Raw genomic sequence first — 243793 nt, 5'->3', positions numbered from 1 at the left:
ATATTTTTTCCATAATAAATTGAGTATTGATGATGAATGAAATGAAAAATATGGATTACCTGTACCGAATAAAAAGTAAAATTAAAATCAATTTCAAAAATTATTGTTTTAAAATACTAATTTTCTAAAGGGAAACCAAAGTTTTGTTAGTTACCTTATTGTAAAATTGTCTCCAATATCTACTAAAATTTTTTTTACTTCCTGTGTTTATAAAAAAAGAAAAAAACACGTTACTTCCTTCTTAGATTTGGTTTCCATGGATTTTTTTAAAAATATTTCGCTTAGGATCTTTATACAGGGTTATTATAAATGTTTCTAAAACATCTAGTTGGCGTAGCGGCGCACTAAGTAAGCCATCTACGATGTTAGAAACATTTTTATAATCACTGTTGACTGTTGCTCACGCTTCAAAATTCAATACAAAATATGAAATATTTCTGTCCATCTATCGAGATAACCATGTATCATAGCGACATTACAGCGAGCTACTTTATGTAAAATAGTTTTCGCTTTTTGCTAAAGATGTCGCGCATTCCGTTGTTGATGTTCGGTTTTATTTTTATTTTATTTGTATTCCGAGAAAGATCACGTGTGTTTGTGAGTACCAAGGCCGATAATATCATATCCATAGCCAAGTTCTGTCGCTGACGTCAGCGAAATTAAGTGTTTGCAAATAAAGGAAATGGCTGACAATGTGGACGATCAAAGTGTGCTGTGCTCCATTAAACCAGTGCTAGTAACAGTTCGACAAGTCGATTAAATCCGTTTGTCGTTTAAAACACACCATCATGAAACAGTTGTCATTCAGTTGAAGTGATAAGATTGATATCTTAAAATCTAAAAATAATCGCAGAAATTTGTGTTGTGTTGACGTTGCAGAATTCTTGAAAATGCTGTACGTCTAAGTTTTGCACAAAGTGAACACCCTCATTGGTGCAAGTTAACAGTACTCGTTTCTTATTGGCGCAGAAAATTGATTGAATGTATTCATGTGACCTTTAATAAACCTGGTTTATTGTTTCACATATTTTGTGATTTAGCATAAAATTGTTCGGTTTGTTTTGTTATCAAGTACTGGCTTGTGCATTCTGTCGTGTTTTTAAGTGAACGCTGACGAGTGACATTGCGAGTGAATTCGCGTGGGGCTATCGAAGGGATCCACAACATTGAGTCATGCTGATGGTGTGATTGTTATGGTGAATTTTTCATTGAGTCAACGCGGGATTTGAACTTTTATCCTTGGTATGATAAACGTTTGAATACTTTCAGCGTGGAGAGGTCGCTTTCTTATCACAATATTTTACGATTTCGAGTACTACAAGTCTTCTATTCGCCAGTTTTGCATATTTGTTTACTAGAACTTGTTTACGTTGTCCAGTTCCCAAGAATATTGATTCATAAAATACGAAAATACGATTGGATTGCTGGCTTGTTTTGTTTTGTTATTGACGTATTGTTTATCTCTTTTTTCCCGAGAGAGTGGCACAACACGTGTCGGACTGGGTAATTTACCTACAAACAATCCATAATCGTTCAGGTAATAATGTTCTTGTTTTGATCAACACACTCAAACTTTTCAATGATCCCACGAATGTTATTATGATCACGAGATGATCACACTATCTCCTATAATGCAGAGTATTTCCTGAATGTATTTTAATTTTTTTTTCTATTTCTTAACGTTGTGTAATCTACTTGGAATACAGATTAATCCAGTTTATATTTTTATTTTCTCATTTCTGTTGATAAACACTAAGCAATAAAACACAGACTGAGGCGGTAAATTACGAAATGTGGCACTCTTCAATTTGTTTAATATTTAAACAGGGCCAACTTCAAATGAACTGCATGACCTTGAATAATATCGATAAGGTATTTAAATTTATATTTGTGTTTAGTGTGTTTGAATTTTCTCAATTCGGTTCAGATTGAATGTGCTTCCGGGTAGAGTGAAATGATGTGTATTTTTTGTGTTATCTTCCTAACAAGAGTAAATAATTTAATCTAATTCTATTAGACTACACACTGATAATTTTTTGATCATGTTCATAAGGTGATCAAAAAAATGTTGAGATAATTGACCCGAGTGTATCAATGACAGTTTTTTTAATGTCAGAACAAATAGAGAAAATATCGTGCGTTCATTTAAATTTATCCTCAAAGTAGGTGTTGAAGACTCGATTGACTCTACGGATAAATGATCACAGATCAGCTGTTTAAATCTAGGCTTTTACACGAGTGGTGCGTTCTCAATCGACTTTCCAACGCCAACTTTGAGGATAAATTTAAATGAACGCATGATACATATATTGTTAGATATATGCAGTGTATAGGTAAATATTTAATTCTGTGAGAAGAATGTAAACCTGCAAGTCAATGATTATGCAATTCAAGTTTAAGTCATTCTTGAATTTAAAGAATTTGACAATAGCCTCCAAGATTTGATTGTCATTGTTGATCTCTAATAGATAACATGTCTATAAAATTTACAATTTTGTTTTGAAAGCTAGGGATCAAAATAAATTCATAGTAACAGTGATAAATGAAAACTATATTCCTAGAAATGTGTTGAGATAAATGAAAAATAGAAATGTTTAATTAAGAAAGCAGAAATGATAAATAATTTAAAAAAATGGTATCAAATTTACTTAACCTTTAGTAGTATGTATTTACCTTTAGCATACCGGGTGAGAAACATGAAATAACGCAACTTAAAAAACTTGACTCACTAGGTATATTAACATTATACATTCATATAACCTTCACCCTACTTTACTGTTAGTTTCACATTTACTGTTTTTAATGACACTTTGGGTGTATTCTTTATATTCCAATAAAATTGAAATAATAACTTGTATTCACAGTAATCGATTTTTATTATAAGAACCTTAACAGAAATATATACTGAGTTGAGCCATTTACAAACACAAGTAGTAGTTGGTCAAGGTATCGGGTGTTTTTTTAAATTTCACCTCATAGTAGGCGTTGAAGAGTCGATTGTGAACGCACCAGTCGTGTAAAACGTAAGATTCAAACAGCTGATCCGTGATCCGTTACCAGTATAGTGCGTTCACAATCGACACTGAACGCCTACTATGAGGTGAAAAAAAAAAATCAACTTTACTAAGTTTTAATTTTTTGATTCTTTGTCACCCAGGTTTCGTATATTTACTAAATCACCAAAATCTATAGTTCATTTGAAGAAAATTGAAAGCAACAGTTCTTTTCAATAATATAATACCGAATTTGGTTTTATTTTTTGATGTAAAGTTCCGTTAAGACTAAACAGTTCTATGACTTTTTTGAAAATCTACAAAAAATACTGCGGTTTTGTATTTCTTTATTTGTACAAAATTCCTTTGGCATCAGAAATCTTAATGTAATGAATAGGAAAAAATTAAGGGGGCCCCACTTGGGTTGTCCTTGGCACTGAAATTTTAGGAAGTTTTTGCACAATAACTGGCGACTTGTGTGATCGCCTTATAGTAAAGCAGTATCTGTTCTTGACACGCGGGTCTTGGTAATTTTTTTTTGTCTAATAGGCGCAAAAAACTCGCGTAATATTCTCGTGAAAGACTGACATCTTACAATGTAACCAATCATGATTATTTACCATATGAATTTTCCTATAAATAGAACTACCTTACCTTTTTTAGAGAAGGAAAGTTGGCATATTTCCACTGTTTTGATGCTGTTTTTCATTCTAGAATATAGTCGCGAATTCTATCTCATTCTTCACAAATAATCTCGAAGAAATCAGTTGGATGTTTCGCGATCGCTCCAAATTCTCTTTGGAGTTTGGAATCAGACAAGTTTTTGTTTCGCAGTCAGCACTCGGCAAACACATTCCCGTCTTGCCGAAACCTTTTTCATGCCCAATTCTTTGTGCAAGATGTAATACACAAAAAAAAATACTCGAATCAAAAACAGTAAAAATTGTTTGCATTAGAACAGGGATTGTTGATTTTTCAAAAAAACTGTAGTCTTTAATTTTTCAATTTTACGAAAAATTTTTTTTGACCATTTTACGAGTTGAATTTGGGCATTTTTATTTTGGTTAGGCCCGAGAGCTTTAGCTCGAGGTTTTAACCTTAGAATAAAAATGCCCAAATATCAACGAGTAAAATTGTCTGAAGCAAAAATTTTTAAGTATTAAACTCGATATTAAACATAACAAGAACAAGTGTTCAAATGAATTTTTGGTCAAGCAAACTGGTTTTCTCTCTGTTTTCCAAACGTAGGTCGTAATTTTAGTCACACAACGTTTTTCGAACATTCGTTATTTTCTTGAAGAAGAAATTATTGACTTTTATTCAACTTTACTTCCTTCTTATTCACTGAAAGCATTACTATGATTGTTTCCAGGTCTCTAATAGAGATGAGCGATTTCACTAGGAAATTTTTTGTCGATCCTGAAATAACGATCAAAGAAGAACCTATACGTGAAGACTTGACGATAATGAACACTTCTGCCAGTGTTCCAATTCCAACGCGACGTGTTATGGAAATATCAGATTATCGAGATTTCGGCATCGATTTAGAGAATTCTCAATCACCGTTGTACCAAGACAGTTCGTTGGGAAATATGCAAACCCCAGACGGTTTTGATAATTCCACGATGTGGAGCAATCGCCTTATACTCGGCGAAGAGTCGATAAAAACAGAAGCGTTCATCCACATGGACGACGACGATATATTCCAAGTTGACAAAGCTGATCTAATACAAGGGCCTACTCTTGCTGAATTGAACGCCAACGATGACACATTATTAGGTGATTTGAATTTCGACGATTTGCTTTTGCCCGAAGAAGGTTCATACTTGAACATGACCCAGAAAATGTCCACACCTTACGCTATCCACAACTCAAATCACCTTAACAATAATAGTCCGGTTGTGACTGCGTCGTCTTCGTGTCCCCAACCTAGTATGTTGTTCTATAGGGAATTAGATGTATCGTCGAGCGTACCATCGAACAATTTCGATGTTTTCAACCCCAAAACACCAGTTTCGGCTTTTTCTCCCACAAGCCAGGCCAGTTCGAATTCGCCTCAGTTACAGTCGTCTCCGTTACGTGTCAATTCTGTACAACAGAAACACAGCACTTTGCATGAACTCTTGATGAAGAAAGAAAATTATATTTCTCCTGAACGCGGAGTGAGCGGACAGACGATCCCTGTCAAACATCCTCCGTCGTCGACGTCGCCGAACGTTCGAATGCAGAGGTCACACATCTCCCGATTGTCCTCTTCTGCTCCTACTCACGTAGGATTTGCGGATATTTGGCAAAGGAGAGAACCAAGAAAACATCTTCTGTCGACTGGATCGTTGGCCGAAGCTGGGTCCACGTCTTCGATTTCAACAGGTGGAATCTTGAGTCCCGATCCTCAAGACTTCTCACACGACGAATTCGACACCGACGAAGAAAGCGATGGTGATCACCATTATGAAGATGTCTCATCAGAAATTGGTAAGGACAGTGAGACTGTTTGCGTTTTTATCTTGTTATATTTAACTGTATTAAGGTTGAAACGTTCATTACGGTTTTTTATATACCCAGTTTTGTTTTTTTTATAGGTTGCAATTTTTTTTATCAGTACTGTAAAAACGAATGGAAAATTGGGTGTGTCGATGACGGTATTAGATACCATCAGCTTTTGGTTGGCTGTAAATGTAAACGTGTTCTGGGGGTGCCTGTTCAAATGTTCAGTGCGCATTCCCGCATCGCAAACTTGTTAAAAATTAGGACAATTTATATCTCGCATAGCTTTCACAAAAATTTGGTAACAGATTTTTGGTTTCCTGCCTGAAACGTTCACATTTATTTTGTTCAAAATTCCTGATAAAAATTTACGACACAGTTATCGTCTTTAATTGTTTTACATCCACCTTACGATAGCAGTAATAAGTGTATATTAGTTTTAAAAGTGGGGATAAGTCGTAAAATCCACCTGTTCTGGTAGGAGTCGATAAATAAGTGAAGCAGAATTTTTTTACATACTAAATTTTATAATTATTCATGAAACTGCGAGTAGAAGTTAGATAATACAGGCTATTTCACGAGTGATAATGAGCCCGGCGGAATTGAAAATGCAACCCACAATACATTTCCTAAGTTAACGTTGCAATTAATATCGTAATCTTTTAAAATAAAATTATGAATCCATGATAGCTTTTCTTTCAATAATTTTATTTGTACAACTAGTTATGAAAGTCATACTTTTTTCATGAATTTGCAGGTTAATCAAGCAAATAAGTGACAAAAAGAGACTCATTCGTAATGAAAGTCTCTTTTTTTGTAAAATACGCGTTTTACACACTATTTTTTTGCATATCGATGTAAGTTGAGAAATTTGGTCTAAAAGGATTTATGAAATATTACAAAAAAAAAAAAAAATGTACAGTCGGTGGACAAATAAAACTGGGACAAAAATGACAATCACATAAGTCAAAATTTACAAATTTGCATCGTTTAATTACGGCTTTGTCACAAATAGGTTAACTTTGGTATGACATATTATATAGACACTGACAAATATATTGACAATTGAATGGTCTGATTTACACAGATTAAATTTTAAGTGTCCCAGTTTTATTTGTCCACCGACCGTACATAGGTATGCTTTGACAATCATCTCCAAGGACATGAAATAAAATGATGCAAAAAATACTACATACTTTCATTACGATTTTTCGTGTAAAAAGGTGCCACTTTCATTACGATATGCAAAAAGTAACTATTGTCAATACTGACATTTACTAAAAAGTTAAAATACGATTAAAATGTATTCGAACGATGAGAAAATTGACATGATTCTGATTTATGGCGAATGTAATAAAAATGCCTCTGCCGTTACGCGTTTATCCAGACAATAAACATTTTTCAAAAAGTCTTTGTTTTTTTCACAATTTCATTTAACCAAACGAATGTGACAATTACGTGAAAATTTACGAAACTGCACAGTTAACTAGATATGTTTTATGTTTTTTAAATCAAAAAACAAAAATCCACGTTAGCTTTGCAAATGTATTGTGGGTTGCATTTTCAATTCCGTTACTTTTAGATGTGGATTATCAAACTGAAGGACGCTTAAAACATGATTGAACTGTATGTTTGTGAGAAATCTGTCATAAATTCCAACCTAGTTACTTTTCCTGGTAGTGCCAACTTAACGGCAAGTTCCCAATCCACATGCATAACGTTCCGGCAATAGATTTTTAACAGTTTTCAGATATTTTGAAAACAATTAGAGATAATTTTATTAGAAAAGGATGTGTTACTTTGACTCACTAGTACATAATCTAATATTATCTTTTTAGTAGAAATTGCAACACCTGGAAACTGTTGCTCAATTTTGTTTGACTTTTTAAAAATATTTTCAAGTACTCGGGTTCACCTGTTTATGATGTTTAAAAATGAAGCCAAAAATCTAATCCTCTTTTATCAGACCTTATTTCTCTTTTAATCACTTTGTTGAGCAGTTTCGAAAATGCCAAGGATATATTGACCGGAAAATGGCAAGTCGGTTTAAACGAGGTCAAATTTTGGGATGAACGAGGACAGAATTTCATTGATTAATAATATTTTTTGCCCTTTATGGTGGAGATAGTCTAGACAGAATGAGTGGTTAATTAATTAAAAACCCTTGATATGTATGATAAGTACAAATTGACTTCTTATCTGTACTTTTTATCTTAACTCGTAATCGTTTATGTTTCATTGAATATATTTTTTGAAACGTTCAATAAAATTAATTGACAGTGTAGATGCAATTTTTATAGAAATTGGAATGAATTTATCCTTTAACATTTTAAAAATCATCGAATCGCTTTTCTCAAGTTATTAATAATGTCTGTCTGAAACATAACAATATTTATATCTTTTGTAAATGTTGATTTTGAACCTTGTTACACTTTTCCGATTCTAAGAATTTATTAGGTGTAATCAGACTAAAAATGTTATTAATACCCAATTTCCTTATCAGCACACTACGATTTGAAAATTGTATCATCTTCAAATGAAATCAGGTCACTATGCTCAAGTTTTAGCACAATATAAATATGTATAAAATTTGGCGCACCTATAACACTGGTTGCGTAATTTACTGTAAATAAAAAATAAATAAATAAAATATCTTTTTGCTTTTCCAACATTTATTTTATAACTTTCTGTTTTACGTTGTCTTATTTGGTCTTCAGGTGGGTAGATTAAACTGATTCATAGAGAAACTAGTCGACATTTTTACTTTGTGGAATTTAAACAAAGTTACAAATTTGATAATCCAGGAAACGTTTCTGAAATTAAAGCGAGTCATTTTGGCGTTTTTCCATTTCGTTTAGTTAGACTGATTACGAAAGAATGTTTGTTTTTTGCATCCAAATGTCTTTTCCACGTCTGATGTGTTTTTAATTTTTTTTTCAAGATTCTGATGACGACGAACACGTGCCTAAACACTCGTCTAACAGTAAAAAAGAAAGATTTTTCTGGCAATATAACGTACAAGCAAAAGGACCGAAAGGTCAGAGGCTGGTAATGAAATGTAAAATGGAAGACCCACACGTCCTTAACGAAATAACTGATCCGGTTTTTAGCCCTGATTGTTCTGTTAGAGGTATTAAACATAGCGGTAAGGCGCGTAAAGGAGATGGAAATGATTTAACGCCGAATGCGCGTAAACTTTTCAATATTGGTAAAGAACTTGATAAGTTAGGACGAACTATCAACGACATGACGCCAGTGAGCGAATTGCCTTTCAACGTGAGACCTAAGTCGAGAAAGGAAAAGAACAAATTGGCTTCGAGAGCTTGTCGATTGAAGAAGAAAGCCCAACATGAAGCTAACAAGATCAAATTGAACGGGCTTGAAGCGGAGCACAGTAAGTGTTTGCCGGTTTGTTAGTAATATACGCTATACATTTTTGTACGTTAGGAAATCTTTTAAACGGCATCGGACACTGCAGAGATTTACTTCTTGCCAAGCTACAAGAACAATCGCCGGAAAAACAAGAGGAACTCAGCTCTCGGCTGGAGAACGCCATGAAGGCGGCTATAAGTAAGTCGGTTTTTAAAGGGTATTTGGATAATGAGCAAAATTTGGTGGTTTTTTTGGAGAATGTGAATTAAGTAAATAAAAAAAAAGTAGTTACCAAATAATAGATGGTTTGTTAAATGAAAATGTTTTTCTTTAGTTGTAAACATGTATTCATGAAATATTTTTTGAATCTTTTTTATTTAAAAATAAGAAGTGTGCTTTTTTTGGTCGTGATTATTATTATATAATGTGATTTTTCCAGGAGTTAAAGTGGCAGGCGGCACTACTGATTACGTTAACAAAATTCTAGAAAGATTAAAGAAAGGACAGCCGTTGACGGGAGTAGATGAAAACTAATTCATACAGTAACATCTAAATTTGAATCTCTATATCGCATTTTAGTTATATAAAGATAAATGTATATTTTTATGAAACATATTTATGTATTTTAATTTTAGACTTGATTGTTTTCTTTTTTACTTTTATGATTGCGTCTACCTACATCTATATATTTTTTTATGTTTATTGTTTTTAAATCTGTAATGTTGTAAGCAAAAGGCAGTGTTTTGTTATAGTTCCTATTAGTTTAGATCGTCTAGTTATTAAAATTCACATTTGAATACTTAGTTTCTACTTTAAAATTGATTAAATCATTATTCTAAAGTTTATTAATGAAAAACACACTTTTGCAACAAATTTAAGAATACATTGTAGTTATAAATTTTTCTGAATTTACTGATACAGCTGTTCATCACGACCAACATCTATATGTTGTGATGAATGTGTTGAAATATCAAATTATCTTAATTTTCAATAATTTGTTTCATTCATTTTACGAGTCACGTTTGTTTAGAAATTGTAAAATGGCAACTTGCATGTTACATAATATTTTCATTGTTTGCATGTAAAAATTAATGGTCTATCTATATATTATGGTAAATGTTGATAATTATTATCGTACAACTTGATATGTTGTTAATTGCATGTAAAATTGATGAAATGATAAACTAAAGATCATTACAATGTGCTTTATGTGAAAGAAGTACGTATTTTACTTGGCAGTTTTCGAAAAAAAAGTAGAGGAAACCAAATTTTACGATGAAGCGATTATAAGTTGGCAGTTTGTGTTATTTTTCTTGTAAACTCTATTATTAAAATATTAGTTTATAAGTAGTTACGGTGTTTGTTGATAAAATATTGGTGACCTGCAGTTTTTGTATATTCTGATGGTATGGTGGATCATCTGTAAATCGTAATTGAAAAAAATACGTCTATTTTTGAAATAGTTTTGGAACGAGTATATTTTTTATAAATCATGTAAGCACACCAAGTGGATAAAAGAATTGTTACGAATTGTGATTAGGTGATAATGTGTTCAGTTTGTGATAAGCTTTCTTTATACAATGTAAATATAATGCAAAAGTAAGCTCAATGTAATCAGGTATTTACATTAATCCATAGGTTTTATAATGTGACAGAATTTACATTTTAAGGGTTTATAAATTAGGTTTATTTTGATACAAGGGCTGTGTTTTAGGGTATAATAATTAGCATGTGAAGCCAAGTAAAATACATTTTGATATGCAGATCATCAGCAGTATCATGTGTATTGCTCTGGTATGTTGGAGTTTCCTCGAGCCTGTGATGGCCATAATTCTATTTTTACATATATGCAAATACAGATAATTATCCAAAGTTTCTAATATAGTTTTATACTTGTAGTTGTAAATACTATGCCATGCTTTTAATTATGTTTTGTATTTTATCAAGTTTTGATAGTTACAGTTCATGTTAATTTATTTTTACCAGTTAAGTTTGTAACTCTGTCAATTTTTGTTTAATGTTTAATTAATAATAAAAGCTATTTGTATAATCAACAGACGCTCTTTCTTAATTATTTTTCAAGTTAATATTTAATGACTTCTGGCACACTTTTAAATCTGCCGCGAAATATGCTATCCATAAATATTTCGCTCAAATATAAAAAGTTGCTCTTACATCTCATTGCTGTTGGCATAATCGAACGAAAGAAATGCGGCCGGGTGGAATTTAATTAAAATAAATCAAAACGGAAACTGAAATTCTTTTGACTAGCAGGAAATTTTTGTTTGAATTTTAAACTGTTGGTAACTCTGGACAAATAACAACAACATCAACACCTGACGAAACGATGGAAACGAAATGGACACCTCATTTGTTATTTTGTGTTTGATCGATTTCAAAAATGACGGACTGGTTGGCCCAGATTAAAAATGCCAAGAAATCTTGTATGGTAGAAAATAATTTAAAAAAAGTACATTATGAGTTGGGTAACGGCCGAGAAATGGTTGAAGAATATAACATGGATACGAATGTGGTAACTAGAAGAGCCTGGAGAATTAAGAATGAAATGGGTGGTGAAGACAAATGGGACGTTGAAATAGGCGATCCTGAAGTACATTTCAATGGAGAGCAACAGTTACTGATAAAAGAAGATGCAAGTCAGGTACAATAGATACCTACATAAAAGCTTTTTATTATAGTTATTATTTTAGCCTGTTGTTTCACGACGAAATACCCGAATTAATCTCGAATGGCGAATTAGAAATTTACCGTATTCTATAGAAACATATGCAGTTACCGTTGATAATGAAAAAAAATGTTTGGTGGTTAGAACAACGAATAAAAAGTATTTCAAAATTCTTAGAATACCAGAGTTGGATAGGTTGCAGTTGCCACCACAGCAAGAATCTGTGCAATTTACTCACAAATTTAATACTTTGGTCATAACTGTGAGTAATTTTGATAACATGAAGTTATTAGGTAACTATTTTGTGTTTTTTTTCAGTACAAAAAGCCTAGAGAATTACTAGATTTTGATAAAGCGGTTCTGGAGGAAGTAAATAAAGTGAAACCAAAGAATTATGGAGATATGGATTGTAAACCAAGCTGAAATGTTGCAAGTTGCAACCCTTGTTTATAAAATGTTTCTTTACTGTAGTCAATAAATGTGGATTGTATTACTGCTTTTAAATTTTTAGAAATTTTGTGTGTAGCAATTGACAGAGATAACGTTATCTCTGCAATTGGTGAGTTTTTGAAGTTACAATTTAGGGGTAGGGGTACAGAGTAACGTCAAAAAACTCAAGATTTGTGAATTTCAGTAATTTAATGCCGCAAAGTTTGGCAACAATGTAAAGAGAGTGTAGACACGTGTTGTGATGGTGAAGTGAATTATTGGAATAAAAAATATAGTTCCTTTAAAAAAATTTCAGTTGAATTAAAAATTGATCACAGACAATTTGTACGATACAAACGTGGAAATATTCCCATAATGAGGCGCCTACCAAAAAGGTAAATGTTTAATTTTGACATTTGACGTGTGTTTGACAGCGACAAAGTGTGTCATATTTGTTTTGTGATAATTTTTTGAATCAGTCAATAAAGTCGTGTGTGTTTTTATTTAAATAATCTCTTGGCGTTTAATATATTGATAAGATAGCTAATTAAATAAATACATAAACTTCTTGACAATATTATTTTAATATTAATTTTAGATAAACAATGTAAAAACTGCAGTTATCCTTTTATCACTGATCACTGAAGTTCTATAGTTTCGCCTTTGTCCAATAGATGGCGGCAACGTTTACGTCACTAACGTTCTACTCGATTTTTTTGAACATATAGGGGACGTTCAATAATTAATCATAAATTGAAAAATACATTATGTGTAATTATGTTAGTTGTTTTCTTGGTTTAATTTTCTATATCTAATTAGTAATTACATTTCATATACATAATTACTTTGAAATTTTAATTTATTACTAAGTAGGTATGTTTCAAATTCCAAATATGCGTTTGTGTAGAAAAAAGGGTCTTTAATGAGAGAGATTAAATCTTTCAAGGATATTAATTTTTTAATCTGCAGTTTTTAAAATTTCACTATTAATACTGCATATTTTCAAAGATAATATATTTTCATTTAATTTAATTTACATATTTTAGCTATTATGTTATAGGTTTAATATTCCATAAAATAAAATATTTCTGATGAGATATAAAAATACGAATGATAAAAAATTGTAATTTATAACTATATTTCCTCTAATGGACGGAGTAAAAAATGAAAAGAATCGAGCTACACATGTTAAGAATTTATGTAGTTTGTAGGTGTTTAAAAGAAAATATTGTTTAATCACTCCTGCTGGCAGGAGGTCCTGCTGGAAGATTGATAGAAGTTGTGAAGCACATTCGATATGATTTAAGTTTGTTACAGATGGAAGAAATATTTGCCTGTGGGATGCCCCGTTCCTGGGACTCGTTTCCTACCGTTCAAAGTACCATTAAAGATGGTGAGTCTTTTAATGTGAATATTAATTAATTCACATGTCAAATTTTAATACTCTGAACACTCTATAGATTGCAATTACTTCATGTGTGAAACTAAAATTACCCATCCCATAAAACACAACAACACAATGTCATTTTATCTAATTTCCATTGCCCATAACGCCAAGATATTCCAAATATTCGACGAAATCGGATTCATAAAGTTGTCTCCCACAAATGGAATTTTATTCTTACCGTATTTTACATGGGAATATTGGATTTTTGTCTGTCGGCGTCAGTAGATTACCGTTAGCGTAAAGTAATTATGTACATCTTATACTAAATACCACGTAATGTCATAATTTGTTGGGAGTGTGTTTTAATTAAAATTTTTGTACGACCTTAGGTTTCAGTTTTATTATTGCGTTAAAACCTGCCCACGTGAAATGATCAAATTACAACGCGGATGGCGCCGGCGTTTGCGGTGCCAATAATTAAATTAAGCTGGTTTCGTAATTATTTATCTCCATTTTTGCGGTTTTTGCGAAATGATATTCTCAATCTCTTTTTTTTTTTGTTCCTTTTGCATTTCCGTAAACAAGAGTGAAACCTGAACCACATTAGAAAATTATTACTCAGGGAGCCGTTGTTGATCACTCTAAGGCAAAATGGAGAGCATGACAGTGTTGACAAATCACGTCAAATACTCCAGGTGTTGAACAACACCAAATGAATCAAGTAAGAGAAATGAAAAAGGTTTTTTACGATTTTTTCATACATATACTTACGCCAAATTTAAAACATTATAATAATATGTTACCACCGACCTGCAGCGGTGAACTGTCGAATCCATCTTCGGGGCCTCTTCCACGTCGGGGTGACTCCGCCAAGAGCCGGATGCACGTTGTCTTGAAGACTAGCATCGTCGTTTTGTCCAGCTCGCTTTTACGGAGCCGCAGAAAGAGAGGAGAGCAGTAAACGAAATGAACCCGTTCAGAGCGTGAACGAAAGTGGCCGAATTTCAGCCGGCGACTCCTATTTATTGCGGCGCGAACGGAGCCCGCTCATTGGCCGACCAATGAGCGGACAGACTACCCGAACAAAGCCCGCACGCAACGCTGCACGGTATCATATAATCAAAAAGAAAAACACATTAATAAAGAAAAATCATTTACATAATTCGAATGGGCGTTGTTTGTGGTACTAAACGTTAAAATTTGAAGTGTGAAATCTGAACCCAAAGTGTGGGGGACCTGGGGCTGGAAAATCACAACTACAAGACTTTTTGAATGATGCTTATTAATTTGTCTGCTTTGGGAAACAGAGTCGGGCCGATATGCCTGTTACAAAATTACGTTTATTCTTTTAAGTAAATAGCCATTTTTTACAAAATGTATTATGCAGTTTTGTTTTTTCATTTTCCATTTACACGCTCTCGTGAAGCGTGAAAAAGCTAAATGTATTGCCGTCGAAACTTTTTCGGCGTTACAAACAAAAACGAGAAAAGCCTGAATTCAGGTGGTGATTTCATTTCTTAAATATGCATCTCAGCAGTTAATTTCTTTGTGAGAACCTTCCTACCTTCCTATGGTCTGCAAAATATATAAAACTGACCTAAGTTCTGGTGGTACTGTCACCACAGCGTTTTTGGAAAGGGGCGACAATGAATTCTTGGAACACAAACACTAACACTGTTTTGAAAAAAAAAAACTCTTGGAAATTATGGTCAAAAAAAATAAAACCGTTACGAGGATCGAGACTACCGGTCAAAAAAAATAACTTGTTGTTTTCTATCTCCTTAGAAACCAACAAAAAACAAAAACCAAAAAGTCAAGGGTACGTGAAGTCATCCGATTGGTCCGCGACAAAACTCCGGGATGCAAAACTCGGGGTGTTCTGGCTAGCGTTTCTACTACAGCACGGTGACTGTCTTTTTAAGTCCTATATCTTTGGACCGCTTTTTACGGTATCTATGGCTCGGAATGCAAAAATAAAAATACTGATGTAAAGCATATTCATGGGGTTTTTAAATGGTATGTCCTTTGATACCTACCTCTTAAAATTCTTTGACTAAAATACACTTCCACTTTCAAGTTGAAGATACGCAAATGAAAATAATCCCTCTTGAAAATTAATTTGACCTGTCCGGCCGTTTTTCGAAAATCGAAAATCTGAGTTTGAGTGTCACAAATCACCTTGGTTTCGTTTTTGTTGGGCGACACTGTATTTCCTTCTGCGGTCATTTTAGACTTCTTAAGTAATTTGATCGTTTTATTCGCCTCGATTTCCATATTTTTGTACTCCGCGAGTTATAATCACAGTTTAGAATTTGTCTGAAAAGTTTTATTGTCCAAGAGGACCCTTCAGGACATTTGAGTTTTCAAAGGATCCATCTTTTTATTTTCAAGAATGGCACATTTGTACGAAAATTCTACTTGAAACTTTTGTCCTCTGAAATTATGATGAAATAATTGTGTAGCCTAAATCTTTCATTATTTATTGTTTGATAGATTCTGGACATGAATCAATGTAACAATCGCACCTATTGTTACAGTTATAATGAGACCTTTGGGCTATAATAAATTTCGGGTTTCTATTACAAATTGGTGAGGAAGAGCCGAAACATTGATTTGTTTGTTTTATTTTCAGCTTAGACACGCTCTTAAATAAGTCATTCTATTTAAGCGGATTACCATTACTTTAGATTACTGCGCATTAACTGAAAGTTATTCAATTTATAGTGTCAGCGGCTCAATGATCTTTATTTATGAGCTTTTTTATGATAATTCTTTTCTACACATTTTCTCTGTAGGTTTGCAAATATTATTGTGATTTCAGTTCGGCATTTTGTAAGTCATCTAGATATAAAATAATCTGGTTTGTTTCCTGATCAACACACCTTTTATCTCATAATACATACGTATAAATTATAGAGTGAATTTATTAACCCCATCAATTATCGGCGCAGTTCTCATTAGATTTCTCTATAACTATCTCTTCTAATCGGCAGATGATAATTATGGTGAAGGTGCTGGTGAGTGACTGAGTTCTTTGTTCAACTGAGTAGCCGCGTTAAAACGGGCGGGTTCTGCACATATAAATTACTTGAAATAATTGCGAGATCACAATATTTGTATTGTTGTAGAATAATCTCTGCGGGGTGGACGTTTGATATATCTACATAATTAATTTGGAAGAGCTCTTTTGAAAGATTTTTCATCATGAACAAAATTTAAATTACTTTGGTGTATGTAGATACTGTCAGCTCAGCTGGCATTAAAAGAATTACTTTTCTCATTGTTAACCCCTTCTAAAATTAGTCACCAGCTCTGTACCTTTTGTTGTTTTGCACTTTTGGGAGTTTGATCCGGTGTTGACTGGCTCAATAATAATCGATCATCGGTGGCTTACTGAGGAACAAAAATAGTTTTAAAGGTTTAAAAATAAACAAAAACCGCTAAATCTAGTTTTATGTGGTGATAGACAGCTTGTAAAATGTAATTTATATGGTAGGTGACTTAACGGATATTTTGAAATCGTTTATCTTTTACGAGAGCAAAAATTTGATCACTTGCTTGAATGAAACTGTGAAATAAAGTGACAGTACTGTTTTGACTTGGTTTTATTTATTTTTTAACATGTATTGTAATGTATGTACTTAATATGTAATAAACTTATAATTATTCACGTGTGTGAATATGCAGTTATTTACATTAGTAGGTAGGTAGTACGGTAGGGGTATTTTACAGCGCGAAAGCTAGGTTTCAGGCTCGAGGCGATGCCGAGGTTTTATACAGGGTGTTCTTGAAAGTTGTACAGATATTTTAACCACGAGGTACTGGCTTCATGTAGAATTCGGAAAAAATATCTAAAAAATTCTATGTCAAAAAATAAAATGACATTTATTTTTTGAGCTACAATATTTTCTAACTGTTTTTAGTCTTCTACGTTCTCAAACAACCTCGTAGGTAAAATTTCGGCACATTTTAAAAATACAAAAATATATCATATTTTATAAAACGTATACCAATGCGGTTTCCTTGTTTTAAAGCATATTTTCTATAGGTTACTTCGCATTGGCGTACATTTTATAAAACATGATATACAGGGTGTATTTTTAAAATGTGCCGAAATTTTACCCGCAAGGTTGTTTGACAACGTAGAAGACTAAAAGCAATTAAAAAAAATTGTAGCTCAAAAAATAAATGACATTTTATTTTTTGACATAGAATTTTTTAGATATTTTTTCCGAGTTCTACATGAAGCCAGTAGCTCGTGGTTAAAATATCTGTACAACTTTCAATAACACCCTGTATTTGGTACTACCATATGTCATAGAGCGAGTCTTGATACATGTATGTTAAAGTTATTTTCATATTGTTAGGATCTAATCCATTCCTCTTTTGACTTGTCTCTTGTTAGGAAGTTGGAAACACTACCGCATTTCTGTTTATGTGCAATAGCATCATTAAAGGATAATGATTATATTGACTTGCATCGTCACGCTATGCACTGAAATTGCTAGGTTACCGATTGAATAGAGGGAAGTGTGGGATGATTTAGCCCCGCTTGTTTGGGTGGCTTTCGGTAAATCTAATTTACTGTATTATTTTACGGTAAATAACCATTGAAATTTAAATAATTAATTTTCAAACCACTATCTGATGTAATATGATAATCAGGTCGGAACAAACAAGATGTTATAATTAAAATGTTTTGATGCCGTTTAATCCACAGATCACTGATATCCACCTCGGTCATTCTGAACGCTCAAATTATCCCAGTGTTTTCCGTGCCGGTGCATTGTAATTAAAAAAGAAATGCAGTTTGAAGAAAACCAATAACGATTTATAGGAAGAACTCTTGAATGGTGTAATTATTATTGTTTTATTGGTCGTTGGCAAGTCTTCGAATAGCTCTCGACCGTTTAACTGCGGCTGAATAAAATAATACTCTCAGATATCTTTTCTCTTAACAAATTTATTCAATTACGCAACACATGTTGTCTAATTACGCTTTTCCATGTTTGGTAGAGAGGAACAAGTGGCGCTGATAATTCAGCAGCTTCAGTCTCTCTCTCGGTTTCGACTTTTCTCCCAAAGAAGTGCGAACATAAATCAGGACTCCGATCAAATGATTAGATTTCTCTTTTTATGTTTTGACACCGATGCCATTGTCATGTTTATGAGCAGATCGGTGAAACAAATTGATTCGTCTAGACTGGAAGCGCATCGAAAAAGTTTACGCAATGTCGGTGATTTGTCGAACCGAAGAAGTCGGTCTTATTCGCATGCTGGCGGCGCCGGGTACCGTGGGCGAACTCCAGTCTATCGCCTTCTCCTCTCACACGCTTTCTGGCGCCTCTTCGACGATCTCTTCCAACCAGACGTATTACCCGCACCTTGTCACATTAAAATGTGAACACGAGTAGAGCGTATTAAGAGGTGGAACCAAAACACTACGGAAGGGACAAGTTTTAAAGACGCTTTGTTTGGGAATCGGAATAACTAGATCGAAGGATTTTAAACTGATTTTAACTGGACAGAAAACAGATTAAAAGCACCTTCTAGACTTTTATTACACATATTTTTTTTTAAATGTACCGTGAGATCGAAAAGAAAATTATAGTAGGCTGTGACCAAAAATTTCAGTTGGCAATTCGTTAAGATTTCGATTGTCAGATGTCAGTCTTAAAAGTTAGGTTAGTGATTTTGAGAATGTTGAAATCTTGATTTTCATAAAGGTGTGAATTATGTGTGACCTGTCGATCAATATTCCGAGAGGTTATGTTGTGAGGGTTCTTATTGTCAAGGGGTTTAATTTCACCACAACAGACACAGGATAGGAAAAAAAGTGCAAATCTTTTTTAAGAATAAGCTGAACTGTATCAAATGATAGGTTAGTTTCTTGGGTTAATCTCCGGATGGATTTATTTGGCGTCTCTGCAATTCTTTGTTCAACCTCTTCAATATTTTCAGCTGTTCTTTTTGTCAGTTGCCCACTGCCTTTTTTGCGCAGAACACTACCTGTTTCCAAAAACATGTTTACGCATTTGTAGACTTTCTGGGCAAGTTGTTGGTAAGTGCCTAGAATGTCCGGAAACTTGTTGAAATTTTTCAAAAACTCGAAGTGTCGAATAGGACCATTCACCGTTCTCAAGTCTTTCTCCATCTCTGAATTAATAATAAAACGTAATATTTTTTAAATTATTAAAGCATCGGGTGTTCATTTAAATTTATCCTCAAAGTAAGCGTTGAAGAGTCGATTGTGAACGCACCACACAGCTGTTTAAATCTAACCTAACTTTTTGCGCTGTTTGTGTTTTTACTCTGCAGACTAACGAGTGGTGCGTTCACAATCGACTCTTCAACGCCAACTTTGAGGATAAATTTAAATGAACACCCGATATTTACATCATTGCGTTATGTTGTACTTTTTAAAATTCCGTCTTTAAAAAAAATCTTTATAAAACTTAAGAATCTTGACTTTTCTTTTTTCTTTCTCGTTCACTCGCTTTGATAGCTTTTACTTTCCTTCCAATTGGTGTTCTTGTAATGATAATACGTAGTTTAAGACCGCGATCAAAGAGCTTTCGATAATTCCAACTCTTCCTACATAATTTTGTTTTTTAATATCTCATACTAGAATATGGGAATTGGTGTACTGTAATACCTTATTGGAGCACTATGATTAACTGTTACAAAGCACGTTAATGCAAAGCGAAATGCTTTGAGACGTTACATTACTAGTTGGAAATAATTATTGTAATGGTTATGAATACAGCTTTCATGGATTTATTCTACCGTTAGGTTAAATATCACGTGAACATTTTCTTTGGTTATCTGCCGAACCAGAGGGCCGATATCGACCTGTCACCTGTGCAGGAAGAGGAAACGGGACGAGCTGGGGTAAAGGAACAGCAAAAAGAAGATGCAAGGAGAAAATCTATAAATCCGATGCGGTTGACAGTTTGATAAAATACTTATTTACGATAATAATGTAATGTGATACCGCAAGTCTGCACATGGATATTGGATATGAATTTATTCGTTGCCACGAGACGTTTTTACACCTCGACTTGCATCTATTTAAATAATTATACGCTATTTGTCAAGACCATAATACATTCTAATATTTACTACCTACTCGAAAAACCAGTTGTAATCATTTACTATTTGGCGTAGTGTATAATGGATCGTTGGCAAGTTTGCCTCTGTGCAAATGACCAGGTGCCCTTTTGGCATTGTCTTCTCCGAATCTGGATTAGGTAGTTATTAAACTCGTTAAAACCGGATCAGGTTTCTTGTGATGTCGTCGGGTAATTGGTTACGTCTTTACTGGTTGTACCAAGTGTCCGAGTGAAATGTGGTGCGGCCGCAACGTATTGTTTTTAAATTATGAATATTGAAGAGGTGCATTGAATGGGTTATAAGTCGGTGCATGTGGGGGATCCGCCAGCTCTAGTGAACCATTATAAAGGATCGCCCATAAAAGAGACAGCTAATTAAAGAGAGGAATGTCGGAATGATGGAGTTCTCTGCGAGCACCTCACAAGCCACACTGTCCTCTGACTGCTCGATATTCAGTTTATCTAACCACCGAAACAATCAACAGATACGAGTTTTATATGGTGTATATAGTACATCAATGTTGCCCAGATACAAGGCCCGGCTTGTATTTTCGATAAAAAAATAAAATATTGACTGGACCCTATGAGAAACGTGTCCATGTGTAGTCGATGTCGGTGCTTTTAACTAGTACCATAACGGTGGACTAGCGCCCATAAGAAATTTATATTTTTTGGCTTGGCCACAGATCAGTCTTTGTGATCGCTCCAACTTAACAAAAAGGAAATATTAAAACATGAAAAACGTGATCGTTATTGTGATGTGCCAGAACTAAATCAAATTTTCGTAGTTGGGCACCATATGCTTCAGTTTTGAAACAGTAAATTCACTATTCTTTATCTATGGATTTTTGTTCTAATACCTACAGTTGGTGGCAAAAAAACGGGAACTGTCAGAATACAATTGACACATTTTTACAATTTTTCCATAGTGTGAAACCTTCTTACGAGAGATAGGTTAGAATTATGGTCAAAATTCAATGACATTTTTAAAAATTATTTGACAGGTATTGGTCAAGTAGACAATTAATTGACAAAACCAAATTCACATTAGGAAAATTTTCGTTTCCCGTTTTTTTTTGAAACCGACTGTACCATAAACCATAATTATTACAAGACGTTTTATGTTGGCATTCCCGATTTTCAAATTCAAATACATATCAGGTTGAAAAGTGAGTTTAGATTTAAACAGCTGATCCCTGATCTGTAATCCGTGGTGCGTTCACAATCGACTCTTCACCGCCTACTTCGAGAATAAATTTAAATTAAAGTAAGTCGTAGGAACACCACATTACAATTTCGTTGAAAACAAGAGTAAACCACCTAATGTGAACTAATTTGACGGAGATAGAACAGTCGCGCCATAGATTATTTCCCCACACAAGATATTCTTTTCGTGACATGTTCAGGATTTATGGATCTACTTTTTAGTAACTTCCGTTGGATAAAACTGTCATTTTTGGGCGCATAATAGAAACCATGAATTATGTTATAATATAAATAAAGCTCTAATGTTCGTGATCTAAATGTCCTGTTAGGTTATAACATGTTACCACACATTAAATTAGCATATTTTACCATACCATAAATCCCTAATGATCGAGGGTGTAGTTTGCTAAGATGAACGTTATACAGGACTGTGGGGTGCTTTTAAGTGTGAATTTGTCCGTACATATCTGTGTCGTTGTTTTGCATATTTAAATATTCATAAAAGTCTCATAAAATTTAAAGATAGTTATATTGTTTGAATGGTAATTTGTGAGCTCGAGAACCTGTCACCAGATGAACGGAGGACGAAGCCAAGGTTTAGTAGATAAAAGGACAACAGTAACCAATTCGCATGCATAAAAGGCACTTTATTGCAAAGTAGCCGTCTTTTATCCGATTTGAATTGAAAGTTGATTTATTGTACTTTTACGACCAGTGTTATCATTCAAAACATTGTGTCAGGTGACAAGTTGTCATTATTTGAGGAGCTTTTACAAATTCGACCACGGAATTGTACTCGTATGTACCAGACAGTTAAGGACAGCAATTGGAATTGTGTAACGACCTCTGTAACGATGATGCCCAAAACCGGAGTAATGTTTTTGAAAACCATTTATTTGGTCTAACCTATTAGCGGCGGTCGTAAATTTTCATTTCATTATCCAGATGGAACATTTCAATATCTCCACGGTCAAGAATTCAAGAGAAGTAGTCGCCATATCTCATCTATCTTTTGTCTTGGTAGTTTCGGGCTGTTGCCCGGAGCTCGTAGCCGACACACATGCTCAAAAAGATAAAGAACAAGTAAGTGTATCACATCTCTTGGCTGTTAATAATTTCGTTATCCGTGTAACATCTCTCACGTTTCCAGTCGTTGGTTTGTCTAAGCTGCTGGCTTTTGTGTACAAGATGTAGATAGCGATCGCGTTCTTGATGGAATTCGCTTAGCTACCGTTCCGTGACATTGCGACATCTTCATTTTCCACCACTTGCGTACTGGTGGTCAGACTGACAGCATCATTATAAGAACAGGGAGTGGTCTGATGGTGGACCATCTCCGAACGCGTCATTGACGATATACTTGATGGATGTGTGTCTTGGACGAATCACGCCGTGTGGTCTTTACTAATCATCGCCGGATCCACTTGTCGCGTGATGGATGCCCGAGCGACGTGAGATGTGCCAACGGTTCTTCGCACAGCGGGTCCGCAGGTGGTCCCGCCATACTCGCCCGATTTCGGTCCAAGCGATTTTCACACAGTCATCGCATTTACGATACCAACAAGGAGGTACAATATACTATTTTTTTGCAGTGTACTAGTGTTTACAAAAGTGAATCTAGTTTCACTTTTTCTAACACAAAATAAATAGTAAATCAAATAGGAGAATTTTATTTGATTTTTAACATGTTGTTAACAACCGACTTGTCGTTTTTAAATGAAACTGACAGTGCTGAGGATGCATATTTTAGTCTTTATGAGCTTTTATATAAAGTATTCCAGTCAATAGTTTCGACATATTTTTCAAGCTTTAATAGCCCTCACAAATATCCGTCTTGGTTCAACAGCGATGTCATAAACTGCATGTGGTTCAAGCTTGTCAGTCATAAAAATTACGAGAAATACAAAACTTTAATACCTCAGTATTTTGAAATAATATTTTAAGATTAATTTATGTTATAAGAACCAGATTAAGATATTTTTTAATTCAGGAATACTGTGTAGTGATCAGGGAGCTCAAAATAATGCGCGCTAAAATATAGTCAAAAATATACTGGGTGTAGGCGAGAACACTTCGAATGGGTGTATTTCTGGTGTTACAAATTTGAAATTTTAGGATGTGAGTCAGCCCATGGGGGACGTAGTTGCCATATTATTGTTCTGCCTCTAGCCGCCCCCAAATATGTACCTCTAATTCAAAATTTTTAATTAAAAAGTTTTAGGTTACAAAAACTGAGATATTTCACGTTGAAATTAATAAACTTGTATATTTTTCCATCAGAAAACCAAGTTGGCCTGGTTAGAGCAATGATAACAAATGAACAAAGTACGCAAAGTCTAAATAGAGCACAACATTGTTTAATTGTGCGATTAACAATAATGGACCAAAAAAAAATCACAAGATTTTTGCTACAATTTCAAAACAATTCGGTAATAAAAAAGGTCTTTTTTGGTTTAGTTTTTAAAAAGATAATATAAATCTTCTACGAAAAATTCTATTTGTTCAGCGCGCCATTGTTGATCTTCTGTTATTTTTTAGATTATGTGTAAATTAGAAATGAGAGAAAAATTGTCACCGAGGCCACTGGCGGGCGAGGCTGCACAATCTCGAGGTTGTTATAATATGTTATGTTATGTACACCTTTTTTAGTTTAGATATTTGTATCAGATTGTGCATACTCAGTGTAAGATTTCAATAAATGTATTCTTATTTCCTTTGTTTTTTATTGTTGATGTCCCTTCTTGGAAGTAAAAATAATTCCGGTGTCTAGAAACTGGTGCATCAACCTGGAAGACGATCGCTCGTTGAAGATGGGTTCGGTTGTAATTATAGTTCACGGAATCGATAAATACCAGATATATGAAACGCTTCAACGGACATTCCATCACAGCGGGGTGGAGGAACGCGACTAAAATTCTGCCGAAAATTTGTTGGGTCTCTCGGACACAGCGGGTATTCGAACGTCATCTATTCTTTTCGTAGGGCTTTGAAAAGACAACCGACGCAAAGGTAGACAACGTTGTTTCGTACAGGAGGGATGCAATAACTTCTTCAGCTGTCCGACTTACCATACCTTACCGCCTGGTGGATCCTCTCTGTCGTAAATCTACTTTTTACCGGTAATAAGTTCGAATTTTGGTGCAGAAGGACCGCCGCCGCAAGAATTTAATTTATATCTTTCGGGGGTGGCGGTTTAATTGATTTTTAATTAGATGGGGGGATTATTTAAATTTCTAATTGAAAATGTCAGAACTCGGGGGTCTCACCAACTACCTGCAAATGGAGGTGGCACAATTGGCCGCAGTATTTTTGAGCCGGAAGTCCACTACTATGACACTTGCAATAATGCATAAGTTGACTTATTATTACCTTTCTGGCATAAATAATTGTTGTGAAGGTTTTACCTGGGGTGTGTGTGGTCGTCTCCCCGACTTGAGTTACCTACCCATATCTAGTCATCTCGAACCTAATGCAGATGGGGTAACTCTAATATGAATAAATTCAGAAGTTACCACTATTTAAAATGTAAATTTGTGGTGGTGCGACGTCAATTGGAAGATAGTTGTGGGGTTGCCAGAATAGCAAAAATAAAACACATTCGTTGTGCGAGAAATACGAGTATGATTCCAAAGAGATTTAATAATTAATTAATGGTTTCGGCAAAAATTATGATTAACGCGCTCAAGAGTTATGGTGCTTACCATAATTTCAGAGGTAATGAATATTTATAATGTTTTAAAGCGGCTGTTTAATAAGACAAAAGTGCCGCGCCGCTGAAAATCGTTTGGTAAATAAAATAAAATTCAAAACCATTCTGGATCGTAGCATGGGGTGCGTTCTTGATTTACATTCTTGGCCCTGTGGGAAGCCTTCGGCAAGTGAAATGAAAATGCAACCTTTGCAAGCCCGTCTTGTGTTTGTTTTTTGTGTGGAGAGGCAGAGATAATTAGCGTGAAACCAACATAAAAATCCAATCGTCTTAGTGTCAATAATGCACCATAAACAGCTTCTCGTAATTTATAAGGCGCGTCGAAGGAATTTTATGATCACGCCTGTGCTGAAACTGTGCTCGCAAATAATTAGTCTTATATTTTTCACCACACTAATTCCATGGAGTGGACGAGGGTAGTTTTTAAGGCACCCTCAAATAATCGCCGGCTATAAATCAGCAAACGGCAGCCACAATTGACCGTTTTTGTTGAGTGGTTCAGGTGACAATGAAAGACGGCTGTGAAACTTGTCCTGAAATTAAATTAGATGTCTTTCCAAGTAATTTTAGTTTACAACCTGGGAAAGTATGCTAAAATGGCGCATTTTTGTGAACAGCCTGTATAATAATATATCGTGCGTTCATTAATTTACATTCAAAGCTGGCGTTGAAGAGTCGATTGTGAACGCTCCACTCCTGTAAAAAAGTAAGATTTAAACATCTGATCCGTGACCCGTAATGCGTGGTGCGTTCACAATCGACTCTTCAACACCAACTTTGAGGATAAATTTAAATGAACGCACGATACATGTATCTCATTTTTATTTCAGCCAACAATTTTGAATTTATTTCCTTAGCATGTCACTTAGTTATAAATAAATGTTCTTCCATGCGGAAAAGAAATTCAAGGAAGGACAAGCTTTTGCCGGAAAGTCGTCGACGCTTCATTGCGCAGCTCGTCTAGTGTGCTTGATATGATTTGTCTATTTCGGGAAAATAATGGAGTCATCGATTTCCCTAGCAAATCGAATTAAGTCCTGGGTAATTCCGGAGTTGTGTTAAGTGCTTCTTAAATTATTTAATGTAATGTATCGTGCGGCAGTGGCTAAAAGCTTGTCAGGATTCGACGTTTCGTCCGCCAGAATCAGTTCAGTCAAGCAGGAAGGGAATAAATCGACAACATAAAACGGAAGAAATACCGAGAGATCACTCAAAAAGTTTAAACCGTTTTAAACGAACGCGTTTCGGCATAATTCCCATTTTCTGGTCAATAAACAGCGGCGTTTACGATCCGGATTTAATTGAGCGGCTAATGCGGGATAAATAACTAAATAATTAATAAAATTCTGGCTTGCCTTTAACCTCACGCTCTAATAAAAACCGATAATACGATTGCAGTTCCGTTTGTCCTTTGGCCCTGGGGCTGTAAGTGTGGGTTGGTGGACCCATCTTCCCAGAGACTCGTCTTTCCAAATACGGCCGAGCAGTTCAGCGCCACAACTCTCACATATTGCAACAACATTAAATAATATTTATTGCCCATGTAAAAAATAAAATGACATACTCGGTGCTCTGGTCTGTAGTAAAAAGCGAATTTAATCACTTTACAAACCATGGAAACAAGGGCGCTCTTACGCCGCCTCGTCATGGTGGCGCTGTTCAAACTTGAAGACCTTAATGCGTGTTTATTTCTTACAAGATTAAAATCTTATCTAAGGTGACAGTAATGCAACGGTAAAGGGGCCCACATTTCCTCCGGCAAGGCACTGATGCCTGTTAAAAATATTTTCTTTTAGGAATTAACTAATTACAAAATGCTGTTGCCACATACTTTTATATGCCTCTATATGTCCGTGGAACTTTGTAACTGGCACCACTACAAATAGCAGATAGAGGTGTACAAGTTGAGTTGTTGGAATTCCCAGATATATTTATTAGCCATTGTCAATACTTTGGAATTCCAATTTTTGATTTTACGGATGACATTTGTATTATTCAGACTGCCACGCATTCCAAGAACTTCTTTACAGTTTAATGCAAATGAAGCTTGAAATTTGATTGCAATGTTTTTAATCGTACTTTCTTCTTCATTCCTATATTATCCAATTTTATCACTTAGAATGACGAAAAACGTCAACTGCAGTGATTCAAAAAATTTACATATTTATTGATCCTTAGATTTGTCCTGTTATTAATCATAATAAAAGTACTTTTGGACGTGACACCTATGGGTAAAAGTGGGACACAGTCTTGTGCTCCAGTTCATTTTTTTTGTAACCTAGCACTAAATTAATTGAGTGATTAACCGTCATATTCATAAATCAATGTCGTTATTTTGTACGGGCGATAATGATCAGAATGATATCGATAGTTCTGATAACGTCCATGATTAAGAAATTACGTAAGAGTATAACTTTCAAGCTGAAGAAAATGTAGTCTTTTGCATTGTTTTCCTGACGTGATCATAAATTTGATCATTATCACTGACTGACTTGAAATTTTGACACGTTTTAGCTCTCTGATTGATCGCTATTTATGTTTTCAAGTTTTTGACCAATCAGAATAAGGTTGTTAATTTTTGATATCGATCAGATCTGGGAGAGCTACAAGTGCTTTTGTAGTCTTTGGAAACATCCCCTACGTCCTGTGTTCTTGTTCCATTTGACCCAATTAAACCCAGGGTACTCATACGACCATAACGCTATTCTTGCCTCGTTTAATTGTTGTTTACATGTTCCAAAGTTGCCGTTTCATCATCAGCCATCAGTCAGTAATATGAAACCCATGTTTAAAAACGGCGGTGTGGTCTCATCTGTACCTTGCTGCTGTTTACTAAACAGTCTGAAGAGCAGTGTTTACACACCCTGTCCTGATGTACTCCCACTTACATTATTATAACAGCAGCAGAAGCAGTATCCTCCGCCGCAGTTGTATCCCAACATTGTCTGCCCTAAATGAAAAAGAATAGTAATATTAATTTAAACTCGTTAACTTTTGGCAGACTCATAAATTAATTTTGCCATCCACATGGATGATTCATTCTTTAAAAAGATGTCAGAAACTTACCATATGGGTGTGTTTTGCAACGATATTTGTAAAATGTTGTTCGGTTGCGGATCATGATCATTTATCTCGTCTCGTTCGCCGTTTTCTATGATCTGTAATGTACCTACCTGTTCAGAATTTCAGCTTAAAACGATCGACGTGCCAATCTTAATAAGTTGGCGAGTGAGAAACAATTCATTCGTTCTACGCTGCCTTACATTACTGTTCTGGGTGGTCCGCCATTATTTAGCCGATACTAAATTAAATGAGACCAAGTTAATACATCAATTTTCGTATATGACCGCTATAACTATTCTGTATTACATTGTATTTAATTATAACTCGTTTTGGCTAATGTTCAACCCGTTTTAATTGTGTCCCAGCTTTTTGCTTCTTTTGTCCAATACATCTTGAATTTTGAGCTGCCGAATGGAGAACATCGTCAGTCCTGAAACTAATGTAAAAAGGTAATAAAATTATGAAAAAAAAGAAACGAAATATGTATACAGGGTGTCTCAAAATTCGCGAATTCCGAATTCAGAGCGTGGTAGGGAAAGACCCAGTGGAGCTCGAAAAATACTTAGAAAAAAAAATTCGCTCTTCCTGAAGAAGATATAAGCACTTTAGTTTTGTTCAATACATAGCAGCCTTAATATTCACAGTGACAAAATACTATTCTAGCTATGTTGCCGTTCCATTTTTAAGAAAAATTACAAAAATTTAAGATTTTTTGAATCCAAGGTAAAGCTATTCTTCAAAAAATTTGGACTACTGAAGTGATACCCTACAACGCTCTGAATTCGGAAATCGCGAATTTTGTGACACCCTGTATACTCGTATTTAGTCTTTTTGGATTTTTTCTAGTAAAAACTTCTTGAAAGGTACTAATATACAGGGCACCTTTGATTATTATTGTTGCTAAACTACCAAGATACTCAGGTAATCACCTTTAACTCAGCAGCGTACTAGCAATTTTGACCAAATTTTGAATCATTTGTAAGTATGTATGTATATCGAAAAGGAAAAAACTTTTATAAGAACATTTTTTTGTCTATGACTTCTTCTCATCATCACCAATTACCGGGTTTTTTTTCAAACTTATTTCAGAATCACCCTGTATACGTAATGTTGAATCCAATTTTAATTTTTTCTTTTTCAAATCAGAGCCAATTCTAGTTTCAGACACTTTGTTGCCAATATTTTCATTAAATAATTTAAGTGAAAAGCGTGCCTGTGTATTGATGTGATTTGTCAAAACATAAACCACATTTCTTCGCGAACTTTTTTGTATTAATGTTATTGCATGTATGCAAATGAAAACATTTATTAAATTGCAATACGTGTTCAACATGTAACGTACAGAATGATTTACATTATTTGCAGGGTGCACATTTCACGTGGTTTTATTGCTGTTATTTAAATTAATGTGATTTAAACGGTGAAGTGAATTAATTTTTATGTTTCTCAAGAGTATTTATTCGAAAGACTCCATTAGAATAAATCAGAAGACAACGAAAACGGCAAATTCATAAAAATGTATTAACGAGTCAAAAAAAAAAAATAGAAAAAAAAACAGTAGAATGTACATAAATGTAGAAGAAATTCAACACTAAAAGCCCGAAAAAGAATGAAAATATGTATTTTGGTTGTGAGAAGAGAAAGCGTGATGATTTTTGTTTTCACTTTGAAGGTACTGTAGGACCAAAAAAAAAAAAACAAAACTATAGTTGGCTGACCAAAAATTTCAGTTGGCATTTCGTTAAGATTTCAATTATCAGGTGTCAGTCCTAAAAGTTGGGTTAGTGATTTTGAGAATGTTGAAATCTTGATTTTCATAAAGGTGTCAATTATGTGTGACCTGTCGATCAATATTCCGAGAGGTTATGTTGTGAGGGTTCTTATTGTCAAGGGGTTTAATTTCACCACAACAGACACACGATAAGAAAAAAGTGCAAATCTTTTTTAAGAATTAGCTGAACTGTACCAAATGATAGGTTAGTTTCTTGGATTAATCTCCGGATGGATTTATTTGGGGTCTCTGCAATTCTTTGTTCAAGCTCTTCAATATTTTCAGCTGTTCTTTTTCTCGGTCGTCCACTGCCTTTTTTGTGCAGAACACTATCTGTTTCTAAAAACATGTTTACGCATTTGTAAACTTTTTGGGCAAGTTATTGGTAAATCCCTTGAAAGTACGGAAACTTTTGTTGAAATTCCTCAAAAACTCGAGGTGTCGAATAGGACCATTCGCCGTTCTCAAGTCTTTCTCCATTTCTGAAGTAACACTGCACAATAATTTTCATTGAACTATCGGGTGTTGATTTAAATGTATTTTCGAAGTGGGCGTTGAAGACTCGATTGTGAACGCACCACGGACTACAGATCACGGATCACCTGTCTAAATCTAACCTCACTTTTTGCGTTGTTTGTGTTTTTACTGACAAGTGGTGCATTCACAATCGATTCTTCAATTTATTCTTTTACACTCTCCTAAAAAATCTATACCTTATTGTTACTGATCGTTAAAAATGTTGTCATGATATTTTGTATTAACTCGAAATATAACTCATTTTTCTTTTTTTTTAGGAACTTTGTCAGGATGAACCCGAAGACGAATGGTGAGTAGACAACTTGTTACTTATTATAATTAGATAAAAACTTCATTATATTAGCAGACCGCAATAATAATAAATCATTTGCGGTTTTTCTAAATCGAGAGATGAATAAATTTATCTATGTATATATTTCTTTTAGCGAGCAGTTGGCAACGATTTATAATGTTTTGCATTTAATGAAAAATAATGTAGTCCATGAGTTTATTGTTTTCCGGATCATGCCGCGGTCGGCCATGTAAAAATACTGCCGTCTTGTAAGCCTTGCTGCTAACTTCAGATCTATTCTGATACGCCACCCGAAAACCAATATCGCAAAAGCTTACATTCACTAGTGTTGTTTTATTGTAATTATCCCACGGATTTATGAAAATTGAGACACGAAAGGGTTAAGAAAAGTGAACAATAATTAAGAACAAAATTGCGTTGATTTAGATGTTCATTTTTTGTCTTCATTTTCTCTTGCGTACTGACACAGTACTGAGAGTCCTTTGTGTGTTGAAAATGAGCGAGTTCGGTCGTCCCGTGTTCATCAATATATTCATTGTTGTATCCTTAATATTATTACACATGTTGTTTCAACAGAAATGTAAACAGCGCGGGCGTGTGTCGGCAGTCGGCACAGCCCCCGGTCGAATTGATAAATTAGCTGTGGCGGAACTGCTAACAAGCTATTTGTCTTCTCATCAGCGGCTCATTATTAGAACGTTAACCAGCATTGTAAAAAATAATTACAACCGACTTGGAATTGAAGAAGGGATGATTGATGTCGATTGTGGGGCCAATTAGTGGCGATTTGAATTTTCACAAAGGGATACACCTACAAAACGTAAAATAAATCATGGAAATGTTGGCAAAGCGCACCTGCCGGTCGTAATCAAGGCAACTCTTCATGTTCTAAAATGACAAATAATAAATCTTGGGTATCTAACTACAATGTATAACACAAGGTAATCTCCAGACATTAATTACCGCTAAACGGTTACCGCTTTGGGAAAAATTCGCATTTAATAAATCGATACCAGATTAATTCCCGTTTTAGCAGGCTTTATCATATAATAAATTAGTTTGTGTTTATTTAAAAGTCGTATATTGACATCGATGTAATCGCTTTTAATCATCGACACAACTTGTTGAATTAAAAAGGTAAATGGCAGCAAAGATTCGCAGCCTGTTTTCAACTCCAAAGACATAAAGCATCGCGGTAGTTAGTGAAAGCATACTTTGATTAGGTTATTTATATGCATGATTGCGGATTATAGTAACTAATGGAAAGATAAGTGTACGTTTTTGAAGTTATCGATACGGGTAATGGTCCGGCGATTCGTTCCTTAACTGGATTTTTTCAATTCAGCCGTGCGGAATTTGCCAATTAAAAAATTGAGCTTTTAAATGTCGATACCTTATCGAATATGAAATTTGTTCCAGGTTTACCCCCAGCAGCCTGGTAGAAAGTACTCCTATGTTGAAAGCCGTCATCGATCTCACCGACACCTACCGTTATTACGATTCTGAGGTAATATTCCGAGAAGAATGAATAATTTTTCCATACGTATTTATCTCATAGTGTAATTGGTACCAATCCGGCTGTTTTAATGCTATGTAATCTAAATTGTCACTCAACTTGTTCACTTTAATGACACCACTGAAGAGTGCTCTTTAAAAATTTTCATTTGTACGGGCTTATCTGCGTGATTAAATATAAATTACCCATTTTGTAATAAAATATGAGGAACTTATTGAGACCTGTGTATTCCAGTTGACTGAAGAAAGTGAAAAGGAAAGTGGGTTTGCTTCAAAGCGTATTGATTGCGAATATAAATTTCGCCACTTGCAGCACAAATATTCATAGCTTCCTGTTTTTCATTATATTTTTTGAAAACAACAAAGTTTGGTACACGTATATTGTAATCTTCAAGAATTTTTTTGGTGTTAAAGAACTTAATTCCAATTTCTTAACAAGATATTAATGTTTTGTGGTAATGTTTCTTCGTGGTACTTTTCCTTTCAATTCTATCTCTGAATTTGTAGTTGCTTTTTATTCTTTTTTTGGGTATTATCTCCACTAGATGTATTTTTATAGCATCTTAATTCTTGAATTATTTACCTGTCTTCAATACATACTTGCATTAATTCTCTCTGCTTCACCCGCCGTATTCTTTTCTTCTTTTCTTTAGCAGGAACATATTTATTTGATCTTCCTTCCTTTTAATTTTTCTATATCTAATCAGCCACCCCTACTTCAAAAATTTAAATGACACCCTGTATGTTTAGGGATCAGCGTTTAAATCTAACCTCACTTTTTGCGTTGTTTGTGCTTTGCTCTGCAGACTGACGAATGGAACGTTCACAATCGACTCTTCAACGCCAACTTTGACGGGAAATTTAAATGAACACCCGATACTTTTGATATTCCAATTGTATTATTTCCATTTTTTATTTTCCTTCCTATTTTCGTAAACCCAGCGCAGTGTATTTTAGCAAACAATTAAGTATTTTGCAGCTTGATTTGAGTTTTTTTTTACTACAATTAATATTTTCGGGTATTAATGCTGTTGAATTTTAGAGTTACGAAATTCATAACTATTTAGTTGGAGCTGTTCAATATTTGTTTTTCATTTTGACAAGAGATTTATTATATCTCAATCTTTTGAACCTCGTGGACTTCGTCCCCGAAATTTTGTAACTTCGTTTTAAACAGTATTAATTTTTTAAGTCGGATTGTGTTTTACACAATCGAGAAATTAATATTTTTTAAAGTTTTAGCTGTCTTAAGTAAAGCGTTTGCGAAATTTTTTTAATACTTTAATCATCTTGCCTCATTCCATAAAACTAATCATACCAATAAATAAATGCAAAACACGAGATTATTAGGTATTTTTAATTTGAAAATATTTTATTCCTATTGTTAATAAAATACAGAGTTGTTATAAATGATTGTAGTCGAAGCAGACCATGCCCATGATATGAAATTTTTGCCGCTTTCATGTGAACTGTCAATTTTTGTCATTTTTTAGGTGAAAGTGCGGTGATGAGAATTTTATTTATTTACATCATTTTGATGTTTTTTATATGGAGCGGCAACCATAAATTTTACATTCAGTTTTTACGCCTACTTGGACTACAATCATTTATAGTAACCCTGTATAATACATAAGATTATAGTTATTAAATTAATTTTAATACTTTTTCACGCTTTTCCGAAATCAACATTGTAATTTCCTGATTCCTTTATAAAGACCAGTTTTAGTCACCTTGTCCAGTTTTAAATCTTTGCATCAGTTAAATTTTTCTTCCAGTACAATGTTCCTGGCTGACAGCATCTTTCAATTGTTCTTCAATCTTCGCTTCCAAGTTGATGAATAATTCCTCCCAAGTCAGGTTATTATCCCTACACGAAACTGTATCACAGTTCTCTGCTCTGAATCGGCTTTCATCTGTTCCAGACATATCGAGATAGAACTAATTGGTTTATAGCCTGTATTCGGGTGATATTTTTATTTGTAATCTCTTCTGTATGCATATTCATAAGCAATTAACGAAATCGAATGCGGCTCACTTTCCTTTTTCAGCATTTGGACTTGGTCGTCGATGGTAGATAATTTAGACTTTTTGTATTCGGTATGAGTGCTTTTGTTACACGACAGTTAGTGAATCGAGCTGTCACACTATAAGATTAAAGTCCGATCTTGTCTCTATCACTATATTATCTGGGATTTAATTAAATTTCGAAAGACACCGACATCCAGTCGTATCGTGTAAAGCAGATCATTTATTGTGATTTTTTTTTCTGCAGGAATTCACCAGCCAAGGGATATTGTACAAAAAGATCAAGATCATGGGCGGCGGGAAGCTTCCTTCTGTACCCAAACGCAAAGAGTGAGTGTACAAGAGTCGTATTTCTGCCGTCGCCCTCTGCATATTACATTTACGGACCACAAAGTTTTCGTCGGTGATAGATAGGTGTTCTAGAGTCACTTCCGACAAACAATGTCGTAGAGCAGACAACACGGTTCTATTTGGAATTTTATTATCGTCTCGGAGGACGGGAAGTCAGAATCGCCGTATAAGCGATCTGAGAGGGATTTATACGAATGCTATTACTGTAAGCGTTCATGTCCTTTGATAAAGAAAAGCGACAAAGTGAAAATTTAACGGCGGGGGCGTGATCGCTCTAAAACAATGTTTAGGCAAGACGAGTTGTAAAAGATTCGAATGTCCTCAACACAGGTGTTGTCCTGTTGAAAAATATGCTGCCTATCCGATCAAGTCATACATATTATAAGTATTAATTACCCTGACAATAAAAATACGCTTGTGTACAATAGAAGATAAATTAAATATCAAGTTACAACTATAATTAATTGTTTACAAGACAGTTAAATGATTTTAGTAAATATTATGATCTCATTGGAATAACCGGATGAATTGAGAAAAGCTCTTGATGTCACAGTTGTCATCTAGTGGGGGGCGTACAAAACTTGTTTGGAATAAATAAATAATATGTTTACACAAAAAACGCGGCTTCAGAGTCTGTAACTTGAATAACTATCGCCAACTTGAATTTACAAGCGCTTCTTGTGTTCCGGCGCTAAAAAATATGTAAAAAATTGTATATACATGTTGGAAAAATTTTTTTTAGGTCGGTCTGTTAATCTGTATTTACGTTTGCTTATATCGCGCGTTCAAATGAAATCCTGGGCTGAGTAGGCGTTGGAAAAATTAAACCGTTGAGAACAGTGTAAAGTTTGAATTTCCCGCCGTTTGACACGAATGACATTTGTTTATGTTTAATCGGGACATAATTGAACATGTTTGTTTTCATCAAAGGGTGCCTTTTAGATATTTTTTTCGAGAATAGGAATCGTTAAGTTATTCTATTTTTAATGTAAAACATTGCAAAGAAAGAAAAAAGAAAGATTTTTTAGGCTCTACATTTTAGGTTAGCTGTCAACGTGCCCCAATTCATCTACGCTTTAAAAAAAGGACAACAATTGACGGTTTCCAATGCCTTCCCAGCCCAGGATTTCATTTGAACGCGTGATATTAATAACAATATAATATGCACTCTCCTTTTAGTACCTACGTATTTAAAAGTAATGGTCGCTGCAACAATTTACTTTTCGTTCCATATGTCAAGTATAATTCGATTTTATGCCGTATAAATAAAAATAAAAAGCAATAAATAATAGTTTTTAGGTCGAATAAAACAAAATTTTGTTTTTAACCTACATTAAAAATCGAATAAAATTGTTATACACAATGATGCTATCAGGTACACTCTACGTTATTGATTAGTGGCTTTGATTAATTTAAAAATTTCGAGAAGTACTACACATAAAGCATAAATATTGATAATTAAATAAACAAGTGCTTTTGTATATATTTTTTCTTCACGACAAATATAAGTTATAAATATTTTGTATTTGTTTTGGACTCCGCAAAATATTTGCACAGATCATAAAAGTGATCCTAAAGAAAATTTTATCATATTTTGTAGTTAACAAAAGACGTGTTAGCGCATATTTGTATTGTCCTGTCAATTTCTATGGATGACAGATCTGCTAAGCGAGCAGGTCACGACAAACACCAAATGATCCATCAATCTTCGTACGATTTCAGCGACATGTTTTGATATCATGTTGGAAAACTTTTACAAATGGCATCTTTTTGGATTCGTGTCCAGAGGAAAATTGAATAAGGTGATAGTATTTAAAAACGTATAATCGTATAAAAAGCATAACAGGAAATTTTAACTGTGAGGAAGGTGTTTCAGATTTGAATTTTTAATTAGTTACTGCACCCACCAAAATAGGTGTTTATTGTACAATATTTCGGACGATTTGCTGGAAATTGCTGGACGAGGCAAAACCGAGTTCAGCAACAGCAATGAGTCGGAAATATTGTTTTCATATTATTTTTTAGTCCATTGCAATAAAAATATCTACTCGTAAAAATTTTCATTCCGTTGTGAAAGTGACGTTTGATTCATAATAATATTGAAAAAATGCAGGCTGTTAAAACCTTCCTGAGTGTTGCCAACAACTGTTGTCGATTTTTGAACGTTATTCACTGCTTAACAACATAGCGGACGAAAAATATTTTTCGGCCTAGGACGAAAAATAATGCTTTGGCGAAAAGATGACGTTTTTGTCCAGATACTCAAACCGAAAAATACTACTTTACGGTACAATCGACTAAAAAAATCATTTTTTCCAATTGTTTTATTAAAATGCGTAGAATTTTTCAGTTGAATATTTGCAACCTTGTTTGACAAATTCTTAGTAGTCCTTTCTTTTATCAATCAAGTACACTTAGTGATCGTATCTAAATTACCACGAATTATTGTTATTTCTGGTTATACAATCATGCGAGGTTTTAAAAAATGTGTCGAGCTGACACGTTTAAAATTTACAGTAAGGGTTTACCGCCAGTGATATCCCCTTGGTTGATAAATGGAGCTTAGTATTCGGTTATCATGTAATTTACAACTTAAAAGGCATTTACTTAACCATACATAGACATACAGCATCTGATGTTCCCAATTTACATAATGCTATCATTACCACCTTGCAGCACCTCATTCACTCTAACAACCTATTAACATATGGCCATAATGTGTCTTGAACACAATGTACCCGAAACACACCCTCGTTTCAATGTTCTATCAACTCTCCCTGTTCCATTATTTATTTTCTAACGGAATTTATTATTACCTTATGGAGAAATCACGCTTTCCTCAAATAAATTAACAATCACCAACCGACTGAGACATTTTTATCGTACGGTCTCGGTGCTTCAGCGTCCTTCTTTTCCTGTTAATACCGTACAAAACTCGAACTTACGCAATTTGTGTAAGTTATTGGAATATATTGCCCTACAGCGTGGCCTTTGCATAGAATTACAATGTTTACATGTGTGTACAAAACCCGGCGTTGCATGTTACCCACCTCTCATAATTAGTATTTTCCATAAGATAGCTAATGAATCTTGACGGTTATGACACCTTGAGAGGTATAATGCCCATTCGTTCATTATGAAGCAATTTGTTAGGCCGCGATAGCGCGTGGAGTACTGGTTTTTGTCTAAATCACGTCACGCTACGAATTTCTTCAAAAACGGTTTTGGTTTTAATTGAATTTCGGCATGGGTTTGGAGCCCTGTTGTTTCCATCGACGTGTTCGGGTCCCGCTACGTTTTTATTTTTTACAATTCGAAATTGATATATAGCGGCGGATTGATTCATTGGAATCGTTTATTTCGAACATTAGCTAAAACGCGCCGGTTTCAAATTAATGTGGTTCCTCTTGTTGCGGTCCTCACCGGCCACAAAGGGAATTCATTTCACTCGGAGGAATTATGAAACTCATTAGCACGGAGCAAAACGGTGTCGGTCAGGAATTATTATTGTATGTGTGAAGTGGAAAAATGGAGATAGTTTGTTAATTTAATTACCCTCGAAACTCTTTTATTATGCTAAATACGAATCCTGGCGTGGGCCGTAATAGGGTAATGGACGTTTAGCGGGGTTCGAGGCCCTTCTGACCAAATTCATTTTCGTAATGTGCAATCCATCAAGGCTCAATCGTCCTCTAAGGATTGGGTCAACGAAAACTTGACAGATTTTTTCCCATTAATTAGCAATAATTCGAAAAGAAAACACCCAAAGTAAACAAACTCACTATTCGTATTGACGTTTTTTTTCAAATCCGCCTTGTTAATACTTACCTTTATAATTCGTGGAAAATTAATATTTTTAAATTGTTACGTTACCACTGACGCAAACGTACGTCGCTTATTATCCTGAGAATCTCAAGAGTGTGATTTAATCTGAATTTTTAACATATCGCATGACTTTGTTGTTTTCCTATATACAGGGTGTAACAGAAATAGGTGCATTAATTTTAACTGGTAATAGAACTCGTCAAAAGGAACAACTTTTCTATCTACCATTTTGCCGAAAAACGATGTTTAACTCCAAAAAAAAAATTGGAGAGATTTTTCACTAAAATAGTCCTACGCTACTAAATACTGCAATAGCTAATTGAGATCAGCGCTAATATGAAAAAAACGTCCATTTTCATCCAGAAAACGTGTTTTAACCCGTATAGCAAAAAATCCACTTCGTAAGAATCTGGTTGTTTCACGTTTTTAGGTAGCTTAGTTTTGGAGATTATTCCTACTTTTTTAAGCCATTACGCAACGTTTTTCGCTAAAATGGCACAGAGAAAAGTTGTTCCTTTTGGTGAGTTCTATTACCAGTTAAAATTAATGCACTTATTTCTGTTACAGCCTGTATATATTATTTTCAAAAACTGTATGGATGTTTTATTTAATTCGTATCTCTGGACACCGCGAAGAACGTGAAAATTCTTAAGTGGTAGTTTTCTTCATTTTGTGACTGCTAAATATCCACGACGATAAAACTAATGGGGTAGTTTAGTGTGGGCTGTTTATGGGGCAGTGCCGACGTCAGCTACTAATAGGTTTAATACAGGATTGCTTTTTAATAGAGACGTCAGAGAAGATCTAATTTTATATAGCCACCATTTATCTTGCTTAGTCATTATGAAATTTAGCTAAACGCCTCAGAGGCCTGATGAGGTCTTATTGTCCGTTTTTTCTGTCCAACGTTTCGAATTGATGAGATGCATTTTGTAGGTGCGTAATTTTTCCCCGTTCCGCGAAACCCATTAAGATCTTAACAACTGTCTCGAAAATTAATTAAGCGCGCGGAAGGTCTGAATCCGTGAATTAATGGGGCCCTTGAAGCGTGCAATTTGAATATATAAGTGTCACTTCTTCGCCAATTCGCCAAATATATTTGGTTGCTTGCACTCAACATTATGATGTAAAATAAGATAGGGACGGAGAGGCGCGAACGTTTCGATCCCCCGTCGTGACTGATAATGCCGCGGAAGGGTTTTTGTTTGTCCACAAGCGCCGTAAGGACGTAGAAACCATGCTGATCGTGTTTCTCTGTTTTATTTCAGGTTTTTCGATGCCGTAGACCAACTGTATACGATGCTGGACCACGATTCAGGTACGTTTTTTTTTTCGATAAACAAATGTGTAAATATGGGCCAGGAACGTGAATAGGATGATAGATTTTTGATTTATGGAAGGTTCAATCTACAACACGTTTTTTTTAATACTTTGCATTCACGACAAATTTAATTTATTATGTCATTTAAGAGTAGAAGTGAGTCTTTTTGTGCTGAGCCCAGAGATTGTGGCCGAGACGCAGTCGAGGTCGCAACTGGGCAATTTCTTCTCGCCATTATTAATTAATTACTGCACTTGTTTGACAGTACAGTGTTGTGTGATGAAGTTTTCAATTAATTCTAGCTACTGTGTGCGAGTTTTGTTAATTATATTACACACTTTCTCGGCACAGGTAAAAAGATACAATATTCCAAATACCCGCACAACTGGTTTTCGCCAATTTTATTTGGTGTTTTAGCATCGGCGGGCGAATTTATTTAATGTTCTTCATCATTATAGTTTTTTAATGGTCCAGTCTGTTGTAAGCGCCGGGCGTGTGCTTTTACGTCCATTTTTCCATGTTATTAAGTCCCAATATTTTAATAGCGTGGTATTAAACGTTACGAAGATTGACAATTACCGAAATTGGACGTTCTGTAACTGCGTAACGATTTGTACGATGCACTCCGGGCCATCGAAATCGATCCCGCCGAGAGACTAATTTATGATTTTGGAAAGAGTTAGTAGAAGAAAAATTGGTTGTGTGCACGTATGAGCGTCCGTCATCAACGTTATTGAGGTTTTGCCTGGGCTCCGCTGCCACCATCGAGGAGATAAGATCATATTCAATATTTCAAGGCATAGCGAGCCGCAACATAAATAATCACCACAAGTGTATGAGTTTCTAAGAATTTTAATTCATTGTCTGTTTGCTGGTAGTCACTTCTGGATACATAAAAAGCTTCCAAGGTAGCTGTTCATCGAGCGGCAACCGAAACGCTGTCTATACATTTTTCAAATTTTAACTACGTTTCATTTGGAGTCGATGTAAGAATTCACGTAGGCGGACTGGACACTTACTTATCTTTCTACTCTCTAATTATCTAAGAGCTTTATCAAGTTTAGTGTTTCTTTAGCGTTCGGTACATCGTGTGTGTGTGCATAGCGCATTCTTATAAATACACCGATGCGATGGATGTTTTAATCCCCCGTATTCTCAACAGTCCGATTATGAAAGGGCAACGATCCACCTTCTAATAGTTCATTATCCGAATGCAATCTTTACAGATTATCTCCCGGTATTACTGCACCTGACGTTAATCATACGTTGAGTACTTGTACTTCTTTCACCAGAAGGAGCGTTGGACTTACAATTGGATAACGCTTTGAAACTTAATCTCAACCATTTCTAAAGAGGTCTACTTCACTCAATGCTCCACCACGCTAAGAGACCTAGAAATTGCCATTCTCCGACGTCTTCATACAAGCTTCTCATTTCTGATCAATAGATACTTTCATCGCTTTTGTAAATATCTTGACTCATGGGGAATTTTTATCACTTCTACACAATCACAAGACTTTTTTGGTCGCAACAGAATGCGCCAATGTCAATAAGACCTATTGTTAAAAAGGTCCTGAAGACATATTATAATTGGGTGTGCCAGGACTAGTCCATAAAAGATGGATGGGAAAGCGTAATACGTCTGTTAGGCCTCTCAGTAATTATTCATTGAAACTGTTGCTTCCTTTTTTTTGAGTTATGTTCTATTTGAAATCGATTCTTGACTCGTGTGCTACTTTTCCTATCAGATTGAAAAATGTATATAAGCACAACACGCTTCATCTTAATGTTCTTTATGTCGAAATATTTACTCACGGATTATAGTTATCGAATTATATCAGTAATTTTTAAATGTGTACTTGCTGCGAAAATGTAAATATGTATTAATTGATGTAATAAAGAGAACACCTAGACAACTCAAAAAATTAGTAAAATCAGGATTTACACCAGAAGTTGCCGAATATGTGCAAATTAATTTCGTTCTTAAGTTCTTCAAAATTATGGAAATGCAGGGGTACAGTAAATTCAAAACAACTAAGCACGTTACTGACCTTCAGTTTCGATTATCTCGTCTGCTCCAATTCCGAATTATTTATTTTTAGATAGACTTAAAAAATCCATAATTCATTTTTTAATTAATTGTATCACCACAATTATTATCGCTACAAACAGAAATTTGTGGGCAAATTCCATGGCTCATACAGGAATGTGGTGTACACTGTACTTATTTAGATAGATTATTAGATAACCTTGTTTTGCTAATGTCGCTTTATCTTCAACTATCCTTTAGTATAATTTTCCTCTAGTGGTTGATTTAGATGTTCGTTATTTTGAATTCACGATCTGAGATTAAGTAGAACAAACATTTTGTCCAGCATGTTTGATGCTGATAATTATAATGTCAGATGAAACAAGTCTAAATTGGATGCTTTCAGCTCATTAAATATGATGCAAACATGTGTAGATTTTGATTTTTTTTCCTCTGTATCAGATAATTTCGGTAATTTTTGAACGGAGCGTACTTTCCAAGATTTACTTGATCACTTGCACAATACGTATTTCCTTATCGACGTAATCTACGACTATTTTAAGACCGGGATTTTCCTTGATTTTCAAAAGCCAGGATCAAAAGATTCCGCAGATGGACCGAAATGTTACAGTTCTCGTTTCGTGTTCTACCTTCTATTGATGGTATTGATAAGTGGAATTATTTATGAATCGTAGAACAGGAGTGGAGATGTAATCGATCAAATAAATTTTGTTTTCAAACAGTCAAAAAGCCGCGTAGGTCTAACGGTATTGTACAAGAGTAAACGGTAATAAATGCACCAGTAACTGACAGTTAAACGGGGCACCCCTCTGTGCCATCGACGATCAGATTCGATATCGAAGCGATCGTTTGTCGGCAAGTTTTTGAGCGACCACTTTGGGGGGCCCAACATGTCAAACTTAATTTGTACGAATCACACTTATTATATAATCCGGAGATGTTAATTGATCGTGAGAAGTTCGCATGGGGAAAATGGGTCGTTCGGCGGAGTGGGAGATACCATTGTAACTTTTTTTGGGATGGAACGACGATAACCAAGAGTTGTATTGACAATGTCGTAATATTTATTTGACTATTGGCCAGTTTATTGAGTTTGTTTGCAGATGCACTCATCGGAGTTCATTGTACCCACGGGTTAAACAGAACGGGCTATTTAATCTGTAAATACATGGTGTTACGGATGAAAATTGATCCCCAGGAGGCGATAAACAGTGAGTATATTTCGCGTTTATGTTGTAAAATGTATTATTAAAAATTTGATACAGATTACGGAGGCATCTATAACGAAATTTCTTTCACATTATTAATGGTGCTAATGCCGGCCTGCTGAGCTGCCGACGTAATTAATACCACCATTTATCAATAACGTTTAATTTATTCCTCTAACATGAGAAATTATTCCTTTTGCAATCGCCCAACCGAGTCAAATTTTACTTTGACTTATCACATCACTGACTGCTGCGTTGGGTTTTTGGAAATAAAAACAATCTTGAAACTAGGACAATCTAAGACGACTCGAGTACTGTTTGCCCAAGGAAATTGTTTATTGTGATGACAATACTCTATTTTTTCTTGTACTTCGGCCTGTCACTTCATTTCTAAATTAGCCGAAGAAGATCTGAACCGTGTAGAAAACGCATTCAAAAGAAATCCTGGCCTGAGTGGGCGTTGGAAAAATCAAACCGTCTAGAACAGTGTAAAGTTTGAATTTCCCGCCGTTTGACACGAGTGACATTTGTTTATGTTTGATCGGGACATAATTGAACATGTTTGTTTTCACCAAAAGGTGCCCGTAGATATTTTTTTTGACAATAGGAATCGTTAAGTTATTCTATTTTTACTGTAAAACATGGCAAAGAAAGAAAAAAAGAAAGAATTTTTTGCTCCAATTAATCTACGCTTTAAAAAAGCACAGCAATAATTGTCGGTTTCCAACGCCTTCCCAGACCAGGATTTCATTTGAACGCGCCTAAGAGTCTTCTTCGAAAATGACATCAACCAACGTAAAAGTATCCACAACTAAGAAATTCCCGTTTTTTCTTCGCGCCATTACTTATCAGTCTTATCACAATCATGTCCAACGCCATTATTTCATTCAAATAATTCCGAGTGATGCCACCTTTCAGGTGCATGGTGAAAATGTGGTAGAGGCCTTGGATTTTCTCATGGGCTATGAGTCATATCTGCGACGAATATTGGTCTCAAGTAGGCGCTATAAACCGACCGGAAAGCATCGTCATTCGCTACCTCTTTCTCTCGTCTATTTGTATTGAAAGTAGTCGATGTTTTCAGATTTTTCACTGGTTTATCGCTCCGCCTTCGCGCAGATATTTACAAGGTCACAGCTCATGAGAGAATCCAACACCTCTAACAAAACGTATATTGCAAAGCTTTCGTTTCAGTTTGTCTATAAATTTCCTTGGTTAAAGTTGATTTTCAAGATCTCAACGTTTCTTTCTTAGCCCAAAAGGAGAAAGACGGAAGCAATAGAGTTCTAGAAACTCCAAACCAAACTAATCTTACAAATCAAAATTTATGAAGCATATTTTTATGGCATTTTTTTAAAGAATTGTGAGCTTAAGATCGCTCATACCACCACGCCATTGCTAATTTTATACATTACATTTAATGGCAACTGCATTTTAGAGCTTATTGCATTCTATTGTGCATTCGCAGTGGCATTTATTATTATTTGATTCTTCTCTGTACTCGTAAAGTTTTTTGTTATTAATATCATTCAAGTGATTTTCAATGAATTTTCAGTAATTATAACTTCAAACGATTCAATCTTTGTGTTTTAGGATTTCAGGAAGCCAGAGGATATCAGATTGAAAGGGACCTTTACTTATCTGATATTATGTCCCAGTCTAGGAGATGGCAAGCTGACCCTCAGACATCTCAGTCTAGGAGATGGCAAACTGACCCTCAGACTACGTCAACGTCGTCTCGGTCATCAGGACCTCCAGTGGGTAACTGGGGGACAGCGCCTCCGCGATTACCAGATCGAAGCCGTCGTGATAATGTACCAGATCGAAATCGTCGTGATAATGAACGGTACAAATACAAAAACGGGGACACTTACAGTCGGCGTTGGTGAAATAAGGGTGGAATTGGTTGTTTTTACAATTGTACTCGAAAAATTATTTTCGATTTCTGCTGTTATTTTGATACAGTGTCTTGTTTATAAATAAATGTATTTATATACAGCTTTTTATTTTTCTTCGTGTTGTGGTGGGAAGTATGAAGAGTGTTAACATCCGTGGAGTGACAATTTGTAACTGAAACTTCTGAGGGTTTGATATCAGGAGTAATTGGCAAGTTTTCGCGCCAGTGAGAAATGATGTGCGATCGGCGATACCCAAGGGTAGATCGGGCAAAAGGAATTTCGATACGATAAGGGTCGGCATCCAGCTTCCGTAACGGTAGATACTAATTAAGAACTAAAAAAGAGTCTTTTACGGGAATACATTAAGTTAATCTCTGAGAAAACTAGGACGATTTATCGGTTTCAGATGTTGAGATATCTGGTGGAACAGTGATTTCAAACAACCTACCAATGTTGGGCACCGGCGCCTCTGGATTCTTATCTTGGCTCGTAAACTGCCTGCATTTACGGCCGACTATCACGATCGTTCCCAGAACCTCCACTAAAATTGTTTAAACAATAACGATGTTGTCGAGAAATGAACAATTATTAATGATTTCTCGAGATCTGTCGACTGTGCGACTTGGCCAAGCCTAATCGATTTCTGTTGTATATGAAACGACCCTCATAACTCTATTCTTTCGAATGGCGTTTCTTCGACGACAAAACGTTCGGATTAGTGAAGGTGCTATTGTTCTGCGTGACCAGCTATTAGTCGGAGATGTGACAGTATAGAGGCGCCGCGGTCAACACCAACCATGCCGCCCATTTCTTTCCAGTTAGTTACCCTATTTAGCTTTGATGGTGCCAAATTATAACGCCAAGGAGAAGATACCTATCACCTTCCCCTACCTTGTTAAACTAAAATGCTCAGGCCTGCTTTTAGATTTATACCTACGATCTCTATCTGCACAATACATCTCTGGATCCAGAACAGAAAGGAACCTAACCTATAAAATTACCGGGGCCTGTAATTGAAGATGATGAGTGTCAACACTCGAAACAGTTGTAGCCCGAGACAACATAATTAATTCTAATTGTGAGGATTTTTTCACATAACTATCTCGTAAGTTACCTTTACTGCCGCCATGAATTTGGGGGTTAAAAATTAAGCAACTTCCTCGACGAGATTAAAATCTTCTAATTGCTAACGACTCATCATTTTCGATAGAAGACAGGAGTGGAATCCGGTTGATACGATGCAGATTGAAGAAAATGAAATGAAAAAATCGTAAGATAGAGAAAAGGACAGCCACAAAGTATTCAAAGCCAACATCTTTAGAGGTTGAGGCGGTTTGGTTTATGCAACCACAACAGAGAACGCCGTAGTTTTTGAGGATTGATGTTTTGTCGAAGCGTAGGAATTACCATATTTAATCAACGACTACTGCAGTTGCGGTCGCGGCTCTGACCAATACAAGACCGGCATTAAATCTAAACACCACGGAAAAAGTAGTAGTTTCTTTTAGATTTGTATGCGGCTTAAATGTATAAAGGACGTGCCTGTCCGCCACTTTTGTTGAGAAATTTATTGCGGACATGTTAAAAGAGTAAAATTAATATAGGTTGCGGTGAGTCTCTCAGGAGTGTCAGGGTCGCAGTTCTGCATAGGCTGAGGAGTGAAGATAGTGATTCGTTTTGTTCCAACAATAATTATATCAAAGCTGAATTTTAACAATGGGCATTGTTAATCTTTATTCATTATTATTTTAAGGAAGGGTAGGGCTGAGAAGTTCCAAATGTGAGAAGGACAAGTTAGATCTGCCCAAAATGCGCAGGAGGTGGGTATTGTTAGGGAGAGACAACCGCCCACCTGCATCACACTTTACACTCGATTCATCAATTTTTCTTCCCCCCGTGTTATGTATTCGGCGCCAACATTCAATTAACCACCTGCTTACTCTTTAATGTGCCAAAGCTGAGCGTGAAGTAGCCGAAAAGTCATAACTTATGGTCCTTTCAATGAGATGCTGACAATTCATTTGCATTTTCCATCGTTCTCGCTCCTGTCAAAATTGCAAGACCACATAAAAAAATGTAAACCTGGCGGGTGTGATCATTAATTTTGGCTCGCCTTGTAATTACTCACTGGAAATGTGTACTGATTTGCATTAATTAGAAAAGCGCAGCGGTGTACACAGTCTTTTAGACTAATTTCGACACCAGCCAGTCGACACTTTGCATCAGCTTTCTTCATTATTTTTCGTCGAGATTCGTCGTAATCGATAGTTGTGATTAATGTTGTGGGTATTGGTATCAAGAGGCATGTGATCTTTTCCTGATGTCGAAAGAGACCCAAGTGTCATGTTAACAAGTGAAGTGATGTTTCGGGACTATTGGAATGCATCCAAACCAAATCTCATACGAGAGAGGTGTAAAAAGCACCGACAGACTTGCTAACTAAAACGACCTTGACACGGGCTATGTTATATAATTACCTGCACTATTTGCACTTTGCACCCATCGTCGTCTGGTATTTACCAACCGTCGCAGAATTTCTTCATTGGAACTCGTTGTCTACTCCCCAAATTGGACGTCTCCAATTGTTCCAGTTTAACACTCATCACATCGACGGTATTTTTTCATGTTTATTTTTACCAGGTGCGATAATAGGCGGCAGATCTATTTTAAAAATCATTATGACGAAATCAACTTTTGTTACAAGACATTCGTCTTCGGAATGTGTCATGATTCATCTATTAAGAATGTTTGTAAATAGGTACAAGTACGGTTGAAATCAGTGCAATTACGGAACAATATGCACGTTTGAGTATTGATAAAGTTAATTATCTTTACACAACACACATGGAGACGTAGCTGTGCTGTTTGCGTTATTTAGCGCGCTACAATACTCGGAATAACTGAAGACGTCTGCTGGGAAGGCACAAATACAGAAGTGATAACAAGGAATGATGAACATTTAGCATGCGGCAAAAATATTTTACGAGAAATGTCAAGACTCACATGTTCATTTTGTTGCTATTCGTAGTTCGGATCTTTTCAAATTTAAAATTCTGTTTTTTAAAGAAAAATACATGGAAGGATTAATTTGTACTATCTACCTCGGACCTGTCCAGCAGGTGGTCCTAATCGGAGAGTTTGAGAACTAAAAGGCATAAATACCTAGTTAATGTCAAATAATCCGATCAAATGAATGAGGTTCTTGTTGAAATAAAACAGCCGCCAACTATAGGATTAGTCCAATGAATGGGAAAATGTGGCCGATCTTTATATCGCGGGTTCAAATGAAATCCTGGGCTGGGAAAGCGTTGGAAACCGTCAATTGTTGTGCTTTTTTAAAGCGTAGATTAATTGGAGCATGTTGACAGCTAACCTAAAATTTAGAGCCAAAAAATCTTTCTTTTTTCTTGCTTTACAATGTTTCACATTAAAAATAGAATAACTTAACGATTCCTATTCTCGAAACAAATATCTATGCACACCCTTTCCTGAAAACAAACATGTTCAATTATGTCCAGATTAAACATAAACAAATGTCATTGGTGTCAAATGGCGGGAAATTCAAACTTTACACTGTTCTAAACGGTTTAATTTTTTCAACCCAAGATTTTATTTCAACGCGCAATAATTATTTACATTAAAGTACGGTAGGTGTATTTTCCAGCGCGAAACTAGGTTTCAGGCCCGAGGCGAAGCCGAGATTTTGTATTATATCCGAGTTTATGGAAATGACACAAATAAACGTGTTAGAAAATATTTCTCAATTGGATTTATTCTTTCTGTTTATGAAGCTCCAATCGGTCTCACCATTTAAACAAAATCGCTCTTGGATGTCATTTTCTGTGGTTAATTATTTTACGTGAAAAATCTAATTCATCACCGGGACATTTGCAGAGCAATTGACCTTAATAACAGCAATGCTAAGAGCAATTGCAGTCTTGTACTTCTGAAAACAAACTCTCCACCCGAGAGTCGTTGCTTTACGACTTGCTCGCCAGAGTGAATCCAATGTAATAAATGCCGCGATTTCCAAGTCTTCAGAAGCAAATTACTACAGTTATAAATTGCCGTTGGCGAGTTTGGTAAAAGCAAGAAAAATTTAGAGTTTACCTGAAAAAAGCTCATTTAGTTTAGTGGGTCAGTTCGTTGAACGGAGTTGAAGTTCTAGTGCTTTTTCTAGCTACATATCGTTGCTGTTCCATATTCAACTCAATAGAAGCGGAAATGATGGGATGACGGCTCCGTGTTGTAGTTTGTTTGCGAAGCTGGAGAGCACGTAGGCTTGGAGAAGGAAGATTGAGGATAACTGGTAAATTATCTCTCTAATAATTTGTTGTGCTTTTCGAGCTACTGAAGGTAAGACACGGTTGGATATTTTGTGTTTTTTCTGTCCCTCGTAAAGTATTTCACCACAAAACTCTGCATGAGGTGAATGAATCAACTAATAAATATCGAGATTTTCCGATTTTTAGGCGTAGATAACTGGTGTCATAAATTGCTATTAGATGCTTGGAAAAGTAGGAAAGGGAGCGCTTAAAGTTCACAGTGGTTGGATCTCAGCGGGCTCTGAAGAGGTTGCATTTTTGTTGTTAGAGGTACAAGGACTCTTATTTTATAGCGATAGGGAATGTTTGTTTCTTGAAAGAAGATTTAAGATAAAAAGGGTATTACCAGTATTACTAAAAAAACTGTAGCTGACTCTGTTCTCTTATTTTCCAAAATTTTTTTACAATGTAAGTTTTTGCTGGGTTCGAATTTATGTTCAAGGTAAAAATATCAAAATTTTGCCAAAAAAATAAAAATTTGTTTTCACATTGAAGTATTCCAAAGACTACAAAAAGCAAGGCAAGTTCGATGAATTTGAAAATCACTTTTTCAAAAAGTTGTTGATATCAGTGGTTTCGGAATTCAACTGAAGAATTTGTTTGTCTTTAAAATATACTTCTGCTAGATAAGTTTCAACCTTGGAAGACCACAAAACTGTATCACTTGGTTTTCACGGTCGGTGTTCATGTTTAGTGATGTTTCGGGATGGAATTTCTTCTTGTTCTTCTTCTTCCTATTTCCATCATGGTGGAATAACCTCAATGGCGACTTCAGCGAAGACCCTGAAGATGCCAGTCACAGTAGCCAGGGAAAAAGTTCCAATAGACTCTGACCCATCAACCCGGAAGGTCCGCTAAAAGAAAATTTAATTCTTTTCTTGCAAATGTGCTTTTGACTGAAAGAAGCTAAGAAGCGCTTCTACTTTGTGGAAGGTTGAATAACGTGAACTGCTTCGGACACCTGGTTGTGAGGAATCGAAGGGAGCTTTTTGCTGTTGCTCCATATTCAAGGCAAGAGAAGCGGAAATGATGAGGATGATGGCTTCGCGTTAAAAGTTAGTTTGTGAAGTTTGTGAGAATCGTAGGCGTAGTGGGGGCGAGATCGAAGGCATCGCGACGGCGACGTCGTCGGGTCAGTCAGTGTGCCGGCGCTTATCGACCCAGGCAGGCCGACGCTGCTGCATTCCAAGTTCGAACACGCGTTCGCGGCTCGGACCAATGCGGCCCTCATAGACACATGTACGAGACGGTCAGGTAAGTTGTGGATGTCCCTTATCAACTCATTTATTTAACACACATATCGTCTTACAAACATTCGCAACGGGAGTCGAAAGATCATTAAGTCTGTTTTGTAACCTCATGCAAATTGATGGCCGCGTCTGAAATTTCAAGACACGATCCTCGACAAGAATAACAAGTCGCTGTCCAAAACTGGAAACCGCACAACTTCTCTTTCGATCTGAAAGACGCTATAAATGCGCCATCAAAAATCATGACATATGGCGGAACACTCTTCGTTAACTTAACCAGCGGATGTTTTTCACCACGAAACGTCAAACCTCGACGTCAACATTTTGTTATAGTTTTGTTACACCTGTGACATTTCGAAGCTTTGGTATTGATTGTGTTGCGGTAGTTTATGGCACTTGAAGATTTTATACGCTGCATAACAACAAACTCGCTAATTTTTCAAGCGGGATTTTGGGGCTCGTACATCATCGGCAGGTTGATTTCCAGATTTATTTATGGGTAGGTACGGTCCTGGCCCCGAGCGCTAATTACAGATCACCTGTATATCTAATTAGCTGATGGCCATAGGTAATTGGGGGCTCGCATGCATTCCAAATTTCATCAAATTTGTGCTGTTATCGATGGACGTCACGTAGTTTAATCAATGGAGGACACGTATTTATAAAGCAATTGAAATATTGATTAAAAAGAAATATGTACTATACAAGAACATCAAATATTTGTTTTAGTTTCGATTTTAAGTAGGGCGCAGACTATTCTGATAAATTTACAACTGGGTTAGTCGCTTCGATTAATAAAAATTGTAGGTGTTTTGCTGCCGGTGAAATTTTTTGTTGGTCAAAGTAAAAATTTAGAAGAATCTGAGGCTAGGAAATTGTGTCAGGACTGGAAAGCTTAGATTCGAGAGATGTGAATGACATAAAATATGTCAAGTCACAACAGATCACGCTGCAGGTTTTATTGTATAATATCACATAATGTTGTGATGTCATCTCAGTTTTAGTGTCGTAGTTATTAACATATGAATGGGCAGTCATACCGCTTGGTTTGTATTCAATTCAATTTCCGAACATACGATAATGTTATACGGACATTAAAAACATCGAAATATCTATAATTATCCTTAATGTCGTGTGGTCTGTAACATATACACTTGTTACATAATGAAACAGAGAAGGGATAATTTGGAATATTTAATTTTATAAAATCTTTATTAATGCAACGTGTTTCGACGGTTTCATCATCAGGGGGTGATTACCGTTAATAGACTGAGGTGGTCACATGTGACTTATCTCGATAAATACCCACTCGTACGTTTATGTGTTGCTTAAATAAGTTTTTACACTAGTCTGTTTTACGTTAGATTTTTTTAATATTCTAGTAGGTATGTTTTCATTATTTAATTATTTATCTCTAGTGGTTTTTTAATTTAATAAAGCAAGTTTGTCATTTAAAATACATACATACTTATTTGTAATTTGAAATTGCGTTTTTCCCAAAACCGATTAATTTTAACCCCTTTCATAATAAAATAATATATTTTTTTATGAATCTGGAGTAAAAAATTATCTCACAACAGCAGCTTTAAAGCTCTGCCGGAGCGCACGTATAAGCAATAGGTACGTAATCGCAAATTAAATTAAAGTTTGCTCACCCTTAACAGGAAATCTCTCGTGAAAATTTTCATACAAGCGATAAGAAACTACAGGATATCTACAGGCTGTCCCAAAATTGGCGCACTTACTACCTTATCGAGGGTGTTTCAATGTACATGAAAAAAATATATGGAAAACATTTTTCAAACAAAAAAATCAGTTATTGCAATCATTATCTTGCAATGTTGCCGTAGATTTGAGATAATTTTTACGATTTCCAAAATTTCTAAATTTTCTACTATGCAGGATTAGATAGATATTGCTAGTGAGTGATCTTGTACTTTGCGATAATACGTACGATTCAAGGTAGTTTTCGTGACAATTTAAACATGTATTTCGAAATAATTGACCTGTTAAGTGCCACTTTCAAAGACTGCCAAATCAGCAAATAAGTCCAATAGAATTTTTTTAACATTTTTCTGACGTTTACGGTAATCTCTTCTACACCGTAGTTCACCGTTAGTGCGCCATTTTTGGGACAACCTGTATAAATGATTGACGGATCAAGCCAGCTTTGGAAAAAATATTATGTGGCGTCTTTTTGAAACAGATGCTCAATTTCAATTTATTATGAACTGTCACTTCTGACACAATGGCATTTTATTCGGGCATTTCAATCCAGTTTTCGTCCCTTATACATATTCGGTTTTATCACAGTAAAAATGTGACATTTAAAGTTTGCCGAATTTATGCTACTTACATATAAAGCGGCATATTTAAAATTTGACAAGTTTTCATAGCAAACTGGACCAGACAACCATTTGTCGATTACAGCGTTTTTCTTTTGGTTTTCCTCTTTTATCAATTGTATTTCACTATTTCTCAAAACTATTTCATTTTTACGTCACTTTGACATTTAATAGAGATAGGAGAAGTAGTGAAATACAATTGACATAAGAGGAAAACCAAAAGAAAAACAGTGTAGTTTACGATAACTTGTTGCTTGGCCAAAAAAAAAGAGTGACGAGAATAAACATTTCTATTGTCAAATTTGCACGATTTAAGGCGCTGTTTTACTAAATTAGTCGTTAATAATTCAAAGCTCGAGTGGTATTGGATTAGATTATTTTATACAAACATACAATTTTACGAAGATTTCTAAATGTATATAGATATTTTATTATATAGACCTTGCTGTGGTTGTGTGAACGCAATTGTCATTAAAAATGCGATTGATCGAGTAGCAGGGATTTTATGGAAATGTTATCGTTGCAAAATCATGCCGCTTTCTTAAATGATTAATTTTGATTGATGGATTTGCGTATGTATACAATGATCAAAAGTCAATAACAATTCAAAACCACCTCAATTTTCCATTTTTTGATGTTTTGTACTCATACAATTAAATATTGAGCAAAATTTTGCATTTCACTAATTGCTTTTTTAACTTTTATTTTGAAATGATTAGATATTAAAAACTATCCTGTATTCATTTAAATGTATCCTTAAAGTCGATTGTGAACGCACCATTCGTCCGTTTTTTAATTAATTAAAATTAAACTCCTCATTATTACAAAAAGTTAATCACTCAAAACGACTACTTTGGTAAAAATTGGAGGGCAAAAAATCTTGCAAACTTTTGCGAATTTTGCAAAATGCTATAGACAAAAGCTTCATAAATTGGCGAGTTCTTTCACTGGTTAAAATTAACACACGTATTTCAGATACACCCTGTATATAAATAAAATGGGGTGAGATCCTTTTAACCAGCACATTTCAGACAATCTATAAAAAGACAACTTTTGAGCGTGTCGTGGTTTCATCACTCAAACAGCAATTTCATTAGGAAATCTATTTATGTAACATTTCTGCCAAATTTAACTCAATTATGGTGAAAACTGCAAACTGATTTGTTAGTGGTTCAAGAAAAATCACAGTAAATGACTACTACGTTTATCTTTATTCAGGTGTATTCTATTATTAACATTATTATGAGACTGGTGATAATAATAATAATAGGCGTCGTGTTTGAACTAAATCCAAGATTGAATTTTTGTTACAAAACTATTGTGTTTTTACCGTAAATAACAATAAGATTCTTATCGGTCACTTAACCTAAATTTTGATCGAAGTATCTTGCAGCCTAAGGTTTTAATTACCGGCGAACAACTAAATAAACACTTAACACTGATTTACAAACACCGAGAGGGAAACTTGAATTTTGCTCCCATTTTTGTGTAAGTAAGCAAAATTCCTTTAGCTAGTCGTGAATCGTTGTAAACACTCAACAGTTTTGATTCGGAGATTTGGTCTTTGATGATTTAATGTTGCAACGAAATATAAATAATGTGAAGACATGTTGCGGTTAAGGGATGGGCCACAGTATGATGCAATCCGGGCAAAACTTAATTGGAGTCAGTGTTGTGATTTGTATCTTCCATCTGGTCAAGAAATTCGTTCCATATTTGTGTTCATTGTTATTGTACAATAAATGCTAAATGATATAATAGTTTAGGTGCGCCTGTACACACATGTAGTATTGTTCTGATGGCTAATTTGAAGAAAAAGTCCATCCATTGGGACAAGTATTTACGAAGATGACTGGACGAAATTTATCCATAACAACGAGCCAAGTGAAGTTGTTTATTTGATGTAAATTAAATCCCCGGTCGAGATACGGTTCATGTCTGTGCCGTGGTGTGTATGACAGTTGTACTTGTTATATCGACTGTCAGCAAGCTTGTCAATGAACAAGTGCCACTTATGAAATATCAAAGTACTCGTCCCCGATAGCTCGCATTGAACACAGTGAGTCGCGTCGACAAAAATGAAACCCAATTTTTCGGCCGCTTTCAGAACAGGTTGATTTTTATGAATGGGCGTTGTATAACAGGAACTTTTGCACCTCATATAACAATAAACCGAGACCCTATCTGTATTTATTTATCGACACCGCCTCAGCAAATAGAAATGTTCCCCGTGCGAGAGCAGCAAACTGGTGAAGGCTAAAATAAAGCGGTGCTTAAACAGACCTTGTGGAGGAGAGAATTGGTAATACGTCTTATTCCAGTGTTACAAGTCAATGCGGCCGACAATGAAATTTCTCAGAAATCCCTGTACTGTCTCCAGGTGTAAAAATCAAACAACACCTCCAGTTTTACAGGTAGATTTTTCGGTTGTAAAACCCAATTACGTTCGTCCACTAGCTCCGGAATTTGAGGAACAACCCCAAATAACTGCCATTGTGCTGTTTTCTCAAGCAAAATTAAATACAAATTGACGTCAATCGCACCGTGCCGCTAACAGGTAGTGTACCTGTCCACATTCCGGAACTATCGCCGAACAACCAAAATTTACCATTCTTGGGACCCATGCTTGACCATCACCAGTCATTCATATTTTTCCCACTATTTTAAATTAATTTAATTCACAAGAACATCCATTGACACTGGTTTCTTCGACGACGACACATTTCTTGAACAAATACTCCGCTGTTTACATAATTCTAATTTAAATTCAAAAATATTATTGTACGGACGTTTACTCTGACATTGTCACTTTTAATTCATTACACGGCGAACGCGTCATCCAGGATAAGACTTTATTAATAAAAGGTGACAATAATCTTGTTTTGCTTTCTCATTTTTCGACCATTTTTTGCCATAAATCACAACTAGCTTGTCAAAAAAGTTAGAATAAGGTCGCCCAAAACTAGAAACGTGCGATGCCAAAACGAAATAACCAGTATTTACCGACACTTTGATAACTAAACCTTCAGCACCAGAACTATTATTTGATATTAAACCGTTTAGAACAGTGTAAAGTTTGAATTTCCCGCCGTTTGACTCGAATGACATTAGTTTATGTTTAATCGGAACATAATTGAACATGTTTGTTTTCAGCAAAGGGTGTCCTTAGAAATTTGTTTCGAGAAAAGGACTCCTTAAGTTATTCTATTTTTAATGTAAAATATTGCAAAGAAAGATTTTTTGGCTCTAAATTTTAGGTTAGCTGTCAACATGCTCCATTAATCTACGCTTTAAAAAAGCACCCAGCCGGGGATTTTATTTAAACGCGATACAATTTAGAGGTTTTATGTTTGATTTAGTTAAAGCTTGCACTTTTGAGAAGGTCGGCGATGGTGACAGTCTGCCAGTTTCAACAAGAATGGGCCGTAGCAACTCCGCTGGGAACAATGATTCCAACTTTTTGTGAGTGAAGTTTTTGAAATTACTTTAATTAAAACTGTAAACCTAAATTCGTAAATCAAAATCAAAGAGAAATCTGATTCGCAACCGGTGATTATTTTCGGTGTGTGGCTCAGTTGCATATTTTCTTGGATTACACTTGTCGGTTATCTGTTAACAGTTAACAGCATTAAAGTCGAATTTTATCGTCGTTGAGAATTACGTTGACATTTCTGCATATTAAAAAGCCGTTTCTGTATGTAATATCGAGCTCGCCAATCCACTGGCAAGCAGTGACCATGTCGGTAATAAATTGTATGGGATATCAGTCAGTCATGTGAGGCGGGTCCAGCTTCTGGTGCAACCCGACAGGTTTTCTTTTAGCATAATCCATAGTACGTCGGAATGCAAATTGCAAACTAGTCTTCAAGGCGCTTGCCGTCGTGTTTTACCGCCCAATGGTATGCCTCACCATCACCTCCAATTTTAATTAAAATAATTATTATGTCTGTCGTAATTTTTGTTTTATGTCATCCAATTAAAGATGCGCTCCTCGACGTCTTCCCACCGGTTCTCTTTGTTAATTCGCCTTAATTCGAGCATTCTTGTTAATTTGAATAAGTGACAGCCTATTGAAATAAAATATAGAGGGCTTCCGAAAAACCGAGTCAAAACGGTAGGCGGCGACAACTCGGTTATTTAGTGGACAAGTCTTCTGGAATTGAAACGCGTTCTGTGATTGCCATCTGAGGACAGGTATCTGCGATCTGTAATGATACGCATTTTGCACGAAAGGGTGAGCACGTCCCACCCATTCGCGCGAGAAATTTCACAAAGAGGACCAAATTATCATAATCAAGCCTTCAGACAAGATTTAGACCCGTACACAGGGGAATCCTCTTAATAAAGTCTAACTGTCTGGTGAACTGTTCGATTTGGGAACATGAATAATCAATGAGGAGGTGAGATGCTCTTCAGAAAAATCCCATTTTATGGGAAGCTTGGACGTAGTCACATACTCGTCCACCCAAAAATTTCTTTGTACGCTTTTCACGTTCGTAAAATAGGGTCCAATAAAATGCGTAGTTAAAGGTATCCTCGGAAAATCGGTGTCGATACCATTTTTTTATTACTACCAAGCTTAAAACGATTGTGGGATGCTAGGATTTTAGATTTGAATCAGCATTCCAACATGTAACATTTTAAGAAATTGCTAATCAAAAATGTATTTTATAAACATACACAAGAAATATTAATAAATTAAAAAAGATTTCTGACAATAAAGTGTGATGCTTTTTAATTTGTTAAATTCACTTGTTAATTTATTTTTATTGCATCCATTGCTCTATAATCTGTCTCTGCAGTATAGTCTCATTTAAAAAAAGTATTTGTCATTTCTCGAAATGATATAATGTGTAATAACAATAAAAATTATTATTATTATTATATCTTATATAACCAATGATATAACACAGATAGTATCGGGTGTTTTTTTTTAATTTCACCTCAGGCGTTGAAGAGTCGATTGTGAACGCACTATATAGGTTACCGATCACGGATCAGCTGTTTAAATCTTAGGTTTTACACGAGTGGTGCGTTCACAATCGACTCCTCATCGCCCACTACGAGAACAATAAAAATTAATTTTAAGTTTTCTATAATTTCCCCAAAACTGGTATATCATTCGCTTTGATGTTAAATACATAAATCAGTTACTTTTGATGATCACTTTTTCACATTTTCTTTCGGACATGGTTCTATCTGTGATACATCTGTAACAAGAACCGATTTACAGCAATAAATTAATTTCTATAGCAATTATGTTGTTGTGGATTATTTTTTAATTAAAGTAAAATTAAATTAGCTTTGATAGCTGTGCAACATTTTCATTAAAGTAATACTTCAAAAGAGATGTTTAAATACTTTATATAAATTATTATTGGTACAATGTTTTACTTTAGTTTTTCACTTATAACGGGTGTTCAAATGAAAATTTCATCAAGTTGGATATGACTTTTTGATGAAAGAAGAAGAACGAAAAAAGGATGATGCCTTCTTTGACAGATGTCAGTTGTGTTGCTGCGACTTTCGTCAAATTAAGAGGTTTTGTATTCTATGTTACCAAACATGTAGTCAGAGACATGTCCTGCTCTAATTATAAACCTGGCATAAATTTAGTCAAAAATGTCACTTCTTAACGTGGTCCTAACCTAACTTCTCTCATGGATCCACTTCACAATGTTGTGAAAAATTCAAAGCCTACTTGATGAACTTTTCAATTGAACACTTGATATTAACAAATATTTATGATAAAATATTTTGCTCATACATTTTAATATTATTCCTTTAACTAAATACATTTCAGTAAATTTTAACAGAGTGATGTTACATGTTATCTATGATTGCCAGACTTGATGCAATCACTGCTGATATGAATAGTCTAGTGTTTGCAATATTTAGCAACGAATTATTCATTTCTGTGTGCACTTCTACGTTTTTATACCGAATTATTTCAGACTGTGATGAAAATATCAAACGATTACAAGAATGCTATTGTATTTTATTTACATGCTTGAACTATATGTACACATAATTTGTAAATGATACGAGTGTTCTTACCGTTTGGTTGATAAAAACACGTTGGTATTTGTGAAATATGTGTACAAAAACACACTATTCAAGTAAAATTCGTAGTAAGTAAAACTGTGTACTACAGAAAAAAAAATATCAGTGGCGTGTGTCGCCATATCGGTGACTTTTTGTGGCAGTAAAGAATGTTTTCAGTTAAGATAACTGTAATATTGTTTATAAGTATTTTTGTATTGACATTTCGTGTTGAAATTTATATGGCGATTTTGTTTATTCTTCGCGTTTTATAGTGCTCTTAATTGCATAATAAACCTGTCTAGAATTTTTTATTTTCTAACAAATTATTTAAGATTGTTTTTGGAATGGATCAAGAGATTAAGGAAGATATTGAAACAATGCAGTTAAACCCTTTCAAATCTGGCGATATTTTGTTGAACTTAGTCCAAGTTCGGATCAAACACGAATGCCATCCATTCTCCATTTTACGTAATCCTCGATGTATTTAGGCGCCGGATTGCGCCTTGAAACAATGTCCTTGACTTTTTAATGGTCTGATTTGTTATTGATTTCATTAGTATTTTTAATTCAGAAAGGATGAGCAATTAAAGACTGAAACAAGGATTGTGAAGTTGAAATCCCAAAGAAATACGGTTTTCCAGTCGTTTTCAACGACATCCGTGCTGTCAGTGTCATTTTTAATATGTTGTTAAAGAAGAAGTTGAGGTTATGGTAAAAGAAGATTTATATTGCGTGAAACATCAACAACAAACGAAAACTCAATCTTCAACATGGTGTAAAAATGGTTAAACTAAGTCATTCTCGAAATCTGAATCAGTCTTCATATTTTCTTTGATTATCGGATATGATAGATACTAATTTGAATTTGTTAATTCGCCGCGTCAAGGTAAATTGCCAAATTACTAAACTGAAACAGAAAGTGATGCCAACATACGATCATATTGACAGCACGGATACGGGCCGTATCACGACACCCTTATTAAATTTAGACGTGACTCTCTCTAATTACCATGGTGACGAATTCATCTCTTTCTGGCAGGTTATAATTGCATAAATCTATATCGTTTTTGTTTACTTTAATCACGACTTAACGGCAACTTTAAAAACGGTGTCGTGATACTGCCCAATATCTATATTTGACCGAAATTAAACCAATTTCGTTTAGTGCAAAAATAAAACTCAAAAATATTTTTTTTTCTCCATTTTCTATTTCTTCGATTTTGACGTTTAATCTTCAAAGTGCATGATATTGTTGTTTTAACTTAATTCTTGAGAAAACTTTGAGAAGTTTTCTTCTTATACTTTTCAAGTGAACGATCTGTTCTTCTGCCATTTGTCCAATTGCTGAATTGGAAGAGGTGTCTATGGTGTTCACATCTTGAACCGCAGTTCTTTGGAATCTGAAACAAAATAATATATGTATTAGAAAAAGTGCAAAATTCCAAAGCAGAAAAAATTTTTGTTGACATTTACGGAGAACCGAGTGTGGTAATATGTAAGAATAATATTGAAAACAAATTGTTTTTGGAGCGAAGCTTTGTGGATTTTGTTCTTTTTGGAGACAGCAGAGATGAAAATAAATATTGTGTTTTACAAGTAACAGGTCCAAATCGAATGCGTCAATGCAAGGATAGTATACAAATGCGTATGTATGCGTGTGTGCCCGCGTATGTATACAAACATATTTACGGTTACAGAAGTTTTTTCTTGGAAAACGTCCTGTAGCAGTAACCTTCTAATATGAATGCTTAGACAAACACTTTTAGCGGTTTAGGAGCAGTACAGTGGACAGCCGGTGTTGTGTACTTAGCCACCATCACTGTTTGTTGTCGACATTCCTGAATCTGGCCACTACGTTCATTCTCAAACGTTATCATCAAACAAAAACATCCAGATTTAAGACCTATTTCGACTGGATGAATGAATTACATCATCTAATAAGTCAGCGTGTTTGTTTACGTTTTGGCGACTTATTTTCGTCGGCGTAACCATCCATCACAGACTTTCCTATATACCTGAAAAATCGCTTCCGATAAGTCAGTGGAAGTTGTTTGTGGCGCGCTACATTCATAACAATACTATTGGAAATAATGACTTTTAAAGTTATGTAATAAAACCATTTGTTTCCTAGTCTAGACGTGGCGCTTCTTTCAGCCAAGTCAATGACCACAAGATGCCGGTCACCTGAAAGTCGCAAACACCGGGCCATACTTCAATAAAGTTCGCGGGAGGCGCCACGGCGACGAGCTCGCAATTTCGGTTATACGACTTTTGTTATTTTTGCTCACTTCCAACAACTTTCTTTCTATACCAAGCGTCATACTTATTTTTCTTCCCAGAGGAAAGGATAAATTTGCTCTTTTCAGGAGAATTTTCTTTATTACCCTGTTATTGTAAGCACGATTTACGAAAGCTGTTGTGATGCATTTTGCTGGACTTGCATTGGGGGTGGGGAATGCAGCTTGCAGTTAAACTGCATTTTACTCTAGTGCCATTTTAGTAGCATTATCGTAAATTTCTAACTAAACACACCCACTACAAAGAGATGTCCCTTTACGAGAAACAACACTTAACTTTGAATTCAGTAGGTACTTAATTAAGACAAATGAATTTTGTCTTATTGCGTGATTTTAGCTTAACACAAAATAAATCTGCTTACTACAAAGGCTAAACTTTGGCATCGTGAATAAGAAATATTAATTAACAGTAATTAGTAGTAATTAATTAAATTGTACAAGGTGTCTCAAAATTCGCGAATTTCGAATTGAGAGCGTTGTAGGGGATCACTTCAGTAGTCCAAATATGGAGATGATTGTGGAAAATAATAACGTAAAACAATTTTTTGAAGAATAGCTTTACTCTGGAGTAAAAAAATCTTAAATTTTTGTATTTTTTTTAAATGGAACGGCAACGTAGCTAGAATAGTATTTTGTCACTGTGGATATGAAGGCTGCCATGTATTGAACAAAATTAAAGTGCTTATATCTTCTTCAGGAAGATCGAATTTTTTTTTCTAAGTATTTTTCGAGCTCCACTGGGTCCTTCCCTACCACGCTTTGAATTCGGAATTCGCGAAATTTGAGACACCCTGTATTTTAATCTTGATAAGAAAAAAAACGTAGATTATTTGATAAATTGGTTTATCTGCTATCAATGCAGAATGTAAAACTTTACGACGTTCATTTGAGTGTCATAAAGACGTACTTTGCCGTACTAGTGCCGTCAAGCAAAAAATATGTGTATTTTTAATAAAAGAACACAACATTTAATAGATTTAAAAAAATACATTTTTTCTTGTTTCATCCCAGATACTTATTCTGCACGAGCCGCTACTGGTTTATCTATTGGATCGATTATAATGCGAAGTAAAAAACTACACCTAGAGCAAGGTACACCTGTATTAATTTGTGTTATTGTTACGCCCTCCAAGTGTGGTAAAATATGATTTACGATTTTCCAATAGGATTACTGTACGTTATTATTTGTAATGGCGGAAGTTGCAATTTCGATCTTGTCACGACTGGAAAGCATCAATTTTCTAACGAATGTCATCAATACTGGGGATGTAAAACGAGTGATGATTATATTTTAATGACTCCGGGTATATCGATGTCTGGCTATGGAGCGGCTTTTCCTTGGTGAGGCTTTTTCTCAGGGCCGTCCTACCTCACGAACCTATAATTAAAGCTTTTTAAATCTGCCTGTATGAGTGTATATGAAATCATATCACGTACTAACACAATATCAATCAAGTTAAACGGTGCACCATCTAACATTTGCCGTGTAAAAGGTCGATTGAAATGCATTCGCCATGCCTCGAGAAATAAAATTGAAGCTCATGAATGTCGAGGTATTTCATATAATACAACCAATAAATTAGATTTATCACCTTAATTAAACTTTCCAACCTTGAAGCTTCTTTGGCATAGATATAATTCTCTCCAGTTCTCTAAGCGCACGCTTGAGGAATTCATTAATATTCGGTATTGCCACAGCATCACCACATTATCGTGAAATACACAGAATCTTGTCATTGCCGTCACCCATCTTGTCTCTTATTTCAAAATCTGTCTGGTTCTTTTGTATTTTACTTTGCAAGTTACAACAAGATCATAAGTGTTCATTAGTCTCTTCCATGTTGTTGACAATTTTGGTGAAAAGTGATTTGCTGCAGGCGAGAGCTTTGTGGAAGTCCCTTTGAAATTGTAACCATTTCTGTGGGGTTCAGATTTTTTTTCTTTTAATCCATTTGACGTTAAAACCTGCTCCGGTTCAGCGTGGTGGATGTGAGTGACCGCTCTTCCCAGGTTTATCGTCGCAAGATTAGTATTTGTTTAAGGGTTTAACATCACAGCCGTGTCGGCTCGATTATGCGCATTTCTGAAGCTAAGAACAAGACTTTGCCGACTGAAGATAGTGAGCGCCTTTTGACACCCTCACGTCATGTTTAGTTACATGATAAATGGCGTTCCTCACAGACGATCCTTCGGCCTCGTTTAACGAATATGTAATTAAATTCTGCCAGTCAGTTTTCTCGTCGACGTCCTCTCTAATGTTTCGCGGCAACGTTTGGGGAATTTTGGTCAATTATTGTGATCTGATATAGGAGAAATCGAGCAGTGCCCGAAGAAACGTCACTGTTACCACCTACGCTTGACCCCGGGTCAGGTGACTTACGCCGCAAGTTCGGCGTCAGTTCTTTTGATCAAGTACAATGTTGACCGCCATCCTGAACAGCTCGTAAAAAGGAGCTGTTAAAATTCGATCGACATCGCGGCTACTCATTCTGAATTCTAACTACCTTGCGAAACCTCATTATATAATAAAGCTATGCGCTAGTAGCATTTTTCTAGAGGCGGTGGAACCATTATTTTACTTATTCATATTTAAACGCTTTTGTTTCCTCACGCACGGTAACTCGCCTTTTAATTGTTTAATAATTTCCACGTTTATTGATTATGATTGTAGATATTTATCGGCGTGGAATACCGGGAAAAGTCTGTTTCCGCTGGTTTCGGTTTGTGGGGAATAAAATAAACGAGTGGAAATTAAAAGATGAAAAATACGGAGGCTTAAATTTGATACGGAATTTGAGGACTTAATCGAATTCAGTTGGCTGCGAATGCATCAGAGATGTTAAATTATGCGGATAAACTCTGGTATTAAAATATGCATTTCAGTCAAGCTTTAATATCTTTAATCAACTGAAATCGATCAACTACATTTTTTTTTAAACCAAATCGATGAATGTGACATAAGCTTTGATATAAATTTTTGTAATAATACTCAACTATTAAGTGTATCTACCTGTTCAGGAGAAAATTATTTTTAGGAGAAGAGGTAAAAAAATGAAGAAAACCCTTGAAAAAAGGGATAAGAGTGATGATAAATTGGAAATAACAATTGAGACGATATGATACAGGGCCTGAAGCGGGAGGTACGGGAGGATTTAAGAGTTATCACGAGGAACAGAAACAATATAGGGGAGAAATAAAGGAATTGAAAGTAGAGAATGAAAAAGTAAAGAAAGAAAATAGAGAGATTAAGCAGAAATGCATAGAATAAATGAAAAGGTGGTCATGGATAAAAAAAAAAGACGTAACAGATGAAACGAAAGTTGTGAAATCTAAAAGACGAAAAGATTTATGTAAATGAAAACTGGTCGAGGTAGGAAGGAGAAATACAGAAGACAATAAGAACGGCAGTAAATGAGGAAGAAATGAAGGGAAAGACAGCAAAGATGGGCTACAGATGGGCTGATAATAAGGAATAGAAATGGGACCTCTGTCAAACAGAGCTCAAGCCTCAGAAACAAGAAAAAAAGAACTAAGTAACCAAGGGAAAAGTATAAAAGGGGACAGGGAGACTGACGCGGAACATGGTGAATGGAATGCGGAAACACGAACGAATGGAAATGGCAATGAAGAAATGAAAATGGAATGTTAGAAGTAGGACTTTTAAAGGAAAAGAATCCGAATAAAAAGAAAGTTTTTCCGAAAGTCTCTTCATATTTTTTTATTGGAGCGTGGATTTTTCGCAGACAATTCCCTGTCATTTTTGCTTTCATAATAAGCAATGTCTAAAGCTTCTTTTAACGTAATCATCAGACTAGGATAGAATATGTCCTGAACCGATAGAAAAGTTACGTTTAATTACTTTTTGCTTAAAAACCAACTTTATAAAATCACTTGGAAGAGAAAGGAATAAATAAATCTCTAACATTTTTTTTATAAATTTATTTTTATTTTACATATTATTTTATTGTACATATTTGTATCCTTCATTAACTTCCTCTTGGTGGACTGTCATCAGCATCAAAACAATCGCAAAATTAAAACTATTGTTTGCTTTTTCTTACATTGCATTCAGATCCTCCAAGGCTGTCAAAAAATAATTAGTTTTATCCGTATCAAATTCGATGGTCACTGATAAACTGTGTTGAAGTATCTCCATGAGATGCGTGATGGTGATTAACGAAATTGTCCCATCGCTGGCCAGAACCTGGACTCTCCCTCCAACTTCATCAAATTGCAGAAAACAAATCGTCTCACGTTGACGATCTTTCTTTAACTCTGTTATCAGAGAGATTTTTACACCGTGCTGTTTTTATTCCATCTGCAAACGATAAAGATATACAAAAAAGTTGGTTGTTTTTTTACTTGTTTTTGTAGTGTTTACTGTTTACACAAGAGTAACCTCCGCAATTGGAAACTATGTGTGTATAAATATCACGGTTTCGATGAATTTTAGATAATTATCTAGTGGTATTACGTACCTTACTAAATTGATATAATAATAAATCACAGAAGAAACAAGAATTAAATGAAATAATACCAACTTTAATAATTGTCAACCGAAACTGAAAGCAAAACCATTTTGCGCATATGCAGAAGCACAGCCTACATGGATATTCATATTTTGCAATCCAGACTCTTTTCTTATTTGTTTTAGGAAATGCTCTGATGTTATTAATTTTTTTTTGAGAATTATTACAATATAAAAAATTATTTTTCGTGTTGGTTTCCTGGGATATACATATAACCGGGAAAGTGGTATATAACTAAATATATAAACATTCCCGATTATATACCTAACTTGACATCTGTCGAAGATAACCTCAAAATTTACAATAAATTAATGTTTTTTAAGACTTTGCGTAAACGAACACAATATTCGTGCGCTGTCAATTTTCAGGTATTCGGCCTGCTTTGCAGCACTTGGCTGACGCCTCGTGCTTCAAAATTCGGCCTCATACCTGAAAAGTGCTCTGACAGCGCACTTATATCGAAAATAACTAAAAATAAATTGTGGGATATAAATAGCTCATCAGAAGATTTTGCCTTGACTGAAAAGAACCAGCCATAATAATAACTCTTTCAAAGGAATTATTATTGCTTTCTAGAAATATCAATAATGATGTATAAATCAGACCTCCATGCCATACCCTTTTTTAGTGAAAATTCACTAATTAATTCTTTTTAATTAATTGAAAGGTATAATTAATCAACTTAAGTACATAATATTTTTGGTTTACAATACAAAAATTTCCGATAGGTAATAATGCGGATTCTGGAAAAGTGCTCCGAATGCTTGCAGCGTTTCCACGTTGAATAGCAAGGGAAATCCTCTCGAAAAGGAATTTCTTTGATTTCGAATCGCCTGATTCCGCAATAAGTCTGTTTCCGATGACATTAATTTTAATTTTTAATTTGCTTTCTCTTGTTATCAAGTATCAATTTATGAGTTTGTAATTTATTCCAATTTAACGCAAAAATTTCAAAAGTATCTTTATTGAATGCTTTTTATCAGGTTTGCGTTATTTTTGTTTGTTAAACTGTGACTAAATGCTGTACCTGGGAATTTACCTTTTTCACAATTTTTTCATACTTCCTCAAATAAGGTCAACCAAAATTGTGAGAGTTTATTAACGATGCATTAAGTGAAAATCATCTTTTAACTGTTGTTTTAGTTCAGTTCTTATAAACAAGAAAGTGTTTGGCTTTACCCTAATTTCATAAAAAATGCTTTACTAAATTTTTAATTTGTATTTAATTTCCAGATTCCGCAATATTATCGGAAATTTTTATATTATAAAACAAAAATGTTTATGTAATTATGTTATTTTTTTAATAAGTTAGTTTTTTTATTTGTACTTGTTTGTTTATTTACTGAAATATTCTATACTAAAATTTTTATTTATTAAACGTATAATGGTTCTCATGGTAGAATGATTCTCATGATTATATTGTTGCTTTTATACCACTCAATAAATGGCCAACAGTCGCAGCAGTAGGATAATAAACTACAAAATGATTTCCTGTTTACTTTTTAGTGAGGATTACACTCTAAGTTTCCTGATGCAATATGTGGCTTATTTTATTCGCAGGAATTCTCAAACGGATAGTTTTTTTTTTTTTGGAATTACATATTTATCTAAGAAAATTTTCATTTAAAGCAACTCCACAAAATTGCCGTTAAAATTTAGGTGTAATTATTACCATGTTTATTGTAACTATTAATTTGTTTATTGTGCAGTCTTGCCAGCTTTACTTTGGGAACAAATTTTGAAACACTGGTACCATTTGAAGTTTAATTTTTCTTACTTAGACATAAAATTTATTTAGGAATACATAATTACAATGTTTCTTAGGGTAAATGACTCTATTTTATCGTTTCTTCCTTCATCGCTTCTTACTTTATAATAGCATCTATAGAAAGCAACAAAGAAGTCACATGCTCAATTTTTTGTATTTTCCGAATGACAAGTGTTAGGATTAGATTTGTGTTTATTTAAAGCCTGTCAATTCTATTTAAGCGATTTAGTGATTTTTAATGCGGATATGACGAAGTGTTTGCTTCGGTTTGTTATCCGATATGATGACATTAGTAAAACTGTTAGTTGCAAATTGGTTATTTGAATTCTCGGGAGTATGGATTTACGTTGTTTTCCAATAATCCGCGGCAATAAACGAGTTATTAAGACATCTCCCATTGATTATCTGCAGTTTCGCTAACATATTTAGCGGATCTCATTTCAATATTGGTAATTTCCCACAACAAACAAAGAAATTATTATTGATTCAGCTGATTATCGTCTAGGTGTCATAATTGCTACAAATTTCACGACCACATGAGAACTGTCAAATATTCTACGAATAACAACAAATAAATATTTAAGGAAAACATTATAAGCTCTTTTATATCGTGTTTAAACTTGAAGTAGAAGTGAAAAAAGGAGGAGGAGGTGAAGCGTTTGTGTCAAATCAATATTCAAAAATCTATACACGGTGACTTGCAAATCTCGTATCGAGGCTTTTTCTCCACAAATACAATGCCCGGAGATGACCATCTTTCGGACGCTGAGTGTTCTATGAATTTCTAATTGTCCGTGGTGTGTTTACAAATCATTTATCGAGTAAGACAACCTCATGAGCGTGCATTCGGCGTAATAATTATGAGCGCTGTAAAAACGAACATACGCTCACATAGTTTTGTCCTTTTTCGTTCCATCCACGTGTCGTATAACAACGTACAACAAACCAACACGCGGTTAAGTTTAGATAATGAATTATCCGTGTTAAGAGGGCGGCCCTTGTTGAACTTTCATGGTGAATAAGTTTTCGAGAGAGCGTAATTGCTGGCTAATGCAAACAGGAGATCATGGCGCCCGTCAGACATTTTCCTTATTTGCACTACACAGTTTACAAAAAGAAATCCAGCGCGATCCGTACAAATATCGTTTTCCTTTAGTTTATTGTTTTATGAGGAGATAACAGCTATTTCCAAATATCCGAGGTGCATGCCGGCGTCCTATTGCCAATTAGGTAATTGTAGGTGGATTGCGCTAAAGTGGAATTTTGCTTGGGAATTACCAACGTTGTCAGCAAAATTCCTTTCAGGGTTCATTGTGTTTTGCAGTAATCGTAATTTCTTAGATATCCTTCGTACATTTTATTCACCTTGTTTGATTATTACAATTATCGGTTTTATCAACTCAGACGGGAATCGAGTATTCCAAGAGACACAATCAATTCTCATAAATAAAAGAACCATCTAATTCTTCTGATCAAAGTCAAAGAAAATTTTTTCGGATATTTATTTATCGCACATTAAAAGTATTAACCTGTCTTACTAATTACTATTTATGGTTTTATAATGTGAAATTTTTTATTTCATTATAAAAATATTGTTGAACGGGTAGTGCGATGTTTCTTAAAAGCAATTGACGAAAAATTGCGTTTTATAGTTTCATTGGAAAAATTTGTACTGAAAGTCAGCATTACTATCATCATTTTACAATATCGTTTGCTGTTGTGATAAGGAAAAGTTTATTGGACAGTTTTAGGAATCATTAATTAAGAAAAATCATGTACATAGGATGATTCGGCACTAATAATAATTATTGATCATAATCCAATAATCTTTCCTTTTGGGTCATGAAAAAAATCTCGATGCTGCAAATTACACCTCAGGAAAAATCATGCCCTTCTGTCTCTAGATTTTATACCTGATTAAATAAGTAAATAAATTAATTATCAGTAATAATGTTTTGTAATCTTTTATATGTTTCTTCATCGATATCGTCAAAAATGTCTTTAAAAAACGTTGTTTTGGCATAATGGAAGACCATGGAAATTTTGGATTTAAGTTGTTTGTTGAATTAGGTTATGTTTTTCTAAGTTTGAGGTTATAAATAGCGTCAATGTCTAGTGCACTGTTGTCAGTTTTACTAGTTTGCAATAGAAAAATATTCAGACATCGCGGGAAAGTCAGCAACCTGTTATGTTCATTTTGATAGACCGCATGTCAGGCACTTTAGTCACGGAAATCAAACAGTGTGTCCAACCTTAAAAAAATAAATTAATAAATATTAATAGGGACTATACATATGATTGGCTAAACAATGCGATAGAAGTAACAGCGACCTATTAAACCAATGACCTATATTCCAGACTCTGATCAAAATAGTTTCTTGGTATCATATCAGTATTAAATTTTCATATGAAGTTATCAAGGCTTGGGCATTGTGAACGCACCACGGATTATAGATCACAGGTCAGCTGCTTAAATCTAACCTAACTTTTTGCGTTGTTTGTGTTTTTACTCTGCAGACTGACGAGTGGTGTGTTCACAATCGACTCCTCAACGCCAACTTTAAGGATAAATTTAAAGTAACACCCGATGTTATACATATAATATTTTCTGATGATTGTTATCAGATTTCGTTCTTTCTTAATTCTTCACCCTGTTTCCGATGCTGTCCGGTCTTAAGCTGCAAAATGATAAATTGCAGTCTATCATGTGTTAGATTCGTGCAATATCATCTTTTGTTTTAAATATCTAATCTGTGAAGGTACATGTAATTAATTACAAATAAATCCCTCAAAATCTATTATTCTGTTGTCGTTGAACAGATTTTTTCACTTGAAAATATAACAAGAGCAGATTTTATAAAAATAAAATATTGATTAAAATTAATTTGAAATATGTATTTCTTTCTGAACAGCTGAAATTTAATTCTCAAAATAAGTTTACTAACTTTATAAAATCTCAATCTCAATTTCTTTGAGATTTAACTTATTTTTCTGTTATAAAAATTTGATTAATCACAAAACTCTCTATTTTTTCTTTTGAACTCGTCTCGGGGAGTTGCCGCGCTTGTTATTGATTTAATTACTGTTAACATGCCCGAGATATGATAAGATCAACCAACCAAACGAACTGCTCTTAACAGAATGAAGTACGGGATGTGAATATAAATTTTCATTCCGCAAAGGTAACCTAACTTTTCAGCAGCAGACGAGACTATCGATAGAACTTAATCGATGGTTTAATTAATTAACTTAAAATTATTTTGAGTAACTACCTTATTTCTATTAGCACAAACCTACTTTCTGGTCCGATCCTAATCAAAAATAAATACTTTGCAGCCATTACCAAAGGCTAAGGCTTATAATAAAAAGAGATATAAATTTGGCAATTTCTCCTAGGATTATTTTTTATATAAAATTATAGTTAAATGAAATCCTAACCGCGTTTGTGGGTATCCGATAATCTCGAAGTCTCTCATTATGTTCATCAATTTCCATACATTTACACCTGCTTGACCACGAAATTCCGGCGTTCGGCTCCGAGCTTTTTATTTTTATTCGATCGAAAAAAACGAGTGAAATATTTTAACGCATTCAGTTTCGTTATCTGGAATTTATCTGTGTTAGCGGAATTGTTTAATAATCAATTTAAAATCATTACAAATTCCGCGTTCGCACCAACTTATGGTGCCCATAAAATACACACTCCTTAATTAATGCGATTCATTGCATTGTCTTTCATCGTTGATTGGTTTATGCAGTAACATTCGAAAGAGGAGGAGTTGCTAATCCTTGGCCACACACTAAAGAAAATAAACGGATCTTAAATAATTAATGGCGGCTTCACACTTGTTATCGAGGAAATTACTACTAAAATATTTCAGAGATTTTTATGCAATCCGATAACAATAATTTTGTTACTATCATTGAGATCTGTATCAGATCCTGAGTTTGTAGGTTTGGTGAAAAGTGTGTTCCGAAAAAGCGCGACTTTGAGATGGCGCATTTTGACCAAAAAACTTACCGGTGAGTCTGCTGACAATTTTCTTTTCTCAAAAGATTTTTCTTTTCTTTTGTGCTTGGAAAATATTTCACTTTGTTATCTGACAAAACTGACGTACCTGAACCAGTTTCACGTGCTCGGAGATTATGTTAAGTTGTTCAAAATTTATTTATTTTGAGTTGTTGCTTCATATTTTTTTTGGACAAAATCGTTTTCTAATTATAGATATTTAGATTGAATCTACAAATTTCCAAGATATCTGATAGGCACACAGCGGCGCCATAAATGACTAAGTTCAGTGATTCAGAAAATGTGTACCTAGAGTTTTTCGAAGATAAACTCACAATCGGCACTTATTGTATTTTTTCACACGCCGTGATAATAATTATGTATAATTGGAAAGCAACCGGTAACGGAGCTTTCTAGGGACTTAAATTTTAACAGGTTGGTGTAAATCGCGTTTGAAAATGTAAACGACGCGAGATTATATAACAATTATTGTTTCTTAACTTTATTTGCATTGGCACGAGGCTGATGAACCCGAGATAACGCAAAAATGGATTTCCTCGATTTTTACTTTCGACGATAACGCTTTACAACCGGTGAGAAAATTCACAAATTACAAAAGGCAGGAGGACACTTACAAACCAGTTAAAATTTCAAAGTTTTTTTTGCCGATAAATACAAAGCTCTATAAATCTTCGCGAACCTGGCTAGATGTCAAGTGACAGACCACCTTGAAGAAGATGTTCTGCTGGCGGACAACGAGCAACCCGCCGAGTGACAGCTGTCGGTTCTTATGTTCTTCACTTCGCGATTACCATGTCCCTCTCGTTCGTAAAACACTGAATTTTATGGCGAAAATGGCGCACCGTAGGGTTAAAAAGGCAGACGGGCTTTGTTGCTGGAAAAGAAATCGACGACTCATGCGGTTTAATCACGAGCAAGGAGTCGGTAGGTTATGTGCCTTAAGGACCTCGACCATTTTTAATCCTTTAAACTTATTTTTTTATTAACTGATGGACCAGCGTTGTGGGTGGCAGTTCTTGACATCGATAAAAATTTAACAATTCTGATAAAAATAAATCTGGACGTCACTAAACCCCAAGTATTTTTAGAAAATCTGAATGTTAGTGGAAATTTTTAATTGTCCATTAACAATCAACTTCATCAGAAAATTGATTAATCGTTTGGAGATTTAACTGATAAACTTTTAAGGTTCAAAGTCGAGAACTGGAATTAGCGACAAATTATTCTCTTGCATTTTAAGATTCAATTTGCGAAATTTAACTGAAAATGTAAATAAGATTATATGTTTTTATGTATATGAAAACAACATATTTTATTGTCTTCCTGGTATGTTATCGTCCAGTCGATCACATTCTTCCAAAATTTTAATGTTACAGGATCAGTAATTGCTTTTAAGTGTAAATTGCTATCAAGCGACATATCTGTGCTAGAATCAACACACAAAGTAAAACACATTACTTCAGTAAAAACTGTACTGGATGTTCGCAAACACACGTCACTGTTATTGGTGACTATTATTTTTGTACGGTTGCGATTACAATCAGCCGCCATCATTTATCCTTTTGACAAGTAAATTCCTACATGAAAGCAACACAATTACTTTTCAATCGGCAAAATTTTTATTGAACGAGTTTCGAGTGCATGATCGTTTCATTAAACAAAATTGATTTAGACATTCCGGACGGTGTGTCTCAGAACTGATGCAATTTTTCATCATTGCTATTTTTGCCACGATAGTAGACACAATTGAAATTGTTTTTAAAAGTGTGCTGAAACAGAACCCACTGAAATTTTAACGATTGACGGGGACGGTGACTGACACCGATCGCATCAAGGTCGGAGCTTTGTTGTAAAATTCATAAACGTGAAAAGTGATTCAATCAATTTTATCCCTCAGCTTCAGTCAAATTTTAAAAGTTATTATTTCGACAGATCTGAAAAATTGAATTGTTTAATCGTACGAGTTAAAAAATTGAAACTTTTGTTAATAAACATAACGGGCCGTATCACGACACCCTTATTAAATTTAATCATGACTCTAATTACGATGGTGACGCTTTCATCTCTTTCTGGCACGTTGTAATTGCATAAATCTATATCGTTTTATGTTTATTTTAATCACAACTTTAGTTATCGGCAACTTTAATAACGGTGTCAAAATGTCAAAATGAAATAAATAAATTCTGTGTGTTGATAGTTTTTCACAACTATTTTTTTCACACTAATGGATACACAGTAGTGTTGGATTCTCTCATGGGAAATATCTCTTGGAAATATCTGCGCGAAGGCGGAGCGATAAACCCGTAAAAAATCTGTAAATGAAAACTGAAAACGTCAACTACTTTACGTGCAAATGACGATGTTTTCCGGTCGGTTTGTAGCGCCTGCTTTAGACCGATATTGGTCGTCTGCGCAGGTATGACTCATAGCTCATGAGAAAATCCAACACCTATACCATTTTGAAATCACGAGGTTCTAACCAAAATTTAAAATTCATGATTTTCAGGTTAAGGGTTTAGGTTTTATTAACACTTCTCAGGAAGTGTTCGCTAGTTATGTTCTTTGATTTTAATTAGTGAAATAAAGACATGAAAATTCGAATTGGTACATTTTTAATTGCAAAACGATAATAAAAAATGATCACCTGGAAGTATGATATTGCATTCGCGAAAACAGGATGTTCAGTTGATTTGAAAAATTTGTGGCAATTTTTTGGAATGCGGTGATAAATTCTAGGAACAAATCTAAGCTGAAAAACATAAAAATATTTGTATGTACTTAGGTAATTATACATAAGTACATCATCAAACAATAGATTCGTTTTGAGGATTAATATCATTATGAGCGTATTTACTAAACTTATTAAGTAAGAATTTGGTTTTGTAATGGAAGTCTTTAGCGAATCTAGGAATTGTTGAAATACGAAAGAAAAATAATTTTTCAATTTTTAAATGTCGGAGTTTCCGCGCACTGTCAAAGTACGAACGCTATCGGATTAGATTACGTTAATCTCGAATAATACCCAGCGGCCAAATGAAATTTTTTGTGAAATGAAAATCTGCGACCCGGAAAGTGCCCAAGAAAATTGGGTGCATCCGGTTTTTGTGGTCCTCCTAGCGAACCGCTTTTTATTGGTCGAAAGATAAGGTTATAGACCTCGAATGAAGGATTTTTGTTTTTTTAATCACAAGTGCGGCTATCTCATGATCTTCAAATCAACTTAGATAAATTTGGAGACTTTGCGCAACCGCTGAGAGATGGGGTAGTAGGACGGAGGATAGTGTGAGTGGGGAGGAATATGGTAGTCGCGACCCATTGTGTTATCAGAGTTAAAGCGGTAAGCAGTGATTGTTATAGCCAAAGCGAGAGTTGTTCATCCGACGTCGTCTCAATGCGCTCCCGAGTTAAAGTCGACGCCACTCAGCGTCCCGACGCCGCTCCAGTGCTCTCTTAGTGACTTGTGCCTCGAGCTTTTACCGTCGTATCCTGGACTAGTGAAGTGCGCCGACTGATTGTCGAAGTTCAGGACTTCAAAGTGATTTTAGGATGTGTTTGGGTGATGCTCAACGCGGCACCACTCGCCTCTGACCTGCTGGATGCACCCTAAGTGAGTACGCCGAAGAGGCGCTATTTACCGGCGTCCACCGCAAAACCATCGATCACGAACAAATTGACGTATCGACTGTTTCATCGAGATAAAGCACAATAGATGCACGACTGCGGTTAATGACGTTCGTTCTTGATCAACTATTATGTTTTATCTGCGTTTTTGGCGCGGGGCGAAATTGCCGTGACATTTTTCGATTGGAAAATCGCACCAAAAAAATCATCAATGAAAAATTGTTGCCACAACATTTATTCTCTTATCGTTGTTATTTTATTTTTATCTCTTAATTGTCATTGCAATGTAATATCAGACTGTTTATTTTTAATTATTAATTTGGGACACGTTCCTCCAGTCTTTCGAACTTTATATCAACAATTTTTCGTTTAAATAAATGACTCACCGCTAGGTGATAAAATTTCTTTTTGTTTTTGCGTATCTGTTGAACGGATTAAAAATTTATTGCCTTTATCTGGATCCAAAACATTAAGATACATATTCTCATTGTTTTTTGCAAATTTGTGCCACGCACCAAAGATTATCACCGATCACTAGACCACTAAATTTAGATTTTGAGAGCTTTTTGCAACTACTATGATTAGTACCACCATTGTTATTTCAAATCGATTATGAAACAATTGTCTTATCGGCCATATCTTTTCTGGAAAATCTGCTAAAATTACCTCGATTCCAAATAATCTGTTCTTATTACGCGAATTCCGGAAATTACAATTAATTACGCTCTAATCGTTGATTAATTCCAAGACAATAAATTATCAGGACATTGATAAATGTAACTGATAAGAATTCTCACCCCAAAAAAATTTACGTAATTTAATCGCTTCACATTGTTTTTGGTCTTCCAAGTAATTACAACAATTTATCATCATTTCCTTCCTGATCACTTTTCTCATGATTTTTGAAGAAATCTAAAATAATTACAAAAATATGTTTTTGCAACATCGATTATGAAAATGATACTTTCATCACTCAATGTAGTGAGGAAAACAGGCGTTTGCATCACTAGTGAGGAAAATGGAGAAAGTAAACTCACTAGTGAGGAAAATTTATTTAACAATCTACTACCTACTTATTAATATAAAAAATTAAAAACACTGTTATTTGCATTAATTGAAAATCCAGATCCGGAAGATTCAAAAAATAGGGGAGTAAAATAATTATAAAGAAATTTAAAATAGAGACTCATTTTCATAAGCGAAATTGGAAAAAATAGTATACATGATCAAAGTGCGATTTTTCAACTCGCAATACTATCCTCACTCGCTGGCGCTCGTGAGTTATCATGTATTGCTCGTTGAAAAATCAGGCACTTTCATCACTTATAGTGTAATATACTAATTATCAAATTTGTAAATTCATAAAATGATTGAGATATTACAGTAAAATATCAAGATACAGCACTGGAAATGGCGCATGATACGTAATAAATATGTACATAAAAAGTGTGAATGTAGATAAAAATTGAATTTCATCATGAGGAAATTTTTTTTTAGTTTACTTTACTTAATTTAAGTTTTTAATCCCTAACTATTTTATCTATTACACCGTGTGGTTTTTGTTTCCATTGTATTTTGTTCTAAATATTTTTATAAAGTAACAAAGAAATACATATGTGCTTTAAATATTTTTTACGATATCATATCAACAAATTTTCAGCTAAAGAACAATTTACTGTGTATTTCAATAGCATTAACAAATAGGTTTATATTTGTAAATTTTCTGATAATATCAGTATCACAAAATTCTACCTGATACGCTTTTTTAAACAATATTTACTGCTATTTTCAGTTATTAAAATTTGTTAATAATTTCCTTTTTGAGAATGACGAGAGTTTTTTTTTTAATTGGAAACAACAGATAAGAGATTGGTGATAATCGAGAAAGATTATTTCAACTTTCGCAAGAATTCTGTTTTTTTTTCCAAATTTTAAAAATATGCAGGATTTACATTAGTTTGAATAACCCAGATTTTGGATGACCCAGCCGCAGTGCATCCTTTTGTAATGAAAAATATCGCCGTAAACAAATAAAACGGAATTTATTATCGTGGGAACTGCATAAATAAATCCCCCACGCACGCCGGACCTGAGCCTAATGAAATAACCATAGTTTGGGTATTTTGTCATATTTATGTGCCCAAATCGTCCGTTCGATGAGCGGCGCTTCTCGGGGTGGTTGTTCCATCGTTTCCCCATTTTATTTATGAAACAGTCGACCCTCGTCGTAGCTGAGATCCAACAGCAGCAGCAGTAGTAAAACGGGAGTGCGTGGATGATGGTGTTGTCGACCTGCACACCAACCGTCGCCTGGTAACGCTTGCTTTATGAAGAATGTGTCGATAAACAATCAGATTCCTACGACTTACACATGCAATTATACCCCAGTCTGAAGCACATAAAACTGAAACTCTCATTGTTTCCATCGCGAAGAGAAATACCGGCCCCGACACGCATTTTATTAATAACAATCGCAATTTTTCATTGTCCAAACACGGCCGCTTCTCAAAGGGAAAAATGTCATTGTTGACGGTTCTTCGCACGAAATCTAATAAAATGTGGTCACACTCGATCTGCTAATAAAACAATTAATGTACTAATCGGCATTCAATGCGTGTTCCGCAAAAAAAACTAGAATACAGTCAAAGGAATTCGGCCGGAGCGGCGACTCCAAAGAATTTTTTCTTCCCCTTGCGGTTTACTTATTAATTTTGACGTTTACGACTTCTATTAACTGTCACTACGAAAATTATTGGCATTTTCGAAACTGTACAAATGAACACAACTAGACTGTGTCTGTGTTGTACACGTGAGACCCTGAAATCGACATTTTAACATGTCAATATTAATAATTGATATGAAAATACTCGCCAGTTCCTCGTTCCTCTGTAAATTACCAACACCAGTCAAGCGACAAATAATGATCCTTATCCGCGACAAGGACAGTAAAATTGTGTTGTGTTTATTAATTTTTTCGTGTTTGTCTCATCTGAGACCGTTCCAAGGTGTATATTAACAAAATTTATGGTGAGCTCGCCAAATAAAATATAAAAGTTAAAAGCTTCATTCAACAGAGCTGCCTAAAATTTCTAGTTTTATTGTTCCATGATATATTTTATGGACATTGAAATTTATAGTTTACATTACTTAATCGTTCCGTTTCAAACGATTGTGCTAAATTGTAACAACCTGTTCCTAAATTAATCGAATCTGGGAGCTTTGGATTTTGTTCAAAAACTCGATCCTCACAAGGAATTCAAATTCGATTTGTTGATGTCACGGCCTTGCCAATGTCGAGTGTTAAAAGCCACATTTAAATATATTAATAAAATCCTCTTGACGTAATTAATCACCCACCTAATGCTTAATCTTGTAGCGCTAAGAATCCTATATAAATTATCACTGTGGATGTAGACCAAACACGCAACAGGTAATGTCTAAAAATAATAATTATTTCAACAAAAATTAAACAGTTTCTAATTGACATTAACATAACTGAGGTGGCTCGAAATAGTGATTACGTTATCTCCGGAGTGAAGATACATATTTTGAAGAAAATTACGGCACTCAAATTATAGATCGTGAAAATAATAATTGGCGGCAATTAAGAATGCAAAAGGCATGTAAACAACAATAACTAGGAACTCCTTTAATATGAGCATGTGTGTGTGTCGAATACTTGGAGTTTAATATTCATTTTGCTTTTTCTTATTCGAGGTCAGTAATGAACAAGTTAATTTGCGTATTACGCCCATTGCACCATTTGTCTTCCAGGTGTATAACGAGAATCTTTCTCTTATTCACTTAACTCCTGCATTAATTTAAATACTTAATTAAGGATACACCCTTGCACCAGTGGAAATCGGAATGACTCGATGGTATCGTTGATTACTTTTCCATTTGGCTCAAGAGCGCCGAGATTTACAAAGATGATTTTTTCTGTCGGAAAGATACACCAATAACAAATAGTTATTTGTGTATCAAGGCCAAAAAGTGGCCGAGTCTGAGTTTGCGGCCGAGGCGCAGCCGAGGCTTGAAAATATCCCAGGTACACATTACACTTTTTAGGCGACCGCACGAACCACAAAGTAAAAACATCATTGTAAAAACTACTAATTTATTTTGTATCCACATTTTTCATACATACATATTAACAATTTTTTTATAGTATTTGTAATCATCTTGTCTACAAAACTATTAACAATAACAATTACTTATTTACATAATTTATGGTGACAGGACCATTATCGGTTTTGTCGGTTTCGTTGCTAACTTCTAAACAGATCAACAGCTGGCGCCAAAATCAGAGTCCGAAAAAGAGTTACTTTTCGTCCACTTGTGAGTACGTAAAACAGCGTTTTCAAAGATTAAAATTAATTTTAGTTTTGTGACTCAGAGTTATGAAAAAATTGCCCAATAATTTTCTTTTGCGTGAAAGAGTAGATTGTCGGTCAGGATCGTGTTTTTGAGTCACATTTTACTAATTCGATTTTTTAATTCGCAACACTTTCAGATTAAATGATTCCTAATAAATCATCTTTGACCCAGATTTGTTGAAAGTGCAGAATTTCGCCTCGAGATTTCGGAGGAATTGTCGCACATTTCTTGAACCAGTGCGGCTAAGTGGTGACCATAAATTCTTGTCATTATCGTATTAACTACCGAAAATGGTTTATAATGTATTCAAATGGAGAGTAAAGCTGACGGTTTAAAAGTGATGGGCCGAAAGCTCCTGGCTAAAACCATTACGTGATTTTGTATCACAAATCAAAGAAAAATCGCCTGGGATTCTACCACTGACGTATCAATTTGTTAAGACTGGGACGATATAATTTATTTTTTATAACGAATAAACATGCCATATCGAATTTGTTGTTTGTTAAGATAATCGTTAACGATCACGCTGAGTTTTATTAATTTCGAACAGCATCAGGTTTGGATCTATCCTGACGTCATTTATTCCATGGTGTATAAATTACCGAAAAACATTGCAATATGTGCGTACGATTCGATTAGTTCAATGATAAATCGCTACTAATTTATTTATGTTAATTGATATTAATGATGTGCGTAACGATCATAACATACTATCAGTCAGATTTATTGCCCTCATTTATTATAGATCGATTCGTCGTCGTGAAATTTTCTTTTTGTCGAATGCTCAAATATGGTGGTCGAATAGGGTGCATTTCTAATCTCACGATGTTACCAAGCTCTGGTCGATCTCCTTGACCTGCAGAATTGAAAAAAACAACCACTACGCCCCAGAACTTGAGGTCATGTATTGTATTTATGGTATTATGAAGATTGTGGCATATTTTATCACCACAGTCGAGGAATGCGAGTTTTATTCGAGAGAAACACCAGAAATTTATTTGTGATTTTCGATGGAAATGAATAAATCTGATGCACGAGTATGATTATGACCGCTCCTGATTGTTTAAAGCGTGGCAGACCTGGCAGACCTCAAACCCACATCCTATTGTTCAATCAAATATCATTTAACACGAGATGACATCGTATTCGCAATGATTCATGTGGGCCAGACTTCTGCGTCTAAGATTTAATTAGTGATTAATTAAACAGTGGAAAGTCGCAGGAATTATGCGGAAATCATTTTAAAGTGTACAATGTGATGTAGGTTTTTTAAATTCTTTTTTTCTATAAGAAAATGCTCTAAAAATGATTTTAATTATGACCAACCAACCAATTGCGTGACGAATATTGACCAATCAAAACGAGAAAACAAAAAATAATCCGATAAAATTTCTCTAAAATGCACATGTGCAATAATCTGATAAAAAATGTCGGTACCTGATTTTTTTTAAATTATTTTGAATAAAAAGGATTGGAAATAATGCGTTTGGTTTCATTCTATTCAGGAAATAATCAGCCGTATACCCCCCGTGCAAAATTTTAATATCGGAAATGTTTTTGCTAATGAACTCAAACATCCATAAATTATTCGGTCAGAAGACCAATTATTATCAAATAAAAGCCCTCGACTTCGTCTCGTGCTCTTATTTGCTAATAATTGGTCTTCTGACCTCATTTATGGATGTTTTCGTTCATTAGCAAAAAAATTTCTGATAAAAAATTTTGCACTTGGAATATAATAAGTGATTATTTTTAAAGACTAATAAGAACTGGGTAAATACAGATATTATTTACTTGAGTAAAAAACAAACAAGAAAGAACATTGTGAATATGAAAATATATACCAAAAGGAAAAAATATATGTACATAGTGAGAATATTGCAAGACGTTAATATCTTGTTTTAATGGAAATGTAGAACAGAAGAACAAGAAACAAAAGTCATTCGGCAAGGATCAGATTATAAAAGCGTAGTTTTCATCAGAAGATATCTATCTACGAGTATATTTTAACTTAATTTTTTTAGGTCATCAAGAATTTTTTATCTCATCGTCAATAAAATTTAATTTTTTATAGTTGCATTGAATGTTAAAATTTATGGTTGCCGCTCCATATAAAAGTGAGCAAAACTATGTGAAAAAGTGAATACACTTCACACAATTGACACTATTGACAGTTCACACCACATCAGAGTTATGTTTGTATAGAGCGGCAAAAATTTCATAACATGGGCATGGCTTGCTTCGACTACAATTATTGATAATGACTGTATATAAAAATATGTAGGTACTCCATTTTTATATTAATGTAGTAGAAAATACGTTTAAAAATCAATATAAATGCATATTTTGCTTGAAAATATCGAATTACTGAGCCATATAACGTCCATGTTAATTCGAAATTGCTGATTTCTGTTGGAACGCGACAATGAATAATGAACTCGCAATGGCTGTTCGGTATAGTTCTGTCCATTTAGATGTGACTGATAAAGTCACTCATGAAATTTGTCACATCGTGCAAATATTTCCACATAAAATTATTCCGCTTAATTAATTCAGTTCACTTCAGTTCAGAAAATTTTCTGAGAATCTCTGTTGTTCTGTGTTGTATCGCGCGTTCAAATGAAATCCTGGGCTGGGAAGGCGTTGGAAACCGTCAATTGTGCTTTTTTAAAGCGTAGATTAATTGGAACATGTTGACAGCTAACCTAAAATTTAGAGACAAAAAAATCTTTGTTTTTTTCTCTCTTTTTCTTTCTTTAAAAATAGAATAACTTAACGATTCCTATTCTCGAAGCAAATATCTAAGGGCACCCTTTACTGAAAACAAACATGTTCAATTATGTCCCGATTAAACATAAACAAATGTCATCAAACGGCGGGAAATTCAAACTTTACACTGTTCTAAACGGTTTAATTTTTCCAACGCCTACTCAGCCCAGGATGATCTCGTAATATCACCGTTTATAGTTATTGGAATTGTCAGTTGTCAAATCGTGTCAATTTTCGCTTAATTACGCCCCTGTGCGCCACATTCCGACCGAATCTCCGACCATCCATAATGAGGATATTGAAGAATTGATCTGCTCTTCAACGGGAGACTAATTCCGCTCTGAACGTCCAATTTGCATAGATAGCAGATATAGATCTGAAGCGTGAGCATTGCAATGTAGATAAGGATAAATAATAGAGGCAAAGCTCGCATCCAATTTACTCCTTGTGTAGGCAGACAGTGGCGAGTCGTGTCTGCAATCTGGCAAAATCAAAACTTAAATAAATCATTAAAACAATAAAGATTAGAGGTGTATATTGCGGTTTTTTGCGAACCACCACGGCGCCGTGTCCAAAGGATTCGTCCCACTGGATCAATTTGAATAGGACATAATTTTTTTCCCGTTAACCTCAAGACCGTGTCTGGCGCCTCGAATACGAAGAACTCCAACAGATTCGACCACAATCTCCGAAATCGTACACATGGTGTGAATCATCGATTTCATTTACACGACTGGTAATTGTAGTGTCATTTTTCTCCGAGTCGAACGAAGAGAGTGCCTCCTCTCGATGCTACGCTTTTACAGCTTTTTGGTGCTGTCGGACGCTCATTAGCGGGATTTACGGGACTAATCACTTCACGTGTTTGAAATATGACTGAATTAAAACAGTGTCATGCTATAAATATTAATGCGGCCGGTGGTTTTCGACGCACGAAGGTGCTGCATTTCAATGCAGCGAATTATTGCACCCATAAAATCGATTTCTAATTAATCACAGTTTTTTCGGTAATTTGATCGGCCATTTTTCGCTGAAATTATTGCTAAATTTTCGATTTAATTTCGCTCGGAATTGCCAGGCCTGCATATATTAAAATGTAAGTGGGACATGGCTAAACGATTTAGAACTAAGGAAAAAAACATAGATAAGATCTTTCAAATTAAGACTAATTCACACCAAATGCAATAATATTCTGAATAATTTATATGCGCGAAAATGTTACATTGCCACGAAGTGTGAACGAACGATAATTTCCTGCGAACCTCCAGCTTAGGTTAAATAATTTTAAAACAAACAAACTCAACTTATAATCACGACCTGATGATTTAGGTTTGCAAATATAAAATTTTACTAAAGTTAGGGAATTTAATGATATCTATTGGCTATACCACCCAACGCCTGTCATTTTTAATGTCCTTGAAAGTACGCAAACTGGCATTTAAAATTTGAACGCGTTATAAAAAATGCCTCGCAAAGTGAGTGAGATTAGTTGTTATTAACTTTATTGACATGCTGCGCTACTAATACCTATCTCTACATAACCTCAATTAGTATATTATGACATTTTGCACCCTAGGCCAAAAGTGTCATTGCCAGCTCTATTTTGAGTGTAAATTGCGGTGTCGGTGGTTCTTTGCTAAAAAAACAGATTATAACTTTTTTTTTGTCACTACAGGGTCTTATTTTTACTTTCGTTCACTTCTTATTTGTTAATTTTTGTCGGAGATCCCTGTGCATTGCTTAAATTAGAAAGGGACAACTTAATATTAGGTATTCCAACTTAAACAGTTTTAATTTAAATGATTTTGCAGTTTGTCATGTCATAAAGTCATAAAATGTAATGATATAAGAAGTGGTCACGGGAGCTGCAGAAATGTGGGAGTCTGAAAGTAGCAGTTCCGCCTTTGGCAGCCTTTCAGCAACTTCTTATGTTACACTTTTATGTGAAACTTAAAAAAAAGTTCTGCTTTGAAAAAAATGATATTGAAGAAACCGAACTAAATTGTACCGGATTCAGGAAGTTTTTGAATTTGAATATTTGGACTTTGCCTAAATGCCTACATTAATAATACTGTTGTATGAGCAGAACTGGCAAGTTTAATCTGTAATTGTTCCACTTTCTTCCGTAAGTTGGTGACACTGTAACACTGGTGAAGAGGGAAAAGCTGTTAAAACTTTGAACGACAAAATCTAGAAACTGTTTAATAGTGTTGCTTCTTAAACTGTTATGGCAAGTATTTGTGTCATTTAACCGTTCGTCCGGCTGAAAGTGTCCAAAAGTGAGTAAATTGATAAAAACATGTTCCAGATAAGTAGCATTAGATACAGTTAAAACGTTTGTCCAATTAAACGACCCCAGATCTGGGATTTAATAAAAATTAAGAGGGGTAACGGCTAAGTTTCACCACTGTGTAATTTACCTACCGGTCCTTTATGGGTGTAGTCTGAGTGAAACTTTCTCAAATTTCCATATTCGGAGGTAATATGAAGTTGTTGCAGACGTCTTTTACCTATATTACAAGAACGCATTACCATTACTCCTGCGTGAGAACATGTGCTAGCCATTCGATATTATCAATAACATCTAACAAATCCACGTCCAATTGCGGTAAACGACGCGTGTAATAAGAATCAGCGGTACGTTGAGAAACAGTTCTTATCAGACGGTTTGTAAAGTTATTTACCCCAGTGTTGAAGAATTCGTCTTTTCCAAGATTGTCAAATAATCCAGATAAAAATTATGCAATATTGGAAACTCTTTTAAATATTTGACGAACAAACACTCTCGACGAGGCTGGAATTCTGAGATATCGCAAGAAGCCTGGTCAATGGATGATAATGGGGATCCGGTGAAAAGGACCGTTTGTGGCGTTAAAAGGATTAGTGGAGGTTTCGCCAGCGTCAGCTGGTCAGCTGAATAGGAGCAAAGCGCTTTAGCAGCCGGCGAGATGACCACCCAATGGTGATGCCTCACCAGATTGACCATTGACGCCTAGTCCTTCTGCATTTCGCCATTCTACTGTGTTATTAGTAGAGTTTGCGCCTATTCATTAAATAATTTATGGCTTCTCAGATAAGCCGAATTATTACGCCGGAGCTCCGGATTGGTACAGCTCTTGACGGCTTGAATGTCACCCGACAGGCCGGTGTCTGCATTGTTGGTTGCCTCACACAACGATTTTATTTCGCAATGTATCTCATACTTGCACCCTACACAAATTAAATTATTTTTGTTGACACAAAAAGAGTGCTTTTGATTTCACTGGAAATTATACAACTGAACTGGTCCCCAGAAGAGGAAGAGCAAATAGAGGAAGGCGAATTTTCTCTTCACATGTTTGAGTCTGAATGGGCACTGCCTCTTTCGGAGGTGTTAATTTTGATTATTATTGTTAATAAAAGCTCCCTCAGCTGTACAAATACAGAATTCGAAAAACGGGGTTAGGTAAACAGGTGATACTGTGTGTGGCTATAAATCCGTCTTAAAGATTTCAGTAGCGGCGCCAAGGTGCATGTGCGTGTTACATAATTTTCATGTACGTATAATCGCGTGTAAAGCGTATCTTAAAAAAGTGACGATGATTGTTGAGCCCTCGGGTTATGCAAAGATTATTTTATTAAGAGGTGCTTTAGGAAGAACGACTCTCGACTAGCTAAAAACCATCATGCACGTCACATGCTGAGCACACATTCTCGATTTTCAACGCATTTACAATATTTATTTATTACAGCAACATTTTATTTTTTATTCAGAGAAAAACGACTATATTTGCATATTATTAAGTAATATTCCGGCTGAGACACGCAAGACACTAGTAATGTCTAAATTTGATGTTATTAATTAGTAGATCTTATCACCAATTACATGAATATTCAAACGGACGTCTTTGATGACGTCTGACTCTTCTCTTCGTGCTCTCCAAATTATTGATAACTCTATTCTCGGTGCGAGATGAGAGTTGTTATTTAAAAGCGATTAAAGGTGAAATTGCGACACGTTTTGTTAAATTGCACACGTGAAATTACCAGTTGCGTTGCTTCGAATCACCACACACGTTGATTTTTCTGGGAGAATCTTGCCGGTGTTAACTAGTTTTTAATGTTTTTGTGCTTCTTAATGAAGATGTACTCGAGTCGAGATGGCCATTGCGTGGATTGAACGGTCAAAATGTTAACGATCTTTATGGCAGGTGCTAATTACTACTATTTTCGTTTTAATATGGACGGTTTGCATCATTGTTGCGTGATTAGCTCGGCTTTAAAACAATTAACTTTTGTTAGCAGATAGAGCATTAGCTGAGTGACTTCATGGTCCAAAGTGGGAATGTGGAAAGCTTGAAGGGAAACACAATTTTTATTAGAGTATAAAAATTAAACCGTTTAGAACAGTGTAAAGTTTGAATTTCCCGCCGTTTGGGACGAATGACATTTATTTATGTTTAATCGGGACACAATTGAACATGATGGTTTTCAGCAAAGGGTTCCCTTAGATATTTCCTTCGACAACAGGAATCGTTAAGTTATTCTATTTTTGATGTAAAACATTGCAAAGAAAGAAAAAAGAAAGATTTTTTTTCTTCTAAATTTTAGGTTAGCTGTCAACATACTCCAATTAATCTTCTACGCTTTAAAAAAGCACAATAATCGAGGGTTTCCAACCCTTTCCCAGGTCCCAGCCCAGGATTTCATTTGAACGCGCGATATTAGGCGAAAATTTGATTTATATTTCGTCCTTTAAAGTTAGTAGTATATACATAGTTTAGAATATTTTTCCTAAGTGGTGAAAATTTAGCAATATTTATTTCAATAAAGACTCATAATTGCTTGAAGGCTCTCATATAAAGTTTACAAAGTGTGTGAACAGATCTCAGTATCCTTGAAATTATTTAAGTAATTAAATAGCAATAAAAAGTTATACACGATTTCTTATGCACCGTTTGTCCTTTGTGAAATGTTTAAAAAGTAAAGTGTAAAGAGTAAAGTCGTTAATTTTAGTATGAGATATGTTACCCCGGCTTTCTTCACTACGAAGAGTTTTCAAGTTGTCTGAAGGACAGACTGATGTATTGAATTTATTAATTTTCTAAATATTCCTATTAAAAGAGAACACATTGATTATTTTAATTACGTTTACAACGAAAATTAAGTTCTTCTAAACAAAATTATTTGTGATTGTGAAAGAAAAACAATAATTATTATCTATCCTAGGTCAAACTCAGTTAGTTGTCTTTCACCAGAAGTCTCTAATAACTTCGGATGTATTTGCAAGGAAGGTTATCTTACAGTAACCCCCGAACCTAGGTCGATTTTTTTCATATTGTGTAGTCCATACTAAAGTTATAAAATACAGGGTGTAACAGAAATAGGTGCATTAATTTTAACTGGTAATAGAACTCGTCAAAAGGAACAACTTTTCTATCTACCATTTTGCCGAAAAACCATGTTTAATTCCAAAAAAAAATTGGAGAGATTTTTCATTAAAATAGCCCTGCGCCACTAAATACTGCAATGGCTAATTGAGATCAGCGCTAATATGAAAAAAACGTCCATTTTCATCCAGAAAACGTGTTTTAACGCCGAAATCGAAATTCAAACAAATCCACCCGTATAGCAAAAAATCCACTACGTAAGAATCTGGTTGTTTCACGTTTTTAGGTAGCTTAGTTTTGGAGATTTGAACGGTTTTAGGAAAATCTTTCCTACTTTTTTAAGCCATTACGCAATGTTTTTCGCCAAAATGGCAGAGAGAAAGGTTGTTCCTTTTGATGAGTTCTATTACCAGTTAAAATTAATGCACTTATTTGTGTTACACTCTGTATAAGCAAATATTTAGCTTCCGATTGTCAGATGCAACTTTTTTTTTGAGGCGAAGGTACCCCTCAGTTTCGAAAGCTAAAAGAGATGACCAAAAAGTTCCAAGGGTGAAAATGTTCTCTTTTTGGCGCGCTATAGTGGTACATATACAGCCTGTCCCAGAACTGCGTCTCCATAGAATACAGGCATGTGCCGACAGCAAAAGAGACTGAAATAAATTTTCTTGTAGCTTACATCCCAGAAGCTCCGCCTTAGGTATTACTAAAAAATCGGACAGGTTGCTAGACAGTAAAAAACTCGATGGTGCTCAACTCTGATTGGTCAAGTTTATGATGTCTTTTCTCAATTATTGCTTGAGATACGACTTTTTTTCTTTAAAATTCAGATTATCACATTTACCCAAATACTCCCTTTTTTTCTTGGGAGGCAGTTCTGGGACAGCCTGTATAAATGTAAAAGTGAACTTGTACTTAGGTACAACATTTTATTTGTTTTCATTTTTTTTTTCATTTCAAATACACAGACAAAAATAATATTAGAGAAATTTGTTCATGAGTATAAATGTTGATATTTTATGAGAATTTTTGTTGTTTTATTTTCAACAAGAGCAGCTTAAAAATTCAAAAAAACAAAAATTGTAATAGTCGTAACTTGATAAGATTGGCTAAAATATTGGAGAGAAAAAGAAGAAAAAAAGCAAATTTAATATGATTTAGCTAAAACTCGCACTTTGAAAACACAAGTACATATTAAACAACTGCGAATATTACGATCTCACCTACTTATGTTTATGTGATTGTAATTAATACAATCAGATTAAGTTTCAATGAAAAACATTATTTAGCGAGAGATTTCATTTCATTGACCGCAATGATTTCAATGGAAACAGTATATTGCGGCAAAAACTGCTGGTGAATCATTTGTTGACTGAATAATGTAAACTGTACTCAAGCACAGAGACCAATAAATTAAAAAAAAATGTCCCATTATTTATTCTGTGCAAATCTTGTGGTTTTGTGAAGCACAGGAAGGATCAAAGTATTAAAAAATAGTTTTGAAAGAATTTCAGCATTTTATGACTTCATTTTCTTAGTTTTTAAACTGTTTTCTGTTATGCACATAACCAAGAAATTCCACACTTGTTGAAAATGGTTTTTAATTATTTATGTTTATATATATTTTTTTTATATAAATTGCTATAAACTGCTGTTTGATATTTCTTAAATTGTTGTCATTTATTTTTTACTTGATACTTACTTTCTGCTAAATTGATACATACTAAGCAACAACATATCTGTCACTAGACACTAGGCACCAGCGATGCTTTTGGCTTACATTATTTCACTTGCAACATGTATTACTGTGTAAAACGTAATGGGGATTATTATATTTGTAAATAAATTATCTTCTCATGTTTTCATGAGATAATATTCACTTAATTAATAATATTATTTCAAAACAAGTGTTATAACATGGCTTTATTGTACATACAGCACCTCCTTTCACTTACCCTGCACTTATTTCATTACAAATGCGCACTAAATGTTTTATCAAAGTGAGTAACGTTGTAAATATTACGAAAATAAATCTCAGGATTTTTGAAGCCATTGACAAAGATTTCGACAACAATGTTATCTTGACATTGAAGACTAATATGTATATATGTAAAGTAACTAAATTTAACTATTACAAAAAATAATTATTACGTAGTTATCATTAATCACCAATTCTTTTACAAATTCAGTAAAAATTTTCACGAGCGCCTCTGTCGGCAACGTTCCCGACTTGTCGCCACATCTGACGTCACATGGCGCCACATTCGAAAGTACGTACCATCGAGAACAAGTTTTTCACCTTCCAAATCAACACCGGTTGGAACCGGCGTCAAAGTTTGTCTTGGTGCGAGTTGGCTGTCAAAGGCGCAATGTCCACGTCAAATTCCTCGATCGGAAAAAGGGAAAGTGAGCGTGTTGACACTGTTGACACTTGAGTCGTACAAGCAGGAAGAGTTGTTTTAAGGCTTGCTGTCATTGCGTCTGAGGCCGCGGATGATTGATAATGTGAGCAAGCTATTAACCCGTCCAGACCTAGTAGTGGCGGGGGCGCCACATTATCGCCGCCTGTTCGTGATTGACAACTATAGACATGTATCCACATGAAAACAGATTTTTCATCTAGTGGCGCCTATGCAAATTTTCCTCTTCGATACATAAATAAGTGGATGAACTGAGGAGAAGCCGCGGCTGTCATGACGTGGTAAACATGTGTTGTGTCTGCGGTTCTGTTGCTTCCAATTCGACTTGCTCAAAAACGTATTAGATAAAAAAAATATCGTCACGTCGCGGGTTTACTTAGGTAGGTATATGAGTAATGCGGATACATTATAATCCTTCACGTAGATAACATTTTTGCTTCCTTCCTTACATTAAACGCCAAAGTTTCAGTGAGTTTAGTAACAAGGTTTGAAACCATAGTTTAAATATGAAGTAAGTTAAATCTTGGCTTTCGCTTTATCAAAAGTAAAATAAATTTGATAAATAATATTTTCAAATTTCATCCCCAAGGGTTTTATTATTTTTAAAATTTTCAGCACCACTAAGAAAACAGGAGTTTTTCCTAAGTTATTTAAAATATTATTTTGTTTCAGATTTGTTTATTTCGGTTTTACAAATTTTACTATTTTATTGTATTGGTTTATTAATTTTTTTATATGTTGTAAGTTGTCATAAACGAACAAATCATTTTACTCCATGTACTATAAAAGAATGTAATAAAATCGTTTTTTGTTTCGACAACTAAGCTGTCATCATCAGAGCCTGAATAAATGGGATAAAAGAAATATGTATTTGCTTTTAAATCATATGCAGTAGAATAAAAAAACCTTTAATTTTTTTTCGTTTGTTTTAATTATCGGGGGAATTCCAATTCCACTCACTTCTTTTCGTCCTTGATAGCAGAAAATAATTTTAAAAAACCTTAAATTGTTCTACTGGGCCAACTATGATTACTACTGTAAAATCAAAGTATTCCTAGTGGGCCATTCATTACTTATTTTAACACACACAAAATGTTGGCAGCTGTTACGTAGTGAAACAGTTGAACCTTTTGTTGACAGACTTGATAAAAATGTACATTCAGTCAGTAAATTACGAAATAATTATTACATCATAGAGTTTCAAAAATAGACTTCTATTTTCAGTAGTTTTTGAAGATATGACAAATAATGAGCTCACGTAAGCAACCCTCATTTGTGGTTGTGATAAATATTTTACATAGTTTTTACTTCATTATGTACACCGGTAACTAAAATATTTACCTTGTTTGTCATGATGACACGAACCAATAAAAAAAGTTTAGGTAAACGCGACAAGTACACTACATCAAATCGAGAAATTTGCGTAATTCCAAGTTTTGAAACGTGGTTTAACTTTAAACTCTTAGTACGAACGCAGCTTTAGTAATCTTTTGATTTAATATGTTTTAATGTAACACGTTGCATACTTAGGTTACATAGTAACAATTACATTGTGTGTGGCACCTGCTCTTTGCGAGTTTTTTATATTTGATATGGTTAAAATTATAAAGCAAAAATGCATGAACTGTAGAGTTTCCTTTTCCCTTCTTTATTCTGTAGAGCTTCCAAATTGGTCAATTTAATTCTCACAAAAAAAAAACCAATGGTAATAGTATATTATTCAACGAGCGGATAGTGATGGCTATACTCGTGAGTGTCAGGAGTCGAACGCGAGTGGCGTGATTCATCCGACCGAGTAATAATAACATTATCCGCGAGTATAATACTATACTTTTCTTTTTTTTTTTAGATCTTGTACTGTATTTTGGTGAACGTATTGAGCTTTCAAAATCTATTTAGTAAATATGCCACGTAAGTATTATATAGCACATGCCTGAGCAGATAAAGAAGTTTATGAAAATATTGTTGGAAAATCCAAAGTAGTAAAAATGATCAATGTTTGGGAATTGTCAGCACTAGTTGATTAAAGAGAACTTTGCCATAACGGATGAACCTGTTCCCCTCTAAGTAATCTCCACATCACACTTTAGCGCCTCGTGTTTCGCCAAGACTCACTAATTTATTTACTGGCGCTGAGGTTAATGTTATGCAGTGTCAAAGAGCAGTTCGAGTTTTAATTGAAATGCCTCTTGATTCGATGATTTTTTGCAGGATCAGACTAGACGGCCACTATAGGTTGGAATCACTTGTAACAAGTGTGCAATTACATGGCCACTCGTCTTTGGTCGGTCTAATAATAATGAAATCCGGCGCTAAATGTCGGGACGCCAGTCACACACTTTTTTTATTGTCTGATGTGTAACAAATATTGTTGGCGTCTTCATATATGGCATTAAATACCACATTGTCCCACTTCGTACTCAAAGTATGAATAAACTAGTAGAGTTTCAGCGGTCGCTTAGTGATGGTGGTGGCACGTGCCTGAAAGCGCTCTGAAAGGGTATGGAAGTAACGATCAAACAGAAAAATCTCGGGTAATAATTTTTTGTTTACAAAACAAACGTCCAAGTGCCAATTGCAACATTTACCAAATAGCAATAATTTAGGAAAAGTAATTGACCGAAACAATAATATTTTATTTTTTTTTTTACTTGTTAATTTATCGTGTTCTCTTGACGTCTTTTCTCCGATTTGTTTTGCATTGTTGACATTCTTTATTTTTATGCGCTATTAAATAATAATTGTATTGTGTTTGTACCTGACTATTACATCACAATTACTGCGTTTGCGTCGTGAATGGGCAATGTTTGTTGTCATGTTTGTTTCAAACTTTTTGTTTTGACTCTTCTACTCAAACGCTAGCTTTTACCATACTAATCACGCTTTTTTTTACAGGAAACATCAAAAACCGCATCAATTGAAAGCACTAGTTCTTTTTTTCATAATGGTAAGTCGAAATATCAAATATTAAAATAATCCCAGCACAAGAAACGTAAAAAGAAGTACTAGTGATAAAAACTTACAATTTTACTGTCTCAAAATTATTTCAATATTTTCGCCCACGACACTATTTAGGTTATTTGCAAATCTTGAATGAACACGATTGACTCACTTTATGATTCACGTAAATAAATGTGAATCGTGTACTATTTTAGACCTAACCACATCTCTGTTTTTAGTAAAGAATTTGTAAAGAATTCACTCACTTTTGTGCTTCACACTCGACTCCATTGCCTCGGTCAACTTATCTTCCTGAAAAAAATATTACAGTTCGTAAAACATTATTTTACAAATAACTTTATGATTAATTTTAGCAGTGAATTTTTTATTATTGTTTTATGTGCACGTGCACGTGCATCATATAAATTATACTGTATTTGTGAAAACAAGAAAAAAATTAAACGTCGTAAGAACATGTTTCGTAAAAAGTTCTATTCAGACGCCACTACTTGAAAACAATTGATAATAAAATGGAATTTATGCCCTGAAATCAAGTCTGGTACTTGTGGGTTGACGTACCAAGACGCACTAACTATTTTAGGTTAAGTTTGATATTTTTATAGGAGAGGAGTAAAAAAATTACAAAACCTGCAAGCAAAGAGCAGACAAAAAAGTATTTGCTACCTGACTTGAAATTTTTTGTTGATATTTTTCACTTCAGTTGTGATTTGTGATTAAAAATTGCTATCTTTAGAAATTATGTGAGGGTGTAAAGGGCCAAATATTTTTTGATTTTTCGAAATTTCGGTACCGCCTTAATTCTGGTAGAGGTGTTGGATTCTCTCATGGGCTGTGACCTTGGAAATATCTGCGCGAAGGCGGAGCGATAAACCAGTGACAAATTTGTAAATGAAAACTGAAAACGTCGACTATTTTAGCGACGGGGTGGAACACTGTCTACTCTTAGAGACGTCTACGACTCGTAGCCCATGAGAAAATCCACGACCTCTAAAGTACGCCAATAGCGGTAACATTTTGTCTTTCATTGCAGATTTTATGTCAGCCAGTGTATGCATCCGACAAATGTAACAAGGTAGTGGCGAAGATGCGGATCCATTCGCCGTTTACAAAAGGATATCTTCGAATAGAGGGAAATAAAGTGGTGGCGAGTAGATGTGGAAGCGACTGTTCGAGGGGTACGTTCGCTTCGTGGAGTGACACGGCAGTTTTTTAAAAGTTTGATTTTGTAGATTTGTATAAAGTGACGATAGAGAAGCACTACATGTTGTTATACCACATCAAAAGCTCCAAATTCATTTGCTGGAATAAAAAATTCAATAGATTGGTGGGAAAGGTAAGTCGCCAGTGTGACTTTTGAAACGCAGCACGATCGAGTTTTCGCTAATTTCAGAAGAACCCAACCAATTTGACGCACTGTAAGTTCGAAGATAAGGTGTCGATTTTGTATCCCAGGTATAATATAAGGTACACCACGAAGGACGACATGCAAAAAGAGAGGGAGGTGCGATTTAACAGATCAGGTGCCTTTGCTAGACCCAGTTTGATAAAAAAATGTTTGAAAAAACACAAATACAAGAATTTCGAATCCGCGGATGTGGTGAAGCTGTACGAGTCGGAGGACATGGACGTCTACAGACATCTAAGCAACCACTGTGCAAGTTCGGACTTTATGCCGATAAATCATGAGCCTTGCTCCTCTGGCTTGCCGGATTTCTGTAGCAGAATGAAGGAGTTGAGGGAAGACGGTCGCATTATCACGTCAGAGATAATGGATTTGTGTAGAAATGAGTGGGTTAAACGCGGTTGATCGAGTCGGAAACAGTGAAGTGTCATCAGTATTTTATAGTATCTATGAACTATGTGACATTGTACAAAGCTTCCGTCTAAATTGCGAATTTTTTCAATTCCACTTCCGGGTGAGAGGTCACCAACGGACGTTCGCTTTGTATAATATAAGTGTATTGTATGCTATGTACAAATTTATTGTACACCCATATTCATAAATACTATATAAAAACCCGGTATTATAAGTAACAACTTGTACATTGTAATTTATTTTTTATTTTTTGCTTCGTGTGTTAATTTAATGTGTTTTTTGTATAGTTTGTATGTAAATTATTAATCGAGTCTTTGACTATGAATGTGAGTGTACAGTCTTAATTTAACCCCTATGGGGTCTTATTTAACTCATCCTACATAACTTTTGTACATTAATTATTTATTTCTTTTTTGTGAATCATCGTGGTGGCACCAGTTCCAGTATTTTACTAATATTTTTTTATCTCATTTAACCGGTGCCTGAATTGCGCTATCCATGTTTTAATGGTCCGTTGGGCAATCTAATCGCGAAAATACCAAATAATGAATGAGGCTTTGATAATATGATATATAATATAGAAAATTTTTATATATTGTGTGTTATTCGTTGTTATTTGCAATTATGTGAGCCTCATATTGTTATAAGATCTGTGCCATGTAGAGGCAGTGTCCTTAATATTACATTCCAAATCATTATACATAATTATTACGCATTTACAACAAATACATAATTTAAATTACGTTTACACTTTTATTCCACAATCCGATCCTTTTCATAACCGATGAACTCGACCGTTTCAAGGTAAGTTTTTTTAAAGAAAAAAACTCTCAAGTTAAATTGCATCTATCTGTGATGATAAACATTAAAAAAAGACAATAAGACACATTATTTCACTGATAATGCACACTTACGGTCTTTACTTTATCTTTCTAATTTCTTGGAAAAACCACAGATAACTTAATGGAAGGAGTTCATTAAATAAAAATAAATATAAATAGTGGCAACGCTCTAAATTAATTTACAAATTTATCTTGTTATCGATGATATATCGAAACGTCAGTGCAAGCAACTAGAATTTATGGCATAGTAACAACATAGACAATACATTAATTAAGATGGAGTAGAAAATTGAAACGAAATGTCTAATTTCTCAAATTTATCTGCCATGATCTAATGATTATCTTTCCAAGATGTTTATTGTTGTTTATCTGCCTTAGATGTTTGCTCTTGAATCGGTTTCACTGTCGAAGTACAACACGTGGCTTTAGGTGAATTTAAAAACCAAGTGAATAATATTTTGGTGGTTCTCCTGAATCTTCAATTGATGATGTTCTGTTTAGAATTTTAAAATTTCAATTCAAGATTTAATACAGTGGTGTACAATGTTGCAAAGACTCTTTGGAAGCTTAACCAAAAAAAAATCTTTAGTTAGATGATTTTTTTTAATATTGCTACATATTTCTACAAGATTATCACAGATCTAAAGGACAATGATTTTTGCGAGACCGATGGCAATCTTTCAAACAATAGATTTTGGCAATAAACATTACTTTGAATTACGAAATGAATTTTATTCGCTCCCTTTCCATTTCAGTTGCGCCTGTTGCCAAAGAATAATCGTTGAAAGCTTGCCGAGAATCAAATTAATAAAATTACGTTTCGAATTATTTGCTTCGCCGACCATGAAACCCTCTTTTGTGGCGTGTGCTCTTCCGAAACCGACTGTTTAATACCCGTGGTCAGTTTAGGTGGCTTTTGCCTTTATGACGCACCATTTGAAGACATTTTCGAAAAGGATGTCGTTTCGGTGTTTATCCAAACAATTCGAATTGCTTCCATTAGTCGGTGGGGCACGTGTGGACCGATAAATTATTATGGTATTCAAATCCCCGGCAGATGCATGATCTACAGATTAACCAGCAAGGGAGCAGGGCAATTCTTTTGTATTGTTTGTTCTTAATTCTGAACGAACGGGTGGCGCTCTGCTTTTCAACTGAGCCGTGAAGAATCGGAGCAACCCTCAATATGAAGGCAGAAATCACCTTTAGGATTTGCGTGAAAGAGACCAATTGCCCACCTTTCAGCTTGTAAAAGGTCACAATAGCATTATGCGATGAATAGCTTTTACTGTAACCCTCACACTGTGCTGATTGAAAGCTATACGCTGGGATTTTTTCCTGCTGCTCAAAAAATTGTTTTTATTATTTTGTACAAGTAATTAAACGTAATTAACATGTTCCCACTTCATCTCAAGAGACTATTCAGAAAACTGTTGGGTTTATTTTTGTTGACATTTTAATTAACACGAGTTTGTTAAAACTAGCTCTCATGTTGAAATAAAGACAGTGGCGTGCGTCAGAAATAAGGTCTCGGACCACTCAAATACTGTTGCGCAAAATAAAGCTGCTTTTCATAAGTAAAAAAAATGAGAGGAAATAATAACAATTTTTAAAATTGGAACTTTATTACATTTTTGAAACAAACATTTTGTGAAAGCTTTTTTGATTCTGGAGCTCAGGCTCCATGAAAAATGTGTTCATTCAACCATTAAAGGATTAAATAAATCATATTTTAAGGAATGTACGTAAGAGCGAGATTTTTATCAAAATAACAACAGAAATAATCCATGTTTGTTTGTGAGGCGCACCTCAGGGGATACAGAATCCGAAGTACAAATTAATTACAAAGCCGCCGTCGGTGCTTTCTCAAATATCAAGCTCTCATAAATGATGAAGCGTTTTAAAATTTGAACTTTGGTGAGGTGAACAAAATCACCGAAAGGACTCCCTTGTGATGTTCCATAAAACTTTTATTGAGCAGCTTCTTCGGGGGTACGTGTTTGTAATAAAGCCGTTATAAGATTTTATTGGCTTAAGTTAAGCAATGACTTTACTCGTGTTATATATCAATTTAATTTGGGGACCCCTTAAATCTCGTTTTTTATTGTTTCACTGGGGCTATAAAAATATTAAATAATCGACAATCAACGTGAAAGTTCCTTATAAAAGGTCATTTTTCAAAATTTGATGCTACATGGTTTTTGGACCAGCATATATTCCATATTTTATGATGTTTTTACAAGTGCGATACGTTATGTAATGGGCTTTCGAGTTGAGTTGGACAGTTTAAACAAAAAGAAACTGTGGGGGGTCACTTCCCGCAATCAGGTTTAGGCGGCGTCTAAATCATTTTTAGATATTTGGAGGTAAATTATGTTACCTAATAACATTCATCTGTGCCATCGGAAAAGGGACCGTCTTGCTATGAAATACCTAAGATCAAATAACTACAAAAAGCAGGTGAATTTTACGACAACGATTTTTAGGCAAATCTCTTCAACGGAACGTTTATTATTGTTACAGCTCCGATTATCAAGATTTTTTCAAGTACCTACAATAGTTGCTTGCTTTTTGAACCTAATCCAAAAGGTATCTGGATCTTGAAGCTGATTTATAATCATTGCAGTTATTTAATAGATGAAGTATTTTTGACAGATTTATCTAATCAATATCACAAGTTTGAGTGTTTTTCATATAGTAGTAGTGCAATTTTAAAAGAACTAGAAGAAATTTAAAGAGTGGACTTTTTTTTTCAAGCTGCAACATTAAAATTAATTGCAGCTGTTGGCATAATTGAATCTTCAGGGTTTAAATTTTCATTAGAAGTGAATCTAGATTGTTTACAATAAAATATAAAGGATAGCACAGTCGAGAAGCTGGTAGTTAATGATTTAGAAGATATAAGTTAGTGATAGTGAATAGAGACATATAAACATAAATCATAGCAGCTTAAAGCTGCACACAATGAGATGACGTGGTCATCGGTAGTTGTTGACAATGAAACATTTATTATTATGAGTTGGCGTACTTTTTGTAAGATTGTGTCCTTTGCTGACCTTACATTCATTAATTATTGTGTAAAACAAATAGAAAAATGCAGACAATAACTCGTTAGCCGAGTGTTTGGGTGTTGAATGTAAAAACCTATTTGCAAACTATGAATTTTTTAATTGTTTGTTTACACTAACGACATGCTAAAATTTTCAAAATTTGCCACGAGACAACTACTAATACTATGAGTGTTACGTAAGTGATCTCAAGAAGTTTGTTATTTCATTAAGCATACGTAACACTTGGCGTCTAATGTTTACTCGACCTGTCCATTACAAAAGACGATTTAAGAATTGGTGCTGTGGGTCAATAAAAAAATTATAAAACACGATTTATAACTTGTTAGTTCAAATAAATAACTGGTTTTAATTATTGTTTGAAACGACGAAAACATCGCAAATATTTTTTGTTCTATTGCGAATTGCCTACGCAATTTGAAGAATACGAAAAGGAAGAATAGAATGACGAAAAATCGCGTGCAAAGATTGCACCAGAGAATTTTGGGTCAAATTAATTAAACGATTTTAAAGTGGTTTAAGAAATATTTGGTAAATCTAAAAAAAAAATACGTTATTTGATTGTTCTGAATAAATACCAGATTTGACATATTTGTTATGTAAAATAATTGCACAGTAAATTGACATTTTTGTTCAATAATAAGTGTACTTTTATTAAATACTAGAGCTTTTCAGTCAGTGTATCACTCAAATTTCCTTAGATGAAAAGTTCGAAGATTAACAGCTTCATCACTTCAAGATCTATAGTTGGCGCGGCGAACTAGTGGAGTAGTCACGTGGTGTTCACGTTTGAATTTTCTGCGGGAAATTTAAATCTTACTATCTCTGCTATTTTTGTTTTTCTTCTTCATCACTCTCAGATGATCCTCAATTCACAAATAAAATTTTAGTTCCTCCTAGAAAGCAACTTGATGATCCAATGTTACTTTCACTCAGTACCACTAATACAATAAGTGGTCCTTACACATACTCTTGGAGTATAGTTTTATAATACCTACTTCTTCATTGTTATGTAAATTGCATACCATTTTTTTTGCAAAATATATTATGTAATATATTTAAAAAAATGTACATTTTGTAGTAGTCATTTTTAGACGTAGGAATTTCCCTGGTATGTACTCGTATAACGTGAGTACATAATTAAAACGTAATCTATTTTTAAGGACGATGCCAAGACAATAACTGATGTCATTATTTACATTTTTCCGTATTGTTGCCAAGACTTTGTGGTTTGTAATTTAGATTAATAACAGATAAAAGATCTGCCACAGAAATGTTAAATTTTTGTCGGCTGATTTAAACGACCCGTTGAATAACCAGGGTAACCACTTTGGGTGCAGTGTTTATTAAATATGTTGGAGTCACAATCTTAACGGCCTATAAAAATTTAAGTGTATCTCATTTACAATGTCACGCAAGAGGTGTAAATAAAAATTTCCTGACGGAGATGCGGAATGTGAACACGCATCTTATGATTTACGTGCTGTTTGTTAAGGATTACAATAGTATTTACGGTTGTTTTGTAGTAAGTGTAGGATTTTATATTGAATTAAGCTTAAGCAACCGCTAGAAAAATTTCATTGTTTAAGAACGACCGCCATAAAGTCTAATGGCGTCTTCCACATGTGAAAGTATGCACACTTTTTGCTGAAATTTTACTCAAGATTCAGTCTCATCAATTCTTATTTGATCGTTTTTAATCACAAAATTATCATTTATTAACGTTTTGATAACAGGTTGGTTTTTGACAGCTGTCACATACAAATTCAAAATCTTAGGTTAGGGTCACGCAATTAATTTCAGAAACTAATTTTATAAGTGTTAAATGTTGCATTCTGCTACACTTGGTTGGTTTTGACAAGAACTAACTCACTTATCAAATTCAGTTCATCTTTACTGCCACTTTGCGCACTTTTATCACTGCTTATGTGCCGTTTCGAGAAAATAATTTCAATGCGACGCCTTTAATTGCTCAGCTACCTGCTATAAATTACAAAGTAATAAAGTTAAAATTTACTGTAAATTTACTCAGTTTGTGCTGTGAAGCCGAAGTACACGAGAGCTTTCAGTCGTTTACAGCTCTATAAAAATACTTAATAATGGTAGTTTTTGACAAGAAAAATATGTCGATAAATCTTGATGATGGTCATCAGTCTTATTTCGTCTTGTCAAATTATAACTCCGAGTATGAGGTACCTCATTAAAAACATAAACGTTTCCTAAAGAGGGTAATTGTCGAAGCCACCCTATAAAAAGTCATAAATCGTTAAGTCCTGTCTGCTGAGGGTAAAAGTTAATTGGTCTGACATCAAGCGGTTTCTTTCCTGTGGTTCCAATTACGCAACGAAATTGACGTCTTTGTTTAGCCTGTTAGGATCCACACGGGAAGAGAGAAAGTTCCCTACTAAGGAATTTTTTCAGACGATTATTGCCATTTTATCCATAATTGAAGCGTTTAGATATCATTGCTGGTTTTAGAGAACTAAAAGCGTGTATGATGGATGGGGGAATGAAACAACAAAAGGTCGGTGCCGACTGTGGGGGGTCGTGCCCCAGGCGATGATATTCGATAGAGATGTAACGTATAGTAGTGGTTCGTCAACACAAATTTTTAATTGGACTCGAAATTCCAGATGGACATCAATTGAGAAATATATTCTCTTAATAAATTAATTTTATTTGACACATATTACATCAAATATTCGTGCCGTGACATGAGTAAAAAATTAGTTTTTTTATTTAACCTGATTTCACAAAACGGTCTAGTCATTTTCGTTGTTCGCGATACCATCTCTAGACACTTAATCAGTACTCTTGACGTCGAATATACCCTAAATTAAACAATTTGCGCACAAGTGGAGATCAATCTTGGAATACCAGAAAATTTAATTAACTAAAGTCCTAATCTTGATCGGTCCTTGAAAATTTCGCAATAATTTATGTTTTTATGATAATGTTATTCAAGCAAAATAAACATGCTCTTATCTCCTAATCAGTTTTTTCTAACATAAAATGATAGCGGATTTTATTTATTTATTTTGTTCCATACACCACCGTTTTTATACCGTTCGATTTTAAATCTCTTGTTCCTTGTACGGGGTATCTATAAATGATTGTCAAGTCCAACTTTCTATAGTAGAATAAATTCAACAAATGTCACATTTTCAGGTTAGGTTGTTAGGTAAATCCCACCCTCACAAATTTTGTTGATCTTTAAAACCGCAATTTGTATTAAAAAATGTAGATTTTTGGTGTGATAAAACGCATATAAGGAACGAAAACTGGATTGAAAAGCGCGAATAAAACACCATTAACGTCAGAAGACTCAGAATTGACAGTTAATAATAAATTAAAATTGGGCATCTGTTTCAAAAAGGCGGCACAATAATATTTTTGTCCAAAGCTGGCTTGACCCGACAATCATTTATAGACACCCTGCATTTATTGGTTCATTCTCTGGTGAGTAGTTTTTACTTTTATTGTGTTCGATTAAATAATGTTTTTTCTTTGTAGGTACTGGAATATTGTGAAATATTTTATGACGCTTATAGACTTCTTAGTAAAATACTGATTCGGATTCTATTAATTATGGATGTGAATTTATTAGAAGCGTGACGACATAAAGTGACAATACCGCCAATAATTATTTTGCTAATTAGAAACAGTAATAGTTAGCCGGTGTGTAAAAATAATATTGTGTGAAGTGAACGAGCACCGCGTCATGAATATTAAGTTGAATATAAAAAAAACTCACGATAATTAACCGTGAAGTAGTATCTACCAGTACCTATTCACAATGTTGGCAAATAATAATAATTAAAAGAAGAAAAAATCTAAAGCTTACATCGTGAATATACCATACACAGTTAAGTATATGTTACAACTTGTTTGTATAAGGACACTAGTGGCGCCATCATTTATTAAATACCAGTCGAGCTTTGAAAAGCTCCAAGCGACAGACGTCGTGTCCATAGAGAAAACATAAAATTAAATAATAATAAATTAGATCTTATGAAAAATTTCGCATCTGTTTTTCCCTTCACTCATAATGTCTTGACAACACACCTTGTTGAGCACATAAGTTTACTCTTATACTATGTATGTAGATTCCACTTTGTTGTGACACGTTATCAGTAGATTTTTTTTCTAGTATTCTGAGACACAAATGCGGAAGCAGTAACATGTCTGAGAATTTTTAAAAACTTCCGGATTGAAGTGACAGCGTAGGACGCAATTGCAGCGCCCCCAATTCTCTCTGACGTGAAACTTGCAAAATAAGAGTGAAGATAATTTTTCTTCTTCTGACACTTCTTGCATGCCACGACGCACGCTTCTATGATTGCCTACGCCGTTTCATTTCGCATAATAATTAGCTGGCATCTAATTAAACTAATTTATTCTATTCATGGATTAAAATTTAATTATGTCAGGATTATAATTAATCACATCGACAGTTAATAAATCATTATATTCACTATAAATTATTTTATTTAGATCGAGATGTCGATACGTTGCGGAGCCTTGAATAAATACTGCATCGACGATTGACCAATGGCTCTGTCGGAATTCGTTCTTTTCATGTGGTTAATTTGTGTTATTATTCGTGGTGGTTTAATTGTGGTGGTTTGGGCGCATAATCGTGAAAGATATTAGCTGAACGAAAGTTTAATGTTTTCACCTATGTTTTACGAGATATAAATATCCCTTTCAGCTATAAACATAGGAAGATAGTTGTCGGGTTGTAAAGTAAGTTCCCACGTCTGTGGCGGCGCCACTTGAGTTTGTGTCAACATGCCCTCCTCGCAACTTGCCGTGTAGGGGCATCATCTTATAGTCGCCTAACACCACGACGTTCGTACGATACTAACATTCCGATCTCATTCCGTGATAACTTCGCTATTCAATTAAAAACAACTTTATTTTTTTGCCTTGACAGAAGAGACTTATGAAAAAGTCCAGGAGTTGACCATTGTTGCTCAAGGCTGGCCAAGACACTTGTTTTTCTTTCGCAAGTTTCTTCGCTCAGCAAATAAAGTTACTTGTCGGGAAAAATTATGAAAGGGGAGTGCTTCGTGAACTTTTCACAACTATACACCACAAAAAGTGTATCACGATGACGATCTCTGGATCCTTCTTTGCTTCTGTGTTGCTCCCATTGCGGCTGAGAAAAAAGAGTTTTACCAAAAATTAACCAAAATAATCGTACGAAAAGTTCGTAAATTATTAACTTCTTATTCTTAAATAAAACAAGTATATTTATTTTGAAAATTAGGATGTAAAAATGAATGAAATTATTTCTCTATTAAACAGGAAGAAATACATATATTGCCATTATTTTAAGTCAGATTAAACTATACTGCGGTATAGTTGGATTCTCTCATGGGCTCTGACCTTGTAAGTATCTGCGCGAAGGCGGAGCGATAAACCAGTGAAAAATCTGTAAATGAGAACTGAAAACGTTGACTACTTTGCAAATAGACGAAAGAAAGGACAGTAATGTAACGAATGACGATATTTTCCGGGACCGATATTCGTCGTTTGCGCAGATATGACTCATAGCCCATGAGAAAATACAACTCTACTATATTTTTCCTTATTTTCCATTTTTTATCAATTTTTTAAAACTTGCCAAAATTGATAGGAAATTTGAGACTATTGGATATCTTCAACTCACTTAAGTATGTACATATGTGTAAGAGTACTTGTTTTATTTTTATTCTACATGAGTTAGCCATAAAATTGATAAAATTAAATCAGATAATTTTTTTCAATTGCAAGATAAATAGTGAACGTAGAGTCACTTTCTCAAAAAATCAACGATTTCCAAGAATTTTTACATAACAAGTATGTATAAGAAATACAAAACAAATTATGGTTCTTTATTTTTTGATAAAGACTTTTGCTATCGGTCGTTGTAATTGTCTTCGGCCTTGCTCTTAATATAAATAAAAAGAATCTTAAATAGTGCAACCTAACCCACAATAACATATTAATTCATTGTGATGTCATATGCTGGTTGCAACAGTTCCTATTCTATAGTGTAATTCGTTCAAGATCTGTCAACATTTGTTCTTAGCTGTACAGAATAAACTTTTGTGCGATTAAGTTCGGAAGGACGTGGCTTAAAAAATTGTGAGGAATATTTTATGACGCATTTTTGTGATATATTTAATAAATCAAATAAGTAATTAAGTCTACTAAGCAAGGCTATAAAAATGATTCAGTGGACTACTCGTAGTATTACCTTATTTTATTATTTGGAAATTTTTCTAGGAAGCTTAAATTTGGCTTGATTCCATGCGTCGTGAAAGACCACTTTAAAATGCAATTTTCCGGTTAGCTTGTAACAGTTCACTAGCTAATTCTCTGATATTGAATTTCTAAAGTGGGATTTCCCCGACTCAATATTTCGCGACCATTATCCATTTAGCTTTCAACACCGAACAACTCAGCTCCAATTTCAGCTACTCTCCGAGCTGTAAAAGGACATTTCTGGGTTGTCTATCAGATAATTCTTGTGAACCACCGTAGGCTTTAACGCCACTGTTCCGGGCAATTACTCAGGTGGGTTTTGCCGTAGGAAGTGTTAAATTACACACATAAAATGCCGAAGGATCTATTTGTTTGTGATATTGCATCAATCAACTTTCTAAACGCCGCCGAAACATCAAAACCGCTAAATGTAAATGTCCAATTTGCGCCATCAATATTCATATTAAGTTATCTGGTTTTATCAGTATACGAGCCTGTTGATGTGCCTAAATCATGACGCGTCAGCATGCTTAATTAATTTCATTAAATTCCACCTTTGGAAAAATTGAATAAAATTTGAATCTATCAATTCAAGATGAAATCACGGCGATGGCGGAAAATGGTAGACACGGCCATTAGGAGCAGTTCGTTAAAACAAATAGACACTCCAACAGACTTAAGTGGTCTGTGTCAACATGTACGGTCTGCTAGTCTTCTTTAATTTCATTTTTTTTTTGTTATGCCGCTTTGACAGTAAAAATCATCTTGAGTGGGCACATTCAGCATCTCACTTAAACTATTGACGTTTTTATTTATGTGTATTTTCCACATTATCTGTTTTCATCGCTCATTCAATTTTATCAGACGAGATCTTTTAAACGATAATATTGTCGTTTATTTTTATTTCAGTCAAAGATCACAATGTAGTCTGGCTAGAGTTTCACCTCTCATGACATATTTTTTTATTACAAAGGAAACTGCTTGTTTACTGCATTAATCTATTATTAAGTCAAGTACCTCAAGATATTTCCAGATGGTAAATAAAATTATTAATATATTATTGTAATTATGTAGTATGTATTTATTATTTGAGGACGAAAAAAAAAACAGTTACTGTACAATCTACCAAAATCTTTTCTTGATTCTGCTATATGTATGTATTACACTTACCAACCTTGTACTGTAATATAATATTATTTTCTTATATGTATTCCATTTTGCCATTTTGAATTTCCCAAATGTTTACTTACAATTTAAGTGAGTGCAATGACTACAAATGTTTGTTTTGCAAAAAACAATGTTATCTAAAAAGATAAAAAGAAGAAATAAATAGGAGAAATTAATTTAATACATACGTACTTACAAAAAAAAAATCTACAGTGGTTAAAATTAGTTTCCGAGTAGACTTTTTGCTGTTTACATCTAATTAAAAAAACAACTTTATCTTCTCCGCAGCCACCTTTATTTTTAGTTGCAGCTGTTAAAGTCCAATTTCGTTACGTGCGATATATTTCTTATCATTTCGGATTATCAAGCAAAGTACTTTGCTTTGAGGATTAAGTTATCAGTGTCAAATTCAATTTTTTCTAATAGTAGAGTGTTTTGTTAAATTTATAATGTAACAATAAGATTCTTTTGACTCGTCGATTTTCTAACGACACTCATTTGTTGCAACAGCGTGTCATTTGTCTTGAGCAAATATTTGCACACTTCTTCAAATCCTTGGTTTATTTTATGGTTTTGCGCCAAATAAGCTCAATAAACTGATTGGGTGAAACCCGTTTGGGCCGTGCGACAGCAGTCGTAACTTTGGACATACGGTGAGCATAATCCGTTGACAAAGACTTATACGTCTTGGAGATGTAAAACAATCTGGCGTTGAAATCCTATTTTAGTACGTCGTATATCTTACAAGCAAGCTCAAATCGGGATATTAACAGCGACAGATATCCCATCCATGAAGACAAGGAACCACTTGGTCACGCTCCACTAGTTACAAATCGAATTGTTTGAAGTCTTTTCTTCTTTTTTTCTAAAGCAGCCGCAATGTGATCTAGCCTTTCGCCGACGTTCTGGTCGAGATAAATCAACGAGTTAATGCGGAAGGGAACAGATATACTTAACACTCGATAACTACCCTCTGATGCGCTCGTATATAGGAATGTTGCACCATTTATTACTGTTATTTATATCGGGAGGTCGAACCCACACCGCGATAGCCGAGCAGTGGCGTTCATTCTTCTTCTTTTATTGTTAAGTAGCAGGTACAGTAAACTGGAACATTGAGCAAGTTGAAAAAAATGCCAGGAATACATTTTTACCATAGCTATATATTATTTGAGGCACGAGCGACGAAGGAGCGAGTGCTTCATTTGCGCGAATGTGCCGACTACGTCTTCTCGCACTTCGTACAATATTTTTTGAAACGAACATTATGTCTGATTTGTCGTTTACCCTTTGTGAATAGGATGGCGCTTGCCAAAGTGTCAATCAAATTAATAGCGATTTATTTTCACTCTTTCGAAATTTTCAACATCCAAATTGGAGAAATGGCGTTTTGTAAACCAGATTTTATTATTATCAAGTAAAATTATTTTCAGAATGCTCAAAGAGGCGCCTGACTTTTCGATGATTTTGAAGCACTAGTGCGCGAAATCGTCGTTCGCGCACTAGTGCTTCACAAATCAATTAACACCTTACGTAACTTTTTTTTTTTTTGAGAAATTGATTTATTTCAAAAATTTAGCCTGACCTGACCCGACCTTTCCATTTCTGAGCTTATCGGATTTTCTTGCTGTTTAGGCGTTCAAGTTTAGTGTGTGTTGCAGTTTGTGGTGCAGTCATTGTTCGGTTGATTCATTTATAGTTGGCAATTGTGAGATTAGCTCCGATCAAGTGATTATGGTGCCTATAAAATGTGAGGTGCCTAAGATAAAGGTAGAATTCACTGGAAACAGTGTCTGAAAGAAATACCATGATCAGAGACCACCCAGCGCATTTAACAAGCACTCATGACTAATAGCACAAGATTACAGTAATAACCGTGTCATCATAAGAGATCGGTAAGTAGGTCCGCGGTAACCCTTCATCGTAATTGCAGACACCTCCAGTGATCTAATGACAGAGGCACGCAGTATTATCAACGCCTTGTTAAAAACCAATGGCGTAACATCAGAAAGGCACATGATCGGTGATAATGTTGAAAAAAAATAAGGCGGCAGAGAGAGCTCATAATTTTTCAAATCATGTTATTGATTGAGATTGATTTCTAGATTAGGATCGCAGGAGAGCTAAGTATTTTGAATGATAGATAACAATTCTTAAGAATTAAAAATTATGTATTAAAGTAAAATCAATTATGAAACATTATCACATTGTTGGTGATTTGTTGCTAAGTTTTTGTAGGAAAATGTGTCGAACTAAGCTGTCAAATCAGATGTCAAGAGTAAAATGTCAAATTATTAAATCTTAGCGTCAGTTATGACCACGTCTTAGTTGTTGTGATTGTGGTTTCCTTCAGTTTTTCTACATTATACTTACTTTTCATCATACAACAGTCTTTATTAAAAACGTGTCAATAATGAAGTTACATAACCTCTGTTTTTCTGTTTGATACCGCAATATGCGCGGCAAAAATCAAATATATTTGAATTCCACAGGACTCTTGATATACGTTCTTTCAGAGACACTTTGTAAAAAGACTAAAGTAAGGAGTAAATCCCGGTTTTAATTAATTTTTGCAGTAGAATAAATTCATTGTAACTATTTCCATTTCTGGAACGGAGTTAAATTGAATTAGCATTGGTGAAATCGACCCCAAATCATTTTAATTAAATTTGTTGACTTTTTCGTACTATGCTAAGTGTAAGTAAATACATTTTCTAGTTGTCATGAATTCTTTTGACTTCAAAAAAGAGTTCTGATATCCCTCAATCTATTTCAAAAAATTTAATTATATAAAATCTCTTGACGCGATCTCTAAAAATTCGATTGCTGGATGCTGGCTCGTAGTCGTACTCATATCTCAAAATCGAATTCATTATCGCGATCTAGTTTTATAAATAATATTTTTAACGTTTAGATTCTTAATTAAATATTGTGTTAATCAACAACTTGTGAAGTGGTTAAACTGAGATATTACATAAACTTTGTTTCATACGCAATATCTTAAGATATAATATCTACCAAGTACAGTTGGGGACACGGAATTTCGGGCATCATTTTTCTGTCACTTCAAAAAATTGCGGTGTAAATCCCTCTTTATGTGACATTCGAAAGTCAAATTTTGAAATTTAATTTCTGTTCATGTCAATCAAAATCGTCGCAAAAGTCTATTTTACATTTTTTGACAGTATATTGACAGTGATGCCCGAAATTCCGTGTCTCGAACTGTACTTTAGCTTTTTGCAATTTTGTTACTTCTTGACAATTCTTGTTATTAACGGTGTACCTTTTGGGTGACAAGATTTCGGAACAATGGGTCCTCTCATCGTACAGCAAAACCATTCGGAAAAAAGACGTTTGCTTATCGTACCACATAAGCAAGTCATTAAATCACCAAGTAACGTATTCGCGTAGGTACAGTTACAAACAAGCTAACATGTATTCAGTGCACTTTAAAACAAATGGACAATAAATATTATATATGGTGTATTGGATATCAAGTCCTATAATATTACAAAAACCATGTATATACATTTTTCGCCTCGATATCTTGTAAACATAAATACATTTTATTTAACCACAATGTTCCAAGGAACTACCATAAACCATCAGTTGGTTGACGAGGCGCGTAGGCTGCATTATCGCAATATCAATTCCACGCCTAATTACAAAATTAATTATCGGTAAACACAAAGTTTTTATGTTGGTACAATCGACTTCTGAAAAATCGTTGTCGAATGTTGTGGTTCAGTACCAGTCTAGAAAATCCGACGGACGGTCTACATCAAGATATAATAGTCGTGTACCGTCACATATAAGATTTGGGAGGGTTCCTAATTGGTTCTTTTCCCGTGCTGGGTTCCCACGAGCGAAAGTTCACCCACTCGACACGTGCTTTCTTATCTAAGTCATAACTGCAACGTTCTTGTTAAGTCGCCGCTGCATTGAAACAATGCATCCACCATTTCTGTTATTGCCAACATAACGACAGTTACGAAATCGTACCAAATTGCGCTGTTGCAGACGGCCGATTTCAAACGTGACCAGTTGTCCCTGTCGATAACCCTGGTGACTAATTGGTCTCGTTGTAGGCTAATGTTGGTACTGATGGATCGACAGAGCATACCATGCAATGGTTGTACACCAATGATGGATGAGCTGGTCCGTATGTGGATCTAAAACTAGAGTGCATTGGCATTTCCTAAGACGTTTTGTGACTTAAAAACCTATAAAAGGACATGGAATTTCTGTCCATTTAAAATTATTTAATTAAACAGCGATGGATACACTTTTTTCATTAGACCAAAACGACACAGCTTTGGGCTTATTGACCCAAATCTGTGGAATACGAGAGTTGTTGCAAGATCGACTGAAATTTCAGGGTGATTATTCAAACCTTTCTGGGAATCACGATTTGAATGTGTTAATTTGCCTAAATAAGCGGTAAATAGACGTGTCCGCTTCTGCGGTGGTCCAAAAATGCGTCTCATCTAATAAGTTACTAAATCAGCATTTATCATGCTTAAAAAATGAAGAAACATATAATTAGCCATAGTTTCACAGATGATAATATCAACGCCATTTATAACTACATTTTTTTTTAATATTTCAACTTGAGAATTTTAATGACAATTAAGCCAAAAAATTGAAAGAATTTATCAGGTTTTCAACGACTTAGTAGCTAGTTAATTATCTTGGTATAGCAAAAAATTAACAACAAAAGTTTTTACTACCACTTTTCTATTTTAATGCTTTGTGCTTACAATAAATCGGTGTAATTAATTTATAGTGAGCAAAATATGTACTACGAATAAAATTTGCAAATTTCAGAAGGTAAAAAATAAAAAATAGAATTTTACTTTTGCTTATTGTCTTAAGCCGATTTGATCGCAGATGTTAATTGAAAATATGGGAATGTTACACCTGCTAGTTTAATGTGAATGATATATAACTTAATATAGTGTTTGGGTTAACAATTATCCAATTAACTGTTTAAACGGTACAACATGTCTTAAATTATTCTGCGTAATTGTTGGTTTCATTAAAACAGACGTTAATTTTAGCCCATTAAACAGAAAATAAATTATTCGATTTTAGTCGATACACTTTTCAAAAGAATTACATTTCCTTTTTAATAATAAATGATAATGACTTTTTCTTTAGTCTGAAAATCTATAATAGTCGACCTTATCGACACATTATTAAAACTAAAACAGTTAAATAATTGTTATTTATTCAACAAGTGGATAAAGTAGTACTTTTCTTCACGATTGTTCGCAATCAAAACACAATTTTAAGATTTTTTTACTTTTATTCACTGTTACCATAAACAGATGTTTCACTCACTAAAAGTGTTAAAATATAGCAGGTAACGGGTGTTGATTTAAATTTCCCGGCAAAGTTGGCGTTGAAGAGTCGATTGTGAACGCATCAGCTGTTCAAATCTTACCTCAGTTTTTGCCTTGTTTGTGTTTTTACACGAGTGGTGCGTTCACAATCGACTCTTCAACGCCAACTTGATCCGGAAATTTAAATGAACACGCGATAGAATTTTTTATAGTCCTGGAAAATGTAGTGTCGTAACAACGGTGTACATTTTATAATTAACTGTTTGAAACGTAAAAAGAGTTTGTGGACCGCAATAAACAATTTTAGTTTTTAATAATACTAACTGTGCTGTTTACTAACAATACTAATTGTAACACAACTTCCAATAGAAAGGTAAGTCAGCTGTAATATTAATTGTGTAAAACCATGGAATGTTTAGATTAATGATAAATGTTACTACGTACGGTTTTAAACAATATCAGAAATGTGCAGAAATGGTGTCAGAACATCTCAGTACTACTCAATAAACTAATAATTATTCCTTTTTAAAAGAGACCACAACAGATTCGCCTAGACATTGTCATAACAACTCCTTTGCCTAATCTTGAACATTTTTCAAAGCGAGAAAAAAACTCCAGGACTTTTGCATGATCTAAAAACAAAGATTCTCAAAGAAAGCATAACCGCTGGAAACGTACTCACACTTTTGAAGAGCTCTAGATTAATGGCAAAAATATTCCAACCGTAAAAGACAATCGGATTTTGTACTTGTTGCATGAATACCATCAAATTCTTCTTGAACTTTTTGGTGGAGTCCCACCAGGTAGATTCAAAAGTGGCATAAAACAAGCGAGAACTCTAAAATGACACACTCATCTGTTTGTTTTACACTTTCTGGAGTCTTACTCGTTCGGTTACTAGTTCTCCAAAAAAGCAGTAACAAAAGATTTCACTTGTCGCAGCCATTTGGAAAAACGTTATTTGGAAAAAGTGTGGACTAAATGGTTCAACCTAAGTGTTTGAAAAAGCGAGATGAGTTATTTCAGACAAGTATGATTAGTCTTACCAATGATAGTTTATACATCGTGATGCAGATCATTACAGTTGACGACAAAAATTGATACATTATGATTTCTTTGAAAGAGTCCGAAAGTACATCAGCATAACTAAAATTGTTCTTGAGCAAGGACTTCAACTAGATTTTCTTACTTACTTGCGAATTAGGTTATAATGATGCACACACTCTATTAGAATTGTGCTCTTGATACTTTCGTGATTGCTCAGTTTTGAAGTATTGAAGTTTTTTGAAATGTCTTCGATGTTTCTAACAGTATCAGCGACCAAGTCACATTGGGCTGCAATCTGGCTCATAGAAATGTAGCAATACAAATTAATACCACAATTGCCAAACACAAAATATAAAGCACATATGGAAATTACTATGTATATCACTTCATGAAGTACTGGCCTATGATAATCGAATGGAAACCAAGAATTTGTAGGCAAATCACTTTCTTCTGTCAACCATGGGAGTATAATCAACGTACTGCCAGTAAGACCCACAATAGTGTTAAAAATCTTAAAAACGATTTGAGTCGACGAAACGTAATCGTCAATGATCATTTTCTGTTCGTCAGTTCTCGGTTGAAATTCTTCTTTTTCCAAGTTATGCCAGGTGTTGGTGATCGCCGTGAAATTTCTACGGAACAGGGCATTTTTTATCAACGCTTCTGTGGCACCAACTGTGACGTAAGTTCCTTCCAGAATGACGTCCAGCTTTTGATCCTTACTGCTCACGACAAATAATATCATCGTTGTGATGTGTAATACCAAAACAGAAGTTACAAAATATCTGTAGATTTTGTAAAGAAACTCGTTTTCGAAACACCAAATCGCTACAATTTTAAGCAGTAAGATGTTGTCGTCGAAAGCTTGAAGAAGATTCATTCGCACAACCATTTTACACAAATGTCGCAGGTTCTTTGCGATCCAGGTTTATATATACGAGCATTTATATTAATAGCGGGAAAATATCAGGTGTTTGACACGATTACCTTAGACACTTACTCATACAAGATGCAAGGAACGTTTGCAATTAATTCATGAACTATTCAGAGAGGAAATGTGAAATTTTGAAATAATTATAGAATTTCGACAAGACCAACTTGAATGTGATACATTTGATAAATTGAGAATGAGTCTAAAATTCGACAAGAAGAAATAAACTACTAACAATAAATGTCAAGAAGGAATTAACCGAGAAAACAGCTTGGAAAGGAAAGGCGTTGGAAACCGTCAATTGTTGTGCTTTTTTAAAGCGTAGATTAATTGGAGCATGTTGACAGCTAACCTAAAATTTAGACCCAAAAAATTCTTTCTTTTTTTCTTTCTTGGCAATGTTTTACATTAAAAATAGAATAACTGAACGATTCCTATTCTCGAAGCAAATAGCTAAGGGCACCCTTTGCTGAAAACAAACATGTGCAATTAAACATAAACGGCGGGAAATTCAAACTTTACACTGTTCTAAACGATTTAATTTTTCCAACGCCTACTCAGCCCAGGATTTCATTTGAACGCGCAGCAAAAGAATTATTCTGGGTGGCTACAAAACAGGAAAAGACCTTTTCAAGAAATATTTTATTGCTGCTAGGATCTCGATTCTATCCATTTAAAAAAAGGACTAATCTCACTGATAGGTTAATGTTCATTTTTTAATTATACTCCGATGTATCAATTAAAAAGCAGAACAAGTGTTATATTGCTATCTATTTTCAACATAATGTAAAACAAGCTATTGAATTCTTGTACGTATTGTATTAAGCGCGTCGCACTATGCATCTCGCTTTAGCATGTGCGATTAGAGCAAGACGCGAGTTGTACGTTTATTACATTAGCGACGTCAAATTTTTAGGTTACGTTTTAACCGCATTATTAAATTTGTGATAGTTTTGTTTAGTTTTGCTTGAAATGACCACGTATAATGCCAACGAAAAGCTACGCGGAGTGGACAGATTCATTGGCAGGATTTTGTAATCGCAAAAATAACTTACAAGAGTGGAAGTTAACATGTAAGGAGGTAAGTTAATTCATGGCATTGCCGAAACAAAATCTAAATAGGAAGAAAGAAAAACAATCTTAACGTGGTTGTTTAGTGCTGTTTTCAACAATTTTTAATATACATATCTTACCTATTACTTGATAAATAGTTGTGAGAAGAGTTTTGAAGGGAGCGGTTTTTTGAAAGACAAAATGAAAACAGAGGAATGAATTTGCAGAAAAACCAAGAAAGCACGAAAGAATACAGCTCAAAATCTCAAAAATTAAATTTGTAATGATATTTGTCTCATGTTGCCTAAATAAATTTTCAAAAATATTGGTAGCACCATTGTTAGCACCATGTTCTGCTGTCAAATGTCAAAAGCAGACGCAGGTAGTGTCATCGGACTATAATTAAAAAATGGACTATACGTTCGTAGATAAAGAACATTTCATTTGTCTATCTGCATTTAGGTCAAGGAATAAATGACTACTCCCGTCTATAAAGTGCAATAATAATAATAGAATTGCTTACAATTACTTACTGCACTAGATACCTAAGTGCTGCCATTTTTCGTTTAAATTACAAAGCAAGTCAAGATTTATTTGATGTATGTTGGCAGATCACACAATAAAATTAGTTACTCGTTCTAAGTTCTTGTGTGTTTTTCATGGCCACAAAAAAACTCCAACATTTTTGAAGAAGCTAGAAATTAATATCGATGCTTAACTGTCTAAATTTCCATCAAACACTTACTCCACTGAATGATTTTATATCAACCGGGATAATATTCCACACATAAATAGTAATGGGTTTTTTCATTTGATGAGTAAAAATGATCAGATTCTTTTTCAATTTTTCGGATGTCTTGTACCATCTTGACTCAAACGTAGCATAAAACAGTTTGTCACTTTTAACGGTCACTTCATTAGCAAACCAACAGTACAAGAAGATTTCGTTCGTGGCAGAAATTTGAAAGAGAAAAACTTGGAAAAAATGGGCACTTGCTGGTTCCGACTAGATCAAAAACTTTGAGTCATTTAAATTGTAATTAACATTGTAAGATTACCAATGATAATTCGTACATTGAGACGCATAACATCAAGCTGGAACACACGAACTGAATCATCAATATCTCCTTGAAAGAGTTAGAAATCAAACTGACATATCTGCAATTGAGGATTGAGGATATTTCCTTGCACCACCACACTTACTCCTTACTCTTCGATTAGATTGTAATGATGAATGCATTCAACTAATGTTTTATCCATTTTCATATTATATTCGTTTTCCTCTTCCTCATCAGCTTCTGCAATTTCGTGCATGTTTCTGATGGTGTCACATAAGATGTCACACTGAGCACCAATTTGTACCATCGCAATTGAGAAAAATGTGTCCAAAGCAACATTAGAAAACGCGTGGAATATAATACAGGTGCATTCAAAAATATAAAGCAATTCATAAACAACAGGTAGATGATAGTCAAACGGAATCCAGTATTTCGTGGGCAACACTTTTCCTTCCTTAGTTAATGGAAGAACCATCCACATTCCAATCATGACAAAAACTAAACCGAAAAACGAGTAAAACACGGTTCTTGACAGAGCAATCGAATCATTCAAAATTTTCTCTTGTGCTGCAGTCCGCGGCTGAAACTGTTGCTGCTGCAAATTGTCCAAGCTCTTCTTGATCAAAGCGAAATTTTTCCGAAAAAGTACTGACTGCAACACGACTTCGAGAGACCCAGGCAAGCTGTAGATCGTGTCGGTGACCTTCTTTGTGCGAATATTGAGTGCCACATAGATGATTAGCGAAGTGCTATCAAACACTAGGGAGCTTTGAACGAAATATTTAAAAAGTTTGTAGAAACACTCTCCGTCGAAAAACCACAAACCCATCGCTTTGAGTAGAACGACATTTTGCTTGAAAGCTTCTTGGAGGTTTATTTGAGTCATGTTGGGTAAACAGTGGCGCTGTTCGTTTGAATTCCTCCTTAAATAGCAATCTTACGGGAACAAGACACCTGGTTGGGTAATGAGTGTAATCCAAATCGAAGCCTGTCTAACAATTATCCAATTTCATGTAACTGACAAATAACAATACACCGAAGCTGACCCATGTAATATTCATGATTCTTTGAACTGAAATTCATTGACGTATCAACATGACCTAACTTAAGACAACAGGCCTTGCTTTTGATATCTAGAATGACTGGAAACACGAGTTTTTCAAGAAAAATTGATACAGGTGTGATGTTAGCGCTCGTGTTCGTTGATTAGATACAAGATGGAAACTTCTTTAAAATTCTCTTTCGCAATCATCTTTTAAATTACAAGTCTTTGAATCAGCCGCAAACAAACCATTTATTTCTAATAATAATAAATTATACGGGTGCACTAAGTAATATACATAATTATCATCACCTATTTTGAAACTGTTGAAGTGCATAATTTTACTAGATAAGAGTTACATAAGATCGTCGGTCTAAAATATTAATATGTCTAATTAGAAGTTTCAATAACCTGAGGCCAGAGATTTCGAACCAGTTAAAAATTAACACTCACGCAATAATTATCTATTGAAAAATTTATCTTAAAAGGCTACTGTTAAACCACGAAAATTATCGAAGACGCAGTTAAAATCTTTATCAGTTAATGAAGTGTTAACATAAAACGGGTTTATTGCTTTGTCATCTGCATTGTAAAGTAACCACAGTGCAGTTTGTTACACCGCTTAAACTTTTTATTTTATTGCCAATCTCCTGAAGGAATTGTAATTTTTCACTAGAAGCTAATTTCAAATGCCTGACCTAATTAGTGGTCATTTTGAACTGATTTGTTTCTCTCTATTGATCTCATTTTCATGACCCAAATGGTCCACTAATTATTATGATTAAAGAATTTACTTAAGGAATTTTTATCAACGTTATCACCTAATTAAGTCAGGTTATTAAGTCTTGAAAATTGTAGTAGGTGTAACAAACAAATTGTGACATCCATAAAATGTCACAATCGAAATGTAATTATTTATTAAAGCTGCATTTAACATTTGCCCTACATTCGATGATACATTTGTATGAAACATGCATAAGATTCATTTGTGATTTTCTCCACCAATCAAACCGCACGTACGCTTTTTAATAATTAGTGACCCTTCTAACGTTCGGCTTGGATTAATAAGTGCCACTTCATAATTAAGAGGTATCTACAATTGTGAAAGGTGAAGGCTGTTCCGAGACATTTAAATTTTGTGTTATTAGATAATGAAAAGATGAAATTTCTCAATTAAGAAAAAGATTTAAGTTGAATAATCCAAAAGATAAAGATCACCGTGTGATTCTCTTACCACATTTTCGTCTAAATTATATAATAAACATTTATTTTGTTTTAAAGAGCTGAGCTATTCATAGTTGATTTATTTGAGTAATTTCATCTTGTAAATTACGTGCGTGTTTACCTAGAAAAACCTCTCCAAATTTAGAGCACAAAACATTATAAAACACGAAATATCCGGTTCCACGTTCAGGAAGTTTATTCAGGGGGACTCACGTTGGGAATCTTTCAAAAATTTATCTCACAAAAGTGAGATCATGATATTGCACAAGCAGGTAATGCTGGACCAAGTTATTTTCACCAATGATATCATCTATATAAAGCAACTTTCAGAGATGAGGTTATTTATTACTGAGGAAAAGTTACCGTTACCGGAGATTATCTGATTTTCTTTCGGAGATACGCAATAATCAAAAATATTGGACTGTGTACAGATAATAGTGATGATAATTTTTTAATTAGGGAATTTAATTTGATGAGAATTTGTTGGGTGTTAACAGGTTAAAAACTCTTTGAACAACATATAACGGGAGTTCAGATGAAAAGTTTATCAAGTTGGCCATGAATTTCTGATGAAAGAAGATAGAGCCAAAAAGGGATGATGCCTTCTTTGACAGATGTCAGTAACATCTTTTTTGAGTCGAGTTTCGTCGCAGAGTAAAAACACAACCAAAAAGTGAGGTTATACTTAAAGAGCTAATTCGCGATCTGTAATCCATAATCGACTCTTGAACGCCAACTTTGAGGATAAATTTAAATGAACACTCGATATTTTCCTTAATCTAAATTCTAAAACATCTGATACATGTACCTATCTATGGTATTACCACAGAGGCAACTGTCAACCCGCAATAAAATAAGTTTCACATCAAAATAGTGACACTGTTCCGAATTAATCCTAGTAATTTTTTCCATTGATGGTTTTCTGAGAAAGTTGTTTACCGATAAGATAGAGTGATATAATTGTGTAATAAAATAAACTTTAGTACACAATAAATAAATTGTATTGGTAGATGCAGTGTATAAACGAACGATTCTAAAGCTTGGATAAATTATAAGATCAAAGGAAAGTATTTTTTTTCGCGGTATCTCAAGTGATAAATAACCTGTTTCGTTTTATCAAGTGAGAGTAAAAAGCTGCAACATCAGCAGATTTGTTAATATGTCACTGCATTTAACCCAAATGAAAACAAACGAGCTTAGTGTCTATTCTTGCAGAAAATTTGAGATAAAAGAGAGGCAACAAACATGCCTGCTGGCAGGTTTGTTCGTCATTTTTTGCGAATTTAAGTGTTGATGATGAGCCGCGCTTCGCAGCTTTAGCCCAAATAAACCAAATCGAAAAGCTTGACGGTTTCCCCTGAGCGGCGAGATTGCAATTCATAAAACTTATTAATTTCATTAAACTGTGCATAATTTCATCAGATTAGACAAGTAGGCTGAGATGGGTGGGTATAAGTTGGTTAGAAGACGTTTAAGACGGCGGCGGTAATTGCAGGGCACTCGTTCTCCTTAAAACCGCCGCTCGTTTTAAACATAACTAAAAATATTAAACGGTTAAGGAGATAACCGGAAAAGGAATATACCGAAGAATTTTAATTAAGTACAAGACGGCCGATCTCAGCTTAAATTAATGCCTTCATCATATTAACTCCAGATCTCATTTCACAGATGATCCCCACTTGCACATCGGGGATTATTAATTAGCCAGAATTTGGTGGACGTGTTCCGAATTTACAAATATCGTTATTCTTTCGAAAAGGGAAAAGACTCTCACAAATATTTTTTTTAATTAAATTCTTGCGCTTAGACATTTATGAACAAGACGGATTTAAAGGCTGGCTCCTACATAAACAAAAAAAAATGAAATTAAAATGCCACTTTAGTTGACAACGTTATCAACTTATCACTGAAACAATTTCTTAATTAAATAGAAATTTTATCTTATCTTCATACTAAAACTGTAAATTTACGTTATCGTTAAAACTGGAAAAGTGTGTTGAAATATTAAACTCAGTTTAAGCTTCAAGTTGTGGCATGCGAGCGTCCTCTGACGGTGATCTTACAAAGTCTTAGTAGAGAAACATTCCGGTGCCGAAACATAACACACGATCTTTGCACAACAGTTTACCTATTATTATCATTTTTTTGTTTACGTAACTAATTCTAATTTTCGAATACGTACTTACGTTCTGTTTGTCTCGACGTAAGCTAGTTATAGGACACCTTTTTATAGATAAACTGATGCTCTAATGTTTTGATGTTGCTATTCCACAGTAGAGGGCGCCACGAAATATTTACCAAGGCAACTACTCAAAATATCGACAAGATGGCGCATTCCAGAACGGACAAATACGAAACTTGAACTTAAAAATTATAATAAGACAATGTTGTGATGTACTGATTTATCTCATGTTCAAATTACCTAAATCCTTTTAAAATTTAGTTTTTTGTAGGCGTTTCTAACATTCTGAATTGCTTTATTTCAATTCAATTATTTAAAATAAAAAAATATACATACTCGTTTTGTTAAACTACGGACAACAGTTTAATTATTTTCTTTTAGTACCATTGGTTATTAATTATATTAAATGCATAAATGACAAGCAGCTATAGCTCAAAAATTTGAATTTTATGTTATTATATTAGCCGATCTTAAAAATCCGTATTATACAGGGCGTTTGCGCGAAATGTTTTAATGCCTTTATTTCTGGTGTCTTCCGTGCCGAGCTGCCTCCAGCTGCCCCCACTTCAACACTTTAAATGACACCTTATATTTTAATGAGCGATTATGAAAGAGTATATCTTGTTTACTACATCTGTGTAAGAAAATAATACTGATGGGTTACAAAGATAAGTTTTCGAGACATTTGACTTTGAGGTTTAAAAAATTGATAAGTTTACTCGGGAAGAATTTCTTTAGATCAATGTAATAATGCATTGATTTGCATTTTTTTTTTAGTTTGTGAATTTATTCCTGTAGAATATTTGATGTGTATCTAAAATAAAAAGATTCTACGATAAAAGTTAAGACGAGGCTTAAAAATATATGCTTTAAGAATAAAAAATTCTATCTTTCAATTGCCATTAGTGCTAACAATTAGTACTTACCAACAAATTTTAAAGAAGGATTAAATTAAGTTCTTTAATAAGTAATTTATTAAAACAATAGATTTTGAGGCTCTTTAATAACAAAAGTTGAATTATCACTAACTTATCGCACCAGGACTTAAATGGAAATTATTGTACATATAATCTGCTAAATACGTGGATATTGTCCAATTAGCTTTAACTAATTAGGCGAATACATTAATTATAATTTATTATAATTAATGTATTCGTCTGACTCATTTTTTCTTTTAATCTTTTAAAAGAAGTATTGTTTATTTTCTCTCGTTATTCTTCAAACAGCTTACTTGGTTTCTTTTTTATTTTATGGATATATCGTACTAAACACAACGGATACAAAAAGGGTATTTCATAAGATAAGTGATAAGATAATGAGCCCGACGGAATTGAAAATGCAACCCACAATACATGTTTTATGAATCTATGATGGCTTTGCTTCCAATAATTTTATTTGTCACAACTGACATTTACGAAAAAGTAAAAATACGACTATTAAAAGACATGATACTGATTTATGGCGATTGTAATAAAAATGCTTCAGCCGTTGCCCGTTTATGCAGACAATAAACATTTTCTCAAAAACTCTTCGTTTTCTCATAATTTCATTTAACCAAGCGAATGACGTTTATGTTAAAATTTATAAAACTGCGCAGCTAACTATCCAATATCCACGTTCACTTTGGAAATGTATTGTGGGTTGCATTTTCGTGTTTACCAATGTTTTTTCAGTAAAAAGGTGTCAACTGCTGTATACTTGGTGCATTATCTGTATTTATAAAAACATGTTTTTATCATTATTGAGACATTTTGTTTTAACGGAATATAATTCAAATTAATACTGTTGTCTCAATTTTGTTATTCCGTTAACAACACACAAAATAATATTTTTGTTTTACTGATCGCTGTCCAGATTAAACACAAACAATTCTCATGTTTACACTAGTTTCTCAAAATTTTCTAATATCTGATTAATCGTTTAGTTATTTCATTTTTAAAGAGATAAACACGTATTGATTTATGACTCAAGTAGTAGTCTTCTCATTGTTACTGATACAAATCAGATTAAGAGCAACAATAAAAAGATAATTAAGAGAGCTGTGATGATCACAACAACCATCTTCCCGAGTTAAAAAAAAGAATAAACCATTAACAAACAATTATATATCTATTATATCATCCTTCGAGATATGTGTATGTTTGTTGTGAGTAATACAGTTTGAAGTGCTTACCTGTGAATCCTCACGTATCATGTGCCATTTGTAATCCTTTTTAGTGGTCACTGCACAATTAATTTGCGAAAAATCACCACAATCACATACACATCAGAAACACTTGTAAGCTGATCAAAAAGAGCGGTCACTGTACGAACTGCATATCTCGAAGCCCACACTGCTGAGAGAGCTTCTGCTGTAAGTAAACTCGCGAACTGTGTGTTACTTTTTTTTGCGAAAAGCATATCTGGGGATGTTGTTTATACAGACAATTGTCGAGTGTTCGCTTGTAAGTTTTCATGTCAACAATATTTCAGTGCAAGAATGATGATGTTGACTTTCGTTAATTCTCTGTCTTAACAGTTATATAATGAAACAATTAACACTGTGTCTAGTGTTTTAACACGAAAGTGAATACTGAATTTACTAAATTTTAACTGTCTTCTCCCATTCAATAGATATTGATATATTGATTCAATTAGATCATCTCTATATTTGTCATCATTTTTATCTTTAGGGTCAGATTGCAATTCCATTTTTAAACATTATGTCATGAATTGCTGAAAATTCGCACATCCGTATTGGACATGGGGAAAACGAGTTATGCTGCTTTTGTACTAAGTGACTTTCTAAATGGTTCCGGGAAAGATTTTAAAATTACACCGGTTTGCATATTTAACAAGTTTTACGCCACTTCTACAGTGTGATTCTCGTTACTCTCAATTAAAGTCATTTTGTTGATTTTCATTTATCACATAAAAAATGAGGTTATGATTATTTATTAAATTTAATAATTATAATCTGAATAAATTTTATAACGAAATTTACGGCAAAAATCACCATATTAAATACGATTGTTTTTAAATTAAAAAATCGAAATATTTATATAGTCCAATTTTTACCCTTTTGAGGTGACGTCACGATTTCCTTCCTCGCTTTCTCTTTATTGAAACGACAGAAACAGAAAAAAACAAAAAAAAGCACGTTTATTTATTGATGGTCACTTTGAGGTTATTTTATGCTCCTGTCAATTTGACAATTTTTAATTTCTTTCACTTATTACATTGATTACAAACATAACTTTTCGAAGCAATTGTCAACAAATTTGAAACATTACCTATATGTAGTTATTTATGATCAATCAAATTTGTTTCTGATCCTAGCTCAAACATACGTGAAGTTACTAGATAATGACGTCATCGCAAAAGGTTAAAAATTGGACTATACCTATGTATATAAAAATAATCATATATCCATTGATTGTTGTATTTTTTTGCATTTGAAAATTAGGAGAAAAAAGAGTGATTCTTTCGTTACTCGGTAGGCACTTCTTTCAATTTTGGATCCAAAAATTCTTGATGTTCTAAACTTCAACTTTCATCCTTAATATGATTTTCCTTATAATATATTTTGTGTTTCTCTTGCTTCCATTTATCTTTTTTTTTGTTTCTTATATTTTTATTTAGCTTCTTAATATTTACAGCACTGGCACATCCACAGGAACTAGATGTTTTTTTGCGATAATAGCTGCGATTAATTAGCCCGTTATAAGGGCTTGTAGAAGAAATTACGTAGCGAAAAGCAATCGAATCAACCGCATCGTGTATTCAGATAGTAATAATTGAACATGAAATTCTTTCGACTGGCAATGACGTTCGGTGAAATGAAATGACAATGTGATTTACAATTCCAATAGTATTATCGCGCCCCTACAATACAGGGGTTCTCCAATTACTGATAAACCAATTACAGTGCAAAAAGTAATTTATATTTCATAATGCTACGAAAGGTTCATTTTTATGCAAAACACAATGGAAATCGTACTTTCTAGTTGGCTTCATTAGCTGTGACCTCTGTGCACTTTTTCGCAATATCATAATCCTGATGGATATTTTCATTTTGTAGCGGTGCCAATCGATTTTTATTTAGCCGTTCATGTATTTTTTGCTGTTGGCAAAATGTCATTCCATAAGCGATAAGGATGATAATAATAGCAATAAATGATTGATACGTCATCTCTTAAGTTGGTTAAGGGTACAACAGGGACGAATTTCCTAATATAATTTGTGCCGCAGGCACCTGCCCTTCCTTTAATCTTTAATTTGGAATTTATTGTTAAATCATTTTAATTTTCTCGAAATAACTATACCTATACAGTATCTGTCCCATGGTGGTATCAAAAAAGTGTCCCAAGATACGTGACATCATGTGCTGATAAAATATTTCGAGTTAGGGTTGCTGTTCATGCAGCCCCAAGGGTGCCGGTGGGGTGTGATTGCTCATGGGAGGCAAATTTGCCCTATATTTGACCAATTTTTTTTCGTTTAATGGCAATGCTGGATTATTCTATTTGTTCGGGATATTAATCTCGGGTAAAACTGCACAGTGCACGCAGATTGCTTCGGCATTATTTCCAAAAAAAATCACGAAACGAGAGTTTTATTTACTTTTTTGTTGAATACAAATTTTCTACAAATTTATCCTAAATTGAAACAACCGCATTTCTTCATCATTCAATAAACATTTCCATCACAAAAAATATGGAATTTTCATGAATCTCTACAATCTGAGTATCTTTCAGTCAAATGTCGAAATGTGTATTTGTGATTCTTACGTCATTATGTATAGTGTAATATTTTAAATATATCTTGTTATCAGATTAAAATTAAAGTCAGATTTGTACAGATAAATATTATAATTGCAAGATATTTAACGAGTGTGTTATGATGGCCATCACCCACGAGGTTGACACGAGACGTAGGCGAGTGCTCTAATGATCGGAATAAGTAATAGTCGTGAAACACGATACTTTTCTAAGACATACAAAATGTATCATTTTTACTCTAAAATTTTTAATTCTACCCTTATAAGTATTAGTTAGGTGGCGCAAAATGTTATATCTCTAATATTAGTAATTGCGCTAGTTTGATGAAAGATGTTATCTGAGTGTAAGTACCTAGTTTTATGACGTGTCTATCGATGTAATAATTATTTTTAGAATGACTCTTTAAAGCCAAGTATCATAGTATCTAGATGAATAAATCCTATTAAAAACAAAACTAACAAAAAGTCTTACGTCATCGCATTCTATACTTTTACAAAAATCACAAAAGGATGTCGAAAAGTGTCCCACATCAGATTTTGAAGAAGTTTCCTTGTACAAAAAAGGCTGGAAATGTAAAAATAGTTAACAGTCCAAATAATGTGGAATTAAGAAATGTTCTAAAAAATGTACCGAAGAGTGGAAGAAAATATTAAATATTATGAAATCTATGGTGCGTGGTACTAATGTATCTACATAATTAACCCAAAAATTCAGGATTTTTAGTTTTCATCCGTTTATACAGGGTGTTTAAAAAATGCCGCACTAAAACTATAGTACATTGTTCAGAGGCATTTGGTAAGTGAGGGAAAAAGATTTAAAAAATTCTTGGTGTTAAATTTGCACGTGGAGGAAGGTTTCTTTTGTGGTAAATAGTTTAATCGATTTTTGCATAATTTTCGATAATTCAAAGAGGTAAATTGCATTTAATATAAAAGACCGCAAAGATCCTTACACAAAACTTCTATTGTGCAGAAGAATTAAGAGGAAGAATTTTAAAAATATTTTTTCCTCACCTACTAAATGCTTCTGCACACCGTACAATAATTTTTGTGCGGCATTTTTTAAACACCCTGTATACCTATGTATATTTGATCGTGGGATTCCCCTCTTTGTCTCAGTTGTACAAATATTGTACCAAATGTGTCTCTAACTTGACAGGAAAATAGAATCAACTGTTAGAAACATCGCAAAACATATGTAAAATTTGCTTTTGACATTTCCTACCGTTTCGCGGATTACGAGAACCGGTCCTCGCCCATTCATCCGTAATAATCATCTGATCTACATCGAAATCTCACTCACCAAAAAGATCAGATTTCCACTACTAGTGTTCACACTGGAATCGGATTAGCACCGTTCGTCTGTTATCAAAGCACTTAATCTAAATACTAACGCGAGCTTTCGAAGTGGTCTCTTCCCTTCTTATTGCGGCTGTTGCATAATGATTATTCCAAGTCGCACCCAATTGCTTATCAGTTGTTTATCGGTTCTTTTAATATATTAACAAATAAACAACCAAACATGTAAAAATCATAAGTGGGGACGGCGCCTTTCAAGCTGTCGTTTCGTCATCGTCGAATAAAATAAAATTGGTTGCGGTTAGATTAATACGGAAAGAGCTTTACTCATCTGCAAATCCAATTAAAACCAATTATTAAATATTTCCGTGTGGATAGTTGGATTCTGGGTCTGGTGGGAGTTTTGTTAATAATGCCTTTTTAAAATTCATGGATAGTTGCGTTCTGTGTTAGGGGTAGATTAAAGAGTACAATCGGTTTGAAGTACGTGTGATGATCCTGGTACGTAATCTAATGGCAATATTAGATTGACATGGGATGACAATACGCTCTCGTGTATACTCGTGTCGTTGTCAATTAGACACGTGCCATTCCTCGTTCGGGATTATTGCAGGGACTATCTGTCGACGACCGTTTTGCACCCAGTCTTCCTTTGTAATTGCTTAATCTCGGCTTAAAACCTATAAAATTAGATTTACATCTTCTCACTGTTATCAAATTTTCCTCTTGTATGTGAAAATAATTTTTGCAGCACACAATAAAAATGAATTATTTTAATAGATAAAAAGTAGAAGTAGATCTAACGATCTCTCGTAATTTGTGACGTTACTTAAGCCCTAGAGTATTAGGGGAGTCTTCATCGCAATAATTGCAAAGGGAATAAAATTTCCAACTGAGGAAATATGAAACCTTTTTACAATTTTAATTTTTAATATATTTAACTATGGTTTAAATAAAAACGTAAACAGCTCTAAGTACGTGTTATTGTTACTAAGAGAGAACACCTCCAAGGTAACATTAGTTGTGAAAAATGGTTTTATCCGGTTAAAAAAATGGCATAATTATTAAAATCAACAATATTTTGTTTTCCAATTACGTGCGATACTATTACTAAATAGAAAACGTAACGTTAAAATTACAGTTGTCATAAAGTGTTTAACACAGTTAAGTGATGTAGGCGCCGAATTAACAGAATCTCACAAAATAGTGAAGCTGCGACTAAAAATTAAACATTGCAAAATTTTGTAACTTTGTCGATTTCAAAAATAAGTTAGAATTCATCCCACAGAAGAATTTTCGGCGATTAATTCATTTTCGGTACTTTTGAAGGCTCCGAAATTGCCTAGAACTACCTTCAAGTGATTCTTTTGCAAAACTTTGACAGCGTTTTTCTCGAAATTGCCTTTTTAAAAACTGTGACAGATTCTGAGCACTGGATTGGACCGAATAAGCTCATATTTGATCTAAATATGCAGAAAATAAGATCATACTGAGGTTTTTTTCCATAAATTAATTCTTGCGTTTTAATCCATTCTTTTATCCCAAAAAAATTGGCAAAAATCGCATATTTTTTTAAACGACCTTATTTTGAAAATTTTGCCCTTATCACAAAAAAACGAAAAGGATTCTGACAATGCCATAGTTACTTTGTGCCGGAAAACGTGTCGCAATCTTGCCTCTGAACAATGCATGGCCATTTTGGGCAGCTTATGGAAGGTAGAATAATATTTAAAGATCACTTACATTTCCACTTCTTAATGTTTTGACAACGTTAATTAATAGAGTTCTGTGTTGTTTTAATTAGTAGGTACATAGCTAGGAAGATAGCTTTCTAATTATTATCTATTAAATGAGAACAAAGAAAATGGAGAAGCTTTCCCAGTTGTGCTTGCAGTTTACCAAATCAAAGTCGATTTTCTGCTGATTAGTTATTAAAAAAATCCTGTGCCATCGAAGAGTTGTTTCGCAATTCAAAAGATTTTTAAACATGTCTCTACAAAACTGGTTCTATTTGTCAGATCTTTATCCTTCCTTCCTTGAAAACTTCCGTTTGATCTGTTTCAATTACGAACTTTTGAACGTGATCGTTTAAATCTCCATAAATGATAAGATAGTTATATTCCTTTCGGTGAAATCAGAAATGTTTTCCTCATTGCGTTGTATCGGGTGTTCATTTATTTATCCTCAAAGTTGGCGTTGAAGAGTCGATTGTAAACGCACCATGGATTACAGACCACGGATGGTGTACGTTTTATAAAATATAATATACAGGGTGTATTTTTAAAATGTGCCGAAATTTTACCTACGAGGTTGTTTGACAACGTAGAAGACTAAAAGCAATTAAAAAAAAGTGTAGCTCAAAAAATAAATGTCATTTTATTTTTTGACACAGAATTTTTGAGATATTTTTTCCGAGTTCTACATGAAGCCAGTAGCTCGTGGTTAAAATATCTGTACAACTTTCAATAACACCCTGTATTATTTACTATTATATCGGGTGTTTTTTTAAATTTCACCTTATGGTAGGCATTGAAGAGTCTATTGTGAAGGCACTAAACAGGTTACGGATCACGGGTCTTACGTTTTACACGAGTGGTGCGTTCACAATCGCCTTTTCAACGCCTACTACGAGGTGAAATTTAAAAAAACACCCATACAACTTACCATAACTAAATTAAAAAGAATGTTCCATCCATATTTATTCCTGTTATGACATTTTCGACTATCTGTCGATTTCAAGTGAAGGCTTAGCTGGGGACTTAAGCTCAGTTATTCCAAGTATGTATTTTGATAACCGATAAAATGGCGTGACTCGCACTTTGTCGTCAAAACCTAATTCTAATCACACCATTTGATTTAGTTTTATTTTATTAAATTTTTATTCTCATAGTTTTAATCTCGAACACCTGGTTCGATCAATTAGCAAACGTTCAATTACTTTGTTAATTTGCTTTCACTGCATCATGGCAGACACTTTAATTCCCACAGATCGAAACATTTCGACGCAAATCATCTGAATTTAGGAGCCAGTTGCATCACGTCTGATTTTTCCAATTTGTTAACAACAATTATCGCATTGTCAGAGTGATGTTGATTGTTTAATTTTGTCGTGACGCGTAAACAAATACGTATTGTCTTACGTGTTATTTGTTGCTGATTCACGTCTCAGATCCACTTGTCATCGCCCAAGAAGTTCATCTCAACATGACACGAAATTAGTGCATAACGTGACGTCACCGATATGACCTTTTATGTTCGACAACCATCTGTCAAGCGAAGGGATGGGCCCCTAACTAGCCCCCGGCTAATGCCATTGCCTCCGCTTGTTATGTGCTACTGGCGTCGGTTTCAATTTCGTTCAATCGCTTTGTGTTTTCACGAATTCGCTAACTGGATTTCGATGAATGCTAATGCGAATCGCATAAATTGTCGAATCGAAGGAATTTTTTTTTCTTCGGCCAAATCGCTTGTGTAAATATTAATGCGCTGCTGATTTGTTGCTTTGTTTATCTATCACGATCGCGAGTGCTTTCATTTTCGATAACAATAGGGTGAGCTTTGAAGTGGCACTTGAGCGGAGGGGGCGATTTGTATGTTATCGGACTCCATATGGACCACTAAAAAGTCTGAGAGTGTTGATAAAAAAAAAACTTCCCCTGTATAGGAGTATCTTAAAAATTTTTATTTTACATCTATATTTTTAAGAAATCTTTAAGAAAACATGGAGGTTTTTGTACACAACAAAATTAAAATATTTGCACTCTGTTCCTTCTAAAAATAAATTATTGATACAGAAAATCGGTTCGGGAGGGACCGGGCCCTTTACGGGATCCTTTCAATTAATTTTGGTTCGCTCCCGAAACGATTCCTGTCCACAAACTAAAACAACAAGGATTTCGTACATATTTACAAATAATAAGAGAACAATCGTTAATACTTTCAATTATCTACATTCTAAGCCAATCAAATTTGCACGAAGCCTTCCAACATTTTTTTTATTTGCACTTTCTCTCAATATAAAGTAACATTCTTGAGTTTCTTTTAAGCTAATGATATAATTATATGGGATGATGTCTATTCCCTGTCTGATACGGAAGGGTTGACCTTGCGTCCAACGATTCTGCGTGACGAGATTTTCTCAGTAGTTTTGATCGCATTAATAAGAAATTCGGATTGACTTAGAATGTTTCAAAATTACGACATGACGAATATAAATTTGCATAAATAAAAAAAGATTAGAATTTTGCACAATCGTATACTCGAATGGTCTCACTTCGGAAAAAGAGGACTGTAAAGACACGTATGTAATGTATATTCGTCACTAAAATTGCTTTTATATCTATATTATGTACAGCTACACGAAAAAACTTTGCACTATGATATGATAAATTTACAAAATATATAATCGTTGACTCGTTGTTGCGTAACCTATCTGTTACTTTACAACTTTGTACATCTTAAAAATGAAATTTCATATATACATAATTTATTTTACAAAACTACAAATCATTTCGTTTCTTTTTATTACAGGATCCCAGCTCGAAGCGATATGTATATTCAGTAGAGATATGCTAAACTTGCAATTTAGATTAATTTGTTATAGTGCAGAAATATCTATAATCTAGGCCATAGATATAAATACTTATATGGTCGTTAATATCACATAAGTATTTATTGGCGCGTTTCACGTGATCACAGTTAAGTAGGTATCTGCTGGTAGGAAACACAGGACTGTTCTCTTGACTTATACGGCTATCAAAAGAAAAATCAACAACACTAACTTCATCATTCGGTAACTTATCTTATGATTGTAATTAATGATGATTAAATTGTTTAGTAGTCACTGTTTGTCTTTGGTACACGTTACACTGAATACATTGCACTGTTGTCTTCTTGAGGTGTGGGAGTTGTGCTATGTTGACTTATTGGGCTCGACTGGCCCACCGTTGGCTACTTGGTGGTACCCACGAGAGGTGAACCATAACCTTGGGAGTTACACGTTGGCAAAGCGAATGGGTTCATCGAAGCGAAAGGTGAAGACACCAGGCCCATTCCTGCATCAAATATTTTTTTACAGATTTCCTCTAATCGGATCATTTGGTCTCGTTTAAAAATTGTCTGACTGGTTAAGAGGACGGATTTGGGAACGGGAGATGAACGCGACTTGATTAGATAATAAAGTGGATCAAGAGGTTTATTAATACGAGAGGATCAACGTGGAGCAGCTTTAAACAAACCATTGTTCTAAATTAACAGAAGCAAAATTGTTTGTTTTATTTTAGGCGCATCTTAAAGATCTGATAGAATGATAAATATGAGAGATAAGTAAGTAACATTTGAGTGCCAAAGACGAGAAGAGGAAGAAGAATAAAAATACAGGTGTGTGGGAATATACAGGGTGTTTCAAAATTGGCGAATTCTGAATTCAGAGCGTGGTAAGGAAGGACCCTGTGGAGGTCGTAAATACTTAAAAAAAAAATCGCTCTTCCTGAAGCAGATATAAGCATTTTAATTTTGTTCAATTCATAGCAGCCTGCATATCCAGCCATTTTTTTTAAATTTCCATATTTGGACTACTGAAGTGATCCCCTACAACTCTCTGAATTCGGAATTCGCGAATTTTGAGACACCCTGTATATTAAAAGAAACGAGGAAGAACGGTATTTATTTTTGGATGGAATTTTTCCATTGGGGGTTGGAATGACGTTGGCGAAATGCAAGGGAAACAATGGCAAACAAAAAAGGACAAATTCGAGTTAAACGGGAAACAAGAGAGGTTTGTTAGATCTCTACTTAAACGAACAAAATCTACTTAGTTTTAAAAGCATAACGCTTATGAAAACAAATGTAACGCAATTAGTGTAGAATAAGCAAAATGAAACGATAATAAAATAATATACTAACACTGCACAGCCAAGTGGTGCCAGCCAGTGACGGGCTGGTGGTGGAAAAGCGCGGGTGCCGGGGGGTGAGTTGGGGGAGTCGCGCTCCCCCGTATCACAGGGGCAAACGCGCTTTTCTCTTTATCCGACGCCGCCGCCGCTTTACTGTTGTGTGCGCCAAAATGATAATGACCCGCTTCGGATGAAACTAAAATAACAATTCAAAATAAAGTAAATGAACTATCGTCCGACCGCACACTATTTACAATATTTTTTGTTGGGGAAAAAAGACTCACTCGGTGTGGAGTTGAAAATTCCGGCCGATGGAGAACTGGGGAGCATGTTGGACAGTTGTGCGGTGCTGGTCGGGGTGGCGCCTCCGTAGCCGTTCATGTTGCCCCCGTATGAGCCCCCGTTGGACGAATGGGGGGTCGATGCGCTCGAACAGTAGCCTCCTCCTCGCGGAGAAACGCTGCTACTTTGCGCCCTCCCGTACTCCTCTAAAAGAAAAACCCTACCGATAAAAACTTGGCGTCAGTACACAGCTAGATCAATTGTTGAGAACATTTAGATCAGCATGCAATAAAGTTCTAAAACATTATTCTTAAATTAATTAAACTGAAAATTTTAAAATATATTTATAGATATACTTCTTGACTAATTCCGTATAATCATTCGAGACTGTTTTGTTCTTTTCTGGATGATTATTTTGTACAAGGTTTGAGAACGAAATAGTAATACTTACAAGAAAAAATTATTTGAAAAATAATCGTCTTCAGACTAATTCTAGTCTAAATCTAGAAGTACATGGCACGTAATCATCATTGGTACCCATAAAATTGCCATTTATGAGAATAGTATATTATTCAATAAGCGGATGGCTCGTAAGGATGATTTTGTGCCACGAGCCGAAGACGAGTGGCGTAATCCATCCGAGCCAGTATAGCCATTATCCGCGAATAGAATACTATACTTTTTCTACGATTATGAAGAGAAATTGACAACTGACTTCATAAACTAGTTTCTCTGATATTTGCAGTGATTTTTTAAATTATTATTCAACGGGCCGTGGGTAATGAACCCTGTTATCTAATGAAAAACACTTACAGTATTATACAATAGGAGCAGAAAAACATAATTATCGCCAAATACCGTGAGATCGAAAAAAAAATTAGAGTGGCTTAAAAGTTAGGTTAGTGATTTTGAGGACGTTGAAATCTTGATTTTCATAAAGGTGTGCATTATGTGTGACGAGTAAATGTTCGAAATGTCTGCCTTCAGCTTCCAAACATAATGCTACTCTTTTCGCTTCATGTTTTCAAATGACCTTCCCAAAGTCGAACTTAATTACTTGCATTAATTCGGGAATTGTGCCAGGCCTGTTTTTGAACACGTTGTTTTTAAGGTATGTGCCTTGAAAGTCCGGAATGATAGTTAGTTATCTGATGACATTTGAATTAAATTTTTACGTGCTGCCAACTGAAGTGTATTAATCATGGCCATCTCGGTTTTTTTTTTCGATCGCACGTATTTACAACGTTAAGTAGATTAGTGGCGTAAATTTAGTCCAAAAGTCTCGCAATTTTCTTTCTTCGGGAAGCAGAAAAATCAGAAATGTTATTTTCTTTAATATTTATTCTCGATTGGTATAAATAAAAAAAAAGTAAAGAAACACACTACTTCTACTTGGTAATAAGCAAGGAAGGACAAGCACCTTCTGTCCACTGACCGTTTCCGTTGTCTTGAACGCTGACAGCCAGTTGTCCCGTATACGTATTGAAAGTGGACGTCATCCCATTATTTGCCATCGTTGGTGACCTCGGTGCTGATAACGATAATTGGTTGTTTCTTGGCATCGTGTAAAGAGCTTCGGCCAAGTCCGCTGCCCTTTTCAGGATTATTTCCTAAACCAAAACACAATTGTCGATAGTATCAAGTACCTACAAGATGTTTCAATTTTCCTTACCTTTGGTAACTTTTCGGGATCACCGGGATGCCTCGGTATGAGCTTCTGCAGTCTCTGGAATCCGTAGTCTATCGTTGGCTCGTTTAGAGCTATAAATCGAATTTAGATGTTGGTGGAGTTGAATTTGAATAAAATGATATACTCACAAACATACACGAATCTGCCTGGTGCTCCTTTGCAGAATTGTTTTGATTTATATGATAATGTGACCTCGACCACTCCTGGAATATGTCTTGGGGGTGTTTGAACTCGAATGGCGTGGGGCGTTATCAACTGAGGAGGGGAAAGTGTGTCAGTTGGAAGACGACAGTTTTGTTTTGGGATCGACTCACCTCGCTCCAGACCAGCATCGTTCCGAAAACCACTTGGAGGCCGTCGAAGAAGTTGTCTCCGACGATGATGACCGTCGAGCCGCCCGACGTCCACCCTTCGCTCGGACTGATGGCCTTTATGCAGGGTGTAGCGACTGGTAAAGGGGGATACAATCCTGGAAATTGACCTTTGCATATGATGTATCTTTCCTATGTTTTAGCCGGATAAATCTCGTCCGCAAGCGAGACGTGTAATGGGTGAAATTCTTTGTTAAGTTTTTCGGAGAAAAGATTAAGATAAAAGGGATAAAGTAGAACAAAGTGAGATATTAACAAAGTGAAGCATGGCTTGTTCCGCGACGAGCGGATAATATAGAACCGCGCGTTGGGGTGAGATATCAGCTCGAGACCCCCAAATCTCGAGAACGAACGTGTAATAAAGATAGAAGGAGAAAGTGAATAAGAAAGAAGATTAAAGGACTCGTAAGAAAGTGCAGGCGCTATATGTACGGCGTTTCCGCTTCCTTCCTCCAGTGAACTGAATCGGGAGCCAATTTCACAAAGTTTTGGATCCGGGACGGGTCCGCATACAAACGAGATGTTTCCGTGAAGCGCGCTGCAGAACACTGCCGTATATACCGGAGGATCGGGATGTAGACGGCGTCACGGCGCATACCAATGAGCGTCGGCGATGATTTGTGGCTAACATCTCACCTGCGCGTCGACATTCCATCATCCGACGTCTGCAGAGCGCGTCGACGGCTAATCGCCCACGATAATAACCATTATGGATGCACACTCACAAAGAACCAACATTCACACCCATTAATTACGAAAAAAAAAATCATTCATTTTGACTCATTACACTATTATATTGGACGTTCATTTAAATTTCTCCTCAAAATTGGCGTTGAAGAATTGATTGTGAACCCACCACGGATTACGGATTAGCTGTTTTGCGTTGTTTGTGTTTTTACTGTACAGACTGACGAGTGGTGCGTTCACAATCGACTCTTGAACGCCAACTGTGAGGGGAAATTTAAATGAACACCCGATACTTTTCACTGACAATTTAATAAACACTAAAATAATGTTTAGCCCCTGACATCTCCTTGCATGCCGTATAAAAACAATGAAAATGTAATTAAACCTAATTGGGGCTCAGTAATTTGACCCCTACTTAATTAAGAAATTATTTCAAAAATCTTCCTGCTGAATGAGTCAAGATTTGCTACAATTAAATAAATGAATATCTTCCGTTACATTTGTTGGTCCTGTTGTGTTGTATAATCTCATCAAGGTTTAAAAAAAAATATCATCACGAACGAGTGTAAAAAACCAAGAGATTTGAAACGGTATGGCTTAACCGGAATAATCCAGTTGTAAATGTCAAGATTACGATAGTCGTCATGAACGAAGATCAAAAATGGTTTTGGTTCCTAGATGAATGAGTCAGCGTTACCAATATTTGACAGAACCGCTGTCCCGGAGGTTATGTGAATCTTAGTCTGTGGTTAAATTAATAATAATCTAAAGCTGCGCCACACTCGTTTATTACAGCCGTTATTGACCATTTATTGAGACGGTACGGTAGAGTATAAGGTGATCGTTGTGATAATGTTTGAAATTCCCGCTAGTTTCAAATGGCGCGGGCTCAAGAGATGGCGTCGGTAAAACAGATACCATTATCATTATCGACCTACAAACTGACCGAAGAAGAAAAAATCATCATACAAGGTAGTAATCGTAGTCAATCACCATCATCGGTAGTTTTAAAAGAAAATCATCATGCAGTAAATTATAGCGAGTGTAAATAGAGTAGTGATTAAAATAAAGACATCAAAGAAAACTGTGTACCATCAACAAAAAAATTAAGATTTCCAGCCACCTTCCGATCCACCAGAACCTCAACAGATAAATATTGTAAAAAATATCATAACGTCTTTTCTGCATTTAGTGATAACACTTTTTTGACAAATTTCATCAACTTTTCATTACGTGTTAACTAATGTAAAGTAAATTTTAAAACAACTGTATCCTTAATTGCTTTGCTATTGTTAAAAATGGCACTGTTAACATTGTAAGGAGACAACAATAAGCTTGAATATTTAATAAAATTTAAAGGAATCAAGGTTTGTAAAATATTAGAATTTGAATTATTATAAAATGAAAGACGTTTACTGATATTCTGTTTAATAACCAATCCCGGTGGATCAGACCGGACGTTGCAATAGGCAGGAAATGATTTCCTGCTGAGCGGGTTTCAAAATTTTTCAGAAAATTTATTTCTCAAAACTTATTAGGTGCTGGATTATTCTAGTCATACTTTAGCAACACACAAAATTGTCGCTACCTTATAATCGGCGCCAATAGTACAAAATCTTTTTAGGATTGTTCTTTTTTCACAAATAGGAACTTCTATTGCAAACTAGTAAAACTGACAACAATGCACTAGACATTAACGCTATTTATAACCTCAAACAGCAACATTTCCATGGCGTCCAATTATACCAAAACAATGTGAATGTATTTTAGTGCCGTTTTTTTTGTTTGGATGTCCTAGAAGATTTTTTTTTCGATTTTTGACAAATTTTCTTAAAAGTTAATATAGGTAATCTTGCAAATAGGGCATCATAATTAGTAAAAAAAATGTTTTTGCTTGATAAATCTCATTGAATGTATTCCAACTTATTCCCAAAATAAGTTGTTCAGGAAACATTTTTTTCTAGACTTTTAAAGAACAATTTTTAGTGCAAAAAATTAAATTTATTTATTTATTATGAAGTAGGTATGATATACGGGTTAATTTCTGCTCTAGTAATGATTTAATTTTAATCAGAATAATCAGAAAAAAATTAAACCAATACACATAATTATAAGAGTAAAAATATAATTATTATTCATTTCATTTTTAATTGGGCCAACATACATGAAAAATGTTTACATTCCTCTGCGTCGAACGCAGGGAATTTGCGGGAAATTTTAATTCTGGTTAGCATAATTAATTTCACTTAAACCGTTTTGTCCAATTTGCGGATGACATCTGTGACATGCAGCGGCGGCCGGCAGCGGCGTAGCCGCCCACCGCCATAAAAATCTGTACGCGTGCCACCAACTTAACGGAGCACTTCACTTAAACTCGATTTAAACGTCTGCCACAAAAGAGTTCGACTCACCTTCAGTGGGATCGAGCCGTTTCGCCCTTCTTCCGTGTTTCGAGTTGTTGTGAACGAACATGTTGTCGGAGATGGCGAGCAGAGGTCCGTCGACGGACACCTGCGTCGCTATGACGACCTGTAATCGAGAACATCATTAATACAAGATGAGGCGGCGGTGATGCAGGTGCAGCCATTTTGCGGCCAAGGTGGCGGCACTAGTGCATCGCAAGACAGACTCCTCCCTCGGGGACGCTCGCGCTCTCCCATGGGACCCCGCGCCCCTGCGATACACACGCGTTCCCATGGGAACCACAGGATGATGACGGCGGAGCGGCCAGTAGGCGGCGTTCGATACGCCGCTTGAAATACGGCCATCGACCATCGCCACGTACCCGGACCGGACCGGAAGTCTAAGGACCCAAAGGACGAAAACCAAAAAAACAAACCGCAATGGAAAAGTTGACACCCAGGACGTTGACAAAAATGCCAGTAAGAAATTATTTGTTTATTTCTATTTCTAAAAGATTTTTTCCAATTAAAAAAAAACTTTGGTAATTGTTCACTTTAACTACTTCTGGAATTTTTGCGTTTATTTTGGCTAGACAGCCTCAGGGCGTCCTCCTAGATCGTTTCCCACCATTCAAACCTTGTGCAAATGCCTTTTTTTTCTCTCTTGTTGTGTTTCAAGGTCGCGTCAAGGTCGCGCCAATGTCTTAGTATAACTAAAGGGTAAGGAAATTTCATTTGCACAAGGTTTGAGTGGTGGAAAACGATGCAGAAGAACGCCTTGAGGCTGTCTAGCCAGAAAAAACGGGAAAATTCCAAAAGTAGTTAAAGTGAACAATTACCAAAACTTTATGCTACAAAGGTGGGATTAATGCTTGTTACTATGGTGAAAAGTTTATTGAACTGGTGTTAGATTTTAACTGCATACTCACATTCAAAATGTTGCAGATGTTTTCCTCTTTGATAGTGACTTTTTGGAAAACTTTGACAAGGAAATAAAGGAATAAATTTCTTGTAATCCACAATAACTAATTTGTTTTCATTAATTAAAAAAATCAAACAGTGTCAACCTTCTCATGAAGAATTTTTCTCAAAAAAAAGCACCAAGATTGTCACTTATTTTTGGGAATTTAAGATGTCTACAGCTCAGTTGAATTTGAGGATTTTTAAAAAAAATCAATTTTGCGTATTACTAGTGATGTCGTTGACGCAATTTTTTTTGCAAAATCAGTTAATAAAAAAGGACTGTATATTCAAAAACATTTAAATTAGGTACTGATTTTATTCAGATAATTGAATACAATTTGAAGATCCAAAATACAATTTTTTCAAACGCTTTGGATCTATTTATTAGTTACATGATTTAACATTTCTCTTTTGAGCTTACCAAAAAATTGTTTCCATAAATTACAGACGAGAAAAGATAATTTTAATTTTGACATTTTGACAAATAAAGTGTTATGCAGTCACATATAGTCGATGAGCTTTTGCATTTTGTCTAAGCTTAGAAACTTGAAAGCTCTTAAAGCGAACGAACAAATGTGCCAATGTGTGATACAATATTGATTTGAAAAATTTAAGGAAGGACTTATAAATGTGCTAAAAATAAAAATGTGTTTTTTGAAAAAAATATGCTTTTGAATTTCATATTTGAGTCAAATGTCGTTTTGATTTTGTTGCATTGGAATCGCAGGATGGAGTTTTTCGAGTACCGAATTAGAAGTTTTCGTGTGTGCCTCGTAGGTGGGATTGGGAGCGACGTCCGCCGGACCTCGTCAGCAATTCAGGCCGGTTTTCCGTCTTATTCGTAAGACGCGCATCTATCGGCGAATAATGGCTTCATAAATTCAATATTTAACGCGTCTGAAACTTCAATATGAATGGGCACTTGGCGAGGTAGTTTTCAGCTACCGGCGAAATTGGATATAAAGAGGCGCGGGGACGGTTGTTGGAGGAGAAACCGAGTCCGCCGATGAGATCAGGGGAAATAAATGAGGCTCGCAGCCACGGTATTCCTTATAGTTCTTATACTCCGCCGCCCCCGACACACCGACGAGAAAATAAAAATCTTTTCTATTTCAGCCGCCCCACGGTAAATCCCGCGCACAGCTCGCAGTAACGTGTATGGAAATTGAAATAAATGGCCGTGTGCCGCTCTCTACGGCCGTGTAATTTCGACGTCGTAGTCCTTCGACATCGAGGACTACAACAGGACTACAATATCGCAACGTTGTGTTGCACTAGGTACCGCTACATACAAACGATCAATTTACACAATGGTACGTCGTTATGTGCTAAATTACCGAGATCGTGCGGATATTCTCCTCGACGATTACTACAAGAAGCCGTCAAGTGTATTGTCGGTCGTCCCCCGGGTGCAAGTCTCTTAATCATTACGATTAAAATGCGTGGAAAAACAAGCGCGTGTACAACGAGAACGTAATCAAATTAATGGCAGCTATTAGCTTACACAGTGCCGTTGTACACCCCGTCACGAGCTGCTTCTTCGGGGGGCGCCACCGCCGCCGCTGCAGTCGATAGCGAGGTATTGACTGATTAATGATACCACTCTTCTTAATCAGCGACAGATTACTGGAAATCTCTCATCAATAACATCGACCTACTCCGCGTCTACGGGCACGGACAGCAAGAAAGGCTTCAGTTCTCACGAGGATTCGCAAGAACTGAACGATCAAATTTTCAACATTCTTATCTTTGCCGAAGAAGTGCGAGCGCGATCACCAACAGAGATTTCTCAATGTTTTTAGCGAACTTCAAGGAGGAAACACTGCAGCAAGCTTTACCCTATGAAAATTATTGGCGCCAATATTAGTGGCACTGATCTATTTAGTTAAATGTAAAAAAAACAAAAGCGAAATTTTGATTTGCTAACTAACCCTACCAACATCAATTCCTCATAATTCCCCAACGCCTCAACGGAAAATTACTATTAAAATTTTTATCAACTTCTCTTTTCATTCCCTTTTCATCAACGTATCTTTCCACCTCGCAAATTTAATTAATCGTTAATTAATTTCGTGACTGCTCGTGTTTCCCGAACGTAGCCGAGCAGAAGACATTGGCGCCAAAAAGTACACCGTGTGCTACTGGCGCAAGGTTTGGCGGTGCTAGCTGAGTGGTGCCAGTTGAATTTCCACATGTAACGTAACTGGCGCCAGTGGGTTGTGGAAACTCATCTTAAGATACTGAAACTAAGTTTCCACATGCAAGGATTATTTGTGCCAGTCTAACAACGCCAACATTATTGGCGCCAGTTGAATTGACATTTCTCCACGTGCATCTAAATTAGTGAAACTCGTAATATGTTTTTTCTACTAGAGTTTGGAAAACTAGCATATTTGAATACTAATTTGAGTTAGGAAAAGTGGAATGTTTCCTAACAAGTGCGGAAATAATATTTTATGAAAAGTAAAATGAAAATTTGCAATTTTTGGAATTATTGCTAGATTTACCCTGTAACGGATTCATTACTAATTTAAACTGCGAAATGACTTGCTTTTTGTCGGGTATTAATTCGGTCCTGCCCTTATGCGCGCCTAATTCCTGATGCCGCCAAAGTAGCTAATTGGAGCGCCCCTGAGATTCCATTAAGAGCAACACGGTGCTCGCGCCGAAGACATTTATTTTTACAGCAACTCGTTCTTAATTTTATTCTGTTTAACTAGTCTTGTTCGTTTTCCGTTACGTCAACGCTCCCTTATTATTATTCAAATACCGGAAAGACTGAAGCAAAAATAAAAGTATACTTACTTGAAACCGTCTCATATCTCTGGGATTGCCGGCATTTTTCAAACAATTTTGATTGCACTTTAAGAAGAACTTGAGAAAGAATCTGCAAAGAGAAAACATGTCAGTGACGCAATTACGGAAAAAAGTCAAAATCAATTATGCTGCGAACGCAAATATCTGCCTATATTTAGAATCGGTCATAAACATATTAGCCGGAAAATGTTTTTCGACATTTCATATGCGTTAACTGAAGCGCGACCGAAACGGGGAATTGATTGCCAATACCCGATAACTGTATCAATTGCGTTTTTATTTCGATGCCATTGATGGGTTATTGCCAGTCGGTTTGCGTCGGCTTTAATTCGAAAAAATAACGAATTTTGATTTGAGAATAACCGAGTGAAATTTAAAAAAATGAACTATAGTCCTCTGGAATTATTTATCTTTAGTGGGGTGTGCTTTGTAAAATCCAATTCTCGCCTGACAATGGAAAGGAGGACCTCCATTATTTACACTTCGCCTCCACAAAAGGAAGTAAGGGTATATGTATTTACAAAATGAATAAGAAAGGCTTATGTATCAATGTTAGCGTGGAATAGTTTCCGAAGAGGACTTGCCGAGCTTATTTCGAGGCCAATTTACTCCTTAGTTTCACGCCGTGCAAATATGCTTCACAATTACAGTACAGCGAAATCTTTTAACATCCTCGAGATTGTCTTGCCTCGGCCGCAAGCGGCCTCGGCGACAATTTTTCTCTCGGTACGTTAAAGAATGATTTCGCGGCCTTGATCCACAAATAACTTTGATGTTTTGATGGAAACTTATTTTATGCCTGAATGCATTTTTTAAGGACGAGTGAGCAACAACAGTGTGCAATTGGGGGTGTCGTTGTCATAATCAAGTTCGACATGTAGTACTCGGCTCGTGTTGGTAATAGAGCGCTTGAACGGTAGCCGAGTATTATCTTATTACCACGGCCCATATGGCCTAAGGGCTCGTCGGGTGCCTTATGTTGCCAGTGTTCGCTAACTAATGTATGCTGGATACTGGGGTAGCAGCGGACTTGCCAAGATAAATAGACCGGCAGTAGCCCGAGGAAAGGAGACTAACACGATATAAAGGACCCTTCGCATTCGGCTCCTTCTAACCAGATTACACAGTGCGATATTCGACCGCAGAATTATGCCAATTGTGTATAGTCACGTAAACAGGAACGGCATGTCTGGCTAGTGAGCTGTGTAATCGCATCCTGAAGCTTGATCGGGAATTTGGCCTTCGCTCCGGCGACTTTCCTGCGAGCTTCCGTCTTAGACGGTCCGCCTGTAATGGAAACCCCATCAAATATTAAGATCTCGTGATATGGGTTTTATTAATTGATGACAGCCGAGAAGCTGCCGATCTGCATAATGCATGGCCTTGCCGAAGGTCGTACCTAAGTCGCGTCGCCGACGATAACTAGACCAGAGGGACAAGTCGCGACGTCGCACGTGCTGAATCGACCATTAGCCAGACTTAATCTTTTTTATACTTTTTTTCCTCTTCCGGTTTCAGGATCTTCAAGGAAAATTTGGACACGTTCGTCACTTTGCCGTCTAGATCTAGACTTTAGAAATATGTACTCACAACATTTTCCTTTTCCTTTAATTTTCTTTAATATTGAACATTCTTAAAAATTGAAATAAATTGAACTTACGCTGAATTGATTAAATGTATTTAAACATTTCCTCTTATTTTCAAGATTTTCGCGACACTGTTTCCTTTATTTCCTTCCTTCAATAATCCTGAATTCATACCAATACTAAAATATTCATGGTGTTTGAATATCATTCTTTTTTTTATTTAAAAAAAACATTTTTTTTTCATTTCCAATTTTCTAATATGCACTGCAGCTCTAGTGATATGTGATCAAAAACTGTGTTACTGGCATTGCTGCATCCACGAATTAAGAACTTGACTTAGTGGTGAACGTTAAATTATTAAGAAGATTTTTCGCGGAAATGTCAAAGAAACGTCAACGATGTGCTGTTGTTAACCTAGAAAACAACTTTTCGATTTCGGCAAAGTTTACAGATGTTTACTATAATTGCAAGCAACAATTATCCCAAAAATGGGTTTTGCCATTGAAGATAGTGCATTAATAATAATTTAATTTTTAATAGATTTTTTGAGAAGTAGGCAACCAATAAAACGACGGTGTTGTATAATTGGTAGACAACCGAAAAAGATAAGAGAGTGTTGTGAGTCTTTTTGTATTTGTGAATTTTATTTGAAATCCCAAAAGTTGATTTAGTTATGTTAAGTTAAGTAGGCCGGGGGGACGCGTCGCGACGCCGCACGTGCTGAAGCTCGCATTAGTCCGGTTAATCTTTTTTCGTTTTTTTTTTTCCGGTAATGTGCTGATTCGGCCCGATTCCCGGAAACGCCCTCTTCTAATTCTCCGCAGCCTCTTCAAGATAAATTACTCGCTTTAGCCGGCGATAACGATCGCGCAGAATATAAAGAAGTGCCAGATATCTTCGTTACAAATTAACGTGGGTGGGGAAGTCCCGTTCCTCGGTTATTTATTAACTATCTTTTCATTCCTCCCTTTAATTCGTGAAAAACAATCGGAAAGTTGTTCGAGCATATAATTAAGGCTTATCCACGTTTGTTCGCGACCAACGTTACGATTTAATGGTCCTGCGGGATGGTTCGGTACGCACAAAAGGAATTGTGCACTGACAATATTTGATCAGGCCTGAATGATGTATGTGACCGCGACTTATCCTCAATGGACCCGCCGGAACGAAGTGAGTCGTCAAAGTTGACTGAAAGAACACCGGAATCCTGCACGCACTCGACCGTGAAAATACGTCGGTCCACGTGTGCGGATGACACCATAACTGGAACACTGTTTGCATTCCGGATTCTCAATCAACCATCCGAAAAATTATGATGGCTGCCCAACTCGCACGATCCACGTACGACAATCTTGGGCCTCGTCAAACAGCTACTCCATTATTTATAGAGGGTGTATCTAAAATGCGTGTGTTAATTTTAACACCTAACAGAGCTTGTTAAATGAAACGTGTTTTCTATTTGATTTTTTTGTGAAAAAGCCTTACAAATTGATTTAAAATTTGAAATATTTACCTATGGGTAAAAATTAAATTATTAAATTTAAAATTCTCATGGTTACAAAAAAATAGAGACTAGTTAATCACACAAAACGACTCGTCTGTTAAAAATTGGGGGCCAAAAATCTTGGAAATTTTTTGCGAATTTTGCAAAACGTTATAGACAAAAGTTTGATAAATTGGTGACTTCTTCCACTGGTTAAAATTATCACACGTATTTCAGATACACCCTGTATATAGGTGTGATCCAGAAAGAAAATAAAATCGGTGACATCTAAGCCAAATTAATTCTAATACCGACAATAACAATAGTTATCAAATAGACTATTTTTATCCACCACGAGAGACAACTTCGATAAGATAATTCATTTTTGACGTTCGCTAAAGAAAATAAGTACGTAGTTTGGACAAGTACAAGATTTATTAGTTTTTGTACCACATGCCTTTCTCCTTTAACAATTAATTAGTGGATGAATTCTTCAGTGAAGTTGGTCGATTTCTAAAAATGGATGCAGTAATAAAATACGTCTGTCATATACGTTGTTCCTCAGGAAATTCTCTAGGGTATGAATGAAGTAAGAGCACTTTCATGGTATTCATTTTTCCGTTGATAAAATATTGATGATGAAGATAAATGTCTGGGGCACAAATTAAAGAAAAATGCAGAACCATGCCGAATGATGGAAGGATATTTTGATGTTTTTTTTTGTGTCTAATTTGCTTGCAGTAACAGAAGAAATTTATATTTTTATTGAAATTTAGAATTCATTCTGTTTCTATTTTTAGGCAGTTTAAGTAAATTATTAAATGAGTTTATAATCATGAAATATTAATTAGTTTACGGTGAAAGGATGTCGAGTAGGCTTGCATTTTAAATTTGTTTCTCCGAGTTATTGTTGTTACAATTTCATAAATATGCGTAAATATTAGATTATTGTTTTTGATTCTTGCACAGATTCACTCACACAATTTTTACAACATTTCCTGGTCGGTTGTATCAATTTACAATATTAACTTTTGTGTGTTTAAACTTTTATCAACATTTTATTATCTATACAAATGTTTTTGATAAACAAAAAAAATTATGTCGCCATTTATGGATTTCGTTCGTTTCAAAAATTCTTGTAATTTTCTTTTTGTTATAAGTATTTATTTCATTCTGTGGAATCAAAATTTTATGATAAGTTCTTGTCTAGCTTGATTAAATGTTATTGATCAATTCTTATACGATATAATCGAATGTCACACGGTACGTGAATAATTATTTTTATCTTTGGCATTTAAGTAATTCAATATAAAAATGTTAACATTTCTATTCTAAAAATAAAAATATTTTCGTGGAGTGATAAAAACAGATTAAAGTAACCTCTCGTAGTATTTATAAACAAATATAATTATAAACAAAAAAATATTAGCAATATTAAATGCTCTTCATTGTTTTGGGCAACATTTTTGATCCCAGTTTCACAACTTATAGAAAAAAAATTGTTTCCCAATTCAATGAACTTAAAGGAATTCAGTAACACTTTCTGGCTTGTGCTGACACAAAACTTTGATCAACAACAATGACGTGAATCGGATTAACACTAAAAATTCACATGCGGAGACCGCGTGGCCAAGTTGATAGTTTTGATGGAGATCGTTGCTCCAATACTTTTACAATAACATAGATTTTTTGGTTGTAGATTAAAAATATGAAGATACTGTTCATAGAATTTGTAATTTTTTAATTAATTTAAAAAGATTTTTGCTTAAATTGTTTATATTGTCTTAGTTGTCTTCTTTTACATTAAGAATTATTTTTGTGAATTCACTTTTTTTGTTAAATCTTACTCTAAGAATATTTTCTTTATCTGTATACACATAGGTTTTTTTCTTCTTTTGTATATTAGTTATCTAACTTTCTTATTCCCCTGTTACTTTTGTCTTTAATTGTTTCTTTTTTTTCTTTCCTTTGAGGTTAAGTAGAATAGCTGTTGCTAGACTTTGCCTCATCTTTGCATTTTCTTTGTCTAAATTTTTATATTGTATTTTTTTTTAATATGTATATTGTGTTGTATGCTTCTATTTTTTCTCTCTTTAATAAAGTCCTTATTATTATTATTATTATTATTAATTAAAAAAGGATATCTGCTTTTCCAAAAATTGTTAGGCTAACTTTTAAGTCGAGTAATGTCCACATCTGCTACTACATACAGGGTGTTTCAAAATTGGCGAATTCTGAATTCAAAGCGTGGTAGGGAAGGACCCAGTGGAGCTCGAAAATACTCTACTTAAAGAAGATATAAGCGTTTTAATTTTGTTCAATTCATAGCAGCCTCTATATACACAGTAACAAAATTCTATTCTAGCTACGTTGACGTTTCATTTTTAAATTTGTTTTACTTTAGAAATAAACACTGAACTTTTCAGCCTGTATTTGAAGAAAACGCAGTTCAAAGAGTGCACCTTCAGACCAAAATATCTTTGTGGGAGGAGTCCCGATTTTTTTTAGTTTCCATATTTGGACTACTGAAGTGATCCCCTACAACGCTCTGATTCGAAATTCGCGAATTTTGAGACACCCTGTATATAATTTTTTTTTGATAAGTCGAATTAAAATATATACCAATAGTAGGAAAATCACACTATGTATATGCCTTCTAAAATGAAAATCAAGGATACTTTTTTGAAAATGATGTAAGCATTTAAATTATTTAAATAGATCTCTTCGGTGTTTTTTTTTTTTGAGACACAGACCTTCTTTTATCAAACTATCTCCTTTTTAAACGCTGTTGTACATCATCCTTCTCAGTTTAACACGCAGCTAGCGGATTGATTTGCTTTTTCAAAAACGAAATCATATCAAACCTCTTAATAAGAGTGCCCTACAAGTCATCTCTAGGGTGATTTTCATCTCAGCCGACTTGTGTGGTTCCAGCCGTCATCTAACTCCACCTGGGGTCCAGAGGTGGTGTTTTCCCTTCCGTCTAGTCCTGCATCTACCCCACATTCAAATTTCTCCCCTTCGATCACTTCTATTGATCTTTGCAATGAAATATTCTGGTCAAATTTTGCGTGGAATATTTTTCTCTTGAATCTTGATATGTCATCCATTTTTTTTTGTTACGAACAAGTTGATAATTAATGCAGCCTGGATGCCGTATCGCCCGGTACGTACCAGTGCTAATCGTAACGATCTACATTAAAGAGTGGCGCTTTACGACAATAATAATCGTAGTTTAGATGTCAACTTTTTTTGCTTTTAATTTTGTTCGGGGCAGTAATAATTTTTACGAGCGCGGATGTAACCAGGGGTGCATTTGTTACTCTCTTGTCAGTTTTTGGAGGGGGGTTTATGTGTGTGGGTTATTCATACGAACTCCTTACCGTATGAAATGCTAACACCTTTAAACTCTCTCTGTTTTCAAAGTCTAATAAATCTCACTCGAGCCAGCGCGTTAGTCATATTATTACGTTATTTAGTACAACCTCAGGTTATTTACGCGACGTATAATATCATTATAGCAGGACATGAATATGAACCCTGCCTCCCGGGAGACTTTTCTCGTGTTTTACCGTTTACTCTCACTTATCTTACTGTTTGTATGCTTTTAAAATTTACCTGATAATTTTAAAGTCTAGCATCGCAGTGCTCATCCTGTTATTTACGGTTCTCGCTGGGGCTCACCGGATCATTTTTTATCTTGGCACTTTTGCAGAAAAGTTCGAAAACCGCCACGCAACCGACCGACCAATTCTGTCTCTAAAGTTGTTTCGAGTTAAGTTTGTTATGCTTGTACTTTGAGTTAAGCAAGAGTTCGCCTTGCTTTAACAGTTCCCAGTCTCGTTACCAACTTAATTTATAAGCGATTCATAATGCGAAAAGTGTTGGGATGAAATTGAGTGAAAGTTTGAGACATCGCGAATATACAACGAATGAAATTTTCAGACGTGTAAACTTTATTATTTTATCCAACTTAGGCGCATTAACATTAAACGATCCCCTTGGGTTAACACACATGTTCCAAGGATTTTTCTTTTTCTTGCAAAAGAATTTTTTATTTCGTTAAAACGTGCTCTGACACAATATCCATCAACAACTTGTCAATTTTAAAAATCCATTATGAATAATTAAAACGAAAAAGTTAACAGCTCTTGATGTCAACTAATTAAATCTACGCCAAGTTCACAACTTTTAATTGAAAGCTCTAAACTAAGTAAAGATTTTATTTAATAAAATAGACAAGTTAGAAACCCTCATTTTAAATTGTTGTGCTTTTTTAAAGCGTAGATTAATTGGAGCATGTTGACAGCTAACCTAAAATTTAGAGCCAAAAAATCTTTCTTTTTATCGTTCTTTGCAATGTTTTACATTAACAATAGAATAACTCAACGATTCCTATTCTCGAAGCAAATATCTAAGGGCACCCTTTGTTGAAAACACACGTGTTGAATTATGTCCCGATTAAACATAAAGAAATGTCATTCGTGTCAAACGGCGGGAAATTCAAACTTTACACTGTTCTAAACGGTTTAATTTTTCCAACGCTGTCGGTCAATTGTAATTCGTCCAAATCTTTTTCTATTATGAAGTTTATTTTTTGGTTGTTCAGTGAATAATAGAATATTAAGATGGAATCCATTTATCGGATATAGCAAACCTGGTATAAAGGAAACAGACCAAAAAATTGATTATTAAAGATTCCGACACATTAAATTCCGAGAAGGGTGACACAGCGGAAACGGAAAAGTAAATCAGATAATACAAACAGACTGCTTGAAAGACAGTGTGAGATCGATACTGGTAGATCTTCACGTTGCAGAACTGTTCGAAAAATGTACTTGTCGAGTTTTGGGAGAAAGTTTTTGTGCAATTGCAAACAAAACAGAATGAATCTTGTAATGGTGATAGAATGCAAAAAGTTTTTATGTTGTGTCATGTTCTGTTGAAAGTGTGTGACATTTAACACTAGGCCGTGACAGGATCGGGCTTATGCAACGCTCCACCCGTCTCGCTTTAAATCCCCATTAAAAGGCCCGTGTCGTTTCCGGCAAAACTAGGACCATTCGATTAGCGTTATTCAAAATATGATTAGTCGAGAATTTTTGGCAAAACCGGCAACAAATTGAATTAAAGCGCCTCGCCGTGGCGCCATGTTAATAAAGTAAAGTGCTCCTTTTCCGTGGAGCGTGTTTCCCCCATTCGCTAATTCCGAGTCCGGTTCTTGGAAGAGGGTGTCCTTTCCACGATCCTGTCTGTACTATCTATAGAAAATTTGGGCAGCGACTTTGTATGTGTTCGTCTGTATGAGCACGTTTTTCGCTCCGGCCGTTCTCTCCCGGTCGTCTCTCTCACTCTCGCCCTCCGTGTTCCCTAGGGAAGGGGCTCCCTCGGGTCGGTATTGACTCTTCTCTCTCCCCTGAGCTGGTCGTCAATACCGCAGGGAGCGAACCGTACCGTGCCGACTCTAGCCGAGCCCCTTGCGTTTGTCTACCCGCAAAACTTCTCTGTTACTCGGTCTGCCTACATATTTACTGCCAAGCCACTTAATTAGGCGCTCTTTATGTACCGTGTCAGATATTCCGGGACAGCACGGTCCACAGATTTTTCAGAATTAATCAAAACAAATTGCCCTCTTGTTTGCTTAAATTAACGAAACAACTGTTTGCTCGCGCCGAATCGAAATTCGCATTATTGAGACGTCGACGCTTTTTTTTTATCCTGGAAGAGGAACAATGGACGTGCTTAAACGATGGGACTGATTACGAAAACGTGCAATGTTTGAAGATGCAGATTTGTTGTTGTTTGAGTTGTAATTGTTTTTATACATATGCGCCATCAGTGTCGACACAAAACAAATAAAAGTTGTTAGCTGTTGGTTATTTATGAAACATTAATTCGGCAATTTGTAATCGAGCTGTTTATTTAACAATTTATTTAAATTTGGAGATTGTTTTTCAAACAGAACAAACAGTTTCGGTTCATTTACATTTGTTGCATTATGTTTTATGTCATCTCTTAATAATTTATTGTGCACTAAAGCAATTATCGTTTAATGTTTTGCCATTTGAAATAGACCACTCATTAATTTACAAAATTTACTCATTTTGGGACCCTGCTTTTTCACGTAGATAGTTTTTTTCCATTAATAAAATTGTTACTTTCACTTGACGCGTTTACACAAACCGCTACAAAATAAATAGTATATTATATATTGAGGGAGAGAAATGCATGATTTTTCCTAAGGTGCAGTTTGTAGCCAGAGGGCGAAGCCCGAGGGCTACAAAGCACCGAGGGAAAAATGAGCATTCTCTCCAGAAGTATATATACTATTTTTTTCACGGTAGGGAGTAGAAACAGCACAAAAATCTCAAATTTTAAGAATAAAAAAATGATGACAAATGAGTTGTCATCTTTCGATGAATTTAATGGAATTAGTAGTTGCCTTGACAACACAATTAGATTTTTGTCACAACAGTCAAAAAAAATGAAAACTCCCATTAGATTTTTGTCACAACTGTCAAAAAAATGAAAACTCCCTAGGGAGCAAATATTTGCAAATATTTGCTCCCTAGGGAGAAAATGCTCTACTTCTGTCACGATGTTGACATCCGAAAAGTTGATTTCTACTCCCGATCGTGAAAAAATGTAATTAATTGCACACTCTCCATGTGTAAAAAATGCAACCCACAATACATTTCCATTTAGATGTCAAATTGATGTCAATTCAAAAAATGTCAATGTAACTCACGCTTTATTGTCGTTATGATTGACGTTTGAAACTATTTGACATTTGGAAGTTTATTTTTGGCATGTCAGTATGATAGAAATTACAAAAATCGAAAGTGAGGTTAGTTGCATCCAAGATATCTAGAAAGAATGCATCTAAAGCCAGTTTTACATTTTTATGTCAATCGAATGACAAATCGTCCAAGATTCCGTGTCCGCAATAGTACCTATAGTCTATTTTTTTTAAATCAGCTGTCAGTGTCAAAACTTTGTAAAAGACCAGACTGTGTTACTCTAAAACCTGTACTTTCCCACCAACTGTATAACAATTTCCCCCACGTCACAATTGAGGTTATGTCTATCGGTCTGTCTAACGTAATTGAAATGTCGAACGTAATCAGTGTTAAAGGTTTTAATGAAATGTAGGTTTATGTAGGTACTTTTATTTAAAGAGTATTTTGTAGAGCATGTACTTTCGTTTAGGTACATTGAAGTGGAGTTTGGAGTACAACGATTTTTTATAATGAAACACAGTTGCAGTTTAATTTTTCGAGGTTGAATACATTTTGTCGTTTTAAAGCCATCACATATGATTTCTGACGTCCAACGTATCTATTTTAGAAAAGTATTTACGGAAATAAATGAGAATTTAGAAAATAGGTATTTACAGTGTTTTTCTTTTGCTTTTCTCCTTTTGTCAATTGTGTTTCACAATTTCTCAATTGATTTTCCCATTTATTTTGCTTGTAAGGGATGATTTGTAGAAAAAATTCCTTTTTTGTCAAATGTAATTCATTATTTGTCAATTGACTTTCCCATTGTGACAATGAAAATCAATTAAATTAATAAGAAAAGCATTTTGTATAAAGTGAAAGTGATTTGAGAAAAGGGGAATTTCATTTGACATATCATTTTGACATTTAAAAAATTGGAAAGTCATTTGACAAATCATGAAACACAACTGACAAAAGAAGAAAAGCAAAAGAAAAACACTGTAATACGATACATTGAATATGTTCGAAGCTTTCTCACAAATCGCCTTTTTACTCAATTCAGGGTTGTCACCTTTCAACTCTTCAGGGCCATTTTTTCACTCTCTGCGCACTACGAAGGCACCTTTTCTTCAAATTTTGTGCGTTAATTTTTCAACGCAAACGCAAATGACAGTTATGCGCAATGACAGCGCCGATGCCCTTGCACGGCTCGACGTTACCAACCTATATTGTGAAATGCACTTTCAATTGCTCATACCAACTTGACAACACTTTGCCAGCTGATTTAAAAAAAATGGACTGTAGGTATTTGAACTATGAGAAAAGAGACATAATCCTGATTTAATAAAAATGCTTCTACCGTCAGCTAAGTATGTTTAATGTTTTTTAAATCAAAAAACAGATATCCACGTTAACTTTACAAGTGTATTGTGGGTTGCATTTTCAATTTCGTCGGGCTCATTATCACTCGTGAAATACTCTGTATAAATAGTCACGACTTTACAAAAAAAAAGATCTAATGGTAAGATGGTCCAAACAAGCTTCCATGTTAAATAATTAAGTAATGGAGGATAATTCTGGGCATGTTGGAATTATTTCTATTCTGACCAATCATTTCTATCTCGAAAACGAAAAAACTTTCATAAGATTTTTTTTTGTCTGACTTCTCATCATCACCAATTATCGTTTTTTTTCCAAACTTATTTCAGACTCACCCTGTACAACCAATTTGGGTAGTTTTCGACATTTCACTAAACCTTCGCAGCAAAAATATTGTAGGCCAGCCTACAAACTGCGAGATTAATTAAATTAAATTTATAAATAACAGTATTTGTAATTAATTAAATGTCAGCATTCGGTGTAGTACGTTGAAATTAACTAATCCCAGAACAGAGCATACTTTTATTAATGTTTTCGTGATGAAATTGTGACTTTAGAGAATGTTGTTACATTTTCATACATTAGCATTGTAATTTTTAATTTTTTGACTTTTAAATTTATGATTCGGCAATATAATTTTTTAATTAAAAATATTAACATGTTCATTTTAATTTTTTAATGTTAACAGTGTTACACCTAGTTTCCCCCTTCAATCATAATGCTTGGAATGTGTTGTGTCATAAATTCTACCACATTGCCAATTTTAGAAAAAAGATGAATTTTTATTTTCGTTCTGTATCTTACGATGATACTTTTGTCAGTTTTGCTACCAAAGAAATAATTTTCCTAGTTATGATCGTGATTATTCTTGCAAACATGCTTGCTGCAGCTGACGTAAATAAATTACATTTGCCATTGTGAGCAGTCTGATATCCCGTGGTGAATTTTTGAAGCTCAGCTGTACACGTTCGGTATAAGACCTAAAACATGTGATGTCCTGCAGGATGATCGCCTGACTCTAGCTACTTATGTTAACAACAGCAACAAGTACGTAATGTAAGCATTTGTCTGTCCGTGACGCCAGTTAGTATGGTATTGCGTGTCCAACAGACCGACCATCATGCCTACAACAAATTGATATTACTCTAAATTCGATCAGACAAATTAAGTTAGATGGAAAGGGGATCCTTCCGGTTTCGTTTGGTTAAAATAAAACTGTGTGTGTTTGCGCTACACAATCGATAGTCGAAAAATTGTCGCTGGAAAAACTAGCGTCAGTTCTTGTGGGTTCTTGTGACAACGCCATAGCTTTGGTCTACCACTTCATAAATCTGTCAATGGTGACACGCTCTCTTACCGCGGCAACTGTCCTCGAAATAGGGATAGCTTTAAATACAAACTACTACAAACTTTTTATGGGTAAACGTTTATAAACTGGATTACCACATTCTGCTCTGCGAATAATCGCTGCCGCCTGATTTATCGGCGACTTTGCGCGACCCAATCAGGAATGCCAGCACCGATAATAACACAGAGCGTTCGATTTTTCTTGCGGTCATTTGTTGAAAATCCGGTCATTAATCGATCTATTTGTCTAGAGATATAATGTCCGTGATGGATGCTGGCCCGTCATATAGATAGCTACGTGCTTCTTCTGGAGCTCGGCCTTCTGTAACATTACTCAATGCCAATAGGTTGATATAAGACGCGAAAGAGGCAGGAAAATCGAGCACATGAAGAAAGTTGCGGATCCGTTCGACTACGAAGACAGAAATAAAAGAATGAAACAGATTGCTCCGGATAAGAAACTTGTCAGTTCCTGTGAACGCGTTCATCCCTGAAAATTAATGTTTGTGTAGTCACTGACTCCGCCGGTACAGTCGCTTTTCGAACGCTCCCGATATTGACAAAGACGATGACGAGACAAAAAGAAATCAAAAAAATTGGCTGCAGTTGGACAAATAAAACAGTACCAAGTAATGCAGCTAAAATGAACTAAAAAACGTTTCAGTTGTGATTATAGTAGATTGAGAGTAGAAGGGAGTCTTTTTGTGCGTCCGAGACGCAGTTGAGGTCTGCAACTGGGCGAAGCACAAAAAGACCTACTCTGAATGAAATATACTACACTGATCGCCAAAAAGCAGAGCATCCAGAAGGGATTAACACAATTTTCATTATCCCCATTTTCCTGCAATTATTTCCCGGATTGTGTGGTTCCTGTATTTTTAGTTTTATTTTGAATTAGATGATATCGTTTCGATAATTATTTGTTTGTTATTTTTGCAATTCCGCAAGCCGATGACAAGTTTGTATCTTAGTGAGTTGTCGAAGAGCACCGTGGAGTGACAAAAACCGGTAATTCGTCGGAAGCTCCGGGATATTAGCCGAGGGGCCGTTGTTTAGTGTCGACTGAGTTGGAGTAGTGTGATTGCGGTCAGAGTGTGACATGAAGTCTGTTTCCGGCGAGCTGTCCACACATGTCATTAAAGTTTGATGGACGAGAGAAACGACGAGCAAAAAGGACCACCTCTTCATAACAGACCACAATTAGTTGAGTGTATTTATGTTGGGCATCATGGTCGTTTGTAATTGTAGTCGGTAATCAACAGTGCAGGCTCTGCAAATCACTGTTTGTTATTTGACACCGGAGTTAACACTGCGCACTATTAAATATTATCTTCACATTAATACAGCCATCTGGTAACATTTACACACCATCACTATTTGATGAGGGCTAGCTCTAGATTGTTACTCTGGTCGTTTAGATTATTTAAATTATTTCCATGATTTACGGTGCACTTAACTGTGAACCACACACGTCACTTCTGGATCACAAATCCTAATTCCATATTAAGAGGCGCTAATGTCCACTTGACACTTATGGTTAAATTTAACTCACCACCGATCAATCAGGCGAGGCTGATTTTCCAAGAACGAACCGCATTCTCTCAATTTGAAATTTAAAATCGGCCCATTTGATTTTATAATAGGCGACTGATGTGAAACTGATGTATGATTTATATAAATCAGCGGTAGAGCACATATAAGGTGGTAAAACGCCATAAAGCCAGGCGGCTTGTATGGAAACTTAACGCTTTTTACAAATCGCCTCCTATAAATAAAATCACTGGCCCGATTTGTGATCAGAAGATTTAATTATATCTCATTAACGGCGGGACCTAAAACGGACAGAGAAGGTCGGCCGGTCATTGTCATTGTCACTTCAACAATGTGCGTACGAATAAGGAAGATTGTCGGAGAGTCGCAACAGATGTGAGCCTCGGGACATCCTTGCTAACCTTATACAGTGCAAAATCAGCGCTTTCCAGACCGCCAAAGGCCCTTAAACACTATTCACACCCACAACACACGCATCTAAATGCAAGACCTGCCCTCAAACTAACTGCATGTATTACGCAGCATTAAGTGTCTATTTCCTAAGGCTCGGGGTTAATTCTCTGTCCGGATGGGAACCATTATGGCATATTAAATTTCGGAATAGTGCGATTTCGACAAGGAAAACTAATTTGTACCCAGTTATTGGGACAAACGACGAGAAGCTTATTTATCGCCTTCGTTAAAGCTCGACACGAGTTCTCGTTTAGACCCACTTTTGGACAGGTGCCGCACTCCGGAAAGCTCTTTTTCAATTTTAAATAAAGACGAATTAATCACCCAAAAGATAGTGTTACGAAACTGGATCGACTCTTGTAATTTTTTTATTAAGTCACGCTTAAAGGATAATTTTCTAGATGATATTTTATATTCAACTTTACGACCTCTACACAACGTTGCAGAAACCATTAAGTTTATGGGAAACTTCATATACGGCTCTAAGATATGTAGAGTACATCATTTCGGTTTTATTAACAAAAGCTAAATTATTTTTAATGTTTTAAGACTCTCTGTACACTGCAGCCAGCTATAAATAAATGACTACGAAGAAGTAGGAGTATTTTACAGCGCGACAAGCAAGTAAGTTTCAGGTACGAGGCGATGCCGAGTACCTGATTAGTTGGAGTGCTGTAAAATACCTACCATACGACATTTATATTAAACTTTTTGACATACAGAACTGCCAACCCGCTAGGTTGTATTTTCCCTATTATGATGTATTTTATTTATTAGTTAATAAAAATATTTTTTTAAATCAGAAAAATAATAGTTGTAAATGTGTTTTTTTACACTAAATTAAAATAAAATATGAACATTTTAATTTTTGACTAACTGTAAAAAGAGAAAATGAAGCGTGCGTGCTACCGCACTCCTCAGATATTTCCAGTATTGACAGGCAATGGTGTGTTTTACAGTTGGGAAGTCGAAAATAATTTTTTCCGTTGTTTATTACTCGAATGCCGTGAGTTAATGGCTTGATTTAGTCACTAGTGCGTTAAAAACGCTTTACTTTGTTTAATGTGCCATCCCTAGGTCTTTGAATAAGTGAAATCGTTTCGACTAACAGGAATTATGTACGGCGATCAGAGCTAATGGCCCAACGACATATCAATCTAATCTAAGTAAAACACTCGTCGTTCGGGGCACCAAACAGATGGAGGCGGTCGCTTTAGCACCCTCTGCTCCAATTCACAACCGCCTGACCAGTTGACTGCACTACAAGAAGACCGGGCTGAAATGAGACTTAATAGATTCGAGGGGATCAACCGATTTGTAACGGAGTAATTTGCAAATTGAACCGATTGATCGCATTAAATCCAACACATGTCTTCACAAACAGGTTAACGAACACCCGAAAAAGACCAATCTCTTCCATCAAAACAGAGGAGGTCCCAAGCGACCTCGCACGTAAGTCGGGTTCTTCCGAAATATCCATGTTGGCAACAACTCTCGGGTCCTAATCACTCCCTCCCCGAGGACTTCAAACTAGGTCCTTGATAGCTCATTCGACCCTTCGATTTGTGCGATTATTATAATAAATTTGTGTGCACAGTTCGAACCAGTGTGAATTAAAGACGAAGGAGATTGCGTGCTTTCAGCTCGTATCCAGTAAATTTCGGCCCTCTTAAACAAACAATAGACACTCATTCCGCTTCCTTATCTTGGTCCTTTACACGCAGAGGGCGCAGAAATCGCTCTCTTCTCTCGGTTCTTGTTTTATTACGCCGATATGGATAATTACCGGAATTGTATATACAGGGCCAGTTTCGTGTGTCATGTTTGTTTACAATGTACTTGTTCCATTTTTAATTTGGTGTTAATTTATGCATCGGCTGCACGAATCTAACTGTGTAAATAATAATAATAAATTTTGGTAGTTGTTGCGTGTGGATAGTTTTTCAAGTGCAGATGGTCGATGTTGCATGTGTCCAGACACGTTCTATAATGTAAAGTGATACTAATTACATGGAAAAGTAATTATGAAACATGACGATACTTGACCGATAACAAGGATTAATCATTCGGAGAGTGGCTTTCAAAACAGTGCCTCAACTGTCACAACTTCGATGCGAAGCACTCGCTGCTTCGTCGCTCGTGTCTCAAATAATGCGCTCATACGCGAAAAATATCTTCTCGCACTCATTTCCTAAATAATCTTCGACGTTCAATGCCTCACACTTTGACCTAAAGCATTTGAGATTCAACGAGATAGTTACCAAAGTACAGGGTCTTATCGTTGTACGCAACTTTACATTAAGTTCTAAATTCTACGAAATTTCTGTTGTAAAGCTAATAAGCGATTCGGTTCTAATTCCATAATACGTCAACGATGAAATGGGGGTAGTTTTTTGGTGCTCCCCGATCTAAAATTTAAAATGGACGATTTGTTAAAACATTTTTTCAGTAAAGAGTGGAAATGCACTAATTGACTAAAAGTCCGTTGGCGTTTGATGTGCAGAAAAACTTTTGATGAACTGTCCGTGTTTCGAAAATGTCGCGCGATAATACCGTTTTAATTAATTGAATAGTTATTTGGAAGCGTGCAATTTCGGCGAGTTTTCGAATTAATGGACACGGTCGAATGCACGTCGGAATTTTTGTAATAATTTGCAAATTTCATTCGACAGCATATCTGCATATAAACTCGTCATAACAAGTGCGGTGTCATATCGCCGATGACAATGGACCCACATAATTCAGACTGAAAGCCAACGGTGTGACATTTGTGTGCAATCAAGAGCTGAATAACTCATTCACATCAACATCCTCTCAACAAAGCGCATTCTCATCCATCATATCTGCGATGACCGCGACTCTATCGATCCTATCCGACTTTTCCAATAGGGCGGCAGTAAAGGTGGGCATTATGGGATGTCATAAACTCTCAAAAAATGCAGAGACGTGGGGAGGCTCGTCGATACGGCATCGGACGACTTCCGCAAGATATTTAAAAAATGGGAAAAATTAGGTAGTAAAACGAAAATACTTTATCACCTACTTTGCACAGATTATTCAAATTGAAAAAAAGATTTTTTTCAGGGATCTCAACATTATGTGAAGTGCTACGCAGGAAGGACCAAAACTAAATGTGTTGAGAACTAGGCCAGAAAATTGGGAACATGTGTAAAATTGAGCGATTGGGTGTTATAAACGTTTGAAAAAGAAAAAGAAAAAAATCGTTGGAAATTGACAACCGCCTAAACGTTTTTTGTTCGATACCTCCCTAGAAAGTAAGTCTGTATCAATAGTTACCAGGTGAAGGTTTCTCTTTCGTTCACTTTACTTTCGCTCACTGTCTTTCACTCACTGGTTTTCATTCACTCGTAAATTTTTTCAATTCTTTCTGAGAACATAATTTTGTTTTTTTAGGCAACATTTGGTACCTCGCAACACTTGTTTTTTCCAGGACATCATCAGGAACAATGACGTGACCTGACCATACTCTTCCATTTCCACAATTTCCACAACCATTTTATTGACGTTGCATAACTTTGTTTATTTTGCATTTTATTTCTTCCATATCAACAGATCCATCCAAAAATATAATTTATTTTTATCGAACAAAACCAAATACACCACTCGAGAATAACCCCGCTTTCGTTCACTTGAACTGCATCATCCACGAAGCGGAGCAATTCGCGTGAACGAAAGCTCCGTCCTCCTCACTCTTACTGTAAATAACTATTATGAGAATCTCTTCTCCTTCTTGAAAGTAAATCTTGTAGGGAAGTATGAAAATTGCTACCAAGAATATCGAGATTGTGAAGAAAGATGCATTGAGAGAAATGTACCAGAAACCAAAGAATTAACAGCAAAGTGCCACTGAAGTAAAGTGTGTTGAAAAAAATGTGTGGTGGTTTCTTTTGTTTCCATTAACGTATGCTGTAGCCTCGTCAGCTAAAAGGATGATCTAGTCTTCGAAGATGGAAGAGAAGATGTAATTTAATTCAGTTATAGAAAAATGTTTTTGTTTAATTTCTTCATTGTCTATTTGTAGAATTTTTTAAATATTTGAAACCAAGCATAGAATAATAACTATTGAATTGTTGGTGTTATTTGAATTGAATAAATGATAATGTTATGGTAAATAACCAATTGACCTTCCGTTTTTGTAACTTCCAAAGCAGAATGTAGATTTTCAATTGCAACCTTAAGCGATCAAAAAACTACGTCCTTCTGTTTTAACAGAATAAATCCAGATAAAAATGCGGTACAAAAATTAAGTGGAACGGATGGTCTTCAAGTACAGACGAAGAATATAACAACTAAAATTTTATATTGGATTTAATATTTCATTAGTACTACATTGTTCAGTGCCTTGAAACACAGTGCAAGAAGATTAAGTTAAACCACAAGCGTACAGTTCCTCTTGTGACATTTGTAGCAGAAAATCACGAGTTGGCGACTTGCACGTCCACGTCGTCGACTTTCTTAAATTTTATAATGGTGCGACGTGTGCTTTAATGTGTGTCTAAAATCATAACAAAGATCGGCATTAAAGTTAAGGACCGATTATCGAATCATCTTCCTATCAATTGCAAATATCCGGCTCTGTATCTTGAACGCAAGGATCTGATAAAAGTGATTTCCGACGAGTATCAGGATGCAGGTCTCGCCCAGGCGCTTGAAAGCGGGTAATGGATCCGGGCAACATGATGAATTCGATTGGAAGGCACATGGGGAGACTAACGCGGGACAATTGTAACGGATCTTGCTCACAATGAAACTCGGACCAAATAGGAGTTGACAAAGTTTCAATCAAGATTTGCAAGAAGAAAAAAACCGACGAAACACGAGAACGTTCTTAGAGCACACCACGTAGTGGACGCTTAAATGGAACATATTTCAAAAGCTGTCGGGATGTCAACACTGTGATTTCACACTTGACTGTGTCCACATGTGCGGCAGTGTGAAGTGCATTCGGAAATGGCCATCGGAACGAGAGAAACGGCTAGGAACGGCCGATTTACGTTCTCAAGTGTGTAACCATGACAACCGGACAAGGACCTTTAGAAATCCCAACAATATTTCCTGCAGGACGTCCTCGGATCGTTCCCCAGGAACGTGCAGGAAATACACGTATCGCCCTTGACATATGTATATTTTATATGAATAATTTTGCCTTCTGCCATTTGCATCCGCTAATACCCAACTTCACCCTCTGCACATCCAAAACTGCCAATACAAAAATTATTTTTCTCATCTATTTACTCTCTACGATTATGAATCGTTTCCAAAAATTGTTAAAAAAGACTCACTTCTACTCTTAATGATATAATCTACTATTCCTACATGGTGCAAACTTTTTTACAAATTTATAAAAAATCTGAGTCAGTCTTAAAAGTTAGGTTAGTGATTTTGAGAACGTTGAAATCTTGATTTTCATAAAGGGGTGCATTATGTGTGACCTGTCGGTTGTAAAAGAATCATGACAAGCTCTAATCGTATTTACGAACTAGAGTAAATGTTCGAAATGTCTGCCTTCAGCTTCCAAACATAATGCTACTCTCTTCGCTTCAAGTTTTCAAATGACCTTCGCAAAGTCGGGACATCAATTAAATTCCAGTTATCAGTAATTACTTGCATTAATTCGGGAATTGTGCCAGGTCTGTTTTTGAACACGTTGTTTTTCAGGTATGGAAAAACAAAATAATCAAGGCAAGGCCATCTCAATTTTTTTTTAATTTTCGATCGCACGGTATTTTTTGTTCGATACCTCCATTAAAAGTGAGTCGCATTCATTCACTTTCGCTCATCGTTTTTCGCTCACTCGTAAATTTTTTCAAATCTTTCTGATAACATAATTTTGATTTTTTAGACAACACTTGGTACCTCGCGGCACTTGCCTCTTCCAGGACATCATCAGGAACATAACTCGCAATTCGCGTGAACGAAAGCTTTGCCTCCTCACTCTTATTTAATTAATATAAGTAAAATTTATGTACTTAATATTAATTGTAATAAAATTACTAAAACGATTCTCATAATGAGTATACCTACTACCATAGTTGATTCCACGTAACAAGAACTATTAACACAACCATCTGACACGTTTCTAACAACTGTCGCATAAAACGTAGAAGTGAATTACCAAATTAGACTTTGTGGTAGGTACTTTGGTGTTGACGACTTATGTCTCTGACAAGAACCAAATTAAAATCTTATTAGCAATTTGGCAGACTGATTGCTTATGGTATCGTATAACCGAAGGCAATTTGTGCTAAGCAAAATGGACTGCGGTGAGCACGTGTCAGTATAATTCGGTCGCGTGCATATGTTTTGTTACATGTGTGCGCCCGTCTGTCTATGTGCATTCGCATGCATCCCCCGTTTCAAGGGCAATATCTAATTCAAACTCATCAGAATAATGGAGGCCGGCTACCATATCCCATTTCTAATTTCTCTCGGTGCGCAAGACTGTGACGAGCAATTGGAGAAAATTTCATTTCATATGAAATTCATCCACCCTATCCGCACGTATGTATTTATATTGAATTTTGATTCAATTTAATGCGTGTAACACAATGAAGGCTAATTCCGGAGTCGAGTGCTTGGGACAATGGAGCGGTGTCACCATCAAACGCAATCCCGTCGGGGCAATTTTGTTCCTGCTCAGTGGGAGCCGTGCAAACTTTTTTCTTTCTCTTCTGTGCGGGGCTAATCTGCGGCCGGTGACAAAGCTCGCCTTGTTTTGCTGTTACGATTAGCCCGTTCGGTGACTGACGTAATCGGCTAGCTAGATTGACAGAAATCATTCGCCCGGAAAACGGTCTTACTCGACCTACCCCCGGAACTACCACCGAAATAAAATAAAAAGCCGCGATTAACCGCGAAGCCAAAAAAAGGGAAACGCATCTCTCAAAGCAAATTTGGAAACTTTGCAAAAATCGAAAAGTTGTTTTCTAGGTTAACAACAGTACATCGTTGACGTTTTTTTGACATTTCCGCGAAAAACTGGTAAATTACCCATTCTTACAAATGTAAAATGTTGCTCTTGTTTATTTTATACATTTTCTCCATTATCAGATAATATTGTCTATGTCCAACGCTTATTTGCATAGAATTCCGCTAAGACATGACCGATAATAATTTGCAACACCTGCTCTGATTTATTTTCTTTTTGATCATCTTGTGGAATTTTTTTTTGAAAATCATCTTAATTGTACGCAAGGTTATTTAATTATCTTTATCTTGTTCGCTTAAATGTTAATTGCTAGGTGCTGATTACCGAAGCTGCTTTGAATTATTTGAAAACCGAACAGCAAGTGCTGCATTAACTCTGTTGAATAAAACACAATGGAACTGTGTTGTTTCCAATGATATCTGCGTGGATGTATCGAGAAGAACTTAAATGAAAGAGTTTAATACAAAAAAGCATGAGTTGCTTGTGAGTTCCTAATTTCTGGGAAGCCAAAGTGCTCGCTTCCATTTCGTGGCTTGGCTAAGTTATTTATTGGTCGAAGATCTCGTGGAGCATGCCGCAAATGTCCGTTTTAAACATATTCGATTAGACTGCCCCCGCATTACCACGAGATGTTCGTTAATCGACTATTGAACTAATTGTCGGTGATAACGGAAGTGACAGGTCGTTCCCGGTCGACCGGAATATTGCATGACCGCATGCTACGGTCTAGTCAACGAATTGGTGTACGATCTTAAGGGAGTTTCAGTCGCCCATTTGCAACACCGCGATATCCGTCTGCCCACAAGATGTCGTCTTCCCCTTGTCTATCTCGTCTCCCTCGAGACACCATTTTGTAGCTATCCCCTTCCTATCAGCAGTGTACAATTCCGGCTGAGAAAATTGCGATGGACTTTTGACGTGATCGAGTTTTTCTCTTTCAACAAGGAAAAAAAATGATTTACCTGTCTATTATCACAGGGTCAGATGGTGTTTCGTTCCTGTTCCCGCAACTCTTCTTGTCGCAGCAACGACTGCAACAGAAAACAAGAAAAAATCAGTAGATTCATCGGAAAGCGGAAGCTGCGTTGCGACGAGATGGAATAACATTTCTCTAAATATATAAGTAGATAAATTTTCGTAAAGTCGTTTGTCACGTGCAGTAAAACTGTTGAAGAAGATTGTTTACATCAGATGAAGTGCTAACATATTTTGATGTGACTTCAACGTCAAATATGTAAGGAAGATGAAAATGCACAATGGTGTGTGCCGAGATTGGCGAATGAGAGCGATGTTTGTTATGGCAAGACAAGGGAATAGGGAAAAGACAGACTCCCGAGGGATCAGCCCGTCTCTCCCGCCCGCTACCCGCCAGCATTATACAAGACTATAGGGGAAAGATATTTAGGGATTCTCGTGACTACATCATCGAACCAACCACGTCAACTTCTTTACAGAAGAACTGAAATTTTACATACTAACACGCAATACAAAAGCTCACAATATTCCAGACACCTCAGATCTCACTGCATCCAAAGCTCGGTGCATTTTTCATACACAAGCTTCACTTCTTTTCTTTATCACATTTAAAGGTTACACTACAAATACTCGTACTTTCTAATGGCATTTTTATTTGAATTTTATTTTTAAAAATCGATTCATTAAAGTGAAAACTAGACATGTTCCTTTAACCATTGAGAATCGTTGTCGTAATCTACATAGATTACTCCTCGTCTCCAAAGATTTCCGACTGGTTAGGTTCAAGATACGACGTTACACGATTAGAATATTGGCGTTACAGCACAGAATAGTAATTTGTCTTCTGTCTAAAAGATAACATAACGCGTTTGCAGGTTTCGTATTTGAAGAATTTCAAGTTCCAAATTGTGTTAACGTGGTTGATTCAATTTCAATTTTGATTTGATGTCGTTGGGAATTAAAATAATTTACAAAAAATACTACACAAACTTAATTTTTAGTAATGTTTAATATTTCGGGAATTTTTCAAATACTCCTTTTGTTTTTGAGGTAACAGATGCAAAACATTGCTGTAATTTAAGGGGTATTTCACAAGTGATAGTGAGCCCGACGGGCTTGAAAATGCAACCCACAATACATTTGCAAAGTTAACTTGGATATATATATACAGTGAGCGGCAAAAGTATGGAATAAATTCATTAAAAATTAAACAACATTTTTTTCAAAAAAATCTTTGGATAGGTCGATTTTAGTTTATAAAAATACATATTTTAATAGAAAATAAAATTCCAAGCAGTCATTTGTTTTCGAGTTATGACGTCATCGATAGTTTTTTTAAATAGAAACCCCCTATTTTTTTTCTTGATTCTGATAGCCCTTTTAATTGTCTAAATGACAGTATAAAAATTTTGTTATCTTACATAAGGAAATTTTTGAGAAAAAAAATAATAAAGTTGGAAAAAATAAATTTTATAATGAACAAAAACAAGTCAAAAAAATCAAGTAGATAAATCAAACAGTCAAATGTTACTGTCAATTTCATTCGTATGTGTTATTTGTTTTACAAAACGTTTTCGAAAATTACTCATTTAACAGAAACACAACGTATAGAAATTTTAATTTTGATTGGGTGCGGGCATAAAACTAGATAAAACTAAAACAGGGGAAATTTCTTCATAAACTTGCTTATTGTCAACAAGCTGGGGGATGGCAATTCGAACATTTAATTCCATAATTTTAAGTACTTAGTAACACAGTTTTTGACTTGTTTTTGTTTGTTATAAAATTAATTTTTTCCAACTTTATTATTTTTTTTCTCAAAAATTTCCTTATGTAAGGTAACAAAATTTTTATACCGACGTTTAGACAATTAAAAGGGCTATCAGAATCAAGAAAAAAAATAGGGGGTTTCCATTTAAAAAAACTGTCGATGACGTCATAACTCGAAAACAAATGACTGCTTGGAATATTATTTTGTATTAAAATATGTATTTTTATAAATTAAAATTGACCTGTCCAAAAATTTTTTTGAAAAAAATTTTGTTTAATTTTTAATGAATTTATTCCATACTTTTGCCGCTCACTGTATATATATATTTTTTATTTAAAAACATAAAAGATAGCGGTGCACTTTCATAAATTTTGACATATACGTCATTTGCTTGGTTAAATCAAATTCGTAAATGTCAGTTGTGACAAATAAAATTATTGGAAGCAAAGCCATCTGGATTCCTAATTTTATTTTAAAACAATACAATATTTATGTATTGTGGGTTGCATTTTCAATTCCACCGGATTCATTATCATTACTGAAATACCCTGTATAGTTCAAATCAACAGCCCTTGTAAAGAATTTAGATTCCAATTTAGTCGGTTAGTCTAGTAACTAATTTAAAAGTGTCTAAAAAATTCCAAACCACTTCCAAGTAAAATGATTAAATATTAAATAACTTTTCATCAAATAATTTTTCACTTTATCTAATATTTAAAACGTTGTAGTGGTTATTTCTTACTTGATACGTTTTAATATGTTTTGCATTTTTTAGAAATACGCAAAGAAAACTTTCACATAAAAGTTTAAATGCAAGGATGAAATTTGTCTGATAAAACTCACCTGCACATGATTTCGTGTGTCAAAAGGACGCGACACATCTCCGGATTTTTGTCTTGTCCCTCGTATACAATGGCCTGTGAACAAATAAAATGATTAAAGTCAAGTGCCACCTCTGATCCACTAAAACGCAATCACGGTTAATCAATTGGCTGGAGCAGAGCAATAAAAGCTTTTATGACCACAAGAAGTCTCGATCTCGCAGAAACCAAATGAATCTCTCAATTTTTTAATGCCGTGCGTGCCATCAAGAGATGAGTTGTGTTCGTGGTGTGAAAAAAAAAGTTGCATGTTAAATAGATTCAAATTTGTGCAAATGAAAGTGTTTTGTGAAATAATTTTTTTACGTGCCGAGTATAGTGGTGTTGTCCGGTTTAAATAGGATAATAAGAGTCATAGTGGGGTCCTGTGCGTGAGTTTGGTAGTTGTTTTATAATGGCAACAGGAGATAAGATCGGATTATGGCAACGAGTCCCTCCACCGGTGACGTACTATTGCTAGTCATCAATGAGCATAGAATAACCCTCGAAGCTAGTATAATTACCAGACTTACCCTCGTCCAGACCCGAGTAATCCGGCTATTTCGTGCCCCTTCCAGCAGGACGGGGCGATAGCAACACATCTATCTACGCGAGGCTTTGCCTCCCCAGCCATAGGATTAAGGTGCTTTAGGTTAGAGCAGTTGATAGATTTTTGTTTAATTGAATATGTAACGCACAACCCTCGGCTTTGCTTTGTGGAAGGCTCAACTAAGATTACTGGACATCGAGCAACATGTGTTTGGATAAAGAAGCTAATTCTTCCCCAACAACCGCGAAGAGATTTACATTCTTGACCCAAGTGCGCCACCGACGCCTCTACATATTGCAAATCTAATAACAACACAACTAAGGAAAATGGTCGAGAGACGAAACAAGTGCAATGAGTTGCTTCGGATTTGGCTGCTCCCATAAAGGGAAAAATAGCACTGGAAACTTTGTAAATATTATTTTAATTCCTTTGAGTATGATATGTCCCGAGCTCCGGGGGCTATCTTGAAGAGTCGCATATCTCTGGAGAGTTTTACTCAACGACCCTAAAGACTTGTTTAAATATTCCCGAGGGAATTACTTTTCTTATCGGATGAGCAAATGTGGACGTGTATGTTATCTGCGGTATTTTAACTAATTGTTTTACTTGCATATTCATAAAAGTATATCAAAGCTCCCTCGGGAATTTCTGAATACAATATAAAAGGGTGCCGTTCGTAACATTAACTCTTACATTCTAACACCCTCGTAATTCATTGATAAGATACCGTGCAAATCTAATTCGATGCGCGGTTTTGCTCTTCTAACGCCAAATATTATTTTAATTGCGAGCGGTGGAGCTGCCTCATGAAGAACTTGCTGCATTAAATTACCATCTATCAGAGCTTCGAGGAATTTTTCTCAAAATTAACAAAGCATCACTATCGATCTCCACCATTCGAGCTTCAAATCCTACCGCGAAAAGTCAAAGTATTTTTGCTTAACAAAATTTGGAAATTTTGAAAAATATTCAAGTCAAATCGATTGATGTTTTAAATAATAGATCTTTGCCGAGGACAAAATTACAAAATTTATTTTTAGCTTGATATTAATGTCTAACATATTGTTTGAAATGCTTAGCGATTTGGGCCGCGTTTTAGTCTTTGATTAATTGACACGAATGGCAGAAATGTAAACAACTCCCAAGAAACAAAGAGACTTTGTAACTGAAGAACTCAAGGAACAGGCATTTTTACACATTATACGTTTTAATTTTACAACCCAAGCCACATAAAAATATATTACAAAGCCGTTAGTAAAACCAAATTTAAATTTTAGTACTTTTGTTCAACTCATTCACAATTAATTAGGTATTGATGATGATTGCTTTATTGTCGATGTCCAATGTGCCATTAATTAGTCAAAAAATTAAAGTTGTGTTAAAATTTAAAAGCTAAATCACAACAATGTGCATTTTCACATTCCATATAATTTGTATTTATTACAAAACTATTTGTAGAAAGTCTAAATGTTACCTTTCTGGATATTATTAACAGTGCAACTATATAGTCGACGCGGAGAATCAATGGAGCAATAAATTGATGTGATTTTTGGGGGGGGATGGTTTCCTATTGGTTAAACGGCGCGCTCAATGCATGCAGCCGAAATTTCTTTCCATTCCTCAAGCATTAACTTTTAAATTTCCCGCACAAAACCCAACTTTGGCGAGGCAGTGTAAATCAGGCTTTTCATGACCTCGCTATGAACAATCACGTGACTACTCCACTGGTTCGGCGCGCCAACTATAGTAATGTTAGTTGCTTCCCCTAAGCTCGAGTAAAAAATCGAGGACATGTTTAAGGTTTTACCTCATTTCGTTCCACCAAGAAAGAACCTCAGTAATTTAGTTTAAGAAGGATTCCTTTGAAGACAAATACAGTCAAGAAAATTCTATGGAAGCTGTTACCGAGAAAAATGTTATTATTGTGAAGAAAGATGTAACGGAAAACAGGGGGGAAAACCTAAGGAATTAACAGCAAGATGTGTTCTTTCAAATTCCACAATATTATTACAGGGGGAGCATCGAACATTTTTTCGTCAGTTGGGAAGAAATGTTTCGTAAAAATGACAGAATGTGTAAAATCACGTTGTAAGGATTAAGTTGGAAGCTCTTGGAGGTTGGATTTTTGGGCGACTTTCTAAATTTTGGATTTTCTTGCTGATGTCGTAGTTTGGAGTGTGGTAGGTGGGCAATTAAACGCGTGGGTGTGGTAATCAGTTAATTTGATAAAATAAATTGTCGTTATTAAATAAGCGCGCCATTACAATAACGCCGGTCCATAAAAATATTTTATTCGCTGTTGTAGTACATGATATCCGTACAATAAAATTTACATGGGCCTGAATTTATAATAAACGAGATTAACATAGTGCCGGTTCAGTCGGTAATCGTGTAATGTGCGATAAAATTTTAATAGGAGATCGCGAGCTGTCCTGTACGCATTTGGATTAACACCGAAATTCAAAAGTATATATCGATGTTCATACAAATGCATTTTAATAACGCATTAGACTTTTTTTTGTGTGGGTCCAAATAGAGTGCCTCATGAAATTTATATGGTGAAGTTTCGTTCCCTGATATTTTTCCATTTTATATTAAATTATTAACACGGTGATAGATAGACGGGTTGTTCACGATTATGAAATCTTCACCGAAACACGTCGACAGGAAATTGAATTGAAATGTAGAAATTGATAAACCATGTTAAAAATTACGGTAATGGATCGCGTCAATCGGAAGAGCTGCATCTCTAGGGCTCCATTACCACGCGGTTTCCTCTCACTGTACAACTCCGATATCAAACCTGGCGTTTTAATGTAATTTTAACGAGGCCGCAAGTGCATATTTCTGAAACTTCCTCGGCTATTAATTTAAAACCGACATTAAATCCACGCTGCGACTCGGATACTGCCACCATTTTTAATCCGACTTGACACCTCCACCTTGCAACAATCCCTTATTCCGAAAATTTGAAATCGAGAATTTTCAAAATAATATCAATATATCTTATAACTAAATAAATTTATTGATTTTTTTTTTAAATTTACATTAAGAAAGAAATAATACTGACAAAGTGCGTCCGAAAAAGCGCGTCCGAAAAAGTGCGTCCGAAAAAGTGCGTACGAAAAAGTGCCTCCGAAAAAGAGTTACTTTTCGTCCTCTTAGGAGTACGTAAAATTCGAAACGAAATTGTAAAATTTTACTACTAAAGATAAAAGAAATTACCTGATATTATTTTAAAATAGTGGTTCTTTTAGCAGAATCCAAATGTCGCAGGTGGATAATTAATTAAACTTTATGTCCTGCCGTGAGGTTAAGAATAGTTAATAAATACCTCAACACTAGCGACATGGGCTAAAGAGAATCTAATAAATAAGATTTATAAATTCTAATAGAAATCTGAGGCTTATGGTTTATGTAGTGGCAATGTAGCCAATTATCAAGGATTTATTACGGCAGGACTAATTTAGGACAAGGTAGAAGCAGGTGCCTGGATTAATCTAGAATTTACGTAGGTAATTCCTCTCTATTCCACACTATCGTTAATATTTATACGCAAACTACAATACTGAGGCGCATCCTAAAATGAACGTTTTAAATCACGCTCTGATGCTGCTGTTAATCTGGCCGATTTTTTCTCAATTCTAAGTGAATTTAATTATGAGTGTTTTGTACGAGGGTGCAAGCAATCAACTAATGAGTCGTTGTTAAACTTGGCATATTGAGGATAAGACGAACCATTTACCTGAGTGGCTACTGATAGACATGCAATCTGCATTTTCACCCTCTTAAAATTACGGTTACTTAGTCGGATTAAATTTTTTTCTTTGCATATACGAATGATGCGCGTAATAATTCAAGATTTGCAAGTTAAGTGGACAGGCCATGTGTTTATAGATCAGCTAAACGACTTACGATAAGGAAGTAATGAGAGTTGAGTATTTCCTGTGTTATCCGCAATGGGGCCCCGGAGTCGCGTGGCTGACACGTGGACCTGATCGCGCCTGTCCGATATCATCACCGACAAGAGATTATCGCTCGAAACGCCCCCAGCCCACACGATTTAAAACTTATACAATACATATTCATAAAAGAGGAGACCGAATTGGAAGGCGATGCCTAATGAAAAGGGGCGAACGAGGGAGCGAATGCCAAAATTTTACATAAATGACAGAATGACATATTTCTATTCCGACGAATAATTGCAAAACTCTTCAAAAATGTTTTCCTAGATGCATTTTCCGAAGACATAGTTACTCAATACTCAATTCTAAGGAGGTATGGAACAAAACCAAATAGATACAGCACATACAGTAAGGCTGCTTTCGTTCACTTGAAGCGGAGCACACCCAATACGCGTGAACGAAAGCTTTGCTATCATCGCTCTTACTATTTCGCATACTGATATTGCGTAAAATAAATTTAGTTTAATTTTCACTGTTAAAAAAACGCTCTCAACTGCTTCATTTCATGAATTTTGTTTCATTTTTGTGTGTATTGCCTTCTGCATGATTGAAAATTTCTGTTTATTGGTAATGACTGTTTGATAAAAAGAAAATGAGCTTAATTGGCGTTGTGGCGTGTAGCACGTGAACGACTTGATGTTTCCATCACTCCACCAGTTTATTTAATCAACTTCGTTGTGGTAATACATCGCCGTGGAAATTTACGCTGGAATTGATGAAGACTTGAGCAAGAGTTTCTCGAAAAAAAAAATGCTGCTAACAAAATCTCGTAGAACAATTTTTACACAAGTCAAGTTGATGGAGTGAAAAGGGGAAAGCTTAACGCGTTTAAGTTCTTAAATTTAATTTTAGTCAATCATCTAACTTCAAGATGGTTTGAGGTAAAATTTAATTTCGCGCTCGTCGAATCTACAACGAGAGAGACATATCGGAGTGTGACGAAAGATCTTCCTCCGGTTTGTTTCTTGCTGCATAATTCATTTAATTATTACGCTGTGCGAAGTCGAAACTGGGAATGTTTTGCTGATACACCGGTTCATCTTACCCTCTAGCCAGTTCAAAGTGGTAGAACAACACATTGGCTGCTAATTTCATTTAGACCTCGTTTGTCCGACCTTTTCAGGCTTAATTCCATTACGCTCTGCTTTGTCGTTTAACACTGCAAGTGTTTTCGTTAAGGAGGAGAAAACGCACAGGACCCGGAGTATTTTTTAACGCGACGAAAAACACTTTTACTCACTTGTTTGGTGACGGAGTCGATGAGTCTCACGTAGATGTCCTGCTCCTGCCGCACACCTGAAAGAACAAACCACTTTTTAGTACAAAGCTTCCGGTAGGATGTGCAGTTAAGTCAGTTCTACTCAATTTGCGTATTCGTATCAGGACGTGGTCCGGAAGCAGCCGAAGCGGAAAATTGGTAGTTTGAAGAGTAATTGGCCCAAGCAAATTTGTTAAGATAATTAGTTATTACAGGGCGGTCGGTCTGCGAGGGTTGTAAACTAATTATGACGGAGGTTTGTAACAAATTCGGGGCAGTTGTCGGTCTCGGAGGCCCTAAAGTCCGAAGTATAAGACGAAGCCACAGGGCAGTGCAAGTCTTGTACCGCAAATTCCTCAACGGCAACCGCTGGCTCCTTATCTCGGCGGACACAACCCTTGGTTAGTCCATCCGGGCGGGAAATCCGTCAATCCGCAAAAGACCAAAGCAAACACGCGCTGAAAGATTTATAACGCTCGCTAATAGCACAGATAAATCAAACATTCGGCCTCTGGCTCAGCAACTCTTTTGAGTGATAATGAGAAACCGATCACATACGTTCCGAATGCTTGTAAATGCAATTAATTAATTAATTAGTTTAGTGGATGGTTTATCAATTGTCAATTACTTCTATTGCAGAACCGCTGGCTTGTCCGACTGCCTTTTACATTCTGCTGGAAAAACACTATTTACACTTTAGCGCAGTAAGGCGCATTACATATAAGGAACTGGTTGCCGACGAGGACGTCGCAGGAATTACAAATCGTGTTCGAGTAGACGCTGCTTTTAATTAGATAGATAATTAATCCAACTAATCAATCAGATCGACCAAAACAGGCGATTTGACTTACATATGGACTCCGTTCCGACCGGAATGCGCCAATACATTTTCGTTCCAAATTAGAATTTCTAATTGGAATCCTAATTACCTACATCGTGACACGTGCCACAGATTTTTCACCCGCCGCTCAATTTCAACAAAAACCACCAGAATTATTTCTTTCATGAATTTCTTAACTACCAGGTTGGCGTAAATAATTATCTACTAATTTCCAAAGACCATAATTGCACAGTTTTTTGTACTGCATGTTTCAATTTTTTTTTATCAAGTTGGTACTAGAAATCGTACACAGTGAGTGTGTAAAATAGTTACTTTGAATTCACTACCTTCAAAATATCATTTAGCGACCGCAATAATGAATCGCGAACGTCAATTTCGCGCACTAGTATATTGTACAAACTTCGATGCGTGACACATTCGCGCGAATGAAGCACTCGCTTCTTTGTCGCTCGTGCACAAATAATGAGCTCATGCGCTCATTTGAGGCACGAGCGATGAAGGAGCGAGTGCTGCATTTGTGCAAAAATGCTGAACACGTCTTCGCGCATCGGAATTTGTACAATATTTTTTGAAAGAAAACGTATACCAGATTTTATTATTATCAAGTCAAATTATTTTTAGAATGCTCAAAAACGGGAATGCTTTTTGGAAGATTTTGAAGCACTAGTGCTTAAAATCCACGTTCGCGGTTGACTGTTGCGTTCGCGAAATGTCATTTTGAAGGTAGTGAGTCCAAAAACGTAATTAATAAAATCAGGAGAATTATTGGCAATTGATATCCTTTTAAAAATAAAATTGTACTACATATGTATTACAGAAATTGAATCTTTCTAATTGTTAATCTAAAATCATATTTTGGAATTATTTTTAAACTTTCGCTTTTCGTGCGTCGTATTTTTTCTATAAAACCCGAAATACACCACCCTTTCTTGAAAAATCTGGGAAAACGTTATTGTATCTTTTACTGTAGATTTTCATTACTGCTCAATAAAAAGTTTGAAGGTTTACGGTTTATTGCAAGAGCATTTTATTTTCCCTTCTAGTATTTTGCATCACTGTTATGAGCTTATCTACCAACTGAGACTACATAATATTTTTGTTACCACTGATTTATAAAAATAAATTATCAAGAATAGCGTATTTACACAGTTCATAAAATTTCACTCCTGCTCATATTTTCTTAAAAAATTAAAATTTTGAATTGAAAATATAAGAATCTCTTGTGCTTTATTGGAGTAATGCTTGGGGTATCATCGCGATGAAAATTGTATCATCCCTTCTTTAATTAGGAGTCGGCTGTACCGTGGCAATAGTTATATTTCATTGGAGCATGGTTGGTGGTATTGATCCCTTTTTTGTGGACCAGAAGTGACCTTGCTTGTATCCGAAAAGACGCAAAAGAAATGATTTAGAGAAAGTTGGTCTGGTTGACAAACCTCCGCGCAGGGGTCGTGAAGTTAGAGGAACGTAAATATTTGACAATTTGTTAATACAAGCGGTAATAATTTATGATGGATCGGGGGCAGAGGCAGTAAATGCATTGCACGTAGCTTAAGAGATTTCCGTGAAATATACAAGAAGGAAGACGTAACATGTAGTGAACCGGCGCTATATCTCATTTGCCACAGCACACCTCACTCAGCATCATCCCCGAGGAGCACTCTTCCTCTCCTTATTTGTAATAAAATAACTCCACAAATGCTCTCTCAGGACTGGAAAGATGGCGAACCCTAAGGCTTTACCGCCGCCCTAGTCTTTGTTCGGTGGCGCTATCGCCGGTTAGGACTTCCTTCTTATCACGGACTGTTCCTAACCGACTCGCAACAGTATCGAAATAGTTTGACGTGCCGTAAACTTTGGCATTATCATTTTAATGATTCACGAGATGGACCGAGCGGTTTCCAAGACGGTGCGAATGTCGGCAATAATAACGTCGCTAGTCGTAACCACGTAATGCCAAACACCGAACTTGCTAATAGAAATGTGCCAGCCTGCCATTATGATGCCCATAACGTCTCTTTACTGCCAGACCTGATGACATAACCGCAAAATGATTTGCTACCGACCATATCACCCGTGTGATCGCTTTTTTTAACAAAAAATACACAAGAAAGTCTTAACCACAATGTTTTAAGAATTGGAAATCAAAGTTACAAAAAAATTAGACACAAGTGTTTTTTTCTGTTTACTCAACGCTTGATGCAAAGAAAACTGTAGAAAAGAACCCAAATAAATTTTAAATTGTCTCAAGGAGTGATTTTCTGATGTCTCACCGTGGATTCTAGACACTGCAAAACAAGGATTGCCAACAGCTTAGAAGTTGGAACCTAACACATGGGTCTGCTACAGCAGAGCCGTTGGAAATGTTGACTAAAATCGACTTTTCTGTCGCCTAGAGTAATTCCTTAGTAAAGAAGAAGCTTATACAAAAAAGGAACGATATAGAGGCGCTGATTCGTCGCTAGTTGATCGTATACGGTTGGCTAATTTACCCCTTTAATTGAATAATTTAAAGGATCTTTGATCCTGCGTTCCGGAAGCTTGAGATAACACACAGGGACCATCTTACTTCGGACAAGAGTGGTTTATCGCTCCGCCTTTGCGCAGATATTCGCAAGGTCACAGCCCACGAGAAAATCCAACACCTCTACAATCTAATATACTTATAGTATAGTACAGTAAAAAATTAGAAAACGGTTTATGTACCGATACCAATGTACAGGGTGTTTTTGAAATGCGTGCACAAATTTTAACCACGAGCTACTGGCTTCATGTAGAAAAATATTTAAAAAATTCTATGTCAAAAAATAAAATGACATTTATTTTTTGAGCTACAATTTTTTTAAATTGCTTTTAGTTTTCTACGTTGTCCTACAACTTCGTAGGTAAAATTTCGGCACATTTTAAAAATACACCCTGTATATCATGTTTTATAAAATGTACGCCAATGCGAAGTAACCTATAGGAAATATGCTTTAAAATAAGGAAACCGCATTGGTGTATGTTTTATAAAAAATGATATACAGGGTGTATTTTTAAAATGTGCCGAAATTTTACCTACGAGGTTGTTTGACAACGTAGAAGACTAAAAGCAAAAATCGAACCGGTCAGATATTTCGTTATATCTTAAGATTAAAAAAATCGTAGGCAGCTAGAATGCTCAGAATGAGTCCATTAGCTGCATTGATTTGCGTTGGTTGGTTGGGGATTTGAATCGTAAACGAGCCGTGTGCATTTTTGTGTTTATTTGTAAGAATGTCCATCGCAATTGACTCACCATTGGCATAAAGCAACTGTAACCTGTACTGGATTCCATTGTTCGTTTTCTGGCCGTCGGCCTCCTGGAACAAAGAGGTATATTAGCAATTTAGTCGATCGTTTATATATATCTTAATAAATCTAGAGTGGAGAATTGGAGTTCGGAAGCCGTTGCCGGCGCGTTGCGATAATGGTTTCTGTTGTGACCGGCGCTCAGCTCTGGTTTGGGTTTCATGATAAATGTTCTGCCCGACTCGCGCCCTAATCTTCTGCATCGCCACGAACACAATTACACCCCCGTCTCTTGCCGCCCGTCTACAACTTCCTACCCAGCCAAAACACGCTGTATTTATTCATCTCACTTTCCCTCCGTTGTACACTTTACTAAACGGCTGCCATGGCAACGGAGAATCGGCAAAACGCTCCTTGGGTCCATTTTGACGGCCCGACAAAACGTAGACAAGCACAACGAATTAGCACACCTAAACTAATTATCTGACGAAGGGGCGATGCACCGAACTTTTGCCATTTCTCTGTTTGCGAAAACTTCACAAAAAACATGTGAAAAATTGAGCTTTTACCAACATTTTTCAGTTTGAAATTAAATTTCATCCGTTGCCAATTAATCAAATTTCCCTAAAGTAGTGACAAAGCAACAATGCTTCATAGAATTGAGAAGCTTTTGGTGGTGCTCGAGTAACAATTTTTCTTTGTGAAAGAGACGATACTAATAATCCTAAAATTGTCTCATTTTTCTGTCAAGAGAACGTAATGTTTGAGACCGTCACTATTCCCACTTGAAAACGCTGAAATTTTTATTTTCCAATTTGGAACGTACTAAAAATCAGTGGGTCGAGTCGTTTTATTAGTTTCGTCTCGTTGAAAACTGGGTATCATGCCCATTTGAAATTTTGCAGTGAACATCCGTCTGTTAAACCCGGTTTATGATGGAGAATTTACAGTAAACAGATCACATGCGTCTTTCATAAATCAATGATAAACGATTTTGACATTGAATTGAAGCATCCAAACAAATTTAAAAATATTTTCGTTTTTATTTGTTAATTAAAGAAGTTAATTTATTAAGTGCAGATCTGGAAGAATATGTCATCTTTCAAGTAAAAGTTTTAAATTGATTACTTTGTTCGCATTTTCATTTCATTAATTTCATCAATAATCATGGTAACTTGATAATAAAGCAAAATAATTTCTAGTGGCATTTTATAGAAGGCGTAATTTAATTTATGACATACAGAGTGTTTTTTAAATACACATATAAAAAATTATCGTAATTAGTGACGATAAGTAGAAGATCTTAATTCATCTTTGTATAATAAAATTAATTATTTTTCGAAATAAAAATAACTAAGAAATCGTTGGAAATTTCCAGTACACTAAGGAATTAAATGCGCTTAATGATGTGCCTCTAATGGAAGTGAAAGGGGTTAATTTATCATCCTCATCACTTCAGATAGTTAAAAGAAGGTTTGGGAATCCCCAACAGTTACGAATTTTTTGTGTGTATATTTCAAAGACACTTATTTTGTTGAAAAATTTCAGAGCACAATAATACATATTTAAAAAAATATGTTTTTTATTTTATTTAAGAAAATATGTTTTTGACATTGAATCATCTAAGAACTCAAAGTTTTAATCTTGGGTACTTGGTGACCACTCCTGCAATTTCATGATTTCTGTGTCTTCTTATTTTTTCTTGTAATAATTTTGAGACAAAATAACTGTACTTGCAATCGTTTCTTACTTCTCATTAGTCGAATTATTGAAAGTATTGTAGATATGTTGCTTAAAGCTTCAGCATATTATTCAAGTACAAAATGAAATTACAAAAGGCAACATAAAAAACATGTACAGGGTGATTCAAGTTTTACCGCCCGCATGATAAACTCTATTAAAAAATTAGTAAAAATTATGAAACTTTAGAGTTACATTCCCTTGATATAAAACTTCCAATGTGTGCAATTAATTTTCCCTTATCCCTTCATTCAGAGCTATAAATTAAAAAAATCGATTTTGACCAAAAAAAAAAAAAAATGTTTTTCCCGTACACGCTCAGAATTCACAATTAATTCAAAGAATTATTATTTATGAAATTCGCATCAAAAGAAAATTATTAGTTTTTGAATTATTCCAATTTTAACATTAACAACGAAAAATGACCAAGATTTACAAGTACGGTGTCATAAATAAGTACCTCATTGTTGGCAAACATCTGTTGACAACTTTTCTAGTAATTCTTCAGTCCCTAAATGTTTACCTGTTTCATTAAAAAATTTGAAATTTTCACAGACTGGTGTACGAATTTTTTAAGAATTTTAAATCGATTATTAGAAGTGTGTTTTTGCTTGGGCGGTAAAACTTGAATCACCTTGTATATCGTGTGAGATACCTATCGGGTGTTCATTTAAATTTCCCGTCAAGGTTGGCGTTGAAGAATCGGTTGTGAACGCACCACGGATTACGGATCACGGATCAGTATTTAAATCTAACCTCACTTTTGCGTTGTTTGTGTTTTTACTCTTGCCTTGCTGTACCACAATATGTACCTATTTTGCATATTTAAAATCTGCACACAATTTCAAAATGAAACACTAATCTAACCTAATTACGTCGTTATCATCCGGTAAATGTTTCATTTTGAAATATGTAGTTGTTAACTGAATTAGGTAATTATAAGAATTTTAAAGTAATTAATTTAATTTTAAATTATACGTTGTTTTAAAATTTGCACGATCCTGTACAATTCACGATGCACGCATCAATCAGCAAGGATGTGTCTTGATAAAACAAGGATAACAAATATCAGCTCCGAACTTTTTAATCATGGCAGCGTCCGTTTACCGTGCATGTTTGCATTGCACTGCAAAAGTAATTTGCGTGATTAGCATGAAATGCTTCATTACGAACCCTGACTTGTAATTATTTTGCTTGCAGTCTAGGTAATTCATTAACAGGGAGACCAGAGGCCGACACAAGATTCGTTTACAAAGCAAACAATGACTGCGACATTAGTTTTAATTGTTTTACATACAATTATCTTTAAATGATAGTCGGCGGGTTTCTCGTACCATATGTAAAGCGTCTGCGAAGGTATTTCTACTGCAGCAACAATTTCTTAGACAGTTCGATTTATTTTTGGAGAGGCGGTGTCAATGTTTCGTTTGATTAGAAACGTCTACAGTAATGATATAAGACCCAATTTCTCGAGGATATTGATCCTTGTAATATCATATTGTTAAAAGAGCGCCATTAGACTGACCTGATCCTTTTCGATAAATCCGATGAAAGCCGTCCTTTCGATTTCCACGGGTTGTCCCGCTCGGTCATACAAAGCGATGACGAAATGGAAGAAATTGGACTTTCGCAAGTTGCTCGGAGGTTGTTTCTCGAAGTGTGCCCTCCCCACGCCGATCCTGTCGGAAGAAAGAACAACAATTAGAACGATCGGAGGCGAGAACGCATAAAGGGTCTATTAGCACATGCTAAACAGAACGTCACACCCTAATCTAATTTACCATTAGAAGATAACGTGGTTAAACGTTATTATTTGAAGTGTCACAACACCATCTGTGCGAAAGGGTTCGATCGAAGTGGTCAATGTGGACTCTATTGTCCGGATATGGTGGCAATAATTGCTTAGGCACCACACTCCTGGCTCACCCTAACAAGATAGCGCGACATGTTCAGGACGTGTCAGGTATTTCAGTTACTCGCCTCCGGCCAAAGGGAATTGCTATAATCCCTTAAACGGCCGACATTACCTACCAACCACCGTTTCGCAAATTTATCTTGCAGACATTTACCCGTTTGCCGAATTTCACCACAAATTGAAAACTTCTGCACGTTGCACCCACAATGTACATCATACTTCAGCTGATTTAACAAACCATCCAACAAATTCCTGCATTTTTTTTTATTTTTGTTGACAGAAATAACAAAGCACCAAGGTTTCTTTCAGTTTCAAACTAACAATGATAAAACTAATTATTTGCCAAGTTATTCCGCAACGAAAAAAATAGTAGGCGCTGTTTAGCTGTGTGCTGTGTGCTGCATACGTTTTACACCAGAATTATCAAAACTTGACGATGGCAGTAAAGCAATGATTTCAATGTATTTATCAAAATTAATAACGGAAATTAATATTTGAAGTAGGAGAAACTAAAAACGTCTGTCTGATTCTGTGATCACATCTGTTGAAAAGTGAGGTTATATCCAGGTACAAATCATTCAATGTCAAAACTTCAAAATCACCTCATGCAATTCTCAATATAAATGAAGAACGAAGAAAATGGTCATTTGACAGTAAGACAAACGCAAAAAATGTCTGGGGATTACTTATTATTATCAACACTCAATTTTATAGATATGCGTACAAAGTCTACGTCGAAAAACGTTTACGCAAGTCGTTCTCCGTTCTGTCTTCCATGAGCGTGACGTTTCTGCCAAAATGGTGCCTCCGAGAGTTGCCAACTGCGACTGGATTTAGTGTTATCTAAAATTCCCTTCCAATAACCTAGCAACTGGAAAGTTACTTGGGACTGGTCACAATCAATATTATTAGTAGAAATACAGGGTATTTCGTGAGTGATAATGAGCCTGACGGCATTGAAAATGCAACCCACAATACATGGCCAAAAAAGCCGGATATTAAATTAAAATATCCGGCTTTTTTGACGGTGTATTGTGGGTTGCATTTTCAATGCCGTCAGGCTCATTATCACCCTGTATAGAGAGAAGATAAACAAATGACAATATAAATAGAAACAACTTGAAGGAAGAAAGGGATACAAGGATTGTAATGTAATACTTAAATTAGGAAATGCGGAATCAGTCGAGCCTGAGGCAATAAATCCAATATGTGGAATGTATTATGCAGCAATGAAAAGGTCGAAACATGTCACAATGAAGGAATGAATGTAAAAAGAAAATATTAATAGAAGATGAGGTTGAATGGACAATGTCTGGAAAGGAAGAACAAGATGTAGAGTCTTTTAAAGGCCTGGCATGACAAGAAGTAAGTGTTTAATGATAATCACCTGTATAGAATATCAACAAGATGTCCATATTCGAATCCAATTAAGCATATCGGTGATGAATTGGAAAAGCAACTAGCTATTAACTGGTAATACGTTAGGAAGTTATCCACCTTGCTTTTACTAGACTTCAAACCAGATACCACAAGTGTTGAAGCGTGCCAAGGATAAGACAATCACATTAATCAATGTTTGCTTTATGGATAATTTGGAAAAAGTTGAAGGAAAAGGATGAATCTGGCTGTTACCTCATCCTTTGCAAGAGAGATGTGAATACAGCAGCACTAGAACAGCGTTTATCGTAATAACCGGTGTGTATAGAAAAAGAAAGTTATCCTGTTAAAGGCATAACTGCGCAAGTTGGGAAATAAAACAACAGGATCGTCGATGTAGTGGCAATTTTCTCAAGTTATTGTTGTTTGGTATTATTGGCCATATCGGCGCATTATGTAAAATGTGTCAGGACAGAGTGGGTTTCGACACGATCATAACTTCTTCGGCAAATTGAATATTACAATGCCGGCTCCTGATAGGATGCAAATAAAACGTCGGATTAAACCGTTTACCTTGAGTCCTGGGGCGTCGTCGATACGCCTGCACACATATACAAGTGTTGTTTTATTAAGCTGTAAAAGCTCCTCCTGAACGTTATATATATTTGAAATGTATTGGGTATCGGCACTGCATTTTGTCGAATAAATAAATGGAGTGGCAAGTAATACAAGTGGGGAGGGGGCGACACAGGTGCAGGCAATACGGACTATAGATTACATTATCGACGAACCCAAACGTGACACGATACGGACGCCACTGTTCGGTTTGTTTTCTCTTTGTAACCTCCGCCGCTTTTGCCTTTACACGGTTATTCGACACAGTAGATTAACACTCATTTGCGATATTATTAATTGGATCTTGTCATCAACGTCAGGCGTGGCGCTTTGCAAACCATCAATCTCTCCAACGATTCAGACAGATTACGCGATGAGGTTCCCTGCTGCAAACTCCGATTCCTGCTGCTCCTTACAAATTTTCCCGACGCAAAAAATGAAAAGGAGTAGTCTAGACGCCGACACCGAACGTCTCAAAGCAAAAACGTACGTAATTTATAGAAATATTAAACCTCCTGAATTCTTAACGTGCATCACATACAAGTGGTGCATTTTTCATTAGCCATCGTCAGTTTCTCGGAGGAGTAATGGAAAATCGGCGAATGAAATTTACCCTCTTTCGCAGAAACGCCGAGAAATAAGTGTTAACATTTTCGAGGCCTTGCACAATTTTTACTTGGCTTCAGAGTTATTGTAATGCAAAAATTTGTATGGTAATGAGGGAAGGGGAAGTCGTGGTGGTGTCCAAAAAATGTCAATTTAATTTTGGGAAGAGAGTGAAGTTTTCGCGTTATGAAAATACTTTTATGAGTAAATTGCATGGTCACAGGTAGGAAATTAGCGTGGAATGTGCTAATGGTTTAATATGTGCGGGGTCCTGATGGGGGACGCCGAAGAATTCCCCGTTTTTCAGTATAAACATCGCAGTCCCCATTACGAAATTAGTTATAGCGTGGCACTCCTTCAAATAATATTAATTGTCAACTGTCTGGCAAGTCGATGATGTACTCAGGTAATTGTATGAACTTATCTCATGAAATCAAGTAATTATTGAATGTTTAAAAGCGTTACAAATGTACATTAATGAATCACTCGAATTAAATATAATCAATCCACCACACATACATCGGTCAATCAGACGGTTCCGTGGGTCGGGTTTTATTAAAAATTCCTAAATGGCCGTGTGTTATATGTGAAAAGTTGACCGCACACACACGAGTTGGGATCAATGGCAATCAGGGCCATTTGTGGCTGGAACGACGCTGGTTTTGGTTCGCAGGACGCGGAACTGAAATATGCCCTCGAGCATGGTGAATTATACGGACGCGATAATTTATACCTTGCTGTTAATGAAGGTGGTAAATGCCTGGTTTGTTCGTTTGCTCCTATTAATTTTGTAATGCAAAAACTGATTCTCGAAAAGTTCCTGATTGGACCATTGCTTTTTCAAACGCTCGCAAACGAGATTTTTCACCCATTCACGACAGATTTCCTAGCAAATTTTCCCACGACCCGTAATCATTTCTCTTTCTGATGTTTCTGATACACAAACATCAAAGAAACGGAAAATGCGAACAACATTTTTACACATAACGTGGTTAACACCGGAGATATAATATAACGATCATTTAATTACAGCTATGCGTGAATTAATTTTAATATATTTTAATTTGCGAGGGTCACAATGCGACAAAAATATTGCACTCATGAATTATTCTGCTAACGTAATTATAATTAAACACAGTTGAAATTGTTTCCGTGTAAAGCATAAATCACAAAATTTTGAAAAAATGATGGTTAGTGAAACACAAAAACACACGTCAGCAGCAATTTGGCATTTTTATTGACTTATTATTATTTATTAACTTTACACAAGGTGTTCTATTCTAAATATTCTTAATGATTTTTTAAAGATTTTATCCAACACATGTTTATTATGACGTCATAATAATGCCGATTTTGAATATATTATGAGGTCTATAAAACACTAGTGGACTTATGAACTCATGATTAAACTGTTTTTATAATTAAACAGTTTAGCGAGAATTGAACAGTTTATTGAACATCAAAAAATGTAATACATAAATTTAGAATTAAAATTAGAACAACTTTTTTTTTGGCATTAAAGTAATCATGTTCTTGTTTCCAGTTATTGAAGTCATTTAATTCCTTGTAATAAGCATCTTTGAATTTCTTCGGTAGCGAACTCGATGTGACTTCTTCAATATCTTTCGCAACTTTTTCTTTCCATTTCGATCAATATTACGAGTGCAGAAGCAGTTTTTTTGCAAAAGTTTTCTCAAATAATAAATTTGTTGCGAACAAACAAACAATTTGTTATAACAATATGGCAACCACTTCATATAAAAATTTTGGGTTTTGATGATGGTTTAAGAACTGTTACAGAAGGATCTCTCTTGGCTAAACATTTCTTTCGTGACTTATTTGCCTTATAAGACACTTGTATAATAAATAGCTATTAGTTGATTGTAAAAGAACGATTTTTCAATAATGACTTGTAGTAAATTAGAGAAGTGCAACTTATCTGCATTAAATAAATTACAACGATTTACACATCAAATTTCAAGAATCCAGGTTTCCAGGTTAATTTGTTATCCTTGTACATGCAATACCTGATAAATACCTAATGAAGGTAGAGTTAATTAGCGTTTTGGTTTTGGAAATACAGTGTGTCACACTGGGACATATTTTCCTTCTTTTCTCGAAAATTTTGTTATCAAGGGGTTTAGTTTTTTAACGCTGTTACAATCAGAAAAAAACTCTAAGAGAATCAGTACAAAAAATTATAGGTTACCATTTGAAAAACAGAAGTTGCCCATTGTCCATAAATGGGTAGATGGTATAAAAATTATATGCTCACTCAGGTTTGTAGTGTTTTTAAAACGACTTCGTTTCTTGTATAATAGCAATATTATAGCGTGGGCCGTTTTTTAAGACATCCTGTATTTGCCTCAAATATCAAAATTCTTAAAGGAACTGTGTAGTTTCAGTTCTTGATAAAACTTCTTGATATTCATTTTATTATTTTAAGTATACCTATTACAATTCAGAATAAGTGGCATCGCAGTAGGCGTTGGAAATTTAAATTTACGTTGATAGGAAGACCCTTCTAATAATACCTTAGTTCCAACGCTGCTGGTATCCTTCGCTGTTAATTTGGTTTTGGGAATCATTTTGTGTTTATTTTCTTGTTAAGTATAGTATTTGGAATTTCTTTGTTTCATTTACGAAAAGTGTAAAAAAACTGTCTTTTTTATAAGACACATTGCGCTCAGGATATTTTTATTTCCAGTGAGTAACCTCAAAATAAAGTAATGACGGTTTTACATGTTTAGTACATTTTTTTGACATTACATAAAGCTCACTTTAGATAATCCACGCCCACCGCGATGCCACTTATTCTGAATTATACTATACATACACATTACACACTTGGTACTTCATTTAGAAAATTTAGATAAGAAAGAGGAGGACTACTCGTTGTCCAAGGGATTGCTTCATCATTTATTGTCCATGAGAAAGAATAAAATAAATCAAAAAATGTGTATTTAGAAAATTAATTTGCATTATTTAGCTGCTTAGTTCTTCGATAACGTTTATTTATTTAATGGTTAAATTCTAAATCCCAGCAAAAATAAAATTCCTCGGCAGAAAGAGCTTATAAAAATATTGGTGAAGTTTTGTAGAATCTTTACATCCATACTAAGTGGTTAAGATCTGATCTAATTAGTTATTTTAAATTTGATAGAGAACTTTATGAAGATGCATCAGGCGTCGGACAACTTAGAATTGTTGTGAAACAAGAACTAGATCATTTTGAGGCAAGTTTAGCTATTACTACATCCAGATAGATTTCTTGAAACATTTGCTACGGTGGATGAAATGTGGGTTTCATGACTTTGATGTAGAGTCGAAACCCCAAAACATGGAGTTAAGATACAAGGGTTGAAAGTTTTTATTATCTATTTACCACCACGGAAAGGAGTATTGTGGTAAAATAATTTCCGAGGTACTCGATGCTATAAAAAATTGTGACCAAGTGTATTGGTTTAATCATTAACACAAGAGTTTCATTTTCATTTAGTATCTACAGTGCAGAGAGGCCCTCCTTGCTGATTTCTGTTTATTTCCGAAAGTAAAACAACACCTTCGTGGTATCTAGTGATCATAACAATGTATCATGCGTTCAAATGAAAACCTGGGCTGAGCAGGCGTTGAAAAAAGTAAACCATTTGGAACAGTGTAAAGTTTGAATTTCCCGCCGTTGACACGAATGACATTTTTTAATGTTTAATCGGCACATAATTGAACATGTTTTTAGCAAAAGATGCCCTTAGATATTTGCTTCGAGAATAGAAATCGTTAGTTATTCTATTCTCTAGAAAAAAAAAAACATAAATATGTTTGGTTATAAATTTTAGGTTAGCTGTCAACATGCTCTAATTACAACTGTCAATTTACACTTTAAAAAAGCAAAACAACGGTTTCCAACGCCTGTCCAACCCAGGATTTCATTTGAACGCCCGATATTATTGCTCTAGGTGACGAAGCATGTGAGAAATTTACTTGATCAGTACTTTGTAGGTACCTGTGGGTACTTAATTCCAATGTGAGGCACAATAAAAGATTAAACACCCCTCTGTATGTGCAATAAAATTTTATCGTTGCTATAAACAAGACATGATTTAAAAAAATCTTAAACTTAGTACCTGGAAAACATTGATAATTGAATTATAAAATTAATTTCAATTAAAGTGCAATGTTCTTTACGTATTTTATACTTGTTCCGGGGTCTGTTAAATGTTTGTGCAATAATAATGTTGTGCAGATAAAATTAATTTTAATTTGAATAGATTTCTACCTAAACCTATGTACCTACCTAATTGCAGATACTATGGTTAATTGTATCATTTTGGGTTGTGTTTCTTGAATAGATTTAAAAATATTTGTAAAGAACCTTTCAGCCATAAAATGGTGTCTTTTGTCGTTAAGCTTTTGCGATCCGCACTTCGGTGCCTAAATGATCAAAAATGGATTTAAAATTGAAAATGGAAAAGCTCCCAATCGGTAAGATTTTCAGCAAATTTTATCGAGCACGTGTCCGAATAAACGAGGCAATTAGAGGTGGCAAACTGTGCAACGTGTAAGTCAGAATCGTCAGTATTTATAGGATTCGCAAATCAGATAATGGCGGTGTTTATGTCAGTTTTTCGCTCATTTATTTCACGCGGTCAATTGAGTGCGGTATATAACGAAGCTGGGCCAGTAACGGCCGCCAATAGACGGGTGATTATATTGAAATACTGTCGCCTGCAACGAAATATCTCCACTGATTTATGTCCGCCACCCTCCTCGCACACATAAAATCGGCTATTTATTCGATATATAGGGGGACACAACAATAATTGTTATGTTAATAAATGCAACAGTTAATGCTTGTTTGAAATTGTCGCCTTGACTCCTCCACAAAAGAACTGACTCTGTTCGATTTTAAATTCATGAAAAATGTCACTGTTATCGAAAACTTGTCAGTTGACGCCGAATTAGTATTCCTGTTCTTGCCTCTTCTTCGTTTATTCACGCTTCGATGCTCCCTTCACTCACAAAAAATTGCTGTTAACAATGTTCACTGTGGACCGAGTATTCCCAGTGCATTTGATAAATTCGAAAATACACCACCTTGACCGATCACTGTTGGTCCACCAAAATAAAATTTTAACTGATTTTCTCCGCTTTTATTCAGCAGACGGGAAATTAAAATCACGTAGGAAGAAAACGCAAAGAGAAATTTGAGCGTGTAGCATATTTACAAAGGTTCTATGTAGCATCCTTCGTTTTACAAAAGAATTAATTTTGATTTGTTTAAATTTGCCCAAATCGATTTTCTCCCAAAGTCGTATTTTAAGCGAATTTGCTCTGTGTGTTGACAGAAAAAATTAAAAACCTTGTGTAACTAATGAATATTAATCGAGAAAATTAAAAAGCAAAAGAGCGAAGAAAACATATAATTAAATTGTCACAAGCGGAGTTAATAAAAAGAAACATAACTATATTTAAGCTAAAATATTCTGTTAAAAAAATAAAACACCGACATAAACGCTACGTCCTGTAAACACACACGCGCCATGCAAAATGTTAATTTCGTTATTGTCTTTATGAATATTACAGAATTTAAAAAATTAAATTTTTAAATGATGACCCGCACATTTTTCCGAGCCAAAAATTTATGGTTCGTGCAAAATAGACCTGTGTAAAAAATGATAGAAGCACACGTGAGCTTGTTTTCATCTTGACATGTGTATTTCAGCCTCATTTAAAATACGGGGTGTGTCGTTTATGAGCGTTACCAAACATGTGCTGATTGAAGATAATTATTTTTCAGCAACATTCAGGGAAGTATTTTTTGTCTCAAATGCTCTGCATCGGTGGTAAAAATTATGTGTTGTATAAAAGCTTATACCTACCCACCTAAATGTAAAAAGACTGGAGTTAATATTTAAATTGGTAATGACATTTATTACATTTTAAAATATTTCACCGAAATAAAATATGGTACCTACCAACTGAAATTGCTGTATTAAAATTAATTTTATTTTTACGTTAGTACAATTCAAATTTATTTAAATAAGAAATGACAAAAAACAGAACTTAATTTTTTAAAATATTAATTAAGAAGCAGCACAAACATAGAATGTGCAAAAGTTAAGTCATATCGATTAAATAAAGTAGATGACAATGCGTCAGGCAATATCCATCACCCAGAATGTGGAGGATCAGTGAAGCCCACGTGAAATTGTTTTGATAATTGTAGATTCCTTTTATAATGAATTTGAAAAAATATATATGTTTATTCAACCAAAAATAATAATTTTTCAACGTATTTATCCAACAAAAATATGTTTTTGATTTTTTTTTACTTAGGTAATTTTATATTCATCATTTACCTGATTTTACCATTTTATTTTCCCAATATTTTAAACGACAAAAAATCCAATACCTATAGATTAAAAAAATAGGCATCCTTGGGATTCTTCTGAAACCTAGTTTTGCACCGATTTTGTTTTAATGTGCATTTTAAATAAGAAATTTCAACATTTCACATTTCAACTGAGAAAAATTGCTATTTCAACGTGTACATAATAGGCACTTTATACCATGCAGAGAGACATTTTTCGTAGTTTAGTAGATGTTTGTTTCATTTTATATTTTCATTATTAAATTTTATCTTAACGAAAAACCGAAAAATAAATATGTACCGACCTACTAATTGATTTTGGATCGGTCAGAACATTTTTGAAAGAAACAACCTTAATTTTATTTATTCTATGATTTCTGAAAAAATATAGTCAAATTTAAAAACTTAAGGACTTCTTAAGGACACCCTAAACCGTTTGCTTTATTGTTCTAATATGTATACCTAAAATGAAAAATCAGTAGGATTTGCATGAGGTACTCGTATCATAACAATAGAGAAAAAGGGGCAAGTAGCAAAGACCACGTGAGCTTGTTTTGATAATTTCGCAGTGCTTTGGTTTTGACATGTGTAGATATTTGCGCTTCATCAAAAATGCAAAGAAAGCCTACCAAAACATGCTGCATCCACGCTACTTAACTGCCGTAACAAAGATTGATGAGTTGAAATGACATTTGGTTTTTTAATTCTGTTATAAAACTGTCGACTACCATGGTATAGAATTTCGGTCGACAGGTTTTTAACGAGTTGTGGAGGAAAAAAGTGAATGGGATTGTCCTACCCGTTCTGGTCCGGTACGGTAGGTTGCATCCAGGATCTTGTGGTGGACAGAGGTTCCTCCTTGAGACTGGGCCCTCGTGGTTGATGATGGTGGTGGAGGCCCGTGGCATCCTGATGATGATGCAAACCGAACATGAGTCCCGGAGCGGCGACTCTAGGCGCGCCCGTCCCGGGATAGAGTTTCCGGCCCCAGGCTGCGGTCACCGGGTCCAAATCGGGCGCCGGCAACGATAGCGCGGGCCACGGAGACGCCGTCGGATAACCGCGCTCCACGGGGTGGCTCTCGTCGGACCGCGTCTTGGCTGCTGTGCGGCACTCGTGGAGAAGTCCTAGCGCACAACACGCACAACACTATCGTCCGGTACTGGCCTAAGTTCCGGTGGTCATGCCGAGTCCCGCTGGAAGACGATTGGTACTCGCGAGAGACCACTACACAACAACCGGATAAACGCGACTGGGACGTTGATAAGCATCGAATGGTCTGGCGGCAATTTGACGGTTTGCGACCTCTCGAGGGTGGAGTGGCGGACGTTCTGTTGCCCGCGTTTCGGCGAGGCCTCCCCAGGGTGGCCCAGCCCCACCCCTGAGACTCACGACGCCGAGCGTCTAGGGCAGAAGGCGGCCTCTGGGCGCCTCCCCGGCCAATCGCTTGGGATAGCGGGAAAGCGCACGGTCCAATCAAACGCTACCAACGTCACATTCGGTTACACCCCGCGGTATTGTTGCCTTATTATCTGTTCCCTGATGAAAGAGGGGATAGGAGCAGAGGACGAGACGGGGAACGAACGACTCTGGCGCGACCTAGCGAACAAAAACGAAACTTCACGCTTGGGCTACTCGAGCACAGTTCCAGTGGCAGTGCTCTCGCGTGCACCGGAATGTTCCGGAGCGCCACACCGTTTCCGGAATCGGAAGTTTGCATCGGCATCAACTTCTCATTGTTATAAACGACCCGTTTCGGCCACACATTAAATAACTCAATTGATAATTTCTTTTTAAATTTCCTACACAAAAATTCTGCGCTGACTATAAATGTCTTTAACATACAAAAATTATGCAGACAATAAATTAATTAGAATTAAAATTTTTCCAGAACTCTAAAGCAAATGACTTATTTTTATTCCCCAAATTTCGCACTTTTATGAATCAAATAATGTTTTTCCTGTTTACTCTATATTTATCAAACAATAAAAACATTTAAACATATTTCTAAATTCTTAAGTAGGTATATCACGTATCGAAAATTTCTGTGATACAATCGTCCTGCTAAAATGTTTATTTGCCTAACTAAGCAATGGCAATAAAATGAATTTAATAATAAGGTAGGTATAAAATATGATGCTAAAGCAGATATCTCACACATAATCACCTTCCTTCAGTCAGTGTAATGTTAATATGTAATTTAGAATTAATATGTTAAGCTATATTAGTTTCTGATTAGAGTTTTGAGTTTTGCATTTTGTGCCTGATGATTTCCGCAATTTTTGGCTACTCTTGTAGTTATGAAATTAGACAAATCCTTATTATAAATGCCTAGCATCATTTGTAGCTACGTTTTTTACAGTTGCTTTTTTTATGAACTTATCCAACATTTTGAAAATTTATGAAGCTAAATTTAGGACTTAATTGATATTTTTAACAAATTGTTTAACTAAGTTTCACTTAAGAATTTAATAATTCATTGTTAAAATTTGCTGAATAATTTGTTACATACTAGCATTATGAGAAAAGAACACTAAGTATAGCATCGCATCCTCCATCTTTGATCGAGATTTTTACTTTTCACGAAATGATCCAAAACATTTTTTTAAATCATTCTGCAACTACTTAGTAAGGATAGAAAAAGAAGAAAAACTTTTAAAGCATATACATACATTATGTACCTACGAGTACATAGTACGTATATACCTACCTAGTCGTTTTTTAATTTTTTTTGCGATTTTCTCGAAAATGAAAAGAGCAAGGTAAAATTTTTTCAGCTCAAAAAAGCGTCGTTTGCGAGAGGAATCCAACTGTGCAAGATTCATCGCGATATGTTGCTTAATAAGGGAGCCTTGGCCGTTTACATTTTTTTCTCAGGCGAAAATTCTAAATAATAATGATTTTTTTCGAGAAATTTTTGTTGCGAATCTGAGCCAAATCGGGATTAACTTGTAATGTATTGGACGAGTTGAATTAAGAGATAGGAAAAGTCCCGAGCACAGACGCCATTTAGTGGCATGGGAGCTAAAAAAAAGGAATTTCAAAATTAACTGCAAGGTCATCTTACTCGGCAACTATAGGTCGTAGGTTAGATTAGTTTACAAATAATAATTAATCAAGAGAACGAGAGGAATCGAGCAGTGCAAGAATCACTGCCGTATCTTCAATAATAATAATAAGGGAGTTCCTTTGCAAACCGTAATTGATTTGGACTGGTCCAGAATTCGAAAATTTTCAAAAATAAATGCGAATCAGGCCAAATCAAAAGTGGTCTACATAATAGAACTCGATAAAAGGATTCCATTGCTGTAAAAATGATAGCCCTAGAGCCACTTTAAAGAAAGTTATCTGCAGAAATATGTAAGTATCTGTCTTCGTTAAAATCCGCATCTCAATCAAATATATCTACCAGAAGTAGCTCCAACATGAGAAGCTACTTCGTAAAACATAAAATACTAACATCGATGTCTGGAATAGTCTAAAGTCTTCCGCAAACATTAAAAGAATCAAAAATTTAATCTGGTTTCATGTTATCAAAAATCATCGACAATCTAATTAAAATAACTCATCATAGAGTTACATCTAAGTATTTTATTACTTTTTCGAAAAATAAATGAGATGTAAGTATTTATTGAAATTCTTGAAAAAAATGAAAAAAATCACAAGTTAAATTTTAAAATTAGGGACTTTAACTGTGCTTATTTTGCTCCTAAAGCCTAAACGATTCTATTTGCACAGATAATAAAACACTTTTAATGGCCCAATGATTATCAATAATTTCTTATAAATTTTCTCCAAGCTCGCGAAATTTTTGCATATAAAGGATGTTGTTTTAAATTTGGCGTCGAAGATGGTGTTGAAAAATCGATTGTGAATGACCCAGTCTTAAAAACACTGATTTTTCAAACTGGATACTAAAAACACGCAAAAAGTGAGGTTAGATTTAAACAGCTCAGAGTTGTAATGCGGTGGTGCGTTCACAATCGACTCTTCAACGGCCGTTATGTATTTTCATTTTCTTTAGATCGTGAATGTTAGCAATTGTGAATTAGTGTCTCAATCTATTTTTTTGTTAGAGCTTTAGAAAGTTGAATGCATTTTCTGGTCGTTTAATTGCAAAAATGTCAGCAATAAAAGAACTGCAACTAGCACAGGAACGGGGAAAGACATTCACTTTACGGCGTGTTGGAATATGTAGGCAGATACGAAGATTTGGTTAATCATAGCAGTATAACTAATATAACTGTCTATAACTAAAATAACCCTCGTGCATATTCCTTGTGACTATAATCTTTATCTAAGTACGTTTTTTCTACTGGCTTAATAATGTAGTGAGCATAAATAGATATGTCAACAACTCTTCTAAAAATGGTTAAATTTTTTGGAGCAAATATATGTATATGTATTAGAATTTACAAATATTTTTTAGAATGTTGAATCGTACCACATTTACTTACAAAAAATTAGACAAAATATAAAGTTATATAAAATGTACCTACATATTTAAGAAATTCCTTTTCGAGAGGATTTCCCTTGTCATTCAACGTGGAAACGCTGCAAGCATTCGGGGCATTTTTTCAGATTCCGCAAATTTTTGTATTGTCAAACAAAATTATCATGTATTTCATGCATTACCTATAACTAGGGCCCGGATTTTAGGCAATTAAAAAGTCGGAAATAGGTGCCTAAAATAGTCCCTTAAACTACTGCAAATAGTCCCTTAAAAACTGAAAATAAGCCATACTAGGTCCTTAAAGTTGTGGTTAATTAAATTAAAAAATGTGTTTTTAAAGTTTTAAGTAGGTACACACAACAAGATATTTACTAATTATTTTTTATTAATTAATATACAATACTACAAGTTTGTTAGTTATTTACATTGTTACGTATTTACATTGCATACAAGATATTGCTCTAAATTTTCTACTTTAAAACATTGTCGGTTATCCACCAAAATGGACTTATATTTTGAAAAACTTCTTTCTACCTCGCAAGAGGTAATGGGCGCAAATTTGTAATAAATTTCTTCCATTTTGGTGTCATGTTCCGGCACATCTTCACCTCTAAAAATTCTTGCCAATTCTAGAAGAAATTTGTATCCAGGATTTTTTTCAGTAACATCTTCAAGTTTTTTTAATGCTACTGCTGCTACAGGGCCTGGAGATTTTTTTAGGGAGGTAAATACGTTTTCAACAATTTTGATTGAATCGGTTAAAGGTAACCCATTTTTTTCCAATTGAGTAATACTTTCGCAGATTATTTTAAAATTACTGCGAACATAAATGAATTGGTTTTTTATTCCGGGTTTCTTCATTATAGACTGTGCTTTTTGAATAGCAACAGCAGAACTTCCATCAAAGGACATGACAACCTGTGAGTAGTTAAAAACAGTTTAACAATCAATTAATTTGCTTATCTTTTATATACTTACTTCTTTAATGGAATCAAAGTGTTCGCTGTAAAACATAGCAGCCTGAAGCCATGTTCCCCATCGTGTTAAAATTGGCTGTGGAGGCAGTGGCATTTCTTTTAGTTTTTCTTTGTACATTTCAACTCTCAAAGGTGCCTTAACGAAAATTTTTTTCACGTTCGAAATTAAATTATCCACATCTTCATATTGATAGCGAATTTTTTCAGCCACTAGATTTAAAGCATGCGCTAAGCATGTGACATGCACAATTTTTGGATAAAACACCTTAAGGTGTCTACCAGATTTTATCATATATGGTGCTCCATCCGTTACAAACAAAAGAAACTTTTCAGCAACAACTCTGGTACTCCACAAGATTTCTACGCATAGAAATTTTAAATCAAAATAAATTTAAAAAAGTGAAAAACCCTTACCTAAAGATTGATTTACGAATCTAGCTATTGTCTCATGATTTGTTCTTTCTAATTGTTTAGACGCCAAAAGATAAGATTTTCCAGGTTCATCTTCTGAAAGTTTCCCAACCAGACAATTCGCCACATATCGCCCAAGTGCATCTGTTGTTTCGTCAACTGAAACCCATATGTTAAAAGGATCCAGCTCATTCCGAATGCGGTCAATAGTCTAAAAGTGAAAATAATTTTAAATTAAATATTAAAAGATAGTATGTTCATACATCTTTGTAGCATTTTGGTAAATAATTTTTCCGTAAAGTAGACTCATCCGGAATTTTTCTACCACAATATTTTGTCAGAAAATTCTGAAACGCAGGATTTTGTAGTTTGTGCCATGGTATATTGGCAGCTAAAAAGACGTTACAAAGTTCCATATTGAATGTACTATTTGCCGATTCCTCCAAGTTCTGTGTCAGCAACGTTTGCCGAAGCGGTGTCATAATGTTCTCTTTATGGATGGCCGTTTGCTCATGCTGTTGCAAGTGACATTTTTTTTCGCATGTAAACTACAAAAAATAAAATTTTCAAATAAGTAAAAAATATAAAATGACATATTTTTAATTATGCTTAACTTACCAGTTTACCACAAGCTTTACAAAACATTTCTCGGGTTGATTTTATTTCATATAAATCTTTCTTGCTTGTCCACTGTAATATTTTTTCGCGTAAACTAATTTTTTGTTTCGGCATTATGTTCACTTTAAACAGGTTCACAAGAAACACGACCACTGCACGGAGATAAAGTAAACGAGAAATGACAAATTTGTAATGCTTATATTTACGTCTCCCACCAAATTTCAGAGGAGATGGTTAATTTTATATTTCTTAAATTTTTAGAAAATGACACCCTTAAGGTTTCTCTTATTGTTTCACTTCGGGATTTTAATTTTCGTTTTATGGCAAGGACCATTTTATAAACGTTAAAGCTTCTAACAATACCTAAGTATCAGAAAACATTAGACCGCGTATACCTGCACCCCTTCGAACAGAGGCAAACAGATAAACTCTGTAATTTATGCCAGTCCAGTCTAATGGTTTGTGGTACTTAGGTATTGTCGGAGTATTTACCGCTGACATCATGGTCCCAACCGTAAAAGCGAAAAAGTAATTCCTGTATTGTACTGCACTTTGTACATTTCAGTAATTACATCTCCTTAAATTTTAAAATCATAAAGCATTGTAAATTTTATTGAGGTACCACTTTTACATTTTCAATACCGTAAACTTCCCAGAATTCGAAAATTGGGAAAAAACCGCAAAAATGAAATTGATTTTTGGTCATTTTAGGCATGTTCAGGCAGTTAAAAGGTAAAATAGGTATTTAAAGGGCATTTTAGGCCGAATAGGCAGAATCAAATATGGCTCTAATTACTCTAATTAAGCCAGAAATCATTTATAGACAAGTTTCATACATGTGCCTTAAAAAATAAAAATAGTCCATTTTGCCTAAAATCCGGGCCCTACCTATAACTATTGCCGTTATAACTTTTTATCTGCTCCGCCCACATAAATTGAAAATAGAAACCAGATTCAATCTGTACAATTTTTCATCACATTTGCCACATAAAAAAGTTAAGGTTAGAATTTTGCTGTCAAATCCACAATTATTGTTTTAGGTTTTAAAAAATAAAATGTCATGAAGACAATTCGAACGTCAGATTTTTTTTCTATGTAAATTAGATCGTCTTAACAACCTATTTGATTGGTAACTAAGAAAATGTAATGGGCGGGGCAGATAAAATGTTACGTTGTTCTTAGTACCGTGCGATCGAATAAAAAAAAAATCAGAGTAGGCGAAAATGGTGGTTTGAACCAATCAAAGCATCGGAATAGCACAATCCAGGTAACTCGATTTTTTTTTTAATTCGATCGCACGTTATAATAGAATTTATGAAATTATTTTTCGGGAAATTGTCACATCACATTAGACATATTAAATTGTTACAAAAAAGACAAGAAATTACCGATTCTAAAAAATAGTGTTTCGAACAATCGACAAAAAAGGAATACATCGGTTTCTTAGATTAAATTGTCTCAACATATTTACTGGTTGGCTCAAGAAAATTAAAATTAAAACACAACCTGTCAAAATGTCAATTGTAAACAAGTAGAAGTGCTTTTGACTTTATTTAGTTTTCGATTATTTTTTATAAATCACTGAGAAAATGAATCGGAAGCCATAAGCTCACCAAATGAAATTATTTTCGTTCTGCTTTTAAATATTCTGATATTTAAATTTGTCGAGTGCGTTTCGTGTGAACGTATTTGGTGTATTGATTTAGAAAGGGCGACAATGGCGAGAAATGAAAAATTTTAAAACTCCGATAATTCAATTTATCCCCGAATTCTTCAAAGGCACGCGAATAAATCATAATTATTGGTAGGATGCGGGGATTTCGTGTAAGAATTTTCTTGATCTGTTTACCCGCATTGAAGAACCGAGACACAGCACTTCCGGGACTCCCTAACGACCGCTTCATCTAAATATGGATTATTTATTCCTTTTTACACATCAACTCTAATCAGTCTGAATGATAAGTTTTTATTTGGAGTGGATATAAACATTACTTTTGATTCTAGTGATTTAGTAAAGACCCTCTGATGAATACCTACCCCGTACACGGTGACGACGACGACGACGATTCTGATTTCAATGGCCTTTCTTGTGGTCAATAGCATAACAGGATTAGTTATTATCCATTTAAAAGTCTCCAGGGCTCAAGCTACGGACACAAAAGATGAATGATATATTTACCACTTGTAAAAGTGTCAGTTAATCACTTCGGAGCACCCCTTTTTGCATTTCCAATTTCAGAAATGCGTAAAATATGCATGGAAACGAACTTCCACGTAAACGTAGGTAAAGTTGTAAATCAATTTTTCAATATTGCCACGTTAACAGCGTGTGAAAATATGCTTTTAGCTCCTGTGCTATGAAGAACGGGGGTTATCCTATAACCCTACCTGTCAAGAGCGAGAAACTGTTGTGACAGGAAAAAATATTCCACCGTACAATTGTGTTATTAATGGGGTGTTTTCGGCATTAATCACGCTCTTTCCAAGCGGAAACAGATTTGTTTTTGAATTTTGTGTAATTTATTGTGTTAATAAAATTAATTTTAGATTTTTTGTGTATGTAGTAAAATTGAAATTCTCGGGGTCCTTGCCGTACAGGACTATATGTAAATGATGATGAAAGATCCAGTACGGATAAGTAGGTATATATAAATAAACGTAAATGTTATGTTTGGGTATAGTGATGGATTGGGCAAGTAGGCCAGGGAGTTTCGAAAAGCTCAACAGGATCCTGCACTCGACCAGCTGATTATCCTGCCACCTCTTCTTTGTTTCGAAGTTGATATACACGATATAAGCTGATGGGATCCGGGAAGAATTTACGATTTTCCTGTCGATTTTAGAAAAAACCAGCTGAATAAATTACGCTCGTTTGAAAAGAGTGAAATAATTCCCGAGGTTAAAATATTCTACAAGTTGTAATTGTTAAATTTGCTGTAACGAAGTAAGAAAATGTTCGCCAGTTGACTTAGTGTCGGAGACCCTCCGACATGTACAAGAATTAAAGATGCGTTAAGTCCAATTTTCTTCATTAGACTCAATCTGCATTCCACCCTTCGCAATGCTCCGCTGCTCTCTCTTACTTCCAACAACTAGCATTTTTATGAGCCTTATAAATTTGTTTAATTGCTGTTTCATGCAAAGCGTACCACTCCAAATTCATTTGATTGTCTTATAAATGACTGAACCGAACTCATTTTGTCTTACTGACAATAAAATTTCCTTCGAATAATTGCCAGAAATGGAATGGAAATGTAAAAGAGCTGAACTGGTTTTATAGCTCCATTTTCTTACAAAAAATTTAACTTATTCCTTTTTTTCATAAAAAGACTCATATATTATCTCTTTACAATTATGCTTACCAGAATTGTTGTTTCTGGCGACAGAAACAGCCTTATTCTATAGTTGGCGCGGCTAACCAGTGGAGTAGTGACGACGTGGTCACGTGATAGTTCGAGCGCCTGATTTACACGCCCTCGCCAAATTTGAATTTTGTGCGGGAAATCTTACATACATTATATACATATTTACTATTTGTATAAAATAAGTACCAGCAATAACGAGTTGATGGTTTTCGGAAATGTATATTATGTTTTTCTAAATAAAACATTTTCTGTTATTCGTTTGGGCCGATATCGCATCCCACCTTTGGGCATTCCTGAAACGGATTTGTATTTTGATTGTGCGGAAAAGTATAAGTTAATTTCCGATCGCGACCGATCCCTCGTGTGCTGGCGAGCAATTAGAGACGTCTCTGTGGGGTTGATTCGTAGGGAAACGACGGTCTTCCGGCGCGTGTGTGTGGCAGTCCATTATGGTACGTGTTAGGTTTTGCGATATTGGCAGCCCTGTCTGAGTGCAAACATAATATAACAATTTGTCGCAGAGTACACACGTAATACCGGTTCAAATAAGAAGCGAGCGACTTTTAGGGCCGGCAATATCCTTCCGCGGGAAGCAATTTGTTTTCATTCCCGTCCGTAGCGCGCGGCGCAATCAGGCTAGCCAACATCATCTGGCGACCAGCGAACATGTACCGGGGGAATTACAGATAGTGGTAAATGGTTATTGCGGTGGCAGCGCGCCTTTCATATATGTATTGACTTTTGGTATAATGCGTCGGTATATTGGCAGTTTGGAGGTAATGGGGCCGGTGATCAGATCTGAGGCCGCGACGGCTTCCATATGCGGCAGCTGGAATGCGATAAAAACACACCAACACAACAAATTAACTTCGCCGGCAGTAAAAAGAGGTCGCTCTGTTATATACCGGCGATGTAGGGACAGGCCCGTAGCTAAGGGGGCACAGGATCGCAGACTTTTTCAACCTTACATCACGCTCTCAACGCGACCTCTCAATTCCGCTCGAGATTTATCTACTCTTCCGTTACTTCTTACATTCTCTAGACGTACTGAACAATCAACAATCTAAATTACAATTACAACATTTATCAAATAAGAGTCAATTGTCAGTAATTTCTTTTAGAGTACCTATCTGGTACGGATGGTCATAAAATTCAGTAAGAGAAAAGAGTAGTTATTTTCATTGATCTCTAAAAATTTCTCTGTTTCTTTGTAACGTAGTCTTTCTACTCTGTTTTACTCTGTTTTTCTTTATTGCTACAAAGACGACCGAATTCTGCGCTCTTCTTGTGGACACACTAAGTACTTCGAAGCTTTGCACTGTACCTAGCAGCAGTCTTCCTCTTTTGAGTCTTATACCTTGTGGTACATTGGAAATTTTGGCTATATAGAAAAATACCCAGTGAGGGTTATTACACATGTTATCTATCGCGCGTTCAAATAAAATCCTGGGCTGAGTAGGCGTTGGAAAAATTAAACCGTTTAGAACAGTGTGAATTTTGAATTTCCCGCCGTTTATCTTTAATCGGGATACATGTTTGTTTTCAACAAAGATATTTGCTTCGAAAATAGGAATCGTTAGGTACGTTATGCTGTTTTTAATGTAAAACAAAGAAAGAAAAAAAAAGAAAGATTTTTTGGCTCTAAATTTTAGGTTAGCTGTCACATGCTCCAATTAATTTACTCTTTAAAAAAGCACAACAATTGACGGTTTCCAACGCCTTCCCAGCCCAGGATTTCATTTGAACGTGCGATATACAGGGTGTCCCCAAAAAAGAAGACGAGTCCATAACTCCGTTATTTATCGGAAGATTTTAATTATCTGTACACCAAATTAAATGCTTGTTAATAGGCTACAAAATGGCCTAATAAATTCAAGTATAACCTGATGGGCTTCAAGGGTAAACTGTCAAAAAAAATTTTTTCAAATGAGATTACATATTTTTTTTTAGTAATTCTGATAGAGATTTTTATTCTGAAAACAACAATGTATCACAAGTACACACTTAAATACCAAAAATTCACAAAAAAATAAGTAAAAAAACGCTACTATCGTCTATGTTCCATTTTGCGCTAAACATTGGCGGCATATCTGCGCAATCCCACATGTTATTATTTGTCATTTGTTTTTCCAGCTACCTTAATTTGGTTATTACATTCTAACGCAATGCATTTTGATAGCTTTTCTCTTGGTGCTCGTCATTTGTTTCAAAAGTCAGTGTTATTTTTTTTATGTGAAGTTATACTTGTGATACATTGTTGTTTTCAGAATTAAAATCTCTATCAGAATTACTAAAAAAAAGTATGTAATCCCATTTGAAAAAAAAATATTTTGACAGTTTAGTCTTGAAGCCCTTGGAGCTATACGTGAATTTATTAAGCCGTTTTGTAGTCTATTAACAACCGTTTAATTTAGTGTATAGGTAATTAAAATCGTCCGATAAATAAGGGAGCTATGGACTCGTCTTTTTTTTTGAAACACTGTATTATACGAGTATTGTTATTATAAAATATTGTAGCATCGTAGTTGGCGTTGAAAACCCACACAATGGGTATATGAGGGAAAATAGTCGAGGAATAAGATACCTTGGTGCTTTTTACAAAGCTTCATTTAAACTTTAATATATTCAAAAGAAGGATTTGTCTTTTTTTACATGTTTTTACAAAAAAAGATATCATTTTTCCCTTATGGTGAGCTCTCCAAGTCTTACCCTACAATCGATCAGGGATAAACAAGGCTTAATTTCTTTGATGAAAAACAAAAGTATTAATGTAACTAATCATTTAAAAGAACGTGATCCCAAAGGAATCAGATAAAAGTCTTCACATGATTTGAAAAGATTATTATCTATTTAATTTGGTGACGTTATGTTATCAGATCAGAATAGTTTTCTAACATACTCAAGATCGCAACAGGTTGGAGTATTATCACGAACATCAGAACACTAAATTCTCTCGAAATGCCTTTAAGCAAATTATAATTTCAAGAGTGTAGTATTGCAATAGAACTTTTTTTATAGCATAATTTTTCAAAATCCAGTGTGAACGGAAACAAAATAATAAAATCAAAATTCTTTTTTGAAGTATTTTATTTATATTGGATACTATACAGGGTAATTCACGTAAGATGACGAGCCTGACCAGGTAAAAATGCAACCCAAAATACAACTTATAAAGCTATCTCGATTCCTATTACATTACATATCATAATAACACTCTTGATTTGTTTTTCTTTTTGATCACTCGGTATATTACTTCAGTGTCCAATTAAGTTACATATTTATTTTTTTCTTGATTACCCTCCTTCGACGATAATCGTTACTTTTTTTTTTCTGGAGGTAAATTGTAAGTATACGGACCTGGTGCGTTATGTAGTTAGCGTCGTCATTCGATTAGACGTAGAGACACTAAAAAACGAATAACAATCAGTGAGCGGGCTGCCTTTGGCCGGCAATACCGAGCAATCGGACAGTCGTAACCGGCGGTCCGGGAATTGCCCTCGGGGGTGGCATCACAGCGCAGACCTTCATCTTCGCGCCGTCTTCCATCCACTTTCATTTACTGTCGCTATATCTCCTTAACCCTATCTGCAGAAACATGTGGCGAAAAGAGGAATGAGATTGGCGATAAAACATCCAATAACGCGTCCGCGCGCGCCCAGGTAGGGCGTAGGGCGTAGGGCCGGGCGGTGGCCCGACGGAGTTAGTGCGTCCCCTGGTGATCGTCGACCAGCCACGTGCCCATTACAACGGTATTTACCTCTCACGGCTATTGTAATGGGTGCGATAACTGCTCGACGACGACATTCCGCGCTGCCTCTGATGACGACTACGATTCAATACAACGCAAATGCCGCCGCCGTAACAATCAGCCCTAACGGCCGTTTTACACTTTTTAATGGCCAGCCAGATTACCGCATTGTCGGCGTGTCCTTTGCTCTTTCCGACGTTCACCGCAAACGACAACCCAGACCTGCAAGATTCGCACTCCAAGACGAATTTCTCGACCAGGAAATCTCTCTTTTCATTTAGTCATTTTTTTTAATATGTAATTAAACGAGAAGTCGTTTTAATGTTATTAACATTCAATTCAATATTTCAATATTCTTTAATTTGATTAATTTGAAAAAGGTAGCTACAAAATAAATTTGTAATTTTTTCAATAATTTTATGTACACCTCTGCCAAAACTGAATGTAAACCTCGGCTGCGCCTCGGCCAAAAAACTCAAACGCGGACGAAAAGATGCACTTTTTGGTCTCGGTACACAAAGAACTATTTTCCAATACCGCTTCTCCAATGTCAATTCAATGTTAAAATTATTTCATAGCAATGCAATTAATTAATGCAACAATATACTGCATCATGAATAATTAAGGTTCTTTTTAAAGTTTTCTAAAAATCAATTTTGATGTAAACATGCATCATGTGGTACACTAATTACGTATTACAGACGATTAAAGATTAAAAATGGCATGTCCTCGTGATATACTAATTAACACGCACTGATGAAAAGATTGAATGCAATCTCATTACGCTCTGCATCCTAGACAAATACGCAATTCGCGTGAACGAAAGCTTTGTTTTCTTCACTCTTACCGTAAATAACCATTTGTTAATAAATTGATAAAATTGATTAACTTGCATAATTTATGAGCTACTCTCATTTTCTCTCAATAAATAATGCAAAATAATTAGTAGTGGTCACTTTCATTTTAAAATAATTTTTCTGTCAAATTATTATTTATTCCACAAAATGTATCTGAGTACATATTCGAATATAATAAATTTAAAAAAGGAGGTACATATTTTGAAATAATGTTCGACACATCCATGAAATTTTAATGAACATCCAATCACTTTACTAGCAATATTATTTCTATCATTACAGTAATGACTTAAAAATCACAAAGTAAATTATTTTAATTTGATATTCTCGTAGGAATAAATTTAGACACATTCAATTAAGTTTAGTGTTCAACAGATAAGGTAGATTAAATAGAGACATTTTGAATCGAGTTCGGCTGAAGTTTGCATTGCAAACGATGGCAAGCATTTTGAGCTATTTCTTTGATGTTTCTTTTTATGCTTTTACTCACATTTTTTTTTACTTTGTTGCTTTCTGAATAAGCTGTAGGTACTATTTTATCATCACCTTACAAATTTTATCAAAAATTCATGATGAAACTCAAAAAACTTAAACAATAAAAGTCGAACATAACCTCGGTATAAAATATCTGCACAACTTTTAAAACCAGACTGTACAGGGTGTCGCAAAATTAGCGTATTCCGAGTTCGGGGCTTAGTAGGGGACATCCTGTTGACCAAGTAAAAATGTTTAAAAAACAAATGTCACTTTGAAAAAAATATCAAAGTTGCCAATATTTGTTCAAAAGTACCTGATTAATATTCTAGCCATGTTGTACTTCCCTTTTGAACAAAAATTGGAAAAATAAAACTTTTACTTTTTCGAGATAAAGCTGTTTTTTCAAGAAATGTCTTTTCATTTTTATTTTAATATTTTACATAATCATCCTCACCATATTTCAAAATGAATGTCAACCATTTATATTTTTTATTTGAAGAAAACATGATGAAAACTTTTGAACCTTCAGACCCATATATCTTTGTAAAGACCCCCCCTATATTTTTTATTTTATTTTTTCGAGATTCCTGTGATTTTTCCCTACAACACCCCAGACTTGGAATACGCTAATTGTGCGACACCCTGTATGTATATTCGCAAAAAAACTGAAAGGTCCTACAAACGTTTGGGAACTTCTTCGTACTTTCTCTAGTCTGTGAGAATCGTTCTTAATTGTTAATAATGTTTTGTTTACTTTTAAAGATAATAAACCAGATTAAAAATATTTCTTCTAAATAGTATATTTATCAGTTGAGCGTTCGCTGTTCGCTTTTTTGAAACGAATTGATTGATGCGAATGGAATTTTATTGCCGCTGAAATGGGAAAAAAGCGCAGGAATTCAGCGTCCTGTTCCACATAAATGTGTATACAGTCCTGCAATATATCAACCACATATGATCAATTAAACTTATAGTAAACGCGACCTATGAGTAATATAATTTATTTTCTGATATAGGTATGGCAATAAATAACGGCTCAATTGGCAAATGTACGTCACGTTCGACAACTGGACCGCAGCACTAATTTGTCTTTGGGGATTTCGCAACACGCAACGATGATAATTATTTAGCATTATATACGTTTGATATAATCGCATTTATTCCTATCTATAGCGAACTATGTAATTATGTCGAATGTTAATGCAGTAAACGAATTATCAATCGGTCCGTTCATTAATGCAGTTGCCTCGTTCTACTATGAATAGTTAATTTTGGGATTTCTGAACAGGTTGTGCGTTAATTTAATGCGTACAAGCCGTAATTGACCGATGGTCTCAAGTTTTAATAGACCCGCAATCCTTACAAGTATTTAATGATTGATGAGATTATAATATGACAGGGAATAAGCAATGCATTACCAGCTAGGAAAGGAATCTTTTGTCAGGATGGACATCCCATCAGCCGACCAAGTTTGATTTTAATTCAGAGATAATGAGGGTTGGACGGGGAGATAGTGCATAGATTGTGTAATTCTATTATGCCGCTCATCAATGTGGGATCTCTGAACAGTTGTGCATTTGGTGAATCTGAATGCGACCTATTGACGTTATCTTCCGATGCGATAACGTGTCTATAATTTCTCGTTTTACTCAAAAATCCACCAATAACAATTATTTCGAGCACTTGGGCATTTGTACATAATCTAATAGTCGAAAATGCGGATTTTACATTCAAATCTAACCAAGCGGATAAATTCTCGACACACAACATAAACTTTGCATTGAATTGTATTGTTGGGTTGTTATCTGGAAGGGGTGTTAAGACCGCAGTCGGAGCAAGGGTACAAGAAATGATAAACACTCTACAGTTGTCCACATTGGGGTGCACCATCCAGGCGTGACGACGCCAGATGCACACCTTACAGCACTAACCATTACAATTAATTACAGTAGTTTGACTCGTACACGGTGATTTATGGCACCAACCCTTCATTGGACAACGGCATTTGTCATAGGTTTCATTGCTTTTCATCAGAATTGTAAAATAGTAAACCTCTAATTATAAATAAAAATGAAAAAAAAACACTTTTCTTTTAGTTATTCCAAAAAAACGTATTTTATAATATGTATGTTATTCAGGTGAAAATATTTAATTCATCATGACTAATTTAATCGAACATCAAAGTAGCATGAAGTAAATTGCTTTTCATAATTAGTTTTTTTTTATTAGGTGTAAAGTTAATTTAATTAAATTTCAATTAAATGATAATCGAATGCAGGTTTTCACGGCCGTTGTCAATAGGGTTATTGTTTTCCGGGTTGTGCCGCGGTCGTCTGGATTGCTGGGTAGCTGACGTTTCAATAGCCATGCTGCTATCTTCTTCGGAGCTTGTAAATAAACAAGCTCCGAAGAAGATAGCAGCATGGCTATTGAAACGTCAGCTACCCAGCAATCCAGACGACCGCGGCACAACCCGGAAAACAATAACCCTATTCAATTAAATGAACTAAAATTGTATTGCAAGTTTTACAAGAAATAACTGCAAATGTTTTTTTTTAGATTACATACTACAAAAGCTAGTTGCAACAGTTAAAGTTATGAAATGTTAGTTTTTTTAAAGAAAGGGTGTGGATTTGTGAGGGATTAAAAGATGTTTCAGAAAATTATTAGGGCATGAATTAAATAAGTAATACAGAACAGTATAACGTCGAAGTTGGCGTTGAAGAGTCGATTGTGACTGGATTACAACTCTGATCAGCTGTTTAAATCTAACCTCACTTTTTGCGTTGTTTATGTTTTTAATCTGCAGTTTGAAAAATCAGTGTTTTTAAGACGAGTGGTTCACCCTTTACAGTTTATTATCTACATTTTTCTCTTTACATAATAATAAAGTCATAATTCATTCCAGCAGCTACCAGGAAGATACTCGTACCAACATCATTGACATACCATAGAACTGTCAAGTTTTATGAAGAACTCCTTTGAAATACAGGAACTCCTTTGAAATACGGATTTTACTTTACTCGTAACGAATGTCTTTCATCTCTAAATTTATAAATTTGCCTGTTGCTAACGTTGTGTATTGTTAATTTTGTCTGAATGGTCGTTTTATACTTTTTCAACTTAACATCGACAGAATTCGGTGTTTGGACATCCTAATTCTTAAGAAAAAGATACTTTAGGTAAAACTGAAAAATGTATTTGTAATTACTCGTTTCATTTAATCTGAATTAACAGTCGTGATTTCTTTAGACAGCAGTACAATACAGAATAATAACAGATTGTCATTAACAGAACAGTGTAAAGTTTGAATTTCCCGCCGTTTGACACTGACATTTATTTATGTTTAATCGGGACATCATTGAACATGTTTGTTTTTAGCAAAGGGTGCCCCTAGCTATTTGCTTCGAGAATAGGAATCGTTAAGTTATTCTATTTTTAATGTAAAACATTGCAAAGAAAGAAAAAAAAGAAAAAATTTTTGGCTCTAAATTTTAGGTTAGCTGTCAATATGCTCCAATTAATCTACGCTTTAAAAAAGCATAACAATTGACGGTTTCCAACGCGTTCCCGGTCCAGGATTTTATTTGAACGCGTGTCACTGTGTGTCTCCAGGACACTTATATAAATTACTGATACAGCGTGATCAACAATGACTGAGTCTGTTGGCAATGAAACAATTGAAAATACTAGTGATTTTTGTCTAGTAATTGGCACTGACCACGCACTGGCCGGATTTTTTAACTTGAGATGACATTAAAAACATTCTTGGTTATGCAGGTTATGTTTATACTATTACAAAAATTAACCTTCGTTGGTAAATTTTAAATTTGCCAAATTTCATTGTTACCAACAGACTCAGTCATTCTTGATCACTCCGTAATAAGCCTGCCTAAACCAAGAAAGAGCTTTGTTAACGGGATTCAAAATTCCACGTATTGTAAAAACGCAGATATTACCTACCGCGTAATAATACGCGTTTTAGTGAAAAAAAAAACGTAGGTACATTTGATCATGATATAAAACTTCCTTTGTCAAGTGCAAAGTCGTAATCCTGATAGAACGAGGGCTTAAAATTGTTAGATAGAAATTTTCAATTCAGCTGTAAAAATCACTTTACAATATGATGCTTACACTAAACTGTAACATACTGCGTTGAAGTGCCACCCAAGCTATTGATATGTTTTCCAGTCTGGCCACATTTTTACCAATCGCAGCCCCATTGTAAACATCTGCGACAGGTTTTTTAGCAAGGCTACGATGGACCAATATTTCATCAAACAATGCAGCTAATCACTCGCTATCCAGGATCATTATTCGGAACGAGCAGCGAGAAGAGTGCAGTGCCTGCCACTTAGTTATGTTGGTTATTTGATACCGCACCCCGCGTAAATAATTAGAATGATAATAGCTGAATAAAAAGTGTATGCCAAACAAGCCGTAGGGGATCTCCCCCTTTAACAGCGGACACTCTCAACTGTCAAAGGGAGTCTGATAAATCTGTTTGCGGTGGTGGCCATCTCCTCGAAGAGACAGTGGCAGGTTGTAGTCGGGAGTAACGGTGGGGTGAGTATTTTGAATGTGCACGAACGCCACTAGCTGCGATCCTTTCATTGTGGGCTGCGGAGGGGTGAGCGCATAGTGACCAAATGGAGAGGAAAGTGCGACATATGGCTGTCACTTTTTAAATTTGTTAAAATTCGAGACGCCACAAGACGAGCAATCAAGTCGAGCAAATGAACATCCAAGAACTTAAGCTAATTTAACGGGAGCTTTGCGTTGTCGGTTGACCGGTCGTAATGGACTTTAAGGTCCTGGTAAACCAACACGAGGATCCGAGATATCAAACGGATTGCAATAATTGGATTTAACGTACTACAACCAAGTTAGTTATCCCTACTTACATAATGTGGGTTCGAAGTAATTAATATTAAACAACATCCCTGGCCCGGCTTCGATCAATCAAATCCGACCAGTGTAAACACCGAAAAAGTGAAAAATTACACGTGCACTAGCTAAACAAAGCGGAACGAAAGACACAACTCACTTCGAATAGCAACGGGAAAAAATTCAATTTGCCGCAAAATGCTGGAACGAATTAGGGCATTATTCCTGAAATTTGGAAATTATACAGTCAGTTAGGGGGCTGGGTCAATCTACATTTGTATGTGTTGCAAAATAGGACAAACTGTTCATTTCTTTCACTGCATACTATTGTTACGACGTCGTAGATACATATCCCTAACAGATGTGCTCGTGAATAATTGATCGTATTGCACAAGTGGAACCTGATTCAGTGACCCCACATAAACAGGAATCGCCCTTCGGAAGGGTGGAACTTGCATCGAATCGAACATCTCAACAGGATTGCCAATTTTCGCCGTTTACCACCAAAAACAACAACTGTGTGGTGGTTTCATAAACTCACCAAAATTTATTCTAAATTTATTTTGGTGAAAAACTAGATTTCCTCTGTGGTCTGCAGTTTTAATTTACATATTTATGCTGCTTTGAAATTTTTTGACAATTTTTTTTTTCGTTTTATTGCCGAAAGCGTGGGCCCATAACGAGCCGTTGTGTATTTTTGTTTAATTTGGCTATGTCCGAATTACGTATTAATAGAGTGGCCATTTCATTTGCATGTCGGTGTCCCTGTACGGTAGCACATCGCAATAAGAAGACCGGTCTTTCGCGGTAATGGATCCATTAAGCCGCGTGGCCAGCAGCAGTCCTCCGTTAGCCTGATATGATTACATTCGGGAGATGCAGGTTTATACGGCCCTCGAGCGACCAACTGAGGTTGAATCCGCCGCTACGGGTCACCAGGTGACGATTTGTCACATCTCCAAGGCGGCAAACAAGCTAACGCCATTTCACGGACACTCACCAGAGGATTACTCTAACCCGTCCATTTCCATAGATAATTGCTACAACACAAGATTTCACATACAAAGTTACCAACGAAATTACCGCAATTAACAACTTCCACCAGACTTTGGTAGCGAGGTAATGCTCTATTCGTGTTCGCGGATTAAAAGCACAATCTGTGTCATATCGTATCATCATATTTGCTCCAAACATATATTTCGCATTTTTAAAGTATTCAACTTTTTACTCGAGATAATTTAGGATGTTAAAACCCCCAAGGACATTTTCCTGAGATCCTGTACTATGCCTCGAAGAACATTATCTCATCATTAGTGTAGATTCCAACTAAACTCAGATGTATCCATATGGAAAAATTTATCTGAATTATACTAGTGAGGTTTACTAGCTCGTGAAAATATAATCCACTCGCTATTGCTCGTGAATCACACATTTCTATTATTTGATCTACTACTATTTACCCTACGAGCTTTAGAATTCCTGAATATATGCAATAATTCTATACAGGGTGTTATTGAAAGTTGCACAGATATTTTAAGCACGAGCTACTGGCTTCATGTAGAACTCGGAAAAAATATTTAAAAAATTCTGTCAAAAAAGAAAATGACATTTATTTTTTGAGCTACAATTTCTTTTTATTATTGCTTTTAGTTTTCTACGTTGTCAAACAACCTCGTAGGTAAAATTTCGGCACATTTTAAAAATACACCCTGTATATCATATTTTATAGAACGTACACCAATGCGGTTTCCTTGTTTTAAAGCATATTTCCTATAGGTTACTTCGCATTAGCGTACATTTTATAAAATATGATATACAGGGTGTATTTTTAAAATGTGCCGAAATTTTACCTACGAGGTTATAGGACAATGTAGAAAACTAAAAGCAATTTAAAAAAATTGTAACATGAATTTTTTAAATATTTTTTCCGAGTTCTTCATGAAGCCAGTAGCTCGTGGTTAAAATATCTGTACAACTTTCCATAACACCCTGTATAAATATAAAAATATCGATTCCAAAAAATAACATTTTTATTTCTATCCCCTACCCCTTTCTTTTTCTATTCTTTTCCTCCTATTCCATATCTCTTTCATCCATCTTATCTCGTTTCCGTCTTCATTCAGTATTTCTCCCGGTTTCTTTCTCTCCTTTCGCTACATCCATTCCACATGTGCTCAATTGTTCTCTCTCTCTCTCTCTCCTCATAGCACATTCTGCATCTTCTTTCCTCTCTTTCCATCTAATACCTGTTTCCTCTCTTCTCGTTCCCGCATCTAAATCTCGCCATCTTTTTTCTTTCTTTTCCACTCTCTCTTCCCAAGTACTCCGGAATTTCCTCTGTCATACACCTCTCATTCTTCCTGTTGTATCTGGATTTTTGTTTCTTTCCTTTTTTTCTTGCTTGTCTGTGTTTTTGTCCTTTTCACTCAGCTCTCATCGTCGTTTTCCTCTTAATCTTTCCACTTCTTCACTGGTATACCTGCTTCTCTGACAGTATTTCTCTCTCTGCTTTTTCTCCGTTTTTTTTTCTTTTCTCTCCAGCATTCCATCAGTATCCTGCACTCTTCCCTTCTATCCATTTTGTCTTCGAATCTTTCTTTCCCGCTTCTTTCTCAGCCTATTCCTCTTACACTCTTCCTTCACTATGGCGTTTCTTTGTCTACTGCTAGCACCCCTCTCAAATATTTTTCTTGCACATTCTCTATCTCTTCGTGTTCCTTCTATCCCCACATCTCTGCCCCGTACCATTTTAGTAATATGTACTCGTATGTTATTAAAAAGGCACCGAAGAAAATACCAGAAGAATAATACCAAACTGATTGTGGTGAAGACTTTTAAACTTCAAATTATTTGATTGTTTGGTTTGTAAATTTTTGTAGAACTTCAAAAAAAAGCCACTTTGGCATAATTATATGTAAAGAATAAGAAAGGAAAGGAAAAGATAAAAACACAAATGACCACATACAAAAAAATTAAAAAGTGTAGTGTCTTTTTGTCTACGTACACTAAAGAAAAGAGGATATTTATTAATTTTTGATAAGCTTGTATTACTGTGTTTTTTGTTTCGTATGATCAAGAAAATTTGTAATTGAATCAGAATTGGAATGTCGATGATTGAACAGCTGCGACAATTCTCAACTGGAATGCAGAAGCAAAAAAAAAATAGTAGGGATGGTAATTGTTAAATGAAGTTTTAAATAAAACTATCTGAAATATACAAGAAAAAAAACCACTATAATATGTAGATTTTTCGAGAGGTAGGCAACCAATAAAACGAGTGTGTATAGCAAGTATACATATGTGTACGATCAAGCTAAGAAAGACGTTTCGATAAAACAAAAGATGAGGTAGCACTCTTTGTTGATCACTTTGTACTTTGACTCAAGTAATAAAAAATTATAAACAACAGTGCTAAGAAGATGAGCGAAATTAATTAATTTAAAAATAATATCGCGCGTTCAAATGAAATCCTGGGCTGAGTAGGCGTTGGAAAAAGTAAACCGTTTAGAACAAAGTAAAGTTTGAATTTCCCGCCGTTTGACACGAATGACATTTGTTTATATGAATTTAATCGGGACATAATTGAATATGTTTGTTTTCAGCAAAGCGTGCCTTTAGATATTTGCTTCGAGAATAGGAATCGTTCCATTTTTAATGTAAAATATTGCAAAGAAAGAGAAAAAGGCAGATTCTTTGGCTCTAAATTTTAGGTTAACTGTCAACGTGGTGCGATATAAGTGTGCAGTGGTTATTTAATTTTCCATCAAATTCATTTAGTTTTCGTTGACAAATTTGCATCATTTGTGCAGCACTTTCCTAGTGCCGGTAGTTCCATTGAAACCCATAGAATCGCCCGTTAACAAATCGCTAACAAAGCTTTGTGCAAAAACAAGTGTGACGATGATGAAGGGGACAGACAACAAATCAGTCGATTATTAAATCGGTTTATGGCGAGAGTTCAGAGCACAATCGGAGAAACACACATTCAACCTGCTAAAATACAGTATGTGACAGTTATGAATGGGCGGCATAAAATGATCATTCGTTTCGCAGTCACACTTTTTGTGTGGATTGCTGAATTGTACTACTATTAAATTTCCATGGCCATTATGACCTTCTGCACACCCTCAAGGCTCCCTGAAACATTGTTGTACGATAATGAGGGCGCATTCAATGCAACACGACTGCGGGGTTGGTCCTCGTTAATTTTACTAACCTTTGACATGCATCTACATAGTTTAGTCGTTTGGGGAGAAACCGCTTAGTTTCGGTAATTGAGGCCCCAATTTAAATAAAAGAAAAACGCGACCTCTACTTTTTTTGCCCCGTCTAGAGGTGTCGCAAGTCTCAATCCCAATCGACTTCTGTAAAATAATTCATGTCACTGAGCAAGTCTCCCCCTCTTAATTAAAGTTAAGACCCACGTTTTTTTTTTCCAGTATCCGTGTCACTGAACACTGTGCAATTACCATTTTGCAGTGCAGGTCTAATCAGTTGATTTGATATGGTGGCGATTAGTTTAGTAATTGACAGGTCATTACTCAACATGAAACATCTCCATTGGTTAACAACGTAATTAACTGACATGTCCTTCCTTAACAGCTTGATTAACGCGCCCCGATCGCCGCTTTACCGATACGAAAAATGTTTCAAGCAATAGGAATTGGACACGTTGAGGGTGCACATGTTTGTCGGTCGCGCCCTTTAATCAACAGCGACTCGTTATGAGCAAACAACTACCACAAATTTGTTGGAATTATTAGTTTACAACGTAAAGTATGACGTTCCGTACCAGTTTTACTGCTTATGGCTCAATTTGCTACTAAATCCAAGTTTATGGTAAAATTATGAGCAATCACAATCATATAGTGGAAGTTTTAATTGAAGCCAGTTATAATTCAAGTTGTTTTCCTCCAAGTTTTACGAACTTGAGATTAGTTTTTGAACGTTGCTCTCTTTTTCTAGCATGTGTCGTTAAATATGAAAAATGATGTGCATCGAAGTGGAGATTGCAATGAGGAATTTTTCAACAGGAGAAAAATCAGGTTTGGCGTTTATTATTTAGGATAATATTCTGACTGCACACAGACTATTTTTTATAATGTTAACTATACAGAGTGATCAACAAGAAAACAAATCAAGAGTGCTACCTTATCTTTTGTTTTATTGAAACGTTTCTCTTAGCTTAATCGTACACATATGTATGCTTGCTATACACAGTGGTTTTACTGGTTGCCTACCTCTCATTTATTTTTCAACTAGCTTCTTTGTATTTTTTTATTCTTGTGTGGTTCTTCTTATGTATTCTTTTTTTTAATAATTTTTTCTGTGCAATCACAAACACTTTCTCCTTTTTTTCAGTTTTCTGTCTTGTTGCCACATCATAAATTTAATGTCTTCCAATTAATTTCTAAATACAGTTAAAGATCATCCCTTTCACTTACAATTAAGTAGATGCATTCTCTGATGCATTTTCTATGGCCCAGTTTACGCATATTAAGGCGGAGAATTTTTTTTAATTAAGTAATTAATATTTTCCTTGTTATAATTTTTTTTACCTCTATGAGTGTACCATAAACAATAATGGTACTTTTGTAGCATTTTCTTATTTGTTGTGTTCGATTTTGTATAGCGTTATGATTCTTTGTGTCAGTGCTTTGAATAAATCACAACTCGAGCTCTTCGTCCGTTGATTAGAAGTGCCATTAAACGAATGGTTCGTACTCACCAGTAATTGACACATCTCTGTGCGCGGGCCGCAGATGAAGAACGCGGTGCATTGTCTCGAATCCGCCGCCCGCGCCCTTCCGGCTCCTGCAGAGATAAGCAATTTTCTCGGCTCGTGATTGGGGATTTTCTCCAGGGGATAAAAACTCCATCTACAAATGAACAGCCGTGACAAGAGCTATAATTCGTCCTCCGGATGAAAGCGAAAGAAAGACGGAAAGCGCCGGAGATTACGCCACGGCTGCTGCTGCGGTCATATCTTTTGCAGGACAACGCCGCGGCCGTACGCACTCCTGCTAGTCCTGCGACGGGGTTACGTGGTGCGGCCTTCCGTCGGATTTACGACGTTCCAACGCCATACATCACTTGTTCTCATTTACAGCAGTCGTAAGGGTAAGCGCGACATCCGTCCCAATAAAACTCAAGCAAACACTGGCCTACATATTTCAACGGGACGTCGCCGATACACCTGTCACAAGGTTACAGGACTCACTCAAAATTCCCACCTTATCCCTAATACCGCCACCTGGAATTTCCATTTAACGACGTCATGCAACACGCAATACACGCGTGAACAACTAGTTGCACAGCGTAAAACCTTTGAAAAAAATTTTGATTAAAACACACAATACCATTATAAATAATTACTCTACAATATAACAAATTATGTAAATATTTAATTCGGAATAAATAGCTAATTTTTCTTTCTCTACTTCAAAACTACGAGTTACCCCAAGGTACTGTTTTAAATCCTATTTTATTTCATTATTCAGATAAGAAGAATTTCGCTGTTTTGTCTTTGCTTCTATTTTTTTGTTGTGGTACTGATACTGTTGTGATAATCAGAATCCAGAAACTTTTAGGTTTTGGTATTACGAATTTGATGAGAGAAAGTTTGGTAAAAAGTGGCAAAGCAGTTAATTTTTAAAAAACGAGAAAAAACATTTTCAGGATAGCCTAGGTGCCCACCAGGCGTATAAATAACTCGTTGGCCTACGAGTTTTAATGTCTTTCTTATATAAGATAAAAAAATATATGTGTCCTGCAGGATGTGGTCAGCATTTCTCGAGGGAAATTCGGGAGTAACCCAGCCGTGAAAATATTGTCAAATAGTAAAGGAATATAAAAATACGAAAGTGCACGTTGAATAATAGAGAAAGCAATATAAGGGATCAATTGTTAAAACAAACAGAAGCTGACCACATGTTATTGTGGCCTTGTAAATCCCAACTAGCCGATGGTAAGTGTTGGGGCGGGACCCACAGCTCCACTCCATCACGGCGTCGGGACCCACTGGGACTCCGATACACCGAACTCTTTACTGCTCTTACATCGCGCCCCTGGACGCTTTCCCTTTTCCAAAACTCCCTTTTGCGTTGTTTTACCGTTGCACGAAACTAACTTATTGCTCTTCATCAGGTGACAGCTTCCGCCGCCGGTTTAGATTGATTGCGGGGCCATTTGTACCGTTTATACGCATTTTCGAGTGTCTTCGGTAATGAGGATCGTTTGTTCGGTAAATCTGTAGCAGGCGAGTGGCGTTTCTTTAATTCAGGAAGGGAATGGGGACGCAGCAAGAGGATGCATTTACATATAAGGCGGATGCATTACCTATTCATTGTAGGTGTATAGGTGTTCGCGAGGCGCGACATTTCTGATGATATTTATTCTCACGGCCGATGCAGTTGCCAGACAGGAAGCTATGAAAAGGCGATGTGATGGATTTCACGACCCCAGTGGGTCCCCTCAATTCTGGTCTAGAATTCAGTTAGTCTTCTCCACAGTCAACGCCCGATCCTCGCATTCGAACGTCTGCCTACGTCGGCCAAGGTGGATGGATCAAGTGCAGTCTACCTTCCCGATCATGATTCTTTTATCAAATCCAGGAATTCGATCTGTACCATTTACGTTACAAGATTTATAACAAAAATAAATTACGACACGAAAACCAAACTGTTAACGATCTAATTTTACAATTAAGAAAATTTAATAAGAAAATGACAATTTGATTATTTAAATTACGAAAATAAAAACATCGTTTCTCCAACGTTTACTTTTTTGAAATTTAAGCGACTTCTGTGATATTTATCTGTTTCATTAATTTTATTATAATATTGTATTAATTTTTTTTTTTTTATTCATTGTATCTATATTTTATAACAAAAATGTTGGTTATTTTATACGTTATTTATTTTGCCATCAAATATTATGTTCTGGAGACCATATAGCGTTGTTGTAAGAAGATCGTTAAAAAGTCTCTAAGGCAGGGAGAGCCTTATAACACAAATGCAAAAGCAGTAAATTTAAGATTCTATGGGAAATCAAGGAATATTATGGTTGGCATTTCTAAAACTTTGTTAAGAATCAAATTGACTGGTAATATATTGTTACCATTATTGGTAATGTATTCAAAGTATTTTTTCTGCAAACACTATAGAAAGATGCATTTTTCTTATGCACCATGCACCAAATTTAATATTTCATAGACATAGACATAGAAACGGTCATGGACAAGCGACAAGTTAATCTAAACTGATATTTTTATTTAAAAAATGTATCCGCTTTTACTTCATTAGTCGTTCACATAATCGTAGAAAAAGTATTGTAATACGTACAAATTCGTGGGATTAGTAATAATGTTCTTCTCACACCGTTGAGAAAATGGCACTTTTGCGCATTCATGTGTCATTAATCATTATACAATATAAAAGTGTCTGTAGAAGAATGCATATCAAGACGTTTGTGGAATTCGAACATATTTGATTTTTACCGCTCTATAGCATATGGTGGATTGGTGGTACCAAATAGAAAAAAGAGGTTATGTAATGTCAGACTTTTAATAAAGACTTTGTAAGATGAAAAGTAATTAGAGTATAGAAAAACTGAAAAAAATCATAAGCAAAACAAATAAGACGTCGAACTCACAACTGACGCTAAGATTTAACAATTTGACATTTGACTGATAACATCTAATTTGACGGCTTCAACGGCTCCACATAGTTCGACACAATAAAATTATAGAGCAGCACAATTCCACAGGACTCTTGATATACGATCTTTTAGAGTCACTTTGTATTATTATTTTATTCTTTGATGGATCACCGTATTGGCAATTCACCTATCTTTTCATTTAGTTTGATGACTTAAGTTTGATTAGATCCTAAATATGAGCTGGAATTACAAAATTTAAATCGAAATTTATGCGAAGTTTGTATTATTGGCTAAAACATTCGGTATACACATCTATTTACGTAAGGTTTAAAGATTTTAATCTCTTGGTCATAGATACTCGTATATTCTACCGTAGCCTTTCCGTTTATGCATTCCTAATATTTCAGTTTTATAAAAATCTATAATGGCAAAACATTTCATGAATTATAAGTAGATGTAAATATAAACAAATTAAATGGTTTAGTAAATTCTGAAACATTTCATACAAAGAATTTTTTTATAGTGGACACAGTTGTATCAAAATTAAATTAAGATGTCTCTAATTTTTAGAATCATTTTTGTAAATGAGAGATTTTAAAGCAAAAGATTTGATAGACAACAATTACTGTTTAAAAAAAATTAATCAAAATGAAATATGTAGTAGGGAACAAAACAAAATATAAACCAAAAACATGCTGTTACACAATTTAATTTTGTGTCGGGATCTTCTCAACAAATTTGTAAATGAAAAATTTAAGTCTAACTAGGACTGCCAGGTGTAAAATTTCTGGAATTTTGGGCATTTTTGCATTCATTTAAATATAACATCTATCCAAGGTGTTTTCGGTTTTCATATACATACTTATATTTTATCAGCCAAGGGATTTTGTCAAGAGCGAAACAAATACAAGCATTTTGCAGACAAGAGTACGAGCCTAACATGCATGCAACCCACATTACACTACCGGCACCATGGTTTTCGTAATGTAAATGTAATTTGGGTTGCATTTTAGGCTAGTACAGCTCGTACTCTAATAGTTTTATTTTGGTTCGACACTGTCAGAATTTGAGAATTTTCTCCTATGTGAACGGATTTTGATAAATGTCACAACTTGTCAAAACGAAACGTCAAGCTAATTTTAAAGATTTTTAACGATTTGGAGCTTTTAAGGGGCTCATCGAACCAAAAAACGTTGTATTCAACTCGTTCGTGTGTAAATTGGGCCTTTTTTGGCACGTGTGGGCCATTTTAAAACGCGAGTGAAACGAGCGTTTTAAAGGCCCACTCGTCAAATAAACTACTATTATAAACTTGATAAAACAATAGAAGATTCTATTCCTATTGTTTTGGGATAGTTTTTGATGCAACGAAACTTTGTCCCCTAAACCGTAATGTTTTTCTTGTTGCTTAAGTTAGAGCGTTTCTTCCTGACAGATACGTCAAGTCATTGATGGGAAAAACTCAATTTTTAAATCTTCCTGCTTGCATAATAACGGGTGTTTTTTTTTTAATTTGGAGTCTAAATTGACGTTGAAGGTCGATTGTGAAGGCACCACCGGATTACAGATCTGATCAGCTGTTTAAATCTAACCTCACTTTTGGTGTGTTTTTAAAATGTAGTTTGAAAAATCAGTCCTTTTTAAGACGACTGGTTGATCAGTTATTTAAATCTAACCTCACTTTTTGCGTTGTTTGTGTTTTTGTGTCAGTGTTTTTAAGACTAGTGGTTCACTCACAATCGACTCAACGCCAAATTTAACAAAAACACCGTTTATACTCTTTTTTGGGTGCAGAATAACTTTGTATGGAGGTAGCCCTACTTAATTAATTCAGCATCTCTCAGAATTTCTTGAGCTCTGTATTGATTCAATTAATCATGTGACATCCATCCTACATTGTATCAATGATTTTATCCTATCCTACTCCTACCACTAATTTTTAGCAAAGTGGAGTTAAAAATAGCAACAAGCAAAGCTTTGTAACACCTTTCTGTTTAGTCCAAAAGTAACTAACAGACTTAATTTAATTTTCGCTTAATTAAATGTTTTTTTTTTTAATTGGTATGTACTACCCCAGGTATGGAAAATTCTTCAGCTGCTTTCCTCGTTGTCCTCCTCACTGTTTTCGCCTTTTCCGTTAATTTCATTTAACACAATTGTCTTTGAGCTTGATATTTAAAGTTTCAGTGCGTCACATTTTTGCATATTTCTGAAAAATGTCTGCTCTAAATAACACTGAGGACGGTTCTCTAGAAAGACTGTCAAGTACAAGAGATTTTTTACCGTTGAAAAACAAAATTTGTAAATAAATAAAAACAAAAATAAAATGTCGAGAATAATCTTAAACGAAACGACGTGGACCATAAATTGATGCTTTTTGGTGTTTTATCAAATAGTCGTTAGATCTGATGCGCCTCAAAATTGTGAGATTGAATTTATCAGAGTGATTTTTTCCCGTCGAAATCGTCTGGCGTGCGGAGGAATACAACAACATCAATTTGCGGATACTTTGATCCGTTCAATAATAAAACGAATCCTTCAGAACAGTGTTCAATAACACAAACCATTTAATGCATCTGTTCTGAAGTGATTTTCACTTTATGAAATTGTAATGTTAAGTGAAGTGAATTTGCGTGTCCTGTCAGCTACCACACAAATTTGTTAACGATTACCGCAGATTGCAACACTTTAACGCCACACGTGGGTCTTGCTCGGGGCCAACCGCTACACCAGCCGACTAATTAACACGATTTACCCGCAAAAACCCATTTATGGCGACGTAATCATTTCGACCGCCCTTCCAAAGAAAACCATCGGCGGACCATTATTGACACACGACTCTGCCGTATGAAGGAACATTGATCATGCAGCATCGTCCCTTGCATAGTAGTTGCAGCATGATGTTACGTGTGCGTGAGTCAGGAGGGTTGAGTCAAGTCCTCGGGGACCTGGACCTGGATGATGGAAGCTTCCAGTCAATCCCGGTACGCGTCTTTTCAATCTGCGACGATGAGGCTGCACCCTTCATTATTTTTGTACTCTACTTTACGACCTAGAGCTTTTAATAACTATGGGCTTTTGATTCTCCTACTACTCCGTGATATATGATCCGGCTGGTTCCGGACCGATTACTCCGCAGAATCTGTGATGGAATCTCTCTTGAATTTTTGATAATCTCAAATAGATCTGATATACCTACATAATTCCTATAACAAAATTTCAAGTAAACTGTTTTGTTCCACTTCATAAAGAAAAATTTCAAGTTTGAGTGTTTTGAATTTTGAACAAGGACGAAACAATTGAAGTTTAGCCAAAACTGACCACTCTCCCTCCTGAACATCATTCTCATTACCTTAGCTAAAAAGATTTATAATTATTGTAAAAATAATATGTGTATTGTGAAAATTTTGCAAGAGTTGAAAAATTGAAGCTTTTTCTGTTTCGTACAAAATAATTAAGATTATTATAATTTTTTCTAAAGAATCTCAAAACAAGTTGTATTGCTTTCAAGAATTTCAAAAGGTAAATGTATTAAAAATTCTATTCAATTCTATTTCAACCCTCTCATTAGAGACCTGCAAGAGATGGTATGGGCTGGAATAGTTCTATTGATTCTTAATTCTTAATATGTTTTGTGGTTTGATCGTTTTGTTTCTTTTTCTGTTTGTTTTTGCTTTGTCTTTTACTTATTGGGACATACTGTTGGTCAACTTGTCCAAATGAAAATAGCAAAATGATATTACAACAAATTAGGTAATTATTGTATATTTTTATGACAAATAAAAAAAAACAAACCTATTTATTGTCCACCTCGTATCTATAAAGCATATTTATATTTTATTCTTATTTACAATGTTTTTCTTTTGGTTTTCCTCTTTTGTCAATTGTATTTCACTATTTCTCAAAACTATTTCCTTTCTCTATTAAATATCAAAGTGACGTAAATATGAAATATGTACATAGTTTTGAGAAATACTGAAATACAATTGGCAAAAGAGGAAAACCAAAAGATAAACAGTGTATTAATTAAAAATAGAAATGTTTGTTGAAATATCACCTTCTGTTTATTTAGAGAATATAACACACATGGAACATAAGAATGTAAGAGAATCTGAAATAAAGATAAAGCAAAGGGATAAAAACAAAGATAATAATCTATGGCAGTTAAAAAAAAAGGAACCGAAAAATTCTCAAGAAAAAAATTCTTTCGGTTAAAAAATACACATTTTGGGAAAATTTTAACAAAACCGGTTCTCAGCTTTAAGTTGTTAATATTTTAAATGAACGTCAATATATTAGGTATATCACTTTTGAAAAAAGTAAGATTTGCAGCACAAGTTTCTTATTTGTCGTCTTAAACCACGAGAACTGTTATACAAAAAAACAAATTTTTGTTAAGAAAAAGATTCAGTTGAAGCTATCTAAAAAGAGTTGAATCGTCTGCCAGAAATGACATGTGTGTTGCATACGTTAGCAGAAATATTGTACTTTGAGATAATGAATAAATGACCCCTTGGGAATTTTGTGTTTAGACATGTTTTGGCAAATTCGAAAGAAAAAAGATGTTGAAGAATGGTTGTGAATAATCCGAGGCGGAAAATTCTCGCACATTGGGGATAATTAAGGTAAAATAGGGCTCGTCGGCGTCTTTAGAGCGGGATCGTGGGTGGCAGCGATCGGGGGCAGTTTTTAATATTAATGCGTCTGTGGGCATAATTTAGGGCGGTTATTTATCAGGTCAAAATAATTAAATATATATTATGATGTGAGATATTCCAGGGCAGAGTAGACTAACCACGCGGGCGTGGCGGCGGTCGAACCGCCCCGTCAGTCTAATGTGACACACCCCTTCTTAATTCACACTTGATCCACTCTCGGAACCGCGCAAATACACAGCAAGACCCTCTAACGAATGCACTTATTAAGTGAAACTCCAGGGGTACGAGGTCCACTGGGACGCCGTGAATAAAGAATTATTTTTTATCCGGACCCCTCTCGCTTTTTTTAATCACGCCAAATCAAAAACCTTATTTTATTATTGTTTTATGGCCGACTGGAATTACCTTCACAGGAGTAAAAAGTACACGCGCCTACAATATGTTTATAAAGGAAACCTGGAGGGGAAAAGTCCACGATGTAATGTTTTACAACCGCCAAGATGGAAACTTGGGTCGTAAATAAAACGACCTTATTTTGGAGATAATTTTAATATGACTTTGTGAACCGAAGCGGAGGTGCCATATATCATGACTTTTCGCCAAGTATTTACAGGCTCTGCGTAATTATTACTCGCATAAACCATAACAATGCAGAATTACGACGAAAGCTCTTGAAGATCGGACGAAACTGGATGACTGCGCTAACAGAACTTCATATCGGTACGTGGATCCTTGGGAATAATCAATCTATATCTACGGTCCTCCATCATATTTCCAATTTTTATTTTTAGTTCATTCGAGATAAATATCATCTTTCTAACTCAATTTTCACTGTCATTTAGTTACGCAGACGGAAACTGCTTTAAAAGTTAAAGAAATATCTAGGCAACAAGTAATACACCTAAGGCAAGCTAATTATTTCTCACTTGCGAAAAAGTTAAAATACGATGATTAAAATGTATTCGAACGGTGAAAAAGCAGACATGATCCCGATTTATGGCAAATGCAATTAAAATGCTTCTGTTTATGAAGACAATAAACATTTTTCCAAAAAATCTTCGTTTTTTCACAATTTCATTTAACCAAGCGAATGACGTTTATGTCAAAATGTACGAAACTGCACAGCTGACTATGTGTTATGTTTTTTAAATTAAAAAACAAAGATCCACGTTAACTTTCCAAATGTATTGTGGGTTGCATTTTCAATTCCGTCGGGTTTATCATCACTCCTGAAATACCCTGTATTTATACATACCATTCAGGACATGGAATCTTGGCCACAACTGACATTTAACTGACAAATATGTGTGAACTGGCCTTTATTGAGTATAACCCAACTTTTGACTCGATAATGCCATTTCGCTGCTTTTTTGATGTCACAAGAAAAACTTCAAAGTGTTTTTAATAATTGTCATTTATTAATGACACTAATGAATGGTTTACATCATTTTTTTTAGAAATGTCAAAAAAATTTTGGTCAAGATTCCGTGTCCCGAATAGTATAGTTGGTTGCAAAAAAAATATGAACTGTCACAATAAAATTGGCATATTTTTACAGTTTTTTCATAGTGTGAAACCTTCTTACGAGAGATTAGAATTATGGTCAAAATTCAATGACATTTAAAAAAAATATTTAACAGGTATTGTCAAGTAGACAATTAATTGACAAATGAACAAAACCAAATTTACATCAGGAAAATTTCCTTTTCCCGTTTTTTTGCAACCAACTGTACACTATTCAAAACAAAAATTCCATTTTTTCTAAGATTACTTTTAAAAGAAAATTTTTAAAACTAGAGTTTTCTGTATTCTAAATGTGTAAATCAGCTCTTCATTGTTTTCTACATTTTTAATATTTTTTCTTTGTCTCTGCTTTTTGTCTATAATACATTATATCTATCATAATTATGCGTCTCACTTTGGCTTATTCCACAAATTTAGTGATTAGGTAATTTAGTTAATTAATCAAAGACTCTTCAGTTGGGTCGTATTGATTTTTTATTTTATATTTGCATTGTTTAATAATATGTATTTCTTACTTTTCATATCTCTGATTTTCCATTTCTCAACCATGACACCTGTTACATCATTTTTCAAAAATTAAAATACTGTAATACATGTACGGTCGGTGGACAAATAAAACTGGGACACTTAAAATTTAATCTATGTAAATCAGACCATTGAATTGTCAGTATATTTGTCAGTGTCTATATAATATGTCATACCAAAGTTAACCTATTTGCGATAAAGCCGTAATTAAACGATGCAAATTTGTAAATTTTGACTCATGTGATTGTCATTTTTGTCCCAGTTTTATTTGTCCATCGACTGTACAGGGAAATTTAAAATTGCTTTGAATTTTTTATGTGGAAGTTGATAAATACTCGTATCACCTGTGAAATCCAAACAATCTGTCTTTGATAATCTCACGCATCAGAACACCATTTATCACAGAAATACTTCATAGAATTTTTCAGAGTAGTAATGAAAATCAGCAATTTTTCCACTTCACTACTACAACTTACTTTGCTTTTCGTCGTAATATACTGCACTCCCGGGAGATAATTTGTAACTTTACAAAGTGCAACTCATATTAATTTTCATTTTAAAGAGAACTTTTGGACATTTAAGGCGACAATTTTGTTCCGTGTAGTTTAATACAGCGAACCATGTCTCATTTGATCAAGCCGTTCCCAATTTCATTAAAACCACAAAGAATAAAGACCCATCTTTCAGGTGTAATTTATTAGAAACCGTTACAAGTTGGTTTTGGATTTGTAAAGTTGAGCAGGAAATCGACGTTCGAATTCGGGACACAAAATGACAAATTTAAATGTTATTCAATAGCGATTCGAGTGAGCGACGGAAGGTTCTGGTGCGTGCCAACAGGAGCAATCTCACCCTAGGGTGTCATCGGCTTAAACACGGCGTACATCTTGATGGCCAAATCGCAGCTTTACTGCTCCAAGATGTTCAATTTCAAGCCCACTTCATTTGAAACACATCCGATTTTGATTCAGTTTCAGATGATTTAACTCCACCGAAACTTTTATGGTCGCACTTATACTGAAAGTTTTGTTCAAATTCAGGTAGCTAGCTGGATTTGCAAATAAAGTTACGTTATTTCACAAAAAAGAAGAACACAAGTAACTGTAATTTTTTCTAGAAATATTAAAAAAATATGTATCCAATTATCTACAAATTTCTGTAAGTTTTAAAAATGTTGTTTCAGAAGAGGTAATCTCATAAGAAATGGAATTTTTGTGGTAATTACTGAATGTATCAAATGCATACATATAAATCTCTAATAAATACATTGAAGGACAGAAAAAAATGCAACACCCACAAAAGGACAGAAAGAAAATGGAACACCCAGAAAAATAGTTTCTCTGTATAGATTTGTTTATTTCTGTAAACATCTTACATGAGTACATCACAAGATTTTAATAATGAGCGGTTACTGAAACTTTCTCTAACTCTCTGCATCTTGTCTACGTTTACATTCCTGTGGTAGGTGGTCCCAGGCCTGCTGTAATCATGCTGTAAGTTAATCTAGCGTCGCTGACGGCTGAGGTAATCGCTGAAGAGTTCGACCGATGCCATCCCACACATGCTCTAATGGAGATAAATCTGGAGACCTCGCCGGCCATTCATGGATCCCTACGCCGGACGTTTGTAAAAACTTTATAATTCGGCGAATTATATAAGAAATACTGCCTAAAAGCCGGTGGCACAATTTCGATGTCTTCTGCTCTTAAACTGCCTTTGATACTAAAGGGGGCCAACTTTCCAAACATAGAGACCTCCACACCATAATTCCTCCAGTACTGTATTTCCTTCTAACGGAAACTCTATATTCCGTCTTACACCCCGGAAAAGCGTGACTTTTCTACAGCGGTCCCGACCTCCTAAAGAAAATCTGGACTGGTCACTAAAACAAATAGGATCCCATTCGGGTCTAGCCTGAGACTATTCAAAGCGACGAGACTTGTGGCGTGCAGTAAATGGTGGCACCCAAAAAGGACGATAAACATGCGGCGAGCAAATTACGATTTAGAGTCATTCTGAAAATTACACGTCCTGGAGCTGCAACGAAAGGATCACGCACTTACCGAATATTTTCATTTCGATTTCGGACAACAAAGAGTCGCAGATATGGTCATATTGTTCTAGGACGATGCCTGACGCATATGAAAATGTGCGTCAGAACATCTTGTCATAATCTTAGATGCCTTGGCTCCTTCATGTCAATAGCTCGCCCCATTTTAAATTCAGATAATAATTCTCTGAATCTTAGTACACCACAAACTCTGGGATATTTATGAGAATCTTCAGAATCAGAGGAACATTTTACAACTCTCTATAATAAGGGGCGACTATGACTTTGAAAGTATCAGATTTTTCGTATCTTTGCTAACTCCGCTAATAAACGTCAAACAACTGTCACTATGAATCAAATTTTAACTCAAAAATGGTTTTTACTTTCAGAACATAAAAGATTCATCATTGAATCGTAAGGATGTTTTCAATAACGGGGGATTTCCAAATTTGAATTGAAACTGGTATATGCAACCCAAAATACTTCCGTGCATCCAAAGCATCTGAAAGTCTAGATTTGGAAATACGTTTCAAAATCCAACGCCTTCTTTGATTTAAATAATTTATTGTTGATCGCACGGTATAAGAAATAACTCTATTTAAGATGTTTAAGATATACTTTATTTAGTTTTTACATTTGTGACTTAAGAGTAAAAGGAGTACCTACTGAAAACAAGATAAGACAGAAGAACAAGACGGAAAAAATTAGCACTATTTCATTTTGGGATAATACACAAAACAAGCAAACAAGCATACTTTCAGTTTGATTTGTTTACATATACTGAGTGTCGCATTTTTATTATTCTCCGTTTTTTTTGTTTTTGTTTTAATAAGATTTGTTACTATAAATTACAGAAATTCGTATATTTCTCCCGGCAGAGTTAAATTTAAAGACAAGTAAAAAGTTTAAGAAAGAAGTTTATATACAGGGTGTCTCAGCTAAGACTTTCGAGCCTAATATCTCGGTTATTTACCAACGGATTTTTATGAAATTTAAAATGCAGATATTTTAGACCGTGAAGGTTCAATTAGTAATAATAAAATTACCTCAAGTTAAAAAATGTAATTTTAACACATGTTTCCTTTATCGAAAATTATGCGCGATTATTATTAGATTGTTAAACATTAAAAAATAGGGGTCTACACAATCAATTAAGTAAATCACTTGTCTGACTCAACGAAAAGATTAGATTTTGTCGTTAAAAATTTAATGTAAAATTTGAAGGTATTTGAGCTGTTACCTTTTGAAACAATTGATGATTAATTGCCAAGCAACATTTTGTACACCCTTTAAAGTCTGTCAAAATTGGGCCCGCTTTATTAGAAACGTCAAATTGTGAAAATTTATTGACAATTCAACTCGCATTCTCTCGACCAATCAGATTTACGAAATTGATCAGTACGGACCAATCACGTTTGTTTTAAAAAAATTGCCGCGGAAATTTTCACTAGTGAAAATTGCCACCAAAAATTTCCAAGAAAATGTTTCCACTAGGATATTTTATTTTCTATTTTATTAAATTTTTCAATCTTCGCTCGGTGAATTGTCATGCCGAATACAAACTCGTGGATACGAAATTGCCGGAAATTTTCTCCTCAGACCACTCGTATTTGTTTCTTAAGACAATTTTCACTTGTTCGCTTCGCTCACTCGTGAAAATTGTCGCCGAAACAAATACTCGTATCTGAGATCGAAAATTTCCGGCAATTTCGTACCCACTCGTTGTATTACTATTGAAAATACTCTAAAAATAAACTACAATATTGTTGAAAAAGGAAAAAAAATTGCCTATGGAGAGTCGTAGAAACTTCAATGACACAGTTTGTTTTCTCATGGAACACTATCCAAATGTAGGCTTTACAAAATGTAAGGTTAAGAAAGTCGTCAATTTATTTGAAGACACAGGAAGCGTACGTGAACTAAATTTACCTTGCTAAAATATCCCGATCGTGTTTTAGTCCTTTATGGAAGAATTAAGCATCCAGTATAATAAATTACGTCCAAATGTTGTCTTTAACTTTGTAAGTGTTTGTAAGGTTAGCAAGATACACGTCAAATACGTCACCTGCGCTTCTGCGACAAGAGATGACCAAAATTCTGCAAAATTGGGCGTTTGTTTCATACGCGACACGTTTTTGCAGCATTTGCAGCCACGTTTAACACAGTTTTTTGCTTTTTTCTTGCAAACCAGATGTCTTTCAAGGACGAGTTTTTCCCTACAGCATTTTTTATTGACGATCAATTTTTTATGTAAATTTTAATTGATTCAACGTTTTAAAAAGGCATGTAAAAATTACGTTTTTAAGACTTGGGTGATTGGATTAATGGGATTTTATTCTTCACCCTCTAAAATATCTGCATTTTAAATTTCACAAAAATCCGCTGGAAAATAACTGAGTTATTAGGCTCGAAAATCTTAGCTGAGACACCCTGTATATTATCATTTTTTTTCATTTTCTTCGGTATTCTATTGTATTGTGTTTTACTGGTGGATAATTTACATGACGTCATAATGATGTTTGTATTATGTATATTATTATTTAGAAATTTAAAGCGATAATTTATTTACAAAATCAAGATGCAATTTGGTAGATTAATTATTATATGTAGATAGATGTAGCTTTGTCATTCGTTGCGGTTCCATCCGTTGTTATTTATTGATTCAGGTTGAAATTCGGTCCCCGATAAAATTCAATCGAAATCAAATCGAGCAGTGCATTTATTTCCAATGTTATTGATATCGCCATGCCCTGACCATAAACAGTGCATGTGACGACTGTCGCACAAATTCTAAAAAAATGACCGTACCGAAGAGTTCGTCTGAAAAATTTAAACGGTCCGATCTTTCGGGGCCCATAATGTTTTTTTATTGGTCGGCTTGTTCAAGTTATTACTGAAAGAGGAATTCGATAAATGTTTAATGGTTCACAAATGCGTTTTTCCTTCGAACCGGATTAGCACTTCGAAAATTGTAATTTAAACGAATCAATCATACAGCCATTTGTATTGGGGTGGCGTTCTGGCGGGCTCCCGAGCCGCAGCTCTAATAATAATTCATTCCATGTTTTCATATATATTCCGTATGTTCCTCACCCTCCGCGAAACAGTTAAATCCATCTAAACTTTCTTAGAGATCCTGGCAGGTCAGGTCCGGCCTCGATGATTTATGGAAAATATTACAGACAGGCCGTGGGTTGGGCGGCGTGCAGCAAGAAAAGTAACGAATTCTTGGATTCCCGGGGGCTTCCGCGGCCAATGGCGGCATTTTCGCAATACCATTAGGGACCAGGACTTTGACCACTTCTGCAGTGCGAAATTTATTTTGAATTGTCCGCTTCTTCGGACCGATGTCTGGCATGACGTATGAAATGGGGCGGTACGAGAATAAAACATGTCTCTGGAAGCGAAAACATTTATAACGGGGATGTCACTCCGTGGTCAAAACGCGGCTTTTGTATTCTAACGGGTTCTTTGCCGGCCACCGGGGACGGCGTCCTGATCGCTCGCCTGAATTCCTTATCCGAATTACAAATCCCGGCCTTGCTGCGGTTTTCTAATTCACTTGGAACGGTGTAACTCTTCGGGAAAATCCACTTATGCCGCATACATTTTGTATGACAACACCTTCTTCTTATTACCCGCCCTCATCACGCCGCCTGCACTTCAATTTTCCTCCGCTGGATGGTTCTTCGCCAGACCATTCAAACGCGGACGCGCAATCTAATCTCGACCGACTACACAAATCACCATCTCCGACCTGAAAATTTCAACTATATCTCCTTAACCCAATACTTTTCAATTATCTTCAACACGATCAAACCACCATTAAAATCAATCCGTCATTAAAAACACTAATGTCCAAGGTTTTGCATTTTTTTTAAATTCAAATAATACAAAGAACTTCAAGTCCTAGGAGTAGAAGTGTCCCAGAGGCGGCTCGATCGAGTCAAATCTAAGGTAATTTGAAGCATTTGTCACGATTAATTTATCAATTACAAATATTTAATAATTACATTATCCCCTATTAAAATAAAGCCTCTAAAAAAAGCGAAATAACGAAATGTCGAAGGTCTTTTTGTGCCTCGCCCAGTTGCCGACCTCAACTGCGTTTCGGTCTTCAATCTCTGGGCTAGCCACAAAAAGACTCACTTCTACTCTTAATGATATAATACAGGGTGATTCTGAAATAGGTAAGTTTGGAAAAAAAAACTGGTAATTGGGGATGATAAGAAGAAGTCATAGACAAAAAAATTTTCTTATAGAAGTGTTTTCGTTTTCGAGATACAAATTATTGAAAATTTGCTCAAAATTGCTAGTACGCTGCTGAGGGTGATAACCTGATTATTTTGGAGTTTAGCAACAATAATAATCAAAGGTGCCCGTCAGTCTCACACGTAACCTTACTCCTCTCGATCATTTCCATAGAAACATTTACAATGCAGTATGCTTGCACCTACGACTTTATTGTGGAGTCGATCTAACAATGGTTGCTAATGAAATGAACAAATTTGGACAAATTTTCCCTATTCATAGGCGTTGAAAATACAAGAATATAGAATAATTTCCATCCTTTTAATTTCACCTCCAAAAGTCATTTACGTAGAATTATTTTGTGTCAAGGATACTGCACATTTTTTTTCCGAACTTATTTCAGAATCACCTTGTATACTATTTTGCAGAGAGTCAAAATAAGTATAGATTCGAGACGCTCTATTCCTTCTTCTCAAAAATTTCGTAGTAAAAAATTACGGCAATGGTTTCTTCGGATTCTAATGAAATAGTTTTAATCGATAATTTTCCAAGAGGACACAGTGCGTCGTGGAAACATCACGCCAAATCTTCCAAAGACCCCTCCTATATTTTTTGTTTAATTTTTTCCAGATTCCTAAGATTTTTCCCTACAAGACCCCCGACTTAGAATACGTTAATTTTGCGACACCCTGTATAATCTTCCGATAGAATAACGTTCTAGGTTATGTCAGTAGACGTTTTAGGTCACTGAAGCAACCTCCTAGTTCTCAGCGATTATTTTGTGCTCCAGCAAGAAAAGAGCAACCTCTTGGTATTCACTGTTTGAATGAGAAGAAATAAAATTGTTCAAATGATTTAGCTAGTTTACTTTATCTGCCGCTCGTCAGCGGAGATAATAACTTTATCTGCTGCTCGTCGTCTCGTCCGATGCCATGGCAACGAAGTGACACTTTAGCAGCAGTATAATGTCATATTTTACTGACGTTTGAAGAGAAAATACATTACAATTTAGTTATAAAAATCTTAATTAGCAGGTACTTCCATAAAATGGAGTACATAGATACTTTTACAGTAATTCGTAAAAGTTCTAAATATTATGACCCACCTAAGTTATGAGTTAATCGGTTTAACAATCAAGACCCAGAACAGAGAGAAATAAAGTTAGATATCTCGTAATAGACTTTATGGTCCTTTCTACACACAAACATTATGGCAGCAACATTGAAAAGACAATATCACTATAAACTCCCTTAATTGTTAGTAGCTTCACAATAAACTACTTTTATGGTGAGTATTTGGTAAAACTAAGCATATTATGTGATTCAACAAAATAGGGTCATTGCTTATTAAGGAGTATTAGGAGTAAATAAAAGATCTTGTCTTTGCTGCATTAGCAACAATAAAGTACAAGACGTAGAGAGTGTTTAAAAAAAGTTGAGTCGAAAACATCAGCCGTCTCGAACTTCTCGAAGGAGGGTTTCTCTGTAAGAATGCAAAGAGAGTGTTGTTGAGAAGTGCAATGCACAATAGTTGTAACGGCAAAGAGACGACGAAGTATCAAGCTGTCCCGCGTTCGTCTCGCCCTGTCAGCAAATCCCCGGAGGTTGCAACATCCACCCGTCTTGAATGACGGAATAACTTTACTCACAACACCTTCAGCGAAACATCTACTTTCCGAAAGAGCTTCCTTCTACACCTCGTCTCTCGTCATTGTTTGATTTGCTTATTCAGACAATGCTACCCACTTTTCTTTTACATTTGCTTTAGATTCGGATTTCAAAACCTTCTTCGGTCGTGTTTGTTTTGTCCCCGTTCTTTCGGAACGATTTGATCGATATTAGTAGAACTAATTGCTCTGATTGTAGTTGTAGTGCATCGGGGAAGCACAAGAGAGTTGGAGACAGAATTCGGAATGATTAGTGCAGCGTTGTCAGTCACTCCCGAGCGACATCTGTGTCGCGCTTCATGTCAGACTAAATTGCATAATTAGATTGTGTCTGTCTCTCCGCATGTCCTCATGATAGATACCATTAGAACAATTATAACGTCCCAAAAGGATTCCCGACCGAACTTTAGACGGATCTTTTAATTAACACGATTCATGAACGTCTTCCTTCGAAGGATGATGGGGACCGAACAGGTGCCGCACAGAATTTACTCGTCTCTCCGCTGAGAAATGAGATGCATTACAAATTAATCAATCTACTTATCACATTTAAAATATTACCATAACATATAACAAAGTAGGCGTTGAAGAATCGTTTGTGAACGCAACACGGATTACACGTTACCGATCAGCTGTCTAAAGCTAACCTCACTTTTTGCGTTGTTTGTGTTTTTACTCTGCAGTGTACAATTGTTTTCAATAATACATACCGGGTGTCTGCGCGAAAGCTTCGAGTGTCTGGTGTGGTGTCTTTGATGTTACAATTTTGAAATTTTAGGACGTGAGTGAGCATCTAGGGGGACGTAACTTCGTATAATTGTCACGTCACTACACTCCCCAGCAGCTGCATTGACTTTGAATTTTTAAATTGGGGGTTGGTACTCGTATAATCAATTAAAAAATTGGTTGGTTAATTAAATAAAGAACTAGTGTAGATCCCATCGGAATCCGTCGAAAGCAGGTTTCCAACAAAGGTTCCTTTAAGGTAGAATAACTGATTAGGCAAAGTCCAACAAATGCAAAGTCAAATCAAAAGTGAGCGCACGTCGTGCACCTGTGAAAGAATGACTTTTAATTTTTGATGGACCGCTCTCAATCTAAGGAGGCCCTCTTGGGTTTAGAGCATAATAACGGGAAAAATCGCCGGCGTACATATAAAAACCAACCCTCAAATAAGAAACAGCCACCGAACACAAGGGATCCGAGCAAATGAAATCACACGTTTTGGAGTCCGTTAAATTCCCAGAATACACAATTCTGGACGGCAAACAAAATAAATCCAGTCATGCAAAATGATAGGTACACAGTCGCACACATAAACACAGTTTCTGATGTATTCCTCTAACTTCGGTTACGCTTCTTTCAGGTTTGTCCATTTCCCTATCGCGCTGATGTTTGCCAAGTTGATGCGATCCCGGAGGACGTCAAGTTTCCAACTTAACGAAACAGACCGCCTTGAACCCCAACACACCGAACACAAATTCAATCCTCGATAATTTTTCAAAAACTTTTGTCATGTAAAAAGTTTTTATATTTTCACAAACATTTGTCATTTCTCTGTTTTGACCAAATACACGTGGGAACGATCAATCATCGTCTTCCACAAATAAAGCCGGAGCGAGAGAGAGTTTTCAATAAATTCGCGCCTACGGATGCACTAATTGTTCGGGATTCTCGGCTCCGGATCTACCCCGGAACGGCATTCAATCACGATATTTTACCCGATTCGTATAGACTTGATTGTTCATCTTTCAATTTGTCTTTATTAATCTCTTTCCCACTCCCGCTTTCATTTCACCATGTTTCATATTCACCACTACTCTCTAAGAATTTCAAAAATAAAAAAACGTCTTCATATGAATAGCGAAATAGTTATTTGTGTATCAACGCCAAAAAATGCATCTTTTTTGTCCGAGTCGGGGTTTTCTAGCCGAGGCTTCAAAACAGGCGAGGACAAAAAGCCCTTTTGGCGCAGAGGTGCACATTAAATTTTTTAGGCGACGGTACGAATTATAAAGCAAAAGACATCATTGGAAAAATTACAAATTTATTTGACTTTTTTCAAATACATAGATACATTTATTAATATGTATTAACCATTTTTTTAATAGTATTTTTTATGAGCTTGCCAACAAAACGAGAAATTTACTATTTGCAATACAATTACTTATATACATTATTCATGGTAACCGGACAATTATTGCGATGATCATCTGCGATGTCCAGCGGCATATTATACATTTATTCATGAATTTTGCTGTTGTATTAGACATTTCTTCGTCACTTTCACTGTTGCTATCGATTATATGAACGTTCATTTTTTAATTATGCACCAAATAAGCACCAGAAATAAACGACACAACACTTTTTCAGACAAATTAAATACTTTGGTTAAATTTAACTGTCAACATTTCATTTGTGTTCAGTCGGTTTACTCGGTCCAAAAAAGAGTTACTTTTCGTCCGCTGGGGAGTACGTAAAATTACCTTTTTCATTAAGGGTGCCTGGAAAACTCTTTAGAAGAGTTTGAAAAATTGTATAATATGAGTTTTAAATTATTGTCAATGATAGACTTACAAAGCAAATTGAATATTGTATCCTGGCTAGTTATCTATCAGTAATCTGCTAAAGTATATTGGTGTCGCATTCCTATGAGAGTAAATAACATCGAGCATCGATCGGTTATAAAATGTTTTGTTTAATTGGACATCACTGCAACAGAAATGATAACAGATATAGATGCCATATTCGATGAGTCTGTACTTTTATATGCGATAATCAAAAAGTAACAAATGGTACTAACACGTTGTGTGTCATATTGCAAAGGACAATTCATTCACAAGGAATTCCAAGGATTTTTTGAAAACATTTATCACCAATAATGAAATGTGGATCCATCACTAATCAGAGAGAAATGACCAAAGAAGTGGACATTTTTGGAAAGAATAGAAAGCAATTTTGTCCGCAAGAAACATCGTGGCGTCATTGGTTCAGTAGGATAACGATGAGCTGCTAAGAAATCAGACCATTACCATAGAATGTAAAGCAAATCTTCTGGATTAGTTTGACAGAAAAATTCTCTAAAAAAGATGGGAATGGCCAAGAAAAACATTTTGCTGCATAACCATCACACATCTGTCCACATGACTGCAGTTTTTGTGCCAAAAAAAAAACAAAAATTGGAAGGAATAATTTGTCAAATTAGCAGAAATCTCATGAGGGGTTAAAAGTATTGTATCATCGCTGGTTTTATTTCTTTCGGCGTCATACCCTTGTACAAACAGTTGCACGCAAATATTAGCTGCAGAGGCAATTAAGCAATATAAACACCTTCCATCTACGTATCTACATCTATTTACCGGGATAAGAAAATTTAGAAATTTGTGAATACATATTTATAAAAGGAGACTTCAATATACACTTTATTGAGCCCTACGGGTTTTCGGATTATTATAGTTGCCGCGGCGAACCAGTGGAGTAGTCACGAGGTGTTGGCGTGATAGTTCGTAGCGACGTTATGAAAAGCCTTTGTGCGGGAAATTTAAATCTTACTACTTTAAGAATGGATGGAAATTTCGGCTGCGTGCATTGAGCTGCACCATATTTTTTAACGCGCGGCCTTTAACCATCCCCCGAAAATCACGTGAAGATCACGCCAGTTTATTACTCCATTTACTCGCCGCATCGACTATAGTTCCAATAGAAACATATAAAAGGAGAGTTAATTTTGCCTACACTAAATGTACCAAGAAAATTGTTATAAAAAAATAATTTGAGGAAGACAAGTCTTTGTACTTTTTGTTTTTCTGTTTTATATTATATATGCCAGAAAAAGTATTTAGTACCTACTACCTGTACATAATCATATTTTGTGAAAATGTTAATAAAAATGAAATTTTTACAATTATAAAAAATAGAAAAAAGTTATTCTTTTTTGCGTGGGTGTTGTTGGGTATTGCAGATAGGTACGGGATTCATGAGTGACTTTTTATGAAAGTTTCGTCTTTCATTTGCAAATTTCGTTAGTCAGTCCCTCTGTGGAATAGGGTCTGGGAACCGAAAATTGAAAGCATTAAAATTTAACGTTAGAATAAACATCGTTTTGTGAATTTACGTGCGCGATTCCCATTGTATCGTAATGTAACATTAAAAGAACAAGAATAGGAACAAGTCCGTAAACATAGTCAGGGAGGCCTCGACGGAAGAATCATGGTGCCCCTGAGAGGGGATCCAGAAGCTCTCATTCCCACCTCGATATCTCAAGAGATACAACCTGCGAGATGTATGGGGGCTCTTTAACATCGGTTAGCCGAAGCGAGAAGTTGAAACTGAAGAACAGGAAAACACCAATTAGGCCAATTACTGCAAACAAATCGGCCGAATTCTTGGCGACAATCAATTAATTAATTAACATTCTTTCCGGTGAATTCCTTCATTAGTTTCGGCACCCCATCCAGCAACGACAGCTTTTTTAATTAAGGCCATCAATTAACGGCGGGACTGCTATTTAATAATCGGTCGTAACATTTATTTCATTAGCTAATTGAAAGTTTATGTTTCTTAGGAACATGTGAGCGTTTTTGGTATTAAAATAGCGTGTCAATGCAAACGGTAAGCGAATTATCAAAAGTATGTGTATCGTGCCGAGGGAAGCATAAACTTGGCCCTAAGCAAACACTCAATTCTCATGCAAATATCCGTCGAGGAATCCCTCTCAGCTTTATAAACCACCGCTACCTGTCTGATTTAGGTTTATTTATACCCTAGTTTAAGAATTAATCCGTTTAAAGAGCGCTGCAATAAAACCTGTTATGTGGAAAATGCAAATGGAACACGGAATTCTTCACGATTTAATGGAGTTAACTCGCGTGGTCATATTTCTTATTGTAGACCAAAGACACCTCTAATTACTGTTGATGGAACAAATTGAGCTCATTGTGACGTAAACTACTGTTTCCAGACACAAACCAGCTTAATTAATTAAAGATAATGTATTGGCTTTGACAACCTCGCCTCCAATAGATGATTAATGACATGTAATATTTTGAGGGGTAGAAAGAAGACGATAATAAAATCATATTCAAATCCATAAATAGAGCGTTCTCGGAATTGATGCAAAGTGGAAAACGACATAAGCAACATTACTTAAGGAAATGGATATATAAAAGAACAAACTCGCACACAGCTCGAAGAAAACTAGAAGGGATGTAAAGTTTCCCCTGCTCGGAGATCGCGAACAGAAAAAACACACACCCCTAAAAGGATATATCTATTATTCATAAACTCTGTTTTATGGAAAATAAAAGATATTTGGATAAGTCTTTTCAACCAATCACTAGTTAGTATTATTTGACACATTAGCTCTTTACGATATGCAAACAATTGTCAGGTGTCCTTCTATCAATCTTACAATTATATATTTACAGAAAAATCTCAATTCTTGACAGACTAAAATTCACTCCTATCACTAATAGATTGTATGTCTTTAAATTCTAGTTTCAAAACATAACACAGTGAAAAATACTAAACACGCCAGGTTAATTGTTTCAAGTTGTTCATTATACGATTGGTAGCTCTGCAGAATAATTCACGACACTTGTAATACTACGCCCGCGTTGCTTGGTGGATTGACAGCTGTTTATCTGATCGGATTTTCGGGACAAGTATTCTTAATTCTTCTAAGATGAATAATATCATAAATGTTTACACGCTGTTCTATTTTTTACCGCGTAGGGCAGCTTAGTGTAGTTTCTTGTCTCTGTGTCTGTCAAAAATTGTAAAATCTATCGGTGAATGGAATCTATTTCCATATTTAAAATAAGTAAGCCATAACTATCACGGTTCAGTTGGCAGCCCTAGTTTAAATATTGCTGTTATCAGAGACACATATTTAAGATCTCTAACCTCTAACAGAGAAATTTGACGGTTGTCAAATACGGGAATGTTTTAACTAGTGCTGCCAACAGAACCATTATAGTAATGGTTTACCCTAATTAGTTTTTTCTTCTATCTAATGGTTAATTTTTTTGTTTTTGTATCTCACCCGTTCACGTTGTTTTGGCATAATGGGAGGCTATGATTTATTTTTTTAACATTGGACACACTGTTTGATGACATGCGAACCTATTAAAATAAAACATGTTGCTGATGTCCTTTTCACTAATATACAAGGTGATTCACGAGTAATAATGAACCTAACAAAATATGTGATGCAACCAACAATACATATCTTCCATATTTTACTTTGTGTTTTTATTGATTATCCCGCATAATTTTAACTTTAAAAATCTGATGCAAGTGCGTCACGGCTTAAAACTATTCAATATTTCTAAAAAATGTTTGTCTTTGGTTGAATCTCGTCATAATGGAAGAATGTCGAACGATCGTTTGATATTTCCATTTTCCGTTGATGATTTTTGCTTGATGAATAATAAAAAGCGTCCATTCGTGTTTGTTTCTTGACGTTTCCTCGGTCGACCTAATGGTGGTTAACGTCGTTAATTGCGAAAGCGACTCTTGCCCATCTGCATACTATATGACATGTTTGGTTCCGTCTGAGTGGCAGCCTTAATAAGGTTTCCAGCCGGCTGAATATTGAGTTTTGCTGCCGCTAACTCGCCGCATCATATCGTGGCCACTTGCAGGTCGAGCTTAGACCAGATTAGACTCCCACGGGATATAAGACTCTGGAAATCAAATTGAGTTCGGATTGCAAGCGCTACCGGCGACTATCAGATTCTCTATGATAGCCACCAGACTTCAATAATTGGTACGCGCTTTTTAAACCCGACCACAGACGGATGAAATAAAAATATAACACTCCACAAACCCCGCCCTTATATCCCCTCAAAAGCCCACCACTTTTCAAAGCCTCAAACGAATAATCTTGACTTCAATAGATGTCTTCCGTAACATGCAGATCACCACCAAGGAGCAATAAGATTTCTTTGAAGCTTATGCTACTTTCGATCTCTCCAAGATCAAATTAAGCTTTGATCAACACTTGTATGAAAGAAAGAAGGTTAACAACAACACCGTTACTTAAAAATTGACGTTTCTTTGACATTTCCGCGAAAAATCTGCTTACTAGTGGCGTCGCGTTTGTCAATAAAGCGGGTAAGTTACCCATGCTTGCGAGTTGTTGATTTACGAGTATATTGAAGATGCTTCTTGCGTCATATTTTTTTTAGTGAACGATGGAGGATTCGAAGCGAACAAGCCGCATCGTCGGATTAGTGTTGCTTTCGTTTTTCGCGCTTGTAATCCTCGTCTGGTGTGTTTTCTTCGACTCATCCATCATCATTGGTGATGAAGTGCGGATGGCAGAAACGAGACTCCAGAGCTCTCGATCATTCTAATTGAAACAAGATCCGCGACCCGTCGTAATGAGTGGTTAGAGCTGGTGAGGCTTCGATCCTAGAAGCCCCGCTCCTTGTGATGGTCCCGTTGAGGATATTATCCTCCGTTCACACCAAAAGCTTATTTAAATACACAACTCATTTAAGATTATCGATTCTTAATTAATTATTCAAATCTGTCTCGAACCTAATCTTAATTTAAGCAGCAGCCCCGTTCTCGTTGCGTTAAGAAAGTTGGATGAAAAATTTCCCCCGCCGATTTAATCAAGCAGAGATGATTTTTATATAAAGGTGGATCCGTGAAATATATAGCGAATTCAATTTAACTTTCACGAAGCTACAAATTATTTTGCCAAATTTCACCCGCTGATATCTTATTTCTTGCAATATCGGGACTGTTGGAGTGCGAATCCTGTGGGACCCCAGGTCGATACCAGTTTCTAGTGCTAACAATTCTGCAGTTTTACTTCTAGCTGTCGTACTAAAGTGTAATAAAATTCAGTTTCTTTTACTTCGTACGCTCGTCTACTCCAACAGAGCGATCGCTTCTTTAATAAATTATATTGTTTGATTAAAGTGCATGCTGGCCTCTTCAACAAATCCAGAATTTCCAAGCAGGTATCATTGTCGATGTTAGTGGCGTGTCGAAACCCTCCGAGATTGGGTTTGGATCAATTGATAAAAAACCCACGAGGATCGTGAAGTGAATATGTTGGAATTCTGTTTATGGGATGCACAAGATTTGCATGACGCGATGTGATGCATATATGCTATTTGAGGCCTTCGATTGATCTTTCTCTCTTCCATACTCAACACCAACTTTCTGAAATATTGATAACCAAAAATTGTCAACTATTTTTACACTATTAAAGCATATTAAATACACTAAACAATGAAGCATTTATTACTTGCATTATTTTACCTACATTGTTTTTATACAGGGTGTTATTGAAAGTTGTACAGATATTTTAACCACGAGCTACTGGCTTCATGTAGAACTAGGAAAAAATATCTAAAAACTTCTATGTCGAAAACAACTAAATTAACATTTATTTTTTGAGCTACAATTTTTTTAAATTGCTTTTAGTTTTCTACTTTGTCCTACAACCTCGTAGGTAAAATTTTGGCCCATTTTAAAAATACACCCTGTATATCATGTTTTATAAAATGTACGCCAATGCGAAGTAACCTATAGGAAATATGCTTTAAAACAAGAAAACCGCATTGGTGTACGTTTTATAAAATATGATATACAGGGTGTATTTTTAAAATGTGCCGAAATTTTACCTACGAGGTTGTTTGACAACGTAGAAAAATAAAAGCAATTAAAAAAAATTGCAGCTTAAAAAATAAATGTCAATTTATTTTTTGACATAGAATTTTTTAGATATTTTTTCCGAGTTGTACATGAAGCCAGTAGCTCGTGGTTAAAATTTCTGCACAACTTTCAAAAACACCCTGTATATCATTGAGAGTAGAATTGAGTATTTTTGTGGTAAGCCCAGACCGAGAATGTTATAATTTCCTGTAATGCAAATAAGTAACAACTATCTTTTTCCACTGTCTTCTAGTAATTTTCTAGTAAAACTTGTGATTATTTGTAATTACGCACTTGTAATTATCAACAAAAATGTTAAAGGTATTATTGAGATTGTCAGAGTGCCCAGCTATGGTCCGTTTCGTTGTCTATTTCTGGAATTCGATCGTCACTTCCCGGAATAATATTTCAGAAGTGTTAACGACCGATGCATTTTTAATTAAGCCGTGTAGCTTAATAACTGTTAATAGGGATGATATCGGCGGGCAGGGCCGATTATCTGATGGCGCCCCGGCGTGTCCGTCGGTTGGCGCCGCGCCCCCGGTGACGAGTAATTAGCGAAGGTGCTTGACGCCACCGGGTGCGGCTGATTTGTTATATGGCTTCCGTCACTCAACTCAAAATATTGCGTCCGAGATAAAAACACATCGTAAAGTTGGTTGCATACATTACCTATGGACTCTTATCATCAATCGAATGGGGTGTGACATGGCGGCCTCATAAATCTCTTTAATTAAGACAGGTATTGGGAGGGTCCGGTGTAAAGTGTCCGGTGACACGTTTTATATACGACACATAATGTAAAAATGTTCTTCGACAACTTCGCGTGAACCCATATACGTAATTGCCTACATAAATTTAAAGAGGTCTCTTTCTTTAAAACACCACCAGTTGGTGGACGCTACAATGTACAAAAGACAGAATTTGTTTACTAGGGGCGGAAACGGGAAAACACTGACGTGTAATTGTAGCATCATGAACTGTCTTGCTCCCAAGACATTTTCATTACTTCAGATCCTAGATCTAGCTTGCATCTGGAGGAAATTTCACTTCCGACTTAACCTTACATTATCCCAAGAGGGTTTTTACACATTTCTTACAAGGTAGAGTTAACATTATTTCTACACCTCTATTATTTTTTCTTGCCTTCACGTGGAAAATTTTATTTTAAGTAGGCGGTAGTTACAGTCAGGTCAATGATGGATGTAACGTGGATGATTCACTCTCTTGAAAAACATTTTTCCAAAAAACACTAACTGCAATTGCTACTTCAAAGTAGATTTAAATTTTTTGATGTGGTTAGAATGTTTTTCATGTTCCTTGGAAATTGTCTTTTTGAAAAGACTGTTAAGAAGTACTCAATTTTGATTTTTTTTTATCTTATTACATTACCTGCCTACGTAGATTTTCTTTTTTATATTAATTCACTGGTTTCTCACTTGAATTTAAAATTTTAATTTAAAAGATATTGAACAAATACATTTCAAAGAATCTTTGTCTTAACATAAACACTTAAATCATCAATGAATTTGATAGAAGAATGCTTTGATTATCACTCATCGTTACCTCTTCATCTTTTAAAAATGCGAATCAAGAAGTTATTCTTTTAATTTTGGAAATTTACAGAACCACTGAGAGTTAGGCAGTTTCTGTAATCAGAGGATTTTCTTCATTAAACAGTCCATCTTGTTTCAATTTCCTCTTCCTTTTTTCCTATACTCAGCTCTACATTCATCCATCTTCCTTTTGCTCTTAATCTTTCCACTTCTTCACTGGCATATCCGTTTCTCTGATAGTATTTCTCTCTTTCCTTTTTCTCCGTGTTATTTTTTCTTTTTTCTCCAGCATTCCGTTGGTATCCTGCACTCTTCCCTTCAATCCCTTTTATCTTCGAACTTTGCCGCTCTTACCACCCCTCTCAAATATTTTTCTTGCATTTTCTCTACCTCTTCTTGTTCCTTCCATCCCCAGATCTCTGCCAATTTGGAGCTTATGTTTGGTGCAACAAACGGTGCCTGCCGGCACACTTTTTTTTACCTATCAATAATTACCATTAGTAATAGACAGTTTTTCACTTTTGTTTTCCCTTCTACATTGTTCTTTTGTTCCATATTAAGCAAACAAAAATCTCCATGCAATATGATCAGAAAAAAATATAAGGGGAACTATGGAAAACAAAGGTTCTGAAAACGTAAGGCTTAGCTTCAATCATACTAACAGCGACGATAAAAACAGGTTTGGTCGAAGCTTTAACAGACAAGATTGTGTGTTGTAAGCTATAGTCCGTTGTTTTTTTATAATCAATTGTCAGTGTCAAAATATAGAAAAAGACCAAACTGTATATTAAAAATCATTGACATTTGGTCCAGTTCTATGTATTTTACTTTCAACTTAGATTTCTCCTAGATCATTATTGAGGTTATGTTGCATATGTTTATGAGTGTGAGACACGTGTTTAATTTATATTTAAATTGTCAAATGTGACAATCGGTGACAATTTCAAAAGTCAGTGTTTCAAATGTGATTTATAAAATTCACTGTTCATTGCAACTGCAACCCACAATACATTTCCAAATGTTAAAGTGGCTATTTTAAATATCGTATTGTTTTAAAATGAAATTGTGGATCCATGATGGATTTGCTTCCAATATTTTTAATGACGTTTATGTCAAGATTTACGAAACTGGAAACTGCACAGCTAACTATGTTTGATGTTTTTTAAATCAAAAAACAAATATCTACGTTAACTTTGGAAATGTATTGTGGGTTGCATTTTCAATTCCGTCGGGCTCATTATCACTCGTGAAAAACCCTGTAGATATAATATTTATTCATCGTTGATTTTAGGGTCTGCATTAAGTAGAAAAATCAAACAGG

The 243793-nt window shown here is 35.2% G+C and overlaps 8 protein-coding genes and 6 long non-coding RNA genes across 24 annotated transcripts; 8 read left to right on the top strand and 6 right to left on the bottom strand.

Moving 5' to 3' along the window:
• The first annotated feature begins 578 nt into the window (after positions 1-578).
• Positions 579-10906, top strand: REPTOR (repressed by TOR). Its single transcript, XM_069052739.1, has 5 exons — positions 579-1242; positions 4366-5468; positions 8422-8874; positions 8928-9050; positions 9292-10906. Exons 2-5 carry the CDS (start codon positions 4379-4381, stop codon positions 9384-9386), a joined length of 1761 nt encoding a protein of 586 aa, XP_068908840.1. The 5' UTR covers positions 579-1242; positions 4366-4378; the 3' UTR covers positions 9387-10906.
• Positions 10907-11075: 169 nt separating this feature from the next.
• Positions 11076-12028, top strand: LOC138134474 (protein DPCD). Its single transcript, XM_069052771.1, has 3 exons — positions 11076-11514; positions 11564-11800; positions 11857-12028. The coding sequence occupies exons 1-3, from the start codon at positions 11254-11256 to the stop codon at positions 11959-11961; spliced, it is 603 nt and encodes a 200-aa protein (XP_068908872.1). The 5' UTR covers positions 11076-11253; the 3' UTR covers positions 11962-12028.
• Positions 12029-12164: 136 nt separating this feature from the next.
• On the top strand, positions 12165-45337 carry LOC138134471 (probable tyrosine-protein phosphatase F54C8.4). Its single transcript, XM_069052764.1, has 8 exons — positions 12165-12362; positions 13285-13360; positions 31010-31041; positions 32464-32551; positions 34832-34914; positions 40029-40078; positions 43235-43342; positions 44933-45337. The coding sequence occupies exons 1-8, from the start codon at positions 12343-12345 to the stop codon at positions 45226-45228; spliced, it is 753 nt and encodes a 250-aa protein (XP_068908865.1). The 5' UTR covers positions 12165-12342; the 3' UTR covers positions 45229-45337.
• On the top strand, positions 17489-24405 carry LOC138134481 (uncharacterized). Its single transcript, XR_011160739.1, has 3 exons — positions 17489-22755; positions 22823-23240; positions 24211-24405. It is a non-coding gene; the product is annotated as an uncharacterized lncRNA (long non-coding RNA).
• Positions 45338-50685: 5348 nt separating the features above from the next.
• Positions 50686-95901, top strand: LOC138134472 (uncharacterized). 4 transcript variants are annotated; one of them, XM_069052769.1, is made up of 5 exons: positions 50686-50816; positions 93278-93329; positions 94374-94518; positions 94573-94676; positions 94734-95901. In XM_069052769.1, the coding sequence occupies exons 1-5, from the start codon at positions 50800-50802 to the stop codon at positions 95148-95150; spliced, it is 735 nt and encodes a 244-aa protein (XP_068908870.1). In that variant the 5' UTR covers positions 50686-50799; the 3' UTR covers positions 95151-95901. The 4 variants fall into 4 exon arrangements, with proteins under 4 accessions (XP_068908870.1, XP_068908868.1, XP_068908866.1 ...); XM_069052767.1 differs by lacking the exon at positions 50686-50816 and adding an exon at positions 71751-71819 and having other exon boundaries at positions 94737-95901; XM_069052765.1 differs by lacking the exon at positions 50686-50816 and adding an exon at positions 71776-71819.
• LOC138134478 (uncharacterized) lies at positions 60389-122684 on the bottom strand. Its single transcript, XR_011160736.1, has 3 exons — positions 122544-122684; positions 93589-93634; positions 60389-60602 (listed from the first exon to the last, which is right to left on the bottom strand). It is a non-coding gene; the product is annotated as an uncharacterized lncRNA (long non-coding RNA).
• LOC138134480 (uncharacterized) lies at positions 65424-71598 on the bottom strand. Its single transcript, XR_011160738.1, has 2 exons — positions 65978-71598; positions 65424-65817 (listed from the first exon to the last, which is right to left on the bottom strand). It is a non-coding gene; the product is annotated as an uncharacterized lncRNA (long non-coding RNA).
• LOC138134462 (odorant receptor 4-like) lies at positions 111836-113772 on the bottom strand. 3 transcript variants are annotated; one of them, XR_011160735.1, is made up of 5 exons: positions 113027-113772; positions 112880-112979; positions 112720-112824; positions 112278-112671; positions 111836-112215 (listed from the first exon to the last, which is right to left on the bottom strand). XR_011160735.1 is itself a non-coding variant. In XM_069052753.1 (5 exons), exons 1-5 carry the CDS (start codon positions 113770-113772, stop codon positions 112412-112414), a joined length of 1161 nt encoding a protein of 386 aa, XP_068908854.1. In that variant the 3' UTR covers positions 111842-112411. The 3 variants fall into 3 exon arrangements, 2 of the variants coding, with proteins under 2 accessions (XP_068908853.1, XP_068908854.1); XM_069052753.1 differs by having other exon boundaries at positions 111842-112465; positions 112516-112671; XM_069052752.1 differs by having other exon boundaries at positions 111837-112671.
• On the bottom strand, positions 115419-118747 carry LOC138134463 (odorant receptor 4-like). Its single transcript, XM_069052754.1, has 4 exons — positions 116075-118747; positions 115923-116022; positions 115610-115870; positions 115419-115558 (listed from the first exon to the last, which is right to left on the bottom strand). Exons 1-4 carry the CDS (start codon positions 116806-116808, stop codon positions 115490-115492), a joined length of 1164 nt encoding a protein of 387 aa, XP_068908855.1. The 5' UTR covers positions 116809-118747; the 3' UTR covers positions 115419-115489.
• On the top strand, positions 122600-131271 carry LOC138134479 (uncharacterized). The gene is made up of 2 exons (XR_011160737.1): positions 122600-122723; positions 130959-131271. It is a non-coding gene; the product is annotated as an uncharacterized lncRNA (long non-coding RNA).
• A 74-nt stretch (positions 131272-131345) lies between these two features.
• On the bottom strand, positions 131346-190552 carry kn (EBF transcription factor knot). 6 transcript variants are annotated; one of them, XM_069052742.1, is made up of 15 exons: positions 189915-190552; positions 179758-179911; positions 176500-176563; positions 172364-172419; positions 166592-166665; positions 163965-164033; positions 141523-141604; positions 137764-137881; positions 134609-134763; positions 134423-134549; positions 134277-134365; positions 134025-134214; positions 132607-132810; positions 132333-132518; positions 131346-131482 (listed from the first exon to the last, which is right to left on the bottom strand). In XM_069052742.1, coding segments are annotated over exons 1-15 (1704 nt in total). In that variant the 5' UTR covers positions 190049-190552; the 3' UTR covers positions 131346-131480. The 6 variants fall into 6 exon arrangements, with proteins under 6 accessions (XP_068908843.1, XP_068908842.1, XP_068908844.1 ...); XM_069052741.1 differs by having other exon boundaries at positions 134609-134775; positions 189915-190550; XM_069052743.1 differs by having other exon boundaries at positions 134040-134214; positions 134609-134775; positions 189915-190547.
• LOC138135306 (uncharacterized) lies at positions 152626-161999 on the top strand. Its single transcript, XR_011160928.1, has 3 exons — positions 152626-159328; positions 159468-159771; positions 159824-161999. It is a non-coding gene; the product is annotated as an uncharacterized lncRNA (long non-coding RNA).
• Positions 190553-193768: 3216 nt separating the features above from the next.
• On the bottom strand, positions 193769-196468 carry LOC138134461 (uncharacterized). The gene is made up of 4 exons (XM_069052751.1): positions 195220-196468; positions 194960-195167; positions 194547-194905; positions 193769-194486 (listed from the first exon to the last, which is right to left on the bottom strand). Exons 1-4 carry the CDS (start codon positions 195436-195438, stop codon positions 193998-194000), a joined length of 1275 nt encoding a protein of 424 aa, XP_068908852.1. The 5' UTR covers positions 195439-196468; the 3' UTR covers positions 193769-193997.
• A 36367-nt stretch (positions 196469-232835) lies between these two features.
• Positions 232836-233857, top strand: LOC138135430 (uncharacterized). The gene is made up of 2 exons (XR_011160982.1): positions 232836-233539; positions 233607-233857. It is a non-coding gene; the product is annotated as an uncharacterized lncRNA (long non-coding RNA).
• Positions 233858-243793: the final 9936 nt, after the last annotated feature.

The sequence above is a fragment of the Tenebrio molitor genome, chromosome 7 (assembly GCF_963966145.1).
Source record: "Tenebrio molitor chromosome 7, icTenMoli1.1, whole genome shotgun sequence".
NCBI classification, from domain to species: domain Eukaryota; kingdom Metazoa; phylum Arthropoda; class Insecta; order Coleoptera; family Tenebrionidae; genus Tenebrio; species Tenebrio molitor.
The sequence above is the reverse complement of the archived record's forward strand: the minus strand, read 5'-3'. Positions and strand labels throughout refer to the sequence as shown.

Bases quoted from the DNA above. Each gene is read 5' to 3' on its own strand.
- LOC138134472 (XM_069052765.1), top strand. From the start codon at position 71,791: ATGGCGCATTTTGACCAAAAAACTTACCG. The intron at 94,519-94,572 runs GTACGTTCGCTT...TTGATTTTGTAG, and splicing joins TGGAAGCGACTGTTCGAGGG to ATTTGTATAAAGTGACGATA. The intron at 94,677-94,733 runs GTAAGTCGCCAG...CGCTAATTTCAG, and splicing joins TCAATAGATTGGTGGGAAAG to AAGAACCCAACCAATTTGAC.
- LOC138134461 (XM_069052751.1), bottom strand. From the start codon at position 195,438: ATGACACCGCTTCGGCAAACGTTGCTGACACAGAACTTGGAGGAATCG. The intron at 195,168-195,219 runs GTATGAACATAC...TTTCACTTTTAG, and splicing joins TACCAAAATGCTACAAAGAT to ACTATTGACCGCATTCGGAA. The intron at 194,487-194,546 runs GTAAGTATATAA...AACTACTCACAG, and splicing joins ACTTTGATTCCATTAAAGAA to GTTGTCATGTCCTTTGATGG.
- LOC138134462 (XM_069052752.1), bottom strand. From the start codon at position 113,772: ATGGTTGTGCGAATGAATCTTCTTCAAGCTTTCGACGACAACATCTTA. The intron at 112,825-112,879 runs GTAAGACTAATC...TCAAACACTTAG, and splicing joins CGATGTATAAACTATCATTG to GTTGAACCATTTAGTCCACA. The intron at 112,672-112,719 runs GTAAGACTCCAG...GTGTCATTTTAG, and splicing joins GAGAACTAGTAACCGAACGA to AGTTCTCGCTTGTTTTATGC.
- LOC138134471 (XM_069052764.1), top strand. From the start codon at position 12,343: ATGAGGCGCCTACCAAAAAG. The intron at 32,552-34,831 runs GTAATATTCCGA...TTTTTTCTGCAG, and splicing joins ACCGTTATTACGATTCTGAG to GAATTCACCAGCCAAGGGAT. The intron at 34,915-40,028 runs GTGAGTGTACAA...GTTTTATTTCAG, and splicing joins TCTGTACCCAAACGCAAAGA to GTTTTTCGATGCCGTAGACC.
- kn (XM_069052741.1), bottom strand. From the start codon at position 190,048: ATGTTCGGTTTGCATCATCATCAGGATGCCACGGGCCTCCACCACCAT. The intron at 166,666-172,363 runs GTGAGTAAAAGT...ATTTGTTCACAG, and splicing joins TCGACTCCGTCACCAAACAA to GCCATTGTATACGAGGGACA. The intron at 164,034-166,591 runs GTGAGTTTTATC...TTTCTGTTGCAG, and splicing joins ACACACGAAATCATGTGCAG to TCGTTGCTGCGACAAGAAGA.
- REPTOR (XM_069052739.1), top strand. From the start codon at position 4,379: ATGAGCGATTTCACTAGGAAATTTTTTGTCGATCCTGAAATAACGATC. The intron at 5,469-8,421 runs GTAAGGACAGTG...TTTTTTTTCAAG, and splicing joins AGATGTCTCATCAGAAATTG to ATTCTGATGACGACGAACAC. The intron at 8,875-8,927 runs GTAAGTGTTTGC...TTTGTACGTTAG, and splicing joins CGGGCTTGAAGCGGAGCACA to GAAATCTTTTAAACGGCATC.
- LOC138134474 (XM_069052771.1), top strand. From the start codon at position 11,254: ATGACGGACTGGTTGGCCCAGATTAAAAATGCCAAGAAATCTTGTATG. The intron at 11,515-11,563 runs GTACAATAGATA...TTATTATTTTAG, and splicing joins TAAAAGAAGATGCAAGTCAG to CCTGTTGTTTCACGACGAAA. The intron at 11,801-11,856 runs GTGAGTAATTTT...GTTTTTTTTCAG, and splicing joins TTAATACTTTGGTCATAACT to TACAAAAAGCCTAGAGAATT.
- LOC138134463 (XM_069052754.1), bottom strand. From the start codon at position 116,808: ATGACTCAAATAAACCTCCAAGAAGCTTTCAAGCAAAATGTCGTTCTA. The intron at 116,023-116,074 runs GTAAGGAGTAAG...CCTCAATTGCAG, and splicing joins CATTACAATCTAATCGAAGA to ATATGTCAGTTTGATTTCTA. The intron at 115,559-115,609 runs GTAAGTGTTTGA...ATTAATTTCTAG, and splicing joins ATATAAAATCATTCAGTGGA to CTTCTTCAAAAATGTTGGAG.